At 40.7% G+C, this 288,358-nt stretch overlaps 1 protein-coding gene and 1 non-coding gene across 2 annotated transcripts; both read right to left on the bottom strand.

Annotated features, from left to right (window-relative positions):
• Positions 1-165,612: 165,612 nt before the first annotated feature.
• Positions 165,613-264,238, bottom strand: LOC126260915 (aldehyde dehydrogenase 1A1-like). Its single transcript, XM_049958374.1, has 12 exons — positions 264,138-264,238; positions 259,962-260,066; positions 259,595-259,696; positions 210,436-210,601; positions 208,749-208,939; positions 195,575-195,688; positions 182,767-182,869; positions 181,802-181,986; positions 168,160-168,324; positions 167,638-167,795; positions 165,832-165,906; positions 165,613-165,751 (listed from the first exon to the last, which is right to left on the bottom strand). The coding sequence occupies exons 1-12, from the start codon at positions 264,168-264,170 to the stop codon at positions 165,682-165,684; spliced, it is 1,467 nt and encodes a 488-aa protein (XP_049814331.1). The 5' UTR covers positions 264,171-264,238; the 3' UTR covers positions 165,613-165,681.
• Trnas-uga (transfer RNA serine (anticodon UGA)) lies at positions 176,660-176,734 on the bottom strand. The gene has a single exon. It is a non-coding gene; the product is annotated as a tRNA-Ser (tRNA).
• Positions 264,239-288,358: the final 24,120 nt, after the last annotated feature.

Raw genomic sequence — 288,358 nt, 5'->3', positions numbered from 1 at the left:
TTGTAAGGTATACCCAGAAGTCCTCCCTATTGCTTGATTCTTTTGTTAGGACGTAATGCATCGTTTGGCCTTTCAACCAGTTAATTGCATTTCGTTTTGTTTTAGGGTAAGGTATACCGTCAGGGGTTAAAAATTCAGCAGGCGTAACGGCGTTGGGCGTAGTTCTGCTGACGCTCGCTATCTTTTGTCTTATGTAGAGCCATATTTCTTTTACCCTGTCACACAGCAATCTATGCTCTTCGGTATCTGGTATTTTACATAATGGACACAGCGGTGACTCGGCCAATCGAATAGAGTGAAGTTTAGAGTTCGTCGTAATTTTTCTGTTTACAGCAAAGTACCAGGTCGATTTGACAGACGTTGGCAAGTTCCGGCAGTGAATATTTTCCCATATTGTTTCCCAGTTATAACAAGGATACTTTTGTTCTATGTCGTTTCTGGGTTTGTCTTTCATCAAGTTATGGCTGGCTCTGAGCACTATGGGACTTAACATCTGTGGTCATCAGTCCCCTAGAACTTTGAACTACTTAATCCTAACTAACCTAAGGACATCACAGACAGCCATGCCCCAGGCAGGATTCGAACCTGCGACCGGAGCGGTCACGCGGCTCCAGACTGAAGCGCCTAGACCGCACGGCCACACCGGCCGGCTTTCATCAAGTTATTATAAAGTTCTTTTACTTTCATGATGTCTTTCCCAGGAATCCTTGCCTGTATATAGCTGTATTCTACGAAAAAGTATTTCAAGTGGTATAGTCCGTTGGGTATGTGTTGGACATTTATAGGTGCACTGACGTCAGCAGGAGCTATTTCTTTTAACAAATGTGCAGCAAGGGTACCACTTGGCTCTTTCCAGTGTTTGTATGTGGTAGCAAGGTATAAGGCTTGCGCTTTTTTGCTGACATCGGTAAGATTTAACCCACCACATTTCGTAGGGAGCATCAGAATGTCATATTTGACTTTGAAAATACGTCCGCGGCTCACAAAGTGTCCTAGTGCAGATGCGATGCTTTTCAACAAAGTCGCAGGTGGTGGCAGAACTTGTGCTACATAATTAACTTTGGATGTGATGTATACATTTGCCACTGTTACTTTTTGAAGTTCATCGAGTTTCCTAATACTATGTGCTTGTACAGAGGCGCGTATGCTGTTAAGTAATTTTCGAAAATTCGCAGCAATAGTGTGCTTGATATTTCTTTTAAAATCTATGCCGAGACATTTCATGGTTACAAGCTCGCGTAACAGATCCTGCGTTTGCGTCCCAATTCCACGGCCGATGTTGAAAATCCCCGACTTTGTTCTATTAAGTTTTGCACCAGATGCCTGTTCATATTTTGTTACTATTCGTAGTGCGCTCTGTACTTCAGCGCCATTCACGACTAGGAAGCCAACATCATCAGCGTATGCCTTGCACACGATCTTCTCTCCATGTATTTGTAGTCCTTGTAGATGTTTCATAAGGGAGGCAAGCAGGGGCTCGATGGCGATGGCGAAGAGTGCCATTGACATTGGACACCCTTGCCTAATGGAGCTGGTGACGTCAATCGGACGGCTAATGTGTCCATTGATGACAAATCTAGCTGAATTGTTTGTTAATGTATTTCTTACTACCGCAATGAATCGAGGTGGGAAGCCCATTGCGCCCATGGTGCGAAGGAGAAAACTATGGTTAACTCTGTCGAAGGCTTTGTCAAAGTCGAGTGAGATGAGGGCACATTTTATTTTGCAGACGTCGGCCGTTGAGATTAGGTCCCTGTAATCACAGAGGGTCTGGAGAATTCTTCTGTCTTTGCCCACACTTGTTTGATAAGGGCCAGTGACGCTGGTCATTGTGGTTTTCAGCCTGCGAGCGAGGATGCGGCCAAAGATTTTGTAATCGCTGTTTAAAAGCGTAATTGGCCTCAGAGCGCTTACAGATTTCGTATTCGTAGTTTTTGGCACTAGCACTACGAGTCCCTCACGAAATTCTTTCGGGATGTCATTCGCAGGGTTTAGCAGTTCGTTGCAGATGAGAGTAAACTTGCCTTTTACGAGGCCACTGAATCTGCGATAAAATTCTGCTGGAATTCCATCTGCCCCTGGAGCCTTATTTTTCGTGCTTCCATATATAGCTTCTTCGACATCTTCTTCAGTCACTTCCTAGAGGAGAGTCTGTGCTTCCGCGTGGCATACTTTGCCCTGGAGGTTGATCATTAACTCGTCTTGAAGCTATTCGTCAACCGGCTGACTAGACATTAAGGATTCAAAATGCTGTACGATTGCCTCTTTAATCTCTCTTTGCTTCGTCAGCTTCCTTCCATCATCAGTTGTTATTTCAGATAATATCTTGCGAGACGCCCTTTTGCTTTCACGAATGACACGATAAATGGAAGTAACCTCGTGCTGGGCTATGTTCTGGGCACGCGACCTTATTTGGTAGCCTTCCAGTTGTTTACGCCGTAGTGCTAAAATTTTTGCTTTAATTTTGTTAATTCTTTCGTGGTTGTCCACAACTGTTGCATCGCACTTGTACAAATCCCTTAGACACTGAAAGTAAAATTCTATAGTTGATTTGTACCAAAAGTTTTTGTCTTTGGAGTAGTTTATGAAAAACCTCCGTATTTTAGGTTTGGCATGTTTCAGCCACCAGTCAGTGCCAGAGTTGTACGAGCTAAATTTGCTTTCACACTCTCTCCATACCTTGTGAAATGCCTCCTGACAAGCATGGTCTTCCAGATGTGACACATTGAGCTTCCATGTGCCTCTACCTCTGAATGTCCCTTGTTTTATCAGATTGATTGTGCATATGTATGCAGCATGATCTGAAAAAACGGTAGGCCATACTTCAGACTGCAAAATGAGGTGTTTCAAATTGTGCGTTACATATATCCTGTCGAGACGGCTCGCCGAGTGACTTGTGGCGTGGGTGAAGCCAGGTGCTGCACCGTGCATGTGTTCCCATGAGTCTGTTAGTCTTAAGTCATTAACTATACGTTCCAGTTCAGTACACTTGTTGAAATTGGGAGTTTGGTCTTTGGCATGCAAAACACAATTAAAATCCCCTCCTAGGATAAGGTGTTCATATCGAGTTCCAAATAGTGGGACAATTTCTTCTTTAAAGAACTCCGTTCTGCGGTGCCTGTTACTGGATCCTGAAGGGGCATACACGTATTTTGTTTATTGTGGCCGCTATGCCTTTACTGTTTGGTAGTTTTACTACATCTTGGACTACTATGCCCTCCTTTGTGAGCAGAGCCGTGCCCATTTCCGCTCCATGCCCTGGGTTTGTAATGGCGTTGAAGCCAGGTACGTTACCAAGCTCAATGTCTGTCACTTCTTGTAAAAGTATAATGTCACTGTCAGAAGCGTATATAAAATCTTTTAAGTTCTGTAGTTTAAAGGAACTATGAATCTTATTAAGGTTTACTGTCGCGATTTTGTATGCTTGTAGGTCAGACATTCTTCGTTCTACTTGATCTAACTTTAAAAAACATTCTTCCGTTTTGTCTCGCAAACGTCAGCTTTAAAACGCGTCTTAATAATTGTGGTGTCACCGCTAGACACCACACTTGCTAGGTGGTAACTTAAATCGGCCGCGGTCCTGTAGTACATGTCGGACCCGCGTGTCGCCACTGTGTAATCGCAATCCTAGCGCCACCACATGGCAGGTCACAATACACGGACTAGACCTCGCCCCAGTTGTACGGACGACATAGCTTGCGACCAGACCTACCAAGTCTTCCTCTCATTTGCCGAGAGACTGATAGAATAGCCTTCAGCTTATTCCCTAGCTACTACCTAGCAAGGCGCCATTTGTATCAGTGCTTATAGCTTACTACTATTCAAGAGATGTATTCCAACAAGAGAATAAAGTTAAGTATATTATTCCAGCTACGTACTGTTCTTCTTATTCATTAATAAGTCTCATGTTCCAGTACTTCACGCCCGTCTGCGTTAGTTTAGCGTGCACTTTCAGCCACTTCATTCTACAAGGTGTTGGCCCAGCTGCCGACACATCACATGGCGACGAGAGAAAGTGTTTTTTCTGCTTTGGACTGATTTGTTCTTTTTCCCTTTTTGTGCTCTGATTTGCTTGTGTCATGGCTTCGCCACAATCTCCAGATGTACTGTCCGAATTTTTTCGCTTGCAGAATCAGCAGACGCAGGCGTTATTGGAAGCCCTAGGACAGCTCGTCCAGGGTCAACGTGCGCTGCAAACCGATGCGGCAGCCGCCGCTTCATCGCTACCGCAGCCACACAACGCTGTCGCACCGCCATTTAGGCCCTTTGAGGCCGAGTGCGAAACCTGGACTGAGTGGGCCAGCCAGTTCCAGTTTCATCTCGCCGCGTACAGAATACAAGGTAAAGAGCGGCAGCCGTTTTTGCTTTCTTGTGTCGGTGTGTCTACCTACCGTGTGATAGTGAAATTGTTTCCCCGACGCGACGTAGCAACTCTGTCCTACGAAGAAATTTTGTCTGCTTTAGATGCCTATTTCAAAGAAACAGTAAATGTAGTTGCAAAACGGTATACGTTCTTTCGTACAAAACGTACGGCCGGTCAGACTAATAGGGAGTGGGTTGCAACTTTGCAAGGCCTTACTAGAGACTGCGCGTTTGCCTGTGAATGTGGCCTTCCATATTCCGATACAATGGTGCGTGATGCAATAGCACAGAACGTTTCTGATGTTCGCATACGGGAACAGATTTTGAAACTCGTAAATCCCTCCCTTCAACAAGTGATAGACATATTGGATAGGCAAGACACACTTGACTTTGCTCAGGCCTCTTTTGAAACTTCGCCAGCAGTGTGTCACATTAATCAGCCCGCCGGGCCCGCTGCACGGGACGCTAAGCGGCCCTCGCGCCCGTCGCAGCCGCGCTCGCAAACACGTGCGCCGCGTAAGCAAGCAACTGCAGTGAAATCATGCCCGCGGTGTGCAACTAGACATTCGCGTGAAAATTGCCCGTCACGCCAAGCTATTTGCTTTTACTGTCAAAAGAAAGGACATGTACAAAGTGTTTGCCAGAAAAAGCTTAGATCAGACAATCGCAATAATTCCAGGCCTTTTGCTTCGCGCCGGAATCGAACCCAGGACAATCAGGCTCGTGGACCTTCGCCCATGGACATTAATGTAGTTCATTCCCACCCGTCCAGTGACACTTTAGCTAACAGTGACTGTGTTCGTCCCACCAAAAGTGTGCGTCGACGTCGCAGGAAATCCCGTAAAGTCGCAAGTGCTTCTGTACCTGTATCAGTTCAAATTGCACGTGACAGTCGCTCTTGTCGTCAGCAGGACAATAAACTTTTTGTGGACTTAGACTTTGAAGGCAAAGTGATCCCATTCCAGCTCGATACCGGAGCTGCAGTTTCATTGCTCAATCACGACACGTACAAACAACTGGGCAAACCGCCATTGCGTGCCGCAAATGTTAAGTTAACTAGTTACTCAGGACAGCCGATACCTGTGTTAGGACAGTGCAGCCTTCTTGCCACATACAAGGGACAAACAAAACTTGTATCATTTTACGTTCTTCGTTCTTCTACTGCAGTGAACTTGTTTGGTTTAGATTTATTTCAATTGTTTAATTTGTCTATAGTAAATCAGGTCCTATCAGTGAATCAGACTGTGCCTTCCGCCAGTGTTTCTAGTCTTTGTGAGGAATTTGCAGACATTTTTGCACCGGGCCTTGGTTGCGCTAAGAACTATGCTGCACATTTGGAATTGAAAGACAACGCGCAACCGAAATTTTTCAGAGCGCGCAATGTTCCCCACGCATTGCGTGATGAGGTCGCAAGAACATTGGCCGAGTTAGAATCTCAAGGTGTAATTGAACGAGTGCAGGCTTCTCTCTGGGCCTCGCCCTTAGTAATTTTGCCGAAACCTTCCGGAAAACTGAGACTTTGTGTGGACTTCAAGGCAACTGTGAATCCACAACTTGTGACTGCTACTTTTCCTTTGCCCCGCCCGGAAGATCTTTTTGACAAACTGTGCCCGGGAAACTATTTTTCAAAATTGGACCTAGCAGATGCGTACTTGCAGATACCTGTGGACGAAGACTCCCAGCGCGTCTTGGTGGTAAACACGCATCTTGGCTTGTATCGCTTCAAAAGACTGCCATTCGGGTGTGCATCCGCCCCTGCATTGTTTCAGCAATATTTACAAACTATTTGTGCGTCGGTCCCTACTGCTGCGAACTATCTGGACGATATTGTGATCTCAGGACAGACAGAAGCAGAACATTTGCAAAATCTCCGAACATTATTTCAGGTATTGCGTCAGAATGGTCTTCGCTTGAGAAAGGACAAATGTGTGTTCTTTGCTCGGGACTTACCCTACCTGGGGCATGTCATAAATGCCCAAGGTATACATCCGAGTCCAGAGCACCTCCGTGCCATACAGGACTTACCTGCTCCGCAGAATTTGAAACAGCTACAGAGTGTGTTGGGTAAAATAAATTATTATCATAAATTTTTGCGCAATGCTTCTTCCATTTCAGCTCCGCTTCATCGCTTACGCCGTAAAGGTGTTCCGTTCGTCTGGACGACGGAATGCGAACGCGCCTTTCGCCAGTTGAAATCGGCGTTACTTTCAAATACTTGCCTTACGCCATTCGATCCCCGAAAACCCCTTTTGTTGATGGTAGATGCATCGGATTTCGGGATCGGTGCTGTGCTTGCGCACAAAGATGGCTCGCATGATCGCCCTATTGCCTTTGCGTCCAAATTGCTCTCATCTGCGCAAAGAAATTATTCACAGATAGAGAAAGAAGCTTTAGCTCTCGTGTTTGGTGTTACCAAGTTCCATGACTTCTTGTATGGTCGTCACTTTACCATCATCACAGACCACAAACCGTTGACATCGCTTTTTCATCCGAGCAAGCCTGTACCTCCACGTACAGCGCAGCAATTCATTCGCTGGTCACTTTTTCTCTCGCAGTACCGCTACGATATCTTGTATCGGTCCACTGCTAAGCACGGCAACGCTGATGCGTTGTCCCGTTTGCCTGTTGCTGAGGATAAAGCATTCGATTCTTCCGAACTTGCTTGCATGTTCATTGATTCGGAAACCGATGACGTGGTCGACTCGTTTCCGATTGATTTTCGTCGTGTAGCTACAGCCACAGCTGCTGACCCTGTCCTTGCTACTGTTTTGCGTTTTGTTGCTACGCAATGGCCCCTGTCAAAGTCACGGATCGAGGATCCTTTGGTTCGCCGTTTTTTTGCTCACAAGGAGAGACTTTTTGTCCGACGTGGTGTTTTGTTGTTGCGTTCCGATAATGATCAATCCCGAGTCGTAGTCCCACGTTCGTTACAGTCCTCTGTCTTAAAGCTTCTTCACCAAGGACATTGGGGTATAGTGCGTACGAAACAACTTGCTCGTCAGCACTGTACTTGGTTCGGAATCGATGCTGCGATTACGAATATGTGCTCCTCTTGTGTGGCGTGTGCCGAACAACAATCCGCACCGCCGCGGAAATTCTTTGCATGGCCGAAAGCCACTTCCCCTTGGCAACGCTTGCACATCGATTTTGCTGGTCCATTCTGGAATGCTCGATGGTTGGTTGTGGTCGATGCTTTCAGTAATTTTCCTTTTGTTGTCCGGATGTCTTCCACGACGTCTTCTGCCACAATCCAAGCCTTGTCTGCTATCTTTTGCATTGAGGGTCTTCCGCAGACTATTGTTTCCGACAATGGCCCACAATTCATGTCCGCAGAATTTCAGTCATTCTGCAAGGCCAATGGTATTCAACATCTGACGTCCGCGCCGTTTTCGCCTCAGTCAAACGGTGCCGCTGAACGATTGGTCCGGACTTTCAAGTCCCAGATGTTGAAATTGAAAGAGTCGCATTCTCGGGAGGACGCTTTGTTGCTCTTTTTGTCTTCGTATCGCTCTCAGCCCCGCGATGGTCGATCGCCGGCTGAATTGCTCCATGGTCGATCTCATCGCACCCTGATGTCTTTGCTACATCCGCCGCATCAGGTTCCTGTGCAGCGGCAGACTCCTGTTTTTGCTCCTGGCGACGTTGTCTATTATCGCAACTATCGCGGTTCACAGCGTTGGCTCGCAGGGCGCATTCTTCGCTGCCTCGGCCGCGCGATGTATTTGGTTTTGGGGGCCTCTGGTGAGGTGCGTCGGCATCTCAATCAGCTGCGCCTCTGTCGTCGCCTGGGTTCTGCCGCTCCCCGTCTGCTTTCAGCGACGGAGCCGTCAGGTCAGCGCCTTGGGGACCCATCTACTGGCTCGCCTCATCCCCAGGTGTTGCCGACGCTGCCTTCCATTTTGCCCCATGGCGTCGCGCCGCCGCCGCAGCCGCCGCCGGCGCCGCCCGCAGTGGACGCTTCGCTGCAGCCGCCTGGCGCCTCCCTGGGTCACGCGCCGCCGCTCGCTTCCCGTGACCAGCCGTCATCCGCCATGGACCTCTTGCCCGCTCCGGACCAGATGTCGTCATCGCGCGTCGGATTCCCCGACGCAATGGAGGTCGACCCTTCGGCCCCTCCGGTGTCATTACGTGCGCATACACCGCATGTTGACGTGCACCCTGGACTAGGTTTGCAGGCGTTTCCTAGCTCCCCTCGGACCGAATGGCCGGGTGCGGGTGGCACAGCCTCGCCTGTTGTTAGGCTCCCCACCTCATCGCATACGTCAACATGGGGTCCTCCCCACGGCGGGCGGAAGCCTTATCTCACGACCGTTCGCCGATTTGCGGGGGAGGAATGTGGTGTCACCGCTAGACACCACACTTGCTAGGTGGTAACTTAAATCGGCCGCGGTCCTGTAGTACATGTCGGACCCGCGTGTCGCCACTGTGTAATCGCAATCCTAGCGCCACCACATGGCAGGTCACAATACACGGACTAGACCTCGCCCCAGTTGTACGGACGACATAGCTTGCGACCAGACCTACCAAGTCTTCCTCTCATTTGCCGAGAGACTGATAGAATAGCCTTCAGCTTATTCCCTAGCTACTACCTAGCAAGGCGCCATTTGTATCAGTGCTTATAGCTTACTACTATTCAAGAGATGTATTCCAACAAGAGAATAAAGTTAAGTATATTATTCCAGCTACGTACTGTTCTTCTTATTCATTAATAAGTCTCATGTTCCAGTACTTCACGCCCGTCTGCGTTAGTTTAGCGTGCACTTTCAGCCACTTCATTCTACAAGGTGTTGGCCCAGCTGCCGACACATCAATAATATTCACCGGTAGCAAATGTTTCAGCGGTGTGTCCTTGTTCTTTATAATGTTCGTTCGCGGAGACGTCGTCGTTGAAGAAATCAGCCACCTGTGGGGCTAGCTTACAGTCTGTCTTAGTTTCTGAAATTTCTGTCATTTCAGCGTCGGCATTGTTATGGTCGCTTTCGTCTGCCCAGCTGGTTGAGGTTGTCGTCGTGGGTGGGACGAGTGAAGCTTCATGAGAGTGACTCGTTTCTTGAGGGTGGTTGGATGCTTTCTTTGTTGGTTTTTCTTGGACGTCTCGTTTTTCCAGCGCAGAAGGGGAACGCTCCACAGAAACTGGTGTCGCTTTCGTGTTGCTACAGATCTGTTGGCTTAAGGTACTACCTATTTCCTTCGCTTTTTGTCGGAGTATGGGAGCTGTCTCCTCTGCACCTTTGCGCACCAGCCGGCGTTTCTTATTTTTCTTCGGAGAATTGCCTCTCGACGGACTTTCTTCAGTATCCAAGTTAGTGTCGCTTTCCTGCAAGGTGTGTCGGTCTTCAGCTTCCGGCGGATCTGCTGCCTTTACAGTTGCAGGTGCCTGTTTCGGTGTAACTTCAACTGTTTCCGTAGATTGGCGGGACTCTTGTAAGTCGTCAGCTATGACGGCACTGACGTCCATCGGAATTCCAGTGTTTGGAGAATTTGCATTTGCACACGATTCAGGGGCTGAGGAGACAGTCGGCCGTTCGCGTGCCACGGCGGCGTAGGTTCCTGGCAGTGTTGTCATCGCCGGTGGCCTGGCGGCCTCGCCGGCCGGCAGCTGTGCAACGCGCCGCTGTATACATTCCGCGCGAACGTGCCCAGGCTTGTTACAGGCGGCACAGGTTCGCGGTTGGTCGGCATAGATTACAATCCCTCTATATCCGCAGACATTGATGTACGATGGGATGTGCTTTTGTAACTCTACACGAAGCTGCCGTACGCCATTTAGTACTGGGAATTTATGCGCGCTTGACCATTTCTCGGCAAAGTTGCTGAGCACATTCCCAAAGGGTGAAATTACAGCATTAATTTGGTCTGTTGTAATCTCAAAGGGTAACTCGAAGATTCGAATCGTGCGAATGCCAAAACCAGCATGTGCAACGGTGACTTCACCAACGTTTCCATCTGAGTGCTTAAATTTCATGACACCTCCGGAAGACTCAACTATTTTCTCGCACAACTCGGAACTACGCATTTTAACAAACACGACACAAGCTACAATCGACAGGTGGATCCCAACTACATCATTAAAGAAAAGCTTCACATCTTCTTCTAACCAATTTTCTACTTCAAACGACTTGGGTCTGGCATATCGAGGATCAAAAGTAAGTTTCAACGTATCTTTTCGACTTGGTTGAGCCACCACTGCATGCTACTCATTACTTCTCGAAGCGTTCTATAACAGAGTTTTAAGCCGCAGCAAGCGCATGACTTTAACGCGGAAGCACAGACGGCGCAGCGCACACCACACTACGTCCTACCTCCACGCCGTCCGCCGGCGAACTTGAACCAACTGAGCTACCGAAGCACGACTCACGCCCGGTACTCACAGCTTTACTTCTGCCAGTACCTCGTCTCCTACCTTCCAAACTTTACAGAAGCTCTCCTGCGAACCTTGCAGAACTAGCACTCCTGAAAGAAAGAATATTGCGGAGACATGGCTTAGCCACAGCCTGGGGGATGTTTCCAGAATGAGATTTTCACTCTGCAGCGGAGTGTGCGCTGATATGAAACTTCCTGGCAGATTAAAACTGTGTGCCCGACCGAGACTCGAACTCGGGACCCTTGCCTTTCGCGGGCAAGTGCTCTACCAACTGAGCTACCGAAGCACGACTCACGCCCGGTACTCACAGCTTTACTTCTGCCAGTACCTCGTCTCCTACCTTCCAGACTTTACAGAAGCTCTCCTGCGAACCTTGCAGAACTAGCACTCCTGAAAGAAAGGATATTGCGGAGACATGGCTTAGCCACAGCCTGGGGCATGTTTCCAGAATGAGATTTTCACTCTGCAGCGGAGTGTGCGCTGATATGAAACTTCCTGGCAGATTAAAACTGTGTGCCCAACCGAGACTCGAACCCGGGACCTTTGCCTTTCGCGGGCAAGTGCTCTACCAACTGAGCTACCGAAGTACGACTCACGCCCGGTACTCACAGCTTTACTTCTGCCAGTACCTCGTCTCCTACCTTCCAGACTTTACAGAAGCTCTCCTGCGAACCTTGCAGAACTAGCACTCCTGAAAGAAAGGATATTGCGGAGACATGGCTTTGCCACAGCCTGGGGCATGTTTCCAGAATGAGATTTTCACTCTGCAGCGGAGTGTGCGCTGATATGAAACTTCCTGGCAAATTAAAACTGTGTGCCCAACCGAGACTCCAACTCGGGACCTTTGCCTTTCGCGGGCAAGTGCTCTACCAACTGAGCTACCGAAGCACGACTCACGCCCGGTACTCAAGTTTGGAAGGTAGGAGACGAGGTACTGGCAGAAGTAAAGCTGTGAGTACCGGGCGTGAGTCGTGCTTCGGTAGCTCAGTTGGTAGAGCACTTGCCCGCGAAAGGCAAAGGTCTCGAGTTCGAGTCTCGGTCGGGCACACAGTTTTAATCTGCCAGGAAGTTGAATATTCAAGTATTTATCACAAGGCGTGATAAGTGCTCCAGCTTAAAATGACTAATATTACAGAATTAAGTATTTGCTCTGCTCCAAAAATTATCCTTCTCAACTCTATAGGGTGGTCCATTGATAGTGAGCGGGCCAAATATCCCACGAAATAAGCGTCAAACGAAAAAACTACAAAGAACGAAACTTGTCTAGCTTGAAGGGGGACACCAGATGGCGCTATGGTTGGCCCGCTAGATGGCGCTGCCATAGGTCGAATGGATATAAACTGCTTTTTTTTAAAATAGGAACCCCCATTTTTAATTACATATTCGTGTAGTACGTAAAGAAATATCAATGTTTTAGTTGGACCACTTTTTTCGCTTTGTGATAGATGACGCTATAATAGTCACAAACATATGGTTCACAATTTTAGACGAACAGTTGGTAACAGATACGTTTTTCAAATTAAAATACAGAACGTAGTTACGTTTGAACATTTTATTCCGGTTATTCCAATGTGATACATGTACCTTTGTGAACGTGTCATTTTTGAGAACGCATGCTGTTACAGCGTGATTACCTGTAAATAACACATTGATGCAATAAATGCTCAAAATGATGTCCGTCAACCTCAGTGCATTTGGCAATACCTGTAACGACATTCCTCTCAACAGCGAGTAGTTCGCCTTCCGTAATGTTCGCTCATGCATTGACAATGCGCTGATGCATGTTGTCAGGCGTTGTCGGTAGATCACGATAGCAAATATCCTTCAACTTTCCGCATAGAAGGAATTCCGGGGACGTCAGATCCGGTGAAAGTGCGGGCCATGGTATGGTGCTTCGACGACCAATCCACCTGTCATGAAATATGCTATTCAATACCGCTTCAACCACACGCGAGCTATGTGCCGGACATCCATCATGTTGGAAGTACATGGCCATTCTGTCATGCAGTGAAACATCTTGTAGTAACATCGGTAGAACATTACGTAGGAAATCAGCATACATTGCACCATTTAGATTGCAATCGATAAAATGGGGACCAATTATCCTTCCTCCCATAATGCCGCACCATACATTAACCCGCCAAGGTCGCTGATGTTCCACGTGTCGCAGCCATCGTGGATTTTCCATTGCCCAATAGTGCATATTATGCCGGCTTACGTTACCGCTGTTGGTGAATGACGCTTCGTCGCTGAATAGAACGCATGCAAAAAATCTGTCATCGTCCAGTAATTTCTCTTGTGCCCAGTGGCAGAACTGTACACGACGTTCAAAGTGGTTGCCATGCAATTCCTGGTGCGTAGAAATATGGTACGGGTGCAATCGATGTGGATGTAGCGTTCTCAACACCGCCGTTTTTGAGATTCCCGATTCTCGCGCAATTTGTCTGCTACTGATGTGCGGATTAGCCGCGACAGCAGCTTAAACACCTACTTTGGCATCATCCTTTGTTGCAGGTCGTGGTTGACATTTCACTTGTGGCTGAACACTTCCTGATTCCTTAAATAACGTCACTACCCTGCAAACGGTCCGGACACTTGGATGATGTCGCCCTGGATACCGAGCAGCATACATAGCACACGCCCGTTGGGCATTTTGATCACAATAACCATACATCAACACGATTATCGACCTTTTCCGCAATTGGTAAACGGTCCATTTTAACACGGGTAACGTATCACGAAGCAAACACCGTCCGCACTGACGGAATGTTTCGTGATACCACGTGCTTGTACGTTTGTGACTATTACAGCGCCACCTATCACAAAGCGAAAATAGTGGCCCAACTAAAACATTCATATTTCTTTACGTACTACACGAATACGTAATAAATATGGGGGTTCCTATTTAAAAAAAAACGCAGTTGATATCCTTTTGACCTATGGCAGCACAATCTAACGGGCCAACCATAGCGCCATCTGGTTTCCCCCTTCAAGCTAGACGAGTTTCGTGCTTTGTAGTTTTTTCGTTTGATGCTTATTTCGTGAGATATTTGGCCCGGTCACTATCAATGGACCACCCTGTATACGTTAACTATGTAGCTTAACCGACTTAGGCATCCTGTTTATCATGTTACACAATAATGTAATAGCCTAAATAAACTAACTGATCAAAAATGTCCGAACTTCGTAATGTAATGCGGAATCGAGCACTAGATGTCACGAGAGGGTGACCTACCAATATAAAAGGAGGCAAGGAATATTATGTTGTCAGTAGAGAAGCAGTAAAAATGGCTCTGAGCACTATGGGACTCAACTGCTGAGGTCATTAGTCCCCTAGAACTTAGAACTAGTTAAACCTAACTAACCTAAGGACATCACAAACATCCATGCCCGAGGCAGGATTCGAACCTGCGACCGTAGCGGTCTTGCGGTTCCAGACTGCAGCGCCTTAACCGCACGGCCACTTCGGCCGGCAGAAGCAGTAACAACCACGGGTAAACCAAGAGCAGAACGCCACACACCGTCAGGTGGCTTGCGGAGTATGGATGTAGATGTAGATATAAAACATCGCATTAAATCGACTCGTGAGTTTGAAAGTGCTTCCCGCAGTCCAGCTAGCACAACGGCCGTGCGTAGTGAGTAAAATGTATGAGAGACAATGGTCGATCAGCTCCTCAACAGCTACACTTTTCTGCAGCCCGTGCGAAGAGATGCTTGAAATTTTGTGAAGAGCGGCGCCACTGGCCAATGGATGAGTGGAAACACGGTATAATCTATGGCAATCCGATGGAAAGATTTGGATTTGGCGAATGCATGGAGGACATTACTTGCTATCATGTTAAGTGCCACCAGTGAAGTACAGATGTGGTGGTGGTACCCTATGGCGGTGGTAAGGGTGTGGTCCCCTTATTGCGACGTTCGGCTCTTGAGGAAGAAATGGGCTGCCACTCCTTGCACGACATTCAGACACATCAGTGAAAATGCCCCCAGCGGAGTTCAAGCCGGGGTTCTTTAGATCAGACAGTGTACGAAAGTTTGGGAAGTAGACCTTAGCATAAATTATTTAAAAAAAATGAAGTCACCATAGTCTCATTTTTGATCAAAACATCTGGGGAACTACCGATAAAACCTTAAAACCTACCCTGTCATCCCCGCGAGAGCCATTCAGAATATCGTGCTTCATGAGCATTTATTGCATATTCGGATTCTACACCAAAAAGTAGGAATGGTCTACTGAACCAACGTTTTCCGTTCGTGGTAGATGCCGCTGTAATCAACATATAGTGTGCCTGTTTTTGCAGTTAAGAACCGACGTATTTGATTCTACATTTCATTTACGACGTAAATGTAAAGCTTTGTGCTCTGACGATTGATATGCATGTTCGAAATTTATTTAAGTGTTGCAAATTTTGTTTTACAGTACAATATGATTAGTTGTTTCAATGTCTGGTTAGAAACTTCGTTTAGCGTGATCCAGGAACACCGACGTCGATATAACAGCTTACTAATCTCATCGGGGTGCTTGATTTCGGTAAGTCCCCTTGCCTCTTACTATTACGGTGCTTATTTCGGTGAATATCCATGGCCGGTGCGCCTGTCACTATCACTTCATGCACATTTTACCTTATTACAAAGGTTGTGGTTTGCATTCTGCCGGTAGACGCGTAGCGATCAATGCGAGAATAACGGCGGTCGGGCGGAAACACACACCGAAATCAGTCACCCTGATGGCAGCGTTCGAGAGCGGTCACCGAAATCAAGTATTCTGATAGTTCGGGGACTCACCACAATCATCACCATAGGGAACAATAATACAAGTAGCTTATTCACCAGAAATGTCAACGTCTAGCCATGTTCTTAGTATTGTACAATCACATTTGCAACACCCATGTGACGTTTGAACATCAGTATCACGCATCAGAATCCAAAGGTTATATTTATATCGTACAAAGGTTACATATATGTCCTAAATGAAATGTAGAACCAGTTGCATCTGTTCTTAATGGCACAAACAGAACACTTGATTTTTGTCGATTGTAGTGCCATCTACCACGAGTGGGAAACAGTGGTTTGGTAAACCGTACAAATTTTCGGTTTATAATCCGAATATGTAATAAAATGGGGGGTCATTTGAGAATACGACGTCGACCCCGCTCACAGAGGAGGAGTGGTTAGGAGGTGGTCATTTGTAGCACAGATATATGGCCCCTTCACTATAAGTAATATTAACTTTTCACCTAGAACATTTTTTCGTACGATGCGACGTTTTCGAAATATTTATGTCTCAATTTAAAACAAACACTCTATGTCATGTACTTACGTATTTAGTTAGTTATACCATGTTTTTGTTGACATCCCGTGATGAACCACTGCTTACATTGGTATTTTTAGTTATTCACCGACTCTTAATTACGGTTTTTATGTGTTTGTTGACTTTCTGTGGTGTATCAGTGAGTATACCGAGACCATATCATTACACTGTGATTGGCTGGTTAATAGATTTACTTACATTCTGTGGCGCCACGGCTTATATTGACAATTATTGCAAGACTCTTTGCTTATTAAATTTTTACTGTCACTGCTAATACTAGCACCACTAGCTATGACATAGATACATAGGCACTTAGTTGCTTTTATGATGTTAACGTTATTCTATTCTGTTTTTGCATAGTTTACTTGAACTATCGTAAGTTCTATTTGTTACCTTACTTTTTATCGTTAATCTACACGAAGTTTCCAAGACCGAAGATGTCTGAGAGTTCCAGGGATGTTAAGTAACTGTTCTCATACCTCCATGATTTGTTGATTCGATGACCTGTCTGGCTGGATGACCAGTATTTACACGCGTCAGTATTTCCATATAAGCGTAGCGAACAGTAGTGTCGGTGATTTGCGATAGTAAGCAAAATTGCATCTCAGGCCACAGCAATGTGTGGGATTTGTCCTCCATTTAGCGCCGCGGGCAGTACGAGTTACTCGGCAGAGTTTCTATTACCTTGAGCAGAGTCATTGGCGTGGGGTTGTTGTGAATGATTGTGCGAATCGGCCTCGATAATTTGACTTTGTGATGATTCGCCTGTCGATGATAAGAAAGATGGTCGAGCGAAAGGTTCAAGGTGTAATTAAATTTTTAATCAGATGACTCAGTCAAGAGCATAGGCATGTTAGTATTCGGTGAAGTGCGATTGTAGTGGACGAAAAACAGTAACAATAAATGATTATTATCAGTCTGGAAACTCATATAAGACAATTAAATAAATTTCCCGATTCGTACCGCATCCCACTTTAGTGTATTAGAGAATAAAGAGATCTATGAGACGGCAACTAATCACAAAGTATCTGCTGGACGTTATAACAGATACTACAGTTTGCCAGGCATTACTGTGTCGACTGAGTTTCATGTACTAATCAGTCCCTCTCTCCAATGCCTGACCTCTCTCCGCACACTTACTGCACTCTACGCCTTCAATATGTACTTCACATGTTTCAGTTCCTGTAGTCCCAGCAACTTTTTCCTTGATTTACTGCCTACATTGCGTGAAATCTTCCGGCATATACTCCATGAAATTTTTTCTGCTTATGGTAACCACCTTCAACGCAGTTAATATTCGAACCCTTCTCTATTTCATACTTCCTTTAATCATATTTTTCTTAAACAATTTTTACAATTGTCTGCTCCCTTACTTACAGGTTTCTGTTCCATCTCCTTACATGAGTACGGTGTTTGCTCGATAACTGCAGTCCAGGAACGCCTTCCTCTATCCTTACTGTACATACGACAAGGTGAGCTGCAAAGTTGCTATGCAGTGGCCTAGTCCCCGCTGCGTCGGCGCTGCAACTTAATTGCATAAGTTTCTGTGCAAACATTTGGCAGAACTTGCTCCTTCTCGCTGCCTCGTTAGAGTGCGCCCTCTGTTAAGAGTGACAAATGAAGTGCAGTGACCCAGAAACTGGCTAATAGCTGTCGTGTTTGAGTTTAGAACCCGAACAGAAATATGATATTTTTCAGAATCTCCCGTTCTGCTTGCTGGCAATATCTTACTATTTCTTCAGATCTTCCTAGTCAGCTAAATAATGCAACCTGTTTTTTTCTTCATCGTGTAACAATGCCAGGAACACAGAGGTTACTCTCAAAAATTATGAGTGTTTTCGGAAACACCCGTCATTTCTCTCCAGACACCTGAAGACTTTTTAATCTTAGATACATATTAATACATATGCATACCTATATTCTAATAGTCCACAGGATGGTACACTGGCTCCTTATTTTAGGGACCTTCCATCAGACGATTATCGCCCTTTCATCGTAAAAGAAGTCAAGTTCGAACATCTTTAAGTTACTGCAAAACAATGGCTTATTCGATCTTCTCAGTATGTTTATCTATTTCTGGTAAACGCTAATCGTTTTATCAGTGTCTCGGAGCCCATATTTAGACATAGAAACAACTGTATGATGGTTGTACCACAATACGGAACGAACATTTATTTATACAAGACTGAATCGTTTTATAAAAAATACATACACTACTTTTTCACAAAAGTACAACAACCGAGCGTCTGCAACACAAAAAATCTTCAGCTTTAATACCACCCAAGCACCAAACGTCCTTAATCGCTGGTGTAGAAACATTGTTTGGTACTCGTCTGTGCCCATTTCTACGCAGCCTGTGACAGAGGACGTACATAACGTACAATTACTGCCAACATACAACTGCTCTTTCCATGTGATTGAAAATCTGAACATAACCGTTACAAATTATTCAAACATATTTTAGTAATTTGGTGCACATATGAATCCATCCCAGTAATGAGTGATTTCATTCTGTGAAATATAAGTCAAAGCTAAGCTAGCGTATTATAGATTTACACGGTACATGAGCATACTCGTAGAAGGACCGCGGCAAATCGTTAAAACAGTTTACAGTCAGTATCGTCCTGAATCTTCGTAAGGAAATACAGACTGTCTTCGACATTAGGCCTATCTGATGTACCTTAAACGCTGGCGATATCTTTAAATGCGGATAAACGTACGATTAAGCCCCAAATAACAACAAAAGATGAAAATGTTACTGATTGTAAATACCAAGTCTATAAAAAGAACCCTACGGTTAGAAAGGCATCAGAAACACAATGTGAAGGACGTTTGCTGGATGGTCGATAGCTTTTTGTCCCGCTGCCGTGGTCGAACCTGAAGATCTGTAAAATAAGTAATGCGGACCACAGTTACAAGGTTTTTAAATGATAGGAATGCAACCATTGATTGCATGGTTTTTTTTTATTTTCACTGCCGAGACTTTGGATTTAGAGCCATTATATGCAAACAGGAAACTGAAAACATAAAAATTAATGAATGATTAAACGTCTGGTATGTGATCACAACGGAAAAACGCAGCTGCATGGAGCATTACTTACGAAATCAGTACAAGTCATGCGAGACTGTATAATATATCATCGTCAAAACAGTGCACTTCATGTCTGTATATATAAACCAGACTTCTTTTCATTATAAACGGTGTTAGCGGTATAGGTATAGGCATTATGATAATCAGCACCTTGATATGAACCCATCTCAGGCGTTAGTTATTTCATTTTTTTTTCTGCACCTAACAGTCTTCCCACTAACATACTGCATAATTTATTACCTGGTGTTTTCTGTACGGTCGTAACTGTGAAGTGCACAACGTCTCTCAGTATAGACGAAACGTTTTGCATCCAGCATGCACATTTAAAAAACTTCCTTGCTGTCCAAGGGAAGATAAACACTGATGTCTTACTTGTGCCAAGTGTACTTGGAGGTAATAAGCAACTAAAAACATACTACTCGTAATAGCTACAATTTTTAGTCTGCAAGCGAAGTAAGTACTGATATAATGTTGTTCAGTACACTGTCCTGTGTCATCAATAGAAATACCTTTTATACGAGAACAGATCACATAGATGTGTTACATTTAACATTATACACAAGACGTGAAAGTTTACCTGTCGAGTACAATGTTATATATCACTCCTGTGTATGTCTTGTGCTCATATTTTATGACGACACATTTTGTTTGTATACACAGATACGAACTGTAATATTTCGATGACGACGTATTATATACACATACGATCACATAATGCTGTACGTTTTATCAATCATTAAGTTTCGCAGTTTTCAGTTTTCCGTTTGTTCTTCGATAACGGCTCAAAAACAGAAATCGTGATAGTGGAAGTAATAAAAAACATACAGTCAAATGACGCAGTGTTATCAATTAAAAGTAATTTAATTTCAGTTGTCCAGCAAGTGTCGCCACCTCTTTTTTTCCTGACTTGTCGTTTCCTCCTCGAGATGGTGGTACAGTCGTCAGACAATCGAATCGCATTCTGGAGGATGATGGTTCAAGTCTCTGTCAGATCATCCAGATACAGGTTATGCGTGATTTCCATACATCGCTTCAGACGGATGTCGAACTGGTTCTCTGAAATAACACGGCCCATTTCTTTCCCCATCCATCCCTAATTACGCCTGTACTCTGTTTCTGATGACCTCGGCATCTTGGTACACTGAACTTATTTTCCTTTTCACGTTTTTTTTGTTACCATTACGTAGGGTGCCGTTTGCGATTCGATCCATTGCAAGGCACATTTATATTACTTTGCAGGCATATCCCAATGAACTGCAACTGGGGTAGAGGGGTTCCCAACGGGAACTACAATACACGCCGACAAAATATGTCATATAACTCACGTCCCTGGAAAAAGTTTCGAAGTTTGCAAATTATAGTACAGTGATACGATGAGTGTAGTTATACGTAACTGAATCCGTCAGTTCCACTGATGAAAGATTTGGGGGAGGGGGGGGGGGGGGAAATTCGAAAAATTCTGTATCTGCTCCCCATTCTGACGCAAGTACAGTAGAATGTATGTCTTTTCTTTCCCGTCTGAAGAAAATCGATTCCCACAGAAAAGTTCAAGAACCGATTCTTGACACCTCTTTGTAACACATAAATGTAAATACTCTTCAGTCTGGTGGGCGTCACGCAAACGAGATTTCCAGCGCCAGAACAACTGCAATTTCGATGGCGTCTGACAGCCGAAACAACCTCGTCGGAGCGATGGTTGAGATTGAATCAGCGTACCGGCTGGCCAAACGGCTTCGTGTCACGCAAAACACACACACACGTAGCATGCTAGACTAAAGGTCAGTTCTTGGGCCACCACCTGCAATGATCCTGCCTGTCACACTGACTGTTATTCACGTCAAACACCAGTTCGCTATGCTTGTTAGACAAAAAATGGAAATATATTGTGGATCTTTCTTTAAATATTAAATCTGTAATGTCAAGTATCATTACCTGCTCTCATTTACTTGTAGTTGGTCCTGTATTACAACATCTACAGAAAAGGAAGAACGAAATTTTTAGATCTTCTCTGAGCGTCAAGTTAGGTGCAAACACAAATACTCGTGTGGCGACATACTCAGCAACGGCGACAAAGTCTTACCGTCACATCATAATTAGGTTCATTACAAATTAACAAATATTTGAGAGTAGTAGTGATAGCAAGGGTGGGTGTTCTACCTGGAGGATGCTGTACCTAGGAACATATTATGTTTCCTGATCGGTGTTCCGGTCTAGTGACTGATTTAGAATCACATGAAGGAATGCGCCAGAGGCAGTTTTGGGCATTTTCTGTTTTTGTCGCTGTGAGACGTGAGGTTGTGGTTTGTATAGCATTTGTAAGTAATATGAGTTCTACATATTTAAGTGATGTATAATATATTGAAACTATTTTGAGAATATTGTCAGTTCTTCAATTACAGAGTTTTATTGTGAGTAAAATTTCGTATATTTTGAAAACTAGTTACATATCGTGTAGACAGTTAAGTCATAATTCGGCAGTTGTGCACTGTCTTATACCTTGGAATGCAAGGTATCTCACCAGGGAGCACGCGATATTCCGAAATGAACTGATTTTCTTTAATATCTTAGCAGTTTTCCTTGTCTTTAAATGGAAATTTGTGTTGGATGCTAACAGCTTCCGTTTCAATATGTTTTAACCTGTAAATGGTTTCTGATAACACTTCTGCTTAATTAGATTTCATTTACTGATTATTATTGCGCAGTAGATTAATAATGTAACAAATAGACTACTAAACAGAATGCTGAATAAATTTTCTCGATTGCAACACTTTGAAACTAGAATAATATGTTCAGTATTAAACATGAAACCATTTCTTAATACTCTGTAAAATTATATTTATTTGCTCACGAACTGACTTTCAGCTTCTCAAGCCATCTTTAAGTAACAACTAAATGTCGAAAACACGGACAAACACGATGTGCGACTTACACGGATATTATTTGTACAGAAGACAAAAGAATGACAAATGCTGACGTAGAAAACATGAAAGAAGCTGGAGATTAAGGAAGAAAGATTCGTCCTTTGCTGAGCACCTTTTAACAGAAAATTATTCATACCATGTAGAATGTGAAGTTTTACATTCTGTCACGAAAATCAGAAAGATGATCCAAGTGGAAATCAGCAAAGATATGACACAGATTTTCAGGCTAGTATTAGATGATCAGACTAAGTTTCCGTTTGTCCTATTGTTAAATAAAGTTTTCGTTACAAATACTGGATTCAGAAAGTAAATCCATCTGAATTCTCATCATTTGTTACATGTATCTCCACATAAAGTCTTAGTTTACCACCTTTTTAACTTAGTGTAATTGTTGTAATTTCTTTCTGTGAAACACTTTTTGTATCTTCTGGACAAATAATATCTGTGTGAATAGCACATCATATTTATCTGTGTTTGCGATATTTAGTTGTCATCTGAAGATGGTCCGAGAAGTCGAAAGTCAGTTCGTGACCAAGTACAAATAATTTTACAGAATATTAGAACTGATTTCCTTTTGAATATTATTACCATGTTATGTCAAGCACTGACGCAAAATTCAGTTAATGTTAAAAGAACATTTGTTCCTAGGTGTATGACCTGTTGTACTTCGGAACAGTTTTTCTAATTATTGGTAAGATCTTACTTTTCCAGAGTAATATTTTTAATATCAGAAAAAGACTGCAGTATACTTAAGTTATTATTTGAAAATGGAATTCGAAAATATACTGAACTTCTGTTACGGGTCTGGATAGAAGAGGAAGGCTGAAATGTGTTGCACCATACGATACCCTCTGCTAGTATATCAATTAATTTTGGCTATAATGTTAATCCATTATTTTATGTGTGTTGAGAGGGCAGACGACAGATGCCAAACAGATAGTATCTTCCGCGCTCGCCCTGGGTTACACGTTTCAAATCTTCGTTCTGTACGTGTCCGCTGATTACTTAAATTTGTTGCTTTCCTTGAGTGACCAAGCGCTGTCTCCCACTCCAATAATAACTATTTCGTATCCACGCACTTTTGCCGTTTATTCAGTGCCTTTTTACCTTGTTCAGTCACGTGATCTTCGTTTTCAATGTACACTAGCCCGCCACATTAATGTGCCCATCTGTAGAAGCCTGAATAACCACCTTTTGCAGCAGGATCCGTGCGAAACGTGCACGAAGAGATTGGCAAAGTTTTACAGAAGTTTGAAATATAGCGCGTACTTCAATGCGAGATGCTTTTAATAAATTCCACAACGAAATTCTGTCTCGAATCTGGAAGAGAACCCACAGAGATTCTGGTCATACATAAAGCACACCAGTGGCAAGACGCAATCAATAACCTTCACTGCGCGATAACAACGGTGAAGTCACTGATGACAGTGCCACTAAAGCAGAGTCATTAAACACGGTTTTCCAAAACTCCTTCACCAAAGAAGACGTAGTAAATATTCCTGAATTCCAATCAATAACAACTGCCAAGATGGGAAACATAGAAGTAGATATCCTAGGTGTAACAAAGCAGTTTAAATCACTTAATAATGGCAAGGCCTCCGGTTCAGATTGTATACCACTCAGGTTCCTCTATGAGTGTGCTTATAAAATAGCTCCATATTTAGCAATTATATACAACCACTCGCTCACGACAGATCCGTACCTAACGACTGTAAAATTGCTCAAGTCACACCAATACCCAAAAAGGGAAGTAGGAGTAATCCGCTGAATTATAGGCCTATATCACTAACGTCGATTTGCAGTAGGGTTTTAGAACATATACTATATTCGAACATTATGAAGTACCTCGAAGAAAACGATTTATGAACTCATAGTCAGCACGGATTCAGGAAATATCGTTCTTGTGAAACACAACTAGCTCTTTATACTCATGAAGTAATAAGTGCTATAGACACGGGATATCAAATTCATTTCATATTTTTAGACTTCCAGAAGGCTTTCGACACCGTTCCTCACAAGCGTTTTCTAACCAAACTGCTTGCCTACGAAGTATCGCCTCAGTTGTGTGATTGGATTCGTGATTTTCTGTCAGAAAGGTCACAGTTCGTAGTAATAGACGGGGAGTCATCGAGTAAAACAGAAGTAATATCCGGCGTTCCCCAAGGAAGTCTTATAGGCCCTCTATTGTTCCTGATCTATATTAACGACATAGGAGACAATCTGAGTAGCCGTCTTGGATTGTTTCCAGATGATTCTGTCATTTACCGTCTTGTAAAGTCATCAGATGATCAAAACGACTTGCAAAATGATTTAGATAAGATACCTGTATGGTGCGAAAAGTGGCAATTGACCCTGAATAAAGAAAAGTGTGAAGTTATTTACATGAGTACTAAAGTAAATCAGCTAAATTTCGATTAAGCGATAAGTCACACAAATCTGAAGGCTGTAAATTAAGCTAAATACTTAGCGTTTACAATTACAAATAACCTAAATTGGAACGATCACGTAGATAATATTTTGGGTAGAGCAAACCAAAGACTGCGATTCATTGGCAGAACACAGAAGGTGCAACAAGTCTACTAGAGAGACTTCTTACAGCACGCTTGTCCGCCCTATTCTGGAGTATTGCTGTGCGAAGTGGGATCCGCATGAGGTGAGACTGACGGATGACATCGAAAAAGTACAAAGAAGGGCAGCTCGGTTTGTATTATGGCGAAATAGGGGATATAATGTCACTGACATGATACGTGAATTGGAGTGGCAATCATTAAAACAAAGGCGTTTTTCGTTGCGACGAGATCTCATGGAATTTCAATCACCAGTTTTCTCCAGCGATTGCGAAAACATTCTGTTGCTACCCACGTACATAGGGAGAAATGATCATCACGATAAAATAAGAGAAATCAGGGCTCGCACAGAAAAATTTAAGTGCTCGTTTTTCCCGCGTGCCGTACGAGAGTGGAACGGTAGAGAGACAGCTTGAAGGTGGTTCATTGAACCCTCTGGCAGGCACTTTATTGGGAATAGCAGAGTAATCACGTAGATGTAGATGAAACGTGCCGACAGGGATGTGGAGCCGTGCCGACTCCAGTGCTGTGGCCCGCTGCGGTAGATTTTGCTTTTGATGATCTATGGCACGAAGAGCTCGACCGAGGTGGTGCAGCAGGTTCTCGACTGGGTTTTAAATCCGGGATGTTGGGTGGAGACAGGAGTACGATAATCTTATCCTGGTGCTCTTCGAAGTAAGGTCTCCTATTTTTTTACGAGTACATAGACCTGTTATTTCTACAATGGTTTACATCAGTTTAGAGCTTGAACATTTAGCTATTTTTCGGCATAATCACCATTTCTGTCGATGCATTTTTGTAGACACTGTGGCAGCTTTTGTGTGCCCATGTCATACTAGCTCACCGCCATGCTGTTAAGAAAGTTATGAACCTCTTCTTTCACCTCGTCGTCGGAGATGAATCGCTTTCCGGCCAAATGTTCTTTTAACCTAGGGAACAGGTGATAGTCACTGGGCGCCAAGTCAGGACTATAGGGTGGGTGGGTGATTATGTTCCACTGAAACTTGCAGGATAGCAACGATTTGCCGAGCGACATTTGGGCCTGCGTTGTTATGGAGAATGTGTACGCCCTTGCTTAACATTCCTCTTATCCGGTTCTGAATTGCCCGTTTGAGTTTCTTCAGAGGCTCACAGTACCTGTCAGCGTTAATTGTGGTCCCAGTGGGCATAGTCGACCAACAATATACCCCTTTCCTATCCAAGAAACGGTTGTCATCACTTTCCCGGCAGACTGTATTTGTTTGAATTTCCGCGGCTTTGCCGAAGAAGGATGCCGCTACTGGCGTGATTGTCAGGTTTAAAGTGGTATACCCAGGTTTCGTCACCCGTGACAATTGAGTCCAGAAAGTTGTCATGTTCGGCTTCAAGGCGGTGAAGAAATGCGCGAGAAGCATCAACTGGTTGCCGCATGTGGTCCTCAGTCAGCACGCGTGGCACCCATCTTGCGCACACCTTCCGGTAGTTCAATGTTTCCGTTAAAATTCTGTGAGCGGTGCTTCGGGAAACCTCAGGAACCAACGTGCAGTGATCATCCAGGGTGATACACCGATCTTCACGCACGCTTTACTCAACCTTCAACACTGTCTCCTCAGAAATTGACGGTCTCCCGCTCCTTTGTTCGTCGTGAATTTCGGTCGGACCAGCTGCAAACTCTCTCGCGCGACTCACCATACACTTCCGTCAATTGAAGATAGATTTCAATCGGCGCAGTGTCCTTTGCGTTCAAAAACCTAATAACTGCGCGCAGTTCGCACTTCGCGGTAACATCTAACGGGAGCTCCATTCTCAACGGCTGCCAAGCCAAGAATGAGCGCCTCAGCGCGGCGTGTGCATGTTTACACACAGCGCGTGAAGCACTCTTCATAACAGATCGACCAACTGCCACACAAACAGAGTTCTGTACTTATAAAAAAAAATAGGAGACCTTACTTTTGGGGTTACCCTCGTATGTATGGCACGTAGCAGTGTCCTGATGGTAGATGTCTTCGTGCCGAGGAAAAACAAACTGCTTGTAAGGGTGAAAACTGTCACCAAGGATAAATGCAAACTTGTGTTGATCCATTGTGCCTTCCAGAATGACGACATCACGAGAGAATACCCTCCAGTCTGGACCCTTCCGACTGTTGTTGCAGGGTATTTGTTTTCAGACGCTCCCTGCTATACACGGCAAGGGCCATCTGTGCGATGGAAAATAAAACGTGATTCATCTGAAAAGGCTACCTGTCGCCGCTCAGTGGACGTCCACCAGCGTTACTGGCGTGCAGGTTTAGCCTTCGTCGCCGTTGAACAACAGTCAGCATGTGTGCGTGAAGCAGGCCCCTGATGCGGAGGCCCACAAGCAGCTACGTCCGCTGAACGGCCGTCGAGGAGACACTATTGGTAGCCTCTTGGATGATGTGGTCTGTCAGCTGCTCAACAAGTGCTCGTATATTCGTCCGCACACATCTCCGTAGCCGTCGTTCACCCCTGTCACCTACGGGCCGCTGTGCATCAAAGTTCCCCAGTTCCCTCGGAACCGGTTTTGGGTAGCGCCATTTTGCTATGCACGGTAGATTTTAACAACGGCGGCATGCCATGAATCTCTCTACTTCCGTATTACGACAACGACGGCACTGTTTCCCGCGTGATTCCAAAATGACTGTACACATATCGTGAGTGTAATGTATGCATCAAAATAAGAGTAAAACGTTAAATTGAGTTTTTTAGCCGGCCGGAGTGGCCGAGCGGTTCTAGGCGCTACAGTCTGGAACCGCGCAGGTTCGAATCCTGCCTCGGGCATGGATGTGTGTGATGTCCTTAGGTTAGTTAGGTTTAATTAGTTATAAGTTCTAGAGGACTGATGACCTTAGCAGTTAAGGCCCATAGTGCTCAGAGCCATTTGAACCATTTTTTTGAGTTTTTTATGAAATTGCTTCGTTTCAGAATTATGCAGTGGAATATGTATCATAAGTGCAACACAAACGACACAAAATTAATTCTTCCCAGAAACGAATGATAGGGAGGGACCGGAAATTCAACTCAACTACGAACATAGGACATGTTAAAAATGATGCCCTCGTAGACGAAGAGAGTGACGTGCTCTACTTCTTACCACTTGTAAGTAGGCTGTTTAGGTTTTTTTATTGATAACGCCACCTCAGTATGAAAATCACCGGCTGTGCCGTGTGCAGTCTGTGGCTGCTTTGCATTGTTGTAATACTCAACCATTGTAGTGTTAGGCAGCTGGCTGTGAACAGCGCGTAGCGCTGGGCAGTTGGAGGTGAGCCGCCAGCAGTGGTGGATGTGGGGAGAGAGATGGCGGAGTTTTGTAATTTGTCATGATATCAAGGTAAATACATTGTTTGTTCTCTATTAATATCTTTCATTTGCTAACTATCCCTATCAGTAGTTAGTGCCTTCCATAGTTTGAATCTTTTATTTAGCTGGCAGTAGTGGCGCTTGCTGTATTGCAGTAGTGGGAGTAACCAAGATTTTTGTGAGGTAAGTGATTTCTGAAAAGTACAGGTTAATGTTAGTCAGGGCCATTCTCTTGTAGAGAATTTTGAAAGTCAGATTGCGTTGCGTTAACAAAATATTGTGTGTGGAAAGTCAGATTGCGTTGCGCTAAAAATATTGTGCGTCAGGTTAAGCACAGTCCTGTAAAATTGTTCAAAAAGGGGACGTTTCATATGTCGACCCTTAGCCGAGGATACCTCACTGGAATCTTCTGTTTTTTTCCTTGTAGTTTGTGTAATTAGTGTAGATTTTGTTTATTGCTAGCGCGTAATTATAGAGAGAATTTCCTTTGTAGTTGTAGTTTTTCATTGTTGTACAGTAAAACAGTTGTGGCATGCATGTAGATTTGCAGCAAGTATTTCGCAGCTGCGCTTGCAATTAACTAGATATTATTTTCAGTGCTATGTTAATGTGTTTTCTTATTTTTGCTCTTCAAATTGTGTTTTTCTGTGTTGTCGTGTGAAATACTGTGACAATAATGGCGTGTGAAAAACGTAACACTAGGCTCCAAAGCAAACTGAGAAATAATAGTGACGACGAGCGTAGCTTGCCAGCACCACTGTGTAATGAATTAACAGATGTTCAAAGTAATAATTTGGTAGCTGTGCATAGGGAAATGGAGCGGGCTGCAAACAATGGTGTAGACAGCGAAACAATTAGAGAACAGGGAAGCATTATCGATCGATCGGTCGGCGACAGCTCGCCTCAGGAATCCGAAACGACAGGAAACAATCTCGCAAATGCTGTGAATTCAGGATTTGGGTCCTCACCGTTTTCTCAAATGAGTCAAGACACATTTTCTGCTTGTCAAAATGTGAATGTTTCCGGTGCAAATTCACTGCCGAAAAGCACTGAGGAACATGTTCCAGACACCAGTGTATTGTTATTACAATTAATACAACAAATGGGACAAACACAACAAAAGCTTCAAAAGTTAGACACAACGCTCGAACAAAATCAGAAACAAATGGGACAAAATCTTCAAAAATTAGACACAATCGAACAAAATCAGAAACGAATGGAACAAAATCAGAAACAAATGGAACAAAATCAGAGTCAAACACAGCAACAGCTTCAAAAGTTAGACTCATTGGAGCAAACTCTTGAACAAACACGTGAGGATTTAACTAATGAGTTACATCACATTGAATCGAAATGTCAAAAAGTCTGTAACGACGTAAAAACACAAATTTGTGAGCATTTCCAACCTATTTTTTCGCGGCATGAAAATGCACTACAGAATCACGAAGTAGCCATAAAAGAACTGCAAACTACTGTTCATGAAAATCATGAGACCTTGCAAGCTAAATTTGACTCAGTTGCATCTACCGATTCGGTTACGCAACTTGCAAAAACCCAGGAAAACTTAAAAGACACGGTAGAAAGACACATGGAGGAAATTAGTACATTATCAGAGAAAGTAGTTGAACTTTCGGATCAGCTAAATAATTTATCTACGAAGGTAGATGATAATCTGAATGACACAAAACCGGTAGTCTTTAATGACACAGAAGAGTGCGAACAAATTAGGAAATTCAAACAAAATCAGAATCAAATTAATACGCAACACCAAAGAGAAATCCGCGAAGTACAAGATCAGCTGACACAGGTAGTGCAAGAATTACGTATTTCGGAGGACACTCGCGCCCCAATACGGGAAGAGGGACTTAGCAATATGGAACAGCCACAAAATAATAACACAGGACACTTCGGAAATTATGACAGAAATTGGCAAGGCACACCGAATTTTGAGATGGAACCGCCGACACGACGTAATAATGACCGATATGCGACTCGCCGACATGATGACTTTGACTATAAGCTGTTCATTACTACACGTAAATTCAAAACGTTTAAAAATTCTGCCAACGACATTCATCCACAAGCGTGGCTCCATCAATTCTCTCATTGTTTTCCCCCTAACTGGTCATTAGAACACAGATTAGAATTTATGTGTGGCTATTTAGAGAATGAACCAGCTGTAAGAATGCGTTCGGTCATTCACGATTGTCATAGTGAAGGAGAATTTTACCATGCCTTCCTCTCAGCATATTGGTCTCAAGCCACACAAGACCGAGTAAAACATGGCATCATAATGATGAAACATTTCGAATAATCTGAATTCTCCAGTCTTGTGAAATATTTTGAAGACATGTTGCACAAGAATCAGTACCTGTCAAACCCATACAGCCCCTCAGAACTCATCCGCATTTGCTTAATCAAACTGCCTGAACATTTGCGACATATTATTTTGGCAGGACGTTGCAAAGACGACATTGAAGCATTTCAAGGACTCTTACAAGAACTAGAAATTGACACTGACAATCGCGGAACGCACGAGCACAACAATTACAGATCACATCCGTCGCAATTCCGCGATGAAAGAAATAATAACTGGACGCGACAAGGCTATTCTCACAACACAAATCGTGACCGAAACAGACACCACCCGTATAACAACCGTTGGCAGAGTAGTAATAATTACAGGGAAAGATCACCTCTCCGCGGTAATGACTATCACAGAGACAATCAGAGAAACAGACAATATGGGAACCAAAACAATTATTATTACGAGGGACAGAATAACTTTAGACGCAACGGTCCAGCGCGCAGTTACGATTCAGGGAGAAATTCTCCACCACTTAACCGACAAGAAAGAAACCACAGAAACTACCGACATGACGACAGACGATGTGATCGTAACGACAGACCTGAATTGCATCAGAACTGGCGGGATTTAAACAGGGCAGGGCCCTCTCGTCACGGTGAATTTGTAGAAGTTAGGTCTCCAAATCCCAATAACGACGCGCGACAACAAAGAGATAGCAGACAATGACTCGCACCACAGGCAGCCGCGTGCGCCCGCTGGCTCCGAGAAAAATAACATACGCGCTAACCTTGGGAAAAACTCCAGTATTCTCTACTGATGTATACCACATGATAATTGCGTTGGAGTTGAAAGTCTGCGTACTAGGAAGAGCAGAGGGTTACACCATATTTCACATGTAAAACCATTTATTGAGAGATAATCTGCTTTTTAACTTAGTCTTTGCCATAAAATTTTTCACTTCACGTTTCTAGTATGCTTTGTCAGACTTAGAATCTGTTAACATGCAATAATGTTTGAAGTTAAACATCCAGTCTAGAACCTAGGGAACATTTTTAAACAGAAATTACGAATGTATTGTTATAGTGAACAGACGACACAGTGTTGTATTTGTACATTCTTGCTTGTTAGCTGCACGATTACGTAACGACTATCAGGCTTACATACTTAGGACACATACTGGTACTGCTAATGAGATTCTAATGCAACATTTTGGTTTACTTGAAAATACATTCTGGATTTAAAGTACTTTCTGTGAGATACCAGAGGACACAGTGGTTAGTTTATGTGACAGCTACACGATGTTATCACGACGCTACTAATGAGTGACAATTTACAATGTTGCTTTTGCAGTGTATCTGTTTTATATCTGCACAATTTTTCTGAATTCTTCTGAAAAGTAAAACATGTTTTAGTATTTAACTTTTGTGGTATAGCAACAATGAGACAGCCTTTTTCGTGGCACAACAATACGTTACTGTACAGTACTTTCTTCATCACGCCAATAAGCGTAATAACTACGATATCTATACACAAAGCATTTCACTTTTGTTTATCATGAGGTAAGTACATTGACTTCTGCAGAACTTAGCTTTCGGAGGACGATAACTACGACACTTCCACAGAATTATCTTACAGCAAGACGCACATTTAGCGCTACAGGACACGCATTTGAGTGATTAATTTTGTACTTCAAACATTTATTTTTTAAGATTTTTAAATTGCAAAGAAAGTTTTCCGTCATACATTTCATTCCATTGCTGTAATTTGTAACACCTGAGGGTATAATTACATTTATCCTCAGGGGGGTACACGCTTACTTTGTGTACCATGTGTGTGGCAACCACAAGGAACCCTAGCTAATATGGTATTTGCTTATACAACTTTACACATCATATTTCTCCAACACAGTATTACACAGCTATCTGATTATTTACCTGAGAGAAACAAACATTTTTTTTACTGCACTAGTGACAGATGTTTACGTAATTACACAGTTGAATAACTTCACACGTATGAAATTGTATTTTGTCTGTACTTTGTGAACTGTTCATATTTTTTTTTGGAACCATTGTGATACTATGAGAGCTTTGAATGATGTATTTGGTATGGGATCATGATTTTAAAGTACGTTTGAGGTTGATGACACTATTGAAATGAGCAGAGAATTTTTTTAGGTTTTGAAATTATTGGAGGAAGCTACGACGTTTTTGAGATTTGACTGAGGTTTTATGATGTTATTATTACGACGACGATGTGTATTATGCTGCTGAGGTATGTTTATGGTCAAGAAGCTGATGCTATATGAGGAATTTGATTATGTGTCGACGATATATATATGTGTAATAAGGTAAGGAGTAATGAATAGTGATTTAGGGACTCTGCTTTGTGGAAAAGGATGTTGGAAACCAAGAATCGTATTTTAGAATTATGAAATGTGTGTAAATGCGTGAATGTATCACAATGCCGACGAAAATTTTTTTTGGACGCTGTTATATTTATAGGATTTTGTTTCTACAGATTTGTAATCCAAATTCTTGACCTGTGAAATATTTTTATATGAGTCACTGTAGCGAAAACTGCTGTCGTAAATATTCCGGGATGAGAGGTAAGTGACCGAGACGTAATTCGTTGTGAGCGGCCACCTGTGCCAGCCACCTGGAGAAACAGCCATTAGGTGGAGAAAAAAAAAAGGGGGGGGGGGCCATTATCCTCGCTTGACGTTCCTTTGTAGAAAGCATCGCAACATTTCACGGCTATTGTCGTGCTAGTTGAGAGAAATGCCATATGGCGACAGAAATGCCTAATGAAATGACGAGAAATATTTTTACATCTGCACACCTGATTACGACAAGCGTCTTTCTACGAGAGTTGAGAGAATTTCTAACTTATGAAATGTCACATGACTACTGAATGATTATTTTATGCTTTACTTTGTACATAGTTGCTTATTTCATTTGATATCTAGTTTCCAGCTGTGTTGCAGCATTGGTTTCATAAAAAAAAATTCATTTGATAATGTAAATATTTTCTGTCTACAGATCGAGTAAATAAAAAAAAAACGAAGGAGCATAAAAAAAATATTTCACTTCACAGGAATTGCATACGGAATTTTCTTTTCAACTACTGGGTAATTTTTTTTGGTAGAATAACTTTTTGTGGTGCACCACTTTAATTACTTAGACATTAAGATGTGATTATACGTTTCCCTTATCTGCATTGTTATCTTTAGTGTACTATTTTTTCTGCTTGAGCTATGTCATGTTTAGGTATAAGTTGCTGCTGTTTGCCAGGCATAGTGTTATTGAATTTGACTTTGTATTATTCTGTTAAGCCAGTTTTCCTAATGATTTATTTTTATTGATTGCTGCACATTGCCTTAGATTAGTTGTAATATTACAATTGCTTTGCTAATTTCTTAATGCTGCTTGCTTCGCAAATCTGCGTTTTTTTTTATTGCTGTTTATATTAATTGTTTTATGTGATGCTGCATTGCCTCATCCCTTAGTTTAGCATCTGAGCTCAGTAGATATAAGTTAGCTTAAGAGGGGGTAGCCTATAAGATAATGAGTAGCGATTAATTGGAAAAAACGCATTGAGAAGCTATACGAGTAAAGTACAGAAAGCAGGTATAGATAGGACTTTTGGAAATAATGAGGAATGAAGGGAGATCTCCGAGAAGTAAAGAAAGTTTTTGTTTGCAACATACTGCAGTAAAAGAAACCCTGTCCTTTCCTTGTGTTATCCCACTATGTGTTTGTGTTCCCTTGTGTATTTATGTTTTTCCTGTATTTATATGTATATCTGATAATACTTATGTTGTAGAATTTTTCTAATACTAAGCTACATTCACTATGATGAGGAATACTGTGATCCTCAAATATAATTTGCATTGATAATATGTTATTTACTTTGTAAAGATGTTTAGACATTTATCTGTTCTGTTTTAATGCTCATGTGTGATGTTGATGTTTCAAAAGTTGTTCTGATCTTTATGTATGTACTTATGTCATTATTTTTGTAACACTGATGTATATATTTTTATTCTTTTGTAAAGCCCCTATTACCGCAAATGTTATTTGTATTGTTATGTTCTTTAAAGATGTGTTTTGTACCTTTGTTATTGTGTTCTTATGTTATAAAATTGTATAGACACCAGTTCATCATATTATTAACTTGTAAGTTACATTTCACTGCACACGTTTCTGTTGGTCATAGTATATGGACAATATGTGAGAAGTAGGGACTGTTAGTGTTTGCATGTGTGTTAATAATTCAGCAAGGGACTGGATAACAGCATTGCTTGTTCTAAGGACAATTCCAACAACTTTGTGAGTGCACAAGTGGTGGTTATGGACTTGCTACATTATCCGCAAGACTCTTCGATGGTGATTGTGCACCTGCACAGTCACAACAGATGGTTGCTGGCCATCTCTACAAGGACTACAGTGGGTCTGCACCTCTGGTGGCCCACCAGTACCGTCATTTCTACAAGGACTACAGTGGGTCTGCACCTCTGGTGGCCCACCAATACCATTATTTCTACAAGGACTACAGTGGGTCTACATCTTTGATGATCCATCAATACCATTATTTCTACAAGGACTGCAGTGGGTCTGCGCCTCTGGTGGCCCACCAATACCATAATCTCTACCAGGACTACAGTGGGTCTGCTCTGTGATGACCTACCAAACGATATTCTTCAAAACTTCGATAGACTACGCTGTGGGTTTGCTCTGTTGTGGCCCATTACGTCTCAGCATGTCAAGAGTCAGCACTGTCTTTCCGTTGGAAGAACAACGATACTTCTTCAAGACTGCATGGAAATCCACTACGTCTATGTGCATTTTCTTTTACTGCTCAGACTTTGAGAAAAACACTGCAATGTGATGAATGATCAGGACTGTCTTTATGGACTGTGAGAAAATTTTAGCTTTTGACCAACATTGTATCAATAAGTGTGTGCATTTGATTTCTTAGTTATTGTAATTATGAAAAATTTTTTCAAATCTGTATTGGGCACTGCCCAACCCAATTTGTAAAATATTTTGTGGGGAGCATGGGGGCTATGTAAGTAGGCTGTTTAGGTTTTTTTATTGATAACGCCACCTCAGTATGAAAATCACCGGCTGTGCCGTGTGCAGTCTGTGGCTGCTTTGCATTGTTGTAATACTCAACCATTGTAGTGTTAGGCAGCTGGCTGTGAACAGCGCGTAGCGCTGGGCAGTTGGAGGTGAGCCGCCAGCAGTGGTGGATGTGGGGAGAGAGATGGCGGAGTTTTGTAATTTGTCATGATATCAAGGTAAATACATTGTTTGTTCTCTATTAATATCTTTCATTTGCTAACTATCCCTATCAGTAGTTAGTGCCTTCCATAGTTTGAATCTTTTATTTAGCTGGCAGTAGTGGCGCTTGCTGTATTGCAGTAGTGGGAGTAACCAAGATTTTTGTGAGGTAAGTGATTTCTGAAAAGTACAGGTTAATGTTAGTCAGGGCCATTCTCTTGTAGAGAATTTTGAAAGTCAGATTGCGTTGCGTTAACAAAATATTGTGTGTGGAAAGTCAGATTGCGTTGCGCTAAAAATATTGTGCGTCAGGTTAAGCACAGTCCTGTAAAATTGTTCAAAAGGGGACGTTTCACACTCTCGGAATGTTGAAGGCTTCATTCATCTCATTCTGCTCAGTTGCACAGCTGTTTTCATTTCTCTGCAGTAGTTGTGCTGCGTTCTAAGTTACAGAACCATACAGGAGCTGCTTGAGGAGGCCCCAAAGGTACAAGTCCAGGGGCCGAGCAACAGGTCCCGCACGATTTGTGCGCTTATCGGGATAAGCAGCTTTAGCAATTTTGAGATACTTTCTTGTCTCCCGGCAAATGTACAGGGGTGCCGTCGACATCAGTCGATGTGGGGTCTTGCCCACATGTCGCCAATAGGGTGCCTACGGGATGCAGCGTTCTCGGAATGCTGTACAACAATTCAAACAAATAACATTAGTAGTGTTATTTCTAGAAAGCAATTGACAGTACTTAACTTTGGAGATTTGCAAATAGTGTCGCAAACGAGGGGTGACTTGCAATATAATTTAGAGTCCTTGATATGTGAAATGTTCAAGCAAGTTGACACACGCCACTGAAAACTAACGTCCGCGATCCGGTGCCGATCTGAGGCGCCGAGGCTAGCAGGAATGACGTTTACATTCACTTCTTCCAGATGTCGCTTTTGGCGCGGCGCGGTCCAATTCCGCGCACCATTGGCCGGCGTTTTTCTCACTGCCTTCTCTGCTCTTGCATTCCACATCTTTGTTCCGGCGCTTGTGGTTACGCCAGAACAGTCGATATGCAGGCGCGGCTAACATAGGCGGTGGCCATATCAATGTGACTGTGAAGTGTAGTTGTGGGTCTTTTATCAAAAAGTACGTGTTTGAGTCCGCAGTCGACTCTTGTGCTACCCCCTTCCGTCTTTAATCTCTTATTACTCTTTATCTACTCCATTGTGATTGTGGAGACAACATTGAACCACGCCTCCAGTAGATCAACTCGATGCCTTAAGTACGGTCCAGGCAGTAAGCAGGGTAGCGGCTGCTCCTTTCCAAGCCACACATCAGTGTATGTGGTTTCACCTTTTAACATTCGTTCCCTCAGATTCTATATCAGCACTAAAGAGACACGAGACTCAGATCGCTGATTCTACTAGCATTTGATTCTGTTAGTGACTGGTTTGTAAACAGAGTTTAATGCTCTTATAGGACTCAATGGAACTCGAGTCACGACATTCTATTGTTTTTTAGACACGATAATTTTAAGCCCAAGCGCATTTCTAGTACAAAAGCATTCTGATGCAAATTCTGAATTTAAGTATGAGTGAACATTACATAGTACGTTAACATTCTAAGAGGTCAATAGAAACAAAGTATCACATTCTACAAACACATGGTAATTATATAGAGTGATTCAGTTGCCTCTGCCTATGCGTTTTATTCGGACTGCAAAGAGTTCAGCTACCAGATGCATCATTTACACATTCTATCATTCGATACGCATAAATTGTTAGTCCTACAGAAAAAACGAACAGGACCGTTTTTGTAGGAAATTTAATGTAGCTAAATTTGTACTGGGATACGTTTTCGCTAGAGGCCGTAGTTTTCAAATTATTCAAAAAAAAAAAAAAAAGCTTACAGAAGTGACCTTCAAAGGCGGTTTTCTTGAATAACGCGGAAACCGTGGCCTCCAGCGGAAACGTGTCCCGTACAAAATGTATCTACATTAAATTTACTGCAAAGAGGTCCTGTTCATTTTTTCTGTAGGACTTATAGTTTGCACCTAGCGAACGATATAATATGAAAAACTCCCACATGGTTTTAGAAGGTGTTGTGGGTTACGTAAAACCCATAGGTACGGGCAGATGAATAGCCCCATACAGTCTTTGAAACGTTTAAAAAATCGGTATAAGCAAATCTAGGCAAAACATAACAAATGATACAGTACTTTGAAGACTACTCTCAAAATTTTTTTGAATGACATGATGGCAAGCTAGTTTAGAAAGCAGCCAACAGGACTGCCACCAGCCGTAGTTACCGACAATGGTAGCGAATAAGGCATAGAAAGTCTTTTTGTGCTAGAATTGGCCTTTTGTCCACCCATAGTGAGTGTGCAAAAGATTTCTGCGACAAGTATCACAAGATAGCACCAGTTTACAACTGCACGGCGACTTTGCAAGCAACTTAATCTACAGTGAAGAAGCCCGTTTCCATCTTTAGAGAAAGGCCAACCGACGCAATACAGGCTTTAGAGACAGACAGACAATCTTCTTGCAGCTGCCAACCCCGTCCGGTATTCAGAGAAAGCTAACATGTTCTATGCCATGTCCAACAGTACAGTTTATGGACCTTTCTTCTTGGCTGAGAGAACCTTCAGCAGGATCACCTGCCTCGACATGCTGCAATTCTTTGCTCTCGCCACAATCTGAAATTAATAACTGGGATCTGATCGTTCAGCAAGATAACAGCTGTCCATATTTTCGCAGTTGGGTTCGAGATTACCTGAACGGGACCTTTCCATGTTGCTGAAGAGGACATATTGTGGCCCTTGACCTGACGCTACTGAAATGATCACCACCGCCACCGGGCTTGGAGCCTTGCGATTTTTTCTTGTGGGGTTAGACCAAGGATAGTATTTATTTTGCACTTCTACCACAGAACCCCAAAGACTTGCAACACCACGTCACAGCAGCTGTTCTTACCATCACTCCTGATCTGCTGGGTCGGGTAGAGGCGGAATTTGACTACCGATTATATGTTTGCCATGTCACGAAGCGTAGAATATTTATAAATATTGTAAAAAAAGGTTTAAGAGATTGCCTTCCATGTACAGTATCATTAGTAAACATATTTTCGGCCGTTGAACTGTACCGATTTTTTAAAATATTTCATGGACTTTATAATTACCCTTTGTACAGAGTAGCGCTAATCTCAAATAACTTTTAATTCATTAAATCATATATAATATCTTTTCAGTTTGATGAATAGTGTATGGGGCTAAGGGCTGGGGGAACCATGCAACACAGACCAATAAGTTCCCAGAACTTCATTAATCACAGATAAACAGAAATTAACCTTGCTTTCCAAATCAAAATACGAGGGGCGTTTGAAAAGTTCGTGCAAAGTCCGAGAGATGGCACCACCAGCGCGTATCTAGGTCATGTTTAGTTAGCAGCATCTTTGGAAAGAGCGCACACCAAGTTTCTTTGTGTTTGGCATTCGTTTGAATCAAGAAAGTCGAGTGATTGTCAAAAAATGGACGAAAAAGAATTTCGTGTGGTGATTAAACATTACTTTAAGAAAGGCAATACGCTTCATGAGACTAAAGAGAAGTTTGGTAAACATTACAGTGACTCTACACCTTCTATTAGAACAGTTTATAAGTGGTTTCAGAATTTTCAGAGTGGCCATATGCTGATGCTAAACGTTCTAGACGCCATGTGAAGGTTACGACTCCAGAAATCATTGATAAAATCCATGATATGATGATGATTGACAGAAGAGATAAGGTGCGTGAGATTGCTAGTGCTATGGCCATCTCGAATGAGTGGATACATAATACTTTGCATGAACATTTGGACATGAGAAAGTTATCCGCAAGATGGGTTCCGCGATTCCTCACACTTGACCAAAAACGGAATCGTGTAAAGTGTTGCAAGGGTGGTTTACAGATGTTCCGGAAGAATGCACAGGACTTTAAGCGTCGTTTCGTCACTGTGGATGAAACATGTATACATTACTATGCTCCTGAGACAAAAGAACAATCTAAACAATGGGTTACCAAGGGAGAATCTGCACCAAAAAAGGCGAAGACCATTCCTTCAGCTGGAAAGGTTATGGCAACTGTCTTTTGGGATTCGCAAGGGATAATCCTCATCGACTGTCTGGAAAAGGGTAAAACTATTACAGGTGCATATTATTCATCGTTATTGGGCCTTTTGAAAACCAAGCTGCAAGAAAAATGCCTGCGATTGGACCGCAAAAAGGTCCTTTTCCATCATGACAATGCACCAGCACACACCTCAGCGGTTGTTATCGCATAATTAATGGAAATAGGATTCCAACTCGTTTCACATCCCCCCTATTCTCCACACTTGGCTCCCTCGGACTTCTGTTTGTTCCCCAATTTGAATAAATGGCTGGCGGGACAAAGATTTTATTCAAACGAGGAGGTGATTGCAGCAACGAATAGCTATTTTGCAGACTTGGACAATTCCTATTATTCGGAAGGGATCAACAAATTAGAACAGCGTTGGACGAAGTGTATAAGTCTAAAAGGAGACTACTTAGAAAAATAAAAAAGGTTTACCCCAAGCACGTAAGTAGTTTTTATTTTTGCACGGACTATTCAAACGCCCCTCGTACGGTATTATAGCGCCATGTGAACAGATCCATGTGACGTACATTAAGTGATGTAGCTTTTTTGTAAGTCTGACTTGAATTACGTAGTAGATATAGAGTGAATGTTGAAATTCTCTTGAGGCCGTTTGAATGGAGCGCCGCTCGAAAATTTACGATACTCTCTGTGGAAACTATTACTACGCCTAGCGCACTACAGTACATTGCTCCAATCTCAACGGACGACGCACCATTCAAACTACCGCAACAACACTACAGAAGTTTCTGTACTCAACATATTTCTTATGATGATGATAAGAATTATTTACCCACCCCTTGATGTCGATGCTACTTGTGTCAACAGTCTATTGACACATAACCGGTACGGATTCAGTAAATATCGTTCTTTTGGCTCTTAATTTACTCTAAGTAATGAGTTCTATCGACAAGGGATCTCGAGTTCATTCCACCTTTCTGGATTCTTTCCACATCGTTCCTCACAGGCGACTTCTAATCGAATTATGTGTCTGTGGTGTATCGCCGCTCACAGTTTGAAGTAATTGTCACGAAGTTATCTAGTGCAACCGAAGTTATATCTGAAGTTCGTCAAGGAAATAATATAGGCCGTCGTCTGATATGAAGCTATATAAACGATTTACGAGACAATCTGAGCAGCTCTCATAGAGTGTTTGCAGATGATGCTGTGGTATACCGTCTAACCAGGTCATCATAGGATCAAAATAAATCTCAAAACGATTTGCACGAGATACGTGCATGGTTCAAAAACTGGTAATTGATCCTGAGCAATAAAAAGTATGAGATCATCCACATGAGTACTAAAAACTTTCCGTTAGATTTCGGTTACACGATAAATGACACAAATTTAGAGGTTATGTGATCAACTAAATACCACGACAATACAATTACAAACAACTTACATTAGAACCATCACAGAGAAAATGTTGTGGGGAAGGCGAACCAAAGGCTACGTATAATTTGCAGGAAGCTGAAAGATGCAACAGATCTAATAAAGAAACTACCTGTATTGGGCTCGTCGGCGCTCTTCAGAAGTATTAACGCGTGGTAGGGATGGGGAGACTTCACAAAAGTTCAAAGGACGGCAGCTCGTTTTGTATTATCGCGAGAAACTGGTTTGCCACTGACATTACAAGTGGGTTTGCTAGTGTACAAAATGACCGCATGCATCATACTTCGTCTGTGAAATGAACCAAGTATTTTAAATGTAGTGTATTGAAATTAAGTCGTTTAATGAACGCAGACATGGTCCTTAGTAGGCTGTAATGTGATTTTTATTTAGTCCTGCTGTTAGCTAACAACATGGAAAAGCACTACATTGTCTGCATAAATCGCCGTGTATAAATAACACTTTAAACATCTCACATCAAGATAAAACATATAAAATATATAATATATAAAATGTAAAACATAATGTTTACACATCTCACATCAAGATAATTCATATAAAATGTATAATATATAAAATATAAAACATATAACATATAATGTTTTAACTTAACGTGAGATATGTAAACTATTATTTACACACGGCGATGTATGCAGACAGTGTAGTGATTTTCCATGATGGTTTTACAGGTGCTTGACAACAAGTAGTCGAAATTAGCTAATCGCGCGATTAAATAAAAATCGCCTTACAGCTTACTGCGGACCATGTTTTCGTTTATGAAGCATCTGGAGTCTGTGGGTCCCCACAAATACAAAATTTTAAAAAATTAGATCACCACGATACCGTGCCAAAAATGTATTCAAAGCAAATAGAGAGGGTTTAGTGTACCATAATATGAGGGAAAGCCAACATCTTAATTTCACTGGCTTTAGTTTCACAATTGCAGAGGCGGCTCTGCAGTTTGATAGGATGAAATTCTTGGACAGCGGCTAAAAATATTATATCTCAGTTCCTGGAAATTATGTTGTTACACTTCCCACGTTATCCGCTGGAAAGCTAGAGTAACTACCTGCATACGAAAGAGTGACTGGATATGTCTAATCAATATCATCCAGCAACACACTCTTTCACTGTTGTAATAACACAGGAAAAATATTACGTGAAGTGCAACAATGTCTACTCGGGAAACAGATTTCGTGCTGTGATTGTATCTGGAAATAAAAATATAATCGGTTCCACGTGTGTGCAGTGGGGGTGACTGACCATAGCTGACACATGTCACCAGCAAAACTCTGCTGGATTAAATATTTTAAACTAAAAAAGCTGTAATTGAATATTTACAAGAAAATAAAGTCTACTATCTGATTAAAGAAAGGAAAGAAATGTTTACTTACATTATATTGTAACATTTCAATTAATTGGCATACATATGTTGTTTACATTCTCTTGAAAGTTCTTCAATGCTCAGTGCTCTTTCCCTCTTATAATCTGTCCGCAGCTCGTGGTCGTGCAGTAGCGTTCTCGCTTCCCACGCCCGGGTTCCGGGTTCGATTCCCGGCGAGGTCAGGGATTTTCTCTGCCTCGTGATGACTGGGTGTTGTGTGCTGTCCTTAGGTTAGTTAGGTTTAAGTAGTTTAAGTTCTAGGGGACTGATGACCATAAATGTTAAGTCCCATAGTGCTCAGAGCCATTTGAGCCTCTTATAATCTCACAACAAAACCCTTTTCCATGTCCATAATCCCAATGATAATTTTCATTATCATTCCAGAAGGATACAGTACATTTACTTTCCGCATTCAAGAAGCAAGAACATTCTTAAGAATAATTAATTAATACTATACTAATACAACTACTATACTAATTACAACTATGCCGCTCATGTTATAAAAACTTGCTAGCGATGTTTATGTTTTCTCACTCACCCACAGATGTCATTCTCGTCGACAACTCTCTGTCGATTCCTCCTTCCCAACGGATATCAATACCCCATCTGTCGCAGAGGGTTCTCTCTCTCTCTGTGTCTTTACTTGAATTATATTCCATTTGTGTGTTATGAAAATAATCTGCATTTCATAGGGGTACAAGAAAATATACTGCATGTGAAGGAAATTCCCGTGAATGTATATACGTGAAAAATTGTGACCTTACAAGTTGACGTGGCAATCATTAAAGTAAAGGCGGGAACTCTTCACGAAATTTAATCACCAACTTTCTCCTCCAAATGTCAAAATATTTTGTTAACTTCCACCTACAGTGGGCGAGAAATGACAATTTTTGTGATATTAGAGGAATTAGAACTCACACAGGAAACATTAGGTTTTCATTTTTCCCACGTGCTATTCGAAAGTGGAACCCTCAAGAAACACTAGTGCAGAGTAATCATGCAGATGTTGGTGTAAATCTGTCTACAGTTTTGGTCACTGTGTTGTGATGGCATAATACAGCAGTTCAACGGCGTAGGACATCACAGCAGGAAGAACACTGTCAATGTGAGAGTGGAATCCAGGTTTAATTCCCTGTACACCAGACATTTTAATTTATCAAAAAGTGTAGGAATGAAATACGCATACATTGTACTTCGTTTATTGTTCATACTGGGATTGCACTTAATGCTGACCTTATAAACACGAATAATTCACCGTACGAAGCGAAAATTACAGCCTGTTTTATTTCCGAGATGTGTCAGCGTTTTTGACCTGATGACCTGACTATGCACCTACAAGCAAACTGTTGATTTCCAAAAACAGTTATATTTGCAGTTCGTATAACAAGTAGAGTTCCAGATAGGTTTTGAGGTATATTATTTTACATTATCAAGATCTTTGTGACAACTGACTCCGTTAAAACCATTCCTTCCGGTATACAAGTAAGAGACAGGCGAAAAACCTTCAGATTGCAAGAAGATTGTAATACTATCAAAGAAGGCACGTGCTGACAGATATGAGTATTACACGAAACCATCTACTCAGTGAGGCATAGCGGCAAAATACAAAAACGATATCTTAGTCTCTTCTCCTCACACATCATATATCTATCATCATTCCATAACTGCAATACTTGACTGAACAAGTTCAACATCTTGACTGTACCTTTGCGTAATACTAAATGTATTCCATTTTAACCACGTGACTCTCGAATAAATAATCATGTAGCACATGTCTTATTCAAAACCACTCTGATTTCAAGAGGAGGTTAAGGCTTCATCTGTAAACATCCGCATAGTTTGCCTTTAGGCATTAATCAACTGTTTCCTCCTGTCATACAGGGAACTAGTATCTCTGTCACATTGTACACTATTTGCGCATTTCTCATCGCTTTCTGTTTCTGTTTTCTTCCTTGCATCTCATCTACTAAGCTTATCCTCTTATTTCTTGCAATCCCTTAGAACAGTCAACTTTTTATCGACAATGATTCCTAATGTTGTTATATCTTCCTGTAGTAAGTCACTACTCCCATTTGCCGAAAATGTTATGAGGAAATTGCTTAACGTTAATACAAGTGAATCTGACATTTCTTAAATGTAGGACACTAAAGGCCAGCAGTAGTTGCGAAAAGTGTGAGACAGTGCTGTGGCTTATACTGTGTGTCATTAAAGCTGCACATAGAGCAAGCAGTAAATGAAACTAAGAAGAAATTACGAAAGGGAATTAAAGTTTATTGACGACATTGTGATTCTATCAGAACTTGAAAAGTAAGTTGAATCAAATTGAAAGTGTGTGGTTAATGATCAATATAATTAATCATTTAACAAAAGCAAAACAATTACAATGGAATCCAGCCGAATTAAATCTGGAGAGATGGAAGGAATTATACGAAGTATTACACAAGTTTTTGCTATTTGGGGAGCATAATAATTAACAATGGCCAAAGAAAAGAAGATGTAACAATGAGACTGACAATAACAACCGTTTATGATAAAGACAATAAGTAAACATCGAAGTATTGACTTATAGACTCTATTCTCCTAACAATTCTTAACACATCTCTCTCTCTCTCTCTCTCTCTCTCTCTCTCTCTCTCTCTCTCTTCCCTTTAGGAAGAGGGGGCAATGACTAATAAGTATTCGCACAGTATATGTATGATGTAAGGTAGACTGTAGTCTGTTTAAACTTCCTGGCAGATTAAAACTGTGTGCCGGATCGAGACTCGAACTCGGGACCTTTGCCTTTCGCGGGCAAGTGCTCTACAAAATGAGCTACCCAAGCACGACTCACGCCCCGTCCTCACAGCTTTACTTCTCCCAGTACCGTTGGTAGAGCACTTGCCCGCGAAAGGCAAAGGTCCCGAGTTCGAGTCTCGGTCCGGCACACCGTTTTAATCTGCCAGGAAGTTTCATGTCAGCGCACACTCCGCCGCAGAGTGAAAATCTCATTCTTTAGTCTGTTATTTCATGCTTGGAGTGCTATTTGAGATCGAGTGGCTAACCACACACTGTCAGGTTGTGGCAAATTTATTTTCGGTTTTTGGTGTTAGAATACTTTTTTAATATTCAATAACAGACATCCAGCTTCTTGTCAGCTTCTTGTGTTCGAATATTATCTGAGCTCGAGTACTGATGGCAGCTGTCATGTTATGACACATACACTGTCAGCTTTTGATGTTAGAATATTTTCCAAGATCCAATAGATGACACTCATTGGTGATGTATGGGGCAATTTGTTATAATTTTGCTGTAACATGTCGATATATCTGGCAATTTGTTACAATTTTCCTGTAACAGGGGCAATTTGTTTCAGTTTAGCTGATGGGGCAGGTTGTCACAGGTTTGACCGAACATAACGATATAAGGGATAATTTATTACAACTTTTCAAGTTCAAAACACGTTGGCTAACTTCGCTGACTTATTTCATAAGTGCACAAGTGCACCGCCCGCCAGTCTTCTGTTTCCTTCCAGAGTATACTAGTTCTGACAGGCTTGTGTATGGCTGTATCTCTGTACAGCCGTGCTTGTCTCATGGAGCTCAATGATTTTGACTTGTGAGAGCCAGTCAGAAGGCTTAGCATGAATTACATTACAGTATGCATTGTCTCCGTATGGATACAGGTCTACAGCCTCACCCTGCTGTTGCTTTTATTTGAGTGAGATCATGCTCTTGGCTTAAATCAAGTTTTCTATGTCTGATTCCCTTACATTTCTAGGAGGGCTTAGCATTTTTGAATCCTATTTTCCTATTTCAAGCAGAGTAATTCTTGTATCACATATTCATTTAGATTGTATGGAACACAGTGTTCCTGTGTGTTAAGTTCGGAAACACGGGGCCTTGTGCAAATCAGCCTCCCGCTCTCTTAAGTATTAGTAAACCCGTTAGGTTGGACATGTTATTTCTTCGTTTATTTAGCAACTTTAAGATTGGTGACTGTATGTAGTATTTGAGATCGTGTGTAGTAAATCATTATGGGATGCCCACCATGTAACCAAATTACCTTAATGTTAAATCATCTTTGTAAGAAGTATTATCATCTATTTATTCGCTAAATTAAAATCTCCCTTTGTGTGAACATGAATCCATGAGATTGTTTATTCAGGACTAGTAATGGCTTTCTCTTGAGTCCTTGTTATAGTTATTGATTCTTTTCCTGCAAGTAATACAGACACTTTTTATCACCAAATGCTATGTTGTACCTTACGTAATATTTTCAGCTCCACAGTGGGCACTACTGCTGCAGTTTGTTGGCCAATGCAGTTTCTTTCCACAATTTTGATCAGTCATATATGAAAGTCTGTCGGTAATTTTTAGTGTCTAAATTTGAATTTTCTTAAATAAATCTTTGTAAGAAGTATTATCATCCACTTATTCACTAAATTAAAATCTCCCTTTGTGTGAACAAATGGTTCAAACGGCTCTGAGCACTATGGGGCTTAACTTCTGAGGTCATCAGGCCCCTAGCACTTAGAACTACTTAAACCTAACTAAACTAAGGACATCAAACACATCCATGCCCGAGGCAGGATTCGAACCCGCGACCGTAGCAGTCGCGCGGTTCCGGACTGAAGCCCCTAGAACCGCTCGGCCACCGCGGCCGACTTGTGTGAACATGAATCCGTGTGATTGTTTATTCAGGACTAGTAATGGCTTTCTCATGAGTCCTTGTCATAGTTAATGATTCTTTTCCTTCAAGTAATACACACACTTTGTATCAACATATGCTATGTTGTACCTTACGTGTCATATTCAGCTCCACAGTGAGCACTCATGCTGCAGTTTGTTGCTGAATGTAGTTTCTTTCCACAATTTTGATCAGTGATATATGAAAGTCCGTCGATAATTTTTAGTATCTAAATTTGAATTTTCTTAAATATTTTGATTAAGGTTGTAAAGGTAGCAAAGGCATTTGCACTCTATGGGTTTACATCTGTAAGATAGGGGTCATTAAATGAACCAATCATTTTGTCATGCAGAATGTCATAGTAACAATGAATCAATTACTCCGTTAAACACATTTATAAAACGTATGTTGTGCTTGTGAAATTTTAACTATCTGTTGCTAAAATCCTGCGAGTCAGACTGCTTGATCAAAAGGTTGTGCCTAAAAATTACCATAAATAATTTTAAAGTTGTTTCAAAGTTTCTTTACGGCATCTACGTAAAGCTAGAAGACAAGGGTTAACTTTCAAGACTGCCATTCTCATTGTCGATTACTTTTATCTTTAACGAGTGGCTGTATTTTCTATGGTGAATATCAGTCCTTAACAAGTCCATGGACACATTAACACCATCTAATAAAAAATAGTACTCCATTGCAGAAAGGTCGATCCCTACATCCCTTCTGCGTAGAAAATCTATGCCCAAAACACAGACCCCCCACTAATACACCTACTACTAGGAATCTGCATTCAGTGGTAAGTGGTAGACAGGCTTGTATCTTTACATTTATAGATCTGGTGTCTACAGTTTCTACGATCTTACAATTGCTGATAGGAAAAGTGGGTACTTTCATATTCTCACGTCTCCTCTTATCTGAACCAGTGTATATTACATTTATGGCAGATGGCATCATCTGACTGTTAGCGAGTTTTTAGCTATGTAGGCTTGTATAGCGCATCTCAACTGGCGATGGTTGCTATGTTGCGCACTGTGGCCCACAGCCTGTCTGACTACAGTCGTTCTTCTTTTCTGTCAATTCTCTTTGAGTTTATGAATTTCTACGGCATCTCAGTACATCCGACGATAGTACTTAATGGATCTTGATAAAACCACCGTATCAGAGAAACAAATTTGATCGCTCGGTGGTCCCTGTGCATGACGTCTTACTTCACAAAAAAATTTTAACTTCAAAGAAGAAGGAGTGGAATTAGACAAATTATGGACCCGACGCACAATACAGCAAAAAGCGCAAAATTCTTTTGCACCACAAACTCCATAACATACGTTGGCGCAACTCCGCTATCTTAGGCAGCGATCTGATGATGTCACGTCTTGACCGTTGCGTACATAATATAGAGTTTTCAGCTTAACTGTTGTCTTGTTCTTTACAGCCTCTGATGATGTCTGCACTATTAAGAGATGAACATTAGGCACTATAACACCTGTTGTAGAAGTGCAAATCATGGGCATGTGATGTAGTTTCTGCTAATACATCTGGCCATTTTCCTTCTTTATTACCGTCATCTTGCGAGATTACAGTCTAAAATCTTGTTGGCTTCGATAAAGTTTTTAACTACATAGTGACACAGTTTTCTTGGCTCATAGTATGAGTGCACGTCACTGCATTTCTACAGCTAACGACAATGTTTCTCACTGCATGTTGGCCGCTTTTTTACAATTTGACCGATCTCAGCATGATTGTAGAAAACAAGTGCAACTAATAATCGTGCTTTGTTTATATACTGAAAACTGCAGTCCAGGCACTGAAAGCTTTTTAGATAAAATAATTTTTACTTCATAAATTACTTTGAGATCACCGTCTTCTCACCGACAACGTCAGGCATCACTAACCATGGGCGTGTGATGCCATTTTTACAAATGCGACTGGCCATTTTTCTTCTTTATTGTCATCACCTTGCGAGATTATGGTCTACAACCTGTCTCACTCACGATGGAGTTTTTAACTACATACTTTCACAGTCTTCTTGTCCCTTAGCACGAATGCATGTCATTGGACGGCTACAGCTGATGATGTTTTTCAATGCATGTTTATTGCTTTTTTATGATTCGAACAATCTGAAGACGGTTGTAGGATATAACCGAAACTAGTAAGCATACTTTAACTGTACAATTGAAAATTGCTTTCTAGTTATTAACAGTTTTTACATTAAATACTTTTATTTAATAAAGTACAGAAATGTAGCTTGGGCCACACCTAATGTTCATAATACAAAATTCGCTCAGTCGTAAATACCAGCCATGAAAGCTTAAATTGTATGACAAAGTTCATTGTTTGAGGTGGAGACAAAAGACGGTCACCAGAAGCTTCCTGAAATGCACACCAGAGTCATATGACAGTCGTGATGGTGATTTCCTTTGCATTGGTAGGAAAGACGCGGTTTGTTGTTCCAGCTGGTTTTCAGACTTGGAGAGCATGTGGGTGTAGAGGTCTACGTGCAAACCTTTTTCATATATCTTTGCCACATTTCATACTGCCTCATGCCCGAACTCATCGGTAACTTAATTTCTTTTTTACAATGAACCACGTCTTAAACCAAGCCTTATTGTTGTTTTTCGTTTTGATGTAATTCTGCCACTTGTTCTTCTATTTGAAAGTTACCATAACTACAAAATATCAGTACACCCTCAAGTATGACATCAGAAAGGTCTCAAACTAATTATCTTTAGGATTCTAATTGTTGCCGTTCGATTCATGCAAAGAATGTCATCAGCAGAAAGATATTTATTCATCAGCATGGCTTGACGCCGATAGGTAGTCCTCTTCCATACACTGCAATTTGATCCAGTCTCACCATTTAAAAGTCATGTGGTATCATCATCTCTGTAGCTCTGGCTGATGGCAGTAATTTTCCAAGCACGAATAAAGATGTGAACATCCAACGTGATATCCCCCACACAGTAACCCATCCACTGTCATACTGGTCTCTTTTCCATAAAATATCTGAGACTGTATGAGTACCCCCTACCACCTCCCCTTTAGATGTAAGGCACATTGATAACAATTCTGCAATATGAAGTGAGATTCAGCAATAAAGATTTTTGATGTTCCAAAACTTTCTGTCACCACGAGAGATGCCAGTATAGAACATCATCACTAAAGTGGAACAGTCCCTTGTCACCTCTAGCACATCTTTTCCATGAGGATTTCATGGTTAGTACAATGAAGAGCCAGAGTAAACAAATTAAATACTCCGTATAGTAAAAGTAATTGAAGAAAGATGGGGAAGAAAACTGGCAATGTCCTCTTAAAGGGACATTCACCTTAATCGACTTAGGAAACCGTGGAGAGTCTGAATCTAGATGACTAAGTGGGATTACGAAGCATAAATTCTCAAAAGTTTGACTATGTTTTCAGTTGGCCAACCTGCTCTCAGGTTAATTTATGGCCAGCCTTTGAAATGTATAGAGAAGACAACGTTAGGGTTTGATTGCAGGTGCAGGTGGTATTATATGAGAACACAATGGGAATTAAATTAAACCCCATCCAACGTAATGAGATTCAGATTACACTTGGTCTACGAGCTCAGTATCTCGAATGTAACGATTTACAGGGCGTGACAATGGATTTATTGTTTTCAGAGGTAATTTTACTCTGTGCTCAAATAAACAATTTCGAATGTTCGGACTGCGACTAAGTGCGTAGTGTCGGCAGTTTCGAAACTGAAGCCGTGTATATACTCAATGTGGCTGTAAACTCTGGCGACATACGTGCTCGCATATTGCCAAGTGGATTGTGAATGGCCTTGTGCGAGTGCAGTACATTGGCTACAACCCGGGACCGTCGGCCAAATCCCCGCGGAGGGAAGTCGAGAGCTCCGTTAGTTGAGCCGTATTAATTTTTTACTCCGGCGGGGAAATTAATAATGCGCTTTAACGGCTGCCTCTAAAGCGACCTAATTAAAGTTCGGTTTACGCTCACGGCCACATAAAGCCGTACCACGCCGCTCCGCGCGGGATGTATTCCACAGTGCCCATCAACTGGCGCCAGTCCGCCCGCTAGAGAAAGGAGATTAATGAGCTGAGGTATTTATATTGCGCCAGTCTGCGCGCATAACGACAGTCGTAATACCTGCGGGAGCTGGCCTGTTCCAACCGCCCGCCTCTGCCGAACTGCGTGTCCTGAAGGCCTGCACTGCCGAAGCTCTCAAAAGCACATTATCTCCTCTCGCGCTCCCTCTACAAGCGCTGCAGCGAGGATTTTGCGTATTCAAATTATTTTTAATAATCTAGAGTAGAGTTCTAGCACGTGCGCTCTTGCATTGTGAGATTTGTCATGTTCATATATTCAAAAGCACGTCATCTACAAATGAGATTCTACTTCACGCGCGAGAGTAACAGTTAAAAGCGTTGAAAAAAATTTGCAGCCTACAAAACAAAAAAATGTAGTCCATTCTAGTTGGGCAGGGGCTCGAACTTGTGTGTAGCAATAATGGAAACTGACGGATTCGCATGCCTTACCAATCACGAAATTTTTAGAAATAAAGCCTGACTTTGTTAATTTCAATTCTAATTTTATTTAGTTCCGTGTTCCACAGATCATACTGCCCAAATGTTTCACTAAACGCTTGGAAAAAAACATGTTATTAGATTAACCCATTTAAAAAACAATATCTAAGGGGAAAATGCAAACAAATTGCGTTCTATTTCTTTAACATTTGTCTCTTACAAACCCACTGTAATTTGGCAACATCTGACTACCATCCAGATGAGGCACTATACTCGAGGCGGCGTAAGTAGATCCCTGACAGCTCGCAGCGTTGTTATCAGCTTTCAGCTGTGAAGCGCTAATGGTTGCGGGCTGAAACAGTAGCAGTAACAACACTGGCGTTGCCACAGAGGCGCCTACAAAATCACATTACGTTACTGGTTGAGGTAGCTGCACGAAGCTGCCACGACCTGACACTGAAATTGTCAGCGATCAACTTACGCCGACTGAACTACATTATGAAAAAAAAAAAAAAAAAAAAAAAAAAAAAAAAACACAGAATCACTGCACAGATTCTTTAGTTGTGGCATTAGCAGAAAAATATCTTCTTAGATATCAAATATGTTGCAACCGTTAGCTTGTACTTCCTCCACAGTGAAAGAAGATGAGAGTGGATAAATTAGCACGTAAATAGTGTCCAGTGCACAAGAGATACATTGTAATACAATCCGCACGTGGCCTGCAGTTGCTGATACAATGTACATATTAAAACTCAACTGTTATTGTAGGTTTTCTGTGCACTGGGAAGACCTGCGCTTAGGGTTGCCATCCATTTCGATATATCGAGACGTCCCCATTATGGATCTTCTTGTCCCGACATCCCGCCGAGATCCAATTTTGTCACGATTTTGGAAAATACTGTTACGAGCTTTTGTCAAGTACTGAAGTAGCACCATCTGCGCGAAATGTAAATATACCCTCAGTTTTATTTACGTCAGCAAGTTTATGGTGACAAGGTCGTCTCACAGATGGCGTTGCTTGTTGCGTATCCTTTATCGACGATGCAAGCACCTTCCAGATCTAGAGCCATTATTCGAGAAAATACCAGATTTCACCAGTACTACGGTGCTGGAACTAAAAAAGCAGCACCATGTGGAAGAATCGGGCAATTCCCATTTGAATAGTGATCTGATAAGACGGTTCTTTCTAAACGTGATAAGAACAACAAGTGCAAGTTAGGAGTGTATGAAGTGTTGGCTGCGGGTATATAGGACATGAAGTGTATAGTGACGTGTACTTCGATGACTAAAGTGTTATTGTCGACCGTTTACTGCCTAATGAGCTTTTCTTAATACAGTTTACGAAAATGCCTAAGGATGGAAAGAGAAAGTGTCACTTTTCGGATCATTGCACAAAAAAGTAGTCTTTCGTCAAGAAAGGACGTACGGATCAGGAAGCGTTAGTGAGATTTATAGTTGTTTCATCTCAGTAATTCAAGGAGATAAGGCAGATGTGTGGCATCACATTTCTGCGGAGAATCGTACAAACAGATTCGCAGCACCATAGACATCAAACCCTATTTTTGCATTCATGATTGAAGAAGATGCCCAAGAAGAACTGCTCGTTGCTGCTGCAGAACTAATAACAGCTTGTAAATTTGTCAAGCATCATCAGTCCTTCAGTTTTCTTGACTGTACCATAAACTGAATGCCGCAATGTGTCCTGACTCCTGATCCGCCACAAAGCAGTCTATACTCAGGACCAAAGCTACCACGATTGTTAAAAATATTCTCGCACCACACTTCGTGTTAGAATGCATAAAACAATTTCCAGAAGTTTCATTTTACGGCATAGGCAGTGATGCATCGAACGACAAGGCTGAAAAGATGCTTCCTTTAGTTGTTCAATACTTTACTGAAACTGACGGAATCCAACAAAAACCGTTGAAGTTTGATTCGCTGAATAACGTAACATCGGAGACAACTGCAAAGTCTTGTAGAAACACTTTAAGGCAACCGTAGAACGCATTAGGTAAAATAATCGCTTTTTGTGGAAACAGTACCAATGCCAACTTCGAAGGGCTTCATCGATGCGGCCAGCGGAATGTGTTTCACCAAACTAAAGAAGAGCTAGGAAAACACTATATCAAGCGCTGATGGAGTCTTAACTGTCGACATCGAAATCGTCATGAAAATATTTAATTATTTTTCGATATAAAAGGTAAGGACAGAGATGCTGAAAGAATTCTGCTTATACGTTATCAACCGTCAGACTCTTCTATTTCACTCAAAAGCAAGATGGCTGCCGTTAATTCCCGCAATTGAGAGAATTCTTAAGCTCTGGATTCCATTACAATAGTTATTTGACGCCGAAGGCAGGCCACCTAATATAATTTCAGATTTTTTTCAGTAGTCCTATCAGTGAAATTTACTTCATGTTCGTGCAGTCAAAATTGGTTCTGTTTGGGAAAAATATAAAAAACGTGGAGGAATAAAGGCTCGATAGTTGAAATAAGAAATATATTAATCGACACTCAAAAATTGTGTATGAATGAAAGGAAGAGTGCCAATTTTATTGACATGCAAACCAAGACGAATTCTAATAAACTAAAGAATGAGAACCCTAATCAAGAAATAATCAATTTGATTTCGAGATCTGATGAAGAGACAATCGCTTTCTACTTAGAGAAATGGGCTATTGGTTCTAATGGTTCAAATGGCTCTGAGCACTATGGGACTTAACATCTGTGGTCATCAGTCCCCTAGAACTTAGAACTACTTAAACCTAACTAACCTAAGGACATCACACACATCCATGCCCGAGGCAGGATTCGAACCTGCGACCGTAGCGGTCACGCGGTTCCAGACTGAAGCGCCTAGAACCGCACGGCCACACCGGCCGGCTATTGCTTTTAAGACTGGATAACGCTATCTGAAAGCCCAGTTTGGGTGATGATTGAAAACACTATTATATACCTGACTAAAAACGGTGTGAAGCCTTCAGGCGACAATTGTCTTCAGGAATTTATGTCAGTAATGCATGCATCTGAAGGGCTTTTAGAAAACTAAGCGTGACTCGGAAGAATTGAAGTCTAAACACTCCGTGGAAGAAATGTGGATTTACTTTCTTAAGGAAACCGAAAATTCTGAAGGCAAATGTCAGCTGCTAAAATTATTTGGTTTTTTTTTTTTTCTGTTCCGATACACAACGCTACTGTGGAAAGAGTGCTTTCGCTGATATCGTCCCGTTGGACTGATGAAAGAAATCGACTGCTGCCAAAGACTGTTGAATCAATCTTACAGTACCAGTTGAACTACTTGCTGACTTGCATGGAGGTTTATAAATACGTAAAAGGGAAAAAAGATGTGCTGTAAAAGGTAAAAAGTCCAAGAATTAAGGTGTATCAACTACTTCTGCCGCAACATGTTCCAGTAATTGCGTTCTAAATAAAAAGTAATTAAATTAATTAAATTTTTCCCGAAGAAGTCCCAGCTACATATGGCAACCTTACTAATACACATGCTGCTACATATTTTTCACGATGGTGGTATCCTTCTGACGGTCTAAGTGTACAGCAGGATAAATCTGAGTATACACAATGAATAGCCCGAAAACAGTACAGAAAGAGTACACGTAACATTGAAGCATACAGAATGTGGGAATACAGTATATTTTACATATTCGTGCTCAACGTCATAACCAATGGTTCTGTCCGTTGTTACTACCTTTGGTTCAGTGGTGGACTAAGAGGGGGATGGAGGGAGAGGCCCGCCCCGTGCCTTTAGTCCTGGGAGCCTTCAAATCGCGAGAACATCGAGATCTTGAGGCCCCCAGCGTCAAACAGTTTTTAATCAAATCCTAAACAAGGTCAAAATATGTTCAATAAATAAGAAGCAGTTTGCTGTTCGAGGTCCCGTACGTATGCAAAATAAATTTATAGACATTCAATAGCAGCTGGAAAAAAGATGATCTGGATATTACGTTGTGCAGGGGTCAAGGCTACGTCATTTCCCCGTCAGTGTCAGGTGTACATGGAGGAGTGCAAAGAAAACTTCCGAGTCCAAAAGCTCTGTTCACTCCCCGAGCTAAACATTGCTTGACCCTCGCAGTACCAGTGGAGGAGGGGGAGTGGGAGAGGAGGAACGGAATTACTCTATGCCCACTTTTTGAAATTATTGTTATCTTGTCAGTCACTTTATATTTTAAAATTCTGAGAAAATATTGCTTCTATGAAATCTATCAGATTCCACAAATGATTTAAAGTTTTCAGTAGCACTTAACCCAAAAATTTGAGTCTTCGCAGCAGATGTCAGTTTCCAAAATGAATGCCATATTCAAAGTTTTTAGTTTCAGGACCTTTCTTACACATCAATGCCTCTTTAAAAAGCATGTAGTAAGTGAAGGTCAACAACAATCAACGAAATTTGCGTTTTAAATTATTTTTTGCGGTGCTCATAAAGTATCCCACTTTGCAAGCACACGTTGTTGAAAATGTTTTGTTATTGTTAGGAGTATCCTAAAAGATATTTTCAGGTTTTGGATCCCATTTACACATCAGTACCTATTTAAAAAGCGTGTTTTTAATATCGGTCGACAATAACTAAAGAATTTTGTTTTTCCAAATTTATTTTAGGGCGGGCAGAAAGTACCACCCAGATTCTCCCCCCCTCCCCCCACCCCGTGCCCCCCGGTTCGTAATGCGCGTTATGGAAAATGCGTTGATACTGCTAGAGTTCAATCTTTGTGGAGTCTCTTGTGTTCCCTCTAGCGTCATCTGTTTTGGGACTGTAGACAAGTTACATTTATTCAGTGTCGTCTTATTCATACAGACGCGAATTACTTGCAGAAAAAAAAAAGAAACAGGAAAAAGTTCAGTATGATTGTCTGATACTGAAATGCTCATCACAATTTAGCTAAGTCCTTAAAGAAAACGTGAGAACTATTGTACGCGCTTTGGACGATGTGGAAGATACATTCGAGGCGAACCTTGATACTAGATCTGCAGCCAGCTTGCTCCTTTGAGCCATATGTGATTACCTTTTTGACCGACATCAGCTTTTGGCACATGAAACTAGAAGAAATTAAATAAGCTCTGCGATATCTAAAGTCTCCAAAAATGATTCTGGATACAGGACACAGCAAATTAAAGACCCTGAATGAGATTTTAGTGACGAACTACAATTATAGACACTGCTGTTACTTTTGGCACTCAGAAATTCAGTGATATGGACAGCTTATGAGGCTGGATTATCGATTCAAGAACAAGTTTCTCAATCAATGTGCCAATGCGTAGACCGATTTATACAAGAATTGGCACAACCACACATGGTCATGAAAAAAGTCGCCAAAGTTTCCAATTTTTCAAACAAAATTTATGCTTGGAGCTACCGACCATGCTCTGGCTGTAGCACTGGCGAATCCGGCAGAAATTTACGATGAGTCCGATAAGAAGCAGGTGCTGGAGGAAAAAATAAAAAGGTATCGTAGGCATCTGTGTGCAACTGGTACTAGTGTGGACTCGTCGCTAAATTGACGTCCCAAGAAATATTTCAATTTATAAGTAAATGGGACTTCAGAGAACCATTACCCTGTACTTCACTTCTACTCCAGTACTTCTCGGGCATTCTTATCCCAGCCACACAACGCGAGAGAAATTTTTCTAAACTGAATCTAGTAAAAAATTATCTTCATTCTACAATGAACCAAGAAAGAGTAGCCATTTCATCAACTGAAAGAATGGTTTCTAATGAAATAGTTTTTGACGACGTTAATGAGAATTACAATTCAATAAAGGCACATATTTCCTATAATAATATCAATAATAGCTCGTACTGAAGTTAGGAAATTGATATTATAATTACACATGCTTTGTTTCCAGATATATGGAATAAAAGGTAATTTTCTCATACTATTATTTGTTTTTTCTTTGCCCTCCACCTGATGTTTGCTGTGCTCGATGCTGATTCGTATTCTAAACTTCTCACTCATATGTTTCAGTATTTACGCTACCGGAAAGAACCGCAACAGCCTCAAGGACAAGCTCATTTTACTAACAAATGAGGTGGCAGGTAGCTCTTCATGCTAGAACCATACGATAAATTCATGCCCAATGAAACACACATGTCACAATGAAGGATGCCCAGACAGTCTCATCAGTACCCATTGCCGCCGTCGTCCCCACTCCTCCCTCCCCATGGTGGCAAATCAGGCGTGTATTTTTGTACGCACACGATCATAAAGATGCCGAAATGCATCCTGCGATAGATTGTCCCAACCATCGTGCGTCTTTTGTTGCAGTTCGGCAATGGTTCTCGCAGGCCTTGGAGAACGACTAAGTTGCCGCTTCATCAGTCCAGTTCCCGTGCAACTGGCAAAAGAACTGGTGATCTTGCCTTTCAGGCCAGTTTTGTACAACACGAAGAGCACGTTGCATCGCAGCAGCCGTATGTAGATGTGCGTTGTCCTGTTGGAAAAGAGCGCCACCTTCCTGTCGTTGAGCTAGCAGGAGCGGGAGGGGGGGGGCGGTATCAACCTGTGCAATGCAGTTGGCAATGGTTAACCTACCCTGTAGAGTGTAGGCAAACTTAATACGACCTCGTGTTGTGACTGATGCTCTCCCTCACCACTTGTGTGTCGTTAGCGAGTGCACTCTGGAATACGCAACTCACTAGGTCCACATCGTACACGGGCACACAGACAGAACCTGCTCTCATCACTGAAGACAACACAGCGCCATTCCACTCTTCACTCAAGTATTTTACGACACCAGAGAAGCCACGCTTGGTGATATCCTGGTGTCAGTGGCAGTAACGCCACAGGCACACGAGATCTTAATCCTGTTGGAAGTAGACAGCTCACAGTGGCCCTAGATAACACAGTAGCTGCAACATAAGCCCGGATTTCGTCCCTGGATGATGTTAAATCGGCCATCGCTGCCCGAACAACGCGTCCCTCTGTACTAAGCGGACGTCGAAAACCTGGTCTACAGGTGCGGGAATGTTCCAAAGAGCACTATTGCAAGCAGCGACACGCCACCGATACACTGTGCCCAGCATGTGCTGCAATCCATCGATACATCCATCGAGCATCCCACAGGCCCACGGTGCTACGCCGTTCAGATTGCTTAAACTGCTCACCAGGAGTACGTCCTCGCCGGTGGAGCATGGTTGAATCGTAGAACGAATGTTGTATACACTTTTCACCTCTAAACTCAGCCCAGTTAGTGCCTGCGGCGCAAAAACAGAGGATGCACAAGCAGGTCTCCTAAGCGCTGTCTGATCGCCGATGACCGTGTCAAATGGATCAGTATCAATGCAACCGCTCATTATGCACATTTCCTGGTACTGCTGAACAGAGGCCTCGCAAATACGTCAGTTTCGAAGCAGCCGAGGACCTCATTCAGTTTTGCCGCCCTGGCCTCCGACGGGCTTAGTCTGCCACTGGTTTGGTTTTCTAGATTTGGTTTCTCGTATACTAATGTCTGTTGTGGATGGTAGTCAGGTGTTTCCTGATGGAAACCAGTTTGTAATAAAGGAAGTTTGTAACAAATAAATATTATGTGCAGATCGTGTACCACAGCTAACATTTACTCGAAAAAACTCATATTTCAGAACCGCCAAGAACTGCTGATAAAATAAATATTTATTAACTACCGATTTCGACCAGCTGATCATCATCAGGTACTGCAGAATTATATACAACAACCTCCATGGAAAAGTTCTAACCACGCGTGGTAGGCGCGCGGTCTAAGGGCGCTTTGTCACGGTCCGTGCGGCTCCCCTCGTTGGAGCTTCGAGTCCTACCTCGGTTACAGGTGTGTGGGTTGTCCTTAGCGTAAGGTAGTTTAAATTATATTAAGTAGTGTGTAGGCTTAGGGACCGATGACCTTTGAAGTTTGGTACCATAATACCTTACCACAAATTTCCAAAATAAAAGTTCTAACTGAGTCTCAAATAAAATAGAAGCGATCCTACACCCACATGTAATCAGTTTTCGTATACTTCCATAGGCAGGTCATATCTTATTGTGTGGAATTAGTTATTCACACTGACACTTCTTGCACTCGCCAGCTCTTGTTAGTTCTGAATGTGACTAATGGGCAGGTTTTAGAAGTTGAAATAATACGTGGGTTGGTTAAAAAGTAGTGGCAACATTGTTATAATTCGTACCTAACTTTACTGACAGATGTTCAGCGTATTAAATGCCCTCAATATAATCGCCGCACATCTCGATCACACTCCGCCTCACATATGGAATGCATCCTACATCGTCGTCGTGTCCATCTCTGTCGACGTCTCGCAAGGATCGCCCTATGGCACGGATGATGCCTTCCCTTGTGTTGTAGCGTGTTCCACGAAAAAGTTCCACCATTTTGGCGAACAAAACGTAGTCGTACAGACTCACATCAGGTGAATACAGTGGGTGTTCCAGTACCTCCTAATCCCACGTACACATAAGCTCTTGCACGTGTTTCACCCTGTGTCATTGTGCATTGTCATGAAGGATGAATGATATAGTGCCAGAAGGTGCAGTGGCCCTCTTCTCACTGCGGAACGAAGGTGATGTCGCCAGAAACTGCAGTAGTAGGCTGTAGTGACAGTCTGTAAGGGCGCTAGAACGGGCCTTTCGCACTTTCAAGCATCACGCACTTTCAAGCAGTACGCACTGGGACAGACTCAAACACAGCCGTCGCCATTCACTGCTCTTCTTCAACTGACCTTTCGCTATCAACAGCAGGCAGCGAGCTTGTTATTTGACACATATCTTTCGTGTTACAACAGTGTTGCCACTACTTTTTATCCAATCCTAGTACACTCAGCCAGTTGTAGATAATGAACGAAGCAATGAGCATGAAAAGAGTTTCAATAACAATAACAACTGGATGAAAAGCAAATAAAGAAAACAGAAGCAAAAACAATGCATTTGTTAAAAAAGTGAAGTTTTCAGAACTACGTTTCCAATGTGTCTGAAAAGCGTATTTTACTTGCGGTAGTGTGACACAGACTTTTACGAAAAGTTCCAAAACAGTGTGTTGCTTTGCGAATAATGGACGTGAAAGATCCATGATGAGAATTATTTGGAGAGACAGAAAAATAAACAAACTAATCACTGGAGTGTGAGACGTAAATAAATGAGAAAATGTTGTGTGGGACAATTAGTCAGCAAACTAATGACTGATGGACCGCCGGCCGTGCTGGCGGAGCGGTTCTAGGCGCTTCGGTCTGGAACCACGCGATCGCTACGGTCGCAGGTTCGAATCCTGCCTCGGGCATGGATGTGTGTGATGTCCTTAGGTTAGTTAGGTGTAAGTAGTTCTAAGTTCTAGGGGACTGATGACCTCAAATGTTAAGTCCCATAGTGCTCAGAGCCATTTTTGAACTGATGGACCAAGGAAGTTGTATGCTGGATTCCAAGAGACAACAAAAGACCGAGACCATCACCAATTAAGGCGATTAGAAAAGATGTTAAGAAATAAAACAGGCTCAACGTGGATGCATATGACCACAAACTGTAAAGCAAGAAGAAGTAGGGAGGAGGCGTTTATGCAGCAATTAATGACAAACAGCTGACGATGAGGAATCACTATCTTTACTGCATCGCAGTATGCTATAACACACTGAAGGAAAAAAAAAACGCAACACCTAGAAGGAGTTGTGCGACATAAACGGAAGTTGGTAGACATGTTTCTACATCTGAAAGTATTAGCACCGCTATGAGGATGCAAATCAGGCTTGCCTTAAATAAACGCTTTAACGGTCGTGGCGATAGTTATTTATGAGATTGGAGGTGGTCAGTTGACGTTAGCCAAGAATGCCATCCAGGTAACAAAGACGCCATTATCAACACTTCACAGAGTTTGAACGAGGTCGTGTAATAGGGCTACTAGAAGCTGGGTGTTCCTTCTGCGATATTGCTTGGCAGGGATGTAGCCTCTGTGCGTGATTGCTGGCAGCGATGGTCACAGTCAGTTTATCAGGAACATCAGTGTACTTTAATTTTGATTAGATGGTAAGAATGGTGAACTGACGTCCTTTATTGGTAGCAGTTTAAAAAAATCATATGAGACGGTATCGGTGAATGCCACTTAGCTTCAGGGGAACGATACGAGAGGCTATTGAAATAGATAAGCAGCGCGTCAACTAAACCGCAAGGACGAAGACAGGCTGCCATCGTCTTGAAAGCCCGCGGTAGCCGGAATCACTATCTTTACTGCATCGCAGTATGCTATAACACACTGAAAAGTCGGCTTGAAGATGACGCACTAATCAGGAAACGCAGTGGCCCAAGACACACAACATAACACATTGAGTTGTTTAGCCTGCCACCGTGCATCACGGGAGTAACATACAGGGTGTCCATATTTGAAATTCCAATTTCAAAACACTGGAGAAACAGAATCATTGCTCAGAATGACGTTAAATTTAAACATCATGTTACTGGCGCAGGTGGAATCGTCATGGAACAAACAAAAATTAAACAAAATTTGACGAATACATGGTGCTGTAAGCATCAGAATGTGAATGCAAACACACGCACGGCACACGGCTGTTCCTCTGTCTGCGTGAGAGTTGCCCAACGTGACTGTCTCTTTGAAGAACCACGCGCTGCCGGTAAAGCTCTTTAACAAGAACGATAACTGTGCGTCAGTAGCCCTACAGAAGTTCTGGACACTAAAGGACAAGAAAAAAGGGTACCGTCAGCTGTCTGCTAAGGACCTGGAGAAAATGATAACAAAACTCGAAAACACAGATTCTTTCGAAGTGCAATGTGGCAGAGGGGCGAAAGTAGTTGATCCGACGTTTGCCGAAGATATGACCATAGCATTGCAGGTGGGGTGAGTTGATTCCTGTCGACCTGCCAGCAAGACAAACGGTCTCGCGTGGAAGTGCAGAATGAATGGCCATGGAACATTATGTGGACAGAGGAAGCCAATTTCCATGTCCAAAAATATACGCGCAATTGCATAATTTGGCGAAAACTCGCATGCTCATCAACCGGTACCACCTCGTTCTGCAAAGGAAATTGTGTGGTAGTGGTGGTTGACGACACAGTTTATCGTAGGGCCGTATTTTTTTGAGGAGATGAGTCCTGCGAGTCCTGTTACCTGTACCGCCGCTGGTACCAGCGTCATTCCAACACTTCAACAGCGAGGATGTGCGGGTAGGATCGTTTTTATGTAGGTTGGCACTCCGGATTTTTGCACAGCCAGTGAAATGGCTGCTGCAGAGGCATTTCGAAATTGCTAGAATTATCAGCCGTCATTTCCCTACAGCCTGGCCCTCCAGAGCACCTGATCGTAATCCGTATGACTTGCGGCTGTGGGGTTATCAGAAAGGTGTTGTGTTCAGTGCTCCAATTACGAACGTAGCATCACTGAAGGCACGCATTACGCAGTGCGTTGTGAACATGACGCCCGAGAACCTCCGATTAGTAGTAGAATATGCTGTTTCTCGATTTCAACTTGTGGTAGAAAACGGTTGGACAGCTTATTGAAGATGTCTTGCGCCAGACTCACGACAGTTAGAAACCTATGTCATTTTGTTGTTTATGCTGTTTTTGGCCCCAGGACATTACAAACCAATGTCATTTTGCTTTTAAGCGGTTTTTGGTTAAAAACCGATGTCATTCTCGTTTTTGTGCTGTTTTTCTTTTTTTTCCTTTATTGAATTTCGATTCCCCGCGAAGGGGGCAGGCTTACAGCAGATTAGTAAGCTGTTCTTCAGCCTACAGAATTTTTAAAACATAAGAAGAAGCTAAGAATCAATAAAAGCAGGCGATAAAACGGTGACTTAAATTGTAAAACGGCGGAAAATTGTGGAAAGTTAAAACATAAAACAAATTGTTGGCGTTGCTAATAAAATGCACAGGATGCAGACAGGTAAAATAGTAGACAGACAATTAAAAAACACGGCGACAGTGTGGTTTCTGTTCCCAAGTGATACAAAAATCACACCCCAGTGACAGTATGATTTCCGTTCGCAACACTTCGGATAAGACGCATCATACTGAACACTCACTGGAAACACTGCACTAAAAAGTCGGCTTGAAGATGACGCACTACAGACAAGGGCAGATGGGGGGGGGGGGGGAGAGGGGACCTGGACAGATGAGGGCAAAAAAAGGGGGAGGAGAGGAAAAACGAAAGGGAGGGGGACCGATGGAGGGAGAGGACTCATAAAGGGGGACAGGGCAGACGCGAGAGGGAATGAGGCAAGGCAGAGGATGGAAATGCAAAAGGACTCGGGGGAGAAAAGGGAGGCAGAGAGAGGGTAGGCTGGGAAAAAACAGGATGGAAGGGGGCAGAGAGGGAGCACAGGAAAAGGACAAGGGAAGGGAGTGGGAGGTCAGGATCAGAGTTGATAAGAGGGATAAATGGAGGGAGAGAGGGCATCATCCGGGAGAAGGAGTCGATGGAAGCCACCTTGGGAAAGAAGGAGATGAAGGGTGTAGAGATGGAGGGTAGGGGGGACACAACAGTGAAGATGTGGCAGGGGGTGGGGATGGGAGAGGAGAGGAGCAACCAGGGGGTGAGGGGAATCAAGGTGGGGGGGGGGTGTAGAGTATACAGATATGTTTGAGGAATAGGAGCAGATGGGGGAAAGGAATCAGGTCGTAGAGGTGCTGTTTTTGGCCTCGGGGCAATTAATGACGGATTTTTCCTACCCAGTGTGGTAAGATCTTTCGTGGTGATGGTCTTACCCGACTAACAGTGCAATAACTGTTGACTGCTAACTTGTACAGTCATGCACATTGAACAGTGCGGATTGTGTAACATGCAGCTCAAACCATGGCCGTCCCATTGTGATTCATCTACCGTTTGTAGCCGACCCCATTTACATTAAAGCGCTTACAGCGCCATCTATTGATAAAATTTTCGTTATTTTTTATGACGTTTACCCTGGGGCCAATAAGATTCTGTTCAAATTTAACGGCATTCTCGGTAGTGCTCTCTGTCTACAGCATTTTCAAATTGAAACTTTAATTATCGACACCTTGTACTACATCACTGTAATGGCTTGCCCGTCATATGCCGATACCAGCAAACAGCAATTGAAACAAAGACCGCTGTCAATAAGTGATAAAACCATTTTACATAAACATCGCAGCCTGTCAAATTCTTTATACAAGATGATCTTTGTGCCTCTATGTAATATAAAACATTTTATTCTGACCACTTTCGGATACAGACTTCCATTTTCAAATTCTATAATAACAATACTAACAAAGGAAAAACGGAAACCAGTTTTTAATACCCTTAAACTCGGCGTGTTATAGTTTCTGTTACATTACTCATAGCTGTGCCAGTGGTATGTGAGAGGTATTTGAAAGCTATTTAGTGCTGCATTGGAGTACAGACTGTGTACGCCGATCTACATTTCATCCAATAGGAATTTTAATGGTTCAAATGGCTCTGAGCACTATGGGACTCAACATCTAAGGTCATCAGTCCCCTAGAACTTAGAACTACTTAAACCTAACTAACCTAAGGACATCACACACATCCATGCCCGAGACAGGATTCGAACCTGCGACCGTAGCGGTCGCGCGGTTCCAGACTGTAGCGCCTAGAACAGCTCGGCCACTCAGACAACACAGTATAGCGAAAATAAGAGCACATTTGTGCAAGGAGAAACATGAGGCAGGGAAAATGTAGGGCAATTTGGAAGGAAATGCTGAACAGAGCACTGAAAGGACAATTACTGAACCTACCGGAGGGAATGGTGGACTTTAACATATATAGAAAACCATAAAGAAAACGGGGTTATTGCTTAGTGAACAGGGTGAGTTTAATTTGAATTCCTTCTCCAGTGTACTTGGGAGGTTACTAGTCTGAAGAGCAGCATACACCATGGCGTGCGGCCGTCTACGCTGGCCAGCGGTGGCACGGAGACGGCCTGCTTCCGCAAGCACCACCAGGGGCAAAGAAAAGCTTCGCACAGAGAGAGCGCTAGGCAGTGCAAGCTGGGCTCTAATCTGAATGCGCTATCGACCACTGACATTTGTAATTAAATAACTATTATTTCATTAACCACCTTTCACAATGGTCGTATTTTTTTGCTTTGTCATGCTCAAAGTATTTCTATTAATAGATTGCATATTACTTTTAACACCTGTTATTCTGACATTCACATAATATTGTTATTTATTTTGTCATGCTAGGAGGTTTCTATTAATGGGCTCTTTATACGTATTACACGTTACATTCAGACTTTAATCATGGATTTTTATTTCTACGTATTTGTAATTCATATTAAGTTTCGTTGTTAGACACACATTTTGCCATATGAAATAATTTTGATTGATGACGGTGTATATTCCATTTTAAACAATTTACTTTATTATGCTTATCACTGATGTACCTCGATATTAGTGCCCTCTACTGACTGTAGTTGTATTTTGTATAAGTGTAGGACGCCCCAAGGCCATCACCAGCATTTGTTATGTACCTGTGCCTACAGATTGTCACACTTTGATGACTGTATCAGAATGGTTTTAATAGTGTGTATGGCTCCAACGTATGGCTGTTAGCCAAGTTATCCAGCTCCTAGATTTTCTGTATATTTAGCCTTCAGTCAACTGAACTAATTTTTGTCACATTAGTGTTTTTTTTCCTATTTGTAACTGATCTAATAATGGCAGCATGCCGAAAGAGGTTATCGTGGCTTGTATAGCATATGTCATGAAGACGGACCTTCATAAGCAAACTGCCAAACATGATCGTGGAGTCGCTTACAGACTTAATGTCTTCAGAATGAGATTTTCACTCTGCAGCGGAGTGTGCGCTGATATGAAACTTCCCGGCAGATTAAAACTGTGTGCCCGACCGAGACTCGAACTCGGGACCTTTACCTTTCGCGGGCAAGTGCTCTACCATCTGAGCTACCGAAGCACGACTCACAGCCGGTCCTCAGGAGTGCTAGTTCTGCAAGGTTCGCAGGAGAGCTTCTGTAAAGTTTGGAAGGTAGGAGACGAGATACTGGCAGAAGTAAAGCTGTGAGGACAGGCCGTGAGTCGTGTTTCGGTAGCTCAGACGGTAGAGCACTTGCCCACGAAAGGCAAAGGTCCCGAGTTCGAGTCTCGGTCGGGCACACAGTTTTAATCTGCCAGGAAGTTTCTTAATGTCTTCAATTGATAAACTATATCCGGTTCATATCCTTACTACCGAAGTGTGGAACTATGTGACCAAAATCGTCTGTGCTGTAAACCAGATGAACAACGAACCTGATACACTCTAAGACAAAAAAAAACAAAAAAAACAAAAAAAACAAAAAAACACGAACGAGGAAGCATTCCTCCGAATGGGACGGAAGTCCGTAGATAAGTTGTAGAGTTCAGTTTCAGAAAAATTGGATAATTCATTCAAGAGAGAAAGAGATTCAAAAATTGGCCCTTACGCAAGCAGTTATTCGGCTTGGCATTAATTGGCAAGGTTTTTGGGTGTTCTCCTCGGAGATATCGTGCCGAGTTCTGTCCAGTTGGCTCCTTACATCGCCAAAATCCCGAGCTGTTGGAGAGCCCTGCTCATAATACTCCAAACTTTCACAGTTGGGGAGAAATACGGTGACCTTGTTGGCCAAGATAGGGTTTGGCAAGCACGAACACAAGAAGTAGAAACTCTCACCGTGTGTGGGTGGACATTATCTTGCTAAAATGTAAACCCAGGGTGGCTTGGCATAAAGGCAACAAAACGGTGCGTAGAATATCATCGGCGTACCGCTGTGTTGTAAGGGATGACAACCAGAGGAGTCCTGCTATGAAAAGAAATGGACCCCAGACCATCACCCCTGCGGTCAGGCCGTATAGTGGGCGACAGTCAGATTGGTGTTCCACTGCTGTGTGGGGCGTCTCCACAGACGTCTTCACTAGTCATCGGTGCTCATTTCGAAGCAGCACTAATCACAAGACAATTACACTTCAGTCAATGAGATTCCAGGGCGTAGACGTAGCTAGAGTTCTCCCAGACAGTGATGGGATATCAATATGACTGTCGCCCGCCATACAACTCGACAACCGGGAGTGTTGGTCTGTGGTGCCATTCCTTTTCATAGCAGGACCCCTTTGGTCGTCATTCGCGGAACCTTTAGTGCACAGCGGTACGTCAACGATATTCTGCTCTCCATTTTCTTGCCTTTCATGGCAAACCATCCTGGGCTTGCATTTCAGGAAGGCAATGCCCGCCCACACACAGCGAGAGATTCTATTGCTTGTGTTCGCGCTTGCCAAACCCTACCTTGGCCAGCAAGGTCGCCAGATGTCTCCTCAATTAACAACGTTCGAAGCATTATGGGTACGGCTCTCCAACTGTCTCGGGGTTTTGACGATCTAATGAGCCAATTGGACAGAATCTGGCGTGATATCCCTCAGGAGGGCACCCAACAACTCTTAAGAGCCAATTCTGAGTCGAATAACTGCTTGCGTGTGGTCCAGAGATGGACAAACGCGTTACTGACTGCTCAATTTGTGAAGCTCATTCTCTTGAATAAATCATCCAATTTTTCTGAAATTGTAGTTATTTGTTTGTCTGCACATGCACATCACATCTACCGATTTCCTTCCCATTTGGATAATTCCCTAGAGATACGTTCGTTCTTTTGTCTTGTTAGAGTGTAATTGCGGAACACGACTAGAAGTTAGCCATATGCAGAATTTGAGACTATCTTCCTGGCAAAATACTGATCTAAAAGGAAACAGTAGGCGATTTTAAATTCAATTTGCAAACGTCCATACAACCGGAGATGTGAAGGAACGTACTCCGATTGTTTGGAAAAGGAATTTGAGAGAAGTCAATCGTAGAAATTCCACCTGAGGAAGAAATTCTGTTGGAGCTATGTGTCACTATTGATAGTGGTATGACGAAGTAAATTGTGGCCTTTACCCTTCGCTGGCTCTTCGGAACTTTCGAAGCGGAGTGCGCCCTTTTCCGGCAGGGGAACAGTCCCGCCGTAACGTTTAGCAAGCCCAAGAGTTACTGATCACACGCCAAGATGCAAGGCGGGTGCATTTGGTCGCATTCTGCACAGTAGCGCACATAAAATATTCGAACATTTTGATAAAGTGAGGAATGACGAGTTTGTAAATATTATGTCGACAGTGGGTACTGACTCGGTTTTTTGGCGGAAGGTGCGCGTAACTACCTATGAAATCATTAAATGAAGATAGCACCGTTCTTAGTCAGCTGCTTCCTTTGGCAGAAAATATTATTATTTTAACGGTTAGAAAAAAGGTTACTGTGAACAATGATAACGTGAAAGATTAATTCGGATATAGCAGTCGTAATCTTCGGCGTGAATGTGGGATAAATTTAACTGTTAATCCGAGCATTGTTGGGTCTAGACATTGTTACTAAGTGTGTTACGCGTAAAAAGTCAGCAGACGAAGTAAAATGATCTTTAGCCTGCTGTTATCCTTTCAAAGCAACATTTTCCCATCTAAATGATTAACTCAAATACTACTGTCTACCAACAAAGTCACTTGACTTGAATACAAATGAGGGGCTGATTACCATAAGGGCCAAAAGCACACCATCGTTGATCCCACATTTAGGTCCATACCAGAAAAACCAGTTAGACAGCTTTTCGTGAATGTTCATACATGCAATGTGGGCCTACATTACAGATAAACTGAACCCAGCATGATATTCATAAAATAACGAGACACCTTTTCGTATTAGGCTACACGGTCGAACTTATTTTGCGCCAAAGCGTGTTCTTCATGTTAAGCATCCCCCACCTCCGTCTGTTCGTCGTAAATTAATATAAAAGGAAGTAAGGATGATGTTACAAGGCGCTAATGTTATCAAGAGCAGACAGCGAAAGGAGGAGATGTATTACTTTTTATAAATCATCAAGAAGACGGAAAAAATTGGAAATTTTTGGTAAGGTCTTAAGGGACCGAACTACTGAGGTCATCGATCCCTAAGCCTACACACTACTTAATCTAATTTAAACTAACTTTCGCTATGGACAACACATACACCCATGCTCGAGGGAGGAGTCTAACTTCTGACACAGGGAGCCGCACGGACCATGACAAGATCCCTTAGACCACACAGTTACCCCGCACGGCCATGAAGAAGACGATACACACCTACTTCCTTCTATTTGTAGTTTTTTCGTAGATCACCTGATTCTGGTACAGACACCTTTTACGTATTCTGATTCCCAACTCGAACTTAGTTCGATTTTCATCAGTTGGTTCGCTAACCAGGAAACAATTGAAGTTTTACTTTCTTTGAAGAAATATCTGGTCATTTACAACGCCAGTATTCAGTCCGCGTTTTCGCGAGGCAGCAACGTCCGTTATTCGTTCCCGTTTATCTGTTCCTTCACCGTATTTTCCTGTCTCCTACTAACAGATCTCCAAAGCAACAAGCTACCGTAGAGAGCTGCAGCGTGGCGCGGACTGTACTATCTGGCACTGCGACCCTAATTGCCTCAGGGACGGACGCTGGGGCCACGGGAGATGTCTTGGCAGCTACTCGCAGTACATGAATCATTCTCGCGCGAGGGGTTCTGGCGCGGCATGGAGCTGCAGTAACACCTACTACATGTTTCTCCCCCCCCCCCCCGAATCCCTCTCTCTCTCTCTCTCTCTCTCTCTCTCTCTCTCTCTCTCTCTCTCTCTCCACTCCTATTCTTTTCCCCCTGCCTTATTTTTCTATTCGTGCTGAATTACGACCTTTGTTTCTAGAGAAACTATCTGACTCGTGTGGCGTCTGTGCATTCATCTGCATATATTCTCCGCAAACCATTGTACACCGCATGATGGAGAGTACCTCATATTACCATTAGTCTCTCTCTCTCTCGCCCACTCCATTCGTGTACTGAGCGGGGAAGACATGGGTCGCTGTGCGTCTCATTACGTCCTCTAGTTTCTTCCGTATTTCCTAATGCACATTGCAGAAATGACCCAGAGGGGATAGTAGAGCCGTTTTATAGTTGTTGTTGTTGTAGTGGTCACTTTATTTATCCGTGGATAACTTTTAGAAGGATATTTTGTATGCGTACAGCCGTTTACGTACTCACAGGTCTACTTTCACAAAGTCAGGTAATAAGCCCTAATGTATATCTACATCTACATCTACATAGATACTCCGTAAGCCACCGTACGGCGGAGGATACCCTGCGCCTGAAATAATTAACGGAAAGCACGGAAAATCTAAATCAGTGTAGCCTATAAGGTTCCGAAAAGATGACCACTCTCTTTGCAAGAGAACATCCTCGTTTACTTTATCCTTAGTGGACATTTCTGTTTTGTTTCTACATTCTTGGAAAAGAGTTATTTCATAATGTGAAAAATCTAGTGCTACACTGTTCACTCATTTCTCAACGCTAGCCACTGCAGACACTACATACACAATTTTCACAGACATTAGCACCAAGACGCTTACGTTTAGTCACCAATTTGTGTATGGCAACTTCCTATTTTAGATCATCCTTTACGGAAGCGAAGAATGGCTCAAGAGTATACATTCTGGATGTTCATAAGTTTCTAGATACAGGTAAATATGTTGTTGTTTTTCCCGTCCCTGACTACTCTTTCGTTAATTGTTTTTATAAATTGTTAGTCTCTTTGGTTCATTTATTTATTTTTTAATTATTATTATTAGCGTAACAACGCATATATGGAAAGAGTGACGAGAAATTCTTTTAACAATGCTGTGCCTTTAATTTCTTTATCATCGTTACCTTTTAGTAAAATAAAATGATTCTATGGAAGTCTTATTGTTCTGGATCTGGCCTACAATTTAAAGAACGATTTTTAGTAACTGCAACCCATGCTAAGGATCAATATATCTTTCCTACTTCATAGTTATTCAAAGTTGAAATTACTGTTTTATGATCACTGATGTTACAGTTCGTACAATCGTTCAAAAACACAAGTTTGCAGTGGATTTTATTTCTTACTAGAATGCTGTTTCATACCACGACTAGCCCAAGAACATGAGACTCTCATTAAAGAAAATTACGTTATCACTATAAAATTTAGCCAGATCAGAACGGAGCACAGCAAGATTCCTATCAGATTCGGTAAGTACATTAAATTATTTGCACTGTAATTTATATCTTATCAGCAGCCCGCGTCAACCTGCAACACATCATAAAATCTGCTGATCTTCACTGCCAGTCTGGGAGCTAAAAGAAATAATATTATTCTACTATTATTTTACCGCTTCCTTGCGGTATACTCGACGATATTGTAAGTCGTTTAAATACGCCGCGTCAGCGGCTCTTCTTTCTCCACACAGCTCAGCTCCACAGATAATAATTTTTTTTTATATCTGAAAAATATCTTAACAGGATGGGATAATAGGCAAGCAAGCTTTAACAATTAAATAATACACGTTTTCATTTAAACAACTCTATTGAAACATTTAAATATCTCAACAATTACAGACCTGTGTAAATGCACACGTAATGGCGTACAATTCCCAATCTCGACAAAAGAATGCTACCTTCTCGCTCTCTACGACAACAACAGGAGATCTTTCTCTCACAGCTTCCAGATTAAGAAGACAAAGACTTTACTTTACATCATGCATTATATACTAATTCATTTTGTGATCTCTGTACAACATTTATCTTCTGTGTCGGTCTTATTACTCGCCGACGCAGACGTTCTCAGAAATAAATAATAAAGAAAAAATACATAATTTTACACAATGACACAATATGACACATCTAATATTCTCATTATTACACAATATATTGTCTTTGTTTATTACTAGACGTTACAATGCCCCCTGGCAGCAATTGACTAACGTTGAAAATGTTCGGCAATATGCTGCCACTAACGTCTGTTTAGTTATTGTCTGTTACTTCTGTTGGAACATTCACTTTGCACTACTCAGTTCTTTTACACTGTAGGTTTAATTACATTTTGTATACTGTTCTTACACTTTGCGAGGTGACCGTCAACCTAGTCCCAGGGTCATTACATTTATTTGGCTCCCCCATTCGGGCTACGTGCGATCAGAAAACCTGGGAAAACTGCGCCGGAGCCATGGTCATCTCACCAAAAGTTCAAACTCTATTCAATGTTCACATATAACAAAGGCTATTTGTGATAGTATGCTACACTTTTAGTCTCTTTGTTATCAACATAATACTTGTGTTCTGGATTGTAATGTAAGTCACTTATTACACATTTTTACAATAGTATAATGAATCTTCCTTGCATTTACTCGCGACAGTTGGTTTAAAATGTTTAGCATTCTTGCGAGTATCCTTCATCAACATGACGAAAACATATTAGATCGATACATCACTAAATCCATGAATATTTTGAGTTTGTGTTGGATAAAAAAAAAATGTTTATCACGTCTTTTCGTGTCCATTAAACACTTCTCATGTTAGTACATTAAACACATAGTTCATAGTTCATTTAAGTGACAACAATGGAGCTGGCGGCGCGAAGCAATTGTTGAGTAGCGTCGTCTGGAACGCCGCGTACCGACGGTCGCTGGGTTCGACGACCGGCTCCCAATAACATCGACGTCGTGCTGGCGTGGCGCCTGCGCAGTCGCAAACCGCGCTGAACCATTCGCTGGTATCGGCGAGTGGCAGTGGTTTACCGCGACCGGCTGGATGGCGGCACGGCACTCGTCTCTGCTTCTCCGCATGGCTCCCCGTCGTAGCGCATGAAACAAATATTCCACAACGGTGTACTGTCTTTAAGGACACAGATTACTAGCTGTGGAAGAAGAGGCAATTTGTTAAAAGCGTTTATTGTTCAGTAAGCCGTCGCTTCACTGGTATGCACAGGATGTTTTGTCGTGATAACAGGTTTCTTGTGGCATTGTGACACTGGTATTCAGAGTTCGTCACACGCACATTGTACTACACGTTTTCATTCACTTTCACGGTTGATGCACTGCCAGAGCGTCTTTCAACACGCGAAAATGGTTCGTTACACTCATATTACATGTCTCCGCCGAGCGATGTTTGTTTAAATCGACTCTGAACGGACCAATAACTACTGTTTTTATACATTGTCTATTGTTCGTTGATCACTGCACTAGGACAGTCTATCACTCAACACGAGACTTATCGACGTATATATTGGTGCAGATACAACAGTCATTTTCTGTCCCTACTACACACAATATTCCGTCCTGTACTTAATTGTTTATGCACACAGTTTATTTTTTAACACCTTTTAACTGTTCTTTGCATAGTCACTCTCATTTACATAGCATTTATTTGTTTTTACCTTATCACAACACACTTTTCATATTGTTACTAGGCGTATACAGCCCTTTAGTAAAATTTTTTAAAGGTGTGTGGATTTTTTGTACATAGTTTTTCTTTCCTCCTTAGTGTAGCTTGCCTGGTTATCACCCATCTATCATACAGATTTTACCATGTGCATGACAGCTTGACTTGGGCATATTGCTCAATAAATACTTCATTCATCACTAACATTATTTTTAATGATTTCTCCTATATGACTACAGTGTAGGTTCTGCATTGTTTGACTTAACTCCCGTATCGCGTAATGAACATTCAGGGGCGTGTACCCAGTACACAGGCTTCAATTGAAGCATTGCTACATACAGAACGGAGTTTCCACGGAACGGGTTGTTTTTAATTAGCTTCTGCTCCAGTGTCGTTCTCAAATCACTACTGGCAGCAAACATCATATCACATAATTGTTGCATATTGCAAAGTCAATGTTTGGCTAGTAAAGACTCTCTCTCTCAGGGTTCCTTATCTTAATACAATTACAGCAATTACCTTACTCTATAAGATTGCCTCATTAATTGCACTTACACACTACACATAGAAAATGGTTCAAGACATTAATTCTTTATAAAATGATTCAAGAAATTAGTCCTCACTTTGTCAACAAGAAGATTGTTCATTGTTTAATAAGCACATAATATCTTAATGACTAATTGTCTGTAAACAAAATCTGTCCTGTGTAAGCTATTGCTCACTTTCTGATTCCACTTCCTCCCAGCTTCATTACACACAAATTTCTTTTTAAATACTAACATCCTTATATTCTAAAACACAATTAACATCTTCTCACAACTATTACTCTTTATATGTGATATGTCACTGAATAAATAACTTCACGTCTTTACGTGGATATAATCCTTTGATCTTCCCCGTATGGGGATGTGCTAACAAATAGCTACATTCGTGTGGCACGCTTATTACCTCAAAGGGCCCTGAATATAGCAATTGCCACTTACTATTCTGTTTTAAGTTAGCTGAAGATTTAGGGTGGTTACGAATGAGTACTAGGTCTCCTACATTATATTTCTGTTCGTTTGTTACTCCTCGGTCGTACTTCCTTTTCCTCTTTGCTGCACAGCTGGTTAGTCTATTCCATATCCTTTTCATCTTTTCTCCCCTTGTTTCTGCCTTAACTGGTAATCTCGGTAAAGGCGTGATCCATTCATTCGGTGTCTCATTAAATCCATTCAATATCTCTACCGGTGGATAGCCTGTGCTTGAATGGGGTGTTAAATTGTGTATTTCTACAAATTTCGGTACTAGCTCTGGCCATTTTGTATGTCGGTTTTCTATATAGATTCTAAGGAACTTATTCAATTCTTTGAATATTCTTTCAACTAGACTTGCTTCTGGATGGAATCGGGATACCAGAATATGCTGTATATTTTGTTCCTGTAGGTAATTTTTCCAAGTTCGACCTGTGAAGTAAGAGGCATTATCAGTCGTTATGGCTTCGGGTTTTCCCACTTTAGGCAAGTATTCTTGACTGATCCGCCTGACCATGGTTTTGGCAGTAGCTGATTTTATGCAATAAATAGCCAAGTATTTAGAAAAAATATCGTACATGGCCAGTATATATTTCATACCTCCTCTGGCCATGGGATAGGGACCTGCTACATCCACCGATACTATTTGAAGCGGCCTGAGTGGAACTATTGGATGTAATTCAAACTTAGTGGATCTATTATAATGTTTTGCTTTTTGACATATCACGCAAGTTCTAACTGTTGTCTGAATCTGGTGTTTCATACGGGGAAAGTAACAGTATCTCGCCATGATCTCTGCACACTTTCCAATCCCTGCATGGCCCCATGCCAAATGCGTGTGCCATATCATAACTTTTACTGACTGACTGGGTATACATACTGCCCAGCAGTCCTCTTTCGTGCTAATCTTATGATACAAAATATGATTCACTATTTTAAAACCTTGCTCATCTTTATTGTTAACACCCTCTTCAATATTATTAATGATTTTTCTCCACGTCGGATCTAATCTTTGTAACTCGAACATGTTTTTACATATATATAAAAAATCCTTCATGTAAGTATTGTCACGCACTAACAGCACTTTATATTCCGCGGATTGCTCTAACATTTCTGCTACTTCCGGTAATCCTGCCGGCAGTCGCGACAGAGCATCCGCTATTACGTTATCTTGGCCCTTTATGTACATGATCTTTATCCTATATTCTTGTAAGACAAGCATCCATCTCCTCAGTCTGGTATGGAATAGTTTGCATGACATTAAAAAACTTAACGCTTGGTGGTCACTATATACTCTAATCTCCTTCCCTTGTAGATAATAATTAAACTTTTTTACAGCCCAGACGACTGCAAGTGCTTCGAGTTCGGTTGCCGAGTAGGCTCTCTCGCAGCTAGTTAAAGTCCTACTGGCGAAGCCGATAATTTTTATTGTTGTTGGGTCGTTTCCTTCCTCCCACTGAAACAAGCACGCGCCCAAGCCATAGGAACATGAATCCGTAGCAAGACAAAAATCTTTGGACAGATCTGGGTGCTGCAAAATATTCGCATTCAGTAGGGCGGTTTTAATCGCTTCGAAAGCTTGTTGACATTTGTCATTCCAAACCCACTGCACATTTTTCCGTAATAGATTTAGTAGTGACGCGTCATTTAACAGCTGATTGGGCACGAACCTCCTGAAAAAAGACGTCAGCCCAAGGAACGCTTTCAATTGCCTCTTAGTGCGGGGGCTTGGAAATTGTCGGATCGCCTCTAATTTTTTGTTGTCTGGACTGATACCTAGTGGTGTAATAAGATGGCCTAAAAATTTAATTTTGTTTCTGCCAAATTTTGACTTTTCGAGGTTTGCCGTCACCCCTGCTTGCCTAAATCTCTCTAGTACTCTGTGCAACAGTTCCATATGTTCATCCCAAGTAGCAGTAGCAATTACCAGATCATCTACATATACAGTAATTTTTTCCAATAAGTCTGGACCCAGTACCGTGTCTAGTGCAGTAATAAACACTCCAGCACTCACATTTAATCCGAAGGGAAGTACCTTGAATTGGTAACTTCGCCCTCCGAATATGAAAGCTGTGTACTTCCGGGATTCCGGTGTAAGGGGAATTTGCCAATATGAACTTTTAAGATCGATCGAGGTCAAGTGCTGCACTCCATGAAATTTTTGTATTTGCTCGTCTAAATTCTCTGGACGAGTCCGGACAGGTATAATAATTTTGTTAATATCCCTAGCATCTAACACTAGCCTGATTTTTCCATTGGCTTTCGCCACTGCTACAAGAGGACTACTGTATGGAGAGAAGGAGGGCTCAATGATATCCCACTCTAACATCTTTCGAATCTCTTTGGCTACTAATTCCCTCCTCGACCAAGGGATGGAGTAGGTTGCGCGACAGTATGTTTTATGGGGCATCACCTCTATGTGATAGTGGTACCCTTTGACTATTCCTGGTCGTTCGGTAAATACCGTATTATATTCCGATAGCAGCTGCGTCAACTGTTGCTTTTGTGTATCATTTAAACCTTCAGATTCGTGCACTTTGGTTTTAAATGCCTCAACATTTGTCTCAAAATTTTGGTCCTCGAAATTTGGGTAATAGAGGTCTGTTGCATGTGAAAAATCATCGAGTTGTAGTACCCAAGGGTTCCTACCTTTGATATTGATACGATTACAGCACGGCACAAGTACCTCCTTCGATTTTATCATAGATAACTCAATCCTTCTACCCCTATTAATTATGCTTAATTTCCCTACGGAGAGGTCGATCAATGCGTCCCTCTCTCGGAGAAAATCTACTCCCAGAATGCAGGCCACCTTTAATCCTTTAACCACGAGGAACGAGCTCACTATGGCTTCGCCCTCCTTATGAATCTCCACCTGCACCTGGTACTTAACTGATTGGCTCTGTGCACTAATGGCTCCAGACACCTTACAATTGTTAACCGGGAAGGTCGGAATACTATGTCCCTTTCCCAGTGCTTTAAATAACTCCATACTCATCACACTTACTGAGGCACCTGTGTCGATAATTATGTTCACTGCAACATCATTGATTCTAGCTTCAATAATAGCTTGCACATTTTCGTTATTATCTTTCTTACATTCGTGCGGCTCATTCAGTAGCTCTTTATCCATACTAACACCTTCGTTGTATCGCAGCATGCGTATCCCAGGTATATTACTATTACTCGAGTTGCTCTCACTCCATCCCTCGGCCGTCGATGGAGAGCATATCGAGGCCGATTCTAGTTTGTTGGATTAATTACTTGTGAGGTACTGGGACGGTTATTGTCCGCGACCTCCACTATATGTACATTCTGATTTGTAGGCCGCCACGGCTGCGCAATAGGCGCGTTTTGCGGTGGTGGTCTATTGTTGTCATACCGGTCACTAGCCTGTCGTTCTGGGCTTCTACGCTGATTCTGTTGCCAATTTCGATTACTATCATTATAATTGCTCTGCCACTGACCTCGCGCATTTTTCCAGCGGTTGGTCCCTGACATTCCGGATTCGTACCTGTCGTCAAATCGACGCTTTTTGTTATAAATTGGTTGTCCATACCCATTCTGGCCTCTACCGTTACTACCATTTTGCGATTGTTCTTGTCGCTTGCTACCACCCCCACCATTTCCATGGTTGTGGTTCTGTGCACTACTATTTCTATCGTGTTTACATCCTGACCCATTATTCCGCGAGTGATCGCACGCTGATTTTGCGTCTTCCTGTATCAAGTCTATGGAATCTAGGACCGACAGGAAGTTTTCCATGTCGCTTTCTGGTACATGTATTAATTTCTCCTTGATATGAATAGGTAAATGTGATTTTAGTAGTCTTACTATGTCTCTTGGTGATATAGGTTCGTCCCAGTAGCGCGTTTTGTTTATATATTTTTCAAAATACCGCCTCAAATTCCCAAGACGGGGTGAGTACGGTTCGGGATTATATACCTCTTTTCTTAGTCGCTCTTGTATACAAGGCGACCAATATTTTGACAAAAATGCCCTTTCAAACTGTTCGTATGTCTTGCAGCTGTCTGCTACTTCTGTAGCCCATAGCGCTGCGTCACCTTGAATGTACGACATTACGTATTGTATTTTCTGTGTTTCGTTCCATACACTGGGTAAGATATTTTTAAAGCTTTTTATGAATACTACTGGGTGTACTGATTTCCTTTCAGCAGTAAATGTTTGAAATTGCCTATTTTTAATTAAACTTTCTTCCACTAATATTTTTGAACTACATGGGTTTGCTGCTGGGACATATGCTGTGTGCTCCGAACCGGAGCTACAGCTCTTCGCATTATCGACTACAGATTCCCCATTGTTGTATCGCATATAAGTCTGTGCGTTGCCAAAACCATGGGCTTTTGGCGACAGAGGTTCCTGTTCCACATGTTTCCTGCTTTGTGCTAAACCTTTCTCCAGTTCGGATATCCGTTTGGTAACATTCACTTGCCACTGCGGAATATCCTCACTGAGTATTTGTTTAATTGTTTGCACATCATTCTGTACTTGACTATTTACTGCGGTACTGAATGATTCAGAATCTCTATTTGCTATGGCTGCTTCTACTTTAGACTTAATATTCGTGTCAATCTCACTCTCCTTCACTTCTAGCCATGAGTTAAATTCTGTTTCAATTTTATTTGCCTGTTCATTCCACTTCTGCTCTACAAGCTGTGTGGAATCTATTTCGAGCTTTTCTACTCTGTTGGCTAATACACCTATTTTGTCTACCATGTTAGTGTTTGCTACTTGCAGGTTGTTGACCTGTTCAGTCAGCTCCTGCACGGCCCTAGGTATCGACTCATAATTCTTTTTCATATCTGCTATCTCTTTTTTCATACTTTCTATCGCTTGCACAAGTTGCTGGTCTCGCTCAGCTTGCTGGCGATCTCGCTCTTCTAGCCTGCGATCTCGCTCAGCTTGCTGGCGATCTCGCTCTTCTAGCCTGCGATCTCGCTCAGCTTGCTGGCGATCTCGCTCGGCTTGCTGTTGCGCAAATTCTGCCTGGTAATTTAGCACACGCTCTAATATAGCCTGAATTGAATACCCACCAGGCAGATTACCACTCTCTGGTTCCTGCTTTTCTGGTGGTGGTACAATTTCTTTATCTACATCGACTTGATGACTAGTGGGCGGAGGCACTACTTCCTGTGCCCCTGCCCCCCCATTTTCGCCTGTTATATCCTCAAAGAGAGTACTAGTACTACTTGAGGCACCCGGTTCCACATTTCCTTCACTAGCTAATTGTTGTTCCTCAGTATCCATATTGCTTGGACGTTGACTACGCAACTTAACCATATTCCTAAATTGCTTACTAAAACACAAAATCTAACAGTTTTTCCCCTTGCACACAAAATACATCACTTTATATACACTACACTGCACACTAAAAATTACTATCTACCACCACTTTGTCCTGTCACAAATACTAACATCAAACTACGTACAATATGCACACCACTAGCGATATGAGATTACTCCACTGGAGCTCAACTTCTACCAACAGGACAACTACACTGTAGTCTTACCTTTAATTTATCTTATCTCGGGGTTCGGCTGCCCCCCGGATTACGTAGTCGTTAGAGCTTCTCAGTACTATCAGGATCGTCTTCTCAGACTCGCTTGCAGTAGTGCGTTTTGTCATGCAAGAGTGTTTGCACATTCATTAATACATAGCATAGATCATGATATACATACATACATTTAACACTAAATACATATATATCTATACATACATAACAATAGACACTGAAAGAAAAATACATAAAATTTTATAATTGTGGCCACTGCAAATTCGGGCCCCGCGTTTTTGGGCGCCAGTTTCCCGTCCCTGACTACTCTTTCGTTAATTGTTTTTATAAATTGTTAGTCTCTTTGGTTCATTTATTTATTTTTTAATTATTATTATTAGCGTAACAACGCATATATGGAAAGAGTGACGAGAAATTCTTTTAACAATGCTGTGCCTTTAATTTCTTTATCATCGTTACCTTTTAGTAAAATAAAATGATTCTATGGAAGTCTTATTGTTCTGGATCTGGCCTACAATTTAAAGAACGATTTTTAGTAACTGCAACCCATGCTAAGGATCAATATATCTTTCCTACTTCATAGTTATTCAAAGTTGAAATTACTGTTTTATGATCACTGATGTTACAGTTCGTACAATCGTTCAAAAACACAAGTTTGCAGTGGATTTTATTTCTTACTAGAATGCTGTTTCATACCACGACTAGCCCAAGAACATGAGACTCTCATTAAAGAAAATTACGTTATCACTATAAAATTTAGCCAGATCAGAACGGAGCACAGCAAGATTCCTATCAGATTCGGTAAGTACATTAAATTATTTGCACTGTAATTTATATCTTATCAGCAGCCCGCGTCAACCTGCAACACATCATAAAATCTGCTGATCTTCACTGCCAGTCTGGGAGCTAAAAGAAATAATATTATTCTACTATTATTTTACCGCTTCCTTGCGGTATACTCGACGATATTGTAAGTCGTTTAAATACGCCGCGTCAGCGGCTCTTCTTTCTCCACACAGCTCAGCTCCACAGATAATAATTTTTTTTTTATATCTGAAAAATATCTTAACAGGATGGGATAATAGGCAAGCAAGCTTTAACAATTAAATAATACACGTTTTCATTTAAACAACTCTATTGAAACATTTAAATATCTCAACAATTACAGACCTGTGTAAATGCACACGTAATGGCGTACAATTCCCAATCTCGACAAAAGAATGCTACCTTCTCGCTCTCTACGACAACAACAGGAGATCTTTCTCTCACAGCTTCCAGATTAAGAAGACAAAGACTTTACTTTACATCATGCATTATATACTAATTCATTTTGTGATCTCTGTACAACATTTATCTTCTGTGTCGGTCTTATTACTCGCCGACGCAGACGTTCTCAGAAATAAATAATAAAGAAAAAATACATAATTTTACACAATGACACAATATGACACATCTAATATTCTCATTATTACACAATATATTGTCTTTGTTTATTACTAGACGTTACATGTTGTTGTGGTCTTCAGTCCTGAGACTGGTTTGATGCAGCTCTCCATGCTACTCTATCCTGTGCAAGCTTCTTCATCTCCCAGTACCTACTGCAACCTACATCCTTCTGAATCTGCTTAGTGTATTGATCTCTTGGTCTCCCTCTACGATTTTTACCCTCCACGCTGCCCTCCAATGCTAAATTTGTGATCCCTTGATGCCTCAAAACATGTCCTACCAACCGATCCCTTCTTCTAGTCAAGTTGTGCCACAAACTTCTCTTCTCCCCAATACTATTCAATACCTCCTCATTAGTTACGTGATCTACCCACCTTATCTTCAGCATTCTTCTGTAGCACCACATTTCGAAAGCTTCTATTCTCTTCTTGTCCACACTAGTTATCGTCCATGTTTCACTTCCATACATGGCTACACTCCATACAAACACTTTCAGAAACGACTTCCTGACACTTAAATCTGTACTCGATGTTAACAAATTTCTCTTCTTCAGAAACGATTTCCTTGCCATTGCCAGTCTACATTTTATATCCTCTCTACTTCGACAGTCATCAGTTATTTTACTCCCTAAATAGCAAAACTCCTTTACTACTTTAAGTGTCTCATTTCCTAATCTAATCCCCTCAGCATCACCCGATTTAATTTGACTACATTCCATTATCCTCGTTTTGCTTTTGTTGATGTTCATCTTATATCCTCCTTTCAAGATACTGTCCATTCCGTTTAACTGCTCTTGCAAGTCTTTTGCTGTCTCTGACAGAATTACAATGTCATCGGCGAACCTCAAAGTTTTTACTTCTTCTCCATGAATTTTAATACCTACTCCGAATTTTTCTTTTGTTTCCTTTACTGCTTGCTCAATATACAGATTGAATAACATCGGGGACAGGCTACAACCCTGTCTCACTCCTTTCCCAACCACTGCTTCCCTTTCATGCCCCTCGACTCTTATAACTGCCATCTGGTTTCTGTACAAACTGTAAATAGCCTTTCGCTCCTTGTATTTTACCCCTGCCACTTTCAGAATTTGAAAGAGAGTATTCCAGTTAACGTTGTCAAAAGCTTTCTCTAAGTCTACAAATGCTAGAAACGTAGGTTTGCCTTTTCTTAATCTTTCTTCTAAGATAAGTCGTAAGGTTAGTATTGCCTCACGTGTTCCAACATTTCTACGGAATCCAAACTGATCTTCCCCGAGGTCCGCTTCTACCAGTTTTTCCATTCGTCTGTAAAGAATTCGCGTTAGTATTTTGCAGCTGTGACTTATTAAACTGATAGTTCGGTAATTTTCACATCTGTCAACACCTGATTTCTTTGGGATTGGAATTATTATATTCTTCTTGAAGTCTGTGGGTATTTCGCCTGTCTCATACATCTTGCTCACCAGATGGTATAGTTTTGTCATGACTGGCTCTCCCAAGGCCATCAGTAGTTCTAATGGAATGTTGTCTACTCCCGGGGCCTTGTTTCGACTCAGGTCTTTCGGTGCTCTGTCAAACTCTTCACGCAGTATCTTATCTCCCATTTCATCTTCATCTACATCCTCTTCCATTTCCATAATATTGTCTTCAAGTACATCGGCCTTGTATAAACCCTCTATATACTCCTTCCACCTTTCTGCCTTCCCTTCTTTGCTTAGAACTGGGTTGCCATCTGAGCTCTTGATATTCATACAAGTGGTTCTCTTCTCTCCAAAGGTCTCTTTAATTTTCCTGTAAGCAGTATCTATCTTACCCCTAGTGAGACAAGCCTCTACATCCTTACATTTGTCCTCTAGCCATCCCTGCTTAGCCATTTTGCACTTTCTGTCGATCTCATTTTTGACACGTTTGTGTTCCCTTTTGCCAGCTTCATTTACTGCATTTTTATATTTTCTCCTTTCATCAATTAAATTCAATATTTCTTCTGTTACCCAAGGATTTCTATTAGCCCTCGTCTTTTTACCTACTTGATCCTCTGCTGCCTTCACTACTTCATCCCTCAGAGCTACCCATTCTTCTTCTACTGTATTTCTTTCCCCCATTCCTGTCAATTGTTCCCAGTGTGTGAAATTAATACCATCTGCTGTACAACAGTTACGCTTATCAACATTTTATACAACTGCAACCACTGCCAATAGTAATAATAATAATATGCATAGCTTGTCTGAAAAAGGTAAGAATTGTTTCTGTGGAATTATGTTGCTTTGTACATAATGAAGTATAGCAAGAACGTAATAATATTTAACCAATAGTAATAATAATAATATGCATAGCTTGTCTGAAAAAGGTAAGAATTGTTTCTGTGGAATTATGTTGCTTTGTACATAATGAAGTATAGCAAGAACGTAATAATATTTAAGATTTTGCTACACTCCATTTTGTATTTTTATGTAACTGGGAATTTTCGCACTTTTTTCATAAGAATTTACAATAAGGTACTACTTAAAGAATTAACTTCCTAGAAAATCAGACATTCTTAAGCTGCATGCTTACAACAACTTACGTTTATTACTCCCATCTGTGTTAAATGTTCGCTTGTAGTCATGTTTAATTCATTTCGTCACTGTCTCAGTCAACAGGTCCGGTCTGTTTTCTCTGCGGTTAACTATTCCTGGTCATTTTCTTTTCTGTTAGCACTTACAACAGATTCAACAGAATTATTGTTGACGCTGCGCAGGAAAAAAAATTGTAAATTTGTGGTAAGATCGTAAGGGACCAAACTGCTTAGGTCATCGGTCCGTAAGCTTACACACTACTTAATCTAACTTAAACTAACTTACGCTATGGACAACACACACCCCCATGCCCGAGGGAGGACTCGAACCTCCGACGGGGGGAGCCGCGCGGACCGTGACAAGACGCCTCAGACAGCGTGGCAACTCCGCGCGGCGCTGCGCAGCAAAGCCAATTCCTGCAGAGCAAACAACCAATTCCAAACACAAACTGCCGCTTGTGGAAATGATTAACTCAAATAGTACTGTCTACCAACAAGGTCACTTGACTAGAATACAAATGAGGGGCTGAGTACCATAACGGCCAAAAGCTTACGTGCTCTATGGTTCTCAGCACCTAAATGGTTCTAATGGCTCTGAGCACTATGGGACTTAACATCTATGGTCATCAGTCCCCTAGAACTTAGAACTACTTAAACCTAACTAACCTAAGGACATCACACAACACCCAGCCATCACGAGGCAGAGAAAATCCCTGACCCCGGGAACCCGGGCGTGGGAAGCGAGAACGCTACCGCACGACCACGAGCTGCGGGCTCTCAGCACCTCAGATGGACTACTGTATGATAAAATCCAAAACATAATATACTATATCTCATTCAGAACACCACAAAATAGGTTTTTTATCAGTATAGCTATAAGATACATTGATGTACGATCGAAATTTACTATACAGGATGATTCACGATGATATGCAAGTATTTTAACATGTTATTCTGTAAGTAAAACTAAAGAAAAAAGTTCGTATAAACATTGGTCCGCAAATGTTTAGTTACGGAGTTACGGCTAATAAAAGATTTTGCCTGAAATTTAGCAACTTCGCTAATATGAAGCCATCGCAAAACTGTACGAGGTTAAAGTAAAGCACGATTTCCATTTATTTTGTTATTATGATCTGGTGAACCTAATAAAACATGTCCCAGACGTGTATCTATAGTATTTTTCCAAAACAACCAGAAAAGCAAAGACGTAGCTTCGTAAAATTTTTTATTTATTAACTACTTGGCCCAATTTGCTTCTTTAAATTCCAGACAATCGCACACAGTTTTCAACAGAAGTTGAAGAGAATTTAATTTTGGAAAAATGATGGTAATAACGTTAACTGAAACTGTATGAATGTGTCAGCTAATCTGCTTTTTTTAATACCATAGCACATGTGAATTCATGTTAAACCGGAAAAAACCAAAGCTCAGTGTTAAGGAAGTTGTACAGTGTTCATACAATTTGACACTACATTCACAGAAAAACAAACGACTGAAACAACTCACTAACGGTTGCCAACAATGACATAAATGTTTCTACATTCTTAATGGAAAGTAAACAAATTTACCTGTATAATAATCTTTGCTTCTCTGGATGTTCTGGAAAACTACTGCAGATACACGTCTGGGGCATGTTTTATTAGATTTACCAGACCAATAACAACAAAATAAATGGATATCATGCTTTACTTTAACCTCGAACAGTTTTGCGATTGCTTCATATTAGCGAAGTTGCTAAATTTCAGGCAAAATATTTTATTAGCCGTAACTCCGTGACTAAGCGCCGCGCGGGATTAGCCGAGCGGTCGAGGGCGCGGCAGTCATGGACTGTGCGGCTGGTCCCGGCGGAGGTTCGAGTCCTCCCTCGGGCATGGGTGTGTGTGTTTGTCCTTAGGATAATTGAGGTTAAGTAGTGTGTAAGCTTAGGGACTGAGGACCTTGGCAGTTAAGTCCCATAAGATTTCACACACATTTGAACATTTTTTTGACTAAGCATTTGTGGACTTATGTTTGGTTCAAATGGCTCTAAGCACTATGGGACTTAACATCTGAGGTCATCAGTCCCCTAGACTTAGAACTACTTAAACCTATCTAACCTAAGGACATGACACACATCCATGCCCGAGGCAGGATTCGAACCTGCGACCGTAGCAGCAGCGCGGTTCCGGACTGAAGCGCCTAGACCCGCTCGGCCACAGCAGCCGGCGGACCTATGTTTATATGAACTTTTTTCTTTAGTTTTATTTGTACAATAACATATTAACATATTTCACCCTGTACAGTGAGCGAATTGGCATGTGTGGAGGAGTGTGCTACCATCTAGCGGGATTTATGAGAAGCGAAGGGGGATAAAAGTCTGCTGCTGTGTGTTACCACTTAGTGGCACTGAGAAGTAAAGGTTAACTTTCTACGCCTTGAATCGTGCACGTTGTTTGTCAAAATGGCTCTGAGCACTATGGGACTCAACTGCTGAGGTCATTAGTCCCCTAGAGCTTAGAACTAGTTAAACCTAACTAACCTAAGGACATCACAAACATCCATGCCCGAGGCAGGATGCGAACCTGCGACCGTAGCGGTCTTGCGGTTCCAGACTGCAGCGCCTTTAACCGCACGGCCACTTCGGCCGGCCGTTGTTTGTCAAATCCCTATGTATTTGGCCCGTGAAGCTATTACGTCACATCAGTTATGCATGCGCAAAAGTTCCTTAAAACGTGCACAATTGAAGGTGTGTTGGACACGATCCCGACCAGTGTGAACTTTCGTATATCGAGGAAACAACCACGGAAGTTAACCCGTCTACTACAATTTGACAAATCTGTGCGGCTAAACAATGCGTTGATACAGACCATTCTACGAGCTATCAAAACGTCAGCTATCAAAATGCTTCTGGGGTAAGGTAATCAAAGAACACGTCGAATTCCTTCTGACGAGCGATTTACTTTTAGCGATGTCGTTTTTAATTTGGATAAACTGTGGAAGCCAGCACTTGGTATAGTGAGCTGTCAAAGACAACGTTCCTGTGCCATTTTCGTTAATTCCTGTTGTTGTTGTTGTTGTGGTCTTCAGTCCTGAGACTGGTTTGATGCAGCTCTCCATGCTACTCTATCCTGTGCAATCTTCTTCATCTCCCAGTACCTACTGCAGCCTACATCCTTCTGAATCTGCTTAGTGTATTCATCTCTTGGTCTCCCTCTACGATTTTTACCCTCCACGCTGCCCTCCAATGCTAAATTTGTGATCCCTTGATGCCTCAAAACATGTCCTACCAACCGATCCCTTCTTCTAGTCAAGTTGTGCCACAAACTTCTTTTCTCCCCAATCCTATTCAATACCTCCTCATTAGTTATGTGATCTACCCACCTTATCTTCAGCATTCTTCTGTAGCACCACATTTCGAAAGCTTCTATTCTCTTCTTGTCCAAACTGGTTATCGTCCATGTTAACAAATTTCTCTTCTTCAGAAACGATTTCCTTGCCATTGCCAGTCTACATTTTATATCCTCTCTACTTCGACAGTCATCAGTTATTTTACTCCCTAAATAGCAAAACTCCTTTACTACTTTAAGTGTCTCATTTCCTAATCTAATTCCCTCAGCATCACCCAATTTAATTTGACTACATTCCATTATCCTCGTTTTGCTTTTGTTGATGTTCATCTTATATCCTCCTTTCAAGACACTGTCCATTCCGTTCAACTGCCCTTCCAAGTCCTTTGCTGTCTCTGACAGAATTACAATGTCATCGGCAAACCTCAAAGTTTTTATTTCTTCTCCATGAATTTTAATACCTACTCCGAATTTATCTTTTGTTTCCTTTACTGCTTGCTCAATATACAGATTGAATAACATCGGGGAGAGGCTACAACCCTGTCTCACTCCTTTCCCAACCATTGCTTCCCTTTCATGCCCCTCGACTCTCATAACTGCCATCTGGTTTCTGTACAAATTGCAAATAGCCTTTCGCTCCCTGTATTTTACCCCTGCCACCTTCAGAATTTGAAAGAGAGTATTCCAGTTAACATTGTCACGTTAATTCCTATAGTTTATAAACTAGAATATGTGAAACGATGACCGGTATAGAGGCAGTGCCAGTACAATAGGACTTTTCTGGGACTCTAAGGCTCTGCGACCTCATGCACAACAGTGCGGGCGACGCGCATGTCGGGCAGGCGGGAGGGCCAGAGAAGTCTTACGGCTCAGAAGATGACTGGATGGTTCTCAGCCGAAATATCAGCTGGAGAGACATTAAATACGGCTGCATTCACGTAATTGAACAGAACTAGCAGTGCCTCAGGAAAACATGAAGATTCACGTCAGTGTAGATTAATTGCTCAGCGTATTAAATTTAACAGTTTGTCAAATGTACGCTGATGAGCCAAAAATTTATGGCCACTGCCGACAAGCCGCCTGATAGCATTGCGGGTCGTCACGGGGGAAGGAAAATATGTAGGGTGAAGACAAAGTACCGCACTTGGCGGTCGGCATGCGATTCCTCATACCAATTCAACACAAAAGTTTGTCTAGCAAAACCTAGTCCCACCAGTAGATTTAATAGAAATGAGATTTAAAAAACAAGAATCTGCCAACGCTGTAACTGAATGCAGCGTGGACAAGAACATCTAGCTGTCCCATTAACTCAGACAGACAAGGCAATGCCTTGCCGAACGGATATGCAGAATCATGTTCGCGCCAAACATTTTTTTTTTTTCAGTTAAAGCATCAAATTGTTCCAATTTACATCCTCATAATGCAGTATCTTGTGTATTTCTTTGTGTCACTCTTAACTTTATTTAACTTCTTATAGACGTCCGTGACACAAATAAAGCCAATGGAAAATAATATTGGATACAGTAACGTCGTCTTTGTCCAGTGAGGTACAAAAATATAATAGGTAGGCTACACTCGACTGCACGTCATCCTGCACACGATAATTCCATTCTGTACGTTATCTACACAGAGCCGTGGTGTACACATGCGCGCAACGGTCACCTTACGGAAGATGTTCAAAGTAATCACCTTACATTTATAAACACTTCACTACTCGCTGGACCATATTTGTTGGACCCTGCGCAACACACCTGCATCCCCCATTGCCGAAGAGGCATAAACGCGAGGTATTATATCGTGTACATCCGTGGGTAGAGCACTATAAACTCGTTCCTTTAAGTGTCTCCAGAAATAAAAATCTAGTGGATTAAGGTGCGGGAAACGCGAAGGCCAGAACATTGGATCTCCACGACCAGCACACTTCCCTGGAAACGCTCCATTTAAATAATTACGCACATTCATTCCGAAGTGTGGCAGTGCATCATCATGCTGAAACCATAGCTGTCGCCGAACACCAAGTTGAACGTTTTGTAGTGCGTCAGGCAATTCACGATTCCAGCCCACAGCTTTGTGCCAAAGCGTGCCTGAAAATCCCATTCACGGTTGCCATGTGGGGTGTTTTCCGACCAATAATGGCTGTTGTTGAGGTTCAAAATACCTTCACAAATGAAGCTAGTTTCGTCAGTGCTTATACTTATAAAATGTTCGTTATCTTACACTTGGTACAAAAGGCACGCGCAAAACTGTACTCGTGGAATGCGATCTTCTGGCAGCTTTTGTTGATAGATGGTGTAATGATATGGATGCAGTTCTTCATCATGCAACACTTCAACGACCAGTTTTTGAGATATCTGTAACTGCCTTATTATATCACAGGTATTTCGTCGAGGTGACGTGAATGGTTTCAAGAAACGCGTCCTCCGTTTGTGGAATACGGCTAGTCCTTGTACGACCTCTGTGCATTACTTGTGGAGGAAAGTTACCGGTTTCCCGAAGGCTATGATCCAGGCGACCAAAACATTCTTATGGGGATGGAGCGGTTTGAGGGTACCGTCCACCATATGCACGAGCAGTAGCAGCAGCTTGGATAACGGATGCACTCAGCACCAATAGCATATCGACGTATTCATCGTTTTGTATTCCATCGGGGAGCCAACACACATGAACTTGACAGGACCGGTTATGGTTGTGCACTGCGCATGCAGTTTAATGGATGCCACTGGCATGTGATAAGCTGTCATCATATGACAAAATATTGTTCTGCTTATAAATGATTAGAACTAGGGAATAGACGTCTAAAAACTGAGAAACAAACCTAACGAGGATTGGAAACAAAGCTCCATAGTGGATGAGTGTTTGATGTCCCTGCAGTCTGCTCAGGGAGGTACTACGACTGGTATGTAGTGTGGGGTGATACTCTTCCTCTGCACATTCTGATCCGCTGCACGATGTGGCTCCTCTATTTCATATATGTGTTTTCAATCCGATCTGGTTTTGATGGATAAACTTTTTGTTGGCTCTGGATGAGGAACCGCATCCCGACCTCCAAATGTGGCATTTTTCCTTCACCCTGAATAAGCAGAGCAGATACGAATGGGAATCATCCTATGCACGATGTGTGTCGAAAATGGGGATATTTGACAAAGCTTAGACTGTTTCAACCCGGTGTCTGGGCACGAGAACCTAGGAAACGACGAAACTGGTCACCTGATAGTGTGATAATTTTGTGAGCATCTATGATGATGATGATGATGAAGTCCCATACTCCTTAACAGCGTAGGGGACGATACGGGAGACCCGCATCGCCCTACTAAGTAAGGTCCAAGTGGAGGTGGTTTGCCATTGCCTTCCTTCGACCGCAATGGGGATAAATGATGATGATGGAGACGACACAACACCCAGTCATCTCGAAGCAGGTGAAAATCCCTGACCCCGTCGGGAATCGAACCCCGGACCCCGGGCTCGGGAAGCGAGGACGCTACCGCGAGACCACGAGCTGCGGGCAGCAGTTATGAAACGTGGCTAAAGGACGGTACGAACTTGAGTAGGTGAGAAACTGAAGGCTATGCCTCGTCACACAAAATGGAGGTCGGAGTCATCCCCACTCTGTAAAACAGGACTGTTCCCTCTCATTGTGTCCCCCATCCATCTCCACTTTGACCCACGTTCCTGCTCTTCTATACGCATCAGGTTTGTTTTTCTCCTGACCTCCCCGTTCCTTATTTTTTTTTCTGGCCAACAGATATTCATAACGCGCTGGAGATATCTATTTATGAAGCTCTGTAATTATAATGTCCAATATGACGTCGTCCTCCAGGGCAACGGCTGCTCGGAACATCTACTGCACCTCAGTCGCAAAAAAATGGTTCAAATGGCTCTGAGCACTATGGGACTCAACTGCTGAGGTTATTAGTCCCCTAGAACTTAGAACTAGTTAAACCTAACTAACCTAAAGACATCACAAACATCCATGCCCGAGGCAGGATTCGAACCTGCGACCGTAGCGGTCTTGCGGTTCCAGACTGCAGCGCCTTTAACCGCACGGCCACTTCGGCCGGCCCCTCAGTCGCAGGCCAGAAGGAGACTGCTGTTGGGGGTCATTAACCTGGGCTTCCATGAAACCTGTAGTAGTAATTTAAGACATCGCAGCAACTGTGGACTATGTGAACATTACTCTGTACCACTTGCATCCCTTCATGTTTTATAGTTTATCTCTTCCCTGATGTCAATGGCAATCTCCAACAGGACAACTGTTTGTGCCGTGAGACCAGAATCGTGCTGCATCGGTCTGAGGAGCATGGTAATGAAATCACGTTGATGTCTTGGCCACAAGATTCACCTAATCTGCACACAAACCACCGACCCGTAATTTATAGGAATTGCGTGACACATGTGTAGGCACCTCGTATTGCACACCTCCAGAAACCTACCAAGGTCTCGTCGAATCCATAGTGCACTGTATTCCAAAGATGGACCAGTAGTCTATTAAGCAGGTGCTCGTAATTTGTTTTTTGTTTTATCAGTGTATGTAGTCTTTAACAAATTATTGCACTTGAGAATTTTATTGTTTTATTTTCATTTCCTCGATTCCAGTCGCAGGAAGCTGCTAGAGGCGCTGTCGTCCACAGGCACGACAAACATCCCGACGCGCCCTCTGAGCGGGTGGCAGAGACGCAGGGAGGCAGGGGAAGGCAGAAGCCACAGCAGGCCACGTCCCGTCTCCCCGTGTCACCGCTGATCGATGTCGGCCGACTGTCACTCGGCGCTCAGCCGCGTTCCTGCGCTGGCTGGCTGCCAGACAGAACCCTCTGGCGCAGCGGGACATCCCCTACAAGTTGTCAAAACAGTTCCTCCACATCTTGTCAGGGCTCAATAAATCAAATAAGCTGCTGGCCATTAAGTTGCAACACCAGGAAGGATAGCAAATAACGAAATTTCATTTATTATGAACAGGGTCGTATTTACGATATAGACCCATCTGCTGAACCCATAATGCGGATCCTACCAGGGGAAATATCGTGATAACTCACACGGAAAATAGCAAATGGTTTAAATGGCTCTGAGCACTATGGGACTTAACGTCTGGGGTCATCAATCCCCTAGAACTTAGAACTATTTAAACCTAGCTAACTTAAGGACATCACACATATCCATGCCCGAGTCAGGATTCGAACCAGCGACCGTAGCGGTCGCACGGTTCCAGACTGAAGCGCCTAGAACCGCTTGGCCACATCGGCCGGCACGGAAAATAGCATTTTACACACATTTTCTAATTAAAAGCCTATAACTCAGAATTTGATTTACCGTGATATTTGGCCCCTTTGTGGGCGCAGTACAAACGGGAGAACTCAGCATCCATTTCTGCCATTGACGATTTCCTTAAGTTCCGACCAAGTCTTGTCAACTCTCCTTGCTTCCCTTTCCACAGTTCTCCTCGGCGTACCTCTGGGCCTGCCTCTCTTCCTTGTTCCCTGCGATTCCATTCCAGAGTCTCCTTTCCGACTCTTCCGTCTCACTGTGTCCCCCAACCACCTCCACTTTCACCCACGTTACTGCTCTTCTATACGCATCAGGTTTGTTTTTCTCCTGACCTCCTCGTTACTTATTTTTTTCTGGCCCACAGATATTCATGACGCGCTGGAGACATCTATTTATGAAGCACTGTAACTATGATGTTATATTCTTGTCTACTTTCCAACTTTCATTCGCATAGCGAAGCACGCCTTCACATCTCTATTCAAAACACTACTCTTTTAGATGATTCTCTGTTTCGCCATATTTGATCAGTTGCATGAGGACAGCGTTTGCCTTCTTTATGCGGTGCTTCACAGTGTCTCCAGCTCCTCCATGTTCTGTCACCACAGATCCAGGTACAAAAAAGAGTTAACAATCTCCACCTGCTGCTCCCCTAAGCAGAAAATTGCATGTTCCTACAATTTGTATTGTATTGAATGGAACTGGGGAGCTACAAACAACGGAGAGGCTTCCCCCCCCCCTCCCCCCCCCCGAGCCCTCTGTGGTACACAACCCCACAACAGGTTACAGCAGTCCACTCACCCCACCGCCGCCCCACACTGAACCAAGGGTTATTGTGCGGTTCGGCCCCCAGTGGTCGCCCCCGGGAACGTCTCACACCAAACGAGTTTAACCAAATGTTTGTGTGGTAGAGAAATTAAGGTGTACGCGTACGTGGAGAAAGTGTTTTTGCGCAGCAATCGCCGACATAGCGTAACTGAGGCGGAATAAGTGGAACCCGCCCGCATTCGCCGAGACAGATGGGAAACCGCCTTGAAAACCATCCACAGACTGGCCGGCACACCGAACGTCGACACTAATCCGCCGGGCGGATTCGTGCCGGGGACCGGCACGCCTTGCGCACGGAAAACAGTGCGTGCGTTAGACCGCACGGCTAACCAGGCGGGCTCCTAGAGTTTACTTTTATTTCCTTTGTTTGATCCAAGCAACTTCCGTCTCTTTCTGTCAGCCTTTAAGCTAATAAAACTATGTTGTTCAATGTCGAAATCTTCCAGATGTTCGTGAGTTCTACTTTGGATCGCTTTTCTCCTGCCTAATGTGACTATTCTCATAAATGAGTCAAAATATTGGTGACAAAATATATCCCTGCTGGACTCCTCTCGTTACATGTATCGTCTTTGTGAGATTTCCCTTGTGGACTATAAACGCTTTGTAGCCATCATACAGTTCTTTGATGAACGGTCCGCGTACCTGATCTTAAAGCTGATATCTGTTACTATAGGGAACGCAGGTTAACAGCTGCTGCGGAAGATGGCCACGCAAACAAAAGTATTACAGCTGATAGTTTGCGTAATGCTAAACTATTGGTGACAAAATTCAGCGGCGAGAATGCGTAGAGAAATCTAGCTGCGCGAATTCTAAGAAAATCATGCCTTGCTTGAAACTTATTGTCATCACAGAATCTAAGAACTTTGATTACTTTGAAACTAAAGTTAGTCCCTTTGAAATTTAATTACAGAGAGAAACTGTTTTCTGGGCCATTTGGTTTACCTGGGTCAAACTTGATAGCGCCGTGCAAACTGCTTTGATAGCTACAGCGCATCTCGATAACAGAGCTGCAAAATATAACTACTTAGATACGCAAAGGTACAATGCGCGTTCTCTAAAAACATTGCTAACATTCTTCGTTCATAATTTTTCAGAATGGTTTTAAATAAACTGAAAATTAATTGACTCTTGGGATGTGGACAATGACTCTGGGTTAAATGAACTCAAAATCAAACTCATATCATTTGACTTAATAACATTTAATGGAACTTCAATAATAGTTAAGCTTTCTCTGAAATCACGTATCTATAATACAAGAACTACAAAAATTAAACTTGATGTGTATAATCTTTCCTTAAATAAAATTCGAAAATCTAACTCTCTAATCTATTTCTCGTATGGTTGCCTAAAATTCTTTACCTTACTATAAGATGGTCCTAAGAGCATTAACAAGACCAACACAATTGCATTGTGCTCTAAGCCGGCCTGCTCTTTACGCAGTTGATTTTCAGGTGGACCATTAACCCTGAAAATTCTGGTGAATAACTTACTGGGCATTAACAACAATGTAATATCGCGACAGTTGTTACAGTCCGATAGATTTCTGCTTTTTGGGAGCCTCACCACTAACCCATTTTTCCACTCCTTGAAGGATTTCTCTTAGAGTCAAATTTTCTTCAACGTGGGATGGAGCATTTTAACAGCAATTTCTATATCAGCTTTTAAGAGCTCCGGTGGGAAGTTGTCTACGCCTGAAGCGATGACATTTTCAGGCTACCCAAAGCGAGCTTAATGACATCCATTGTAAGACACTGCAGATTTACATTTGATCCGTTTCGACTTCTTCTGAACAATGTCTCACTTGTTTCTCATGCTTGTCTTCGCGATTTAATAGCTCCTTGAAATACTCCTACCATATTTGTAGTTGTGCCTGTTAGGCTGTAGTCATCACCTCATCGTTGTTCTAAACAGGTCCTTCACGTTTAAAATTCTTCATTGACAGTCGTTTGGCGATAGTCTACAGTTACCTTATATTCCCCTGCCTTGCTGCCTCTTATTCTAACTGTGACTGATCATCTATCGATTTTCTGTTATTTCTCCTTGTCGCCAATTTCAATCTTTTGCTTGTCCCAGTGTGTTCTTTATATAATTCTATTTTCTCATCTTATTAAGATTTAACTTTTGTTTTAGTTCTTTACTGCGGTTAATTATATTCCACATTTCATCGAAAATCCATTATTTCCTTCGCCGAATCTTTAAACGTAAAATGTTCTGTAACTGTCTCTAATTTTTTTGCCAGACTGTTTCAGATCCTTCCCGTATAAAGTGTTCTTCAGAGAGTACCTGAAATTTATTTTGTAATTCTAGGGCAACTCTTCCTTTTATCTGTTGTTATTTTAACTTTCGCACATCTAATATCTTGCTCCTATGATTGAAAGTGATTTCATTTGTGACTAGATTCAATCTAAAATCTGTCAAATATACGTGGCGCTCACTTACGTCAGCTCCTATCTAATTAGTCTCATTTGAGACAGAGTGTCGAAACTTACGGCTGACGGCTACGCGATCTCTTTGATTTAGAGTAACATGATCTGGCAAGATGCTCGTCACCTTATGGTAATTACGGTGCGTAAACAGTGTGCCTCCAATTGCAGGTTATGGTCAGTGGATATATCTGTAAGCTGTTCATCATTTACATTTCTATTTCCGATGCCGTGGACACCCATGATGTATTCAAGTTCTTCATTTTTTGAACACGCTTTGGCGGTCAAGTCCATCATTAAAATATTAATGTCTCTATGATTAGTCTGCCTAAGGGCTCTATGTAGTTCGGTATAAAATGCGTCCTTCAACTATCTTTCAGCCGTTTCGGTAGATATATAGCACTGAATTCCACTGATATTTCCCACATTGGTTTCAAAGCGACCAGTTGTTATCCTGTCTGAGACTGTTTTCCACACCAGTAAGCCCCTTTTGCAGTGTTATATAGTCAGAACCCAACACCATTCCTGTGCACTGAATCTTCACCTGTCTGTCCCACGTACAGCAGCGCTCCAACTTTTTGTGTTTGGACTTCCGTACATGGTTCAAATGGCTCTGAGCACTATGGGACTTAACTTCTGAGGTCATCAGTCCCCTAGAACTGAGAACTACTTAAACCTAACTAACCTAAGGACATCATACACATCCATGCCCGAGGCAGGATTCGAAACTGCGACCGAAGCGGTCGCGCGGTTCCAGACTGTAGCGCCTAGAACCGCTCGGCAGACACCGGCCGGCACTTCCGTAGATCCTGGTTACCTTATCTCACTTAGACCCAATATATCCAGAAGGTTGTTCATCACTTTTTCGACTTTTCTTAATCTTCCAACCTCTGACAATATGCTAACATTCCAAAATCCAATACGAATTTTTCTTTTCAGTCAGAGGTCATATCCTTATGGTCCATCCGATTATTTCTGCTTTTAGTTTCTGTGAATTGAATTGTTTGCTGGTGTGGGTTATCGGCTAACAGAATCTGAGTGTTCTGGTAGGGCTGCCACCTCATGAACTGAACACCCACCGAAATTTAATTTCAGGTCCTTACCCCTTCGGTAGCTTGTCTTCACCTCGACTACAGAACACTATCCATCCCTCCACAATAAGGCTTACGTGAACGACCGTTGTCCTGGTTGCCAAGGGTTTTCTGCTGTCATATTAGGGGACTGCCCCTGATGCCGCGCAGTCACACAGGGAAAAAGCAGAGGATAACAAGTCAGGACCTCGTGAGACACTCTTTATGTGGTTCCTCTGTGGAGACCTCCATTTCATTGGACCACACAAACCACTCTACTAGACGTACAGTGTTTCGTTAAGACAGTGTTTACAGAGAGGCATAACTCAACATTTCAGGTTTCATTACCTAACTGTAAAAAAATTTTACTGTGCGATTTACGATTTAATGAACTGACGAGATTAAAAATTCAAATCAATAGACTTCAACACGAGTTATTAAGATTTATATGAACTGCTATATTAAAAAAAGGTTGAAATTCAGGTTGTGGTATCACGTATCGATACCACCCTACCAGTGTCTCAAAGTTAGCAGCTGGATTGCAAGCTTCCGTTAGACGCAGATAGTAGTCGTGTGGGATCCGGCAGACCCAATGGAGAAAGCCCACTGAGCCACGCCAACTCTGTACCACGAGTGCCCTCTGCTGCCATGATGTAGAACAGCCGGTGGCAGCCACAAGACCCGTTCACACTCGTAGCAACTTCGCTACATGACGCTATGCAGATGCCACCTAGTAGCGGCCCTGACACCATTGTTCGTGCTTTAGTTCAGAGACAGTCTTCCTTGTTGACACTGAGAGCTGGACTCTATTTCTTACTGCACTATTTGTAATGAGTTTCCGTTCGCTTGGAGGAATGCAAGGTAAGTAAAGTTTTTGTTTGTTGTGTTAACTTGTTCCCCAATCATTTCTGCTCCTGTCAACCTTTCCTTGCTGCACCACTGTGTAGCCCATCTATCCTTACTGTTGTTTACGGAGTTGCACACAACACAGTACATGCAAAAACCAGTACTTCAGTTTTGAGACTAACATATTGTAACCACAATCAAACTTATTTCTTAGACAAATCTAAAATAACAAAAGGAATGAGTAAAGTAAATAAATGTCGCCTATACATTATGTGATCAAAAGTATCCGGACACCCCCAAAAACATACGTTTTTCATATTAGGTGCATTTTGCTGCCAGCTACTGCCAGGTACTCCATAGCAGAGACCTCAGTAGTCATTAGACATCTTGACAGAGCAGAATTGGGCGCTCCGCGGAACTCACGGACTTCGAACGTGGTCAGGTGATTGGATGTCTCTTGTGTCACATGTGTGTACGCGAGATTTCCACACCCCTAAACTTCCCTAGGTCTACTGTTTCCGATGTTATAGTGAAGTGGAAACGTCAAGGGACACGCGCTGCACAAAATCGTACAGGCCGACCTAGTCTGTTGACTGACAGATACCGCCAACAGTTGAAGAGAGTCGTAATGTGTAATAGGTAGACACATCTATCCAGACCATCACACAGGATTTCCAAACTGCGTCAGGATTCACTGCAAGTACTATGACAGTTAGGCGTGAGGTGAGAAAACTTAGATTTCATGGTCGAGCTGGTGCTCATAAGCCACACATTACGCCGGTAAATTCCAAACGGCGCCTCTCTTGGTGTAAGAAACGTACACATTGGACGATTGAATTGTCGGAAAACGTTGTGTGGAGTGACGAATCGCGCTACACAATGTGGTGATCCGGTGGTAGGGTGTGCATATGGCGAATGCCTAGTGAACGCATCTGCCAGTGTGTTTAGTGCCAACAGTAAAATTTGGAGGCGGTGGTGTTACGTTGTGGTCGCGTTTTTCATAGAGGGGGCTTGCGCCCCTTGTTGTTTTGCGTGGTGCTGTCACAGCAGAGACCTACACTGATATTTTAAGCACCATCTTGCTTCGCACTGTTGAACAGCAGTTCGGGGATGGCGATTGCACCTTTCAACACCATCGAGCACCTGTTCGTAATGCACGACCTGTGGCGGCGTGGTTGCAGGACAATAACATCCCTGTAATCGACCGGCCTGCACAGAGTCCTGACCTGAATCCTAGAACACCTTTGGGATGTTTTGGAACGCCGACTTCGTGCCACACCTCACCGATCGACATCGATACCTCTTCTCAATGCAGCACTCAGTGAAGAATGGGCTGCCATTCCCCAAGAAAACCTCCAGCACCTATGCCTGCGAGAGTGCAAGCTGTCATCAAGGCTAACGGTGGGCCACCACCATATTGAATTCCAGCATTACCGGCGGAGGGCGCCACTAACTTGTAAGTCATTTTCAGCCAGGTGTCTGGATACTTCTGACCACATAGTGTATTTAATTCGATCACAATGTCCCAGATAATCACTCTTAAACTGAAAGTCTTAAGTAATCCTTCTGACTGATTGATTTTCCCTTGCACTTCATGGTAAGGAAGCTGTTTATAGTACTTGCATATACAAAACGTAGTGTCTTAAAATATGTCTTTCAGTACTGAGTGATTTCATCAATTTCATTCTTGAAAAAGACATTTTGCCACTAATGCTGGCGGTCACAAGAGTGCTATCTCAACACTGACGTTCTGTGAGTCGTGCACTGGGTGAAGTGAGGCACAGGATGGGGGCAGAGGATCGTCTGGGCGGGCGGTTGCTCAATAGTTACACGCCTGTTCGCCCGTACACATCTCCCGTTGTTCACTCCTTTCATCTACGGACCGTCGTGCACCACAGTCGCCTTGGCGGCGGTTTCGGATGGCGCCATTTTGCCATGACGGTGTAGCTTAACTACGGCGGCATGTGAACAATTTACCCACGTAGCCGTTTCGGGAATACTTCCACTTCTTGGCCCGAAAGCCAATGATCATGCCCATTTGGACGTCAGATAAATCGTTCCGTTTCCGCATCACGACAACGACTTCGCTGTTTTCCGCGTCCCATCCTCCCTCCCCTTCCTCCCGCCCCCTCCCCCCAACCCACCACTGATAGTGCTACCATCTGTCGTCTGTGACTGGTTATTGTACTTTGGCGTCAAAGAGAGGCAACACTAACGTGGTTGAATTGTGTATTAGTGTGACTCTGGTACACTTAAAACCGTAAAGGACGTGGACGTTTTTACTTTGCATGAGTTTATTTAGCTGGGTTATTCATTTGACAACTGAAATGAATCAAGTGAATATTTCAGTTTCTACATCAGAGGGTAACATTTGTTAACTGCGTACCAGGTTCACTTTCCAGTTTATAAACGCTGCTCAGTGTGACGACCATCTGCATGTACGACAGCCTTCATATCAGACAGAACTCGACATATTGTTCTCAAGAGGGCGAAGCCGATAGATGTAAAAGTAGTTTCGAGAGAACGCCAGGGGAGTGTTACTCAAGTGTTATTGTTTACAATATGGGTGCGTATTGTACCTAGAGGATAATGTGCCTAGGAACACATGATGCCTTTCGGTCGATACTTCAGTCTGGTGACCGATTTTAGAATTACATGAAGGAATGCACACTAGAGAATGTCACAAGCAGTTTCCGCCATTTAGTACAGGTTTTATTGCTCCTAGACATGAGATTTTGTTCTGTGTAGTATTTGTAAATATTTAGAGTTGTAAACATTTAAGTGTAGTATAATATATTAAAGTTATTTGAAATATATCGTTAATTCTTCAATTTCAGAATTTTCTGGCAAGTAAAATTATATATATTGTACCCCCCCATGAACCATGGACCTTGCCGTTGGTGGGGAGGCTTGCGTGCCTCAGCGATACAGATGGCCGTACCGTAGGTGCAACCACAACGGAGGGGTATCTGTTGAGAGGCCAGACAAACATGTGGTTCCTGAAGAGGGGCAGCAGCCTTTTCAGTAGTTGCAGGGGCAACAGTCTGGATGATTGACTGATCTGGCCTTGTAACATTAACCAAAACGGTCTTGCTGTGCTGGTACTGCGAACGGCTGAAAGCAAGGGGAAACTACAGCTGTAATTTTTCCCGAGGACATGCAGCTTTACTGTATGATTAAATGATGATGGCGTCCTCTTGGGTAAAATATTCCGGAGGTAAAACAGTCCCCCATTCGGATCTCCGGGCGGGGACTACTCAAGAGGACGTCGTTATCAGGAGAAAGAAAACTGGCATTCTACGGATCGGAGCGTGGAATGTCAGATCCCTTAATCGGGCAGGTAGGTTAGAAAATTTAAAAAGGGAAATGGATAGGTTAAAGTTAGATATAGTGGGAATTAGTGAAGTTCGGTGGCAGGAGGAACAAGACTTTTGGTCAGGTGATTACAGGGTTATAAATACAAAATCAAATAGGGGTAATGCAGGAGTAGGTTTAATAATGAATAAAAAAATAGGAGTGCGGGTTAGCTACTACAAACAGCATAGTGAACGCATTATTGTGGCCAAGATAGACACAAAGCCCATGCCTACTACAGTAGTACAAGTTTATATGCCAACTAGCTCTGCAGATGATGAAGAAATTGATGAAATGTATGACGAGATAAAAGAAATTATTCAGGTAGTGAAGGGAGACGAAAATTTAATAGTCATGGGTGACTGGAATTCGTCAGTAGGAAAAGGGAGAGAGGGAAACATAGTAGGTGAATATGGATTGGGGGGAAGAAATGAAAGAGGAAGCCGCCTGGTAGAATTTTGCACAGAGCATAACTTAATCATAGCTAACACTTGGTTCAAGAATCATAAAAGAAGGTTGTATACCTGGAAGAATCCTGGAGATACTAAAAGGTATCAGATAGATTATATAATGGTAAGACAGAGATTTAGGAACCAGGTCTTAAATTGTAAGACATTTCCAGGGGCAGATGTGGATTCTGACCACAATCTATTGGTTATGAACTGCAGATTGAAACTGAAGAAACCGCAAAAAGGTGGGAATTTAAGGAGATGGGCCTGGATAAACTGAAAAAACCAGAGGTTGTACAGAGTTTCAGGGAGAGCATAAGCGAACAATTGACAGGAATAGGGGAAAGAAATACAGTAGAAGAAGAATGGGTAGCTCTGAGGGATGAAGTAGTGAAGGCAGCAGAGGATCAAGTAGGTAAAAAGACGAGGGCTAGTAGAAATCCTTGGGTAACAGAAGAAATATTGAATTTAATTGATGAAAGGAGAAAATATAAAAATGCAGTAAATGAAGCAGGCAAAAAGGAATACAAACGTCTCAAAAATGAGATCGACAGGAAGTGCAAAATGGCTAAGCAGGGATGGCTAGAGGACAAATGTAAGGATGTAGAGGCTTGTCTCACTAGGGGTAAGATAGATACTGCCTACAGGAAAATTAAAGAGACCTTTGGAGAGAAGAGAACCACTTGTATGAATATCAAGAGCTCAGATGGCAACCCAGTTCTAAGCAAAGAAGGGAAAGCAGAAAAGTGGAAGGAGTATATAGAGGGTTTATACAAGGGCGATGTACTTGAGGACAATATTATGGAAATGGAAGAGGATGTAGATGAAGATGAAATGGGAGATAAGATACTGCGTGAAGAGTTTGACAGAGCACTGAAAGACCTGAGTCGAAACAAGGCCCCGGGAGTAGACAACACTCCATTAGAACTACTGATGGCCTTGGGAGAGCCAGTCATGACAAAACTCTACCATCTGGTGCGCAAGATGTATGAGACAGGCGAAATACCCACAGACTTCAAGAAGAATATAAGAATCCCAATCCCAAAGAAAGCAGGTGTTGACAGATGTGAAAATTACCGAACTATCAGTTTAATAAGTCACAGCTGCAAAATACTAACTCGAATTCTTTACAGACGAATGGAAAAACTGGTAGAAGCGGACCTCAGGGAAGATCAGTTTGGATTCCGTAGAAATGTTGGAACACGTGAAGCAATACTAACCTTACGACTTATCTTAGAAGAAAGATTAAGAAAAGGCAAACCTACGTTTCTAGCATTAGTAGACTTAGAGAAAGCTTTTGACAACGTTAACTGGAATACTCTCTTTCAAATTCTGAAGGTGGCAGGGGTAAAATACAGGGAGCGAAAGGCTATTTACAATTTGTACAGAAACCAGATGGCAGTTATAAGAGTCGAGGGGCATGAAAGGGAAGCAGTGGTTGGGAAGGGAGTGAGACAGGGTTGTAGCCTCTCCACGATGTTATTCAATCTGTATATTGAGCAAGCAGTAAAGGAAACAAAAGAAAAATTCGGAGTAGGTATTAAAATTCATGGAGAAGAAGTAAAAACTTTGAGGTTCGCCGATGACATTGTAATTCTGTCAGAGACGGCAAAGGACTTGGAAGAGCAGTTGAACGGAATGGACAGTGTCTTGAAAGGAGGATATAAGATGAACATCAACAAAAGCAAAACGAGGATAATGGAATGTAGTCAAATTAAATCGGGTGATGCTGAGGGGATTAGATTAGGAAATGAGACACTTAAAGTAGTAAAGGAGTTGTGCTATTTAGGGAGCAAAATAACTGATGATGGTCGAAGTAGAGAGGATATAAAATGTAGACTGGCAATGGCAAGGAAATCGTTTCTGAAGAAGAGAAATTTGTTGACATCGAGTATAGATTTAAGAGTCAGGAAGTCGTTTCTGAAAGTATTTGTATGGAGTGTAGCCATGTATGGAAGTGAAACATGGACGATAACCAGTTTGGACAAGAAGAGAATAGAAGCTTTCGAAATGTGGTGCTACAGAAGAATGCTGAAGATAAGGTGGGTAGATCACGTAACTAATGAGGAGGTATTGAATAGGATTGGGGAGAAGAGAAGTTTGTGGCACAACTTGACTAGAAGAAGGGATCGGTTGGTAGGACATGTTTTGAGGCATCAAGGGATCACAAATTTAGCATTGGAGGGCAGCGTGGAGTGTAAAAATCGTAGAGGGAGACCAAGAGATCAATACATTAAGCAGATTCAGAAGGATGTAGGTTGCAGTAGGTACTGGGAGATGAAGAAGCTTGCACAGGATAGAGTAGCATGGAGAGCTGCATCAAACCAGTCTCAGGACTGAAGACCACAACAACAACAACATTGTACTTCAAACTAGTTACGTAACGTGTGGATAGCAAAGCTATACTCTGTCCACTGTGCGCCATCTTGTACCTTGAAACGGGTAAAGGTCTTTTATGCTGAAACTACGGATATTTGTAAATTAACTGAGTTTCGTTAATGTCTTAACAATTTTATCTGTCTTGAAATGAAAATTTCTGTTAGTCTCCAATAGCTTCTATTCCAAAATGTATTTAACTGGTAACTTGATAATACTTCTGCTTAATTTGACTTCACTTACTGATTGTTGATGCATTATAGATTAACAATGTTACATATAAACGACTAAACATAGTTTTGACAATATATTCTCAACTGCAGTGCTTTGAATTTTCATTGTAATATCTGTTCCTATGTACATGTCCATGTTCCCTTGCACATGTTTTTACGTGTTGAAAAACAATAATTTTAAGGATTGGTTTTGTAATTTAAAAGAAAATACTGTATCCTATATACCTAGACCTACGATACTTGAAGAAAAAGTTCTCTTTGCCAGTTTCAGTACCCGATAAAACAGCGGGACTCATATCAGAGGAACCAAATGAAACCCATAAGCAAGTTTGCCTTTGGGCAATATGTAATAAGTTAACCCTGAACATAAAGAAAACAAACAGTACGCACTTCAACATAAAGAGCCGGCCGGAGTGGACGAGCGGTTCTAGACGCTTCAGCCGGCCGCGGTGGTCTCGCGGTTCTAGGCGCGCAGTCCGGAACCGTGCGACTGCTACGGTCGCTGGTTCGAATCCTGCCTCGGGCATGGATGTGTGTGATGTCCTTAGGTTAGTTAGGTTTAAGTAGTTCTAAGTTCTAGGGGACTGATAACCACAGAAGTTGAGTCCCATAGTGCTCAGAACCATTTGAACCATTTTCTAGACGCTTCAGTCTATAACCGCGCGACCGCTACGGTCGCAGGTTCGAATCCTGCCTCGGGCATGGATGTGTGTGATGTCCTTAGGTTAGTTAGGTTTAAGTAGTTGTAAGTTCTAGGGTACTGATGACCTCAGCTGTTAAGTCCCATAGTGCTCAGAGCCATTTGAACATAAAGAGGGAAAGCAACGCTGTCGCATTAAGCATAGATGAAAAATCTATGGATTTTTTAACAAGCACAAAGTTTTTATGGGTGAATGCTGATTGTCAGTTTACATGGAATGGACACACTAAGATAATGGCAAAAAAATGTAATCATCAGGTTATGATCCTGGAGTGCATCATCAATTTATAACAGCCAACGTCTTATGGTGGTATACGATTACTATGTACACTCAATTCTAAGCTATGTGGTTATTTTGTGGGGCTCGAACGCACAAGACATGATTCGTGTGAAGTTATTCTAGAAGCGCTCTCAACATACAACCTTGAGTAACTGGTTAGAAAACCAACTCGAGATGGGAACATATTAGATATCTTGGGGTCAAACAGACCTGATCTTTATGAGGAAGTTAATCTAGAAGAAGGTATTAGTGACCATAAAGTCGTTGTGGGTTCTATGTCAGGGGAAGTTGAAAAAAAAAAAATAACCAGCGTAGAGTTTTCTCGTTTGGGAAAGCAAATAAAAGTGTCATTAATGAATATCTTCATAGTCAGCTCCAAGCATTCACCGTGGGACTCAAAGATATTGAGCATCTTTGGTCGGAATTTAAAGGTATTGTCCACCATGTGCTAGAGAAGTATGTGCCTAGCAAAAGTATAGGGGAGGGAAAGGATCCACCTTTGTACAACAAACATATTAGGAAGTTGCTGAGAAAGCAGAGAATTTTGCACAGTCGTTTTAAACGTAGTTACTGCCCCGCTGACAAACAGAAATTATGCGAAATGAAAGCCGCTGTCAGAAGGACAATGAGAGACTCTTTTAACGAATTTGAAAGCAATATTTTATCTGCAGGTTCTAAAAATAACTCCAAAAATTTTTGGTCGTACGTAAAATCTATGAACGCTACAAATTCAATACCTTGTCTTGCTGACAGTACGGGTAATGTAACTGATGATGGTAAACAGAAGGCCGAAATTCTAAACCTAGCTTTCAAAAACTCGTTTACGATAGAGGACTCCAGCACCATTCCCCCTTTCAATTATCAAACAAACGAAAGGATGGCTGACATAGTGTTTAGTGTATCTGGGATTGTAAAACAGTTAAGATCCTTAGACGCCAAAAAGGCTTCTGGCCCAGTCGGTATCCCTGTAAGATTGTATGTTGACTATTCTACAAATATAGCAGCATTCTTATCCGTCATCTATCAGAGATCATTGGAACGGCGGAAAGCTCCACGGGACTGGAAGAAGGCCCAGGTCATAGCAATCTATAAAAAGGGTAGAAAATCGGATGCACATAATTACCGGCCAATTTCACTGACATCGATCTGTTGTAGAATCATGGAACATATTTTGTGTTCAGACTTAATGACCTTTCTAGACTCTGAGAAATTCATCTGCAGAAACCAGCACGGTTGTAGGAAACAGAAGTCATGTGAGACACAGCTGGTCCCCTTTGTGCATGATATACAACAGGCTCTAGATACCGGCTCCCAGGTTGATGCCATGTTTCTCGACTTTAGAAAGGCGTTCGACTCAGTTCCGCACTGTCGCTTGCTTAAAAAAAGTGCGCACTTACGGTCTATCCAGTGACATATGCGGTTGGATAGAAAGTTTTCTAACAGATAGGGAGCAGTATGTCGTCCTGAACGGGGTAACTTCAACAGAAACAAGAGGAACTTCAGGTGTGCCCCAGGGTAGCGAAATCGGTCCTCTGCTTTTTACGATTTACATAAACCATCTGGTTGATGGTATTGACAGCGGCCTTAGACTGTTTTCCGATGATGCTGTAGTCTACAGGAAAGTAGTATCACACGAAAGTCGTGAAAAAATTAATGAGGATTTTCAGAAAATAAATGCGTGGTGTAATGACTGGCAGATATCTCTCAATATTAGTAAGTGTAACCTACTGCGTATAGCAAGGCGAAAATCCCCATTTATGTATGACTACAAAATAACTGATCAGTCTTTGGAAGCTGTAACATCAGTCAAATATCTGGGTGTGACTATTCGAAATGATCTCAAATGGAATGATCAGAATACACAAGTAACGGGTAAGGCGAACTCTAGATTGCGGTTTATTGGTAGAATCCTGAAGCGATGCAGTCCTTCAAGAAAGGAAATAGCTTCCAATACGTTAGTTCGTCCAGTCTTAGAGTATTGTTCGTCTGTATGGGACCCTTACCAGTTGGGTCTGATTCAATAAATTGAGAAGGTCCAAAGAAGAGCGGCAAGATTCGTGACTGGTACATTTAGCCATCGCGAGAGCGTTACAAATCTCATAGAAAGTTTGAAGTGGGACACACTTGCAGATAGACGACGCGCTAAACAGAAGGGGCTGCTCACTAAATTCCGAAATCCAATCTTCACCGAGGATGTTGAGCATATATTGTTACCACCAACTTTCAAATCGCGTAATGATCATCATTCAAAGATAAGGGAAATTAGAGCTCGTACTGAGGCGTTCAGACAGTCGTTTTTCTCTCGTGTGATCCTCGAGTGGAACAGGGGGGGGGGGGGGGGGGGGGGGGGGAATGACTTTGGCACGAATTGTGTCCTCCGCCACACACCGCTTGGTGGCTAGTAGAGTATATATATGTAGATGTAGAAGACATGGACACAGTTTTAAACAGTAGAGAAAGGCCATAAGAATAATAGCTAGAAGTAATCGGGCTCATTGTAAAGAGTTACTTAAAGAGGTGTCCTTACTGCATCACGTGAGTACATCCACAGATCTGTGGTGCATATTAGGGAAACAGTACTAAATATACCACTAATTACTCTATGCATAATCATAGAATAATAGCCAGTTTAGACTTACATTTACTGAGGAAAAAAAACTAAGAACATCATTTTCTGTCAGGAAATGATACTGTATAATAAAGAACTCAAGGAAATTAAAGGTATCAGTAGAATACGTCTGTTGAAAAGGGCAGATAAAACGTTCTTCATAAGCAATGCATACTACACAATTGAAGATTTTTTGAAGGAGTGGGTAATAATAAAAGTGGTCAAATACAACAACTTTTCGCGTTTCAGTACATGATCACGGTTTACAGGAAAATCACATGTCAGTATCGAAAGTGCACGATAGTAATGTGTTGTTGTTCTCCTGAGTTCAACATCTTCCTCATCAAGGGGGTGGGAGGGGGGAGGGGACGACGACACTGACTCAGTTTTTCAGTTGGATGAGGAAGTGATTTTCCTAAATCACTTCAGGCAAATGTCGGGATGTCTTTGTCCATCAAGGCCACGGCCAGACACCTGTCCTATCCCTACCCTCATATAGCATGCTTACGTATTCTGTGTATGCCTTTCTTTTGAGCTATTGATGTTTATTATATTACTGTGATAATTCCTATAGCATTGTGAGATGGTCTTTGGATGAGTAAACAAAAATAAATAAATTCGTAAACGGAACAGTGGTACTAGTGTGTAGTATTAACTTCGTCAACTCGGATGGGTATTGCAAGCTTGGGCTACGCGCGCACTATTATTTCACAGCAAGAAGTGTTGTCAGTTCGGGAAGTTGCCTGCCGAATCAGTGTACAACGTAGGCACCTCATTCGAACATTCAGCGGCTGTTGTGATGCTCAAAACATTCAGATCTGCAGATTAGTGGTCGTCCGCGGTCAGCAATGCCAGTTGACGAGCTTCTGGTAGGTAACCGAAGAGAATGCACAGCACTGCTTACTGCCTTTTTAACGGTAACTAGGACGCCTCTGTCGACACAGATAGTATGCAACCGTCTCCATACGATCAATTTGGCCTCTAGGCATCCATTACGAACAACACTACAAATCAGAAGTCACCGAGAGCGGTGGTAAGTGGCGAAAGTGGGCAAGGAAACATCCGGAGTGGAAGCTGGATCAGTGATGTAGAGTTTTCTTCACCACCTAGTGTTGAATCCGCCTATTGTCTGATGGTGATGTAGAAGACTGTTGAAGTGGTCAGGTAACAACGGAGGTCTGAGGCATGCAATCCCATAGGATCAGCAGCGATTTGTTTAGTCGTGTTTGGAACATTATCATGGATGGATTTTGAATGCCTCTCAAAGACGAGGATAATTTGAGAACTGTGTAATGTAGGGACTGGATCTTCCTACTATTTCGGTCTTCAGAATGTGTGGATACAAAGTCGCAGAATAACTGTCAAGGCTACAGGTGGAAATAGAGCAGTTACAAATACGACTGATCTGAATAATCAAATTATAACTACACGAGCCAAATTGTAAATTTAAACCTGCTTGCCTCGGACTGCTGCCGAATTAGTGTAATATCCATTACGGCCGATTCACGCTACACGTAAACGCAACGGAACAGAACGTCAGGCGAGGCCGTCGTCAAATGGTGGAGTGTCACACTAGACGGAGCACAAACACGTCAGTTTGCTTAGCCCAGTACGGAACGGTGAAAGTTGGATTATGAGATACCATCTGCGTTACGAATCGGCAGGATGTAGTGTCAGAATCAATGAACTACCGATAATAAAGTTTAATAATAGCCAATGCAAACTTCATAACGGATGTTCTTGTTCAGTTTGCTATGGTAAACTGCTGAGCAGTGAAAAAACATTTCGCAACATTGTCAATTGTTTGCTAGCGATACTCTGTACATACAACTACATCAAACAATATTTACAAGGGGTAAGACAGAGCCTGTTTACTTTCTCTACTGAGATTGTTTGTCCTACGCAGCAAATAACGTATTTTCAATAGACGCGACTTTTTCACTTAAGAAAAGATTATTTCATGGTAGGTACTTCATCAGTTTATGTTATTATTTATACACAATGTAGTGGCGTCAGTTCTGTTCTGTTATTGTAAAACCGAAATCGCGTTTTTGGATTTCTGATATCTGGCCTCTCTTATGCGACGGCACTCGATGTAAAAAATATCGTCGTGGAACATTCGCAGTCTATCTCGAAAACAACTCAGCACAATAGAACCAAGACTAATAAGGTTCAAAAGCACAAATCCACAACTATAACTTGGGTAAACACGGAGAAAATAGACCAACTGCTGGTGTTAGCAGACGACGATGTCCCCTCTACCACCACCTCCCTCTCCATAACGCCAACATCAAAACTTTCTTCCTGAGGAGACTTGATCTCGAAGTTACGTTTTCTATGTGTGCATTTTCCTATAATTCATTAATCTTGAGGTAGTGATTATTTAAGTTTGGTTGCTGCTAACACCTCTGTTTTTCTTTTTCCCTACAATTGTCTACCTGTCTGTAATCGATGCAATGCGATTATTGCTCTATTGCTTGTTTGAGTTACCCAGACATCTTCTTGGTTATCCCTTTTCTTAACTACAAATAATAAAAATTAAAATCAGTGCCACTACAATAATTTATAAGTGGATTGTAGATAATGTTGCAGTTTATAATCTTATTTTCCTCCGCTGATAGCTTTGGCCCTGCAAATCATTCCTCGTTTTCTTCCCATTCTGCACTGTACAAGCCATCAATTATATTAATTCATCCTTTCCATTCCTCGCTATCGCTGTTGTGAGACGGAGGGTTATTCGTTTCACTTCGCTACCGTCTTGGTCATATTTCCTCACAACGAATGTTCTTTTTGCATTATGAAGAAACCTTCTCTGCGATCTCTTCTCCTTCAGCGACCACAAGGAGGAAATTCCTCATCTCGCTTAATTTTGGGTACGCGCGCGTTTTGTAATATTCAACCCTTGTCAGCACATGACGAAGAACTGAGCATTATTTTCCATAAATGATATTTTCACACAATCCTCCTGTCTGAAACGTAGTGGAAACAACATATAAGCACTGTGTCTGTTCGTCTCTCGGGGTGCACATTCCGTAGGTTTGGTGGGAGGTGTTGATGCGTCTATATGAATTGGCTTCAAACCCAAATTCATAAGTACTTTGAATCCTACGGAAGCAAACTTGTGGTATTCAAGTTCATCGATATAAGTATGCATTTTCAAAAGTGATTGATTGGTATCGTCTATAAGTTGCCAAAACATAGCACACTGTCATCATTCCATTTGGAACAACATTCACTTCAGCCTCAATAAGAGCATGTAATAGTAGTAGGACACACAATCAAAAAGTAGTGAGACTGATTTTATTACAAATAATTTACTGCACTATCGGTACAAACCCTTAATAGTCTTCGAAGAAGGACACTTGTTTTCCAACACACCAAGTACAACGTGTCTGCCAATCTGCGAAAGCCTTCTGGAAGTTTCTGGCTGGGTTTGCTATTGAGAGTCTTTGTTTCAGCCGCTTGGACGTCTTCGATGGGGTCTACACTTGTCTCTTCATGTCCTGTTTCAGCCAAGCAAAGAGAAAGAAGTCCGGCGAAGCCACGTCTGGGCTGTACGCCGAGTATGGCAACGTGGCAACGCCGTCCTGAGCCAGCCGCTCCCGCACCAACGGAATGGGGTGGCACTGCGCATTGTCGTGATGGAACTTAAGGGAAACAGCGATGTCCGGTCGCACCTGGCTGACTCGTTTTCGCAACCTCTCGAGCACTTCCACGTAGAACTGTGGATTCACAGTTTGCCCAGGATCAAAAAAGATCAGAAGCATGGTTTTCACCCAGGACTTGACTCACATACGGGCCTTCTTTGGACTGGGAGATGTATTCTTGGACCATTTGCGAACTTTGTCGTTTCGTCTCTGGGTCCTACTGGAAACACCAGGTTTCGTCTCCAGTGACCAAATTACCGAGAAAATGTGGGTTTTCTCGAACTCATTTCAGAATTTCTCTTGAAATTTGCACTTCATTCGCTTTTTGTCCATATTCAATAATCTTGGCACAGACTTTGTGCAAACTTTCCTCATCGCTTTGTCTTCTGTATTAATGGTGTGAGTGGTTCCGTAAGAAAGAATTAACTGCTCACTTATCAGACGAATCGATAACGGACAATCAAGAACCCAGAGGTTGTTTCACAGCATTTTTGGCGCGGGTTGGGGGAGGCATGAACCATTCATGTTAGTGCAGTTTCCAGACAGCTGATGGCACATCGGAAAGTGTGACCCTACCCGGAAGCTTTTCTTTTTTCAATTTTTACATTACTTGCACTGCAAATAAACCGCAATAATGCTCAACATATTCTGTTTATTAATATTTTCATAAAAGTCGTGAAAAATAAAGGCAAAGGAGAGTTTGGGATTGCAAATAACTCTTCAAAAAGGGCTTGTAAGGCATACACGAGAATTTCATATATAAAATTATATACTCTTATTACTTCACAGCGCTGACAATTATAACCTCGGTATTGAGCGCCCATAAACTCCTACACACATTACTTTACAGGTCGGGTTATATTCACCGTAAAAGAAACAGAGGGAGAGGTAATTTTCTCGGCACCTCTTACAAATAGCGCATTTTTAGAATTACATGTTTGTTTCAAAGCTGTTACAGAATAACAGACTTGGTTTACGTTCATAAAACGTTCTCTCTCATCCCACAGTTTGTCACCAAACCACGCATTTTGCCAAATGTGGAGAGGGCAGTGGTCCCTTGCGGGGCCACCCCCGCCAGTCAGTCCGCGCGCTATTCGTTAGTTTCCTGAATCGGATCATTCAAAGAAATAACAGCATCACTGACCCCCCACTTTAGTGTCTTCATTTCAACTAAAACATTTTTTTGGTAAGCGAGTCCGTATAAGATTATTGAACGAATCATTGGGATTTTGAGTTTGACCATACAGACACTTCTTCCGTAAATCGGGATTTGCCAGGTCTGTGTAATTAGGTTTTATGATATCCATGACTGCTGCTGGAATGGAATTTTTATGGCTGTATGATCTGTTCGAGTACTGGGCATTGCGGTAATTGCACCATGAATCAGGTCCAGGAGGGGAAAGGTGGTGTGCTGGTTTTTCATCAGTTGACAGTCTGTGGAAGAAGGTAGCCCATACTGCATGCTTCATTTTCAACATATTCTTAGTATTATTTCTAATTGCCATCCCATAATACTGCTGTAGTTCATCAATCATTTTGTCTTTCAGCCTGCCTCTTACGGTTTTACCATAAGAAGGTTTCTTATCTCTCAAACTTTGTTTCAACTTCCTCAACCTGGTGCCCATCCTCTTCTGGACATGACCAACACATAGCTGAGCGGCTACTACACTGTTATATGCTTTTGAGTCTCCGTCACCTAAGAACTTAGTGTAACACACTGCCCTTTCGTTCACAGATCGACTAAAAATTTCTATAGCTGCATTGGCCTCCATGCCACCACTTGTTCCTTCATAATTTCTGTCACAGATTGCCCTTCTTCATTCCCTGATTTACAATGTCTGGTTAAAATCTGGAAATCTGTTACCTTTCCAGTATCCACACTGGTCACCGTAGCAACAGCGTTCTTAGAACTGTAGCCACGCATCTGCCAAGTGCCATCTAAAGCTACTGGTATGTCAGTCATACCATCATTTATTTCAACAGTTTCGTTTGCAGCACCCTTCATTGACTGACATGCAACAGATTCCACAGCAGCTCCAATAAATCCCGCATACTTGTCGAATTTACAAGGTGGTCGTGGCATATTCATCATGGCACACAGTGTTTCTGCTACAGTGTGTCCTTTGCCAGTAGCTCTCAAACCATAAAACAGCCTAACATTTACTTCAAAATAATTATCTTTACACTTATCATAACCCCAAAATGAATGAGTATATTTACAAGTGGCACAATTAATGACCGAGCGAGGTGGCGCAGTGGTTAGACACTGGACTCGCATTCGGGAGGACGACGGTTCAATCCCGCGTCCGGCCATCCTGATTTAGGTTTTCCGTGATTTCCCTAAATCACTCCAGGCAAATGCCGGGATGGTTCCTCTGAAAGGGCGCGGCCGCCTTCCTTCCCCATACTTCCCTAATCCGATGAGACCGATGACCACGCTGTCTGATCTCCTTCCGCAAAACCAACCAACCACAATTAATGATAAGTTTCCTGGCTAGTCCATTTGATACCTCACTGTCTTCATGTAAACTAACTGGCCCTCCACATATTTTGCAACAAACACAGTCACCTAACACCCTTATTAGGTTGTGTAAATCTATCAGAATATAGCCTATCCTACCATTTATATCGCTTTCGTTTTGAGAAAACTGTGTATCACAACCTTTTATTTTAATCTTCGAAGCACTAATGCGTGTTTCTCTATATACTGACGAGTTTGCCTGTATTTCGTTGTCTGTAACTTCACACGCCACATCTTGAACACAATGTTTCCCTTTATTCGAAAATATATTACCATGAAACCCACGTTTCTTAAAAACACTTCGTTTCGGCGTCATGCTTTACTTTTTGAGAGATTTACCAATCTATTCCTCTCTTTCGAACGCGTGTTTATACTAAGAAACGATACGATACTGTTTCTGACAGTGTTACCAATACAAACACGTAATTTAACCTTTTTCAAACCAAGTGCTAGTCTGGATCAGGTGACAGGGGATTTAGGTTCACTCTGTAAAGGATTTACCAGGGAAGACACCGTGGTTATTGTGGGAGGGCCAGGGAACAGCATTGACAGAGATCCTGGGTACAGTATAGAGTGTGACCTGGTAAAGATTGCGTCGGCATCGAGACACACCAATGTTGAATTTGTATCTGTCCTGAGACGTCATGACCGGCCTCATTTGGACTCTTCTGTTGGGAGAGTTAATTTGGAGTTGGAACGGCTGCGGGGGCTCATATTGGTGTGGTTCCTGTTGATTATCTCAGTAGGTGGGACTATACCAGGCACGGCCTACATCTCAACAGGAAAGGGAAGGGGAAACTGGCTGGGGTAATAGCAGGAAATTTAAGGGGGGGAGGCACTGCCATGAATGGTAAAATACCAGTGGTTACAGGTGTTGGAGCAGCACCTTTTTTAGGATAGGTAAGACAGAAAGATGTCAAGTTCTACGAGAGGTCAGGATTGAAACAAATCTTCAGTTTAGGAAAGAAATTAAACAGCACAATTCTAGCACATTGGATCACCAATCACAGCTATCAATTATAAATTTTCACCAATCACCAGAAATTTTATTTCCACCAAGTTGTAGCTCAGTCCTAGGTAATTGCATTGATGAATTAAAGTCACCCAACCCAGTTGACATAATCTGCCTCTCTGAACACCGTGTGACCACTGGTATAGGAACTAGGCCTAAGCACAATGAGAAACTCAGACAGGAGAGTACTGCAAATGTTAGAATAAGGAAAGGTTCTCATAAAGGTATAATTAAAAATAATGTAAGTATATTTCATCAAAATATTGGGAGTTTAAAGAATAAAGTAGATGAGCTTCTGGTTTGTTTAGAAGATTTAGAAGCTGAGAATGAAATAGATATACTATGCCTGTCTGAGCATCACATTGTTACTGATATGGATAAGGTAAATGTAAGTGGATATAAGCTCTCTGCACATGTAATGAGAGAAAATATGGAGAAAGGAGGAGTTGCCATATATGTCAAAAGTTATCATTGTGCAAAAAGTATAGAAACAAAAAAGTTTTGTGTAGAGAAACATATAGAAGCATGTGCCTGTGAGCTTAAATTAAATAAAGGCACATTTATAATTGTAACTGTATATAGGTCCCCATCAGGAAATTTTCATCTATTTCTGAAAAATTTGGACTCCTTGTTGTGCTATCTGTCAGACAGGGGGAAGCAAATTATTATTTGTGGGGACTTCAATGTAGATTCTCTGAAAGAGGGTAATAGGAAAAATGACCTTGAAGTATTACTCGGTTCTTTCAATTTGACACCCGTTATTGATTTTCCTACTCGGGTGGTAAAGGATAGCAGCTCACTGATAGATAACTTCTTTATAGACCAAGATAAGTTTAACCAGATAAATGCTCAGCCTGTTGAGAATGGTCTTTCTGATCATGGTGCACAGCTAGTTACAATATATGACATAGCTCCATTCAGCAATACTAAACAGTCCTCCAAAGTGGTACGTTCAGTCAACGATTTAACAATTGCAAATTTCAGGGAAAGCCTGCAGCAGTTAGACTGGGATGAGGTGTACCGTGAACCTGATGCCAATTTAAAATATAATTTATTTCATGACATTTTTGTAAATGCATTTGAAAACTGCTTCCCCAAGAAAATAGTTAAATATACTCGTAAGAAACCTTGTAAGAAACCATGGCTTACTAAGGGTATAAAAATATCTTGTAACTGCAAAAGGGAAATGTATCTGACAGCAAGAAAGAGTAGTGACCCAGAAACTATCAAAAATTATAAAAACTACTGTGTTATATTAAGAAAAGTTATTAAAAAATCCAGGAGTATGTGTATCATGTCTGAAATCAGCAACTCTGATAATAAAATTAAAACAATTTGGAATATTATTAAAAGAGAAACAGGTCAACCAAGAGCAGAGGAAGACAGTATTACCATCAAATTGAATGAAAACTTTACGAACAAAAAGTCAGAAGTTGAAAATATTTTTAATAATCATTTTCTAAATGTTGTGGATATAGTAGGATCCAGGTGTTCATTAGAAGATGCTAGGCTGTTAATGGAAGAGGCCATACCTATGCAATTTGATACAATTGAAATCTCACCCACTTCTCCCTTTGAAATTAGGAAAATAATAAACTTGCTTAAAAGCAAAAACTCACATGGAATTGATGGCATTTCCAGCAAAATACTAAAAGCTTGTTCTCAACAGATAAGTAAGATTCTCAGCCACCTGTGTAATAGCTCTCTGGAACAGGGCATTTTCCCTGATAGACTGAAATATGCTATTGTTATACCTTTGCATAAAAAGGGGGATAGATCTGATGTCAACAATTACCGTCCAATCTCCCTTCTAACAGCTTTATCCAAAATTTTTGAGAAAGTAATGTATTCAAGAGTAGCTTCACATATCTGTAAAAATGAAGTACTAACAAAATGTCAGTTTGGTTTTCAGAAAGGTTTTTCAACAGAAAATGCCATATATGCTTTCACCAGTAAAATTTTGAATGATCTGAATAACCGAACACCACCCATTGGGATTTTTTGTGATCTCTCAAAGGCTTTTGATTGTGTAAATCATGAAATTCTGCTAGACAAGCTCAAGTATTGTGGCATGAGTGGGACAGTGCACAAATGGTTTAATTCGTACCTAACTGGAAGAGTGCAGAAAGTTGAAATAAGTAGTTCTCGTAACATGCAAAGATCAGCACATTCCTCAAACTGGGGAACTATCAAGAATGGGGTTCCACAAGGGTCAGTCTTGGGTCCTTTGTTGTTCTTATTATATATTAATGACTTGCCATTCTATATTCATGAAGAGGCAAAGTTAGTTCTCTTTGCTGATGATACAAGTATAGTAATCACACCTGACAAACAAGAATTAACTGATGAAATTGTCAATACTGTCTTTCAGAAAATTACTAAGTGGTTCCTTGTAAACGGACTCTCACTGAATTTTGATAAGACACAGTACATACAGTTCCGTACAGTGAATGGTATGACGCCATTAATAAATATAGACCTTAATCAGAAGCATATAGCTAAGGTAGAATATTCCAAATTTTTAGGTGTGTCCATTGATGAGAGATTAAATTGGAAGAAACACATTGATGATCTGCTGAAACGTTTGAGTTCAGCTACTTATGCAATAAGGGTCATTGCAAATTTTGGTGATAAACATCTTAGTAAATTAGCTTACTACGCCTATTTTCACTCATTGCTTTCATATGGCATCATATTTTGGGGTAATTCATCACTGAGGAATAAAGTATTTATTGCACAAAAGCGTGTAATCAGAATAATAGCTGGAGTCCACCCAAGATCATCCTGCAGACATTTATTTAAGGATCTAGGGATATTCACAGTAGCTTCTCAGTATATATACTCTCTTATGAAATTTGTTATTAACAACCAAACCCAGTTCAAAAGTAATAGCAGTGTGCATAACTACAATACTAGGAGAAAGGATGATCTTCACTATTCAAGATTAAATCTAACTTTGGCACAGAAAGGGGTGAATTATACTGGCACTAAAGTCTTTGGTCACTTACCAAATAGTATCAAAAGTCTGACAGATAACCAACAAGTATTTAAGAAGAAATTAAAAGAATTTCTGAATGACAACTCCTTCTACTCCATAGAGGAATTTTTAGATATAAATTAAGAAAAAAAAAAGAAAAAAATATTAAAAAAATAAAAATAAAAAATAAAGAAAAACAAAAAACACAAAAAAATAAAGTTGTTATATTAACTTAAGTATGTTGTTAAATTAACCTAATTATGTCATGTATTGGAAAATTCGACTCGTTCCACATCATTACGAAATATCGTATTCATGATCCATGGAACTAGTATTAATCTAATCTAATCTAATCTAATCTAATAACACAGCAATCCACAGCCTCCTATATAAAAAATTTGCGATTTTGTTACGTCTTGAAGTAATGCACGTAAAATTGTTTAACATTTTCAATTGGTGCAGATTATATTTAGAAAAATAAAATAAAATGCTTCCCATGTGAGTTTATAAGCGATATATATACATATATATCATTTTATTCGGAAAATTGCAAATTTTATAATAAGACAAAAATCCTAAAATGTGAAAAAAATTTCCGTTCTAACTCCCCTTAAATAAAACTTCCTTGAATTTTGCATGTGACTTGATTATTTGTTATTACCATAAAAGTAAAGGTAGCTCAAGATATCTCTAGCGCCCCCTCCTTGAGGTTTTCCTGTATCCGCCATGGGGCGAGGGTAGCTGGAGATGTACTGTGACCTGTGTTTTGATCTAGTATTCTCGGGATGCGATTTATTTTTCTCTCTAGATGAGATAAAAGCACTCTTGAAGCTTTTTGATCATTTTCTTCACCTTATGATAAAAATAGACTTCGCAGGATTGCACTAGTGGACTACATTAGGGTGGATCACTTTAACACTGTATGATGGCAGTTCTTCATCATACTAAAAAAATCCCGCCGTAAGATTCTGGATTTGTTTGTCCTCCCCACGAGTCAGTTAATAGTAGAAATTGGTTCTCCTGCACGTACCACTTTACTACATCAGTCAAAAAACGTTTGCATAAGGCTGTTGCTAAGTCTCCTAGATTTTGATTACTGTAGTGTATTAATAAGTAATGTAAAGATTTGAAAAAAAAAATTATCCGAACGGGGATTTGACGCCAAGAGCCTCGTATTACCGTTCTTTACTCTTTCTGATGCGTCAAACGCTGCCGGAAAACCACGCTAACATAAAAGGCTCATGCCTCGTTCCACCCTCGCCAAAAATGCTACTTTTTTTTTATAAATGAATACCCATCTGGAGTTCCCTCTTTCGTATCTTTCATATCTCGCAAACCCCTGCATATACAATAAATTTGGACGAAATCGGTGATGGAAGTAGGTGTGATCCCCTTGTGAATTAGGATGAGGTATTAGTATTAGCCACTGCAGACCTTTGGAGGAAGATTTCAAGACAAACAAAAAGAAACTGCTGTGGGAAATTGTGGTGTTGAATAACAGATACGCTTTTATTATTATTATTATTATTATTATTATTACCAATATGTTCAAAACAGCCACGCGCGAAACTGTGATTTCTCAGGGGGTCGTATCTCGGGTTGTATAGATCACAAAGACAAGGGCCAATTGTTTTGAATACCCCTTAGCCTAGCGACCATTTGTATACCTATCAGAAGAACGGGCATACTGTAGCAATCTTACACTACAGGGACAAAATTTAAACATCAAACACTTCCTCCAGCCCAGGAAAAATTGGGCAAATCGGTCGGTTCGTCTGCATTAGGTTTGGTCTAGGGTGGCCTTCAAGCCGCTTATAAATGCGCGATTTCTTTATGGCGGTTCTTGAGAAAATCCAAAAAACCATGATTTTTCGGTACGAAAAGTGCCAGTTGTGGTGATGGCCACTTCTATAATTTCTATTCATGGCAGATCGTCGAAATTTTTAACATATGTTCTTAGGATGATGTTTTAGGAGAACTTTGAAACTTTTTTTTATGTCATTAACCGTTACCGAGATCCAAGGGTTCAGTTTTACCGTATTAGGCGGAAAACGGTTTGTAGCCGGCTTTGCACCGTGGGCTGCAATTATCTAAATAATTAACCGCAGAAAATGGCTCAAACTTTGATTGTACATTCTTTAGACATTCGTCCAGAAACTCCATTTTCCCGTTTACGAAAATCTGTATCTGTTATCAAAATACATACGAAAAAGCTTGATTTTTCGGTACGAAAAATCGTAGTAGTGTGGATGACCAATTCTACATTTGCATTCAAGGCAAATTGTGAATTTTCATCATATGTTCTTAAGATGATGTTCTCAGGGAACCCTGAAAGTTTTTCTATATCGGATGTTCTCAGGAAACATTGAAAGTTTTTTCGATATTATTTTCCGTTGCCGAGATCTAGAGCTTCAAACTTACAGCAATTGTACACGAAAAATGTATACGTAACATATGGCGTGAGGCATAAATAGAGTTTTAATTGACGTAATAAACACATGGCAGAGGCTCTAGGTTCATCGCAAGGTTTGTGAGATTATCAAACTGCGTTTTGTATGAGTGTTTTATATCTAATAAGACTTCATGATGCGCTCTCTCTACGTGACGGGCACTTCGGATCCTAAATATGCCCAAAGTGGTATTACGGTGACAAAAAATATGGGCTAAAAACTGTCTTAATAAACCTGAAAATAACTTAAAATGGCTCCCAAAAATTATATAAAATTAGAAAGACTGTAAATTTAGTAAAATATTTCTAATAACTTTTTACTCTCTTAGGATACAAGAAAAACTGTGAAGCAAACGATTTTGTGTTATCTTGTATTATGGATATTTATTTGTAGTCTATATATGCGTCGAAGTATATAAATAAACAGTCCTTCACTAGACAGAACGTATTGCTTAAGATGTATTTTTAATTGCCTTTAAATAATTTTGTTTTAATCCGTAATTTGTCTGGGCAATTTATTGTTCAGTTTCACTCCTTGGTAGAAGATACTGATTCGAATTTTGTTATTGTTTCTTTGTAAATGTAAATTCAGTCTGGATCTTGTTCCAGACACATGGTCAGAGCTGTTATTGTAGCACTGATCAAGGTGATTTTTTGTGTGCATAATTCATTGGTAAATGCACTCATATTCAGTAAAAATTCCCATTGTTTTAAATATGTCCTTCAAATGACCCGATTTTTTTCTGTTTTTATTCTTGTGGACCTCCCTATAGTCTGAAACCTGTGTTCATATTTTGTACATTGTTCCCCAGAAAAGAAATCCATAGTTAGGAATTGATTGTACGCACAAATAGCATGTAACTAAAAGACACTGGCTGTTGCACGCTGCTGGCGGGACTCTGTAGCATGCTGATGACATTGTGTTTACAAGTAACTTTGTATGTTTACAGCGTTTAAAGTGAGAATCAATATTCACACCTAGATTTTTTTGAACATAGTATAGGGGAACCATCTAAATTTAATTTAAATGTCATGTTCCCTTTTTAAACCGAAATTCAAGTGTTTTGTTTGGTTTATATTCAGTGCAACTTTATCGGATGTTGACCATTTGCAAACGTCCTTCTATCACTTTTGAATCCAAACTACGATTCACTTAAAAGTTCGTATTTGTTCAGGTAATCCATTACCCTGTCTTTCATAACTCATTCTATTAGTTTTTAAAATGATGACAACAGAGAAATTGGCCTGTGGTTTTCTATGCCACTTGCACTTCCTTTCTTTTCTCAGAGGCACAACTCTTTTCAGTTTTCAACAATCTGGGAAATTCCTCGAAGCAAATGACTTATTTTTGTTTCTTAAGGGAGCTTTGTATGCATCGTCAGACAGATTGGTATTAAGCTTGTTGATAGTTTCTTTTCTTTCTTTTTTAGGCTGCGTACAGTTTGAAAGACTTCATGCTCTGTGTCTGATAGTAGTGTCGTCGTAAGTACAGCATAAATATTTCTAGGATCTATATTGTGTCACCATATGTTTCGTACATAAATTTGTAAGTCGCACTTGATATCCCGTTAATCATCTTTACAGCAGTAACAGTAGAGCTTGGAGAAACAAATGGGTTAAGAAATTATGCGTGATTCACGATACCGTCGCTAGGAGACTAATATTTAGAACATGGTCGACAATGAACGACTAACGACGCAGCAGCAACTGGCAGTTGAGTTACTTTTTCACTAGACGAATAGTCCTGTTGCGACTCAGAGGTGGTTTCGACAGCGGTTTAACACACGGCAGGGCCCTTGCAAGAGAAACAGTCACAATCTGTATGATCAATTTGTACGGGAAGGATCAATATTGGAACCGAAGAGACCTCGGCCGAAGCCTGTTTACTAGCCGGAGAATATTGAAGTGGTACGAGCTGCTCTACAGAGAAGCCACAAGCCGGCCGGTGTGGCCGAGCGGTTCTAGGCGCTACAGTCTGGAACCGCGCGACCACTACGGTCGCAGGTTCGAATCCTGCCTCGGGCATGGATATGAGTGATGTCCTCAGGTTAGTTAGGCTTAAGTAGTTCTAAGTCTGGGGACTGATGACCTCAGATGTTATGTCCCATAGTGCTCAGAGCCATTTGAAGAGAAGCCACGGCAAATCGTACAGAAAGACAGCATTGCAACTGGGCAACGGATTCTTAAAAGGGACCTCCGTATGTATCTGTACAAGATGATCTCCGTTCAGAAGTTCACTGCAAAATACAGGGGCCAGGGACTGTTGTCGGCCTGCTAGGCGGAAGATAGGGAACAAACTATCAACAACGATTGGGTTAGAGACAAGCCGCATTTTCATTTGGATGGCGTGGTTAACAAGCAAAATAACGCTTTTGGACAACTGAAAATCGGAAAGTGCTTCATGAACGACATCATCATGCTCCGAGGATTATAGTGTGGGTAGCAATTAACAGTCACGGATTTACTGGACCTTTTGAAGGAACTGTGAGCAGAGCGCGTTATCTGAGCATACTCCGCAATAACTTCGTTCTGCAGCTTATTGCTACTGGATTGCTCTTCAGCATGCAGTGGTTCATACAAGATGGAGCAAGGCTACAAACAAAATTTGCCCCCCCGCCCCCAAATAGTCTAAACCTCAGCCCATGTGACTTCTTTCTTTGGGATACCTAAAGGAAACAGTTTTCCCTTTCACATGATTTAATGGCGCTCAGACGCCTTATTCTTCAATATTCCAGCGAAGTCACTGAAGAAATGTGCCGTAGGAGTGTTCGTGCGAAGGTAGTCAGCAATCAAAGTGGTGGACATATTGAATTGTGTTAAGTTCGAACAATTCTCTCGGACATGGGTGTGTGTGTTGTTCTTAGCATAAATTAGTTTAAGTAGTGTGTAAGTCAAGGGACTGATGACCTCAGCAGTGTGGTCCCTTAGGAATTCACACACATTTGAACATTTGAACGACTCTCCAGTGAGTGTTTTCCATGGCAGTATACGTTGCTTCGAATTTGTCTTGAGAGTAAAGTGTTTATGCAAAAACAAAATGGTGACATTTCGTGCGCCACCATGTATTTGATGATGTTTGTCTTAATTTATCTGCAAGACTTGAAACATACTTATTCATAGAGTTTACTACCTGGTGTAGGTCTTTTATTATTTTATCCTCCTTGCTTATCCATATGTCATAATGCTTTTCTGTGTCTCTCCTTCCTCCCTGTTAATGCTATCCCAGACTACGTTTGCCGCACATTCCACTTTTGTCAGTTTCATTTAGTTCTTCTTCTATAGAGGCGTGCTACAGCATTGTGGCACGGGCATCACAACGTGTACCAGCACTGCAAACACATACTCACAAACAAACAAAAATTGTTTATGTAACCTTAATATTCGAGGTGATAATTCAAACTTCTTAACTTTTCCGGCTCAGTCATATTGTACGACCTGTCCCGGCTTCGCGCGGGTTGCGTTAAGTACGTACGGCCGAACGACTTATTTATGGGCCAGTGCGTAGTGCTATGAATAAAATTCAGACAACAACATTAAGAGGCTGGTTGAGGTGGCACAAATAAAAGAAAAAATAAGAAAAACTTGCATGATGTACATGTCTTACTCGTGTTACTTACAGCACTCCTCTTGGGAGGCTCAGTAACCACTGTAATAGACTGCTGAGACCCCGTAATTCTTTGTCGTGGGCTCCTTACGGCAGACTTCTTCCCTATTTCACGTAAATTATCGTGTCCACATCTAGGTTCCGTTCAAGGAAAGCAGGAAGTTGAAAACTGAGTCAACCGCTGCGCTGCTGAAAGTGCACACTCTACATAAACGAAGCAAAATGGCTCAAGTAGTTTTCCGAAAAACTTTTAGTTGCAGTATAAAAAATTAAAAAAACACTACTTTGCTGATCCACACTTCTTTACGCTATGCAGTTGGTCTAAAACGACTGAAGGAAACTATTGGTTGAAAAATTTGATTATTTCAGACTTTAAGTCTCACATCACAGCCTGATGATGAGGTGGTTATCTTTTCCTTGTCATATTTATTATGATACATCTGAGTTGAGTACCTCACTGCTGGTTCTTCGAAGAATTTGCAGTGAATAAAGACTGAGAATTACGATTGCTAATATGAGGAAAGCAGAAACCACTGTAACAACAACAACGCTGTACTTCTTCTTCTTCTTCGTTTCACCCAACTTTGGGGTACGTTGAATCAATCACTTCTGTGTGTTCTGTGCCTTTCTTTTCGCCCAGTACTGCTTCATTCTTTCTGATCTTGCTTTTCTTTCCTCATCAGAGATGACAATCGTTCTTTCCTTTCTATTTTGGAGCTGGAATCCCTCTTTTCTGTCTTTGCTTATCATTTTTGCGGTCCTGTCTGTGAGCATTTCTTCTGTGATGTGTAGTTCTCTTAAGTCTTTCTCTGTTTGGATAAACCAATTTGGTTTGGATTTTTTATTCCTGTACTATTGTACATATAATAATTTTTTCTTCTGATTTTCCATAAATTAGTGTAATCAATATTCTGATTTCATTTCTTTTCTTTTCATGTCATTGTGTTAAGAAAACTGTAAACAAATTTCGATGTGAATATTAATGTTTATGTCAAATGCCAAACAATATTGTAACAGAATTGAAATGTAAGAAACGTTGAATCTGTTGTAAGATGTTAAAGTTGTAATTGTGCGTCTGGTCCATACGTAGGCAATGTATTGGGATATGTAGAATGCAAAACCTCGGGTGAATACCCTGTCTGTAGGGGAGCGGTAAAACGTGGATGGCAGGCGAGCGCGGGAAAATGCACACGGGCACTGCACGGCATAACGGGCTCAGCAGTAGTAGTCGGAGTCGGGCATTGGTCTGAGCAACACGTTCTGGATCGAGGAGGCTCTCCTGGAAGACGTGGTTTCATTGAGCCTCGGATGTGCCGCTCCGACGACTATGCAGCATGGCAAAATTCCGTAGGCACTAAATGGAAAAGTATTGCGACGCTATGAAGAAGTAAAGTGCCGGTACATCAAGAGCCATTGCTGTGATCGTATGTGGGCTCTGTGCCTCGTCATCTCGCTGCCCGCCAACCGCCACATCGAAACAAACGGGTTGAAACTTTTAGTACTGTATTCGTATGGACCAGTGTTACTTTTGTTCCATACTGTTCAATAACAACTTAAATTTTACCAGAACTGTCCTATCATTTAATTATCCTCACAACTAACCTAGACAGGGTCCTTTCCACATGTTGTGCAATCCGAGTGTCCCGAGATGAAGATTTAAAGTTTATGTTAATAATAATTACTTGCAGACCTAGCTATGTTAGAATGATGTTTAAGGAACTGTTTTGTTAATGAATCTATAGGTAAATAACAAAGGTCTGACAAAGTGGGAAGATAATTTTGAAATTGGTTTAGTAATGAAGTTTAATTATTTTGAGGCAGATATAATGGTATTTTAAATGAGCAGGAAATAAGATAAAAAGAGTAGTAATTCATATATTGGAAATCTTGAGTGCTTAATGCTTTCAATAGTTAATAGTTTCAAGACAGTGATCATAACAGTTTTTAGGGCTCCCCCCCCCCCCTTTTCTTATTCATTTGAATTCTGAAGTGTTCTAAACTGATAAGATCAGTAAAATTAAAGCCAATATAAAACCCAAAATTTAGCAGTGTTTTACATTTATCAAAATTGACATTGTGTGTGTGTTTCGAAAGTGCTATTTCTAGGGTAACCTATGCCCGATTTTAATCAGATCAATGGACAGTACGAAGTTTTGTAGTAAACATTATAGTGTAATGTTATGTATTTATGGTTTACCCATATTGGTACAGAAAGTGAAATTATCAGTTCAGTAGATTTTCTGGTTCTAAAATTTACCATATTATGCAGTGTTACTACGTGTAGTTATGCTCGAACATACATCAACTTGTACAGGGAAGAAACTCAGTTAATGCCTAATTAGGCTGGCGACCGTATTATTAACAAATTGGTAACATCTTCTGTGTTGTTTCTTGTCCGTCCTGACGTGTAGTTGCATTTCTGACATGCTTGACGTATCATTGTTATTACTGAGTGGGTGTAAGTCTGATTCGCCTCCATTCAGGTACACGCGGTCAATGTCTATACAAAAATCCTTTCTCTTAAGGTGAAGCCCGTGAACTTACTATAGTATAGGCTTTAAGGAGTATCGTGTGCACTAGCGCAGCGTTACAAGTGGCTTTTCCGTGACATGACTATTTGTTCTGTAGGGGCATACTACGTAATAAACCAAATTTGGTATTTCATAGTACAAGCTACGTAAATGCTGCTGTAGTATTACAAGTGGCTCCCGGTGACAGGACATCCAGTTGTTGTCGGTTACAAATTAATGTGAAAACCGAACAGTGTATGTTCAGTGGCACGAATTGTAATAATATTCAGTAAAGTAAATAGCAGTGAACATCAAGTACAGTAGTGTGGTGTAATTTGCGTTCAGTATGGACAAGAACGTAGCCACAGTAGATGTGCCGAGCGTAATGGAAAATGCAGCTGGGAATGACAGGAGTGTACGCGGCCAGATAACAGATGGCGTTAGCGGAAGACAATTGGCGTACATACAATATCATGAACATGTTAACGAACAGATTGAAATGTCGAGATCGCCTCGAACACAGCAAGGAATGAAACAGGAAGTAGAGGATGACTTTGTAGATGATAGTGGGTACGTGAACGAATCCACTGACATGTTTGATTCACCACCGGTAAAGAAAGAACCGAAAGAAAATTTTGGTGTAGGATCGGAACACACCGATTTCGTAGAACAAAACAGCGTGAAAATTTTAAGCATGAACGATTTATTTGAACAATTAACCAAACAAATTGCAGGACAGAGTGAGCAGCTCAAAACACAGAATGATCAGCTTAAAACACATGTTGACGAGCAGCTTAAAACACAAAGTAATCAGCTTAAACACACGTTGACGAGCAGCTCAAAACACAAGTTGGTCAGCTTAAAGCACAGGTCGAAGAACAAGGAATTAAAATTAGTAAACAAATAGAACAGGTAGAACAAAAAGTGGGTAGTTTAAGTTCTGTGGTAAATACTATGAAATTTGAAATTGACACAATTAACAAAAATATGGATACTCAAAAAAAAAAATGGTTCAAATGGCTCTGAGCACTATGGGACTCAACTGCCGAGGTCATTAGTCCCCTAGAACTTAGAACTAGTTAAACCTAACTAACCTAAGGACATCACAAACATCCATGCCCGAGGCAGGATTCGAACCTGCGACCGTAGCGGTCTTGCGGTTCCAGACTGCAGCGCCTTTAACCGCACGGCCACTTCGGCCGGCAAAATATGGATACTATGCAGGGGGAAATTGACAACATTAACAGTAGGTTTGATGTTGAAATTCTCAGCATCCAAGAGAAAGTAGAGCCTCTGGTTGAAACACACAAAAGTAGACGAAAAAGTTTTCGGTCTTAAAACTGAGATCGTAAACGAATGTCAACACGGAATATCACAGTTGAAAAAGGCAGTTTCAGACACTGAAAGAGATTTAGGCGAAAAAGTTACCGGATGTGTACAAAAGTGTGAACAAAATACTTCGAAAATTCAAGGCAAAATTTTCGATCTCGAAAATAAAATCAAAGATAGGCCTGGTGTTGCCTGTAATGGCACACCACTTACGAAGCTGTTGGAAGGTGAGGAACGCTTCGATCCCGCCAAGAAACATAACGGATGGCATCCGTTAGATTTCATCAAAAATTGCGAGAGGATGTTTCCTGAACACTTGTCTGGTCAGGAAAAGATAAACGTAGTAATTAGCGCCTTAGCAAGTGACGCTAAGCGCTGGGGAATTAATTTGAATACCGAACAAATGACGTTCGAAGAATTTAGACAAAAATTTACGGAAGAATATTGGTCCGAACAAAAACAGGATCATTTGTGGCGCGAGTTTATCATGGCCAAACTTCATGATAACAGGGGCAGGAATTCTTTGAAAGATTTCTGCGAATATTGGTACCGGAAGTTGACGCATTTAAGAGGAAGAAGATCCGATTCAGAAATCATATGGGAGCTATATAAAAAGCTTCCAGAAGATTCAAAGAGATATGTGGGAAGCAATCATCGTAGCTTCCAAGCGTTTCTCGAAAGGGTCGAAGACGAAGACCACTGGCGCGAAAGTCGTGCCAATTATCAGAATTTTAGTAACAGGAATAACCGTAATAATGACGAGAGAAATGACGGCGATGGGTTTCGCGTCATCGTGATACAGAGAGGAAGAGGCAGAGGAAAAGGGAGTTATCTAGGTCGCGGTAGAGGGTACACCGCGCAAAATAATAACGATGCGGGAAGCTGATTTCCGCGAACGTTGCGGGCCAAACGGAAGCAGACAGTCCATACCGGCCCCGATTTAAGAAAAGTTACCGGACTGACAGTAAAATTATGAGACAGGTTAGAGACAGGCGTGGAACAACGCAACGTGTCGTTGCGGAACAAGCGTCAGGTGCGCACACAGATGACTCATCTTCGCTGCGCAGAGTGCTACATGTTAACAGGCGAGTGGAGCGTCAGAGGTCAACGGCCCAGCCTAGCAGAACAGCTGTTCAGAGAGAAGCCGCTAGCAGTGCGGCAGCATTAGGTACGAACATTGCCGTAAGAGATTGTGAATACATTACGAGTGGTAAATCCGTGGCGACGAAAATAGTAAATAAAACAGTGGATACACAGAGAGGTGCGGTTAGCAGTGTTAGCAATGAAGTAAATGGCGAGAATGAATTAGCGGAAGTAAGTAATTGGCGTGTGCAGATCGACGATCTGTACAAGGGCCTCAAGCAATGTGAGTAGGAGGATTTTAAGAAGGAGTATGAGGCAAGGAGGTTAATTAGTAAAAAAGGAAATAGTAGGGACGTCGATAAGGTGACGTGGCCCAAATTTGAAGAGGAGAGAGTAAATACCGCCGCGCAAAGTACGCGTGCTGCCGATAGGACGAAGGTTAAAGATAGGAAGGATTTGGAGGATGAAATCCTAAGCATTGACGAGGAAGTAACTTCTGTTAACAATCCGCCAACAGTACAAGCTGCTACCGAAAGGCACCGTGGGGAAGGGGCAGGTAATTACCTGAAAGTAATTGAAGTCCACGAGGATTACACTAAATACGAAGTAACAGTAGATGTGAGTAAAGCCGATAATGAGGCCGTTTTGCCAAAAGAAGATACTGAGTTAAAATCAAAGCCTGACGAAAATGCAGAGGAAGAACTTAGTGCCTGTATCAGAAAAGCTTTTATGTTAGAACCTGAAAGCGATCAAGAATGGTCGGATTCTGACGATAGTTCAGATGACGAATATTTCGGTACTAGTGAAAATAATGGAGATACAGCTAATTGCGATATTGTACCTAATGATGACGAAGTTTCAAAACAAAATCCAGATGTTGAGACTGAACAAAGAAAGAAAGAGCCACCTGACGACTCAGGGTCTATTTTACAAAGAGTTCAAGTAATTAATGACTTTGAACTCCCAGAACCTAAGAAACCGCCAGATATAGGTGATGTGAATGTTAAAAGCATATCTTGGGACGATGTTATCGTCGACCCGGATTTGCTTAGGGAAGACCACAACAATGAAAAGCATTCGACGGTTAAACAAACTGTAATACCAGTTGAAATTCATAATGTATTATTTGCAGGTACTTCTTGACACTCGATCTCAGATAAGTGCAATCTCCCAGTCGTTTTTCGAACACATTTGTGATAAACCTGGACTAGTAATTATGTCAGTGACGGGTGTAAAAATTGTTGGTGCTACTGGCAAGACTAGCAAGCCAGTAAAGAACCAGATTTTGGTTGAATTTAGTATAAAAGGACAAAAATTTGAACACGATTTTTTGGTTGTGCCAGACTTGAGTACTGAAATGATTCTGGGAATAGATTGGTTAGATAAAGAAAAGGTTATTATTGATTGTAGCCAGGAAGTGATCAAAGTTAATAATGCATCTATGAATTTGGAATTAAAATTTGAGGAAAATGGGAAGGTGTTCGATTCAGAAATTGATTCTTTATTGTTGGAGATTGACCAAGGGAATGATGGTTTGACAAACATGTATGAGGTGTACCATGTCCAGAGGTTAATAGATGAGAGTGACAAGCAGGGGCCTGATTTTAAAGAAATTGTGGAAAATTTGAAGGAGATATCTCCTGATCAGAAAACAGAATTGCTTGATATTTTAGAAAGTTATAGCACCGTATTTTCGGACAAACCTGGCCTAGTTAAGAACTGTGAATACCAGATTGAGACAATAGAGCATAAACCTTTCTTTGTAAGACCGTTTTCGGTACCCATATCAAAGAGGCAGGCTGTGCAAGTGGAAATAGAAAAAATGATAGAATGGGGTGTAATCGAACGGAGTAGCAGCGAATATAATAGTCCCCTTATCATCGTGAACAAAAGGGATGGGGGAGTAAGAGTAGTTATTGACGCCAGGACTTTGAACAAAAGTGTAAAGAAGGAAATAGACAGACCTGAAAATCTGGACGAAATGCTCCAAAAATTTTATAACGTGAAGTATTTAACCAGTCTGGACATGACCGCTGGATACTGGCAAATCCCATTGAGCAAAGAATCCCGTAAATATACCGCTTTTCTATTCGCTGGGAAATGCTATCAGTATAAAGTAGTGCCATTTGGGCTTAGCACTTCTGTGGCAGTATTTATTAGGGCACTGGACTTTGTATTAGGGAGAGAATTGAGTTCCCGGCTGACTATTTATGTAGATGATTTACTGATTGCTACAGAAGAATGGCAAGAGCATTGTGAATTATTGCAGAAAGTTTTTGTTGCTCTACAAGCAGGGGGCATGACACTTAAGTGGAAGAAATGTGAATTTGTGAAGTCAGAATTAAAGTTTCTGGGGCACATTATTACTACGACCGGTATTGGCAACGACCCGGAAAAGTTAAGTGCAATAGCAGGGTGTCCAGCTCCTAGAAATAGAAAACAGTTGAAAGCCTTTTTAGGTTTATGTGGGTTCTATAGAAAATTCGTCAAGGGGCAAGTTTTTAATAGTCCTCATTTGAATAATCTACTTAAGAAAAATAGTGCTTTTGTGTGGACTGAAGGGTGCATGAGAGATTTTGAAAATTTAAAAAGTGAACTTTTGAATGACAATATTTTGCATCACCCCATACTGTCAAAACCTTTCCACATGAGTACTGACAGCAGTGCTTATGGAATTGGTATAGAAGTTTTCCAAGAAATCTGTGATGGCAAAGAAATCGAACACAGGACTATCGCGTTTGCAGGTAGAACTCTAACAAAATACGAGAGAAACTACACTATATCGGAAAAGGAAGCTTTAGCCATTATATGGGGATTAAAGAAATTCAGAAATTATCTGTGGGGCCATACGCTCATCATACATACTGACCACAAAGCTTTAACTTTTCTTAAAGATTGTCGTTTACTTAATGGCAGGCTAACTCGTTGGGCCTTGTACCTGCAACAATTTGATTACGAGATTTGCTATGTTAAGGGTACTGAGAATTATGTGGCAGATGCTTTATCTCGATTGCCTAATGGTATGAGTGAAGTGCCCAATGAAAATGGTGAAGCGGGTACTTTTCAGATAAGGTATATGAAAGAGGTTTCAGGAAAAAGGAAAATTGAGCAAATATGTAAAAACCTGAGATACCATCAAAATGAGGATCCGACATGGAAATCTGTGAAGGTAAATTTTGACAGTGTGCAGTATCCTCAAATTAAGAAATATTATAAAATCTTTAAAGGCATTTTATATGGAAAGATTTAGTCACTGAGGAATGGAGAGTATGTTGGCCACACCAGTTTGATACTGATGTCATAGACTATTTTCATTTAGCATTGGGGCATAGTGGGCCAAAGAAATGTTTGGATAAATTGAATAATGTAGTAGCGATTGCTGGTAGTGTCAGTAAGAAGGTAAAGGAACGAATTAAGTCGTGTGATGTCTGTCAAAAGGCCAAAGTACCGAACAGAACTAGTAGAGGTCCAATGCAAAGTACATTACCTGAAGACACCCTAGAATTATTATCAGTAGATTTGTATGGTCCCCTCCCAAAGACTTTGGGAAATTGTGCATATATTTTAGTAATTTTGGAAGTATTCTCAAAGTTTGTGAAATTATACCCCTTGAAAAAAGCAACAGCAAAAGCTGTATTTAGTAGGATGGTCGAATACTTCAGAACCATCGGGAAACCCAAGGCAGTACTATCTGACAATGGACCCCAGTTTATATCCAAAATTTGGAAAGAAGGAATGGAGCAAAATGGTGTGGAGGTTAAATATATCTCAGCCTACCACCCAGCTAGCAACCCGGTTGAAAGATACATGCGAGAAATCTGGAGATTGTGTAGAATGTATTGCAGTCATAACCATAGAGCCTGGGGTAGATTCATATCGGATTTTGAGAATGTCATGAACACCTTACATCATGAATCGACTGGGTTCCCACCGGAAGAAATTTTGTTAGGCAGCAGAAGTAAAAGTTTAATTGAGGAAAAACTAGAGTTTCCACCTTGTACAAGTTTGGGGTTGAGTCAAATGAAATATTTAGTCAGAAAAAGGGCAAAGCAAAAAGCTGAATCTAGATCTAAAAGACACGATAAAAACCTGAAAGTGTCAAAATTTAAAATTTGGTATTATGTTCTTTTAAAAACACACTAAAAATCTAGTGAACTGAACCATGAAATTTCCAAATTTAAATATATTTATAATGGACCGTATATAATACAGAACATTCCACACGATAATGCTTACTACCTGATCCACCCAAAATCCAAAAGACCTTTAGGTGTAAGAAATGTTGTGGACCTGAAACTGTATGTTCCTAGGAGTGAGTGACCTAAGTACACTCAGAGAGCAATTTGCAGTAAATGTGCTGTATCCTATGCTGAAACTATTTTATTCCAAATGTAACAAATTTTTGTAAATATATGTATACCAATATCAGTGTGCTAATGTACTTATGTGAGTTTCAGATTACCAAATGTACTGTAAATGTAAAGATGTATGGAGAAAAGGGCTGAAAAGAAATAGCAAATGCTGTAAGCCAGATAAAAGATGGGACTGCCGAAAATCAAAGTGGGCAGTACATCAGTCATAATATAAAGGACTGCCAAAAATCAAAGGGGGCAGATAAATAGTTAAAGGAGAATTGTAAGTGTGATGCAGGAGATGTGATAAAAGGGTGCGAAATGGACTGCCCAAATCTGAATAATAGGCAGCAAATATGTGTAGTAAATTTTCTGAATATTATTGTGTGTTTATTAGTAAGTAAGGAAATGGACTGCCATTCAATGCAAGCAGCAATAAATTGTCTTATAATGTATATAGGTATTTGTATTTGCTTTTGTAGTTAAGTGTTAGTGTTCCAGAATTTGAAATTATTTCTTTGAGAAATTTAGTAAAAATGAGTAATTTGCTATTCAAATCATGTTGTGATAGGATGTTGGACTGTGCCAAAGGCACTTAAGCAAATTATAAGTAAATGTTCTCGATATATTACAAAATTATAGACCTATATAATGTGGGTGAAAGGAAGTTTGTGGTATACATTTTTTTTATGGGACATTCACACAAAGATTCAGAACCATTGTATAAATATAAAATTTAGTGTTCCCATCAAATTTGCACTTAGTGAAATTTACTGGAAACAGGGGCATGTGTAACAACAACAACGCTGTACTATTGTACATATAATAATTTTTTCTTCTGATTTTCGATAAATCAGTGTAATTAATATTCTGATTTCATTTCTTTTCTTTTCATGTCATTGTGTTAAGAAAACTGTAAACAAATTTCGATGTGAATATTAATGTTTATGTCAAATGCCAAACAATATTGTAACAGAATTGAAATGTAAGAAACGTTGAATCTGTTGTAAGATGTTAAAGTTGTAATTGTGCGTCTGGTCCATACGTAGGCAATGTATTGGGATATGTAGAATGCAAAACCTCGGGTGAATACCCTGTCTGTAGGGGAGCGGTAAAACGTGGATGGCAGGCGAGCGCGGGAAAATGCACACGGGCACTGCACGGCATAACGGGCTCAGCAGTAGTAGTCGGAGTCGGGCATTGGTCTGAGCAACACGTTCTGGATCGAGGAGGCTCTCCTGGAAGACGTGGTTTCATTGAGCCTCGGATGTGCCGCTCCGACGACTATGCAGCATGGCAAAATTCCGTAGGCACTAAATGGAAAAGTATTGCGACGCTATGAAGAAGTAAAGTGCCGGTACATCAAGAGCCATTGCTGTGATCGTATGTGGGCTCTGTGCCTCGTCATCTCGCTGCCCGCCAACCGCCACATCGAAACAAACGGGTTGAAACTTTTAGTACTGTATTCGTATGGACCAGTGTTACTTTTGTTCCATACTGTTCAATAACAACTTAAATTTTACCAGAACTGTCCTATCATTTAATTATCCTCACAACTAACCTAGACAGGGTCCTTTCCACATGTTGTGCAATCCGAGTGTCCCGAGATGAAGATTTAAAGTTTATGTTAATAATAATTACTTGCAGACCTAGCTATGTTAGAATGATGTTTAAGGAACTGTTTTGTTAATGAATCTATAGGTAAATAACAAAGGTCTGACAAAGTGGGAAGATAATTTTGAAATTGGTTTAGTAATGAAGTTTAATTATTTTGAGGCAGATATAATGGTATTTTAAATGAGCAGGAAATAAGATAAAAAGAGTAGTAATTCATATATTGGAAATCTTGAGTGCTTAATGCTTTCAATAGTTAATAGTTTCAAGACAGTGATCATAACAGTTTTTAGGGCTCCCCCCCCCCTTTTCTTATTCATTTGAATTCTGAAGTGTTCTAAACTGATAAGATCAGTAAAATTAAAGCCAATATAAAACCCAAAATTTAGCAGTGTTTTACATTTATCAAAATTGACATTGTGTGTGTGTTTCGAAAGTGCTATTTCTAGGGTAACCTATGCCCGATTTTAATCAGATCAATGGACAGTACGAAGTTTTGTAGTAAACATTATAGTGTAATGTTATGTATTTATGGTTTACCCATATTGGTACAGAAAGTGAAATTATCAGTTCAGTAGATTTTCTGGTTCTAAAATTTACCATATTATGCAGTGTTACTACGTGTAGTTATGCTCGAACATACATCAACTTGTACAGGGAAGAAACTCAGTTAATGCCTAATTAGGCTGGCGACCGTATTATTAACAAATTGGTAACATCTTCTGTGTTGTTTCTTGTCCGTCCTGACGTGTAGTTGCATTTCTGACATGCTTGACGTATCATTGTTATTACTGAGTGGGTGTAAGTCTGATTCGCCTCCATTCAGGTACACGCGGTCAATGTCTATACAGTAATCCTTTCTCTTAAGGTGAAGCCCGTCAACTTACTGTAGTACAGGCTTTAAGGAGTATCGTGTGCACTAGCGCAGCGTTACACCACCAGTCTGAAATTGTCATCATATTTCGAATTGCGTCCCTCAACTATCTGTAGAAGTACTTCGAAATCTTTTGAATTCATCCACAAAAAATTTTTGGACCCCATTCAAGAAGATTAAGACCATGTCCTTATGAAGGCCAAATGAATTTCTTTTATTTCCGCCAATGAACACAGAACTTTTGGTCCTTAGACTACCGTTTCGGTCAGCAACGACCACCTTCAGGAAAACATGGGAAATAAAATACAACTAGTGAACGGATTACGTCTTAGAACAATAAAATACGCGTTAACGAAAAATTATTACTTTCACGGATGTGAAAACATGCACCTAAAATTCTACGAGGCATACATGTCTTATACCGTCCTAATATAATAAAGCCAAAGTGGCACCATCACTAAATATACAAAAAATTAGCCTATCATCGTCACAAATATTTAAAATTAGGTGTAAATTAAGCCGCAGTTCTGGCAGAGTTGTACTGACTCTATCACTGCTGTTCATAACAAACTGCAGCAGAGTAGCCACAACATATGTTCGTTCGTAAGTTGATTAGATGTCGTTACTCTAAAAAAAAGTCTAGACGTGTTCGTCAATTTTAAAATTGTACGGTATGTAATATATGAAGAGTAAAATAGCTAAAGTCTATAGTGGGCTTGTCAAATGTATATGTTATTATAATGATGAAATGTAATAATTAAAAACACAAATAAGTGGAATTTAAAACTGTTAAAAGGAAATGTTTAAGTGATAGTATGTGTTTCTGAGACGCTCTTGTGGTCAATTTAGATAAAATAATAACATACACAAGAACAATCTTATGGAGCTAATAAAATAACATAAAGTTGATAAAATAACTAGGGTAAGACGCGAAAAGGATGAAAACAAAATACTAAAGTATGTAATCAGCGACATCTGTACTTAGCAACCAGAACGCAGGTTAGTCGAGAAGTCGGAGGAACTTAACCGCTAGAGGGCCTCGCGTCCCCTGCGTCACGTCGCTCCAATAAAATATTTTAACAGTCACGTAATAAGACTATCTTTCTCACCAGTGGAGATACATTTTCCAGTCTTCTGTATAATTTGAAAGTGTCCAAACAAATAATATATTTTGCTCCACTACACAAAGAATTGTATTTGCATACATGTTTGACTCAAGAAAGCAGAAAGCTGAAAGTTGAATCATGTGCCTTCCATACTTCAACTAGTGTCAATCGGCTACTGTAAATACCTCAACCAGTTCGCTTTCAGCTACTCTGCTTATACCATGGACTGGTGGAAGCAACTCCTCTACATTTTGTGTTTGCTTGTCCATGTAGTTCATTGTGTCTTCGAGACTTCTTCCATGTGTATGTCTGTGTGTGTGTGTGTGTGTGTGTGTGTGTGCGTGCGTGTGCTTGCGTGTGTGTTTATCGTCAGCTTATTCTGCCTTCGACACTTCTTCTGTGTGTGTTCCTGTTCATCGTCTCTGTCGTCATTTCCATCTCGCGGCTGTCTCGGCGCTGTTCAACCACCACCACTGCAGTAACATCATCGGAACTGCCTCCACCATACGTTAACCCACCTACGCCACAACCATCGACTCAGCCAGATGTTTCCACAACAGGTTCCTGGACAGTGGGACTCTCTTCATCCAAACCCCCTTCCAAACACTACCATCCAGTTGGGCCCACCACACCCTCCTTACCTACACCTATCAGTAAGATTGCCAAACACGTCAGCACTGCTGTCCCCACCCCTGAACCCCCCCCCCTAAAAAACGCCTAAATAAATGGAAAGCCCAGACTTCATGGACTGCCAGGCCATCCTATCTGTCCCTACATCTACAGAACTGCATACCTCCCCCCCCCTCCCACCCTGACTCCAACTTCCTCAAATCCAAAACCCTCCTCCTCTAAATCAGAAAATATATCCCCTCAATATCCGTCATTCAGATCATCCCTAGAAGAGACTCCATCCTCAACAAATCCTCTGATGCAGAATTCCACAACAAGCTGCTCCAGAAGATGCCCCATGTCACTTTTGGTCACTAACAACACTTCACACCCTTTCCCATAACAACCCAGACCAAGCAACCACAATCTCCTCGCTATCCCCCCACCCTTAACACTGTTCAAAGGTATCGATCCTGAGACTGTGATGGACGAAGTGGAGTCCAAGCTCAACTTCCACCCTGACTTCGAAGTTTGGTAGGTTCTCTGTATCTCTGATGAGCTTTAAAGTCTGCATCTCCACCGAATCCTCATCCTAAATTGACCACCTTCTCCACCGTGGGGCCCTTATCAACAAACGACCACACACTGCTGACCCACCCAAATCCCATCCCCAGTCCTAAGCTGCCAAAGATGCCTAATATACAATGACCACCTAACCACTGACTGCAAAAACTCTCTCACCTGCCCCCTTTGTAAATCCCACCATTTCCTGAAGCAATGTCATAATCTTGCTTCCTGTCCCTCATGTCATAGCTGTAACCTGCCACACCCATCCAATTATTTCAATTCAAGGCTCAATTCCACCTTCCAAACCTGAGCTGGCAGATCCAATCTAACCTACTGACAGTCCCCTCCACTCAACAACTCCCTAACCCCCCCCCCAATCTGAAGACATCATCTACTTTATGAGCTCAGTTCTAAAAAATATTCACCTCTTCCAGAGGCCACACACCCTACACCAAATTTCCCTTGCAGCCCACTCTGTCTTCCACCTCAGGACATAAGACACCCATTTTCACAACCAGATCCAGTTTCTTTCCACCTGTCTCTACAGCCTGAGTTAAACCCACCTGAACAACCCATCCCCACCAACAAACACCCCTTTATGCATATCCTCTCCTGACACGGTACTGATGCCTTCATCCTGAATGACACCTTCCTCCAACCTCATCATACTACCCGCACTTTGCCATACATTTTCCACTGAACAGATCATCTGCTCCCCATAGCCCAAAGTGGAGTTGCTATTGGTCACCACAAGAATTTCCCCATTCAGCCACAATGCCTCTACAATACTCTTGTTGAACACCTTATTCTCACTCTCTTCCTAAAAACCATAACTGTTACCTGTGCCACTACCTATATCCGTCAACATCATTCCGTTCCATATGGCCTCCTCACTCACATACACAACAACTTTTCAACCTATATTATTGCCACAGACCTTAACATCCATAGCCAGTGCCATGCGGAACTCCAGTGGTGCCATTGGTTCACTGACTTATTCCACTATGATACAGTCCTTCTCCCACTACAAACCCATCCTGAAAACAATTCCACCCCTGATTTTATCCTCACCTCTCCTAACCTCCTTGGGTACATTACTGCAGCAGTCCTTGACCCCATCAGAAATGACCATCTGCCTGCCTTTCTCACCATCCCCTACACCATTTACCCTACCCAGGCACCCTCTCCTCCTACCCCTCCCAAACAAATCCAGGACTACTCCTGTACCAGAAGGAATGCCCAGAGGGAATTCATTGCTATCAAACTTGAAAGCCATCCCTTATCCTTTCACCACCCACATGACATCCACATGCCACCTTCCTACAACAAACTTCTCAAAAGCCATAACACATTCTGACAAAACCCATCTACCCAAATCGCACCGCTCTCCTCCTCCTCTTCCATGAATTCTGTCACATTTACCGATCCTTCCTGCGGATTCATGACTGAAACACACTTACACACAACTGACAACTCAATGATACATCTGAAATTTGCTGACTGCAAAGAAATGTCGCGTTTGGCTTCAAACATGCACAAACCTCAATGCCACACTGCCCATAAATTCTTCCAGGTATTGGAAGGCAATTCATCACCTTACTAGCAATAACCCTGCTCCCACCTACCCCCTCCTGCATGATAATCACCCTCTCCTCGACAACCTAAGCAAAGCCAAACACTTTGTGTACTACCTCTTTGACACCTTCGCCATCCGAGATGATCCCCTCTTCGGATACTCCTTACTCCCAGCAGTCCACGAGCATACCAATACTTCTCTTCCACCCCTCGCTCCTAGCTTCCAGTACCTCAACAACATCCCACACATACAACTTAGTACTCCAATAAAAACACAAGATATTCAACTAATACTCCGTCACAAATGCACCACGACCTCCAGTCACTACTGCATCACCTACAGACACCTGCAACAAGACCCCGTCTCCTTATTGGAAATATTGGCCGCCCTTTGTGAATAATCCTTCACACAGGTTTCTATCCTGAGCCATGGAGAACCTCTCGAAACCTTTTCCTCAAGCATAATATACTTGTCACTGGCACCCCCTCCTCCCGTCCCATCAGCCTCATCTCCATGTATACCAAGGTCATTGAATCCATTCTACCTTGTCGTATACATAGACACTTACACCAACACCTATCCATTCATATCCATCAATGTGACTTCTGTCCCAACTTTTCCTCTAATGACCAATTCCTGTACCTTACTCACCTCCTCTTCCACCAAATCAACAACCGTGAATCCGCCATCTTTGTCTCTCTAAATCTTGAGAAAGCTTATGGCTGTGTGTGGTATTCCAGGCTCCTCTTTAAGATCTATGCCCTTCCTATAAGTTATGTCCAACTCATCCGCTCCTTTCCTCCAAATGCCAACTTACGTCACCATCAACAACACCAACTCCAGTTGTAATGTTCTTTATAAAAATTTGGGTGTTTGTTTGGCAATTAATATGAAATGAGTAATGTTTGTGATATGCAGATTTACTGGGTGACGTGTTGTTGAGCAGATGGTGTGCTTAATCAGTTTTACTGTAATCAAAAAATATATATATACAAACAACTTAATCTGGGAAATCAATGTGTAATGCCCATAATGAAATTAATCCCTCTGAAGTTTATGCAGTCTCGTGAGAACCGAGTTCTATGGCCCTGTACAATAACCTGACAAAATTCCCTGTGCAAATAAACAATGAAATAAATTTTCCTTGTCTCTAGAGTCGCAATGGATGTAATCTTGATATTCTGTTCTCTCCACAGTAGGCATAGAAAATATTTAGTCTTGGCACAGAAAAGTGCAATGCCAGTCGTTAAATAGCTTCATACAAATAATGTCAGTAGGTTGGCTGATAAATGAATAATCTTGACAAAGTTCAGTGAAAATACTGGATATTGGCTCAGCGCTGTACAATGCTGCCCTCATTGAAACTGTTACAAACATTAGTACTTTTCTGATTCTGGCACATTAATATTTTTCTGATTCTGATTGAAAAATGATTTATTTTAGAAAAATATTCATTGGATTTAAATAAACATGACATGGAACGAGGAACTGATAAAGGAATATGCTAAGGTCAAATGCTTCAGTCTGAAAACTGTATTCAAAATAAAGTTTCACCTTCACAAAATCTGATTTGAAACATTTTACATTACAATTCTCACTTACTGTCGTAACTAAAAATACTTGGATTGTTACTCAGAAAAAATTTGACTTCGTTTGACAAGACCGAGTCCAAAATTTAACTTCTCTATACCCAGATTATAAAACACAAAAAATATTACGAATCGGATATGCCCGATCAACCTATACATTAAATGTGATGGAAAATACTTGGTTCCTACATTCGAAGGTCAGTACTGTAAAATTCCGGCAAATCCACATATCGCATTGCTGCATACTTAAAACTAAATATACAAAATTTCATTACTTTACAAATTTGTTGCAGTTGTTTTTCCTTTGAGTTGCAGTATAAATTCATTACTCTTCCATAATTGGCATAGATAATGGTCAATATTTGTTAACGATAAGTATCACTTCAATTCTTGATAATCTTATAACCTCACAAATTAATAATATACGCCTTACACTTTTATAGAAATAATTGTGATTTGCCTTTACTGGCTCTGTGTGAGCACAAACAATATCATTCATCACTTCATTTTATAAAATCTGTATTAAGCTGCGTCCACAGACCAACAACTAAATTCTCATAGCTATCTACTAGCTTGAAGTATTACATCCTACCTATAACAGAGTGCAATAGCAACTGGTACTGCACTCCACGCACTTCTACTTACAATCAGTTCTGCCACATAGACAATATCTTTGGTTCAGTGGTGCCAAAGATACAACCTCTCCTACATATGGCAACCGTTTCAGGTCATTTTCATTAATTATATTACAAAATCGGACTCCACGTACAAGTGGACCCCTCACACCCTGTCTTCCATCCCACGGCAGATATGTCCATAGGTTCTGTTCTCTTACCTCTCCTGTATGGTCTCCACAGTGCCGTTATGTCCAAGCCCCCTCCTCCTGCTCTTCTCCTCCAATATGCCGATGTCTCTGTCTTCCTTACCCTGTCTACCCTGCCCTCCAGCAACTCCAACGTTCCCTTCCCTCCAGCAACCCCAATGTTCCCTACAGCTCCATCTCAATCAGTTCACCTCCAGGTGCAAACAGTGGCTCCTCAAAACCAACCTTACGAAAACACAGGAAATAATTATAGGCCGAACCATCCACACCTTCCGTTCCCATGACTTTTACGTTACCATTTACGACTGTACTATCCAGTTAACTAACACACTAAAGTACCTCAGACTAACAATTGATTGCCGACTAGTGTGGAAGCCCCATCTATTAACCGTTCAACAGAAAGCCAACAATGGATCGAAATTCCTAACTACCAACCGACTGAACATGAGGATTGCACCCTTCCACAATACCTCACACCTATAAATCCCTGATCTGACTCATCATCTGCTAAGCAAATGTGGCATGGACTTCCGCTCCTCCCTCATTTTTTCACACCTTGTAGATCCTTGAACGCCATGCCCTCCACCTAGCCTTCGAATCCACTCACCCTACACATACGCATCCTCTACCATCTTATAAAACTTCCTTCTCTCCTATTCCCTCTTGAACATCTCCAAATACCCTACGTTATCCACAAACTCGACACTACCCGCCCCTTAGCTTGCACCCTGCTCACTGCTACTGGTACTCTGCCACGCCTCTACCACCACATTCCCCACCGCTACACCTCCACATCCTCTCCTAACGTAACTTAAATCGCCCTCCCTTAACTGACCATGAAATCCGCCCTGATATATACCCTTCCTGCCAGGTCTAAAGGAACCCCTCCCATCTCGTCCCCTCCCCCAGTCACGGCTCCATTCCTCTCAACTTCTCTCCACCCAAATCCTAAGCCTTGATCCAGAATGGTATCCCACTTCATTCTCCCGAATTCTCCCTCTCTTCATGCATCAGCACAGACATTCTCTTAAGTATTACCCCAACTACTACATCCCCATGACCAATCCTGTCAGTCTAGGCTCACTCATTACTGCAAACCGGCTTTTTATTTCTTTTTAACTTACGCTACCATGCCTCTGTCTCCTATTTTTCGTTAACATTCTGTTGCCATTTCATCTGTGTCAATCTTTTAATCAATCAACTAATCCGCCTTTTATATTTTAAATTATGTAACTGAATCTATGTCTTTTTATAATGTAAAAGATTCATTTCGTCAACTAGCATGTCCAGTTTTAAGCCATGTTTTAAACTTTTTGTTCTCAGGTGGCTGAAAAGCGGCGACTTCTACCCTCTGACAGCCCTTGCGCCCGTATGAGTCGCTGAGAATGAATGACAATAAAGAAACAACAAAACTCATGTGCTATGCTTCTGCAGAACTTTCCTTACATAAAGGAAGCAAAGCTCCATCCCATGCTGAAGTAAATTTTCGGCAAACATTCTACTTTATGCATAAAGATTTGAAAACCACACTTTTTGGATTTGTGTGTTTTCTTCTCAATGTAGTTGTTTTGAAAAGATGGCAATCAACTGGATGTCGCTTAGGCGGCTTGCATTTTCTTAACCAGTTATCCAATGAGGGGAAAGGGAACTGCAATGTAACGTGAAATCAGAGCCACGTTTCGTCTCCGGTGAATCTCCCTATCACTGAGAGGTGATCGTTAGGGGCTAAAATGCAGAATGAAAAAGGTAACCGAGCCAGAATTCGATCTTACAACCTTTGGGTGTCCATCCTCATGCTCTACCGTTATATCACCAAACCAGATGTGACTTTGGCCACGTTTTCTGCACTGTCGAGCCACTGCTGCTCTCTCAAGTTACAGGGGATGTTTACTGGGTGGCAATAGTGTCGTTTTCACGACTTTAATTCATTATAATTCAAGCAATTTAAACGAAATTATATACGAGAAACTTTAATCGTGAGTCAGTGAATTTATTAGTGAAGATCGGATCAAAATTCTTACAGATGTGCCTGAGATTGGCCTGCACGTGCAGATAGACGCTGCAAGACGACTTCACATAGGGAGAAGAGATGACATAATCATTAACACGAGCTGCGACATAGTTGCGACAAAACACAGAGTCATCCAGGATACTGTTTACTTCTTTATTGCACTTACAGACGATAATATTATTCAATAGGCAATTAATTTCAGTCTATGTTGACCATTTTGAAGATATAAGTACAAACGCTTTTATAACAAACTCAGATGTAGAAGATAGTCATCGTAGGCCGATATTAATTATCTCTTGTTTAAGACTATGGTTTCTATCTGAAGTAAATACATGAACAATCATTACCGGTCTCGGACTACATTGACAAAGCATGTGACGACGTTTTGTTCACCAAATTCTTCCCCTGGCCAACAATATCTAACGACGGCAATGTAGTCCTAAACTCGGTATGATTGTGCCATACGATGAGATTGTGTCTGAAATAACAATTTCACAATACGTCAGTAACTGTTCCTCGATGGAAGGTCAATTTTTGACATTGTAATTCTTATTCACTTAATCTATACACATGGAACATTACTCATGTACTAAATAAAATAAAATCGAAAGCAACTCGTGTACCGTATTTACATGAGAACGTTTGGAATACTTCAGATGGTCACGCAGACAGGGGCTTAGCATGCAGTGGAGCCCTCGCAGCGAGAATCGACGCTTCAGAGTCGCGGCATGCGCGAGCCATCAGATCCAATCTGGGGCGTGGGCAAGTGGTTGGGAGCCGCTCGTAAACGCTAACAGCGCGAGCAGGACGTGACGCCGTTTCAATACAGGCGCCGCACCGCGGTCTCGCCTCCCACGCAAGTAGCCTCGTCGTGCAGTTATTGGAATGTAGAGGCGATTCGGATATAACTCACACAGGTTAGATTTATGCTGTAGTCGTCGTGGAGAGCATCATAGTGCTTTCCAAGGGTAACGCAATAACGTTCTCGGCCTGACACTAAAGGAAGGCCGAAACATAGATTAAGGTTTAATGTCCCGTCAACAGCAGACAGTGCGCAAGCTCGTATTGGGGAAAGATGGGGAAGGCTGGGGAACGAAGTCGGCAGCGATTTCTCAAAAGAACCATCCCCGCATTTGCCTTAAGCGATTTTCGGGAAGCCACGTAAAATCTCAATCTGGATGTCCCGATGGGGATTTGTACCGTCTTCCTCCGGAATATCAGTTCAGTGTCTCTCTAATGAATCACTTTACTTCGTGACAATAAATGACTGTGTTTTGTCCGAAGCCTTTTTCTGGAAAGTCTGCAAAACATACATCCAGTACGATCCGAACCTCTCATTTCTTTAAATGTTGGAACAGTATAACATCAGAGGATGCCAAACCTCATAATTAAATTGTGAGGATCATTCAACAAGTAATGCAATTTTTTTCCTCGGCCAATCTCTGTTGAAAATGTGCCGTATTTGTGTGTGACATAGTGAAATGGCTCTGAGCACTATGGGACTTAACTTCTGAGGTCATCAGTCCCCCAGAACTTAGAACTACTCAAACCTAAGGACATCACACACATCCATGCCCGAGGTAGGAGTCGAACCTGCGACCGTAGCGGTCGCGTGGTTCCAGACTGTAGCGCCTAGAACCGCTCGGTCACTCCAGCCGGCTGGGACATAGTAGAACATTCCCGTTTCAGTCCCTATAGTTTCATGAAGTTCTGACAGGTGTCGGCGCTATACGTAGCCTTAAAATGGATTCTGTAACTGAGGTGCTTTAGAAGCAGAGAGCTGGCTGTGAACAACAGCACGGTGAGTCGTTGGCCGAAGCCTCCGTCATCATTGCAAAACTGTCATCATTGCAAAACTGTCCGATCTTCCGCGTGCTAGCCGACCCCGCACAGCTGTGATTCCTGCAATATTATAACCGGCGGACACTCATTCGAGGTGATAGACGGATCACAATCAAACAACTCGCTGCACAGCTGGACTTCTCTGTTGGTATTGCTCACACAATCGCTCACCAGTCGGGGCACTCAATGATACGTGGGTGCTAGGTTCCTCGGCGTCAAGCAAAAGACCATAAAGAGCAATGGAGGACCATCTGTGCGCAGTTTCTCGCGCGTTAGGAGACTGGTGGTGACAATTTTTGTCAAATATCGTCACAGGCGATCAAACATGAATTCATCATTTCGAACCGGAAACAAAACGGCAATCAATGGAGGGGCACCACACCATCTCTACTCCGAAGAAAATGTTCAAAGCCGCGCCTTCCGCCGGCAAAGTCATGGCAACGGTCTTCTGGAATCCTGAAGGGGTTATTCTTTCTGATGTTCTCCCTCATGGTGCAACGATAAACTCTCAAGTGTGTTGTGCTGTTCTCAGGAAATTGAAGAAACGACTTCAGCGTGTTCGTCGTGTGATAAAAACCTGCAATGGGAAATCATTTTTTACAAAATGCTCTCCTAAAATTCAGATTTTCAAAACAATTTCTTGTAATCAAAACAATAAAACCACAAAATTTAATATAAACAACAGGTGCTACCGTCTGTCCCCGTAGCAGTATCACTTTTCTTCCTAGTTCTACTCGATAGATATCGGTACAGGTCGGTATCTTCGTGACTATGGAATCACGTTTTCAAGTGCTGCCAGCCTCAACATTCAGACAGTTGCATTGTAGCTACTCGGTGAACGTGTGTCCAGTACTCACTGATAAAGCATTTAGCTATGAATGACGATGAAGATATTCCTAACCAATCAGGGTCACGTACAATTCCGACTGCCCAAAGAGTTAGGAAAAACAAAACACGATGGGACATGAGACAGATGTTTAGCAAATTCTTTACGTGTTGTTTGTCTTCTACTCGTAGAGTCGTACTACAATTAGACTGATTTAAGTTTACGTTCATTACTAGAAAGAAGCAACACATTTGAACACGATTTAATACACGTTTCCTATTTTAAATCTCTGTTACCGATCTATACCAGTGAGTTCAAAAACATTTACCTAGTAGGTACTGGAACTGGTACACCTGCCCAATAACTTGTAGGACCCCCGCGAGGACGCAGCAGCGCCGCAACGCGGCATGGCATGGGCTCGACTAATAACTGAAGTAGTGCTGGAGAGAACTGACACCATGAATCCTGCACGGCTGTCCATAAATCCATAAGGGTACGAGAGGGTGAAGATCCTTCTGAAGAGCACATTGCTTAATAATATCCATGTCTGGGGAGTTCGGTGACCAGCGGAAGTATTTAAACTCAGAAGAGTGTTCCTGGAGCCACTCTGTAGCAATTCTGGACGTGTGGCGTGTCTCATTGTCCTGCCGAAATTGCCCAACTCCGTCGGAATGCACAATGGACATGACTGGATGCAGATGATCAGACAGGATGCTTACGTACGTGTCACGTGTCAGAGTCGTATCTAGACACGACAGGGGTGCTGTATCACACCAACTGCACACGTCCCACAACATTACCGAGGCTCCACCAGTTGAACAGTCCCCTGTTGACATGGAGGGTCCACGGATTCATGGGATTGTCTCCATACCCTTACACGTCCATCCACTCGATACAATTTGAAATGAGACTCGTCCGACTAGGCAACATGTTACCAGTCACCAACAGTCCAAGGTCGGTGTTGACGCGCCCAGGCGAGGCGTAAAGCTTTGTGTCGTGCAGTTATCAAGAGTGCGCGAGTGGACCTACGGCTCCGAAAGCCAATATAGATCATGTTTCGTTGAATGGATCGCAAGCTGACACTTGAAGGCCCGGCATTTAAATCTGCACCAATTTGTGGAAGGGCTGCATTCCTGTCCCGTTGAACGATTCTCTTCAGTTGTTGTTGGTCCCTTTCTTGCAGGATCTTTTTCCGGCCGCAGTGATCTCGGAGATTTGATGTTTTATCGGATTCCTGATATTCACGGTACACTCGTGAAAAGGTCGAACGGGAAAACCCCCACTTCATCGATACCTGGGAGATGGTGTGTCCCATCGCTCGTGCGCCGACTGTAACACCACGTTCAAACTCACTTAAATCCTGATAACCTGCCATTGTAGTAGTAGTAACCGATCTAAGAACTGCGCCAGACATTTGCTGTCGTATACAGGCGTTGCCGTCCACAGCACCGTATTTTTGCCTGTTTACATATCTGGATTTGAATACGCATGCCTATACCAGTTTCTTTGGGCTTCAGTGTATAACGACTGTACTGACATCAAGTCCGATAGTGTACAGTCATACCACTGCAACGTAGCTCCCAATGCGACAGGACGTCGCCATTACTGCAACGTGGTGACCATTTAGAGGATGTGAACTGTGATCACAAGTATCGAAATGATAAAAAATTACCAGAAAAAGAAGAAACAGCAGGCAAGTGTTGATTGTTAAAAATTTTGTCTTGTGTACAGCTTTGTTTAATAACTTCACTGACATTTAAATATCTCTGTCTTACCAGATACGGTTTGTTCTCCGTTCTTTGCCGCAATAGGAATTTACATCTACATCTATCTACATCCATACTCCGCAAGCCACCTGACGGTGTGTGGCGGAGGGTACCCTGAGTACCTCTATCGGTTCTCCCTTCTATTCCAGTCTCGTATTGTTCGTGGAAAGAAGGATTGTCGGTATACCTCTGTGTGGGCTCTAATCTCTCTGATTTTAACCTCATGGTCTCTTCGCGAGATATACGTAGGAGGGAGCAATATACTGCTTGACTCTTCGGTGAATGTATGTTCTCGAAACTTTAACAAAAGCCCGTACCGAGCTACTGAGCGTCTCTCCTGCAGAGTCTTCTACTGGAGTTTATCTGTCATCTCCGTAACGCTTTCGCGATTACTAAATGATCCTGTAACGAAGCGCGCTGCTCTCCGTTGGATCTTCTCTATCTCTTCTATCAACCCTATCTGGTACGGATCCTACAATGCTGAGCAGTATTCAAGCAGTGGGCGAACAAGCGTACTGTAACCTACTTCCTTTGTTTTCGGATTGCATTTCCTTAGGATTCTTCCAATGAATCTCAGTCTGGCATCTGCTTTACCGACGATCAAATTTATATGATCATTCCATTTTAAATCACTCCTAATGCGTACTCCCAGATAATTAATGGAATTAACTGCTTCCAGTTTCTGACCTGCTATTTTGTAGCTAAATGATGAGGGATCTATCTTTCTATTTATTCGCAGCACATTACAGTTGTCTACATTGAGATTGAATTGCCATTCCCTGCACCACGCGTCAATTCGCTGCAGATCCTCCTGCATTTCAGTACAATTTTCCATTGTTACAACCTCTCGATACACCACAGCATCATCTGCAAAAAGCCTCAGTGAACTTCCGATGTCATCCACAAGGTTATCCTTGTTAAGCGTTATTCTGTAGACTTCTAAGAAACGAGTGTTTTTTCCTACGAAAAACTTATGTCATACCTAAATAACCAAGCAGGTTATGGGCCTAGGTGTGCTACTGCGTAAATACATAAAGGAACTGAAAAAGCACATCTTGTAAGTTTCGTACGTAAGTGAAGTGTAAATTTTGCAATTCTCGTATTGCGACATTCGTACGCCGCTGTAACCCTTGGAGTGAAGTTCGACTATGGATTCGACAAAAGTAATAAGCATTAATTTACTGAAAGGGCAACCAATTTGAATACACGGAACTCCAAAGTAAATGTCCGTCTACGCGGTATTCCTAGAGCGCTTGACGTTATTGAAAGTAGGTTAGTTACACCCGTAAAACCTACGGAAGATGCTTGTGCTCATGTAAAAAGAGACATATAGAATGTACTAAACAATTATCTTAAGGTTGACAGTAATGCTTTAACTGTATTGAGTACGAATAAGATAGAGGAAACATTGTAGAAAATAAAGTGTCTTAATACATCTCGAGAAGTATGAACTGAATTGCGTAAATTATTTGGTACTGTTTCTGAAGATAAAGTTTATGACCTTTGTTTACGATTTTTTGGATCTAGTGATGACGTAGGTACTCATTTATCATAGCTGAAAAATGTGTGGAATTATTTGAAGCAAGAAATGGCCAAAGATGTAGAAAATAATTCATAATTACCTGTTTTTTTTTTATAACCTGTAAAATTTTAGGCACGCTACTAGATGAGTATTTTTCATTTAAAACAAGTTGGATGCTTATGTCAAAGAGTGATTGGCCTGTTGATAACTTGACAACGCAACTTTGTGCATATGAGAAAGATTTGTCTAGTAAAGGAGGAGATTCTACAAGTCAAGAGGCTCTTGTAAGCAACTCACTGAAACAGTCTTCAAAACAACCAAAGTAGAAAAAGAAAGTTGTCTGTCTTTACTGTAAGAAGCGAAATCATGTGATCAAGAAATGCCGAAAGTGGATTGAAGGTGGTCGACCACAAAAGCCTCAGAAAAGTGATGTGTCTGAAGCTGCTGAAACTTCAATTGCGAACATGGTTCTCTTCACTCGAACGTCTGTTATTATGTCATGTCAGTGTGATACGGTAGCTGGTTTGTAGATAATGGTGCAACAAGTCATTATCACCAATACCGACATTTTTTTCGAGATATTTGAGCCATTTTCTACGACGTATACAGTTACACCAGCAAATGGTGGTACTGTTGAAATGGCTCTGAGCACTATGGGACTTAACTGCTGAGGTCATGAGTCCCCTAGAACTTAGAACTACTAAAACCTAATTAACCTAAGGACATCACACACATCCATGCCCGAGGCAGGATTCGAACCTGCGACCGTAGCGGTCGCGCGGTTCCAGACTGTAGCGCCTAGAACCGCTCGGCCACTACGGCCGGCGGTATTGTTGACGTTGTTGGCAAGTGCGTAATAGAAATGGAAGCAGCAGTGAATGGAAAGTGACACAAATCCTCTTTGAATGATGTATGGTATGTACCAAAAATTACAAAGAATCTGTTTTCAGTCTTAGCAGCACAAGGCAAATATCCAAAACAGACACATGTTATTTTGAAATTGGTGAAGTCACAAAACTAGTTGACTATCGTGATCGTTATGGAGGACTGTTTAAATTAATGATGAGAAGCACTTCCGCTGAAGTAAATTAAATCAGTCAAGAAAATTTATTACAATTGTACCACGAAAGATTTAGACATCAGAATAAGCAACGTGTCAAGATGTTAATCTCCAATATCTTTGGCGTAAACGTGGAACTGGACTCTGATCTCTGTGAAGGCTGTATGTATGGTAAAGCACATCGGCTTCCATTTGGCACCCGTGAGAGAGCTTCTGAACCGGAAGAGCTGATTCACATGCATGTCTGTGGTCTTTTTGAAAAGTCCATTTCTGGATATCGCTACTTTAGGTTATTCAAAGACAATTACAGTAAATTGAAAGATGTTTCTACGTCAAAGAAAAGCCAGACGTTCCTAATAAACTAAGACAGTTTATAACTGAAACAAAGACTGCTGGACATACGATTAAAAACCTCTTAAGAAGCGATAATGGAGGAGAGTTCAACAATAAACAGACAAGGGAGATTTTACAGAAAGAGGCCATAATCCAACGTTTTACTATGCCCTACATTCCACAGTAAAACGAATACAGTGAAAGACGAAATCGTAGTCTTGTTGAAACAGCCAGGGCTATGATACAAGCTCATGGAAACATTCTTCAGTCATTTTGGGCTGAAATGACAAATTGTGCAGCATGCATTCTGAATCTAACGGGACCTTCCAGCATTTTAGGGACGTCTTCATATGAAATATGGTATCGAAAGAAGCCTGGCGTGAAGCCCCTCCGTATAATATGGTCTAAATTTATGTTCACGTTCCATAAAATTAAAGGTTAAAATGGATCAAAAACCAGTAAAAAGGATTCTGATTGGCTATGACCATGACGATGGTTATCAGATCAGATGTGAAAAAAATTGTCAGTTCACGAGATCACGGGGTGTTATTTTTGAAGAGAAAATTATGCAGAAAGAAAGTCCAGTGTTTCCTGTGGATCTGGATCTCCCTCATCGGAAGTCTGGAGAGTCATCAGACGAAATTAAGAGCAAAGTGAAATTTGGTTTTCCAAGAGAAAATGAGTTCGCTAATTATGATGATTTACAGGATGAAGCTGAAGAGAGGTTAAAACAATCTTATGGAAGAATTAAGACACAACTGCGTGAACGTTTAACGCTAAAGCGGTTCAAAAAGATATCAGTGACCTTTAAGCAACCAGGATCTTATTTCGACGCCATAAATTCGACTCAACGAGACTACCGGAAAGCAGCAATAGATCAAAAAAATGGTTGTACATAAAGAAAATGGAACTTGGACTTGGAGATTTGTCTCCTGGAAAGAGGGCAATTCAATGTAAGCGGATCTATAAACTGAAGACGAATGCTGGTGGGTCGGTTGACAGATTTAAAGCAAGATTGTTTACCAAAAGATTTTTTCAAACTAAAGGCAATAATTATGAACAAACTTTCATCCCTGTGTCAAATATGTCGACTATTCGAACATTACTCACCGATGCAGTCAAAGAGAAGATGAACATTGCACAAATAAAGATGACTACTGTCTTTCTTTACTGTGAACTGAAGGAAAAGATACAACGTGAAGGTTATAATGATGGTTTTAGAAAAGTATGTCGATTAATGAGAAGTTTATATGACCTGAAACAAGGATATCGCTGCTGGAATGAGAGATTCCCTAATTATGTGATGGAATCAGGATTTAAGATAAGTTGATCCTTGCCTCTTTACAGGACAGAAACGTTCTTACAAGATTTTCTTCGTACTCTACGTTGATGACGGATTGACTGCTGCAAACAGTAACAGTGAATTTAAAGAATTTATTGGAGATCTTGAAAGACAATCAAAATAAAATCAAAGCCAGCATCAGATTTCTTAGGCATGGAAATTGACAGAAAAGAAGATGGGTCCATTCAAGTCAGTCAGACTCACTACACCAAGAAAGTTTTGGAGCACTTTGGCATGAGTGGATTCTAGAGCTGTATCAACTCCAGTTTTATCAAGGACGACGGTACAGAAGACAACCCTATCAATACTGAATATCCTTACAGACAAGTGCTGGATCCTTGATGTGCCTGATGCGTGGTACAAGAACAGACAAAGCCGCGCGGGATTAGCCGAGCGGTCTTAGGCGCTGCAGTCATGGACTGTGCGGCTGATCCCGGCGGAGGTTCGAGTCCTCCCTCGGGGTAAGCTTAGGGACTGATGACCTTAGCAGTTAAGTCTCATAAGATTTCACACATATTTTTTTGAAGGACAGACATAGCAAATACTGTTGGAGTAGTATCTAGATGTCTTCAAAAGCCAACAAAGCGTGATGTAATAAGGGCAAAAAAGATTTTTCGCTGTTTTAGAGGCTCATATGACTATGGGCTTATTTATAAAAGCGGTGAAGACCAAAGTTTGAATGATATAGTGATGTCGACCATGGGGGTGATTTAGGGACTGGACGATCTACCTCAGGTTTTCTCTGCCTGTACTTTGGTGCACCTGTCGGTTAGATGAGTCAGCCAAAAACTTCATTTGCTATCTCTACTACAGACGCTGAAGTTATAGTGGCTAGCACGAGAAATAGTCTGGATGAAAAAAAAGACTTTTAGCTGAACTTTGCCAGCTAAAGCATTCGAAACTTTGCTTACCAGTGGACAATGAAGCTGCTGTTCGACTCGCACAGAATCCTGAATTTCACCGATGTACAAAACAAATTCGTCTCACACGCCTCTTTGTTCGAGAATTAGTTATAGCTGATGAAATTACGAATTCAAGAGCAGATACAGAAAAGAAGATTGCGGCTTTATTAACAAAACCATTATTTGCCCGACTAAGACAGTTGTGCAAAAATATGAGAGTGTGTAAGTTATTAAATAAGGGACAGTTTAAAATTTTGCGTTGTGAACAGTTTTATTTAGTAACTTCACTGACATTTAAATACGAGTATCTCTGTCTTGCCAGACACAGACTGTTTTGCGTTCTTTGCCGCATTGGAAATTTATGATGATCGTTGTTTTAGCGTTATTCTGTAGACGTCTAATAAACCAGCGTGGTTTTTTCTTCTACGAAAAACTTGTTTCATTCCCGAATAACCGAACAATGATATGGTTGGAAGACAGAAGTTCCGCGTACAAGAACCAACACGCAAGTAAGAAGTAGATCAAGTTAAATACGAAGAAGCAAGAAAAGAAGAAAAGTCGGATTGAGGGAACGGTAATTTCTTTGTGCAACAGGCGATACTAATAATATTTGGCGAGCTTGCGAGATTTCCAGCTCCATCAATGATTCGAGTCTGTGCTGTTGCCGCACAATGCTAAACTAAAGTTCGGCCTGCACTTCACAAAGTGAAAGCTGTCACATTTCGCTGACGCGTTCCTGCTACCAACAACCTCACTCGCAGTTCGTATGAAATCATTAGATTATAAGTGAAATGGTGAGTCAGATTGGAGGACCCTTGGCTAAAATTTTTGCGACAGTAAAGTATATATTGTTACTTATTGAAGTAGCTATTTTTGACTTTCATAATCTGGAAAGCTAAAGATTTCCTATTAGGATTAGTGTTTAGCAAATTGATAGGAATTTAAATTGATGTGGGACCGTCAATATTTTTAGAAAATTATAATTATGTAAAATTATCACCTGATATTTACTGTATTATCAAAGAATTGTCAGAAGAAGGTGATAGCAAAGAAAAAGCAATGAAAGAAGTTATGATAGTTTAATAGGTACCAGCACCGAAATAAGAACAGATATTTTAGGTAAAACGGAAAATGGGCAGGGCAGAAGAAATGGAAGAAATAGCAAGAAGGCACAATGATAATATGAAGCTAGATTTAGCCAGTAACAATGAAATAAAAACAGAGATGAGATACAGTTTAGCTAATAGTAGACTCAAAGATAACGACTGAAATGAAGGAGGAAATAACTAAGGTACGGTAACTGAATAGACATTCATATTAAGGAATCCTGGTTAAAAAACGAACCATCAGAGCACAAATAGAAAAATGTACTTGATAGCTCTCGGAAAAAATAGACAATAACACAACAGGTTTGAATGCACACATTTAGGAGTCTAAATCAGAAAAACAGCTTATGAATCAAAAGACAGATAAATTAGCTGAAGAGCTTAGTAATTTTAAAGTTATGTCTAGTGAAATTCTTGAACAGAGCGTTGAAAGAGTAAGTGGAGATTTAACTGATTCTTTAGAAAAATTAAGGTCTGATAGTTTCAAAATATATGAAGAGGAATTTAAAAACGAAACAGTAGAGCAACCAAAGTTCAAGTAGAAAACGTTAAAGTACAGAGAGATAGTGAGCAGATGCATCTCGATAATACAAGAAGTGCAGCGTAAAACTCTGTATGTGTCCCAAAGCAAATAGGTGGCTATGGTAATCCTATGACCTCTAGAGAAGTAAATCAAGCTAATCTTTGCATGATATGATATTGCAGTGTCTCTCATAGTCCGAATTACAATGCAAAGTTCCTTTTGACGAGCAATGCTTTGAATCCAGTAATGCTATGACAAAAAAATTTACAAACTTTCAAACGTGGGACTGGGCTACACCCAATTGTACTTTATGAAAATTTGAGTCTGCTTTTCCATCCTGTTGGGATAAGACTAGAAATATTCAATTTGTTATACGATTTTTAGGGGGAGAAGTCTTGGAACAGCTAGTGTTGCACCAGGACAAGTTTATTAGCTGGCAGGAATTTTGTAGAGTACCAGTATTTAAAGTAAAACATTGCCCACAGTGGAGCAGCAGAAACTGTTCATGGAGTTAACATATCCGAGTCCATATGGAAAAAGATGAGGAGGATATATGAAGTACTTCAAATGGCATATGAATAAAGTTAAACTACTAGATAGACCCACTGATGAGATGTTCAAGTGAGGGAAAATATGTTAGAGAAAGAATTCAGAAAAGTAGTGGAGATATTAACCTGTCTCAAACAGTTGAGTAGATTAGATAAAGAAAAATAAAGTGATGGTTCAAATGGCTCTGAGCACTATGGGACTTAACATCTATGGTCATCAGTCCCCTAGAACTTAGAACTACTTAAACCTAACTAACCTAAGGACATTACACAACACCCAGTCATCACGAGGCAGATAAAATCCCTGACCCCAATGGGAATCGAACCCGGAAACCCGCGCGCGGGAAGCGAGAACGCTACCGCACGACCACGATCTGCGGACAAATAAAGTGAGTGAGCCACCAGAAATAGATAAGATGCCAAAATGGAAATGGGAATCTAGAAGGGAAGCAGAGATGAAACAACTATGACAATATTCGACAGTCATGGGAATTGCAACCAAAATAACTATAGTCATCAAATACACTATCACTGAAGCTCTCTCTTCAATCAACATCCCACAGGAACAGTAATTATCAAAAATGTGGGAAAGACAATGGTCCCACTGGAGGGGACAGACAGGGAGACCAATAAGGAGTAGCAGTAGACCCAAAAGAAAAGTAATAAAAACATTAGTCAAAGAAAGAAGGTTTAAGGAAGAACCATTATACTAAAAAGAATTTCAACAAGAAGCTGAATATACTAAGCTGGTAGTGGTAGGAAAGATGGGGAATCAAATTGTGAACTTCGTTGTAGATTTGGGTAGTGAATCAGTGCGTTGAGCATAGAGTTTTGTTGGGCAAGTAGGAAAATACCCTACATTTTCTGTGATGATGTACATGTTGTTGGTAAAACTGGTTGTAGGGGAAAGTCTATAAAAGAGGGGGTTTTGATAACATTTTAGATTGGAAATGTATAATTTAAATATTTCTATACTGCTGGGATTAGACTGGTTGGAAATACATCAAGTGTTAGTAGATTTTGACAATAAAATGTTAGTTCTGCCTTACCTAAACCCAGTAATAGTTCTGCCTTACCAAAACCAAGTAATTGAGACCTCGTTTACCAAAAATAGTCAGAACAAAGACTCACAACAAACCAGTTAATTATTTGTGGCAGTGCTAATAAAATAGGTTTTTCAGGTAAGAACAGCATTAATGAGGACAAAATAGTAGAAGACAGGGAGGTCAAAAATCAAATTTTGGAAGAAGTCCAAGCTAGTAAGAGAGTAAGAGGCAATGAGGAGGAGGAATTACTGAGTATTCTAGTACATCACAAGAAGGTATTTTGAAATTAACCAGGAACTATACAAAGTTCTGAATGTAAGTTAAAATTAAGAAGCATAAACATTTCTTCATTAAACTTTATCTTGTGACTGTTATTTAAAGGAGTTGGCCAAGCCAGAGATTAGGAAAATGCTTAACCTATATGTTAGTGAGAGATCATCAAGTCTATATAACAACCCTTTCCTCATAGTCAAGCAACCTTGTGGACATGTGCATCTGGCACTTGACATCCATATATCAGTAATATATCAATAATCATGTTCATGAGGGCACTGAACCAATCATTAGGTTCCAGATGGTTGCAGAATGTCCTAATTATCTCATAAATGTCGTCGTTGCATAAGGAGTTACTAAAGGCAGTATTACACATTTTTTAGAGAAAGGTATCACAGTAAAGTTGAGTAGATCTTCTTTCAATGTTCAGGTGGTTAAGTAATTGGGGCCTATTGAAAATGCTGAAGGTGTAAGACCTGACCCAAGTAAAATAGTGGCCACTGCAAAATGTCCATCTCCACAGGATAAGAATCAATTAAAGTCATTTTTTAGTATGGTGGGAATTGATAGGTGATACCTTCTTGGATTCAGCACAGTTAACACTGATACATTACACATATTAAAGCAAAAGGCTAAGTGGCAGTGGGATAAAGGGGAGAGTGAATTTTTGACAACATAAAAAGTGAACTGATGAATGCCGACTTATTAATCATCTTAAAATGGAAGAATTCTATAAAATTTCTTGAGATGCTTCACTCTGTGATAGTTCTTGCAAAATCTTTCAAGTAATTTTGAGAATGATGACGGTACCACCAAAGTACTGAAATTGCCAGCCCAGTTTTGGGGAAATACAGACTAAATTATGCTGTTACTGAGAAGTTTTGGGGTTGAAAAGATTCCGATGTCTGTTGGCAGTATGTAAAACAGATGTATATTCAGACCAAAACTTCCTCTCCTTTCTTCCTTTCTAATGAACAGCAAAATGTGGCATGAATGAGTGAATGGATGAGTATTATTCCTTCAGGAATCTGGGCAAGATCCGTTTGGTTACTTGTGTCACAGAGGTGTGCCTCCATAGCTGAATGGTCAGCATGGTAGAACACCATGCTAGGGTCCTGGATTCACTTCTACGCCAGGTCGAAGATTTTCTGTACTCAGAGACTAAGGGTTGTGTTATCTTCATCGTCATTTCACCCTCATTGACACACAAGTTATCAAAAAGACTGTTTGTGATGACTCCAGACACGTCTTTACTTGTCATTGGAACTCAGTTCAGGGTGGGACTCATCATTGAAGATAATTCTACTCTAGTCAATGAGGTTTCAGGATGAAGATGTGTCTAGGGATGCCCAGATAGCAGTGAGATGCCAAACTGATTGTTGTCCACCATATGGCCCAACAACCATGAGTAATGGACTGGGGCATCATTTCATTTCATAGCAGGACCCCTTTGGTTGTCATCCACAGCACCCTTACTGCACAGTGGTACATCAATGATACCCCTTGCATTGTTTTGTTGCCCATCATGGCCAGCCATCCTGGCCTTACATTTAACCACGATAATGGGTTTCCACATACAGTGAGAGTTTCTACCACTTGTCTTCATGCTTGCCAAAGTCCGCCTTGGCCAGCAATGTTGCCATATCTCTCCTCAGTTGAGAATGTTTGGAGCATTGTGGGCAGGCCCTCCAACAGCTTATGATTTTGATGATCTAACACACCAGTTGGACAAAACTTGGCATGATACCCCTCAGGAGCACATGCAACAACTCTATCAATCAATGCCAATCCTAATAAAACTGCTTGCATAATGGCCAGACATGGAACAGTGCATTATTGACTTGCTCAGTTTGTGAAGATCTTTCATCTACATCTACATTTACATAGATACTCCACAAACCACCATACGGTGTGTGGTGAAGGGTACCCTGTACCACTACTTATCATTTCCTTTCCTGTTCCATTCACAAATAGAGCAAGGGAAGAACTATTGTCTATATGTCACTGTAAGAGCCTTAATTTCTCGTATCTTATTTTCATGGCTCTTACATGTGATGTATGTTGGCGGCAGCAGAATCATCTGACAGTCACCTTCAAATGCTGGTCCTCTAAATTTTCTCAACAGTGTTTCTCAAAAAGAACATCACCTTACTTCCAGGGATTCCCATTCGAGTTCCTGAAGCATCTCTGTAACACTTCAAACCTACCAGTAACAAATCTAAAGGCCTGCCTCTGAATTGCTTCAATGTCTTCCTTCAATCCAACCTGGTACTGATCCCAAACACCCAAGCGGTACTCAAGAATAGGTTGCACCAGTGGCCTTTTACAGGTGAATCACTCATTCCTAAAATTCTAGCAATAAATCAAAGTCAACCATTCACATTCCCTACCACAGTCCTCACATGCTCATTCCATTTCATATGATTTTGCAATGTTATGCCCAGATATTTAAACAACTTGACTGCATCAAGCAGGACATTAGTAATACTGTAACCAAACATCACAGGTTTCTTATTCCTAATCATCTGAATTAACTTACATTTTTCCCCCTTTAGGGCTAACTGCCATTCATCACACCAACTAGAAATTTTGTGTAAATTGTCTTGTATCTTCCTACAGTCACTCAACTTTGACACCTTACCATAAACCACAGCATCACCACGAAGCAGCCACAGATTGCTGACTACCCTGTCTGATAAATCATTTATGTATATAGAGAACATCAACAGTCCTGTCACACTGGCCTGGAGCACTCATGACAGTACCCTTGTCTCTGATGAACATTCACTGTAAAGGACAACATACTGGGTTCTATTACTGAAGAAATCTTTGAGCCACACACTTTTCTGTGAACTTATTTCATATGCTTGTACCTTTGTTAACATCCTGCAATAGTGCACCATGTTAAACGCTTCCCAGACATCTAGAAATATGGAACCAGCCTGTTTCCCTTCATCCATAGTTCACAATATATCCTGTGAGAAAAGGGCAAGCTGAGTTTTCATGAGCAATGCTTTCTAAAACCATTCTCATTCTTGGATATAAGCTTCTCAGTCTCAAGAAAGTTTAATGTATTTGAATTGAGAATATGTTCAAGGATTAGGCAACAAACCAAAAGTAGGGATATTAGACTGTAATTTTGTAATTTCTACTTTCTTATATAGTGGTGACACCTGCACTTTTTCCAGTCACTTGGAACTTTGTTCTGAGTGAGAGATTCATGATAAATGCAGGATAGGTAAAGGGCCAATGCTACTGAGTACTCTTTGCAAAACCAAATTGGGACTCCATCCGGACCTGGTGATTTCCTTGGTTTAAAATCTTTCAGTTGTTGTCTATGCCAGGGTTGCTTATTACTATGTCATCCATGTGGGAGTCTGTCCAATGGTCAAATGATGAGATGTTTGAATGATTCTCCTGTGTGAATGATTTCTTGAATGCAAAATTTAAAACTTCAGCTTTCGTTTTGCTGTCTTCATCTGCCCCCCAAACAGGTCAACGAGTGACTGAATGGAAGCCTTAGACCAGCTTAGCAATTTTCCTTAGGACGAGATGTTTTGCTAAGGTCTGATTGGTAGTTGTTGTATACTTTGCACATGGATCTTTTCTCAGAAGCACAAATCTCTATTAACCTTTGCTTGTCGTCATTTGTGCAACCCCTTTGAAGTGAGAGTGCAAACGGCCTCTGCTTCCTCAGCATTCTCCAATTTTTGTTATTAAACTGTGATGGATCTTTTCCATCCTTTATCCACTTACTAGGCACATAACTCTCCAGACACCAATCTTCAGTTTGCATAAACTTTGCCCATAATTCCTCTACATCCATCTTACTGGAACTAAGTGATTTCAGTTCACTTTCTAAGTGAGATGCTGACAACTGCTTATCTGCTCTATCTAGCAGAAACACTCTCCTAGCCTTCTTGACTGATTTATTAACTTTTGTAATCATAGTTGCTATAATGACATCATGATCGCTAATCCCTATTTTATACTGAAATTGTCGATAAGTCCAGCATACTTGTAACTATAAGGTCTAAGATATTTCCATTGTGACTGGGCTGCTGGGCTAGCTGCTTAAGACAGTTTTCAGAAAACATGTTCAAAAGTATTTTACTGTCTGTCTGTCTGTACCTTCTGCAGTATAGCCAGGCAGTGTAGCTGCGTGGTCAGAGGCGTCTTGTCACAGTCTGCGCGGCAGCCCCCCCCCCCCCCCCCTCCCCCCGTTGCAGGTTCGTGTACTCCCTTGGGCATAGGTGTGTGTGTCATCCTTAGCGTAAGTTAGTTTAAGTTAGATTAAATAGCTTGCAAGCTTAGGGACCGATGACCTCAGCAGTTTGATCACATAAGACCTTACCACAAATTTCCAATGAACCCATAAACATCCCAGTCTATACTCAATAGATTAAAGTCACCTTCAGCTAGTTTTGTATTATATGGGTATTTGCATGCTACCGACAATCGACTTTCTTTGAATGACTCTAGAGCTGTCACAGAGGAATCTGGTGATGAGTAAAAGCACCCAACAATTAACTTGGTTTCACCTACACCTGCCATATGCAACCAGATAACTTCAGTGTTACACTCAACTTTGACCTCAATAGACACAATATTTTTGTCAGCTACAGTGAACACTCCCCCTCCTATGGCCTCTAATCCACCTTTCCTCCATATGTTCCATGACTCACTAAATATCTCAGAGCTTTCCACCTCAGATTTCAGCCAGATCTCAGACCCACGAATAATTTGAGTGAAAGGCAGCCAGGTCTCAGACCCAAGAATAATTTAAGTGCAAGAACTTTCCTGGAGGGCAGTATATTCAGGAATTTTATTATGAATACTTTGACAGTTTCCTGATAAAATTTTGACCGTCAAAGTCTCTTTATTCTGAATGCCCTCTGACTTCCCTTGCTGCATGTCGACCGGCAAATGTTCATCAGAGCATCTCAAACCATTGTCTAGCCTAATGGGTAATAAGGTACAAGGGCTTCTTCTCTGTTTGGAAAATGTATGGAGTGCTGAAAAATAGACAACTAGTGTCTATCAGAGCACCACATGACCAGATACATATAAAACATTAAACTCTTATCATCTTATTCATCCTCCAGAACTATTGTTGGGAAAAGCAGGAGTTGTTACGTAAAACATTGAGACAAGTCGATTTTGTAACAATCAGCACACAGAAGTGAGTGCTTGTGAATTAATACTGAAAAATAGTTCACTTTTAACTGTAACCATATATAGATCCCCACTGACAAATTGTGAACCGTTTATGAGGAATCTGGGTTTCTATCTATGCTATCTGGCAGACAACATCAAGCAGTCTGTGATGACTTCAGTGTAGATTTTCTTAAGAATTTTGATAGGAAAAATGATCTGGAAATCTTATTTGGATCCTACAATGTGATCTCAGTAATTAACTTTCCAACATGGGTGGATAAAGACAGTAGTACTCTAATTTATAACGTTTTCTTTGGTGAAGTTCAAAGCAAGAAAATAACTGTTTACCCAGGAACAAATACTCTCTCTCATCATACCGCACCATTAGTCAGGAAAAATAAGGCAGTGGCTTGCAGTACTGATAATCTTCTATGGAAATCACTTAGATTAATTAGCTGCAAGACAAATGTTTTTAAGAGTAATTTACACAAGATGAATGGAATGAAATTTATTGTGAACCAAATGCTAACATAAAATTTAATCTGTTCCATGATAAATTCCTATCATTATTTGAAAATAATTTTCTGTGTAAGTTAACCAGAATGGACATTAAACAGTCATGCAAAAAACCATGAATCACTCAAGGGGAATTAAAGAATCTTGTGTGAGGAAAAGGGAAATGTGTTTGTTGGCAAGAACAAGCAGAAATCCAGCAGTAGTTGCACACTAGAAAGCTACTCAAAATTACTAAGGAAAGTTACTAAAAACTCAAAGAACATGCACATAATGTCAGAAATCAATAATTCCAACAACAGACTTAAAAGACTGTATGAAATGTAGTGAAATGAGAGACAGGAAAATAGCCACAGAACAGGATAACATCACTACTGAACTGTATGGAAGGGCTATAAATGATGAGTCACAGGTAACATACAGATTTAATATTCATTTTATTAAACATAGTCGAAAGTATTAGGACAAATAGTTCAAGAAAAAAATCCCAGCAGTACAATGAAAAATCAAATCTCATAAAATTCATTCACATGAATGTATCACCAAATTCGCCTTCTGAAATTAAGAAAATGATAGATTCTATGAAAAAAAGCTCATCTAGTTATGATGGTGTTTCCAACACAGTACTAAAGACTTGTTCCCATATAATAAGCTGTGTCTTATCTGAAATATGTAATCATTCACTAACTCAAGGCTTCTTTGCCGAGAAGCTGAAATATGCCATTGTTAAAACTGCCTTTAAGAAAGATGATAGGAGAGTATTGTCAATAAATACTGACCTGTTTCAGTGCTGATATCATTTTCCAAAATTTTTGAGAATGTGATGCGTTCTAGAATACCATCTCACTTGAGCAACAAATCACAGTTCAGATTACATAAGAGTTTCACTACTGATAATGGAATTTAAATGTTCATTCACCAAATTTTACAAGTATTAAATAACATGATAGTGCCAGTTGGTATTTTCCATGACTTATCTAAGGCATTTGACTGGGTGAATCACAATATCCTCCTAGATGAATTGAACTTTTACGGGATTGATGGTATAGCCTGGATAATGTCTTATTTACCTAAAATAATGCAGAAAGTTGTACTTAGTAATTCAACCACTGTAGACAGAGGATATTGTTCTGTCTGGGGAGAAATCCCCTACACTCACTCTTAGGTCCACTATTGTCCCTCATATATGTAAACTGGGAAAAAAACACATATGGGGATCAGCAAGGCTCAGTCTTAGGTCCTCTGTTGTTCCTCATATATGTAAATGATCTTCTGTCTAATAGACAATGAACAGAATTAGTTCTTTTTTCATATGATATTAGTATTATAAACAATCCAATCATACATACAACAGTAGAAGAAATGGTAAACTATGTTCTTAAAAGTATCATTTACTTGTTTTCTGTGAATAGTCTCATCCTCCATTTTAAAAATGCATGACATATTCAGTTCTATGCACCTAGGAGTACTATATCAATGATAAGTGTAAAACATAGTGAGAAAGTAATAAATAGGGTAGAAACTTCAGAATTCTTAGATTTCCATAATGATAAAAGCTTAAACTAGAAAAAGCATCTTTGGAACTCCTAAAACAACTTAGGTCAGCCACATTTGTGTTTAGAATCATTGCAAATCTTGGGGAGAGACAGGTCAGTAATTTGGTATATTTTCATTCAATAATTGTTTATGGAATAATGTTCTGGGGTAACTCATATTTAAGAAATAAAATGGTTATTGCTCGAAAACATACTGTAAGGATAATATATGGTGCTCACCCACCATCATCTTGCAGACATCTGTTTAAGGTGTTGGGTTTTCTAATTACTGCTTCACAGAACAGTTATTCCTTCATTAGTTTGTTGTAAATAATCCACTCCAGTTCATAAGAAACAATTATGCACATAACAACAATGCCAGAAGAAAAAATAACATTCATTACTCCACATTTAGATTGTCTTTAATGTAAAAAGGGGTACACAATACCACAACTAAAATTTTCAGTAGCTTACTCAGTGCTATATGACAACTGACAGACAGCAAACTAAAATTTGAAAAAAAACTGAAAAAGTTGCTACTTTACAATCCATCCCACTACATGAAAGGATTTCTATTATTGTAAAGTGTAAAAGGTGGTGGATATTACTCAGTTGCATCTGTATATTTAATAATAATAATAATAATAATAATAAATATAATAAATTACTTTATAAATGATCAGTATTTAGCCGTTTTTGTAAATTAATTTGTGACATGAAAGTAAAATAACTCATTCCAAATAATTATAATTTACTGTGCAAATGATCCATGGAACATGAAATTAACTAAGTGATAACATATCCTGTATTATTTGCTACAGTTTCAATGGGCGAACATATACCACAGTCTTTTTCATTGTTAATTTTTACTAGGTCATCTTTGTTCTTCACCAGGCTTATCAGTGTTTCCTGTACGTATATACAGTTGCCATCATTTGTTTAAACTGAACTACAAAAGTTGGATGCTAGTTATAGTTTTACTGTCAAAAGGTGCATAAAGGGGTTAAATAAGAAGAAGGTGATGTACTTTGAAACAATAGTTTTTACTTCCATATTGCTCATTATAAAATTCTTCTTTGATTGCTGTAACATCTTATGATTTTTTTGGAAGTTTCACAAACACTGTCTTTACCTCTAGATATTCATGCAGTGTTTCTTCTCCCCTGAAAAACATTAGTGACATAAATAAAAAGTAGTTTTACTAAGTACTTCATTTTAGTTGTTAACCTGTATATTTACTTACAGTTCCTTGCCAATTCCTGACTGCTTGTAGCCACCAAATGGTGCTTGTGGTGAAAAGGCATTGTAGCAATTGATCCTTAAAAAATAAACCATCACTTATTGAAGTGAAATTAACTACATTGTCAAGTGATGAAAATATGTAGTATAGTATAACACATATTACTTTGCTGATAAATTTCTTATTGTTTTTATACACTACTCTGAGTGAGCAGTAATGATATCTCAAGGAAGTAATGTCTCTAACATTAATCAATGATTTTAAGAATAGTTTGTGGAGTTCAGTTTTAAGCAAAGATGGAAACATGTTAGTAAATCATCTCTTTAAGACTACCACAGCCAGCTCTTTTAAACTTTTTTTTTTTTTTAGTCATCAGTCTTCTGACTGGCCTGATGCAGCCAGCCAGAATTCCCCTTTTGTGCCAAGCTCTTCATCTCAGCGTAGTGCCTACACTTTACATTCTCACTTATTAGATGCATTCCAGTATCTGTCTTCTCCTAACAGAAGCTCTCCTTCAGGTTCCCAGGAGAGCTTCTGTAAGGTATGGAAGGTAGGAGACGAGGTACTGGCAGAAGTGAAGCTGTGAGGACAGGGTGTGAGTCGTGCTTGGATGGTGCAGATGGTAGAGCACTTGCCCGTGAAAGGCAAAGGTCCCGAGTTCGAGTCTCGGTCCAGCACACAGTTTTAATCTGCCAGGAAGTTTCATATCAGTGCACACTCCATTGCAGAGTGAAAATCTCAATATGATCCTTCTGCAGACATCTTAAATGTGAAATTCGAAACTTCAGCTTTCCTTTTTCTGTCTCTATTGCCACACCAAACTGGTCAATGAGTGACTGCATAGAAGCCTTTGACCTGCTTGGAGATTTTATGTAGGACCAGAATTTTCTCAGGTTCTCATCTATATTTTTTGCTAACATATGACAGTGATATATATTATAACATTGCATTCCATTTTTATTTAGAAAGTTTTAGTGAATGTTTTACATGGTTTTAGCCATTCTATCCTCATGTCAATCTCATTCAATGAACATCTTATAAACATGACTTTCATGCAAACAAACTAGCACTACAATGGACTCCCATTTTTATTGTGATGTACTGATTCTATATAAATTGGCCTTCAGCTCAGTTTTGAATTGTATAAAATACCAATTGAATTAAAGACATGTTGCCACTATGTAGCTCAATTGCAACCATAATAATTATGTCACAAGCCTTCATTTCAAAGGCAAATGCCTCAGCTGAATGTGAGCAGTGAGTGGCAGACAACATGGAGGAGAGACTGGCAAACATTGTGCTGCCCAAGCTGCAATATCATTTCCATTTAAAATAATTTTACACTGATGTGAGCCACACTGGAATTTGGACCAATCTGTGTGTTTGGATTATATGTTTTTATTTGAGCTACCAGTGAAAATAATAAAGAAAATACAGCAGAAGTGCATAATTTTGTCATAGGGTTAGTCAGTTATCTGTTTCATTATTTAACGAACAAAACAGCCTAGATCACGTTTTATTAACTGTTTATAGTAGTTTTGGCTAAATTCAGCTGTCCCCGGATTTAATACTAAAATAGAGGACTGTTACTATCACCACTGTCAGCTGGGGTGTTTCATAACAATCCAAAATTTTAAAAAATACAGATCATTAGGAAGATCTCATTACAGTATCATAATGACTTTTTTAGCACAATGGGACAACTAAGAGTCGCACAAAACTAACTCACCAAATCAACATCATTATTGTTGACAACAATAGCATTGATTTATATCTTTAGCAGCTGTTGGTGGCAAGAGTAAGACTTACCAGACATTGCCAGCTTCCAGAGCATTAGCATACATCAGAGCATTATTAATATTTTTAGTCACAATTCCAGATGCTAGCCCATAAGTAGTATTGTTAGCTCTTTCAATGGCTTCTTCCAGAGTTTTGAATTTTATAATACTTTGTACTGGTCCGAATATCTGAAATATTTTTTGTGTAGTATTTAAATCATATTTTAAAATTTTAAAAGAGTATTGCAATTTTTTTACATTTGAGTAAGTTTTTCACAAACAGATATGAACATATGTATAACATTATCTAGAAAATAAGAGAAAGATATGAAAATCAGACATAAGACATTTATTATTTGTTGTTAAACTTTCTGTAGTGTCGTAAACATTCATGTGTTACCACCATTTATCAAAACCTATAGATTATTTACACAGAAACAGCAAAATTTGGTAATCATAGACAGACTTCTACATGAAAAACTTAACCTTTCTGAGTAGTCCACAGATAGGCAACTTTCAGCTACTAAAAAGGGTAATGTTATGATGTTCTTACCTCCTCTTTCGCAATTTTCATGTCATCAGTAACATTTGAGAAAACTGTTGGCTTGATAAAGTAGCCAGTTCTACCTATACGTTCTCCACCACATTCAAGACGGGCTCCTTGTTCCTTCCCTGCTTTAATGTAACCCAGAACCTTATTCATCATCTTTTCATTAATCTGAAAATAATTTTCTTTTTTAGATACATAATATAGCACCTACTCTGCTAAAAAGTTCATTACACCTGCATTTTGTTTTTAGGTTCCATGTTACTATTTACGATAATTCTTCTGGAATTTTTCAAAATACACCACATTTTATTGAAACATACCTACAAGTATTACACTTGATAATGATACAAGTTATGTATAAAGAAGCTACAAAGATATTCAGTCAGATCTTGACACAATTTCAATGTTGTGCAAATACCAGCAACTCGCCTCAAATATTCAGAACTGTGAAATTGCGCCCTTCACAATTTTTTTTAAAAAAAGTAGTGTCCTATGACTATAGTATTAATTAGTTTAAGTGTGTCAGCTCATACAAATACTGGAGTGTAACAATCTGTGTGGATATGGAATGTAACGATCACAACGGCTCAGATGTAGGTAAAGCAGGTGGCAGCCTTCAGTTCCATGCTAGAATACTTGGGTAAATGCAGTCAAAGTCGACAACAGAGATTGCATACAAAACCCTTGTGTGACCTATTCTAGAACACTGTTCGAGTGTGTGCGACTTGTACCATTTAGGAGTAACAGGACAGGGTAGTACTGAACTAAGGGGAGGGGCAGAGTGGACAGCCCCCCCCTCCCCCTCCTTCTCATTGGGCCTGGTCCTGCGGGGGCAGGGACCTTCAATTCTTGAGTGCCTCGAGATTAAGAGCCACCTCCCTCCCCCCCCCCCCTCTGCCATTCCCCCCCTTCTCTCCACCCCCCTCCCCCCCCCCCCCCCACACACACACACAACCACACTGTATTTAATCAAATCCCAAACAAGGCCAGATGCAGTTTTGAGTTCATGCCCCCATACAAATGCAAAATTTGAACATAGGTACCTACTACCAGAGCATGGCAATTGCCAGTGGACATGTTCAGAGTTTTTGTAAAATGCTGCATGAAACTTAAAACTGTAGAATGATAACCACTTGTCTGCTAACTGCAATTATTCTACATGAGACGTTTCTTGCCACCTTTGCCTGATCTTCAGAGGTGTACTACAAGTGCAGTTTAAAAATATGTGTGTAAGTGCAATGAAGAGCTTACCAGTGATTTATTAATTTCTTAACCTTCTCAAAGGTTATCTATAATTATTATAGAGTTTATTTTATCAATATGGTAAGTAAACTAGAAGAACTAGAGTGGAGTCATCTAGATTTAAGCAATGGTTTTATCAGCTGTGGACATCAAGAACAAAACTAGAGTCATCTAGACCTCATATGCCAGAACTAACCACAGAAAAGTGTTTTGAAACATTTTTGTCTGCTGAACACACCTGATATCGCATAAATGGTTATCTAGTTATAGTTGTATTGTGAATACTGGAAGGATGTGTTAAGTGAAGTGAGGATGTACAAGTATGAAAGCAAAAATATTTCTTGACACAGTGGTCCATTACTTTAAGATTGCCTTTCCCCTTAAAAGACTAGTAACTCATAATTCAAATAAATCAGTTTATAGGGCATAGATTACAAAGGGAATAATCAACTCCTGTTCTACAAAAAGGAAACAGTATGTGGAAAGCAAAGGAACAGATGATCCCAGTTTTCATTCATTTATAAAAAATACAAAAAGATACTTAGGAGAGTTATAAGTAGGCTAAGAAAACAGCAAATAATCATTATATAAAAAAATTATAAGAAAATAAGAAAGGCAACATCAAATGTCTTTAGAAGCACCCTTGGAACAAGAAGTATTAAAGAAGGTCCAGATAATTTAATACACAATGCAACTAAAATATCAGATGCAAAGGAGATAAGTAAAACTTTTAACAAACATTTCTCAAGTATTGTGTCTAATCTTGTATCACAGAGTACTTCACCTGCACTGTCTTTTCCCACTGAGTTTATAAAATCAGGCACATTAGTGTTTCTAACACGAGTAACTCAAGATCAAATGCTGAATATTATCAACATAAGTAGCATCTCATTTTCATGTAGACTGGTGCCAAATCTGATAATTTGTTACAAAATTTTACTCTGTAAATTATAATTCCACTTTGTGATTTAATTAACAGTTCCATAATGACAGGCTGTTTAGCAGATGTCTTCAAAACTGCTAAAGTTATTCCTCTGTTTAGCAAGGGATACATAAATGATGTCAACAATAATCAACCAAACTCTATTCTTTCTGCCATATCAAAGATCCTAGAAAAAGTAATGTATTCCCATATAATTTCATTCTTTGAAAAATATTGCCAACTCATAGAATATCAGTTTGGTTTTCATAGGTCAATTAATGAAACTTTATTTTCTTTTGCAGATGAAGTTCTAAATGCTTTCAATGACAAACATTCTGTCTCTTGTCCTTTTATAGATGTGACTAACGCCTTTAACCTAGTCAATCACTCTCCACTTATTGGAAAACTAGAATGTCTTGTCAACACAGGCACTTGCAATATGTGGTTTCAGTCATGCCTCAGTAACAGAAGGCAGGTGGTTGAATTTTCAAACAAAGACAGCATTAGAGTTCTATCCAACAAAACTATGATCAGGTGTGGTTTCCCTCAAGGTTCAGTCCTAGGGCCTTTACTTTTCTTGCCTTGGAATCTGCCTAATGCCTTACCTGTATTGTTTGCAGATGACACAAATCTCCTTTTTCATAATCTGTCTCTCCAGGTTGTTAAGGAACTAATAACAGATTCTATGAACAGACTAATTTTTTGGGTACAAAAAACAAGCTACCATTAAATAAAAGCAAAACTGCTCATATGCTTTACAGTGCCTCCTAAAATCACCCTACCTACATGCAACTCAGACTACTTGACAATGAAACAATAGAGCAAATCAATGAGATCAAAATTCTTGGTGTGTGGCTGGACAATAACTTACAGTGAAATATTCACAGAGGAAAGCTACTAAACAGACTGAGTAGTATGTGCTATGGTTTTCATATTCTTAGTCAGTCCTGTGATATCTCCACCCTAAAACCAGTTTATTTTACATTAGTACACTCCATTCTCTCATATGATATCCAGTTGTGGGGGTCAGTGTTTGGAAAATTTTTCTGATGAAAAAAAAAAAGAAAAAAAAACCTTGAAGATAACGAAACAGGTGTCTCCAGACACCTCCTCTAAACTGATTTTCAGGGAACTGAAAATACTGCCTGTTCCCTGCATTTATGTACTACAAACTGTATGTATTACAAACTTTGCATTTGTTTTGGACTAATAAGTCTATACATGATCATAATACTTGTACTAGTGCAGGCATTCACCTAAATAGTCAAAGATGGCCAAAAGCTTGCTTGGTGTCAGAAATATGGGCAGTGTGCTTTACAATAAGATACTGCCATCAATTAAGGAAAATATAAATGCATTTAGGAATAAGGTAAAAAATCTTACTTAAGCATTCTTTTTATTCTGTTGATGAATATCTACAATTGTATTTGACGTAAAAAATTCTGGTACTCTTAGTCTACAGAGTGGCTGTACTGTAGTATGTATAAGTTTATTGTATATAACTGTTGTGAATTCTGCTGTTATGTTTCTGTGTATTATTTTTTATTTTTGCTATTGTTTATGTGCAGCTGACTAAGTTTCTTAACTGTGATATGGTCTGATGAGCTGTGCTGTGCTCAGTAATTAGTGTATTATCACACATAAACTAATCTGTTCAGCAATGTTGTATAATTTATGGCTTAAAAATTGTATCACATATCATAAAGTGAAGTTTTGTTCTAAAAATTTCAAGTTTGTCCAGTACCCTTGTATATCTTGTACGTGCAGGATTCGATGGACTAAATAAATAATAATCAGCACATTCTCGATAGTGGCTTTGATGTGAAACATAAACAATAGATCCAAACAAGAGGGAAATCATATGATGATTTCATTTGTAGTAGGGACAATATACCTATTAAAGAACAGAAATGAGGGCAATCAGTTTGAACTTTTTTGTAAGCCACAATATTGATCACAAATAATCATTTATTCATTTACTGGTTTTGATCATATCAATTATCTTGAGATTAATCTAAATACAGAAATGTGCATATGTTATAAAAATGTTCATAATGGTAAACTACAAATTTAATAAGCAGTGTCATAATATACACAGACTGGAAGCTTAGCAAACATATCTCTCTTCCTGAAGTTAACAGAGAAAATAATTAAAGTATGTAGCCTTAAGTGGCATTGTCACATAGAGTAAAATCACAATAAAATACACACATCAAAAAAAGTTTTGCAATCACCTCAGCTCTGAGAACTCCGGAAACTGTGCAGAAAATTGAAATAGAGATCAACACAAACATCATTTCTGCCCTTTTTATTGCTCATGAAAACCACAAGTTGCATGTTGTACCACCATACAGCGAGACCTTCAGAGGTGGTGGTCCTGATTGCTGCACACACCGGTACCTCTTATACCCAGTAGCATGTCGTCTTGCATTGATGCATGCCCATATTCATTGTGGCATACTACGCACAAGTTCATCAAGGCACTGTTGGTCCAGATTGTCCCACTCCTCAATAGTGATTTGGTGTAGATTCCTCAGAGTGGTTGGTGGGTCACATCATCCATAAACAGCCCTTTTCAGTCTATCCCAGGCATGTTCAATAGGGTTCATATCTGAAGAACATGCTGGCCACTCTAGCTGAGCGATGTCGTTAAGCTGAAGGAAGTCATTCACAAGATGTGCACGATATACATAAATGACTTAGTTGACAACATCGGTAGCTCCGTGAGGCTATTTGCAGATGACACGGTTGTCTACAAGAAAGTAGCAACATCAGAAGACTCGTACGTACTCCAGGAAGACCTGCAGAGGATTAATGAATGGTGCGACAGCTGGCAGTTTTCCCTAAACGTAGATAAATGTAATATAATGCGCATACATAGGGGCAGAAATCCATTCCAGTACGATTATGCCATAGGTGGTAAATCATTGGAAGCGGTAACGACCGTAAAATACTTAGGAGTTACTATCCGGAGCGATCTGAAGTGGAATGATCACATAAAACAAATAGTGGGAAAAGCAGGCGCCAGGTTGAGATTCATAGGAAGAATTCTAAGAAAATGTGACTCATCGACGAAAGAAGTAGCTTACAAAACGCTTGTTCGTCTGATTCTTGAGTATTGCTCATCAGTATGGGACCCTTACCAGGTTGGATTAATAGAAGAGATAGACATGATCCAGCGAAAAGCAGCGCGATTCGTCATGGGGACATTTAGTCAGCGCGAGAGCGTTACGGAGATGCTGAACAAGCTCCAGTGGCGGACACTTCAAGAAAGGCGTTACGCAATACGGAGAGGTTTATTATCGAAATTACGAGAGAGCACATTCCGGGAAGAGATGGGCAACATATTACTACCGCCCACATATATCTCGCGTAATGATCACAACGAAAAGATCCGAGAAATTAGAGCAAATACGGAGACTTACAAGCAGTCGTTCTTCCCACGCACAATTCGTGAATGGAACAGGGAAGGGGGGATCAGATAGTGGTACAATAAGTACCCTCCGCCACACACCGTAAGGTGGCTCGCGGAGTATAGATGTAGATGTAGATGTAGATATGGGTGCGAACTGTCATCCATGAAGACGAATGCTTTGCCAATATGCTGCTGATATGGTTGCACTATCGGTTGGAGGATGACATTCAGGTTATGGTGCCTTCCATGTCCACCAGCAGTGTATGTCAGCCCCACATAATGCCACCCCAAAACAGCAGGGAACCTCCACCTTGCTGCAGTGACTAGACAGTGTGTCTAAGGCGTTCAGTCTGACTGGGTTGCCTCAAAACATGACTCCAACAACTGTCATGTTGAAGGCATATGTGACACTCATCGGGGAAGATAATCTGATGCCAATTCTGAGCGATCCATTCGGCTTATTGTTGGGCCCATCTGTACCGTGCTGCATGGTGTGATGGTTGCAAAGATGGATCTCGCCATGGACATCGGGTGTGAAGTTGTGCATCATGCAGCTTATTGCGCACAGTCTGAGTCATAATACGACATGCTGTGGCTGCTCAAAAAGAATTATTCAACACAGTGGCATTGCTGTCAGTGTTCCTCCAAGCCATAATCCATAGGTAGTGGTTATCCACTGCAGTAGTAGCCTTTGGGTGGCCTGAGCAAGACATGTCATCGGCAGTTCCTGTCTGTCTGTATCTCCTCCATGTCCAGACAACATCGCTTTGGTTCACTCCAAGATGCCTGGACACTTCCCTTGTTGAGAGCCCTTCCTGACATAAAGTCAGGTTGAACTACAGACAACACAAGCCATGTCCCTCCTTCCTGGTGGAATGACTGGAACTGATTGGCTGTTGGATGCCCTCCATCTAATAGGTGCTGCTCGTGTATGGTTGTTTACATCTATGGGAGGGTTTAGTGACATCTCTGAACAGTCAAAGGGACTGTGTCTGTGATACAATATCCACAGTCAACGTCTGTCTTCAGGAGTTCTGGGAGCCAGAGTGATGCAAAACTTTTTTTTTAATGCGTGTAATAACCACACATGTCCTGTAATGTCAGGTTGTTGCTTGCAAACTGTGCTTACAACACTGTTCCAAACAGCTGAGGGTGGTGTGGCTACTAGATGTTGTTGGCCAAGTACAGTTTGCAATGGTGTAATACAAAGTTAATAGACTTCATCTGCATACAACTGAATTCAATATATAAAATGCAGTTAAAAGGGAGCTAGAATTATAATATGAGTCACAGTAGAAATATTACTTCAAATTCTGAAGGGTAGCTGCAAGTATGTGTATATGCCATATGCAGAACAATAAAGTTAACTGACAGCAGCTTGTCAAATGATGAGATAAGTCACAGACACAGTGGGATTATCAAAAACAGATCTGAGAAACCACTCGCAACAGGGGGCCAAGAGATAATGAAAATGAAGAGAATGTGGAATAAAATTAATTAAAGCGCCAAGGCTAAACAAAAATATGGTAATGTCCTATCATTAATATTACAAAAGCTAGTGCCTAGAGGTAGTCTGTGACATGTACAACACACAAATAAGCAAATTGAAAAAAAAATCAGCATATCAAACCATGATAAAAAGGCTGTGGGCACAATAGATTCACTGAAGCCACAGCAAGAAAAATGTGAGCAACAGGGGGAGGAACAGAGTTCTGTCAGGAAATAATCCATATGAAAGCTTTTCATATAGTGGAAAACAGGCTTTGGGTCCAATACAGGCAGTCTATGTATATTACAACACTGCTTATTACAGTTGTTAACTTACCATTATGTACACTTTTTTAACATATGCACATTTCTGTATTTACATTAATCACAAAATAACTGAAACCAGTAACTGAACAAATGAATATTTGTGATCAGTGTTGTGGCTTACAAAATTCCGTAACATTGGATTGATGTTACCTTCACAGTGCTATGTCAGCCTTCATCAATTATGTTATAACTTGTAACTTGTTAGGGGACAAAATGTTGGATGACAGAAGCTGTTGCAGGTCTTCTCTTTGACTTGCAGTGGAAACTGTCAGTCAGAGAGTACCTGTCAAGAGTAAATGCTCATGCATGAATATGTAGATTTTAGTGTTAACTTCAATCCATTTCATTCTTCATATAGCTCAATTACAAATACTATGTAATTAATTTAATTGTTTATTTGGTTAAGTGAGTTTAAAAAGTGAATGTATAGTCATGTGTCTAAGGAAAGTCAAAAAAATAGGTACCTACATTTCTAATTAACTTATTATTAACTCAAAATATTCTAGTACATGCAATCGGGATCAGAAATGCATGGACACCTAAAGTTCTATAATCCTTTGCAAACATAGGCTCTTTCTTTACAATGTTTTGCAGCAAATAACTATTTGTTGTAATATCAAAATGTGTTACAAACTGCAGAATCATGATGCTTAACAAACAAATAATGCTTTATGAAACAGTAAAATAAAAATACTCTGACAAAATCTATTTTATTGTCAGTCACAATATAAACACCACACACAACATTCATTTGTACTATCTACCACAAGCATGTAGGCTACATGAAGAGAAAAAAATTACTTTTTTTGAATGTGTAGGTCATGATCTGTCGCTGAAATAGTCTTGTGAATTTTTTTTTTAGTGAAATGGATTCACCCATCTGGCTCTCAGAAAACAAAACTCAGGAAAGTAAAAACTGAAGAAGCTAAATCACTAGCTGGATCTTTATCCAAATCATAGAAGGCTTTCACGGCCGGATGACATAACTGCTGGTAAACCTTTCAAGATGTGAGGTTGTGACCCAAGAAACTCTTCTGTTCTCAGAATGAGATTTTCACTCTGCAGCGGAGTGTGCGCTGATATGAAACTTCCTGGCAGATTAAAACTGTGTGCCCGACCGAGACTCGAACTCGGGACCTTTGCCTTTCACGGGCAAGTGCTCTACCAACTGAGCTACCGAAGCACGACTCACGCCCGGTACTCACAACTTTACTTCTGCCAGTACCTTGCCCGCGAAAGGCAAAGGTCCCGAGTTCGAGTCTCGGTCGGGCACACAGTTTTAATCTGCCAGGAAGTTTCTTCTGTTCTCAACGTTTCGTCCAGGACTGCGCTGGACATCCTAAGAGGCGCTCCTCTGCTGAGTCTTGCCGACTGACTGGTTGGACATCTGGTAGTGACATATACAGGGTGTTACAAAAAGGTATGGCCAAACTATCAGGAAACATTCCTCACACACAAATAAAGAAAAGATGTTATGTGGAGATGTGTTCGCAAAAATTTAATTTCCATGTTAGAGCTCATTTTAGTTTCATCAGTATGTACTGTACTTCTCGATTCTGATGATCAAATTGTAAATTTTCACAATCAACTAGTGTGGGCTGACAAGAATCCGCATGCAATTGTGCAATCACGTCATCAACACAGATTTTCTGTGGACGTTTGGGCAGGCATTCTTGGTGATGTCTTGATTGGACCCCATGTACTTCCACCTACACTCAATGGAGCACGTTATCATGATTTCATACGGGATACTCTAACTGTGCTGCTAGAACATGTGCCTTTACAAGTACGACATAACATGTGGTTCATGCATGATGGAGCTCCTGCACATTTCAGTCGAAGTGTGCGTACGCTTCTCAACAACAGATTCAGTGACCGATGGATTGGTAGAGGCGGACCAATTCCATGGCCTCCACGCTCTCCTGACCTCAACCCTCTTGACTTTCATTTAAGGGGGCATTTGAAAGCTCTTGTCTATGCAACCCCGGTACCAAATGTAGAGACTCTTCATGCTCATATTGTGGATGGCTGTGATACAATACGCCATTCTCCAGGGCTGCATCAGCGCATCAGGGATTCCATGCGATGGAGGGTGGATGCATGTATCCTCGCTAACGGAGGAAATTTTGAACATTTCCTGTAACAAAGTGTTTGAAGTCATGCTGGTATGTTCTGTTGCTGTGTGTTTCCATTCCATGATTAATGTGATTTGAAGAGAAGTAATAAAATGAGCTCTGACATGGAAAATAAGCGTTTCCGGACACATGTCCACATAACATATTTTCTTTCTTTGTGTGTGAGGAATGTTTCCTGAAAGTTTGGCCGTACCTTTCTGTAACACCCTGTATACTGTAGGGAAGTGGGTGTGGTCAAAGTAACATATGATGAGCAGAGATGATCCTTGTCAAAGATAAAACTTAACTATTGATCGTTGTCTTGTCAAAAATAAAATTTTCTAGTGATTCTGCAGAGTGACTATCCATATGTCACTAAGTTTCATTGCCTCCTCTTTCCTATTAAAATGATCCTGATGCTTATGAATTTCAGTGGCTTCTCTACATAGTCGTGGATAAAAATTTGATGTTGTAGAGAAAATTTCTGTTTCATAAAAATTCACTTTGTGGTTTCCTGTCTAAAGAGCATGCTCTGCTACAGCTGATTTCTCTAGTTTTCCTAGTCATCAAAAACTTTTGTGCTCTTTTAGCAGTGTATTTGAGCTCCTCTTGGTGGTTCCAATACAAACTTTGCACACGTACACGGAATTTTGTATACACCACATGTTGACAGAGGAGGGCCTTTATCCTTCACAGATTGGAGTACTTGATTTATTTTCTGTATTCGTCTAAAGACTGGTCTGATGTCATGTGTCTGTAAAATCTTACCAATCTGATCTGCTACTTTTTTAATAAAAAGGAGAGGAACTGTATTTTTCCATCATTGTGGTTCGTCCTTGTCCTTTGGCCGTCTGTTCCTTGGTAAAAATTCTATTTACCTGAGTAGCCATTTTTCTTGAAGGCCTGCTTCAGATGTTTTATTTCAGCATCCAGGTGTGCTGATGTGCATATCTGTTCAGCTCTATCGACAAACTTTTAATGACACCTCTCTTTTGTTGTGGATGGTGATTGGAATTTTTATACAAATATCTGTCTGTATGTGTTACTTTCCGAAAAACTTTATGTTCCAAACTTCCATCAGACCATCTCCCAACTAAAACATCCAAGAAAGATATTCTGTTAGCATTTGCCATTTCCATGGTGAACTGGATTTTTGGATTACTTTTATTTAGATGATCAAAGAATTCCTTGGACCATGACCTCACATCCTGAAAGGTTTACCAGCAGCTATCTTTATCCAAATACTTATTTGCTCATTGAGAAAATAAAAATGGTGAACAAAATGGTAATCAATCTGTTGAAACTGGCTGCAGTAAATTGATGTTGAGACTCCATAAGCAGGTGGAAAGATTACTGCATGATTACTGCATGATTGACATAAACGACACTGAAAAAAAGATGAAAAATATAGGACTGATAAAGAAATCACTCCATAAACATATTTATGATGCATTTAACTTCAACTCCTTTTCATCCAATGAACTGCATACTAGCAAATACCTTTTCCAGAGCATATTGCAACTGCGATTACTGAAAAGGATAGTGAAATATATCAAACAAATGAGGAACCTTTTGAATCTGCAGAAACACCTGATAAACACACTAAAGGAACACATCAATGCTTAACTTCATTGTGGTTTGACTCACATATGAACAAGGCTAAATATTTAAGGAAATGGATGCTATACTCACCATGGACAAAGAAACTGTACTGTTTTTACTGTTGATTATTTGTCTTTGAGGATGATACCAACAAAAATAAATATATATCTGGCTTCTGTCACTGGTGGAAATTGAATCCAATGATATCAAAGAAACAAAGCATGAATCACTGCCTGCACACCTATCAAATTTAGAAAAATGGAAAACCCTCTCTATGGGCTTGAAACTTAATAAAACTATTGACAAGAACAATCAGAAATATTGTCGATGATGAGGCCAAGAAATGAGGAAAATTTTTACATCACCATTAGATATTACACTATTGTTAGCCCAGCAAAACCTCACTTTCCATAGTCATTTGGAAGACACTCCATAAGAAAACAGAAAAAATTTCTTAGAATTGGCACAGTTGATGGTGAAATAAGATCCAGTATTGAAAGAGCATTATTTAAAACTTGAAGAGTTTACTGGTAGCTCCAAGAGGGTACCTTCATATTTGTCCAAAGGGATATAAAATGAATATATTTTTATTTTGGGTGAACATATTACAGAAAAAGTTACTGCAAATTCAAAAAAGGCTAACTATTATGTAATAATTTTGATAGTATTCCTGGTGACAACAAAACTGACCAAATGAGTCAAATAATTAGATCTGTCCCAATAGAAGACAACGTGGTGAAAGTTTGAGAATCTTTCATGGGGTTTTTCTATGTTAGGAAAAACTGCAAAGGATATGTTAAAGACTTTCAACAGCAACTGCAAAAAGGTTAACTGGATACTGCGATGTGCAGGACTCAAGGTTATGACATACCCATATCAATCTCAGGTGAACATGGAGAAGTACAACAAAATATTCTACATCAACTTTTGGCACACAATACTGCAGGTACTAAATTTAGTCCAACAATATCTACAGTCTCTAAAAAAAAGACTCTGGATAAAAGATTTGCCAAATTAAAATCCCTGAATGAGTTTTTAGTGAAGGAATGAACTGTAATTACAGAGAAGGCTGATACTTTTGACATTAAAAAATACATTTATTCAGACATTAACAGTGATTGACTAGGAAGGAGGAGGGTAAATAAAACAATATTGGGTGATCTATTTCATGATGCTAGATTGTCAACTCAAGAAGCAGTTCATGGATCAGTCTTTAAATGTATAGACCAATTTATACAGAAATTGTTAAAACGATACATGGCCATGAAGGATGTCATCAAAATTTTCCAAATTGTAAAACAAATTTTCTGCTTGAAGCAACTAGTGATTCTACAGTGAATCCAGAATGTCTACCCACTCTGTCAATTTTAGCAGTTCAAAGAAAAGTTTCAAAGGAAATAGATTTCTATGACATTTTTGAGAATTTTTGTGAAATAAAGGCACAAAAACATGTACTATAATAACATGAATAAAAACTACTATCTTTTACTAAAGCTACAAAGCTAACTGACATTGTAAATGTACAAGCTTTGTTTCCCATCATATAAAATAAAAGGTAATGTTCCTTTATGTTCTTTTTTATTTCTTTGTACTCTACCTGATGGTTGCTGCACTAAATGCTGATCCGTATTCTAAATTCCTCACCCAAAATTTAAATTACATGTGTTGCAATTACTTGAGCACTTATTTTTTTTGTCTATCAACAATTACATCTATATTATTTATTTGTTGCTAAATGTACCCATTACAAATACATCAGTTTCTTAGTAGATTGGGGGCCTGATTTAGCTCTGCCACCTCAGACCTCTGACAGGCTAAATCCACCACTGTAACAGGGATACTGAATGTATAAAAAGGAGGGCTGCATTAATGGTCACAAGTCTGTTTGACTATGGGAGAGTGTCACAGAGATGAAGAAGAAAGTGAACTGGCAAATGCTAAGATATGCAATCCATCCCACGAGAACCTGCTTAGAAAGTTTCATGAACCAATTTCATGTGATGAATATAAAAATATGCATCAATCCCCTATGAATCATTCTCATAGAGTTTGCAAAGACAAGCTTCAATCAATTACAGCATACACAAATGCATGAAGTAATCATTTTTGCCACACTCCATATGTGAACGGAATGAGAAGAAGCCCTAATAATTGGAACAATGGGCAATACCTTCTACCATGCACTTGATAGTGCTTTGCAAAGTGTGAGTGTGGATGCATGTGATTACCCTTAACATTTTCCTTCTAAAGACTGATTAATTTCAAACTGTATTATTTTATTATTTGTGTCAAGTGGAGAATTTACTGATGAAATTGTAAAGTTGCATGGAAGGTAAGTATTAGTCTGCCATTCATTGCCCTTGCAATTTCGTCTCATTATGTATTAGAAATTACTGTTCCTCGGTTGCAGAAATATGCATTAATTGTGGAAAAAAATTCATTAAATCCGCAGGGATTTCTGGAATTTAATGCTATACTTGATGTATACAGTTTTCTGTGCAAGAGAATGATTTATTCAATAGATTGATTTATTACCTGAGGACCTTGAATAATGCCATCTGCCAGAGGATCACCAACTTTCCTTGCTTCAGCTTTTGCTTTTGCTTTCTTAACAAATTCATCATATATATCCTCATGCACAAAAGTTCTTGTTCCTCCACAGCAGACTTGTCCCTGGTTGATGAACAGTGCATCATGTGCTATCTGTACTGCTTCATCAACTGAAACACATGATGATTGTGTTATTATTACTGCTGCTATGACAGTTTTTGTTTTTTACATCACATATCAAAGTTTTGTCAATACAGAACAACATGAAAGATGCATTGGTATGTCAGCAGTCACATTAGAGAAGAGATAATTGGAATAACAACTGAGTTAGGCAACTAATTAGCTTTACCAAAATTAGAAGGCAATTTCTTCCATAATCAAACTTACTGGTTATCAAAATATTAAATTGTGTTGGAATAGGCACACTAAAAGTTGCAAATGATGTAGTAACAGTCTGTATCACTTCATATCATCTCACTGTTCATTGATCTTAAGCATATACTCTACACTTCATATGCAAATGCTGCATACATCCCAGAGTTACTTTTACCTGTTATGGTTTCATATTTTACAGTAATGGACAGCTGCACAACATTTTACAGGCAAAATGATTTCTGTGCTGTTGGGTGAGGTAGTAGGAATATATACTTTTCAAACACAAAAAACTTAGTTTGCTTGAAAGATATAGTGTGTATGTATGTAAACTAGTGTTCCAATTTATCTATATTTTTTGCTTCTCTACACTTTCTGGCTGTGATAAGAGAGAAATCTAACAAGTTATTTGAAAAATCATATTTCCTCTGTCACACTCTGTACATGATAGCACAATCTTCTTCCTCCTTTTTTCTTAAGCCACATTAAATTTCAGTCAAGCAATGCTCAAAACATATGTCTCAAAACACCTTGTATCATATTTACCTTAATATTTCTTTTTTAAATAGTTTACTTACTGTCAGCATCTGGAAGTATTATCAGAGGACTCTTTCCACCCAGTTCCAATGATACTTTCTTCAAGTTTGACTGTGCAGCTGCTGCCATGACTGCTTTTCCAACCTAGGCGCAATTTTGACACCTTTCAGTCCTCAATTATTACTACACTATGTTTAAGTGTAAAAGCAAAATCAGTTTTATGTTCCAGTATGAAGAACAGTCAAACACTCGTCACATGTACACACACACACACACACACACACACACACACACACACACACACACACACACACACACACACACACACAGACACACCTATCTCTTTCACTGATCTCACAATTGCCATGGATGATAAATCTGTCAGAAATAAGTAGTAGCAATGGTAGTTGTTGTTGTAATGTAATCTGTAGTTGGCATTTACATACAAACACATAATAGTTCTAACACTTTTGTTCAAAATATTAATTCATATCATGGTAAGCACTTGATTAAAACTATTATTGATACATAGCACATGAATGTAATTATTTATTACAAATTTATTGCAAGTACTTTTTTTACACTATAATAGCAGTTTGTCAGTAGAAATTTGATACTGGTTCCTTAAATGAACACTGTTTTTTTATTTCTTTTATCTGTACTGAAACTTTATTGCTCAATCTAGTACCATGAATGTTTCTGTGTTTTTGTGCTAAAGCCTTGTATACCGTTTCTATATGGGTGTCATTGCACATTCTTGTATTACAAGAGTGAAGACCTGAGTCAGTTTTGAAATTGTCAGATTACCTTTTTATATTGATTACAGTTATTTATATATAGTGACATAGTAGGAGTAGAATATTTAGATACTGAAATAAATGTCTGGAAGATATTAGCTTTGAACTTTTGATAATTATTCCAATAGTTCCTTTTTGTAGACAGAAGATAATTTTCAGATTGGTCTTGTTATGACCCAAGAAGGTGAGGCCTAGCTTGTTCCCGCTGGGAAGAGAATCAAAGAATGCTTGGGACAATGCACTTGCTTCACTGCCACTATCAAGAAGACAGTACACTATTACACCTGAAATATTTAACTCTACAACAGGGTGGCTTATTTTACTTTTACAGGGGCTTATTTAGATTCATCTAGCAAATCTTTCTCAGTCTGCCTAGAGGTAAAATAGTCCCCTTCAGTTGCAATTACATTTGCACATATGTATATTTGCAGATTTACCAGTATTCACATTTTTTACTGCCTTTCCTACACTGTCCACCAATTTCAAATCAAAGCATTTGACAACTTCTTTCAGTTTTATTTGCTGCACATCATCTAAACTTTTGAGCAGTGGCATGCTTCACATCATTGCCATATAAATAATCAGCATTTGCCTCTACTTCTTTAGACAAGCTAGCACAGCTCATAGGTTCCTCAGCCTTATTGTACTTCGTACTCACCATATAGCAGAGATGCTGAGTTGCAGACAGGCACAACAGAAAGGCTGCCAAACAGATATGCTTTTCACCAAAAAGGCCTTCATCGAAATTAGATAACATACATACATATGACTGTGGTCATGTGTGTGTGTGTGAGCTGCATTTGCATGTGTGTGTGTGTGTGTGTGTGTGTGTGTGTGTGTGTGTGTGTGTGTGGGTGGGTGTGTGTTTTTTGTCTAATTCCAATGAAGGCCTTTTTGGCCAAAAGCTTACTTTTTGACAGTCCTTACATTGTGCCTATATGTGACTCAGCATCTCCACTAATCTCCACTATATGGTGATTATCAATATATTCTTTTCATAAAATTGTTGTTATTCCAGCCTGGATTTTCTATTGTTATAGAGTCTATTATTATTATGCACTAGCTCCTCATTGGTAGTCACTCTCTCTACCCTTTCTAGGAATTCAATGAATCTATTCACATTATCCCTAGGTGGAGAAATGATTTATTTTTTTGCTAATACGAAGGCAGTTTACCTTCTAACTCTATATCATAATTTCTAGTTTCATCTTTTGTCAAATGTAACAGGAATGAAGCTCATTTCCTAGAAAATTCTTTGATAGACTTGTGACCTGTACTGTATTGTTTACCACTCCAAAATCCCCTTAATACATTGTTTTGTATAGCATGAGACCAGTATTCACTCATGAAAGTAGATTTAAACTGAGAGAGTGTTTGAAAATGTAGCATAACATCAACTGACCAATGCAAAGCATCTCTTGTCAAATGAGTTTGAGTAAAAGAAGTTTCCTCATGCTCAGACCACCCTTTCAGCAACACACCCTCAAAATCATTCCAGAGGTTTATGGGTGAGATAGCTCATCTGGATCAAAACACCAGAATTTCTGACATCCAATAAAAGTAGTGTCAACAGAAGCAACATACTGTATGATAGTAGTACACAAATGCATGAAGGTTCCTCTACTTTCTGTCTTAGCAATGCTACAATTTAAATCCTTTATCTGGCATTCTGTTGTTTCTACTTTTTCTGAAATCTATTTCGTGATTTGTTCACATAGTTTTACAAAAATTGTTTTCACTTTTTTTCTGGTTGACAAATACATACTTTAGAATTTACATTTTCAGGCCAATTAGAGCGAAGTTCAGATTCCTTGCTTATTCTCTCTATTAACTTGTCTTCTAACAGCTTATTGTCTGTTTTGAATTCATTGATAACTTGACTGATTTCAGTTCTAAACATCTTTTATAATTTGGACAACTGTTATCATAGTTTGATCTTCAAATCATGATGACTGAAGTCAATATTATAATTTAAATTGTCTACATTCAATTTCATTTCATTCCTCAGTGTATTATTACTGGACTCCAACTTACACTTTAAAATGGAAGCCATTTTATTTTGCAGTTCTTTGTTGCTAGAATCAGTTTTAAGGTTTAAACTACTCTTTCATTTTCTATTACTTGATTCCATTTTAAGATTTATTCCTTAAATTTTGAAAAAGAATAACTGTATCCAAACTGGTGTCCTTATCTTTGCAAATTGCATTTTGAGTGGTTTCAAAGGAGTCTATAGCATTACTTGACTCATTTGAACACCAGAATCATCAAATTCAGTTTCACTATCTGTGTTTCCACTAGTTCTCTTCTTTACTTCAGAAAAACACTCATTTTTAATTTTTATTTTTACACAATCATCACCAGACAATGCTCCTAGTTTAAATTTCACTTTGACCTTTTCAGTAAACTCCACCTTTCACAACTGGTTAGAAGTAATTAATCTCAGCTTTAAGTATTCTTGACTTAAGCTAATTGCTCGAACTTGGTGAGTGATGCTGGTATAGTGTACCAGCAACCATGTTGCAACACATTACAATGTATTGCAGGCAGCAACAGCAGCTATGGTGGCACTGATGGCAGTGGATATTGCCTACTGCAATAACACCAGGCATGGGGGAAGGGGGAGGGGAGGTGAGATGTGACACAGGTGAGCATGTACTGTAGCTTGTACACTCAAGAAGCTCCACAATGATGCAGTCTCCCTCTGCACTCACCGATGATGGTAGCCACAACATAGCACTATCTTCTTTCCTCTCTCCACATTCAGATTAAGCCTGGGTAGCATTCATTGTGTAAGCTTCCCACTCATGAAAAAAACATAACAATGTTCCCACTGCTTCATCCACTGGATCGTGCCTCTATATGTTTCCTCCCATTATTCTGTTTGTGCCTATAGAATTCACTTTCTATACTTCCATACCGATCAGTTTCATTGTTCACTTTCCCTGACATATGCAGCATATGTGGTGTGGTGAGTTAAATTAAGGTGGTTTGTTAATTATTTTTGTTGAAGGTGTATACAATTTTTAAATACCAGTGCCTCTCACAAGAGTCTTAATTTAGTCATATGGGCAGCCACAAAATAATGGAGAATGTGCAGTCTTCGGGTCCACAATTCAGCTTCTCAAAACTGAAATGAAATGTTCTGACTCTCTAAGCATAATCCACTAGTCAGAAACTTTGATGATAAATGAAAGTCTACTGTTGTTTAATGAATCAGTATATTCAATAAAAGTTCACACGCATGAGTAATAATTTTGCAACTCATTAAAGTTTTCCTATTGTAATCAGCACTTGACACAGTCCAGATATGATTTCTACTTGAAGTTCCAAGTATTAGTACTTCCCTCTCCCTCTGTTAATTGAGTACAGTTAATTGCTCATCTTAAGGGTAGTGGATGAACTGTGTCACTTGCCATGCGGTTTTCTGTAACATTATGGGCGGCACACAAAACAAAACTTAGAAAATGAAGCATAGGTTTTCCAGTTATTACTCCATAAAACTTCAATTTTACACATATGTACAAAGCAAGTGCAGTATCTAATTTGATTGAGAAACAATCAGATCAGTCATCTTGAAAGCCATTTGAGTCTCAGTGGACATGGTTGCAGACATAATCGTAGCACATTCTGAAGTGTAGCAAAATACATCACAGATGACTGATGTCCATTATAATTATCCGGGCTGTTATGCCGTGGTCAGTTGATGAATTCTGTGTCGATTCCCAAAATTCATCAACCGACCACGGCATAACAGCCCGGATAATTATAATGGACATGATATTTCCGGCCGTGAAAGTCTACATTTTAGTAAATGACTGATGACAATCAAATGATCTCTCCAGTTTCACTACATAGTTCCTTATACAGACTCTGTTCAGACAGCAAATGGAACACCTACAGTTAGAATGCCTCCATCGTCTGTAGCAGTGCTCATATAGCACCCTTTTCGCTTGAAAAAACCATACTTACCATTGATAGTTGAAGGCTAACAACTTTCCAGACTTTTTTCTCTCATCAAAACTATACTCCATTAATGTTCTATAAAAGAACCAGTTGAGTAATTCTTAAACTCTGACTTCTAATGGAACTGAGGGTAGACCGTGGCCTCTGAACTGTCTGTTTTCCATGATCTTTACCTCATTGAAATCACACTATCATCTTGAAAACTGGTAGAGCTCCATTATTAAAGATAATTCTGTCATTAAATCATTGTATCTTAATTATAAAGGTTGGTTAATCTAACTTAATGTTACACTTTTTGTTCAAAAAATCTTATCTGATAAAAAGGTAAAAGAGGTAGCTTTGTGAAAACAGTTTTTACATAAAACAGAAACTAAAGCCAGGATAACAATTTTCTATTTTTAATATTATGTATATTTGAAATTTCGTAAATAGTGGATTTCTGTGGAAAATAATCAGTTTATCATGCTGAAACTCGACTACATAACATTGGTATGCTTTTACATCAGCACGCAAAGTATTGTGATATTGTTCAAATATTTAATTTTGTTTTATATTATTGTGTAACTCTTTGTCTGAGCTGCCTGGATATGTGTTAGCCACTGTTGAGCTATGGGGACCACACCATAGACATACAGGTGCAGTGCTTGCTTCCCCACAGGTTGATAATGGTACCAAAGTCAATGTCCAATCACTCATGGATGAGACAAGATCTGAAAGTGAGGGTAGCATAATAAAAGCATAAATGCATAACTCCACTTCCAAATGTTCATTTACAAAGGGAAACCCAGGAAAATTGCCCCAATTTAACTCCCATACCACTGAAGAGATCAGTGAAACACAGGGTGGTTATAATTAAAGTTCCAGTTTCAAAACGCTGTAAAAAAAAAAACACCTACTGTTCAAAATGTCGTCAAATTTGATAGTAATATTATTGAAGAAGGGAAACCTTACAGAAACAAAAAAATTTAAAGAAAATTTTATCATTAAATGGTGCTGTAAGCAGCATAAGATGCAAAATAAAAGATGCGAAGTACATGGCTATTTCTCAGTTTGTGTCTGAGACACCTGGCTTGCTGTCTCAATGAAAGATCACGTACTGCTAGTAGAGCTCTTTTACAAGAATGGTGACTGTGTCCCAGTAGTTATACAGAAGTTCTGGACACTCACGGGTATGAAAAAAGCCTGTAGAAAATGATTATGAAAATTCAAAACAACAAGTTAGTATGAAGTGCAATGTGGCAGTGGGAGAAAAACAATTGATCAGATATCAAGAGAAGATGAGATCATTGCATTGCAGTAGAGGTCAAGCAGTTGTGTGCAAACATGCAGTGCAAGGGGATTTGCATGAACTTCAGACATGCATCTGAGTATGGTGCATAAAATTATATGAAACATCCTAAATTGTTTTCCATACAAAATTACCCATGTTCATGAGTTGCTTCATGCTGATCTGCCAATAAGACAAATATTTGCTCCAGAATGTCTTGCTCACATGGAAGTGGATAATGAATGGCCATGGAACATCCTGTGGACAGACAAAGCCCATTGCCATATCCAAAGACATGTCGATACTCAGAACTGCTGAATGTGGACAATGGAAAATTCTCTCACACCTGAACTGGTACCATTTCAAAAGCAAATGTAACTGTGTGGTGCCAGTTGATGGCGTCATTTACAGCCATGTTTATTCAAGGAGATGAATCCTGCAAGTTCTATTAGCCATACCATCACTGCTAAAGGCTGTGAGAGTTTTGTGTATCACCATCATTCCAACCCTTCAACAGCATCGATGTGAATGGATGAAGCCCATTTCCATCTCTATAGACATGTCAATGTACACAGAATTGCAGAATATGGACACTGGAAAATTAATCATACAACTGGTACAGTTTCAGATGCAAAGATAACTGTGTGATGCCAGTTGATGGCATTGTTTACCATACATCCATATTTCTTCAACAAGATGAGTCCTAAAGCTGTGAGAGTTTTTGTATATCACCACCATTCTAACATTTCAACAGTGTGGATGTGTGCTAGGATCATTTTTGTGCAAGATGCATAAGAAAGAAGACAAAAAAATACCAACAAACTTCTGTCCAATTTCACTTTTACCCACATTCTCAAACGTTTTAGAAAAGATAATATACAGCCATCTTCTTAACAAACTGACCACAAATAAAATATTATTCAAGCCACAATTTGGATTTCTATAGGATTATAATACAGAGAAGGCTACCGAAACAGACAGTGAGAATATACTTAATTCATCAGACAATACATTACAGTCTACTGCTACATTTTGTGATCTGTCAAAGGCATTTGACTGTGTGCATCACGATATGCTTTTAAGTAAATTAGAATATTATGGTGTAACAGAAATGTTGCAAAATGGTTCAAGTCCTTTGTCTGTAACAGAAAGAAAACAAAAGGTGTCAATAGGAAAGAGACATGTATTAAGCTATCAGGCATCATCCAACTGGGAACCAATAACATGTGGTGTCCCCAACATTCCATCTTAGGTCCCTTTCTTTTTCTTGTGTGTATCACTGACTTTTCATCAGTACATTACCAGGTGCCAAGTTTGTTTTGTTTACAAATGATAAACACATTGCAATAAATCGTAAATCAAGTATAGCATTGGAAAGATTGGCTAATGAAATTTTCATTGACATTAATAAATGGTTCCTAGCCAATTCTCTGTCACTAAACCTTCAAAAAACCAGAGACTGGTTTGATGCAGCTCTCCATGCTACTTTATCCTGTGCAAGCTTCTTCATCTCCCAATACCTACTGCAACCTGCATCCTTCTGAAGCTGTTTAGTGTACTCATCCCTTGGTCTCCCTCTATGATTTTTACCCTCCACACTGCCCTCCAATACTAAACTGGTGATTCCTTGATGCCGCAGAATATGCCCTACCAACCGATCCCTTCTTTTATTCAAGTTGTACCACCAGTTTGTCTTCTCTCCAATTCTATTCAATACCTCCTCATTAGTTATGTGATCTACCCATTTAATCTTCAGCATTCTTCTGTAGCGCCAGATTTCTAAAGCTTCTATTCTCTTCTTGTCTAAAGTATTTATTGTCCACGTTTCACTTCCATAAATGGCTACACTCCATACAAATACTTTCAGAAACGACTTCCTGACATTTAAATCTAAACTCGATGTTAACATATTTCTCTTCTTCAGAAACACTTTCCTTGCCATTGCCAGTCTACATTTTATATCGTCTCCACTTTGACCATCATCAGTTATTTTGCTCCCCAAATAGCAAAACTCCTTTACTACTTAAAGTGTCTCATTTCCTAATCTAATTCCGGCAGCATCACTCGATTTAATTTGACTACATTCCACTATCCTCATTTTGCTTCTGTTCATGTTCATCTTATATCCTCCTTTCAAGACATTGTTCATTCTGTTCAACTGCTCTTCCAGGTCCTTTGCTGTGTCAGACAGAATTACAATGTCATCGGTGAACCTCAAAGTTTTTATTTCTTCTCCATGGATTTTAATACCTACTCCGTATTTTTCTTTTGTTTCCTTTACTGCTTGCTCAATATACAGATTGAATAACGTCGGGGATAGGCTACAACCCTGTCTCACTCCCTTCCCAACCACTGCTTCCTTTTCATGCCCCTTGACTCTTATAACTATCATCTGGTTTCTGTACAAATTGTAAATAGCCTTTCGCTCCCTGTATTTTACCCCTGCAACCTTCAGAATTTGAAAGAGAGTATTCCAGTCAACATTGTCAAAAGCTTTCTCTAAGTCTATAGATGTTAGAAACGTAGGTTTGCCTTTCCTTAATCTATTTTCTAAGATAAGTCGTAGTGTCAGTATTGCCTCACATGTTCCAACATTTCTGCTGAATCCAAACTGATCTTCCCCGAGGTCGGCTTCTACCAGTTTTTCCATTCGTCTGTAAAGAATTCGTGTTAGTATTTTGCAGCCATTGCTTATTAAACTGATAGTTTAGTAATTTTCACATCTGTCAACACCTGCTTTCTTTGGGATTGGAATTATTATATTCTTCTTGAAGTCTGAGGGTATTTCGCCTGTTTCATACATCTTGCTCACTAAATGGTAGAGTTTTGTTAGGCCTGGCTCTCCCAAGGCTGTCATTAGTTCTAATGGGGTGTTGTCTACTCCCGGGGCCATGTTTTGACTTAGAAAAAACTTACTATACGCAATTCAGAACTTGTAAAATGTTTCCTGCCAGTACATACCTAAAATATGATGACAAGCAGATAGAAGAAGTTGACAGTGTTAAATTCTTGGGATTACAGCTTGATATATTTAACTGAGAGGAGCATACAGCAGTTATGCTGAAGTGCCTACATAAATCTCTATTTGCTATGTGCATGTTGTTAGATATAGGTGGTATAAAAATAAAAAGCTGGTGTACTATGCTTACTTTAATTCCATATGTCATACGAATTATTTCCAGGGAAAACTCATCAAGCCAAGCTAAAGTTTCCTGAGCCCAAAAATATGCAATATGAATTATTTGTGATGTGAACTCAAGAACATCCTGCGGGGGGCTGTTTAAGGAACTGTGGATTCTACCTACTGCTTCCCAGTATATTTATTTCTTAAAGCAAAGCTTTTCAAGACAACAGCTCAGTTCATGGAATCAACACTAGAAATAAGAATAACTTCCACAAAGATTTAAAGTCACTTATTTTGCTTCCAAAAGGTGTCCACTATTCAGCAATATACATCTTCAATAAAATACCAGCAGTCATCAAAAGTTTAACTAATAAAAAAGTTCAGTTTGAGAAGAATCTAAAGGATTTATTGGTGGTCAACTCCTGCTACTCCGCTGATGAATTTCTTAGCAGAACTGACTGATGAATGTATGTTATTAATAATATCACATAATGTGATTTTGTGTACAATCTGACTTCTGCACAAATTTTGTGCAGCATTGTGATTATTGTAAATGATTTTTTGTCTTTTCTTTTTACCTACTCCACATCCACCTGGGCAATTTCATTTGGCATCTATGGAAGTTACATTAGCATATCTGTTTTTATTTTGTAAATATTTATGTGTGTTCTTGTTTTCTGGTATGTTCCTCTTCTCAGAGGATCTCGTCATTATGGATGAACTGGAACAAAAACTACATCTCATCTATTCTAATCATGGCACTCCTCCACACATTGCACAGCCAGTGAAGCAGCTGCTGCAGAGGCATTTTGGCAATTCCGTAACTATCAGCCATCATTAAGCCATATAGTGGAGCAACATGCCTTAGGGGAGAAAATCATGAGTGTAGTTCTCCCTTGCTTTCAGCCATTCACAGTGCTAACACAGCAAGGCCATGTTGTCTAATGACACAAGGCCAAATCAGTTAATCATCCAGACCAGGCCTGCTCAAACTAGACATTTCATCTAGTGGCTACCTGCTCAGTACACAGACAGTGAGCAGGTGGAGTAGGCCATCTTGGCTGCATAAAATAACCTATTGGTTCACTGCAGTGACAGCTGGTACTGTGAATATGGACTCAGCTGAAAAGAGACCACGTTGTGGTGCATACAGCTTGCAACAAGGGTCCCAGTGGAAAGGGCAGTGGCTTTTTGTTCAAATTAGAGAACTTGATGAATGTTTAGTATGTGGACATTCTGTTATAGCAAAAAAATATAACATTGACTGACATACAAAGTAAATTGTAGTGGCATATATAACAGTGTTCAGGAGAAAAGCATTTTCAACTAACTGCATTGTTAAAAGACTCTGTCAGCGATGACTTAACCTCTCTTACTTCAATTAAATTGACACTGACTACTAATATTATTAGAAATATATTACAATTTTATTTACTTGGCAATTTTATTTCTAGGAATCTGAAGCTGCAGGCGAGGTGCAGTCTGGGTGAAGTTTAAAATTGCTTACTTAATTGCTTAGGAGTTTCACCCATTCTCCACAGGGCCATTTGTAATAGAATACCTTGACAATACCAGTGAATCCACATGACCTCTTAGTAAACTACATTTTAATGCAATTCATCTGCCTCATTGTAAAATTGCATGATTTATGGGAGACCTTAGTGCAGATGTTGAATGTCACTAATGTCGAGGGGGCAAGAATTCATTGCATATTCTATCTGCCTTGATGAGAGTACAACATTATTGATATAGCACAATTGGGTATTATTATGTGAGGAATGGATATAAATCTGAATATCACAAAACATCTAGATTTAATGGCCATAAGAGATACATGTACCAGTGCAAATATATTTCATGCTGTTGAACATGGTCTTGAGAATATCAATCTGCCCTCGAATAGCTGGTTTCTGTCACCACTGATGTTGCCCAAAATATGGCTGGCTATAATGTGGGATTTGTGGAACTTCTAAAAACTAAGTTGAAGCAAGAACAGAAGTTTCACTCAGTACATTATGTAATTGTTGAAGAAGCACTTTGACTTGGTTACGAATGTCATTGTTAGGATTGTAAATTTCATGTGATCTGCAAAATTGAATTGCAGACAGTTTCAAGAGTTAATGGATTTACTGGAATCTGATTTCAATAAGAAACCCTGTTACTGACTGATAGGATGGCTAAGTAGAGGTAAAACCCTCGAATATTTCCTCCTTTTGCTTCAGCAGGTAAATCGTTTTATAAATATGAAAGGAAGGTTTGTTCCTGAGCTTTCTGACCCCCATACTGACATAATAAGTTATTTGAATACTACTGACATAATGAGTCATTTGAATACTCTCAGTGCTTCTTTACAAGTACAAGGTGAATTAATTGTATCTCTGTTTTCTAAAATTAGTACAGTGCAAATGAAACTGAAGATACAGAGAAATCAATGCCAGGGCTGTAATTTCATGCATTTTCTGAATGTGAAGAAATTCAGAGCTAATATTAACAATGACCTTATAAGTCATTTCCTTCAGTCTCTCAATAATTTAGATGTACCATTGACAAAAAGATTCAAGGATTTGAGAGCACTTGAGCCAGGTATTGATATTTTCATGTCACAATGTATGGCTGACATCAGACTAGTGTCTGCAAAGGGACTATTAAAATTAATAGATCTGCAATGTGAATGCTTTATTAAGGAGAAGTTTATAATGGTGAATGGCATCATTTAGTTTTATTCCTGCCTTCCACAGGATAGATTTTCTCAAATACATTCAAAACTATAGTGTGTAATGTTTGGTTCTACATATACGTATATGTGGACAATTTTTTTAAGCCTAAAGCTTTGCAAACAGAAACATCAGTATCAAATTACAGATTGCCATCTGAGGGGTGTTCTTCAACTGAAATCCATTAATAGTATTTGACCAGACATTCTCTCACTTACAGAAAAACATGGCAAATGTACATCATATTATACGTAAATGAAAAATAACAATATCTCCCTTTTTCTGTGTAATGTAAATACATTGTAAATAATAACACAGTATTAGATTTAATCTGCCATCTGTGAATTCCAATCATGTCCACTTATTACACACTACTCATAATGCCTGCCCAGTTAAGCTCTCTCACTTTGCCTTTCTACATAATGACATATGCTTGCTGGTACACTGACTGCATTTACATCAGGCCTGCCTGGCTGCATGGGCTTGGGTAAATGGGTGCCCAGCTGACCACCTCTGATCCACACTGTTGCCCCTGCAATTACTACAACGACTGCTGCCCCTCTTTAGGAACCACAGATTGGTCTGACCTTTCCACAGATACCCCTCAGTTGTAGTTGCATCTACAGTATGTCTATCTGTATTGTTGGAGCACACAAGCTACCCTACCTTGGTGAGGTCCAACATTCATGGAGGAAAAACCTCCATATTATAATTTGTTTTCTGATGTAGTGTATTTGTTTTTGTTTGATTTAGTAACAATTAAAATTACTAGCACTGTATAACATGACAAAAATATTCATGTAAAGGTACAGATATGCATTGTGCATTACTAGACCTACTTCAAATTAACTACTTATTACAAATAAGGCATTTCTAAATGACCAAATGCACAAAAATCTGCATGTTTCCAGTAACAGACTGTCAATGTTCCTATGATTTTTTAAACTTCAAGAACAAACTTATTATAGCATTAAAAATTCTTACCGGAACAGAGCCCGTGAATGACACTTTTGAAATATCAGGGTGTGATGCAACAGCAGCTCCTGCAGTTGGCCCATACCCTGGGACAACATTGACAACTCCAGCAGGAAAACCAGCCTACAAAAGAAATTCTGGTTGACAAATGCTGATTTGATTTGGTTTTTTATTTGGTCCTGCTGAGTACATGTTTTAAAAGTAGTATACAGGTGCTATAGAATGAATCAAGTGAACCAATATAGTATTACATCGGGATTGTACATATTGTATGTGCATTATTTTACCTATTTTTAAAGAACAACAGAGTGCATCCAATATTACAACCTGCAATTTACTGCCAAAGTTTAAGTGACTGCTAAAAAGGAGAAGAAATGCAAGTATAATTTTTATCCCAACGAGATAAATAAATAAATAACATGTTTAAAATCATAAGTTAAATTAAAATCTGTTATATTCTTGATGTAAGTAAATGTATAACTTTTTCCTTTTAAGAGTGTGTTCTTACCTAAGTGGTTTCCTCTGTTTTTACTCCAAGGGGTGCCTTGTAACTTTTTAATACCTGCACATTATTAATTTCGTTTTTTATATTGATGGGAAGCTTATTGTACACATTTATGCCTTATTCTCAACTCCCTGATATACATTCCTGAGAGTTGCAGAGCTTTAGTGGAAATTTTTTCCCTGTCCTTTTCATGGCTGTGGATGTCCCTGTTGTTGACAACAAACATTAGTTATTAAATCTATTACCCTGTAATTGTGAATATCATGAGGAACATGAAGAGACCTCTGCAGGATATTCTGCTAGGGACCCAATATCTCACTGCTCATTTTTGTAATTTGAAAACTTTTTCAACTCCTGCAGCGTTTCTACAGAAAATTAGACCACAGGTGATTACAGAATGGAAAAATGCAAAATATGGCAACAGCGCTATTTCTCTGTCAGCAAAGTGAGAAATGGCTCTCAGAGCAAGGCATGCTAAGATAAATTTCTTGAGGAGCTGATAAATTTGTTCATTTCATCTTAACTGACTGTCCGCCTGGATGCCCAGAAATTTTGTATGGGTAGTTTCATTAATTTCCTGCTTGTTAATATTCATTTTAGAAACTTGAACTTTTGTTATGTGCTGTCTCAAACTGTATAATGAAAACTGAAAAAAATTGTGTCAGGCTATTTGCTGTGGTCCATTTGTATACTTGGTTAGTGACTTTCTGGGCTGTATCCTTCATTGTGAAGTTGGGCCTTTGAGCAGAATATTTTTGTCAGCATAAATCACAATTTTTGCTCTGTTATTAACTGAAATTAATAGGACATTAACATAGATCAAGAAAATCAATGGCCCAAGAATTGAGCATGGCAGAACTCCGTGTTTTACATCTCTCTAGTCTGAGTTTATTGTTACACCTGCCTCCATTAATCAAACTCTGTTTCCTGTTGTGTAAGTAATATTCTAGCCAAGTCAGAGGTTCCCCTTTGATGCCTGCCATTGTGTGGAAACTTTTTAAGTAGTGTTATTATCTACACAGTCTACTGCCTTAGCAAGGTAACAGAAGATCCCCATTGGATACCATCTGAAATTTAATTCACCTGCAGTTACTTCTGTTACACTAAATATAGCTCTCCCTGTGGAGAATTCCTTATGGAAGCCAAAGTGTGTGGGTGTAACAATGCTATTTTTTGCAGAGTGGCTATAAATCCTATCACACATTGTTCTCTCAAGTAGCTTTAACAAGACACAGCAGAGAGATGGGCTGATATTTGGATATTACATACCTCTCTCTATTTTTGTGGATTAGTATCGCTACCACATGTTAAATTCTATCCAGAAATATCCCAATTTTCATTGACTGGTTGCAAAAGTAGCACAATGTTATCTATTTTCTCAAATGATAAAAGAGAATTTCCAGATTTTACAATCAGTTATCTTGAAACTGTGTAATAGTCTCTGGAGCCACTTGGCTTTATGAAAGTCTCTACCATTGCAGCCATACTAGTCTTCATAAATGAACTATTACTTGTAAAATGATTGTATTGTATTTATTGGCCATGTTATCTATGGGACTGATGATCCTGTAGTTTAGTCCCTTTCTCTCCAAACAAACCCACCAACCTGTTGTCTGCTAAAGCACCTTTTGCATAAGATTTTGTACAAGCCAGGTTATAAATACACCTCTGAAAGTGATCTCTAGGCATACTTAATCAAGGTTGCAAAAATACACTCTATACATTAAGTATTTGTATTATACACTTCATAAATTTAAATGTTGTTCAGTAGAGTAAAAGCAGTCATGCTGTAAATACGACATTAGATATTTTCCGCAGGCATATATATAACAGAGAGAAACATTCCACGTGGGAAAAATATATCTAAAAACAAAGGTGATGTGACTTACCAAACAAAAGCGCTGGCATGTCGATAGACACACAAACAAACACAAACATACACACAAAATTCAAGCTTTCGCAACCAACGGTTGCTTTGTCAGGAATGAGGGAAGGAGAGGGAAAGACGAAAGGATGTGGGTTTTAAGGGAGAGGGTAAGGAGTCATTCCAATCCCGGTAGCGGAAAGACTTATCTTAGGGGCAAAAAGGACAGGTATACACTCGCTCGCACACACACACATACACATATCCATCAGCACATACACAGACACAAGCAGACATTTGTCTAATTTGGGTTGGTAAACAACGATGTGCACAAAGGTTAGGTGGTTGTGTTGCCGCCTAAACATGTTAAAGGGTGGAGAAATTTGGGAAAATTTCGAAAAAACTACGTGTAAATGTATTAAAGGACTGGTTTTGTGGTGGCAGATTATGAAAATGAGGCTAACAATTGTCTGACAAAGAAATAATGACGTTAAAACCTGTGGGAAGCGGCTAAAAATGATCAGTGATGTGGGAAAAACGGAAACGGAAATAAAGCAAAAGTTATTAGAACTTGCCGAAATGGTTGTTTAGTAGGTGAAAGGAACAGTTTGTGACTGGAAACGGTGGATTTTATAGCAGCGGTAGTTTTGAAAGTGGAAAAAAAATTTTTTTGGTTATGGTTTGGAAGTGGGTTACTTATTATTGAGTATATATAGACGGGATAAAATTGTATTGTAGATTACGGTAAAAAGGAGAAGGTGAATACAAAGTGAAACTAATTGTAAAAACAGAAAGAGAAAGTAAGATGACAGAAAAGATTTCGAAATGCAACAGTGACAATAACAAACGTAATTGTTGGGTTCAAATTAATGATATGAATATAACAGAGGGAAACATTCCACGTGGGAAAAATATATCTAAAAACAAAGATGATGTTACTTACCAAACAAAAGCGCTGGCATGTTGATAGACACACAAACAAACACAAACATACACACAAAATTCAAGCTTTCGCAACCAATGGTTGCTACGTCAGGAAAGAGGAAATGAGAGGGAAAGACGAAAGGATGTGGGTTTTAAGGGAGAGGGTAAGTAGTCATTCCAATCCCGGGAGCGGAAAGGCTTACCTTAGGGGGAAAAAAGGACATATATATATATATATATATATATATATATATATATATATATATATATATATATACACACACACACACATATATATATATATATATATATATATATATATATATATATATATATATATATATATATCCATCCGCACATACACAGACACAAGCAGACATTTGTCTGTAACTTATTTACTTATTTAACTTATTTATATAAGTTATTTATATATAACTTATTTATATATATAACTTATTTATATATTTTAACTTATTTATATATATAAGCTGATTATTCAGTGCCCAGCAGCTAAGCTGTTTTGTGACAGTGTTTACTGACTCCTGTAATTGTGGTAGCTGGGAACAGGGGCTACAGAAAGAGGACAGTGTCTGACAGTTTCCCAATTGGCACAACCAATAGATTTGCCTTGCTGCCATAGTTAAGTATGGAAGAGGCTCCAGTAGAAGAAGATGTAGTTAAGATGCAACAGAATCTCACTAGGAAACCAACTGTTTCAAAAAAAGTAGAAAGTAAGAGGAAAGTTCTGTTGCTAGGTAGCAGCCATGGAAGAGGTGTGGGCCTGATTTTGCAGGAAAAATTAGGTGACAGGTACCAGGTCACAAACTTTTACAAGCCAAGTGCAAGTCTTAGCCAGGTGGTAGAGGATATAGGTTCCTTATGCAAGGGATTCACAAAGCAGGATCATGTGATGATAGTGGGTGGAGTGGGAAACAGTATTGATAGGGATTAGGGCTACAGCATTGAGTGTGACCTGGTGAAAATAGCCTCAGCAACGACCCATACCAATGTTGGGCTGGTGCCTGCTTTCGTGCAGCGTGATCAGCCCCAGTTGAACCGCTCTGTCAGGAGGGTAAATAAGGAGTTGGATCAGTTGCATAGGGCAGCCACTCTGTCAGACATTGGATTGGTTCCTGTTGAGGCTATTGATAGGGGGGATTTCACAAGGCATGGCCTACATCTCAATAGGAAAGGGAAGGGTAAACTGGCAGGGTTGTTAGCGAAATCCATAAGGGAAGACACTAGTACTCATGGATGTACCTCTTTTTTAGACTAATATCAGGGTCCAATGAGAAGTTCAGGCAGGCAGTTGCTAAAGAGGTCTAAAACTCGCAACGTTCTCACAATAGGAAAGTAAATAATAATGTTATCACATTTAACCAAAATATTGGTGGATTAAAGAAAAAAGTAGATTCTCACAAAAGTAAAGTAAAAAATAATTTTACCATTTTTCACCAAAATATTCCGGGATTGAAGAATAAAGTAGATGAGTTCCTGGTTTGTTTAGATGACATTGTATCTGATAATGTAATAGATATACTATGCCTGTCTGAGTATCACATTGTGTCTGATATGGAAAAGGTAAATATCAGTGGTTATAAACTAGCTGCACATATGAGTAGAGAGAATAAGGTGGGAGTAGGAGTTGCCATATATGTCAAAAGTTATCACTGTGTAGAAAGCTTAGATACAAAAAACTTTTGTCTTGGAGCAACATATAGAAGCATGTGCCTGTCAACTTAAACTGAAGGAGGGCTTTTTTATAATTGTAACAGTATATAGGTCCCCTTCAGGAAACTCTCATTTATTCCTGGAAAACTTGGATGCCTTGTTGTGCTATCTGTCAGATAGGGGAAAGCAAATTATTATTTGTGGGGACTTCAATGTTGATTCACTGAAAGAGTGTAATAGGAGGAATGACCTGGAAGTCTTGCTTGGTTCTTTCAATTTGACATTTGTCATTAACTTTCCTACTCGGGTGGTAAAGGACAGCAGCACATTGATAGATAACACTTTAATAGACCAAGATAGGTTTAATAACATAAATTCTTGTCCTGTTGAGAATGGGCTTTCTGATCATGATGCTCAGCTAGTTACAGTATATGACATAGCTCCATTCAGTAATTCAAAACTACCCTCCAAAGCTGTGTGTTCAATTAATGACTCAACAATTAGAAATTTCAGAGAAAATCTTCAGCAGTTAGACTGGGATGAGGTGTACAAGGAATCCGATGCTAATTTAAAATATAACTTATTTCATGATACACTTGTAAGAGAATTTGAAAACTGTTTGCCCAAGAAAGTAGTTAAATCTAATTATAAGAAACCATGCAAAAAGCCTTGGCTTACTAAAAGAATAAAAATATCTTGTAACCACAAAAGGGAACTGTATCTTACAACAAGAAAGAGTAATGACCCAGAAACAGCCAAATATTATAAAAACTACTGTGCTACATTAAGAAAGGTTATTAAAAAGTCTAGAAGCATGTGCATCATGTCTGAGATTAATACCTCTGATAACAAAATCAAAACAATTTGGAATATTATTACAAGGAAGACAGGGCAACCAAGAGTACAGGATCACGGCATCACCATCAAAGAGGATGGAAACTAGATAAACAACAAGCCGGAATTCGAAAACATTTTGAATAATCATTTTTTAAATGTTGTAGAGAAAATAGGATCTAAATGTTCGTTAGAAGAAGCATGGCAGTTAATGGAAGAGACCTTACCCACACCATTTGATACAACTGAAATTCCACCCGCCTCTCCTTCTGAAATTAGGAAGATAATAAACTCTATCAAGAATAAAACCTCACATGGAATTGATGGCATTTCCAGCAGGATAATAAAAGCCTGTTCCCAAGAAATAAGTGGGACTCTTAACCACATATGTACTAGCTCTCTGAAGCAGGGTATTTTCCCAGATAGACTGAAGTACGCCATTGTTAAACCACTGCATAAAAAAGGGGATATGTCTGATGTCAATAACTACCACCCAATCTCTCTTCTGACTGCCTTATCCAAAATTCTTGAAAAAGTAATGTATTATAGAGTAGCTTCACACCTTTGTAAAAATAAAGTCTAACAAAATGTCAGTTTGGTTTCCAGAAGGGTTTTTCAACGGAAAATGCTATATATACTTTCACTAATGAAATATTAAATGCTCTGAGTAACCGGAAGTCACCCGTTGGGATTTTTTGTGATCTATCAAAGGCTTTTGATTGTGTAAATCATGGAAGACTTCTAGATAAGCTCAAGTACTGTGGTATGAATGGAACAGTGCTCAAATGGTTTAAATCATACCTAACTGGAAGAGTGCAGAAAGTTGAAATAAACAGTTCACATAATACACAAAAAAACTGGTGATTTCTCAAACGGGGGAATAATCAGGAATGGGGTGCCGCAAGGTTCTGTCTTGGGTCCTCTGCTGTTCTTAATATATATTAATGACTTGCCATTCTATATTCACGAAGATGCAAAGCTGGTGCTTTTTGCTGATGATACAAGTATAGCTATCACACCCAACAGACAAGAATTAACTGGTGAAATTGTAAATGATGTTTTTCAGAAAATCATTAAGTGGTTCTCTGCAAATAGGCTCTCATTAAACTTTGACAAAACACAGTATATTCAGTTCCACACAGTAAATGGAATGACACCATTAATAAATATAGACTTCGATCAGAAATCGGTAGCTAAGGTAGAATATTCAAAATTTCTAGGTGTATGCATTGATGAGGGGCTGAACTGGAAAAAACACACTGAGGATCTACTGAAACTTTTGAGTTCGGCTATTTATGCTATTAGGGTCATTGCAAATTTTGGTGATACACATCTGAGTAACTTAGCTTACCACGCCTATTTTCATTCTCTGCTTTCGTATGGCATCATATTCTGGGGTAACTCATCATTGAGTAAAAGAGTGTTCATTGCACAAAAGCGTGTAATCAGAATAATTGCTGGAGCTCATCCAAGATCATCTTGCAGACACTTATTTAAAGAGCTAGAAATCTTCACTGTAGCCTCACAATATATATATTCACTTATGAAATTTGTTATTAACAATCCGAATGAATTCAAAAGTAATAGCAGTGTACATGGCTACGACACTAGGAGAAAGGATGACCTTCACTATGCAAGGTTAAGTCTAACTTTGGCTCAGAAGAGGGTAAATTATGCTGCTACAAAAGTCTTTGGTCACTTACCTAATAGCATCAAAAGCCTGACAGATAGCCATATAGCATTTAAAAGGAAATTAAAAGAATTTCTTAATGGCAACTCCTTCTACTCATTAGATGAATTTTTGGATATAGTAAGTGGGTAATTTCCCAACCCCCACAAAAAAATTAATAATATTGAGTGTCACGTAATATTTTGTCTAATGTAATGTCTTGTATAGACACCTTTTATTAACCTGACACCTTCCACATCTTTACGAAGTGTCATATTCATGATCTATGGAACAAGTACTAATCTAATCTAATCTTCATTGTTGTCTCCTCTTAGTAGGAATGTTGTGACTTTTGCAAATATGATTGTTTTATGTACATCCACATTTAAGTTGAGTTCATTTATCCACAGTAGGTACAGAAGGGGCCCATTACTGATCCTTGGGACGCACCGTATTTAATTTGTTTATAGTCTGGCAAGTGTTCATAGACAATTTATTGGGTGATATTTCTGTGCTTGATGCACACTGCCTGCTTACGATTGCTCAGGAAGGAACTGATCCAGTTGTTGGAAAGACATCAAATACAAGTCTTTCAAACTTTAACAGAAGAATCTTATAGTCCACCTTGCTTTTGACAAGTCAATAAATACTCCTATTGATTTCTGTTTGTTCATCAGGCTTAATATGGAATTGATGCACTCATTTGTCATTAACCTCTTATTTCTGTATCCATGTTTTTCATCGCAAGGGATATTGTTTTTATTTACAAATTTCATAAGTTTGTCATACATAACTTTCCCTAATACTTTTGAAATGCAGGAGGAAACTGTGTTGGGCCTGTAGTTATTTACATTATCTTTCTCACCTTTTTTATATACCGGAATGGCTTTAGGTGTTTTCAATATGTCAGAGAAAGTGCATGACTGAAGTGGGCAGTCGCATAGGTGTGTAAAAATTTCAGTTATGTTTGATGCGTTTTCCTTTAAGATTGTTGTGGGGACACTATCAATGCCTCCAGAGTTGGAATTTTTTGCCCTTTTATTGCATTAGCTACTTCATCTTGCCCTCTATAAGCACTAGCTCTCTATAAGCACTTATTTTATTTTCATGTTATCAGTAGCACCTGTTAAAAAATTGTTGAATATGTTGACTACTTTTAAGGGGTTTTTATTTTTTGTTATAGTGTTATATTTTTGAAGGATGGTCTGTGTTCACCAGATTCTCTTTTCCTAACACTCCATATAATATTCGCTTTATTACCTGAATTATAAATGTATTCAGCATTATGCATTATTATTGTTGCTCTTAGTACCTTCCTTAGTATTCTGGACTATTTGTATAGTATACATGTATTTCAAGTGAGGAATTTTTTGATTTACATATTTCATGAAGTAGAATCTTCTGGCATAAAACCCTTATTCCCCTTGTGAGCGATTTGTTTGTTCTAGAATTCCTCCTTTATGGTTACAATTTTTGGTGAGAATGTAGTCTGAAAGAAATTGGTCAATGTATCAATGAAAGTGTTGAATTTTTCATTTATAACATTAGTTTTTTAAACTAGTGACCATTTTTGTTTCTGTAGTAAACTGTTCAAGTAGCTTACATTATCCTGATTATACCTTCTGCATATGATTCTTAAAAGACATGTTAATAATACTGCCTTTCATTTCTAAGTTTATTATTTGAGCAAGATAGTCAATAAAACCTGCATTGGAAACCTTTAGTGAAGTGTTATGTAAACTTTTCTTCACTAGAAATTGATCTAAATCTGTTTCACAAATTTCTGTTACTCAGATATCAGCTTTTACTTCAGCCATTCAATTACAGGGTGTTGCAAGGTTCAAAGGCCTCTCTGTTTCTACTATTCATGAGGAAATCAATATTGAAGTCGCCACATATTATCATCTCACAATCCATTTTATTTACTTTTATTCAGCAGGGACTCCATTTTGTTAAAAAAAAAAAAAAAAGTTCAAAACTTCCAGACGTTAATTGGTAAACTGCAGCAAAAACCTGGTTGAATTGAGTAATTTTTATAGCTGCATTTTCATAATCCTTTTCAACATTTGTTCTAGTGAAGTCAGGTGAGGTAGTAAAATTTATATTTTCCTTTATGTAAATTGCAAGCTCACCCTGCTCATTGTTTTTCCTGCAGAAGTAGGAAGAGAAAATGAATTTATTTACTTTGACATTCTGAATTAATTTTGGGTTAAGCCATGTTCAGAAATGCATAACAATGAGATATCTTTTAGTTCATAAGGTAACAGTACATTAATTTTGTTGATCTTATTAAGCAGGGATTGCACATTATGGTGATAAATTTTTAGATCAGGTGCATTCACGATTTAGTAGTTAGGAGTCATATTTGCTGCATCACACACTTTTAGTTTAAATTAGGATGGTGAGTTGTGTTGCTTTTCATTCTTCTTTCTTGTTCATTTTACTTTCCTCAGTGTTGTCAGTAGGACATGCAGAAAGCTGATGGATTGTTTTGTTCCTTAAGTCTTTCATTAATTATTTCACTGACAAGATCATAAACAAACCTTATCCCTTCATAGTTTAAATGCATTCCATGCTTTGTGTGCAGATTTTGATGCAGCTTGCTTACATCCAGTGCATCACACTTGGTATATTGTGAAAACAGTTTCCTTATTTTAAAGTCTGTTTTCTGAATTTATTTGTTTACACATGAACTACTGCATTTTTGCACTTGTTAGCTTCTAGGGAATACTGCTGAGTTTTCATACAAACCTCTGCCTCATTTTTGTCACATCATTCAGTCCCATTATACACATGATAAAGTCATTTTCCTGCATTAATTTTGTCTGTAAGTTAGTGCCTACAACATTTTTACACCCCATACATTTTTATTTGCACTTTTCTAAGATCAGTGCACTAAGATAGGCCATCTAGTACTCAGTAGACATTACAGAAGTTCTCATATGACACTTGCAGGACTAGCACTCTTGGAAGAAAGGATATTGTGAAGACACAGCTTAGCCACAGCATGGTAAATTTTTCCATAGTGAAATTTTTGCTCTGCGGTGAAGTTGTGCTAATTCAAAGTTTGGAAAGTAGGAAATGAGGTAATGGTGGAAGTAAAGCTGAGAGGAAAGGTTATAAGCCATGCTTGGATAGCTCAGTTGGTGGAGGACTTGCCCAGAAAAGGCAAAGGTCCAGAGTTTGAGTCTCACTTTTGCAGAAAGTTTTACTCTACCAGGAAGTTTCAAATCAGTGTACACGCCTCTACAAAGTGAAAGTTTCATTCTGAAAACATTCACCATGCTGTGACTACATAATATCCATTACTCCAGTATTCCATTATACTGGTAGTGCTAGTCACGCAGTTTTGCAGGAGAACCCCTATGAAGTTTGGAAGACTGAAGATAAGGTACTGGCTGAAGTCAAGCCATGAGGATGGGCCATGCACTGTGCTTGGGTAGCTCAGCTGGTAGAGCACTTGCCCATGAAAAGCGAAGGTCCAGAGTTCCAAGTTTTGGTCTGACACACAGTTTTAATCTACCAGTGCACAGAATGAAAATTTCTGTTCTGGAAACATTCACCAGGCTGTGGCTAAGCCACATCTCCACAATATTCTTTCTTCCATGATTGTTAGTCCTGCAAGTTCTGCAGAAGAAATGCTGTGAAGTTTGGAAGATAGGAGATAAGATACTGTTGAAAGTAAAGCTGTGAGGATGGGTCGTGAGTTGTACTTGGGTAGCCTGGTCGGTGGAGCAATTGTCCATGGAAGTTGAAGGTTCCAAGTTTGAGTCTTGGTCTGCCATATAGTTTTCATCTGCCAGGAAGTTTCAGCTGTATCACATTAAACATTGAACAACTCTATCACATTAAACATAAATCTACAGATTATATAGCAAACACAGTTTCTTATGGATGAGTAATGACTGTCAGCTGTCTTGGAATGAACACAATGAAGGTACTGGAAATAAAACACCATCAGCATGTTATGTCCTTAGGCTCTTATTGTCACTGTGTGATAGTCAGTGTCTTGTGATGAAATACCGTTCCTAAGTAGACCCAATTCTTAGCTATGAGATTTTTTACTGGGAATCAAGTGTGCTAAATATGTGCACATTTTTCAAACTGCTGAAATGGGCTAAATGAATAATGAGAAAGTAGTAGTCGAGCTCATTGTAAAGAAATATTTTTAAAAAAAATTATATCCTAACTATGCAATGTGAGTTCATCTACCAGTCTGTTGTTTATATATGGAAGAAAGCATTAGCAAGTATGTCACAAATGGTTCTACCATTGGTCACAGAACAAGAACCAATTGTCAAGTAACTTGAAACAGCATTTTCTGTCTGGTGTTGCTCCAGGAGATGAAAGTGATAACTATAACACAACTATTTAAAACGACAGTCGAGTGTAGATTGTAATCCATTCTACACAAATTAAGATTAGTTAGAGAACAGAGAATGAGTTCATGAAAAATAATGACAGCTAAATAATTTCTCTGACACAATATTATACAAACACAACATATTGCTTGTTACAGGAAATTCATACACCCAAGATGGCACAAAATTCCGAGACAGGTCCAATATCCCTGTAAAAGAGACCTACAGATAAATAAAACTACTACTACTATCAATACTAATGTCTTACCATTCTTCTAAGCTCAATTTCTCACTCATCATGAAGGAATACTGCTTATTTTTTCAGACAGCAGATGGGAAGACATGAAGATGTAACAGAGAAATAGCAGCACGGGCATAGTCCTCAAGTCAGCTGCAGGTTTGTGTAGTGTGTGCTGCTGATAATGGTTGAGTGACTAAATTAACAGCCTACAACTTCTTTTCAGTTAGGAAGCTAATGTGTTCCAGGCCTGTACAAACACTACTATTGTATGCTAGATACAACTGAATGAAGCAATGCATTTGTTAAGGTGGTGGCCTCAGATTCAAAAGGATTGAGGATCATGCTCTGTCCAGCAATTCTAAGATAGGTTTCCCATGGAATTCCTATATCACTTCAGAGAAATACCAAGATGGTTACTTCAACAAGATCATGGCTGACCTCCTGACCTCTTCTCATTAAACACATATGTATAGATTCATATGTGTGTGTTTATGACTAATGTTTTTCGTTTGCATTAAGCAGGCAAATTCTGTTTCATTGTAAAAATATTCTTGTATGAAGAAATTACTAATACTACCACTAGCCACTGTTTTGCAAAAGGAATTGTTCCTGCAGCCACTAAGTGATTTAAGGAAATTACAGAAAATAAAAATAAGGATAGCTACCTCCATATTTGAACTTCAGATTTCCTGAATACAAGTCCCGTGCGTAATCATTGTACATATCAGTCAGTTTTAGTTCTTCATTCTCACTCTATATTAAAATATGGGGATGAGCTGGTTGTTTGGAGTTGGAGTTATTCTATCACAATTTCACTCTGCTATGACATCAGAAATATTTCAAGTGGTTGTGTTTAGTGAAGCTTAAATACCTGAACTGACATATTTCCTCTGTGGCAAACAGTCTCCTAATCTAACTGCATGTCCTCATGTTGCAAGTCTACTGCTTCAATGAGGCTGTAGATAATACTGGGAGTTTTACTCGGTGAGTGACACCATAATCTTTATAAATTTCTCCAATCTATGATAGTGTGTAGATACTTGCAGTCATTGTAGATATTTTCTGTCATTCTGTACAAGTCTCAAAAAAGGCTTACAGAAGAAACCACACTCACTTCTTTGCACAGAGCTGCAATATATAAGGCATTGAGAGGTGTATCTTCAGCAGGCTTCAGTACTGCAGTACATCCAGTAGCAAAAGCTGGAGCTAATTTCTGTACAGCTGACACGACAGGAGCATTCCATGGTATTATCTGCCCAACCACTCCAACAGGCTCTTTCTTTGTGTAGGTGAAGTAAGGGCCATCTGAAATTTAAAAGACTTTAGCTGTCTTATTTTATTTTATCTATGTCCTTTATGTTAATTCATATGCAGTACTAGCTGATATGAGTAACATCATTACAACTATTATCAGTGCCTGGTCAGATGATAAACATTAACTGGTGAGGCTTTTATGGCCACATCTTGGTGTGTTGCCTGTCAGCATTCATCTTGGGATCTCAGTTGATGGTTATTTAGTGGTTTCTGTTGTTTCACCAACACAAGTGGCTAGCATTGTCGAAGGTTCACACTCTGTTCCACCACCAGCAGTTGTGGGAGATTCTTTGACAGTGCTAGTCATATTTTAGAAAGAAGCATAGATAAGAAAGAGGGAAGAGGAAAAACAAAAAGGCAAATAGCAGCCAAGATTCTCTAATTCCTGGATCAAAAGGACTGCACAACACATAAAGCTTTGATAGAAACAGCAACAGTAAAGCTCAGGAACGTTTTAAAGTCAGCAACAATAGCCATTCTTACTTCCAACCCTTTTCTTTCATGTCTCTCTCCTTTTTCCAGGTACAGAGCTAGTTTTTCTTCTTCCATCACATGATGAGTAGTCAGAGATCTAATTATCACAGCGTAAAATAAGATTACATGTCTGCAGTCACGGTACACATCCAAATCCACATGCTGCAGTACCATAGCATGGTACTAAAGTACCGTATCATGTGGTAATTTCTTTTGCAACTGAAACAGAACAATGCTGCAATCATCAGTGCTGAGTTGGTGGAAGGGTACAGCTACACTCCACCATAATGATTAGACGGCACAGACACTTCAGTGGGACCAAAGAAGTTTGAAAGGTAAAGAAGAGCTGGTACTCACAGAAGAAGCAGAAGCCAAGATGCTCAAAAACAAGCATATAACAATCGAGGCAATAGGGGAAAAAGTGAAAACAACTCGTGGATTAGATGTCAGCATTTCACATGAGATTACGAACATGACAATGGTCACTGTCCACTTTGTTCTGTGATAGCTCATTCCCATTCAAAGAGCCCAGTAAACCATGGCAGAAGCAGAAATGTTCCAGTTGTGTCAGATCAAGCCAGATAACTTCTTTTGCCACCTAACCACCATGTATAATTTCTAAATGTTTCACTGTGACCCCAAGGAAAAGAAGCAAAGCAAGCAGTGGGAACTTGTTGGTTCACTCCCATCAAAGAAGGCAAAGACCATACCATCTTCAGGTGAGGCGATGCTGAGACATTTCTGGATTTCTGGGATGACCATAGTGTGGTTCGATTGGAGTATCTCTCTGTCTCTCTCTCTCTCTCTCTCTCTCTCTCTCTCTCTCTCTCTCTCTCTCTCTCTATCACACACACACACACACACACAGACAGCTATAGTTGCAACAAATAAATCATCCATAAAATTTCATTATCTATTACAGTCAAAACATAGCCATTTACTTATGCTTATGGGCTATTAAGCTGGTATGCTACTATCATTTGCTACTGTGGTTAGGATATGAAACTCAGTACCTGCAGGAATGGTGTAACCATGGATTTTGTCAGCCCAGCCAGCAAGGTAACGCAAACAGTTGGCAGAAAATTTGATTTCACCATATGAAGCTGGGAATATCTTCCCTCCTTCAATGCTCTGCAGTACAGCCAAATAGTGAATATCTCTTTCTAATAAGTCTGCTAGCTAGAAACAGAATAAAAAACATAAAAATCTAGATTAAATGCTTACCATAAATTTGTGTGTTTCCATGTCCAAATTAAGGAAACATAGAAATCTGAAGTAAAATAAAAAATGTATTGATTCTTGTTTTTCACAACAATGATAAACACACTGTCTTCAGTTCCTTGGTGATATCAGAGATTGTATTCCACTGCAGATGCATGACAGCTTGACAGCTTAATAAGAAGAAGTGTTTCATACAAAATCTGATAATGCAACAGGACAAGTAAGACTGCCACATATCACAAATTAATTTCTGCTCGCTCTCTCTCGCTCTCTCTCTCCCTCCCTCTCCCTCTCCCTCTCCCTCTCCCTCTCCCTCTCCCTCTCCCTCTCCCTCTCCCTCTCCCTCTCCCTCTCCCTCTCCCTCTCCCTCTCCCTCTCTCTGTCTCTCTCTCTCTCACTCTCTCTCTCTCTCTCTCTCTCTCCCTCTCCCTCCCCCCCCCTTTTCTTCTTTTCTACTGGAAAATATATGTTCACCTGTGTGTGTGTGTGTGTGTGTGTGTGTGTGTGTGTGTGTGTGTGTGTGTGTGTGTGTGTGTGTGTGTGCACTATCAAAGACATCACAAATTTCACTTACTTTTTAAGTAGCATATTCCCCTTTATTATAAACAGGAAAGAAAATTTCATTTACCACTAAATTATTAATAATTATTTTTCCCAGTCATTATATCAGAAGTAACAAAATTCCATTAAATTTACACTATTTCATCAAATTTAAGTAGGCCCCTGGTAGCTGAGTGGTCAGCACGACAGAATGTCAATCCTAGGGGCCCGTGTTTGATTCCCGGCTGGGTCGGAGATTTTCTCCACTCAGGGACTGAGTGTTGTGTTGTCCTAATCATCATCATTTCATCCCCATTGACGCACAAGTCACCGAAGTGGCGTCAAATCGAAAGACTTGCACCCGGTGAACAGTCTAGCCAACGGGAGGCCCTAGTCACACGACATTTTTTTTTTTTTTATCAAATTTAACATATCAATTTGCCAGCTAAATAAAGGTGAACATCTATACAACTGTTTATAAGTTGTGAATCTATATAAAGTGATAAACCCACCAAACTGTAACACAGAGCACTGGATAAACAAGGCTTTACACTTATAACAAGGATAGTATCTTTCATTATTAGAGACAAATAGATATTTATTGAGAATAATTCATTCACACATGCAAAGAAAAAGGAGATACCAGTACATACAGTGAACCAAAATCTTTCTAAGCTTGAAGTCCCAGTTTTAAAAGAAACTGGAAAGAATAAAGTCTTGGTTGTTAAAACTGATAAGTACCAGCATATTCTTAATGAAGAAGGTCTCTGGACTAGTAAATGTGTTTTTAACAACGTGCTCCAGTCTGATCAACCTACATTTAACTTCTTGCACCATAAAATAAGGAAATTCAGCGTGTATAATGATTGAGAGGTTTGTAAAGTTACAGAAGGCTACCAATGTATCATAAAATATTGACCCACGACAATCCCATAAACACAAAACTCAAATAGCTATATATATTGACTACATCCTCACTACATCTTTAAGAATAATTGCACTGTTTTGTTAAATTGTGGCAGATCTACATAGTTAAGATTTATCAGTTTATTCATTCAAACTCTCTTTCCATATTGTGGAATACAATATGAATCTTATGTATGAATATGTGCTTTGCTCATAACAGAGTTTGCACTATTTGCAGTAGTAGATTTTGCAACATCTTCTTTCGAGTCTCTTATTTCACATGCACTATAAATTTGGTTACTGAATAAAAGCAGTGATCTTATAAAAATGACCTTAGAAGTTTAAAAAAATTGAGAATGATAAAATAATTTTTGTGCTGTGTGGACAATATTGTAAATTTCTATCACATTTTTTGTAGTTCAAATTTTAGAATCTGGTGTCCTTACTGCTTAGTCATGAAACTTTTCTTTTAGCTTTTTATCACGCTCATGGATATTAAAATTTTATTTCTATCTTTTAAATTATTTGTAACAGATTTACAAGTTCCTGGTATATGCAATACGTGAGTGAGAGAGCTGCCAACTTTCAAAATAGAGACTTGCAAGAATCTCTTTGTCAAGCATATACATACCTAAAATAAGCATCATTATAATCTTGAAATGAAATTAAAAACAAGAATCACAAAAATTATAGACACATTCTATTAGACAAACCCCCACACAGAGCAAAAATCATAGAAACTAACAATTTTCCAAAAAAGATCATTCTCAAATAAAGTGCATTTGCAGACAAATGTATGCTGACAAACAATGGGTTTTATATAAGAGTGTTTCTGTTGCTCATTTTTTAGTTTCAGTTACCTTCTAGTGCATAAGTAAGCTATGAAAAGGAAAGCTGGACTGAGTGAAAGGAGTAATATGTAAATGAAGTTGTGTAAGTGAAATGATGCAGTTTTATTCATTCAGTAATTAATTCACACATCATGCTCTGCAAATCCCATCATTGTGGGCCTTCTGGAATGTGGAATGATTCAAGTTATAATGTCACAGTCAGAAGCACCCGTTGAAGACTAATTTTGTATAGTATATTAAGACAATGCAGACAATATTAATAGTAACCTCAGACTTTTTGTATATGATCCATTTATCGATAAGGAAAGAAGCGGCATAAAGTTCAGTCAGATATTGATAAAATTTTAAAGTGGTGCAAAGATTGCTTTAAATGTTCAAAAATGTAAAATTGCACACTTAACAAAATAAAAAGTATAGCATCCTATGCCTATACCATCAATGAGTCACTGTTGGAATCGCTCAACTCATACATGTACCTGGGTGTAACACTTTGTAGGGATACGAAATGGAATGATCACAGAGGCTCAGTAGAAAGCAGGTGGTAGACTTCAGTCTACTGGTAGAATACAGGGGAAGTGCAATCAGTTTATAAATGAGATCGCTTACAAATCACTCATGCAACTGGTTCTAGAATATTACTCAGGTGTGTGGGACCCATACCAAACAGGACTAACAGAGAATATTGAACATAGACAGAGAAGGGCAGCATGAATGGTCACAGGTTTGTTTGACCAACAAGAGAGTATCACAGAGGAACTGAACAAACTGAACTGGCAGGCTCTTGAAGATAGACATAAATTATCATGACAAAGTCTACTAACAAAGTTTCAAGAACCAGCTTCAAATGATAACTTTAGGAATATACTACAGCTACCTATGTATTCATCACATAGGGATCATAAGGATAAGATTAGAATAATTAAAACATGCACAGAGGCATTCAATCATTCTTCCCATGCTCCATACATTAATGGAATAGGAAGGAACCTGACAATTGGTACAAAATTCTCTGCTATGCTCTTCATGGTGGCTTGCAGAGTATGGGTGTAGTTGTAGAAGAAGAGAGTTGTAAAACTATCATAGGCAGCCTTAAATAAGTGTAGACAACAGTAGTTTCCCTATTGGCTTTGGTCAGTTATGATTGTACTCACATTACCTATACTTAGGGTATATTGCATAGCTATCAGACATTACCTCAGAACAATCACTTTCTTTGCATGTGCTATTAGTGTCTTACTAGATTACCCTAAAAGCCAGAAGCAGTGAACCATGTGGAAACTGAGTGAGGATATACAGGGTGGTAAATAGGACATGTGCTAAAAATCTGTCGTCGAAGCACCATACCATGTCCCGCACATTCACCGGATCTGACGTCCCCAGATTCTTTCCCTCCACTCTCTTGCCTGACATCTACCAGCAGTTTAATAAACTTTTACAGCAAAAATGAAACTCACATCTGAATTGCAGTCAGGGTCGCAAAATCTCTATGTGAACAATAATGCAGCACACAGTCTTACCTGTTTAGGAAAGTTTATTTAATGACTAGTTTCAGATGTCAAACATTGTAGATTTTAAAACTACAATTAGCAGTAAAGTGACCACTTTCTCCCATTTCTGAGTGCTTGTGGTGCCCCTAGACTGTAACAAAGTGGTGACATCACTGCTAATGGTTGCTTGGGAATGGATGTGTGACATCTGAAATTGGTGGTTAAATACATTTTAATGTGTAAGTGATACTATACTACATTTCCATAATTTGATAACTTACTGTTACAAGAAAATTATTGCTTTTCTAATATTTTGTTTTGAATTTCACAGTTCATCCTGAATTCCCTATTTGTGTTAAACATAAACAAAGTTAAGAAGTATTGGTATGACAATGGTCCCTGAAGTTAGTTCTGCATGAGGTTTGATTATCAGCTTCACACAATATTCTTACTGCACAGTTCTATAAAATAAATATTGAACTTAATTGGCTTTATCCCAGAAGATTATTCTATAGCACAGTTTCAAGCAAAAATATGCTAGGCAATCTCTTATGGAGTTTGACACAGTAAGACAGATTTATAAGTGTAAAGTAAGCACAGCTGAGGTCTTTTTTGTTAACTTGTCCATATGCTAGTGCCAACTCAGTTTATTCTCCAACTCGATGCCTGAGAACTTGACACATAGAGATTCATCTAATATAGGTCCTTCGTAAAGGGACACCCTCCTCTAGCATTACTTTTCCTCAACAGAAGTAGTCAATACCAGAACTAATTTTCGAATTTTGGACAGTTCGATATTATCTCAACAGTCTATTTGAAAAATTTCAAATAATTTTATGCACAATATTTTATATTTCTAGCTAAAAACAGTGAAATTGAATTACTTTATTTTCATTGTTACAATCAATATGCACTAGCTCCGTATGTACAGTTAAAATTATTTAAAAAAAAAAAAACATTTGAAATTACGAGATATTTGGCACACTTAATATTTCTATTATTAATTACATAATCTGGTACTGTTTATTATGGTTATTTCTGGGTTCATTTATAAATTAATAGAAATTCATTTGTCGAGAAAATTTCTCAGCCCTTTGCAATATTGTTATTACCACAGAGTGAGGAAGTAGTACTGGGCACGCTTCTGATGTGATGTGGTTGGATGTGTTTTTGTATTTTAGAAGAACAATGTAGTATTGGCTTTGTTAGCATGAAAATTCAAAAGACAGTGGGATATAGGAAAATGTGAAGCAAATAAATATAAAAAAATCGCACAGGCATTCATCTAATTTATTTAGATCAACTGGAACAAGAGAACTTAAAATTTGAAAATTTCAGCTTCAAGAATCAAACTCATAGACATGAAAAACTAAAGCCAACTACAAGAAAAGATGATACATAAAAAGCTTATTGTAAATTTTACTCCTCTCGTATTTTCTGAAAAGACTTTATCATCGACAGTAGTAGTGACAATAACAAATGAGGAAGGGGTAGATTACAAGTGGGGGCTCGTCCGGGATCAGTTGACTAATAATGAAGTTCTGTCTGCTACAGAAAAGAATGTAGTACTTTAGTGCATTTACAATTTATGTATGAATGAATTTCCAATGACCAAGGAAAGAAGACTGAGGGCTGTCCAAAAAACCAAATCATATCAACCATAATAATACACTACCAACAATGATGGCCTGGATCGAATGAAAGAGGAATTTACAACTACAATCAGGGATATCAAAAAGGAAAGATAAGTACAAACTGTTCATGAGGTTAATTTGTTTGTGGACTCATGGGCGTGCTAACAAAATGAATAGAGACAACGGTAGGAGTGAGGTAGAAGTGAAATCTGCAGAATCCAGTCAGGACATGTCTGTGCTGAGTGAAATCATAGTCAGCAAGGAAACAGTAAAAACTCATATTTTGCAGTTAATTTTGGCAAAAACAGAGAAAATGAAGACAGATAACTATTGTAAATTAGGCAAGTACAAGATCAAATGTACCAACTTAGTAATCAAGTTTCAGAGCTAAAAAATGGGTTGTCAGAGGGGTTAAAAAGTGGGTTACAAAGTAGAAATGAAAAATGAATTGACAGTTGAGTCAGCAAGACAATTGAAGAATGTTGATGATGACAGAGTTGAACAGAAGGCCGTAGCAGAAAAGAATGGAACAAAACATTGCCAGTTTAAAACCAAAAAACATTAAATGTTGAAAACAGTATGCAAACTAATGTAACTGTTTTAGATCAAAAAATTTCAGAAGTTCAGGAAAACTGCATTTACAAAAATCTGTGTGCAAACAATGGTATTGTGTGGTTCAATACTCCTATCAAAAGTTTTCCATCAGACAATTTACATCCAGTGGATTTTCTGCACCACTGTAGAGGTAGTTTTGTGTCAGGCATGAATGACAAACAAAAAATAATTTTTTTTAAAAGGTGTCTTGAAGGCAAAGCTCTATCATGGGTAAATTTAAATTTAAGTCAGTGGGAAACATATCAAAGTTTTGAGAAAAGTTTTTTTAAGTAAATTTTGGGTAGAAGCTGAACAGGGGAGAATCAAAAGAGAATTTTTAAATGGTCCTCATTATAGGAATAGGGACAGTACTTTGAAAGAGTTTTTAAGAACCAATTTAAAAAATTAACAGACCTTGACAAACCTTGTGGAAATGCCCATAGTACATGTAAAGATAAGAGGAGCTACTGGTAAGTAAACCAAATTGGTGAAATCTCAGGTACTATTAACTTTTAGTATAGCAGACAAGACCTTTGAACATGGATGCATAATGATCCCTAGGCTGGAAGAGAATATACACTATGTCCGCAGATTCATATGACTATATAATTCTGTTATGTTTCTCAGAATATTCGTCTAAAGACACTGGGATATACTAAAATGTGAAGCAAATAAACATCAAATAAAACAAAAAATCTGCACAGGCATTCATCAAATTTATTTACATCAACTGAAACAAGAGAACTTAAAATTTGAAAATTTCTGTTTCAAGAACCAGACCTCTAGACATGAAGAACTGGAGCCAACTACAAGAAAAGAAGAGAAGTAAAAAGTTTATTATAAATCTTAGTCCTCTCATTTTTTTTAACTTTACCATTGACAGTGGTAGTGACAACAAAAAGGGGGGGAGGGGGAGATTACATCATTGATGTTTTGTACATTTTATTTCTTTGTAATTGCATAATACTGGTTTTTGCAAGATTAAGTTGCTGTTAAACTATCCAATTTTATCCTGAATGTGTTTGAGCCCTTTATCAGTATACTTACATCAGCAGCAAACATCACAGTTTTAGAAGGGTTTTGCAGGTTTTTGGTAAATAGTTTATGTAGCTCAAGAACAGGAGTGGCCAAATAATTAACCTTGCAGGGCTCAATATTTAGCATTTCCCCACTCTGAACCCAGTTTCATTGCTGTGGTATTATTTGTCAATACAGTCTTCTTAGCATATTATTTTCCCTACTGTAGTGAAATGTTATAATCTATAGAATCAGAGGTCTTCAAAAATGTCAGTTGGATTTACAAATATATTATGAGTCACTGGTGCACAATGTCCTACTTTTTTTATTGGGAATTTATTGTGAGGGGTGAACCAAAACTGGTCCTCTATAAGACTACAACCCTAAGAGCTCTTGATCAGAACTACTCAAGACAAAACCATTGTTTAAGTCATCAATTGCAATTATTTTCTGGTTGAGTCTTATTGGTTACCTCTCTGACTGCCAGATGAAGTTTAAAACACTTTCTGTCAGAGGCCAGTACACTGTCAGACCTGATGTCCTATCCCTGATATTAATAATGATGCAAGCCACTTAAATATAATGAATTCTGATGACACCATAGGAAAGAGAGTGTAAACATACTGGCTATTTGTGAATTTATTCATGGTTTTTTTATTTTAAATGAGAAGCTTGTGTGTATGTAATATGTATTTCTATTGTTTGATAATGAACCAATAGATGTAGAACAGCTTGTGAAGTCTGAAAATATCCTGCAAAGAGAGGCACTTCTCTCCACTTGTTAACTGTAGGTTTAAGTTATCTTAAATTTAAATAGTTGTCGATTTTCTTAAATTTTTGTAGTTACATTGGAGCTTGGCATGGAGAGAATTTACTTAAGGGCAAATTATGGCATGTTTGAGGGCTGTTGCTGCTTGTTACTCTCTGAGTTAGGAGATATAAAAGTTAGAGCAAAGTTCAAGTGATTGTTTTTGGGCAGCAAATTTGCCACACCAGAATCATACTTATTATGAATGATATAGTCTCTGGACATCACTTCACAACAAAGAACAGTTTTTTGTTGTATTACTGACAGAATGTGGCTGTTAACCAATACTTATAGATAGCTTAATACATAGTGTCATACATTAACAGAGGGTCTGCACTGCAAGTTTTCATACCTCATACATGGGGCAGAAGCTCTTGAACCTTCTGGAAACTACATCAATAAGTAGTAAAACAGCTGAACCTATTTCCCAGTTGTCAGAACAATTAGCCACAGAATCTAATAAGCACGGATCAAGACAAGTATTGGCCACTGGTGCAGATACTGCACTAAGAGATGATATGGAAAAAGGAGCAAAAGTGACTCCTATTTTGGAGAATCTGACACCATTTCCAACAGCAAACATGAAAAAAGCAGTGGTAGTATCAATTAAAACAACAGCACCAATGTCAGCAGTAGTGGGAAGACTTTCAGAAGCAGCAGAAAAGGCAAGAATAACAGCAGCAGCAGCAACAAATGTGGCAACAACAGTATGATCAATGGCTACAGCATCACCATCAGCAACAACAGAAAGTGCAGGAACAATTAAGCTAGCAGCACTTGCACCAGCTATAGCAACAACACCAACAACATCTGCAGCACAAACAACAGTAGCACAACCATTACCAACAACAGCAGCTGTAGAAGTTGGGGTTGGGTTGTTTTGGGGAAGGAGACCAGACAGCGAGGTCATCGGTCTCATCGGGTTAGGGAAGGACGGGGAAGGAATTCGGCCGTGCCCTTTGAAAGGAACCATCCCGGCATTTGCCTGGAGCGATTTAGGGAAATCACGGAAAACCTAAATCAGGATGGCCGGACGCGGGATTGAACCGTCGTCCTCCCGAATGCGAGTCCAGTGTCTAACCACTGCGCCACCTCGCTCGGTACTGTAGAAGTACCTCCACAATCTGTAACAGAAGTTTCATCAACAACAGTAGCAGCAGCACCAACAGAACCATCAAAAGGAGGGAAGATAGCTGCAGAAGAATGAGCGCCAGGCATTGTGGGCTGACAGAAAACAGTACCTACTCTCTGCCTAAATGATAGTTTAGTCTAAGGCAGAAAGATAAAGAAGCCCTTAAGGTATTACTTAGCCACTAGCTGCACAGAAGGCATGGTAGAGGAGGGAACAATGGTAGCGGAAGGGGCTCCATTGCAGATGGGACAGCACAGTAGGGGAGGTGTACTTTTACTTTGTAATCCTTTGCACAAATGCATATCTCACAAAACTTGTACAGGTCAGCTAGTAAGTCTGTATACAACCACATTAAGAGGTTATGCCAGTACAAGTCAACAGTTTATTATTAAAAACACAAAGGTCACAGGATTCCACTGCAATTGGATCAGAGAGAGTGATTTATTTCTGCCTATTTTTACACCTTTCTTTCTGTCTCTTCTTGCCATGTTAAAATCAGTTTTTTCCCCCAAAACACAGCAGTGTTACATAGTTTCACCTCACTAACACGCTAATCCAGCTGCAATTACAACAGAATCCAGAAACAATCTACTATTAATTAAATAACTAAGGACAAGTGAAAGTCAGAAACTTACGAAAGCAATAGTGTGCTTCCTTCATTTATGGTGTTACAAAATTCATACTAATTCTCATTTCACCAGCTATTCATAGCCCAATGAAGAATCTGTAGTCACTTGCATATCACAACAGATAAAGTTTTGCATGTTAGCTATGTGGCATAATACTCTCTGATTTGCATGTTATCATTTGCTAAAAATCCATTTCAGTACCTCAAACTGTTTATGAGATCTGAAGGATGAAATTAATATTTCACTTCTGCTCTCATTTGTGCAGATGATTGGGTTCACTACATATAATCCATTTTCTTGAGACTGGTGATAGATGTAGACCTCATCTCACGTTTAAAGAAAAATTCAATGTGTTAGCTCCATTTTGTATGCAGCAATAAATGGACTAACACGCACCAAATACAAACTCATAGTGACCCCTATTTTTCATCGCAAAGTATTCAATTTTAGCACAGTATCTTACTAGGCATAGAAATATCACACAACTATGACCATTAATAAATGAAAAGCAGTTCATCATGAAGATGGTGCATGAGGCTATGAGATGCATGAGAACCCCCCCCCTTTTTTTTTTTTATTTTTACTAAATAGTTTCTTTAAATCTTTAAAATCATTTGAAAGAAGTTGCAGTACAACTGGCATCCACACACCTCCATTCTCACACTGTAGCCAAGGCAGACAGAGAATGTTTTCTTCGTAATAGACAAAGCTCACAGGTGTGTAAGTGAAAGGCTACTTAGGCGGCCACCCCTTCAGAAGACTGGGGTTAACTCTCCCAGCACTGAGAATGAGAGTGGGTTTCTGCACACTGGCCAAGTTATCCTGTGCAAGCTCTATGTAGCGTAAAAGGCTTAATGTTTTATGTAAGAGTGGTGTGGCAGTCTACATTAATCAGTCACCAAATTGCTCGGTTATTAGACTGCATCTAGATTTTTTTGTGTGAAGAACAGTTTTTGACAGTTTAAAGATAGTAGTAATATCCTTATATCATCAATGTACTTATAGAGAAAATGGATATGCTGTTAAGTGTATTAAAATAGATAAGGATACATTATAATATTTTAATATTTGTACATTTTAATGCAGATTGTGAAGTAACAAGACACAAATGTGGTGTCACTGAACTGGAAAACAAAAGACAGTGCAATTTGCTCTTGAGATTAAGCATTTCCAGAACCCAGCAGGTTAGCTGAGAACGCTAATTCGCTGCTTCCTGGACTCAGGTAGACACACCGGCCCCAGATCGAATCCACCCAGCAGATTAACGACATAAGCCAGTGTGCTGGCCAGCCTCGATGTGGTTTTTAGGTGCTTTTCCAAACCCCACTAGGTGAATACTGGGCTGGTCGCCACGTCCCACCTCAGTTCCATGACTCGCAGACATTTGTAACACGTTTGCACTATTTCATGGTTTACACTAGACACAGATAGCTGGGGTACACTGATTCCATCCTGAGGGGTATGGGGTGGTGGTAGGGAGGGCATCTGGCCAACCCTTTAAATTAACCATTCCAAATCTGTTGTAACCATGCCAACCCTGCAAAAACTGCAAGAAAAAGGCGCAAGTGAAAGAAGAAGAAAGAAGAAGAAGATTAAGCATTTCCAGACTAGATGTTTGTAAATTTTAAAACTGGCTCTGTCTTGATAAGTGTTATATAACTAGGTCTGTCCCAAAAGTTGTGATCACCTGACTTGTCACTGGTGATGTCGTAGTCAGGTTTTGTAATTCCCTTTGAAACAGATCTGTGTCATCGTGTCAACAGATCAACAGTAGTTTATGATATTTTTCTGTTTAATGAATATTTTAATACCATTCATACCTTTATGTTTCTTAGAAAATTGTACATCTTATTTTTGTTGTGGGAGTTTTCAGTATCATTATGTTGTTTGGTGACCATCACTTGAAATTTCATTTATCTTCTTGTATTTTTTTCTTTATATTTTGAAAATTCATATCTTTCTTTTTCATGTCACTTTTGAAGATGTTAATTATCCTGTGAAATTGGATTAGTTTCTTTCATCAGTAACATGACCATAACAATATATTAAAATTATTCCAGTTCAGAGTTCCATTACCAAAAGTTATGCTTAGAAATATATGCTTTCCTCTGTAAAATATGTTTGTGTACTGCTTAGTACTTTCCTTACAATTGTCAAATCAGAGTAGCTATCTATAATTTTACCATACAAACTCTTTGGACCAATGAGATGTGATACCTTTGTTTTTCTGTATTATAATTTTTTTGAGAGGAGTCACTGTTTTGGGTTGGAGGAGGACAGATATTGGAAGCCAAATCTGTGGTCGGCTTCCAGGTTAAATACTGTGAAGTTCTTTATTGTGACATGTCTACAGTAAAATTGGACTGTGTCAGGAATAGCAATGTTAATATTACAACAGTAATAGCAGAAAGTATAAAACTAGTGAAACTTAAGGGAGTGTTTAATTAGAAAGTAATCATTTTTAACTAGATTCTGTGTGTGGTGGGAGGGAGTTTTGAAGGGTGGGGTAAGTGTAGTAGGTCTGCGAGACAGGGTTTGTCAGCTATGAGGGGATGTGGGGGAGGTTTGGAGGTTGCTGTAGAGGTGGTGTACAGTGGTACTCCAAGGCAGGAGTAGGAAGTGAGCAGGATGGAGAGCTTTTTGAGGTGGCATTGTGCATATTGCTCAAGTTCCTGCAGGGCTAGTGTCATTTATTTTAACTAGTGTCATTTATGACATAAATGGAGATAACCATATTATTGTCCAGGATGAAGTCAAGACTATACTTTAATCATCCAATGTTAAAAGGTTCATTTTCTTTTCGTAAAAGTGTCAAGACCAGGGCCTCCAAAGAAATCATACTCTGAATATTATAGGAAACTGAGGTGATCCAATTTTTCTAAGAGAAATCAAGATGAGTATATTTTATTGGCCATTAATTACTGTTATAATCAACTTAGGATCAGCCTATCTACAATTCTGTTTTCCTACATAAAGTAATATACATTTTTATGTTAGATGATGCTGACAGTAATGTTGAAACATAATTATCTTTGTGTAAGTATTGCCATGATTATTGAACTGAGGAAACAAGGTTGTTAGCTCCTGCTGACAAAGACTTGTCTGGTCACTGTTACAGTGACACACATAATACTTTCAACAATGATAATATTTGACACATTTTTAAAGAATTTTTTGACACAATTTAATGATAGTGTTCCCATAGAGAAAAGCAAAGTAACTGACGAATGCTTCAAAAATAAGGTTCCAAACAGACAAAATACATTTTATACTAAACAATTGACTAACACAAGAACCAAGTTAAGTAGTACAATACATACATGTAGATCAGTATGGTAGGGTATGATGCAAAATACATACAACATGATAAGGATTGAATAAAAGTTTAGTTTGCACAAATGTTACACAATGAGCAAGCACGTCTGCTCAATCCAAAATCATAGAGTGCACTAGCTACACACTGTAAACTCCAAAGATAGCCCATTCTGAAGCAAGATCAATTGTCAGCAGGGTTACATGACATGGTGTCCCACAGAACACTGCCCCCTCCCCATCTGCCTTCTGTAGTGCATGATTGCATTGGGCTTATAAAGGTGCAAAAAGATGGCATTCGTGTAATGGTGTCATGGTAGACAATATGTTGCAGGCTCAAGCAGGACAATGTCCCCGCTAGATTTGTTGGAGCAGAATTGGTCTGGCTCCCATTGCACAGCATGAGGGTGACAATCTTGCAGGTATGCGTGTGTACACCAAATATGTCCTTAGCAGTACTGTTGTAGAATGTCAGTTGTCAGGGACATTCTGAAGACATCAGCTTGCATGGAGTTGTTTTCATGGTCCTCGATTTGGTGGTGGAGGGAAGTGATAGTCTGGCAGGCAGTGACTGTAAGAAAACAATCCAGGGTCAGCTGTTATGTGACAGCTGCTCTGTCCACATCATTGGTTAGTTCATAGGAATGTGTGAAATGCTGGCTGATGTTCCCAACATCACATTCAGGATGTTGATCTTCAATAACCGGGAACTTTTCAAGCAGTTTGACACTAAGGTTGTTCAGTCAGAAGTCTTTGCTGTCGAGTCGTACAATGAAACCATTGATGAACATGGTGTATTCTGTCAGGTTGCCATGTCGGGTGGTGGGGATTGATGTGTTGTGGGTGGATGGGTTTTTGTGAAGTGTCCATGTTGGTTTTAGACAGTTGATAGATACTGTGCTGAGTGTTCCATTCAGTAGTATTTCAAACGCATGTGTGCCATGTTTTAGAGCCTTGCACAGGTCTATATAAGGAGGCTGTGAAACAAGCCAAATCATGCCATCCTAAAGCATGACATGGTTGTGTTGTGTGAGTGTCTTATGGATGAAAACTTTAGGGGTCCTGTGAGATTGCAGAGGCATTATCTTGAGCCCTGCAATGTGTTATTTTACCATGACAAAGAGAGTGGGAAGTTAGGTGGTTTCCACCGGCAGTACCTGTAGCACAAAGTTGATGGGAATGGCAAGTGGCTCATCATACAGAACTTCAGCGAAGGAGTCACCAAGGTCATCTTTGTGGGCGGTGCTTATGCCTAATAATGCCCACAGGAAAGCTTCTGTCCAGAGACTGCCACGGCACATAAGGGTAGTTTTTAGTGGTCGTCAAGCCTGTTGCTTTGAGGGTGACAGGCGGTACTTCAATAATAATGAGTGCCACAGAGGTTACATGATTCACTGGACAGATCAGATTCAAACTGTTAGCCTGGCTGGTGACTATGGACACCAGGCATGCGTACTGGGATGGCTCTAGCTGTTGACTCTTCTGACAAGTCTTGGAGATGGATGGCTTCTACCTGCTGTGTTACGGGTTGATGACTGAAAGGATGTATCAGAGACCCTCAGATGTAGGGAGGGGTCCCATCAGGTCAAGGTCCACATTTTGGAACCACCCTTTCATATTGTAAACTCTCTGAAAGATGGTTATGCCAGCTGCCATGGAACAATTGGTAGTGGTAATGTAGATGATTGTTCATTTTCGCATGATGTGGTTGGTAGCATGAGCAGATTGTGCATCTGAATTTGTGGCTGTATCAGCACTAGATCAGAAATTATTTCACACACCATGGATGAGACATCATTCACAGCGGGAGATCATAGATACAATTAGTCAGTACTAGTGGTTCACTATGCTCCACATGCAAACCAGAGGTGGTGATGAAGTCTCACAATAAGTCGGTCATAGAGGGCTGTTGTGAGGAATTATTGGCAATTGTCAAGTGTCACTGTCACTTTTGAAGAACACGTGTTGCTGGAGAGTCACTTGTGAGGCACTGTATACTCCAGCACTGCACTCATTTGTGGAATTTGTGAACTGGGATGCACAATGTTTACACAGTGGCTGCATTGTTGATGCATAGTATCCGGTTCAATATGTATTTGGCATAATATGCAGTTGTCATGAGCCACCACTGTAGGCCAGCACAGTAGGGTAAGGCTCAAAGTACATACAATACAAAATGGTACAGAGTAAAACCCTTATTCTGCACAAATGGCTCACAATGAGGAAGCATGTCTGCTCAATTCAAAACTATAGGGTGCACTAACTGCAAACAGGCAACTCCAAAAATAGTTCATTGGGAAGAAAGATCGACTGTCACTGGCGTTACATGATTTCGTGTCCCATATATACACTACTAGCCATTAAAATTGCTACACCACAAAGATGGCGTGCTACAGATGTGAAATTTAACCAACAGGAAGAAGATGCTGTGATATGCAAATGATTAGCTTTTCAGAGCATTCACACAAGGTTGACGCCAGTGGCGACACCAACATGTTGACATGAGGAAAGTTCCCAACTGATTTCTCATACACAAACAGCAGTTGACCAGTGTTGGCTGGTGAAACATTGTTGTGATGCCTCGTGTAAGGAGGAGAAATGCGTACCATCATGTTTCCGATTTTGATAAAGGTCGGATTGTAGCCTATCGCAATTGCGGTTTACCGTATCGCGACATTGCTGCTCGCGTTGGTTGAGATCCAATGACTGTTAGCAGAATATGGAATCAGTGGGTTCAGGATGGTAATATGGAACACTGTGCTGGATCCCAATGGCCTCGTATCACTATCAGTCGAGATGACAGTTGTCTTATCTGCATGGTTGTAACGGATCATGCAGCCATGTCTCGATCCCTGAGTCAACAGATGGGGATGTTCGCAAGACAACAACCATCTGCATGAACAGTTCAACAACATTTGCAGCAGCATGGACTATCAGCTCGGAGACCGTGGCTGCAGTTACCCTTGACACTGCATCACAGACACGAGTGCCTGCGATGGTGTACTCAACGACGAACCTGGGTGCACGAATGGCAAAACGTCACTTCTCTGGATGAATCCAAGTTCTGTTTACAGCGTCATGATGGTCGCATCCATGTTTGGTGACATCATGGTGAACGCACATTGGAAGCGTGTATTCATCATCGCCATATGGGCGTATCACCCGGTGTGATGGTACGGGGTGCCATTCGTTACACATCTCGGTCACCTCTTGTTTGCATTGACAGCACTTTGAACAGTGGATGTTACATTTCAAAGGTGTTACGACCCATGGCTCTACCCTTTATTCAATTCCTGCTAAACCCTACACTTCAGCAGGATAATGCACGACCGCATGCTGCAGATCCTGTACGGGCCTTTCTGGATAGAGAAAATGTTCGACTGCTGCCCTGGCCAGCACATTCCCCAGATCTCTCACCAATTGAAAACATCTGGTCAATAGTGACCGAGCAACTGGCTCGTCACAATACGCCAGTCTCTACCCTTGATGAACTGTGATATCGTGTTGAAGCTTCATGGGCAGCTGTACCTGTACACACCATCCAAGCTCTGTTTGACTCAATGCCCAGGCGTTTCAAGGCCGTTATTACGGCCAGAGGTGGTGGTTCTGGGTACTGATTTCTCAGGATCTGTGCACCCAAACTGCATGAAAATGTAATCACATGTCAGTTCTAGTATAATTTATTTGTCCAATGAATACCCGTTTATCATCTGCATTTCTTCTTGGTGTAGCAATTTTAATGGCCAGTAGTGTATAATAGTCTGGAGACACCACACCATATTTTCTTGAGTTAAATTTAGGAACAATTACCAAAAAGCCATTGTGGAAGGCAGAAAGGCACACAGAATTGAGATATCCACCAATAAGTACAAAGATGTACAGAAACTAATAAGCAATGTTCCCAGACATGATAGAAACAAGAAAATTAATATCTCTCCCCAGATATTCTGCTTGCTCAGAATATCTGGTAAAAATCATAGAGGGAGACCAAGAGATGAATACACTAAACAGATTCAGAAGGACATAGGTTACTGTAGGTACTGGGAGATGAAGAAGCTTGCACAGGATAGAGTAGCATGGAGGAGAGCTGCATCAAACCAGTCTCTGGACTGAGGACCACAACAACAACCCCAGATATTCCATCTTTTTTTTAATACTAAATATGATATAGTAGTAGGAAGTAGTACTAGCAAATCTGATATCATTTTACCAGAGTTACTTTCAAAAATGTTTATAGATCAACAAATACAAAGTATGTTCACTCTCTCCAAGATTTCACCTGGTATCATCCTGAGAATAGTTCGAATCATTGTATAGAATAGTTATAAATGGTGCTAAAAAGAAGTGTTGAATACTTCAAAAGGTGGCAGTATTCATCAAAACAAGAAAAATAAGACCAATAAACATGGGTCTGGATATGCATACTTTCTGAGATAAGTCAAATATATATGGGTACAGAAATGCTTTCATTCTGCAACAAACACTTGTTCACAGGAGGTGTTAAACATGGTGTCCATTCATGACAATAGACCCCTCTGCCCTCCGGCATAAGGAATGACACACTCTATGAAGTATATCCGGTTATCACTGTACCTGCCAGCATGCATTGAAGATGCGATCCTGTAGTATCCACACAATGTTGATTGGCATGGTGTAGACCAATACCTTCAAGTGTCCCCATAACCATAAGTCTAAGGGATTGAGGCCTGGGGAATGAGCAGGCCAAGGTCTGTCCCCCCCTCTCAACCAACCTAGCGGTCCTGAAGTGTCTGTGTCAGATGTTTGCGCACATTGTGATGAAAGTGTGCTGGTGCGCTATTGTGGATGAACAACATTTGTATTCATAGTAGCAATGGCACAGCCTCCAGGAAGGTAGGCAATACATTAATGAGAAAGTCCAGATAATGCATCCCAGTTAACTTTTGTGGTAGCACTTATGTCCCAATTAATATGTCACCAAATATGCCTCCCTGTGCATTGATTGAGAATCGGTGTTGATGACCTTTTTCTTGAGTTACCCATAGATTTACATCTGCCCATACATGCTGGTTATGGAAACTCATAACGCCATATTTTGTGAACCCTGCCCCATTAGTAAATAAAATCTTGGATGTGATCAGTGGACCTGCGGCATACTTCTGCAACGGCCATGTCTTGTGCCATGATGATCCTGTGGCCTCAGGGCCTGAACACGCTGCAGATGATATGGGCACAGAAATTGTTCATGAGGTTCCTCCCAGATAAGAGAGTGAGACATATCTTCTGCTGCTGCCAACCATCACACACTGGTCCAAGTGCTTTCTTCCACTGAACATAGCATACTCTCCTCAATGTTAGGTGTGTGGGCTGTGCAGGGCCCTCCACTGTCAGTTTTCCAAGTTGCAGGGGTACCCATGTCCCTCAGACACTGGAAAAGACTGCTTGAACATCTTATCAGATGGCACTCTGTGCTGTGGATATTTTTCAGCAGAGAAGGCATGGGCTCACAAGCTACATCCATTTGCTAAACCACAGCAGGATATCATATCCACCATTCCACTTGTTGAGTAGTAGGCTTCCATTGCTAACAAGTAATGCAAGAGAGAAAATGTAAATGTCATATACCATTTATATGTACAAACAGTGCAATAACAGTAAACACATAAGTGAATCCGCATTTGGAAGAAGGTAAAACACTGTGATACGTACCCACGGTTGACACTAATGGACAATAAGGCACACAGACATGACAAAAACTAACATAGCCTACAACATGTATTGAACAACACAGCTGACTGCAGACCACCTAATAGCAGGTAGAATATTGTGAGTAAGACATCGTAATACCCTGCTGACATATTTGACGGAGTGTCACTGCAGCAACTGTGCTGGTATCCATAACCAAGCATCACACAGCCCTTCCTATATACTCATGTTTATCTCGGAAATTATGTTTTTCTGAACCCATGTTTATTGAAGTTATTTTTCTTGTTTCAATGAGTACTATCACCTTTCAAAGTATTCAACACGGGTTTTTGAATACCCTGTATACTAATATCTTGCAACCTACTAATAAAAGAAATATATTGTATTGTGTACCTTGTAATGTATTGTAAAAACAAGTATGTATCCAAGGAATTTTTTCCTGATGACCTTCAAACTATCTAGGGTAGCTCCAAAATATAAAAAGAGAGATAAAACCTCTACAACCTTTAGGCTGATTATCATAGTCTGAGCCTTAAACAGGAGTGAAGCAGAGAGATATTTTGGCTGAAAAGCTTTAAACTGTCTAGGCTAGCTCCACATTAAAAAATGGAGATAAAACTTCTACAAGTTTCACGCCATTTTCCAAAGCCCCAGTTTTCTTCTAAATTAGTGGAGTATATAATTTACCAAATGTTCCCTGTTTATTTTGGAAACTTATGAATAATTAATGTATCATATATTAAGAAAAACTTGTCAACTGTCAACGCCATAGACTCTGCAGTCCAATATCTCCTTTGAGTGTTTGAGGACAAAGGCTTTGATGAAGTAATTTTTTGTGACCTAAGCGAAGCCTTTTACCATGTAAAGAGTGCACTGCTTCTAGAAAGAATGGCCTTCTCTGGCATTTGAGATAACAGCCTTAAATCTTTTGAAATTCTATCTAGAGAACTGTAACCAGGTTGTCATTGTTGGAAAGGACTATCCAGTATAGAATAAATTAAAACATGTGTTCCACAGGGATCTGTGCTGGATGCTTTATTTACCAGTGACCTATCATCATATATTACATCCAGTGCAGCTCTACAAGCAGATGATACAGCTTTTCTTCACACTAGTAACAATCTCAATAGTCTGAAAACTTGTTTTGAAAAGACATTAACTCAAGTATCATACTGGTTTAAAGCTGATGGATTCTTGCTGAATGAAAACTAAACCCAGTACATGGTTTTTACTCTAAAAGGTGGGCTTCCATGAGATTCTCCACGTTATGTTAAGTTTTTGAGGGTACGTTTAGAAAACAAAATATCTTGGGATCAATATGTAAAATATGTAGGTGGCAAGTTGTCTAGAGTAATGTATTTTTTAAGGTGGCTTATGGATTGTGTACCTGAAATGTACCTATGTGATAACGCCCTTTTTTCTTCAGTTTTCCAGATCGTATGGCATTATTTTGTGAGGAAACAATTTGGGAGCATGGAATATTAATGCTGCAGAAGGAAATTATTAGAGGAGTACTTCATATACAGCACACTGCTAACCTTTTTTAAAAAAGAAGTCATGGCTGTAATAAATTCTTTACACATACACAGAGGGCCCCAGAAAAATGTAGACACTCTTTGATAGTCAAAATTAATGGAACAAAATGACACACCATTACAATTCTTGCATGAGAGGAAGGTTACTTTATGTGTTCAAAGAGACCCCGATCAGCAGCAAACATCAATGCTGTTGAACTGTTGATTGAACTGCAGCAATCAGCATTGCCAATGTCATAGCTGCATAGGAAGCCTTAATTTTTTTCTCATAGCTTGCTCAGTGTAGCTGGCTTCTTCCAATAAACTTCATTTTTCAATGTCCCCATAAGTAGGAGTCAAGAGGTGTAAGGTCTGGAGACTGTGGTGGGTACTCTTTGACTTATCCATTGTCCAGGTAGATTTTCATCCAAGAAGGCTCTGAGATCTCTGAGGTAGTGATGCTTGTTGTAGATAAAATCTTTCATTTCCAAACACCTCTTGGAGAGCAGATAAAATCAATGTCTGCAGCATATGAGGATACACCTCACCACTAACAGTAACTTCAAAGAAGACAGGGCCAATTAAACCATGCAGTGACACACCACACCACACATGAACACCCAGTGGATTAACATATTTGTCCACATGAATATGAGGATTTTCAGGAGCCCAAAACATGGAGTTGTGACAGTTTACAGTACCATTCAGTTTGGATTGTGGCTCATCAGATGAGAACAGTCCCAGCAAACCATTCATTCTCACCAAGCATGCTTTCAAACAACTCGCAGTACTCCATTCTTTGATATGGGTCATCCTTGCTATCTTCAAATGTAAACTTTCCACTTTGCAGCCTTCAGAATTTGTCATATTCTTGATCGGCTTACCCCACTTTTATGTGCTCACTGCTTCATAGATTTTTGAGGTGACCTAGTATCATGTTGCAACACAGCAGCACTGAAAACTGGATTTGTTGATGTTTTTGGTCCATGAGACATTTCCTTATGCACTCCCTGAACAGTACCCTTAGCTTCAAATTTATCCAAAATACTGTATGATAAATTATTGTATGTGTTGGTGACTGGATTCTGTACACATCATGCCATTGCACCTCCATCATGTTTTTTGCACTTCAGTATGGCCTTGCACTGCTCAAATGGCAATATTACTTTGTTCATTGGTGCACTTTCATCTGCTGGAAAACTCACACCTAGATCTGTTGAGAAAACAACGGACTATGCTAGTGTGCAAAATTGCAATGATATGTCATTTTGTTCCACAGATATTAACTATCATTGAGTGTCTAAATTTTCCTGGACCCCTCTGTATATTTCAATTTCTGCAAAAAAGGAGTAACCAGAAGCAAAATGCAGGGAAAATGTACATTGTTACAACAGAAGAAGCAATAGATGTGTACATACTCCAAACCACAGCATGTCAAAATCAATTAACAGTTATGAATTCATGGGTTATAAATTATTTAATAAGCTTTCACAAACTTTACATCATTTATCTGAGAAAGTGTTGAGAGTTAATTATTTTTCTTTGTCTTGTTGTTATTTGTTGTGTAAGGTGTTTGTTTGTTTCATGTATTTTTCTTAATAACACTTGTAGTAATTACTCTTTGCTCAGTCAATCAGTTGTTTCTTGTCCAAGTATGTTGTCTATGAATAAGTTACATTAAAGTGTATTTCCTTGAACATCACCAAATATGTAACTATTTGTGGCGTCAACAAATACAAATGACATATCTCCACCATCACAAGTTCTTTGACTCTGTAACTTAATGGCCCATGCCATCTTGCTTGTTCATTTCACTCTACGACTTGTTGTAATGTGGATGTCTGTGATGAAATATATACCGAGTCTTACAGAAATCAGTCTGTTTCCTTGGAGTACAACTCAACAGAAATCCCAGTGGTGACCCCGAGTAAGAATTCGCGCACCATTTCCGCATAGTGCAAGTATTTTCGCGTCTACTGCACCGGATTTGTTTACGCCTTCATTTGTTCCACTTGGCCATGCATCCTGCCACACAGCACATGGATATGGAAGGTCCTGCACCTGCAACGGGACATTTTGTCGCTGTACCACCACCTGGATTCTACAACACGTTTCCTGCAGTTTAGTCGCCTCAACACTTTTGCCACTCGCCAGTGCAATATATGGCTGCAGACTCAAGCTTTGCCTCTCCAGCGAGAGTGCATCAACATGTGCATTTCGAAAATGATAACGAGGAGACCAAAGTTCCTGCATTTCATCATGCTGATATGGATTCTGCATTTCGCGCACAGACTGTGTATTACACACCAGCTGCCCAGGCAACCATTACGACAGTGCCGTGTGCAACCTTGCCCTTTCTAGGACAGACCACGTGTACTGATCATGCTCCCGCAGCAGCTGAGTGCTTTACTGTTTCATTGGTTTACAAAGTGGACAATGCCCAGTGTGTATCATGAACATTTCCAGGACATTTTCTGCCCCAGTGACCGATCGGCCCCCCAGTGCACTTTACAGGCCCCCACCTGATGTGAACAATGTTCCGCATAATGATACTAACTGTGGTTTCTGCCCCTCCAAACAAGCCCTGGCTCGTCATGTTGACAGCCTGATTGGAACATTTTGCTGTGCTGTTCTGCGAACGTCCGCTCTTCCAACCCACCGGCCGGTGTGGCTGAGCAGTTCTAGGCACTTCAGCCTGGAACCATGTGACCGCTACAGTCGCAGGTTCGAATCCTGCCTCAGGCATGGATGTGTGTGATGTCCTTAGGTTAGGTTTAAGTAGTTCTAAGTTCTAGGGGACTGATGACCTCAGATGTTAAGTCCCATAGTGCTCAGAGCCAGCCATCTTCCAACCCCCGCCATCACAAGTAAACTTGCAGGGGGTTTCAGCTTCAGCTCTTCACCCACTCGCTTTTCAAATGGCGCCGGCCATGTCTTCCATGTCAGACTTCTGCACCACAAACGTTGCATTGGACAGTTATACAGCATCGTTTCCTAGTGCTTTTGTGCAATTCTCATCTGCTCCAACAGACTGCTTGCTCACACCCTACGCAGTGCCATCTATGACGACTGTGCCGATCCAGCATCCACATCATATGAGCAATACGAGAGACTCAGATGCAGGACTAGCCGCACCTTTGTCGCCACTACCAGGCTGCTTACCGACTGAGCCCCTGCTATCTGAGGACAACCCAGCAACGTGGTTTGCACTGTTGGAGAACTTGTTCGAACTGTACCGCATCACCAATGACAGCTCAAAATTCCTGTTCATCATGACTCAACTGCACAGGCACTCATACCTGATCCACGTTCCCCACAAGAGGTTATTCTGCAAATACTATATGAGGAACATCTCGGCAACCACACCCCGTCCCAGCTTTGGTGCTGGCTATGCCTCCTGGTCAGCGAGCAGATGGACAAAACCCTGTGGTCGGTGTGGTTATCAAAACTGCATACAGATCTCCAGGTTCATCTCCTCCCCCATGTCTGCAGATGGCTGACCAGGTCTATTTGCTCACACATCAGCGCCACCAGCAGGAGCTCATGCAATAGGTTGGCACTCCTGCACCTGTAGCTCACCCAGCCGCAGGTAAGGGCAGGCCGTGCTCCATCATTGATGGTTATGCAGCCTCCCCGCACTGAGGACTCGTGCTCAAGATATGACCCATCAGAGCTGCTGCCACAGCCCTCACCTGAACATGCGTTTGCATCACCATCAATGCCATTCCTCGGGTTCTCGCCCTCTCTCTCTACCTCCTTCCCCTACTCCCTCTAGTGGTTCTGCAAAACGATGTCCTGCCCGAACTTGTGGAGGATGTCACCATCCTCATCGACAACCACCACATCTTCATCCTGCTGCAAGATGCAACCAGAGACCCAGTTCATCAGTTGAACACCAGCTTCTGCTCGCTCCCTTGCAGGGTCGACCACATGCTGCTCTGAGCTACAGTAAACCCCCTAAGGACGGTTACAGTTCAAATGCTGCCAGCCGATCATAAGGGGGACACAGTCCCTCCCCCCACCGCTCCATCGTCACGCGCGGGCTGACGCCTCGACACTCACACCACTTATAGGAGTTCCACGTCGACCCCCCAGAGTGGCCCCTGCCGCAACAACCTCCAGAGATGGACATCCCCATCACCTCACTGCCATCTCCCTCAGCAGCTTCACTGCTGGACGCGCCCTCCTTCCACTGCGGGGAGGGAGGGGGAGTGGTGCTGTGTGGTGTCAACAAGTTACGAACGACATATTTCCGCCATCATAAGTTCTTTGATTCTATAGCCTAATGGCCCACGCCATCTTGCTTGTTCAGTTGGCTGTATGACTTTTTGTAATGTGCGTGTCTGTGGTGAAATACACCAAGTCTTACAGAAATGAGTGTGTTTCCTTGGGTTACAAACCAACAGAAATCCCACATATTCATCAGTTTTTATTAAGGATTATCAGTGTCGTTACTGTCTGTGTGATCATTAGATCAGGTAACAGTGTTGTCACTGGGATTACATAGGTACTTATGCAGAACTTCACGTCAATTGCAGGCAGTTGGACCACTAGAAGTGATTCAAAATACAGTAGTAAGATTTGACCTAAACAAACGGGCTGTACTGTAAACTAGGCTACTTGAGCCCTCAGGGTTATCTTCAAACCAAAAAGGAAAAAAGCTTTGGTCTGTTGTCAGAGGCAACAGTCACTAACACGGGAAACTTCCCATCGCACCCCCCCTCAGATTTAGTGATGAGATGACCCAATGGATAGACTGTCAAAACATGAACACAGATCAGACATGAAAACAGGAGAAACTGTAGTGAACTGTGAAGAAAAAGCGAAATAAAAAGAGTGACGGTCTAAGCTTAACAAATGCAATATCGTGGCGTTGTGATTAAGTAGTTATGGCGTAAGACCGTAAACTGGACGAACCTTAGTTCAAAACTCCCTCACGCCCTTTATTTTCTTTTCTTTTTTTCACATTATGAACTGTCCGTCTGGTCATTGAAATGTTTGTTTTCTTTCTGCAGTCTTGGCAGTTGTCACACTATACTTTGGTTACAGAATATGAGTCATGTGGTACCATCGCAAGTACATGTGATGAATAGCATCGGCAGGCGAGATACCACATAGACGTCTCACAGAAATAAAAACAACAAATAAACAGGTGTGAACTACCCATATGTTACAACCAAGGAATTCAAGAGTCAGAATTTCAAAACTGGAATGCAGCTTCAAAAACGTTAAAAACATATGTTTTGACAGAGCACAGAGAAACTGTGTGACTGTGAAACTGTTGCGTCCATTTGTTGCAGGTTATGTGACAAACTGTCATGTTTTCATCATTTCCTTGGGTGTGATCAAATTCACATTCATATGAACATCTAAATCAGCCAAGGAGGCATTTCTCATTCACTTACCAGACATACAAATTAGGTGTGTGCATATGAGATTCCTACCATATGTCACAAGTACTGCCACTAATGTCGTGTGTGGCACACCAAACGTGTTTCCAGGTGGAGAATTTTGTTGACTTGTCACCTTTTCATGAAATGTTTGCGGTTCCCATTCAAAAACAACTTCCTTTCGGCTGCTAATAGAGTAGTTGTGCTGCAGAATCGATTGTCATTATACAGTATGTCCCTACCTTACACCCCGCTGTTGCAAACAGACGTTACACCAGGACACAGACATAAACTTGAATACAGAGAACATTCGAGAAAAAATTGTTTTGATTTTGCTTTTTTTTAACATTTCAGTACAACTTTTTGTTTTCGTGCTTCATCTGTGTTCAGTTTTTGACGGGCTGTTCACTGGGCCCTCTTGCCACTAAATCTGAGGGGGTTACGATGGAGAGCATCCCTTGTAAGAAGTGTGTTACAACTACGATTTTCCAATTGGCAGCAGTGTCCTTAGTATGGATCGGAGCCCACGACAAATACGAAGCCCGCAACGAACTTGTGACATCACACTAGTGTCTTGACCACCACACTTCACTAACGCTCGGCTCCATGTTGGGCCAACAGAAAACCAATACGTTATAGCAATGGAAAGAAACCCACTAAAGACCTTAACTTTGTCATGTGCTACCGAGGGCTTGCATGCATTTAAACGCGCAGTTAAGAACTGTCAATCTCATCAGAAATAGTTACTCGCTCCCCGCCAGAGACGGCTGCTGCGACTCGCAACACCTGCATTGTCAAGTGCTGTTGCATACGCGCTGCAGTGCGTCTCTTGCGTGGGCCTCGGTATGAATAAATTTGTTAGTTCATATACTGGCCGCCAGATGCTTTGCTATGGCCAGTTTGTCATAGTGAAAAATTGTTGATTTGTTCACTCCTCAACTTCCGTATATACCCTAGCCATCAAAGTTTGCGGATCGTTAGTACGTATCGTCTTCTTCTATTTTTTTTTCTTTCAAGTTTCATACCTTTTACTTGTCAACGCATCACACAAAAGTAGGCTACTTAAGACCATTGTTTCTGTCATTTGATTTGGGCTCAAGGGACTCTAATCAGATATCTAACTTCTAAACGCGGTATTACTGCGGGCTCAAGTTGCCTATAAAATACATTCATCTGTAAAATTAGACTGCTGTTTGTAAAATGTAGTTTGTTCACGGGTTTTCGAATGATTACCGAATAGAAGTTGAGTGTGTTCTGATCGAATGCATAAAGCCCACCCTCGGAAATGCCCAATATTGAAGGACATTTAGTTCTACAAATGGGAAGCTTTGTTGGAAAAGTGAAATCTCCAAAACTTGTGAAGAAAGATCTATTTAGTCATTTTGAACTACAGTATATCAAGCCTGGCAGTTCATGTTTTGTGCGGGTGAGAAGTTATCTAAAAAGGAATCACCCTCTTGTAAATATAATTCGGAATGATTTTTACTATTTATTTTATTAATGCAGTATTGTTATGCAGTACAGAAAGTCAAATGCATAATGTAAAAACTATGATGTGCTTTGTGTGCCGCTACACAAATATTAACAAATCATCTGAATCTCGTTTGTTGGTAAAATCGGAGTAAATGTGCAAAATAGCGAAGCATCTTGCAACATCATTGTCAATGAACGTAAGCAAAGAAAAACTTCATTCATTAGAACAGGATGGTCCAGAAATTGTGATAAGCAAGCGAACAAAGTGCACAAACTCTGGATTTAATCTTCTTGTGCATTTATATTTGTTAAGAACTCCATGACTTTCCTCAATTTCTTTTCCTTTTCATTTCGTCTTTTCAGAAGTTACAAGAAAACATGTCTCTACTGCTTATCAATCTCTCTCCATCAACATAATTTTTGTGAAAGTTTACAATTTTATAGACGCCTATTAGATCGAAAAGCAATTTACAAAAGAAAAACCTCGAACTGGTTACTAACGTCTTACTATTAACCTGTCGAAGCGGAAGGTTGGGTTCGTCAAGATCAAGATCAACAACAGTTTTCTCCCTCCTAAGCCAAAGTTCCTCAAATTTAAAATCACGAATATTACTTAAAGCAGCAGTAATTGCTTCTGTTTGTTATGAAATGAGTCAGGCTGTATCCAGTCCAGTAATTTAGAAGATTTTCCAGAATCAGTGTCGAATCTACTCTTGAGTGACGCAATCAACTGGTTGAAAAAGTCGGAACATGATTTTCTGAAAAATTCTTGAAGTACTTAGAATTTGATGTACCCTATTCTTGACCTAGATCGAAACTTTTTGTGCTGTGTGTCGAAGCGGAAGGTTGGGTTCGTCAAGATCAAGATCAACAACAGTTTTCTCCCTCCTAAGCCAAAGTTCCTCAAATTTAAAATCACGAATATTACTTAAAGCAGCAGTAATTGCTTCTGTTTGTTATGAAATGAGTCAGGCTGTATCCAGTCCGACGTTCAGTTTTAATTGCATTTAATAATTTTTCAAACAAGGGATCGGCAAAGTTTTTTTCTTACTTTAGTAACGATTAGTTTTCATATGCAAATGGGACACTGATGATGGTTTAAGAGGTCATAACATCCCTCTAATTAAATAATTTTTGTTAATTTGTACATTAGGTATGCACATGGCGTGAGGCTAGTATATATGCAGTTTCGGACTCTCACTAAATTTTGATGGACTCTCACTAAATTTTGATGGACTCTCACTAAATTTTGAGGAAACACAGTTTATACAATTCTGCACAGTAAATGGCATAACATCATTGATAAATATATACTATGAACGGAAGTCTGTTGCTAAGGTAGAATACTCAAAATTTCTGGGTGTGTCCATTGATGAGAAATTGAATTGGAAGAAACACATCGATGATCTGCTGAAGCGATTAGGTTCAGCTACTTATGCTGTTAGGGTTATTGCAAATTTTGGTGATAAACATATCAGTAAATTAGCCTACTATGCCTATTTTCTTTGGCTGCTTTCATTTGGCATCATATTTTGGGGCAATTCGTCATTAAGAGAGAAAGTATTCATTGCACAAAAGTGTGTAATCAGAATAATAGCTGGAGTCCACCCAAGATCACCTTGCAGACATTTATTTAAGGAACTCGGTATATTCACAGTACCTTCGAAATACATATATTCACTTATGAAATTTGTCAGTAATAGCCCGTCCCAGTTCAAAAATAACAGCGAAGTGCATAGCTACGACACTAGAAGAAAGGATGATATCCACTATTCTGGATTAAATCTCACTTTGGCACAGAAAGTGGTGAATTATGCTGCCACAAATTTTTTTTGTCATTTGCCAAATAGTATTAAAAGTCTGACAGATAGAAAACCAACATTTAAAAGTAAATTAAAAGAATTTCTGAATGACAACTCCTTCTACTCATAGATGAATTCTTAGATATGAAGTAGTAACTATAAAAAAATTAATTATTTTGTGTAACGAAAACTTATGTTAAAATCACACGTTCCGCATCATTACGAAATGTCGTATTCATGAACCTTGGAACAAGGATTAATGTATGTATCTATGTATGTCAGTGAAACATTTACTGATAACCAGAGGGGCAAAGATTTCCGAGGGTACGGTTACGCCTTACCTGGACTTGAGAGAGTTGAACCACAAGCTTGCAGGCTGGGCGCTCAGCCCCGGTAGTCCGCTCTCCCTGACTGCTCAGGACGCTTCTGTGAGCCGGGTGCCTGGATCTGGGGGCAAGACGTCTTTTTTGCAGAATAGGGACAGGCGTCTAGCGAACGTTGCGGATCCGTGTGGATAACTTGTGTAGCGTAAAAGAAACGGCAGGAACTGCAGGTTGCCTCAGCATTTCTAAAGTCGCGTTCATGTTATTCCAAATTACATACGGTGAGTGCGCTGGCCAGAAACCGTACACTGGCCACACAATAACCGTGTCCCGGAGGTCTGATTTACAGACAAGATCTTCGGAGTTCCGTGGGAGCACAAACATACGAAAAGATGGGACCGCACTGGAATTTAACCGCCGATTTTAGGGCAACGAGACTCAGAAATTGTTGACATGAGTTCTGAGGTTCGAGGAAAGGCAAGGGCACTTGTTCATTGGGCAGTAACGTAAAAATTAGACGGAGTGGTGGAACAAGGGCCACTTCGTAAGTGAGAGGTTCAGTACTTCGGGGCATCCTTCAAGTAAATTATTTTGGGGTCTATGAGAAATATAGGCGGCACTTTTACGGGCACCTTCAAAATGTTTCCTCAGTATTTCATTACCTGACTGCATCGTAAAGCAATAAATCATCGAAAACACAATCTGAATTTCTTTTTCATCTTAAAGAGAAGTCACTTGACGCACAAAACCTTACGCAAGAAATAACTGATTTCAACTTAGTTTGTACTAATTTCGCAAGACTGTCATTGACAAATTCTTACACACTCTTAGTTTTGTTTGTCGTAACATTAACTGAATCACTTCACTCTTCAACCACATCTTTATGCCATTCGGAATTCATATGCATTTTTGCTGATTCGTGAAACATGGACGGCTTATGAATGTGCATGATAACTTACAAAGAACACTTTTAACTGTTTTTAAATAAACCACACTTGGATATCATGACAGCCAGTCTAATAGAAATGTTCTCTAAATGCTACTTACGTCATTCTTGAAATTATGATTTTTGTACGGTTGCCACGGAGACAGTAAAAACTTATGCTTTAGTTAATCGTCACTCTCCTTTTTTCTAACTTTGGAATATCAGTCAGGAAACTACTGTCCCTTTCGTCAAACCAGTTGAAGCCAGCAGAGGTACACGCTAGTTCTATTTCCTCCACCAGTACATTTTCTGAGATATTTAATGGAGACATCTAAAAGTGATTCACCTTCCTGTTATGTTTTATCGCAGGTAGTATATTTTTCGATTATCTCACCTTCATTTTCGGTTTTCATTCGCTTATGAGGTAGTTGACGAATATCGAACGTTTTTCGCTCCATCCACTATGTTTGTACACCTTATAATGCGTCATTGCTCGCTTACAGCTCATTGTTGATTATGGAAAAATTGAGGGGTAACTTCATTCACTGCCGACAATACTTCCACTCCGTATCAATCAAATGGATTTCGCAACCCGACCGAGGTGGCGCTTAGGTTAGCACACTGGGATCGTATTCGGGAGGACGACGGTTCAAATCCCCTTTCCGACCATCCAGATCTAGGTTTACCGTGATTTCTCTCCAACGATCCAGGAAAATGCCACAATGGTCCTAGGCAAGGGCTCCACAGATTTTGTTCCGCATCCATGAAACAATCTGATCTTGTGCTCCGTCTGTAATGTCCACGTTGTCGACGGGACGTTAAACCCTAATCTTCCTTCCTTTTTTTTTTTTTTTTCGTTAGAGCACATTACAGAGAAGTTCATGCTCAAATATGGCGTTTATTTGCGGTAGTGATTATGAAATCAGTTAAATGAATGCTGTCGTATCTCAGCGATTCACTGAGCGCTACTCGCCGTTAGACCACATAGGTCATAGGTTGTCAGTGGTGCCAGTGACGATGACTTTCTACTTCTAACGACTAGTACCAATCAGCAGCGACACAGTAAAAATGAACACCCCATCAGTCTAAATGAAAAGAAATATAGCACAATGTGCAACTTTGTATTAGAGACTGACAATTGTTAATCCTTATTTGAATTTTGAAAGAGTAAGTTTGTGTCTAGTGTGTTTTGTTGCGCAACTGTTTTATTACGCCCGTAGCCATTAGAGGTTTCCCTAGGAAGGCTGCATTTCCGAGACAGAAGTCTCGCTATGGATATCCATCTTAATGGGACCACAAATGTAGTAGCTTCATCACTCATTGTCAGTCAATCGGCAGCTTCGTTTCATTTTGTTATAGATTATCAGTAACACCCAGAGTTTATTCACATGTACTCTTTCTGTTCTTATGAGTGACAACTTGTTCACAATTACCAAGATCCAGAACATTCTGGCTATAGAAATTGGAATTTTATTTTGCGTTTTATCGGTCATACATGTAGTGCACGGTATTTAATTTTTCAAAGACGACATAATTTTTAAGATTTTGCTTCATTTTTTTCATATTTGCCTTTCAAGCCCAAGTATATTTATGGCTCGACAATTCATTTCTTATGTGGTGTCACCGCCAGACACCACACTTGCTAGGTGGTAGCCTTTAAATCGGCCGCGGTCCATTAGTATACGTCGGACTCGCGTGTCGCCACTGTCAGTGATTGCAGACCGAGTGCCACCACACGGCAGGTCTAGAGAGACTTACTAGCACTCGCCCCAGTTGTACAGCCGACTTTGCTAGCGAAGCTTCACTGACAATTACGCTCTCATTTGCCGAGACGATAGTTAGCATAGCCTTCAGCTACGTCATTTGCTACGACCTAGCAAAGCGCCATTACCAGTTTATATTCAGTGTAATAATGTCTAAACAAGAGCGATGTTCTCCAATTGTGGATTAAAGTTAAGTATTCCAAGAACTACGTTCTTTTCTTTATAGGATAATTACTTTACCTTGTTCCAGACCTCACGCCAATCTGCGTGAGCTTAACGCGTGCCTTTCGGCTACCTCCGAGTGGCTTGGCTGTCTTGCTACGCCACTACATCTTAAATGCTAGCAAGAAAGAAAAACGCACGTACCTATTCTGTGCGGAAGCAGCGTAAAATCTGACCATTAGTGCGCTGGGAAGCACTGACTCCAGCGTATTTAACCCTGGAGTGGGCGCTTTGGGTACCAGCTGTCATCCAGCGATTTTACTGTGATTATTTCCACTGTGTACAAAATTTGCAGCATTCCCACGCTCAGTACCTTTCAAATGGGTGCATTGTTGAAGATCCGTTTACAGCTAACGTCAGTTGGGCAGCTAAACAGAGAGCAGCAGGACGTTGAAGTGAGTTGGGGTACAACTGTCCACCACGCGCCTATGTGCATAACAGTTTTTTAAGGTAGGCGTTTTCTTTTTTTAACATTTTTCGTACTTAATTCGTTATAAGTACAATATTTAAAATTTTTATTAATCTGAATAAAATAACTATGTTAACTAAAATGATTCCTCAAGTAGTCTTCAACATGTACTACAATTTACATAATCTGAGACTCAGGAACATGTTTTTATTTTAGTGATGTCAGTTCCGAAAGAAAGCAGGGTGGATGTGTCTTCCGACCCTGAAGTGTGGATGAAGTGGTTCAACGAAGATGCAGTGAATGATGAAAATGATGTATTTGATTCTGAAGAATCTGATTCAAATGACGATGATCAGCTAATGGAAAGCGATCATGACACTGAAACTGAACAATCTGCAGATGAATACGATAGTAAGTACAGCGAGTCTAGTATTTCCTATTATCTTGGGAAGGACAGTAAAACAAAATGGTCTAAGTCTTCCTAAAAGAAACGTGAGAAGAAGGTCAGAGAATATAATAATTCATCTACATGGCCCCAAGACGCAAGGATCAGGAATACTTTCTGAAGATAAGCTATTAGATCTTTTCTTAGACAGCAGTGTTTACAAAATTATAGTTAATTGCACAAATATTTATGTAAGAAATTTGAAAAGCAAATTTCAGAGACATAGAGCTGCTAGACACACTGATGAGACTGAAATAAGAGCACTTTTCGGCATACTCATCCTAATAAAAACCCTAAGAAGTTCTGAGCTTGCTCTGCGATAACTCTAGAAACAACGGTTTAGCATCCTGTTACGTAACTATGAGTGAAAAAAGATTTAAATTTCTTCTGAGATGTTTACGTTCTGATGACGTAAGGGACAGTAGCCTTCGAAAAGAAATTGATAAATTAGCCCCAATTAGAGACATTTTTGAGACTGTTGTTCATAATTTTTCAAAAACTTTGTTCCAAGTGAGTATTTCACTGTCGACGAGCAGTTACTTTCTTTTCGGGGACAATGCCGATTCAGACAGTATCTTCCTAAAAATCCCGCCAAATACGGCATTAAGATATTTGCTTTGGTAGATGCTAAAAGTGCTATACCTTGAACTTAGAAACTTATGCTGTCACTCAGCCAGAGGGTCCTTTCATGCACAGTAATTCTCCTACAGATGTAGTAATGAGATTAGTGGAACCTGTCTGCGGGACTCACCGTAACATTACGTGTAACAACTGGTTCAGTAGTATAGCACTGCCTAAGAAGCAACTAGAAGACAAGAGACTTACATACGTTTTAACGCTCCGGGAAAACAAGAATGAAATCCCCAAAGAGTTTTTACCTCATAAGCAAAGACCTCAATATTCTTCTTTGTTTGGCTTCCAAGAGAATTGTACGCTAGTTTCACACTGACCTAAAGTTAATCAAGCTGTTCTCTTGGTATCTACATTACATCATGATGATACCATTGATAAAGATACAAGAGATTCACTGAAACCAGAAATTGTCACAATATGACAGAGATTGGAGTTGATTTACTTGATCAGCTAATTTTAAAAAAAATTTATCTGTCGCGAAACACTCGTAGGTGGCCTATGGTTATTTTCTATAATTTACTTAATGTTTCTGCCATGAACGCACTGTGCATGTACCGAGCAAATTCTACAACACCTAAATCATTGAAAAGAACGAAGTTTCTGCAGAGGTTGGCCTAGGAAATGATGAAACTTCAAATTCAGTACAGATCTGCTGTCCCTCAAATTCCCATTGAATTACGGCGGCGTGCACGTGTTCTGCCGGCCATAAATTCAACAGTTACGCCACAAGATAATCCCTGAGAAGGTTTCAAAGGACGTTTCTACTAGCGTGGCAGGCAGGAAGACAAGTCAACTAGAAAACTGTGTCATAAATGTAAAAGGGGGATGTGTTTGCCTCATTTGCATACCGTATGTGTTAACTGTCTGGCCGTGCGGTTCTAGGCGCTACAGTCTGGAACCGAGCGACCGCTACGGTCGCAGGTTCGAATCCTGCCTCGGGCATGGATGTGTGTGATGTCCTTAGGTTAGTTAGGTTTAATTAGTTATAAGTTCTAGGCGACTGATGACCTCAGAAGTTAAGTCGCATAGTGCTCAGAGCCATTTGTTAACTGTCTCTGAAATAAATTATTGAAATCTTTGTTTGGAAATTTGTGTTTTACTTCCCTCCCTAAACATATACAAACATAGAAAAAGCAACTAAAGAACATTTGATAATAATTTCAAAGAGTAATTAAGAAACACATATGGAGGACAGGAGTCCCCCACGCACCTAGCCCCGTAACGATATAGCACACGCCTACTGCAGGGATAAATAAGCTGCGAAATATATGTTCATAACATTTCTTTCTGTTTGTAGGTATCTGTTCCTCGTTATTGCCAAACGATTTAGAGCAACGCAACAGCGATAAAAATTAATGCTTGTACTGAGGCTGAACTTTGTATCCATGCTGCATTTTCCTTCTGCTTTCTTCATCAGTCAATTGTTATGCCCTGATAATGGCAGGTGGTATACAAGTCCAAACGTCGTTCTTATTGAGATATCAGTGCTGGCACGTTTGTGCTGACTTTTAAAAATTTGTTTTTTCAGACAAATTGCAATCCAAGATACATCTATGACGGAAATTTTCTCTTAGTTCTTGAGGTTTGTGATTACGTTTTTCATATTCGTCTCAGTTTAATTTTTGGTATCTATTTCAAGATTCGAAAGGGTCAATGTTGTCTTATGTGAGCATTTATCTAAAAATTAGAAGCCATGATTAAAAACTGAATTAGATATAAATTCGTCGCCGGTGTTGGGTCTGGTGCCAAAGACAGCAGGAGAGTTTAGTGTTTACTGTTTGAGAAGTTGGAGCAAGATTTGGAACAGCATCTCTAGCTACTTGGTTCGCTCTCAACAACAAGTGTTTGGAGGCAGAAGAGTAACAAAGGAGCATCTCGACAAATAGAACTCGCAGCTCAAAATTGTTCAATTTAACAACAGTATTTGAAACTAAACGAAATTATCAAAGCACACGCTCCAGTTTTTTCAGCAAACACTGAAAGATTTTCTAACTACAATAAAGTGTTACCCATCAACGGAAGTTCTCTCACTTTCGAGAACTTCTGCGTAGCCACTACCGTACTGCAATAGCTGTAAGATGTTTCGTAAGTCTTCAAATTAATCTTTAAATTAATTTTCCTTTCTGTAATATCAGTATTAACCTCCTATAAAGCTTTTCATTGCTCTAGTTCATTTTATAGCTCACTTTGCGTATGTTTTTATCATTTTTTCGTCATTTTATCGTTATTTTCAGGTTATTTTAGTGATGGCTGTCTAGGTGTTTTAGTTCACAAAAATCTGGGACCTGAAATTACGGATCCTTTTCCAACTGGTAAACAAAATGAATTCTCACTATGGGCAGTTGCCCCCACTGTCCTTCCCCCTCCCCGCCTCCCCCCTCCCCCGCCGGTCACCCGTGATTCTAGGGCTAACAAAGTGAGGTTATATCCTCGTATCACACGTTCTTTTCTATAATGGAGACCACAAATACAGTTACAGATTTGCCCTGAAATAAAAAGATGTGATTCCTAAGTTGCATCTAGTTAAATTTATGTTCAAGCTAGCCTTATATTTTTAGTTGCTCTGTGAAAAGACTTCCTACTTCTGAATATATCAATCAAATCGAAGTCAGATCATGTAATATCCACTCATGTATCAAAATTTATCGTAAAAAGGGAAATATTTTCAGGGCGTTTTCACTGAGGTCATATCAGTCCTGAACTCCGTTTGATTCAAAATGGAGTAGGAAGCTTTCAGACTTTAAAGTATATCTGCGAAATGCAGATTGGAAAGATGTACACAACACACATGGTGTGAAACGAAGATGTAATGTATTCTGCAATATAGCCTACAGTTCCTCGTAGAAGTAAATAACTTTAATAATTTTCATTCCGTTTATTATTATTTTTTGCAATTATTAAGTCAACTTACGGAGACCTGCGCCATCCCTGAACACAGCAGTTCACTTTCCGAGGCAGTACTTAAGACACAGTGACGTTCGGAATAATAATTGAAATTACTTACTAAATCGCTCGTGTGTGATAGGGTCAAGGAAAGCGACCGATTGCAGGAAATGTCGCTAGCGTGTGCGGAAGGGGGGGGGGGGGGGAGGGCGGCTAATAGATTGTTTCTGTAAAGCAGAAGGATGTTACAAATAATGAAACACCATTAGGTCTTATAAAACAATAGTACAACACAACTGTATTTGATTTCATTGTTCTTTGTTTGAAATGATATCTAGGACGTCATAGGGCACATGAATGCGAAACGCAATGAAGTTGTGACGTTCCTTTTCATGCCTTTGCGACATCCGTGAGAACGTCCGATGTCTTCGTCCCTGTTCTCCAGCTGTCGTGGGACGCAATCTGTTTCATTATGCAAAGTAATCTTAACTATATCAGGATCAGTAAAGGAAATCTTAAGTACATTTTATCGACGGTTCTAGAAATACTTAAAGATTCGCTTTAAATAAGTGGACAAAATATTCCGTCACAACTACTATGCCAGTGATTTTAGTCCTAGCTAGAGGAAAGTCCACTTTCTGTCAAAAGCCTTCTGCAACTAACTTTATCTGAGCCGTCTAACACAGGGCTGCCACCGAAAGATAATGCCATGCCTAAGATAATACGTAATTACTCGCCCTCGAAAATCAGAGGCAAAAAAAAAAAAATCCCGTACCCCGCAGGATATCTATCTGTGCTCTAGACTCCGCAAGGGTTTCTTATGAGACTCTCCAAATCTCCAGTTTGGAGAACATTTCGATAGGGTTCAGTCCTTTCTAACGGTCCGTTTCTTCATCCGTCACCGTTCCAAGCTCCATGGTATTACTATTAGATATACGAGTAAGTCACGGCTGTGTTTCAGCCACGAAGTGGTGTGGTTACAGATTGGCTGGCTTCCGTCCCAGTATAAGCACTCCCATTGGCTCGATTTCATCTTCTGCTGCTACAGTCTGATTAAAATTGCTTGATAGTTGACACTTCACGCGTTGGAGCTAATTACCTCCACCCAGAGCTCTCAACGACACGTCTGAACCGTTCGCCGTTGCCAAACAGCGACAACAGTTTGTCAGTTCACTTCGAATTCCTTGTCCGGCATTCTTTCTTGACGTATTTGGATCCCGAATTACGGGTCTGGCACTTTTATTTCGTATCACATGACAAAACACACACACACACACACACACACACACACACACACACACACACACACATACACACAACGATGCGAATGAAATACATACTTTTCATACACAGAACTAACTAAACACTAGTCGATAGTTCCACACAATACGCGCTTCAGCGTCACTTACACTATTAGCATTATTACCAGCATCGGCTTACATTAGCTAAGCTTCGCAGGAAACTGCGAGAAGCCGAATTTCTGAAGGTTGCAGTTTATCGTTGAGGCTAGGCGACTTACAGTCAGACATGTAAGGTCTCACTTCACTGTGCAGAGTGCAATGGGTAGTGTAGCAGCCTACAGTGTTGAAGGTGGTCGGTTCGAATTTTGTTAAAGGCAGTGATTTTTTTTTTCTTTCTAAATATTACCAAAAGACTTTGATTATCATTTTTATTCCATTAATTCATTTAAATGCAATTTTTTATTTCCCTTTCTTTGCCACTTCATTTTAGTCATCGTAGTGACTTTTTATTTACTCTTATTTTTCTTCCTATCACTCTTTTTTCTTGTGCAATCTGCCTGTGTCGCCTGTAATCTGCAACGAAATGCCTACGAGCACTGCTCAGCTGTTGCTAAAGCGGCAGCTCGTGTAGCTAGTGTAGTAATAATTAGAGGTAAGCAATGAGCGAGAAATTACAGTTTACTTTTAGCGCTGAAGCGCGAATTTTTTTCTGTTTTGAGTTTGCTCGCAGAGGTTAGCTTTAATCGCCGTGAACGAAGTGACATTGTTTTCAGTCCTGCCGCGGATTCTTGACCGCCGTATTCCCGGATACATAGCATAATATATTGAGGCTGTTGTTAGCTTAGGACATTATTTTACATTCAGGGCTACAAAACGCGTCGTCTGCCGCAGTTCGGTCGTCGATCATTTAAAATCAGCTGCCAACAGAGCATCTCGCATTTCCGACATACGTCGTAGCAGCCACTTCCGACATTACTCTGCGTTACACATTAACAGCTTGCGTGTGTCGCCTATAATCAAGCGGGAGCCGGCAGCCGATGGGACAACATTGTAACGGCAAGTGACAGACGTCACCTGTCAAGTAATTTTAAACAGACTATAGTACTTCCCTTCCTGCTACTAGAACTTCCCCTTTGTTGTTTTCTGGTATGACTTCTCGTGACTATTATTTTCATTCTTATGTCCTAAAGCCCCGGTGAGAGGTAGAATCTTCTGAAAATAGCAAAGCCAGGTTTAACCGAATCCAACCCATCAGCTAACGGTAAGCCGACGAAGTAGAGCGTACCCGTCCACAGCAGACTTGATGCACCTCGAGTAATGAGCAGTATAAATGCCTACTTACTTCCTATTGAAAAAGAATTATTATAGACTCAATGTATGTCGAGGGACATGAAAGGGAAGCAGTGGTTGGGAAGGGAGTGAGACAGGGTTGTAGCCTCTCCCCGATGTTATTCAATCTGTATATTGAGCAAGCAGTAAAGTAAACAAAAGAAAAGTTCGGAGTAAGTATTAAAATCCACGGAGAAGAAATAAAAACTTTGAGGTTCGCCGATGACATTGTAATTCTGTCAGAGACAACAAAGGACTTGGAAGAGCAGTTGAACGGAATGGACAGTGTCTTGAAAGGATGGTATAAGATGAACATCAACAAAAGCAAAACAAGGATAATGGAATGTAGTCGAATTAAGTAGGGTGATGCTGAGGGAATTAGATTAGGAAATGAGACACTTAGAGTAGTAAAGGAGTTTTGCTATTTGGGGAGCAAAATAACTGAAGATGGTCGAAGTAGAGAGGATATAAAACGTAGACTGGCAATGGCAAGGAAAGTGTTTCTCAAGAAAAAAATTTGTTAACATCGAGTATAGATTTAAATGTCAGGAAGTCGTTTCTGAAAGTACACTACTGGCCGTTAAAATTGCTACACCAAGAAGAAACGCAGATGATAAACGGGTATTCATTGGACAAATATATTATACTAGAACTGACATGTGGTTACATTTTCACGCAATTTGGGTGCATAGATCCTCAGAAATCAGTACCGAGAACAACCACCTCTGGCCGTAATAAAGGCCTTTGTACGCCTGGGCATTGAGTCAAACAGAGCTTGGATGACGCGTACAGGTACAGCTACCCATGCAGCTTCAACACGATACCACAGTTCATCAAGAGTGGTGAATGGCGTATTGTGACGAGCCAGTTGCTCGACCACCATTGACCAGACGTTTCCAATCGGTGAGAGATCTGGAGAACGTGCTGGCCAGGGCAGCAGTCGAACATTTTCTCTATCCAGAAAGGTCCGTACAGGACCTGCAACATGTGGTCGTACATTATCCTGCTGAAGTGTAGGGTTCTGCAGGGATCGAATGAAGGGTAGAGCCACGGGTCGTAACACATCTGAAATGTAACGTCCACTGTTCAAAGTGCCGTCAATGCGAACAAGAGGTGGCCGAGACGTGTAACCAATGGCACCCCATACCATCACGCCGGGTGATATGCCAGTACGCCGATGACGAATTCACGCTTCCAATGTGCGTTCACCTCGGTGTCGCCAAACACGGATGCGACCATCATGATGCTGTAAACAGAACCTGGATTCATCCGAAAAAATGACGTTTTGCCATTCGTGCACCCAGGTTCGTCGTTGAGTACACCATCGCAGGCGCTCCTGTCTGTGACGCAACGTCAAGGGTAACCGCAGCCATGGTCTCCGAGCTGATAGTCCATGCTGCTGCAAACGTCGTCGAACTTTTCGTGCAGATGGTTGTTGTCTTGCAGACGTCCCCATCTGGTGACTCAGGGATCGAGACGTGGCTGCACGATCCGTTACAGCCATGCGAATAAGATGCCTGTCATCTCGACTGCTAGTGATACGAGGCCGTTGGGATTCAGCACGGCGCTCTGTATTACCCTCCTGATCACACCGCTTCCATATTCTGCTAACAGTCATAGGATCTCGACCAACGAAGAGTAGCAATGTCGCGATACGACAAACCGCAATCGCAATAGGCTGCAATCCGACCTTTGTCAAAGTTGGAAACGTGATGGTACGGATTTCTCCTCCTTACACGAGGCATCACAACAACGTTTCACCAGGCAACGCCGGTCAACTGCTGTTTGTGTATGAGAAATCGGTTGGAAACTTTCCTCATGTCAGCACGTTGTAGGTGTCGCCACCGGCGCCAACCTTGTGTGAATGCTCTGTAAAGCTAATCATTTGCATATCACAGCATCTTCTTCCAGTCGGTTAAATTTCGTGTCTGTAGCACGCCATCTTCGTGGTGTAGCAATTTTAATGGCCAGTAGTGTATTTGTATGGAGTGTATCCATTTATGGAAGTGAAACATGGACGATAAATAGTTTGGACAAGAAGAGAATAGAAGCTTTCGAAATGTGGTGCTACAGAAGAATGCTGAAGATTAGATGGGTAGATCACATAACTAATAAGGAGGTATTGAAGAGAATTGGGGAGAGGAGGAGTTTGTGGCACAACTTGACTAGAAGAAGGGATCGCTTGGTAGGGCATATTCTGAGGCATCAAGGGGACACGAATTTAGTATTGGAGGGCAGCGTGGAGGGTAAAAATCGTAGAGGGACACCAAGAAATGAATACGCTAAGCAGATTCAGAAGGATGTAGGTTGCACTAGGTACTGGGAGGTGAAGAAGCTTGCACAGGATAGAGTAGCATGGAGAGCTGCATCAAATCAGTATCAGGACTGAAGACCGCAACAACAACAATATACGTAAGAGTACCAGCCTCCATAGCCAAGGTCACTAACGCACGCTTCTGTGGTGGCGCTCGACTTGGTGGATGAAATTTTCAGTGCGACTGTTTCGTCGATAGCGGGTGGAGAAATGGTAGTGTAAAGTTCCTGATCACCAGTCTTTGCACCAATGTCCTGGATTAAATTCCAAACTCCTAAGCAGCGTGTCATGAAGTGAGGGCATGCGACGCAACTGGTGGCGATCCGTTCGTCGACTGGGGACGTTAAGCTCTGCGGCCCCATTGGTGCTATTCGCGGGGACTAGGCTATGTACCCGCACCGAGTTTCACCCTCCCCATTCCTTTCATTTATAACAACACAAACTCAACATTACATTGTAAAAAAATTATCACAGTAGTCCACACGACACAGCTACACACATAACACTTAATAAAAAGTCGGAGGAAGGCAACGGCAGACCACCCACCACTAGGATCTTTCCATTAGCGGCACTGCAGGATTCCTGCATCTGCTCCCCTAAGCTCGTATCCTTGAGTATGGGTCTATTTATTATTTGTTATTATACGTAAAAATACTGCCCAAACTTAACTACGATAATGCAGTGCTTGCGTTGTTGAGAAGGACGATGCACTGTTCCTTGGGACATGCATGCATGTGCGAAAGAACAGGCACTGCGTCTACTACAGCCATTATGAAATACATGAAATTTGTTCGCCGTTGTGAATACGGACAACCGTATCAGCCGTATAAGAGAATGACGACAATGAAAATGAATGCCGCACCGAGACGCGAACTCGGATTTCCCGTTTTATGCGAGCCGTCGCTTTAAGGGAACACGGAACCTAAAAATGAAATTTTGGGTTTTCAGTTTATTGTGAAATAAAATACTACAGATCTTCCTCTTTAAAATGACATATTAATCTTACCTGTAGCTCAACTCCAAGTATTGAAAACAGTATTTTCCATAATGTGCTGTAGAGGACATGGATACATGTTCATTGAAAACATCGTTTTTCAAAACTTCCGGTCTTTCCAAAGATTTTATATTATGTTGGCAACACGATTTCGTAGGTAATTGTTTTGTCTGCGTATTGCAGTCTTTGGATACTGTTGTTTACATTGAGCATTTGGTGGTTATTGCACGATTTGTGTTGTATTTCTATTGCGTAACTGGAACTCATCAAATATGCCTCGATTTAGTAACAGAGTTTACAAGAGGAAGAAGCCTCCTGCGAGGTACACTAGTGGAACTGTGATAATTTCTCCGACCTTGGGAAATGATTCTGAAAATAATGAGGTTATTCATGAAGTGAAATCTACTCCTGTCTCTAGGACAAGCAAGAAGTTGCATGGATCAACTGAAAAATACTGCAGTTTATTGGAGAAGTGTAGTGAGGATAATGTGAACGAAATAATTAACATTTCATTGCTCTCAAAGGTGATTGAAAGTTCAGTACTGTGTACGGAATGTTGCAAATTAAGTATGTCAGTAAATGTCAAGCGACACATAGGACTTGCAGCAGAAACCTGTCTCCATTGTACTAGTTGTCATTACAGTGTTTCATTTTGGAACTCAGAATATTTCGAAATAGGCCAAGGTGAAACTGATAGTGAGAAAAGCAAGTACTATGGTGTAAATATTAGATGTGGTTATGCTCTAAGGTCAATCGGTAAGGGATACCCTGCTGCTCAACTGTTTTGTGGTGTAATGAATCTACCACCACCACCAACGAAATTCCCAAAATATAACTCGGTTGTTGGATCCTGTGTTGAAGATATTGCCCAAGAATCCATGAAAGAAGCAGTGGAGAAGGCTGTGGCGGTGAATGAAGAAATTCCAGATGTTCAGAATCCTCTGGACCTGACTGTCGCACTATATGGTACGTAGCAGAAGTGCGGGCACACTTCACATAATTGGGTAAAAACGGCAACAAGTGCTGATACTACAAAAGTTATAGATGTTGTACTTAAATCCAAGCACTGTAGGTGTCCTAAAAGAGTCAAGGATGAGCATGCAGAAAACTGTCGAAAGAATTACAGTGGGTCTAGTGGGGCCACGGAAGTTTCCGGTGTGAAAGACATTTTCAGTCGCTCTCTTCCGTGGTACAAGGTCAGATACCTACAGTTCCGGGGTGATGGTGATTCGAAGTCTTTTGCTGCTGTATCTGAGCTGAAACCTTATGGAAATGATGTTACCATTTCTAAACAGGAGTGCATAGGTCACGTTCAGAAACGTATGGGAACAAGGTTGCGTCGATTGAAGACCAAAATGAAAGGCCACGTGCTCAGTGATGGAAAGCCTTTGGGTGGAGCTAAAAGATTGACAGACGAGGAAATCAACAGATTGCAGAGAGACTATGGACTGGCAATAAGACAAAATACTCACAGTGTTGATACAGTGGAAAAGGCTGTAATGGCACTTTACTACCACACCTTATTGACTGACGAGGAACCACTCATGGACTATGCCCACAGCGACCCAATTCCTGGTGCAAGTATAACAAATATCAGGGATCTGAACGTGTATACAAGCATCATCACAGTCTACCAGAAACTGTCCTGAAGGCTATAAAACCAATTTTCAGAGATCTTTGTGCAACTGGACTTTTGAAGAAATGTCTCCACGGACGTACACAAAATCAAAATGAGAATGTGAATAATGTAATTTGGACCAGAATCCCAAAAAATGTGTTTGTGGAAATTCATACTCTTCTTTTTGGAGTATATGATACCATTGCTACGTACAACAAAGGTAACATTATAAAGTGCAATGTGCTGCAGAAGTTGGATGTGATGCCCGGAAAGTACATGGTGAGTGCAATGATGTCGATAGACAATGAGAGGAAACGGGATGCTGAAAGGAAAGAAAAGGAGTGTGAGAGGCAAGCCAGACAAAGAATGAAAGGTGTGAAAAGAAGGCTAGATGGGGAGATGTCCAGTGACAGTGAAAACCCCTCTTATGGTGCTGGACTCCACTAAAATGTTAGTGAAACTTTGAAACTCGTTTTCCACTAATTCACTTTTTTGCCATATAAGGAACATTTTCTGCTAAACTAGTAGAGATAAAGGCTTAAAATTTTCAAGAAATGTAAACAGTGCCAATACACACCTTGTATCATAGCCTTTTTGTGATACATAATTGATAAAAGATTTTATTTCAAAGATACTATGCCAAAAAATGTGTCAATTATTTTCAGTAACAAAATAATTAATATCTTTCCAAAAAAACACCAATAAATTAAAATCCATGTGGTACATGGTATTAAATATATGCAATATTATACTGTAAAAGTTTCATCATTCTGGTGTTAATAGTTCATAAGAAAATGTTCCTTACATTTAACATTGGAGGTATAGGACGTTCCGGGTCCCCTTAACCGCTGTGGCTATCCCCACACGACTCACGGCCAGGTCGAAACTTCCGTATTTCGTCCCTATGTCACAACCTGTATTCGTAAACACATTACGTAATTGCCGTACAGGAGAGTACGTTTTAATTGAAAGTCGCTGCATGGTATCTTCTTTCAATAACCGTTCAAAAATGGCTCTGAGCACTATGGGACTCAACTACTGTGGTCATTAGTCCCCTAGAACTTAGAACTACTTAAACCTAACTAACCTAAGGACATCACACACATCCATGCCCGAGGCAGGATTCGAACCTGCGACCGTAGCAGTCGCACGGTTCCGGACTGCGCGCCTAGAACCGCGAGACCACCGCGGCCGGCTTTCAATAACCGTTAACTAAATATTACTACCTATTGTCCAAGGTCTGTATTACCTGTTGCTTGATTGCGAAAATACACTCCTGGAAATGGAAAAAAGAACACATTGACACCGGTGTGTCAGACCCACCATACTTGCTCCGGACACTGCGAGAGGGCTGTACAAGCAATGATCACACGCACGGCACAGCGGATACACCAGGAACCGCGGTGTTGGCCGTCGAATGGCGCTAGCTGCGCAGCATTTGTGCACCGCCGCCGTCAGTGTCAGCCAGTTTGCCGTGGCATACGGAGCTCCATCGCAGTCTTTAACACTGGTAGCATGCCGCGACAGCGTGGACGTGAACCGTATGTGCAGTTGACGGACTTTTAGCGAGGGCGTATTGTGGGCATGCGGGAGGCCGGGTGGACGTACCGCCGAATTGCTCAACACGTGGGGCGTGAGGTCTCCACAGTACATCGATGTTGTCGCCAGTGGTCGGCGGAAGGTGCACGTGCCCGTCGACCTGGGACCGGACCGCAGCGACGCACGGATGCACGCCAAGACCGTAGGATCCTACGCAGTGCCGTAGGGGACCGCACCGCCACTTCCCAGCAAATTAGGGACACTGTTGCTCCTGGGGTATCGGCGAGGACCATTCGCAACCGTCTCCATGAAGCTGGGCTACGGTCCCGCACACCATTAGGCCGTCTTCCGCTCACGCCCCAACATCGTGCAGCCCGCCTCCAGTGGTGTCGCGACAGGCGTGAATGGAGGGACGAATGGAGACGTGTCGTCTTCAGCGATGAGAGTCGCTTCTGCGTTGGTGCCAATGATGGTCGTATGCGTGTTTGGCGCCGTGCAGGTGAGCGCCACAATCAGGACTGCATACGACCGAGGCACACAGGGCCAACACCCGGCATCATGGTGTGGGGAGCGATCTCCTACACTGGCCGTACACCACTGGTGATCGTCGAGGGGACACTGAATAGTGCACGGTACACCCAAACCGTCATCGAACCCATCGTTCTACCATTCCTAGACCGGCAAGGGAACTTGCTGTTCCAACAGGACAATGCACGTCCGCATGTATCCCGTGCCACCCAACGTGCTCTAGAAGGTGTAAGTCAACTACCCTGGCCAGCAAGATCTCCGGATCTGTTCCCCATTGAGCATGTTTGGGACTGGATGAAGCGTCGTCTCACGCGGTCTGCACATCCAGCACGAACGCTGGTCCAACTGAGGCGCCAGGTGGAAATGGCATGGCAAGCCGTTCCACAGGACTACATCCAGCATCTCTACGATCGTCTCCATGGGAGAATAGCAGCCTGCATTGCTGCGAAAGGTGGATATACACTGTACTAGTGCCGACATTGTGCATGCTCTGTTGCCTGTGTCTATGTGCCTGTGGTTCTGTCAGTGTGATCATGTGATGTATCTGACCCCAGGAATGTGTCAATAAAGTTTCCCCTTCCTGGGACAATGAATTCACAGTGTTCTTATTTCAATTTCCAGGAGTGTATTTGTTGGAGGGGGGCAGGGACCGCAAATTTATGGTTCGCACCGGGCGGCAGAAATACACGCTACACGACTAAGTAGCACTAAAACAGGTCAGTGACGCATTGCATATCAGTAGATAATCCGAAACAGCGTCAACCGGCAAATTACTGTCGGTACAGGCAGAGAAGTCAGTTTCATTCTTCAACTTCGCAGACAGTATATTTTTATCTATTATCGATGGAGTCTATTAAACAACAATAAATTTGGACTTTTGTCAGAGGATCATGTTCAGTAGCACCCGGACAGGAAATTAAACTGAACGAGCTGAATCAGAAGTTTCAAATAACATTTCACCCAGTATTTCGAAATAAAACGTCATATCTCAGAATGGAAATTAAAATAAGTTCACATGAAATTTTTGTTAATCAGTTTTTGAATACAAATAAAATCTTAAGACAGTTTAATTTCGATCATTTGTATCCAGTAGCAATATCATGGAGCTTGGAACGCTGGCAGATGAAGAAAAAGTTGTCAATGATGAACCATTGGAAAGGACTGAACCCTATCGATAGACTATAGGGAGTCTACTGTACTTTGCAATAATATCTCGTCCAGACATTAGTTTTGCCATTAATTACTCAAGCTCATTTAGTAATAAACATTACTCGAGCTGATTTAGTAATAAACCAATGGTTAGTCACTGACAAGTCATGAAACACATTTTGCTGTACCGGTACATAAAACGACTGTGAAGTGTGGTATATTCTTTGATAGAGGCTCAACACTGTTTGTCTATGCTGATTCTGATTATGGAGATGAGATATCAATTAGATGTGGCACCAGTGGAGTTCTTATAATGCAAGGAGGACCCATTGTTTGATACAATCGAAAGAAGGTCTTGTGGCAACTTCAACAGCTGAAGAGGAATACCGAGACGTTGTCCCTTCGGCCAATGGCATGTGTTGGGTAAGACGCCTTGGACAAGAACTTGGAATTTCAGGTTTCAATCAACAGACAGAACTGTGTGTTGAGAATGAGGATGACATACATACTTGTATATGTTGAAGAATGCCTATGACGAAAAAACAACAATGGGAAAGAAATATACTGAAATGCCACGAAAGTTCAGTTAACAACAAATTGAAACCACTATCAAATTGAAACGACTATCGAATTGAAACGACTATCGAACCACTATCAAATTGAAACGACTATCGAACTGAAACATGCGGAATGTTCAAGTCAACTTGCTGGAATATTGACTAAACCACAGACTTGTGAAGTGTTTGTAGAATTAAGAAGAAAAATAACTAAGGAGAAGTGTTGAGATACAATTATTTTTCTATGTCTTGTTGTTATACGTAATGCAAGGTATATATATATATATATATATATATATATATATATATATATGTGTGTGTGTGTGTGTGTTCCATGTAATTTTTTTAGTAATTACTCTTTACTAAGTCAGCCAGTTGTTTCTTGTCCAAGCTTGTTGTATGTGAATAAGTTATATGAAAGTGTTCATCTTTAAACATCACCAAAAAGTTACTTGTCATTAAGACTAGAATTTATCAAGAACAACCATTCAACCAAAGACTGCATGACTAATCAGTTGCCCACCCTTGTCACTATGAGGAGGAATTTATCCATTGTAATATAGTACTCTTATATTAACAACTAGTGAACTGTTTTGAGTTATCTGTTGTATTGTACTGCGTACTGTATGTGACATTGTCTATACCTGTAACTGTTATTATTATTAGTAGTAATATTAGTATCAGTAATACAGTGGCTACCTCTTAGTCATTACCAGTCAACAAAATTATCTTGCTCTATAGTGAGGAACCAACTAAAATGAAATTGCCCTATCACATAAACTGAGTGTTGCACTGGGGAGAAGAAGGGGGACAAATTGATGGATCAGAATTTGTGTTATTTTATTCCATCCATTCACTGCTTCTCTTTCGCTGTTTTTAGATACTTATGTTACTTCTCACATTAGGTAGTACGTATTTTTTCTATACCTGCACTTCATAACTGATTATGCTCACATATGCTAGTAGATACTATAAATTTATGTTTCTAGTATTCTTCATGTCACTAATGTCCCCTGAGTGACTTTTTTTCAGCATCTGGTTGATGCAAGGGTGCCCATGCTAGATTTCTTTTATTTTTCAATACAATAATGACACGTCAGTGCAAAACTGAAGAAATAAAAGTACTCACCTGCATTGTTTATAGAACAGTTGTTTTTATTGTGTTGTGAGTCAGTCTAACGTAGTTATGGACTATGCAGTATAATATAGCTTCTTAATTCCTCCAGAAGTCAGCTATACAGTCAAACCCGAATATTTGGAGACAAGTGGTAGAAAAAGTCGACATTTCTGAATTGTAATATTTACCTTGTGCATCAGTGTTGCTCTCTTTGAAGCATCCATTGTCCTCCATTCTGAGTCCCTCTTGAATGCTGCTTTAGCTGCAGCAACTGCTTTATCTACATCAGCCTGTAACATTCAGTTTCATCCACAATCAAAGAAAATTGCATATGTGAGTTGAGTAAACACATTTCACTGATTGACTGTTCCGCTGGTTCTTGGTAGCATATTTTATGCGTTATATTTGTGATGAAAATACAAATGATTTGTGATGAAAATCACACACTACTGCTGTAATATTCTACAATATTATACAACATTACTGCAGTATTGTGCATGTTTTCATTCACAATAAACACATTTCCATAGAAATGAGAAAATTGGAATCTGTTACCTTGTCAGCCTCTGACACATCAGCAATTTTTTCTCCATTTGTAGGGTTGTAAACAGGAAATTTCTTCCCAGAAACTGAATCAACAAATTCGTTGTTGATGAAAATCTGAAACACAATCATTATGCCAACTGTATTACATTTCATTAAGATAAAAATATAGAAAAAAATCACAAAATAATAAAATTAAAAGTAATAACAATTTGTGAAGTTGTTTATATATTTACTTTTGCATTGTAAAAAGCATGTTAGTGTTTTGTTATTTGCGTATTCAGCAGTGTAGGTTTGGTAACTCTACTAAAAATATTATAACTAAATCCAAGAAAACAGTTTTCCACCGAACAAGTACACATACCAAATCCATTTTTCTGGTGAACTGATATTTTCTACATGTGTTTAGAATAGTCTGAACTGAATAATATACAACTCAGAAATACATGAAAGTGCATTGTCATTTAGGTAGTAGTAATACTTCATATCTATTAAAAATGTGGCAGACTAAAACTGGCATGACAAGTATCACACTTCACACCTACCACACATTGCAACATCTTCAAGATGCATGAATATGGGAAACATCCAGATTGGGGAAAAGTTGTAGTTACGTTTACTTCATCCGTCCAATTGCAGGAATATACACCATGACTTATTAGTTGGACTACTGGAATTGTTCAAAATCTGTCTTTCCCTATGCGTAGTGGTATACTACTCTGTCTGTTTTACTCGATATTTTTGCAGATGATGTGAATTTCATCACAAGCAGCACTCTCTCTACCCCATAGCCTTTGGTTTTCCATATCTTTTTGAAATGCCTCCTTCCAAAGGGCCTACTACTCTCTTGAAGCTACAAAACAGACATCTGAGGAATTCAGAGACACGCATTTCCAGAACTCTTGATATTCGTCATAAATGACACAATGCGCTACAGTTGTAAACATTATTTATTTCTAAAAAGGAAAGCAGCAGTTGTGTCCCATCTTCAGGTGTATCTGCTAAGCTATAAATCAATAATAATATTTATCCATGTTGTTAACACAAGAAAAGAAAACAGAAAGTCTTATAAAAAAACCACGTGTGTAAATTAAAATGTGAGTCCATATAGGATGCATAACTGAGTTTAAAATACACACATCAAAAAAAGTTTTGCATCACCTCGGCTCCGAGAGTTCCGGAACCTGTACAGAAAACTGGAATAGAGATCAACATAAACATCGTTTCCGCCCTTTTTAATGCTCATGAAAACCGCACATTGCATGTTGTACCACGATACAGCGAGACCTTCAGAGGTGGTGGTCCTGACGGCTGTACACACCGGTGCCTCTAATACCCAGTAGCACATCCTCTTGCATTGATGCATGCATGTATTCGTCATGGCATACTATCCACAAGTTCATCAAGGCGCTGTTGGTCCAGATTATTCCACTCCTCAACGGCGATTCAGCGTAGATCCCTCAGAGTGGTTGGTGGGTCACGTCGTCCATAAACCTTTTCAATCTATCCCCACCGAGCGAGGTGGCGCAGTGGTTAGACACTGGACTCGCATTCGGGAGGACGACGGTTCAATCCCGCGTCCGGCCATCCTGATTTAGGTTTTCCGTGATTTCCCTAAATCGCTCCAGGCAAATGCCGAGATGGTTCCTTTGAAAGGGCACGGCCGACTTCCTTCCCCATCCTTCCCTAATCCGATGAGACCGATGACCTCGCTGTCTGGTCTCCTTCCCCAAACCAACCAACCAATCTATCCCAGGCATGATCGATAGGGTTCATGTCTGCGGAACATGTTGGTCACTCTAGTCGAGAGATGTCGTTATCCTAAAGGAAGTCATTTACAAGATGTACACGATGGAGGCGCGAATTGTCGTCCATGAAGACAAATGTCTCGCTAATATGCTGCCGATATCGTTGCACTATGGGTCGGAGGATGGCAGTCACTTATCGTACAGCCGTTACGGCGCCTTCCTTGACCGCCAGCGGCGTGCGTCGGCCTCCCATAATGCCACCCCTAAACAGCAGGGAACCTCTATCTTGCTGCACTCGCTGTACAGCGTGTCTAAGGCGTTCAGCCTGACCGGGTTGCCTCCAAAGACGTCCCCGACGATTGTCCGGTTGAAGGCATATGCGACACTCATCGGTAAACAGAACGTGATGCCAATCTTGAGCGGTCCAGTCGGCATGTTGTTGGGCCCATCTATACCGCGCTGCATGGTGTCGTGGTTGCAAAGATGGGCCTCGCCATGGACGTCGGTAGTGAAGTCGCGCATCAGGCAGCCTATTGCGCACAGTTTGAGTCGTAAAACGACGTCCTGTGGCTGCACGAAAATCATGATTTAACATGGTGGCGTTGCTGTAAGGGTTCCTCCGAGCCATAATCCGTAGGTAGCGGTCATCCACTGCAGTAGTAGCCCTTGGGCGGCCTGAGCGAGGCATGTCATCGACAGTTCTTGTCTCTCTGTATCTCCTCCATTTCCGAACAGCATCGCTTTGGTTCACTCCGAGAGGCCTGGACACATCCCTTGTTGAGAGCTCTTCCTGGCACAATGTAACAATGCGGACACGATCGAACCGCGGTATTGACTGTCTAGACATGGTTGAACTACAGACAACACGAGCCTTGTACCTCCTTCCTGGTGGAATGACTGGAACTGATCGGCTGTCGGACCCCCTCCGACTAATAGGCGCTGCTCTTGTATCTTTGTTTACATCTTTGGGCGGGTTTAGTGACATATATGAACAGTCAGAGGGACTGTGTCTGTGATACAATATCCGCAGTCAACATCTATCTTCAGGAGTTCTGGGAAACGGGGTGTTGCAAAACTTTTTTTGATGTATGTATATTGAAATAGTGCCAACACAAAAAGACAAAGATCCCCAATTAAAAAAGCTGATGGGTGTACATGGAGCACTGGAGTGTCGCAAATTTTACTCAGGAGGGTTAAATTGTGTTTCCGTACATTCCTGCAGGTGCACAGTTTAGATAACCCCCAGTTTTGGACGTTTCAGTGTTCGAAAGATCGCCTATCTATCTTCATGCGGATCCACGTGCGGCACGCCTTTGACCGTTGTAAGTTATGTAATGAGGATTTGGGATGTTGGACCTTAATACTTTGTATTTGATTCAACGGTGCTTTCGGCTCATTTAATTGGCGACCTTTGTCGTTTTATGTAATTCGTCCACTGCGAGAGACTTTCTGGCCGGCCTAGGATTGAAGAGAATACCTTGTTGCATGCCATGTATCAGGTATGCGCAATTTTAACATATTTTAACGTATTTTAAATTTAGTTATGCATCTTACGTGGACTCACATTTTAATATATGTACAGGGATTTTTATAGGAATTTTTGTTGATTCTGTTTAGCGCCTCTCCTGGGCTCGTAAGCATGTCAGCTGGACCCTAGACGACTGGAAGACTGTAGCCTGGTAAGATAAGTCTCAATTTCAGTCGGTAAGAGCTGATGATAGGGTTCGAGTGTGCCGCAGACCTTACGAAGCAATAGGACCAAAAGTTATCGACGAGCCACTGTGCAAGCTGGTGGTGCCTCCATAATGGTGTGGGCTGTGTTTACAAGGTGTGGACTGGGTTCTCTGGTCCAACTTAACCGATCATTGACTGGAAATAGTTATGTTCGGCTACTTGGAATCTACAGCAATTCATGGACTTCATGTGCCCAAACAACGATGGAATTTTTATTTATGACAATGCGCTATGTCACCGGACTACAGTTGTTCGCGATTGGGCTGAAGAACATTCTGGACAATTCGAGCAAATGATTTTGCCATCCAGGTCGCCCGACGTGAACCCCATCGAATATTTATGGCAAGTAATCGAGAGGTGGGTTCGTGCACAAAATCCTGGACCGGCAATACTTTCGCATTTATGGACGGCTATAGAGGCAGCATGGCTCCATATTTCTGCAGGGGACTTCCAACGCCTTGTTGAGTCCACACCACGTCGAATTACTAAACTACGCCGGCAAACGGAGGTCCGCCACGGTATTAGGACGTATCCGATGACTTTTGTCACCTCAGTGTACATGCATACACAATTAGAGATTACTGATACAATTCCGTACAGATATCTATCAGTTCCTACGTAGTTCATTGTTATGGTATTTTCTTCTTTAAAAGAAAGGGCTATTGCGGGCAGCCTATGACCTTGACACTGTTTAGCCAGCACTAACCTGCGTGTACTTGACGTCTACTTTTTTCGACATGATGTTCACAAATTGCTCCTCTTGTCTCCACTGCTGGCTGCCTACATAAGATGACAGACTAAACAATCTGAGCGGCTTAACATCGTATTTATAACGGACGCGCCTTCTTCCCCTCCTCAACTCGCTCGCCACCACTCTCCCTCTCTCAGTATCAGGCACACGCACCTTCCCCTCCAGCGGTAAGCTATTAGCTCTAGCTTCTTGCGTAACGCTGTATCCAACCGCAGGTCACTCTATATGTTTCATTACCAGGCCTTAATTTCGACCGGAACGCCGTTCCGGCATCTACCAGGGGATTTTATTTGAACTCACTTGAACAAGTCGGCACCGGATATTTAAACTAGTACAAGTGTATTAAAGTGCAACGTAACAATAATTTGCCGCCCGAAGTTGTAATCGTTACCTATCGATAACCTCAGGGCCGTTGCTAGGTGTTTAGCCGCCCCAGGCGTAGGTTTACCATCCGTCCCGATATATTAGGGCCGTCACAGTTATAGACTTCTTGTCCCGACATCCCAACAAGACCCAATTTTGTCCCGATTTTGCAAAATACTTTTACCAGCTTGGCTAAAATACTGAAGTAATGCCATAAGTTAGCTCAACAAATAAATGCAGCCTCAGTTGTTTTTATTGATGCCAACCAGTTTGTTTTGACAAGGTCGTCTCGCAGATTGCGTTGCATGGAGTTTTATTAATACGTAAAAGGGAAAAAAGACCTGCTGAAAAAGACGAAATCTTCCGAAAAATATGGTGTACCAACTACTTCTTCCGCAAAAAGTTCCATGTAATTGTGTTCCAAACAAAAAGTAATTATATTACACAATTTTTTTTTTACTTCATTTCTACATCCCCATCTCAAGAGTGTCCCGAATAGGTCCCATCTAGGTATGGCAACCTATCTAGGGAGAACTGAAAAATAAGGCCCCCCTCCTTTTTACTATCATCGGCGTCAACGAAATCCCCCTCCCCCTCACGACCGCCAACATCCAACGGCACAACAATGCAGACCTCCTATTATAATTTTAATCATTTAAGTAAGGTGACCAGGCGTCCTCATTTTCTGGGGACAGTCCTCAGTTTACACAAATTGAGGAATTCTTTTAAAACTGAGGACAACGAATATTGTCAGTTTCTTGCTTTTTGCACTTAGTTTTTGAAATTTCCCAAAATAATTGAAATAAGAAGAATGTGCTGGACATTTTAAAGTAGAACTTAATTGAATATACCAATGCAACCAAATTTGGCATCAATTACTTATTTTATTCAATTTCAAGAAAATGGCCTAATGAAGGTGTGAAACTATTTTCTGGTGAGAATGAATTTTTCCTTGAATTTAGAAATTGTGCTGTACTGATGAGAGACATGCCTAAGCATCAGACAAGGACGTCTGGATAATGGTGGTGCTATTTCATATCTGTTTTAATTGAAATATTTTTAGGATGAGGAATAACTCTCACATATTTCAGTATCCACGTTCTTGCAACTGAATAAATAAATTATGCCTTGTTTTCATTTTGAATTAAAAGTAGCGACTCCTTTAGTTTTGAGGTAGGTAGAGATAATGGGTTTGCTTACTTTCGTCAAAGTAAGTAAAGACGTATTCAGTAACTGTTCCGTATGCTTTCGAAAACAATTCGGAATTTTAATTTTTTCTTTTTCCAAATTTTCTCCACATTTGCTCAGTTTTTTCGCTGTTTGATTTGTAATTAACTTTTTCCATCCTTTGCAGCCCGTAAAATTTTGCAACCCTAGCAGGCCGCCTAATTTTGTCTAATTGTAGTAACGCCCTGGGTAACCTTCCTGTCGACTGTCTTTTGTTTACGTCTGGCGGCAACCTCAGAGATCTACAGTACAACCAAGAGAAGTTGACCTTCGTTCCGAAGTTATGATCGATGTTTACTGCATTTTGTTTACAACTGACAGCACCCTCTTCGATCTAATAGCATGGCGATGTCTCTTGTCATACGTGTCATTTAGAAATAAATGATGTAAGGAGTGTTTGAACATGAGCTTATGGATAACGTGCTTTCAGCTACAAGAGTATAAATTTGCGGCACTTCCCCTTCCCCGTCCCCCCTCCCCTTGGAAAGTGGAGTACAGAGTTTTTACAGAATTCTCATACACTTCTAGAAGTGATTTACAGTGATTCTATAAAACTTCTAGTTTAGCCATTTGTAGCATTATGTGACCGATCGTCGTGACACAATATTATGGCAATTACCATCTTCTCTGTAGAAAGTATAAAACCAGACACTCGAATGCAGAGTACGGGATTCATTCGTTTGTGAGTCGTTCTGCCTTCCTTAATAACGAGCTCGCTGGTGTAATGCGGCTCAAACGAAGGCTTTTAAGCCGTTCTTGTGTGCTGTGCCTACTTCCTTACGGGCTTCTTCGAAGTATTGTTGTTAAGTTGCCTACGAGGCCGACCCAAATTGTAGCGGAACGAAATTCACCGTCGAAGTCTCCAACAATTGCTAAACACAGCATTCGGAACCTGTCCATACAGCCATTTTAGCACTGAAGATGTTATATTACAGTTTGTTTTAACAATTCAAGAGTATACTTAGCTGTAAGTCGTACCCTGATACGAAGTCACAAAGGTGTAACAAAGGACACATTCCTAGGTAAATCAAATTTTATATCCACAGCATAGTGAGAAGAGTAAACAAGACGAAGATCAAACACAGAACACACAGAAGTGGTATGCTACAAAACTCCTACTGGTAACCCAATAGGAAATAATAAATTGACGCTGGTACACATTTGTGATATCAAATAATAATGAAAGAAAGATTAGCCTGCTTAAGGAAGCGTGGTGAGTTAGTTTAGTGAATTATGTTTATTTAACAACAAGGGAACGCTACTGCCAGTTCCGGACATTCAAATCCGAAATGAGGCTAATCCAATGGACTATAGTAGGCTAAAGCCTGAAACAACGATAAGTCACATTTTTCATGGCTGGCGTGGCCTGGCGGGAGTCAGCGATTGATGTTTTCAATAGAAATCAACTCCTCACAAGTCGTCAGTTGAACCCATTTCTAAATAAGTCGGACTTTGGGGAAGAAAGATGTATACTTCTGGGACGGGAAGACGGCAGAGCCATCAGTTTTAAGCTATGTGGAGAGTTCTTCAGCAGTCTTTTCTGTAGAAACACTCACTTCCGACACACATCTTCCGATATTCTCGATTTGGGTTGGAGACGAAGGCTACGCAGGTATCTACCAATATTGCAAGATGCCTTTCATGTTATTTCTCATATCACAATATTGGTTGACCTCACGCTGCAATTTGCTACACGTTTATGACATCTGGATGAGCACTGAATGGGTACCAGAATTTGTCTTATCAAAACTAGTACAAGTAACTTAGCATGCTGTGACTAATGCGTTTGATAATTTACAGCTCGCAAAGTATAGTGTTTCATGAGCCAAAGCGACTAAAAAATACTATAATATTGATAACTTCTTATCTGAAGCAACGCTGTGGTATGATATTTTTGAGTAGCGTTCTCGCTTCCCACGCCCGGGTTCCCGGGTACGATTCCCGGCGGGGTCCGGGATTTTCTCTGCCTCGTGATGGCTGGGTGTTGTGTGCTGTCCATAGGTTAGTTAGGTTTAAGTAGTTCTACGTTCTAGGGGACTGATGACCATAGATGTTAAGTCCCATAGTGCTCAGAGCCATTTGAACCATTTGATATTTTTGATGAACATACAAAGTTTCTGTATACTATAGAAAAGGTTGTATTAATTGCTGGTACTGTGCCTGCTGCTACACGCACAATCCAAAGATCCTTCAGAACTCCAGGAAGAGTAAAACTGTGATTGTAAACTATGATAAGTTCAAACAGGTAATGTGAACTGTACCATCCTAAGGGCACACGGAAGGCAAGTGATTGAAACTCTGATTTTCCTAACTTAGCTATTGATAAATTTGGGCAACAGCCTCATCGATTGTTATTCGCCTTCGAAAAAGATCTGGTATAATATTGCGTATCGTGCCGTTTTATATCACATTTAGTTCTTCACAGTTACAATTCATTAGAAGACAAATGACACCTACAACGAGGAGATAAAAGCCACGGGATAGAGAACAGTACACATACAGATGGCGGTAGTATCGCGTACACAATGTATAAAAGAGCAGTGCTTTGGCTGTCATTTGCACTCAAGTGATTCGTGTGAAAAGGTTTCCGACGTGATTATGTTGGGGTTGGCTTTTTTGGGGGAGGAGACCAGACATCGAGGTCATCGGTCTCATATGATTAGGGAAGGATGGGGAAGGAAGTCGGCCGTGCCCTTTCAAAGGAACCATCCCGGCATTTGCCTGGAGCGATTTAGAGAAATCACGGAAAACCTGAATCAGGATGGCCGGATGCGGGATTGAACCGTCGTCCTCCCGAATGCGAGTCCAGGCGTGATTATGTCCGCACGATGGGAATTAACAGACCTTGAACGCGCAATGGTAGCTGGAGCTCGACACATGGGACATTTCATTTCGGAAATCGTTAGGGAATTCAGTATTCCGAGATCACAGTGTCAAGAGTGGTAAGAACACCAAATTTCAGGCGTTACCTGTCGCTACGGACAATGCAACGGCCTACGGCCTTCACTTACTGACCGAGAGCAGCGGCGTTTACGTGGAGTTGTCAGTGCTAACATGCAATCAACACTGCGTGAAATAACCGCGGAAGTCGATGTGGGACGTATGACGAACTTATCCTTCAGGACAGTGCAGTGAAACTGGGCGACAATGGGCTACGGCAGCAGACGACTGATGCGAGTGCTACTGCTGACAGCATAACATTGCCTGCAGCGCCCCTTCTCATCTCGCGGCCATATCAGTTGGAAGCTAGACGACTGGAAAACAGAGGCCTGCTTATATGAGTTCCGATTTCAGTTGGTAAGAGCCGATGATAGGTTTGGAGTGTGGCGCAGACCCCTTAAAGCCATGGAGAAAATGTCAACAAGCCACTGCGCATGCTGGTGGTGACTCAATAATGATGTGGGCTTGGCCGGCCGAAGTGGCCGAGCGGTTATGGGCGCTTCAGTCTGGAACCGCGCGACCGCTACGGTCGCAGGTTCGAATCCTGCCTCGGGCATGGATGTGTGTGTCGTCCCTAGGTTAGTTAGGTTTAAGTAGTTCTAAGTTCTAGGGGACTGATGACCTCAGATGTTGAGTCCCATAGTGCTCAGAGCCATTTGAACCATTTTTGATGTGGGCTTGTTTACACGGAATGGACTGGATTATGTGGTCCAACTTAAACAATCAATGACTGGAAATACACTCCTGGAAATGGAAAAAAGAACACATTGACACCGGTGTGTCAGACCCACCATACTTGCTCCGGACACTACGAGAGGGCTGTACAAGCAATGATCACACGCACGGCACAGCGGACACACCAGGAACCGCAGTGTTGGCCGTCGAATGGCGCTAGCTGCGCAGCATTTGTGCACCGCCGCCGTCAGTGTCAGCCAGTTTGCCGTGGGCCCGCATCTCGTGGTCGTGCGGTAGCGTTCTCGCTTCCCACGCCCGGGTTCCCGGGTTCGATTCCCGGCGGGGTCAGGGATTTTCTCTGCCTCGTGATGGCTGGGTGTTGTGTGCTGTCCTTAGGTTAGTTAGGTTTAAGTAGTTCTAAGTTCTAGGGGACTTATGACCACAGCAGTTGAGTCCCATAGTGCTCAGAGCCATTTGAACCATTTTGCCGTGGCATACGGAGCTCCATCGCAGTCTTTAACACTGGTAGCATGCCGCGACAGCGTGGACGTGAACCGTATGTGCAGTTGACGGACTTTGAGCGAGGGCGTATAGTGGGCATGCGGGAGGCCGGGTGGACGTACCGCCGAATTGCTCAACACGTGGGGCGTGAGGTCTCCACAGTACATCGATGTTGTCGCCAGTGGTCGGCGGAAGGTGCACGTGCCCGTCGACCTGGGACCGGACCGCAGCGACGCACGGATGCACGCCAAGACCGTAGGATCCTACGCAGTGCCGTAGGGGACCGCACCGCCACTTCCCAGCAAATTAGGGACACTGTTGCTCCTGGGGTATCGGCGAGGACCATTCGCAACCGTCTCCATGAAGCTGGGCTACGGTCCCGCACACCGTTAGGCCGTCTTCCGCTCACGCCCCAACATCGTGCAGCCCGCCTCCAGTGGTGTCGCGACAGGCGTGAATGGAGGGACGAATGGAGACGTGTCGTCTTCACCGATGAGAGTCGCTTCTGCCTTGGTGCCAATGATGGTCGTATGCGTGTTTGGCGCCGTGCAGGTGAGCGCCACAGTCAGGACTGCATACGACCGAGGCACACAGGGCCAACACCCGGCATCATGGTGTGGGGAGCGATCTCCTACACTGGCCGTACGCCACTGGTGATCGTCGAGGGGACACTGAATAGTGCACGGTACATCCAAACCGTCATCGAACCCATCGTTCTACCATTCCTAGACCGGCAAGGGAACTTGCTGTTCCAACAGGACAATGCACGTCCGCATGTATCCCGTGCCACCCAACGTGCTCTAGAAGGTGTAAGTCAACTACCCTGGCCAGCAAGATCTCCGGATCTGTCCCCCATTGAGCATGTTTGGGACTGGATGAAGCGTCGTCTCACGCGGTCTGCACGTCCAGCACGAACGCTGGTCCAACTGAGGCGCCAGGTGGAAATGGCATGGCAAGCCGTTCCACAGGACTACATCCAGCATCTCTACGATCGTCTCCATGGGAGAATAGCAGCCTGCATTGCTGCGAAAGGTGGATATACACTGTACTAGTGCCGACATTGTGCATGCTCTGTTGCCTGTGTCTATGTGCCTGTGGTTCTGTCAGTGTGATCATGTGATGTATCTGACCCCAGGAATGTGTCAATAAAGTTTCCCCTTCCTGGGACAATGAATTCACGGTGTTCTTATTTCAATTTCCAGGAGTGTAGTTATATTCAGCTATGTCGAGACTGTATGCAGCAATTCATGGACTTCATGTTCCCAAATAACGATGGAATTTTTATGGATGACAATGTCCATGTTACATGGCCATAGTTTTTTGCCATTGGTTTGAAGAAAATTCTATACAATTCGAGCGAATTATTTGACCACCCAGGTCACCCGACATGAATCCCATCGAACATTTATGGCGAATACGCGAGAGGTCGGCTAGTGCGCATAATCCTGCACCGACAACACTTACGCGTTTATGGACAGGTATTGAGGAAACATGGGTGAATATTTCTGCAGGGGACTTGTTGAGTCCGTGTCACGTCACGCTACTGTACTACACCGGGGAAAAGAAGGTCCGTCACAAGATTGTAAGCTATCGCACGACTTTCGCCACCTCAGTGTAGAGGATTTACTAAACATCTAACACTGTGTCTCATGTCACACCATGTTTTGTTTTTCCTAACTCTTCAAGAAAGCAGAATTGTAGCTGATCCTGACGAGCCAGCAATATCTTCATCGTCATTCATCGCTAAACGATTTATTACAAGCAGTTAATACTGGACTCAATATCACCGAGCAGCTGCAGTGCAACTGTTGCGGCTGACAGTAGTTGAAAACATGACGTCATAATCACGAAGACTCAACTTGGCCGGCCAGGGTGGCCGAGCGGTTCTAGGCGCTACAGTCTGGAACCGCGCGACCGCTACGGTCGCAGGTTCGAATCCTGCCTCGGGCTTGGATGTGTGTGATGTCCTTAGGTTAGTTAGGTTTAAGTAGTTCTAATTTATAGGGGACTGATGACCTCAGAAGTTAAGTCCCATAGTGCTGAGAGCCATTTGAACCATTTTTGAACTCTCAACTTGTGTCGACATATATCGAGCAGAGGAAGCAAAGTGACACTGCTGTGGCGACGGACACGGTAGCACCTGATGTTTGTATTAAATCTTGTGGTTTTATTGGTTTAGTTATAAGAAATTTAATTTTAAAAATTTGGATTTCAGATTTTTTAAAAAATTATTACTCATTGTAAGTTTTATCACGCACTTTCATTAATCGAAACTTGTAACTTAAATGGCTGGGCTTGTATGGTTGAAGAGGTGTGTTCTGGCAGCTAAAATTCTAGAAATTAAACACTGTTCATGCTGTAATCTACTGTAAATTACTTTGTGTTCGAGCTGTCCGCAGATGTCTGCCAGTCCATAGTGTCCAACTAGCACAATTTTTCGGCGATCAGACATGTCGCCATCGTTAAACGCGTTGACGAACTGAGCTCCACGGTCACTAGTCGCTACAGTTGTCGAGCATTCCTTGCAGGTTAAACATTAAAATGTTATTACTGCTGAACCTCTCGCTGCAGTGGTGTGTTTTACCTTACTTACTGGATTGGCCTCAGGCAATGTGGAGATGATTGTTCTCATGTACCTCCAGAGAAAATTATTCTCGGTTCAAGGCTGGCCTCTGGTGATATGGAAGTGAGCTTGCCTCAGGCTGCTGCGGAGAAAATTATTCTCGCAGCAGGTCAGGTCAACGTGTTATTGGCCTGTGGTGTGGCTGGTGCTCCAGTTCCATGATGAGCCGATTACGGGATCGACCCGGCTTTTCGTAGAAGGTACTTGTACTCTGCCAGATTTTGTCACACAAAAGCGAATGAGTTGAATACAACTTTGGGAGGCGCAGAGAGAGTTTCAAAGCTTGGTTCTGCATCCTTTGCAGCGCCGCGAGATGTGAGGCAGCCGACTTCTTCAAACCACGGCTGCGTACTCCAACACTGATCTGGCCGGTGTTAGATACATTGTAATGCCGTGGTGCGCGACAGACAACTGTGCATTAAGCCGCGGATACAGGGTTGATACAGGGCGTGGAAGTGCCCCACTGCTCTGCTTCTCACGTCACGAATGTATGGGGGCCAGGTGAGCCTTTGGTCGAGTATCACCCCGAAGCACTTCATAGTCCTTGTCCATGGGGTGGGCCCTCCCATGATATTTACAGGCGGCAGATCTGGCTGCAGGTTCCTTCGGGTGAAGGTAGCATTTAATTTAAGTCACCACTCCGTCGCCCATGCTCCCGTTGCCTCGCACCCTAATTGTATCCTTTGCACAGAGAGTTTGTACGCGAGATCGTTGTGCCACATGGAGTCGAATGCCCTGGAGATGTCGAGGAACACTACTGCAAGGTACTCTCTTGTTTCCAGCACCCCCATTGCCAGTCCCACGGTCTTATCAACTGGTGAGAAGTAGAATTGTCGCTCGAAACCCAAATTGTTTTCTGGTATGACGCTTGAGTGACGTGTAGCATCTTCTTCCTGGCGTACAGCCTCTCGAAAATATTCGAGATGGACGGGAGTAGCCCAGAGGGCACACAACTGCCTTATAACCCCTCCTACCGCAAGTTGTTCCATCTGCAGTTCGCGCCCGAGGGCGCACGTCGACAGTCGCGGAGACGTTTGCGTTAGCGTCTGTGGTAGCGTCAATGTAGTTGCTCTGTCCGCCCTGGTCGCCAGGTCGTTGTTTGCTGAGCATCTTCTTAATTAGAACCAGTGCTTGTTCCCAAGCCTTGCTGAGATAATAGCCACAGTCCTGAGTGATAAGATTATCTTCGATGCACAAAAGACAATTTTTACGCGGTGTTTTTCAGCATGCCCCTACTTTACCCGACAGGATGTAGCTACCTCTTCCTCCGCGATTTATTCTGTCTCCAAGAGTTGTACTGTAGTGGTGGGACGAAGAGTATCCATTTCTTAGGGACATAGTTCAGAGGTGTTCCACTTCCTGGGGCAGACTCTCTGCGTCTGAGATGGGGTGCGCCCTGATTGCTAATGTTTTTAGTACTCCATTCCTCGGCGCAGAGTGGTGGCAGCTGCCTGCGTGCAAATAGAGGTCAGTGTGCGTTTTCTCCGGATACACAACGTGACGCAGAGTGCCATCAGCTCTTCTGTCGACCTTGACGTCCAGGAATTGTAATATTCCCTCTTCTTTGGTTTCCATAGCGAATTTCATGTTAGAATGTATTGAATTCAGACGTACAAGGAAGTCAAGGAGTTTGTCCTTTCCAGGGGGCCAGATGACGAACGTATCATCACATAACGTAAAAAGCTGGTTGGATGACGTCAGGGCCTCTTCCTCGAAGTGCTCCACATACGAATTCGCAACCACTGGCAAGAATGGTCAGCCCATTGCGACTCCCTCCGTTAATTCATAGTATTCTCCATTGAATAGAAAATAAGTGAAGGATAGAACGTGCCTGACAAAGTTGGTGGCCTTCTCCACAAATTTCTGACTAATGAGCTCTAGTGACTCACTTCGAGGCAAGTAGTAGGGAGATGGGGCTGCTGCTGCTGCATTCGATTTCAAATTTATATCGAACTGATATACAAATTAATTAAATTGATCTATTAATTACCCGCACCCGCTCAACTACACCCAACGCCAACCCCCACCCCAGCCCTGGATAACGTCATTTGCTTTCCGCAGCTCGCAAGTGGGTCCCCACACCCTCCCCCCTCCCCACCCCTCCTCACCCTCTCGTTACCTGTCCTATTGGCGGAAATTTCGAATTCTGGCGAACTTTTCGAATGTTGGCGAGAATTTCGAATTTTGTCGGGAATTTCGAACTTTGGTGGTAAATACTTTGCCCCAGGGTTGGGCCAACATTTCAAATCAACCCCTCCCACAGAAATTGGTGGGAAATTCAAATGTAGTGGGAATTTTTTGTTTCTCCACTCATGTGACCAGAATTGGTGGGAGAGGTTCAGTCTATACTGAGCAGTCATTGTGAAAGCATCGCGATGCGTTCAACCAGTGCGATGTATGTGAAGGATAGAGCAGCTTTCAATAGTTGTATTACATGTAAGCATTCAAATGAGGACTGTAGCCACAGTACAGTACATGGGAAATAGAAGACTATGATAATGGAAGAGTATAGGAGAAAGAAGAAGAAGAAATCAGTTCAGTAGACTGCGACAATGCAGAAGGATTGATCCAAGAAGCATGTCGCAACCGTTACAAGCCCATGTGCATGGCAAACTCCTGAGATTTTTCACATGAAGCATTCATTCTTCCGAAACAGAAGAGGCGGGCGGTTGATGCTAATTCGCTTCATTGGGAGCATAGATATGATATATGCCATTGAAGCGCTTCAACTGCTCATCACCATCTAGTTCCCCTCCCATCCTCGATGCTGTCTGGGATCTGTTCTGTCGAAGAGCTGTTGGTGTCTGACTGGGAGGAGTTTAACGGCCATATTGCCTGTAATTATACAGCCGAGGACTGTGGCCATAGCCTCGTGAATGCAGAATGGAAAAAAAGTTATATTGGATGAGTACTTGAAGAAGAAGAGGAATACTGTCCAGCAGATAATGGTTATGCAGTAGAATGGTATCAAGATGCATTCTGTAAGTCAGACAGACCGATGCTGTTGTTATAATTGCCTGCCATTTTTGAAATTCACTGTTTTCCACCTCACAAGAAACATATGCCACCGATCCAGAGACCAAAGGAACTGGTCTAGTTCACAATTAGGCCACCAGAGGCACCTGAAATTGGCAGTGGCCAATAGGAACGCAGCATCCAATGACAACGGTGATATAAGGCGGGCCCAGCAGCTCTGCAGCCTCAATAGCAGTCAGCATGAAGCGGCCAGCCGAGGTCGTCCAGCGCTGCCCAGCCGCAGCAGAACAGGAAGAAGCCGCGGAAGAGTAAGTACCCCTTGCTTAATGTCTGTGTTTACTGTTGTTCTTTGTGCTGCTATTATCGCTTGTATCGGTTTTTCTTCTTTGTTCATCATATAGGTAAGAAAAGTGTGTTACTATACTTTCAACAACCTAGTTTCCACTACGTTGATCATTGTATATAGAAAATATCTTAGGATTTTTGGTAGGTTAACGAATATGACAAGCAAATACTCTAGTAAAAAATCTTTATTAACTTTTGCGTATACAGTAACATAGAGAAAGAACTTATACATTATTTTTGTTAGGTGTAGTTTTAATAATGCCCAATTTAATTTTTATAACTTAAATCCACATCTGAATCATTTATTTCTTTCTCCAGCCAGTAATTTGACAAATATAGAGAAGATATGTTTTCGAATTCCAGTATGTATCTAACGTTTTCGTGTATACTACCTCTTTTATGACTTTAACAATTACTTCTGTTCCTTCCAGCTATTTTTCTTAACGAGAGCAATTGGGAATTTCAATGTTTCCTCTTATTTCCCGCATAACACTGTTGTTATAACACTCCACACCTCCTGGGTGTAGGCTGCCAGTTCATGGACAAGACCAAAGTGTTTGAGCAGGTACAACCTAAACCATTTAAGACTGCAAACTGGTACTCAGCTATACCAGAGCAGTCACAGAGGACGACGCCGCACTGCTGCCTCCTATTATTGACAACCAATGAATAGATCATTACAAGGTCCTCCAATAGACTGCTGGAAATATCGCTATCTCCAAATTCGTCCGAATGGCTATGACTGACGACCACCAAAAGGTGATGGAGCTCATGGAGAAGGACAGGCTGCATTGTCAGAGTCTGCGCAAGATACGGTGGCCTATGAGCAATGACCAATACTCGTTCAAAGCGCTGGGTGCTTTCATTCATTTGTTCAGAAGGGAAGGCTGAGAGACTGTTTTCGGCCTGTCTGCTATGTGATGCAATGACAGAATCGAGGCGCACACCCTGCAGTCATTCTCAAATGATTTTACAGAAAGTATTCACTAAAAAAATTTAATTTTATTTATATGTCAACTTCATGATGAGATGCCCTCATTCGTTAATTGTCATAGATATTGTGATATTTGGATTTAAGTAAGACACGGCGCGAAATTCGAAAAACTTTGCAATGAAAATCAGGGGACTCTATGATTTAGCGTTTGGTGGATATTATGTAATATGTTGCTGTGTATGAAATTTGCCCAACATATTGAATTTTTCAACAATATTAGAGAAGGAAAGTTGCTACTCACCATATAGCGGAGATACTGAGTCGCAGATAGACACAACAAAAAGATTCACACAATTATAGCTTTCGGCCATTAAGGCCTTTATCAACAATAGGCGGTTTAAAGTACATCAAGGAGAAGAGAAAATCAGATGGGATGTACTCAGTAACGGATTACCTCAGGGCTCTGTTCTTGTTTCAGTGTTATTCAACCTCTACACAGCTGACCTGCCGAATTTGACCTGCCGAAAATTTCAATACGCAGATGACCTGGCAATTTCATATCAGAGTGAAGACCTTCCTGAATGTGAAGAACACCTAGCGAACAGCCTTACTAAACTTTATGAGTATTTTGAAACCTGGCGACTGAGACCAAATGTTTCTAAAACCGAGGTATGCCTGTTCCACCTCTCTAATCGCCTTTCATCAGCAAAGATCAGTCCACAGTTTGGCCCTCTTGGCACAGTCAGATACAACGAAAGCCCAAAATACCCGGGAGTCACTCTGGACAGAACTTTAACGTTCAAAAAACACCTTTCCAACTTGGCCAAGAAGATACAAACACGAGTGAACCTTGTGAGAAATCTGGCAGGCAGTACATGGGGAGCAACCACATCAGTTCTCCGAGGAGCATCCCTTGCACTGGTATACTCTGCAGCAGAATACTGTGCACCAGTTTGGCTCCGAAGCACCCACGCAACGAAAGTAGACGTCCAACTGAACTCAGTTATGAGAGTAATTAGTGGTACAGTCCGGTCTACACCTACTTACTGGCTACCAGTGCTTTCAAACATCTGTCCACCAGACCTCCGTCGAAAGGCTGCTCTTTACAACCTCTGTCAGCAAGTTTCTGAAAACAACTCGATCCCTCTCCATGACGATTTGCTATCACTGCCCAGGAAACGCCTCAAATCTAGAAGACCAGCATATGAAATGGGAGTCCAAATTCTATCCACAGGATTCGACCAGGACGCAGAGTGTAAACGTGAGTGGCAAGCTACAAGAACCCGAAACCACGAACTTGTAGACAATCCAACAATTCCAGTTCCAGGCTTCCACCAACCAAGGGAGGTGTGGGTGCAGTTAAACGGATATCGGACCGAAGAGGGTAGGTGCAAATACAACATGCGCAAGTGGGGCTTTTCAAGTGACAGTGTGTGTGACTGTGGTGACACCCAAACAATGAGCCATATTGTGAATGACTGTCCAATCAGACGCTTCCCTGGTGGCAATGAGAAGCTCCATCAAGCAACCCACGAGGCACTCCGCTGGATCGAGTCCATCAACATCCGAGTGGAGTCTGGTTCAAATGGTTCTGAGCACTATGGGACTCAACTGCTGAGGTCATTAGTCCCCTAGAACTTAGAACTAGTTAAACCTAACTAACCTAAGGACATCACAAACATCCATACCCGAGGCAGGATTCGAACCTGCAACCGTAGCGGTCTTGCGGTTCCAGACTGCAGCGCCTTTAACCGCACGGCCACTTCGGCCGGCGAGTGGAGTCTGAGCCGTTTTAAAACTTGTGTACTATATATAACTTCACATGTTCGTTTTTATATATATTTCTTTGTTTTGCTAAATGCGTATTACTGTAATTGATGCATACGATAATAATAAAAACAATAGACACACACGCACACACACACTCACGCAAACGCAACTCGCACACACGACTGCAGTCTTAGGCAACTGAAACCACATTTCAGTTGCCTGAGACTGCAGTCGTGCGTGAGTGCGTCTCTCCACTAAATCTGAGGGGGCCGCGATGGGGAGTATCCCTTGTAAGAACGCCAAATTATCAGTAACATGCCGACTCCCTTGAGTCACCTGATAAGGCTAGGAAGAAGAAGAAACAAGAGATGATCGGACATCTGGTAAACAGTACAATTACAACGTGCTGTTTACGGAGAAGGGCTGGTTTTACCTTCGACATTCTGCAGCCACGTATCGTCCGAGAGTAACTTCCAATCGCTCGGAATTTATAATTACTCTTCAAACAATATTTTTGTGGTTCGCTGCTAAAGGATTAAGTCAGCACCTATAGAACATTTTTCCGTATCTTTGAGATGTAAAAGCTTGCAAAATAAGTAGGCTGCAAACAGTGTAGTTGTTGCGACTGTTACAGCACCATTGCAAACAAGTTAGCTTTCTGTATTCAGCGTGCCAACACCCTTCTGAAGAAAGAAAATATTCTTAACTCTGCCTGTCCAATATATTATTTTTTTTTTAATTTTATACTCTTTGGTAGTAGACTGCAATGGACAGTTGCGAGAATTTAAAATTATTTGCCGACCAGGAACTTGAAACCGGATCCTTTGCCCATCGCAGAAAGTGCACTACCGATTGTACACTGCCTGACAAAATCGTATATCACTCAGAAGACATGGTCGGATGCCAATATAACTCCGTACACGTACACAGCAGCAGTGGTTATGTACGAGAAGTGATCGATAAAAAGTGCAACGCATTCTTTTTCTGAAAGCAGGCTGTTTTATTCAGGATTCCGATACGCCACATTGTTCCCCACTCTTTTGGCTACAAAACCCTATTTTTGAACATAAACTCCATTCAGTGCGACGGCTTTACGCCACGTCACTTCTGGTGCCTGTATGCCCGCATGATACCACTCTACTGGTCGACGTTGGAACCAACGTCTTGCTGCATCAGTAACCTCTCCATCATCATCGTACTGCTACTTGCGGAGTGCATCCTTCATTGAGCCAAACAGATGGAAGTTGGAAGGTGCGAGTTCCTGCATGCGAGTGGTCGGACAGGTTTGCTCCACCTTGTTACAATGACGACAGGCGTCTCGCCCAATAATTCACCATCCTTTTGCTCACTGCCAGGTCTCGGTAGACATTCTACAAGAGCCTATGAATATCTGTGATGCTCTGGTTTTCCGGCAAAAGAAAATCGGTGATAGATCTCTGCTTGGAACACGCCTGCGTTACAGGCTACGTGTAGCCTCACCTCCTATCATAACTTCAATAAACTATAGGGGCTGATTCGGGAATATTCCACGATGTTCCACAACAAATTCTGAATTTTTCAACCGATATTAGCTATATTACTTACTGAACACCCCTCATAAAAGATTAGAGCTGCAGTCCTCTGTAACGTGTAGAAGGGTCAAAAGAGTGCATTACTGTTGTTCGTGTTCAGTAATGTTACCATGCCTGGTAGAGCAGTTAAGGGGCGTGAACAGCGTCAGATGTTTAGTGATTACTGTGAAGGAAGCGAAGAAACCTCATACTCGTGTGAGATAGCGTCATCAGCACCTCACAGGATTTGAAAGAGGCTACGTTGTGGATCTTCGTTTATTCAGATGGTCGAATGGTCCAGTATTCAGATTTGTGGGGCATTCAGCTGTGACAATGGCCAGATGTTGGGCTGCATGGGTAAGTGAAGGTTAGTGTACACGTTGACAACGTTCCAGTCAACCATGTCCGACCACCACAAAGGAGGATTGCTGTATTGTGCACGAAGCACGTTGTAGCCCACTCACTGCCATCCAATAACAAGTAATGGACTCTGCTCAATTCTGTGTCACCCTACATCATTTGTCGGAGTCCAGCAGCAGCCAGACCAGAAAATTATCGTCCCACACGTAGGCTGTCGTCACTACAACACAAATGGCTCTGCTTGGAGTGTTGCAGTGACCCGGCAGCATGGACTGCTGATGCGTACCGTCGCATTGCATTCAGCAATCAGTCGCGGCTCTGCGCTACACCGGATGACCATCGTCAGCGAGTATGGTGCAACCTGGAGAGGGGTCCGATTCTTCTAATGTTCTGGAGGAGCACACAGGTGGTACTCCTGGCGTCATGGGGCGGGGAGTTGTCGAGTGTAACTTAAGGTCTCGGCTGGTACTGACTGATGGAACTCTGATGGCACAACAATACGCCTGAGGCATACTGCGCCATAATATATTATGATATGTCTCATTTGATAGTATTGTGGGGGCATTTTTCAACAGCACAATGCTCTTTCGTATATGGTACATGTCACTATGACCTGAATGCGATGTTGAGATACTCGTGTTGCCGGCAAGATCTTAAGATCTGTCCTCGATAGAACTCGTGTGGGACCTGCTCGGCTGTCAACTACCTCCCAGGCCCAGTAACATGGACATCAACGACCTGGTACGACAGTCGTGGGCCACTTGGCCCCACGAGAGGATACAATCGTCCTACGACACCCTTCACAACCGAATTAATGCATGTATCCAGGCCAGGGAGACTGCGACGTCGCACTGATAAGTGGGCTCATACCGCAAAAATTTTAGTAAATTTGATACTATTTTGTAATCACTGAAACAACGTCACATATCAACCCAATCCTGATAGTTTCATTTCTGTTTCTCCTTCCCTTCTTCCTGCTTCACCTTTCTTGTCAGGCTGTGTATTTCCCCATTAGTAAGGACGGAAGGAAACAGGTGACAAGTAAAAATTTCGAAGCCGTCCATTAGGTGTGAAAAGGTAACACAATATTTGCAGCAGTGCAGTGCAGAAGGCAGGGTTCACGTTTCGATCCTTAGTCCATCACATCTTTAACTCATCAGGCGAGTTTCATTTCAAAAGTTCTACATACGTTGCATGCGCGACCGTTACAGCGCGCGATCAAGTTGAAGTTCATGTCAGTTATGAGCGAGACTGTCGTACGAGTGTATTTGGTTGCTGGTTCGCTGCGGTATGTGGGAAGAACCCAACTGCTTCACCTGCAACAGACTAAACCTCTCAGGTTATTGTTTATGACATCTTGAGACAGGATCGACGAAAGACATGTGAGAAAATTGCATATTATACCAGAACGCCTGTCACTACAGTATACAGAATATAAATGAAAAGTTAAAGATAACAAAACTTTCTGCCAGACGGATTCCGCATGATCTGAGTGCAGAGCAGAAAGCGCCTCCCAACAGAATCGCAAAAGAGTTGCTTCAGTGTTATCGAACAGAAAGACAACTCTTTCAGAGAAGGATTGTTGTACTTTCTGAAGCTTGGATACGAGAGTTTGAGCCAGAACTAAAGTCTCAGTGGCCACAATGGAAGCGTTGCGACTCTCCACGTCCGAAAAAAATCCGCTGCCAACAATCAAAGGTGAAACTGATGATAAATTTTGCGTACGACATGTATGGGATGATAGCGACAAATAGAGTGTCCCAGGGGATGTCTGTAACAAGCGCGTACTACAGAGAGATTCTGCAAAACGTTTTGCGCCTGAAAATTCGTCAAAAAAAGCGTGACATGCTTGCAGCTGGTGTCCTCACCTTGCACGATAATGGAAGACCGCATATTACGCTACCTGTGAGCGAAACGCTCGACAAAAATTGGTGGGAAATACTTCCCCACCAACCTGTAGGAGCCACTTAATTTGTTTTCCAAATTGAACAAACAACTACGCGGAATACGTTTTGATACAATTGGTGAGGCTTCCAATGACGTGATCCGAGTAATGAGACAGTTCAACAAAAAAAAGGCGCCCTACCAGTATACAGAAATCGTCAAAATTCTGAGAAGCTGTCATAAGCAAGAATAGAGATTATATTCAAGGCTTGTAAAAGGTATTTTGTAAAGTAAATTATTTTCTTCAGTTCTACGAGGGGCGCTCAATAAGTAACGCAACACATGTTTTCCTCGACCAATTTCGGATGAATTAATGCGTAATTGGTTGTGGGATACCGTGAAATATTCCCGCTCTATCGTTTCAAGAAATTTCGATAGGTGTTGGCGCTATAAGTAACCTTCAAAATGGCGTCTTTAACGGAGGTGCATTCCAAGGAGAGAGCTGTCATTAAGTTTCTTTTGGCGGAAAACCAGAGCATCACAGATATTCATAGGCTCTTGTAGAATGTCTACCGAGACCTGGCAGTGAGCAAAAGGATGGTGAATTATTGGGCGAGACGCCTGTCGTCATTATAACAAGGTGGAGCAAACCTGTCCGACCACTCGCATGCAGGAACTCGCACCTTCCAACTTCCATCTGTTTGGCTCAATGAAGGATGCACTCCGCAAGTAGCAGTACGATGATGCAGCAAGACGTTGGTTCAAACGTCGACCAGTAGAATGGTATCATGCTGGCATACTGGCACAACAAGTAACGTGGAGTAAAGCCGTCGCACTAAACGGACTTTATATTCAAAAATAGGGTTTTGTAGCCAAAAGAGTGGGGAACAATATGGCGTATCGGAATCCTGAATAAAACAGCCTGCTTTCAGAAAAAGAATGCGTTGCACTTTTTATCGATCGCTTCTCGTACATAACCACTGCTGCTGTGTACGTATACGGATTTATATTGGCATCCGACCATGTCTTCTGAGTGATATACGATTTCGTCAGGCAGTGTACAATCGGTGGTGCACTTTCTGCGATGGGCAAAGGATCCGGTTTCAAGTTCCTGGTCGGCAAATAATTTTAAAATCTCGCAACTGTCCATTGCAGTCTACTACCAAAGAGTATAAAATTTAAAAAAAAATAATATATTGGACAGGCAGAGTTAAGAGTATTTTCTTTCTTCAGAAGGGTGTTGGCACGCTGAATACAGAAAGCTAACTTGTTTGCAATGGTGCTGTAACAGTCGCAACAACGACACTGTTTGCAGCCTACTTATTTTGCAAGCTTTTACATCTCAAAGATAGGAAAAAATGTTCTATAGGTGCCGACTTAATCCTTTAGCAGCGAACCATAAAAACATTGTTTGAAGAGCAATTATAAATTCACTGCGATTCGAAGTTACTCTCGGACGATACGTGGCTGCAGAATGTCGAATGTAAAACCAGTCCTTCTCCGTAAACAGCACGTTGTAATTGTACTGTTTACCAGATGTCCGATCATCTCTTGTTTCTTCTTCTTCCTGACCTTATCACGTGACTCCAGGTAGTTGGCACGTTATTGATAATTTGGCGTTCTTACAAGGGAAACTCCCCATCGCGGCCCCCTCAGATTTAGTGGAAAGACGGTTCAATGGGTAGCTCGTCAAAAAGTGAAAAAAGATTAAGCATGAAAACACGTAGAAGATGTACCGAACTGTGAAAAAAGAAGCAAAATCTAAACAGTGAACGGTCCATACTTAAGATAGGCAATACCTACGTGTTGTAGTTCTGTGGTCATGGGTTTAGACTACCATACAGGAGATCCGAGTTCGGATCTCCCTCGAGCTCTATTTTCTTCACACAAATTTATGAGCTGTCCGTCTGGTCATTGACATGTCTGTTCTCCTTTTGAAATCTTGGCAATCCTCATACCATAGATTGGTAGCAGAACCTGCGTCATGCGGTAAGAATATATTACCGTCGTTAGGTAATGTGATGAAGTGAGAGCAGGCGAGATGCCGCATAGGTATCTTACAGAAACGAAAACAAAAAATAAACGGGCGTGAACTGTGTTACAACAAAGGAATCCTAAAGGTCTAAACTTCCAAAACGGAACACAAGAGTCATAACGTGTGGTAGATGCGTAGAATAAATAGGTGGTACGTACTTCTGGAGAACCCTTCGTTACACTTCACTGTTGTAAACCAACGTTACCCCAGGACACAAACACAAATTTGAATACAGCGAACAGACGCGTCAATGGCAGGACGGACAGTTCATAATTTTGTGAAGAAAAAGAAAAAGATGACGGGGGGGGGGGGGGGGATGGCACAAGAGAGGTTTGAACGGGAATCTCTCCCTTCGTAGTCCAATACCGTAGCCACATTACCACGACGCCGTGGCAATTAACATTTGGTCGATGTTGCCCATCTTCAGCTTCGACCGTGCACTGTTTCTATTTTGCTTCTTTTTTCCTAGTTCAGTACGTGTTCTTCCTGTTTTCATCCTTGATCTGTGTTCGGTTTTTGACGGGCTATCCAGTGGACCATCTTACCACTCAGTATGAGGGAGTGCGGGAAGGGGGGGGGGGTTCCCCTGTTAGTGGTAGTGGGAGGCTGGATGCTCTTCCTTCCGCCACCAGTTCCTCCTGGGACAGAATTTATGTAGCCCGTCTGTCCAAGCCTGGTGTTCTCATGTGCGAAAGTGAGAAAGTTTTCTTAATTTGCGTGAATCGTTTAACTGGGGCGGGACGTGGGCATCAGCCCTCTACTCGTCCAGTCAGATGTTGGAAACCGTCTAAAACCAACATCCACGCTCGCTGGCACTCCGATCACCGTTGTTAACTGGCCGGAAGGATTCGACCCGTGTGTCGCAGAAGCGAGCGCTGTAACATGCACGGCTGTCCGGACGGATTGCCTTCCCATCACCTGACGAACGTTTTTAATTGTCACAGCTTCAGTTGTTACTTGTTGCTTGAAAGTGCTGTGGGTGTTTTTTCGTTGTTCTCTGAATCATTCATGTAACATACGCCGTGTTCTGTGAATAAAGTGGTGTTTACATCCATATAAATTAATCCAAGAATACTCATGAAACTTTGCATGAACATTTTGCGAACTGCAGTATTCCTTCAGTACGCAGGACTTCTGAAATGAGCCGGCCGTTGTGGCCGAGCGGTTCTAGGCGCTTCAGTCTGGAACCGCGCTGCTGCTGCGGTCGCAGGTTCGAATCCTGCCTCGGGCTTGGATGTGTGTGATGTCCTTAGGTTAGTTAGGTTTAAGTAGTTTATAAGTCTAGATGTTAAGTGGTTCAAATGGTTCAAATGGCTCTGAGCACTATGGGACTTAACATCTACGGTCATGAGTCCCCTAGAACTTAGAACTACTTAAACCTAACTAACCTAAGGACAGCACACAACACCCAGCCATCACGAGGCAGAGAAAATCCCTGACCCCGCCGGGAATCGAACCCGGGAACCCGGGCGTGGGAAGCGAGAACGCTACCGCACGACCACGAGATGTTAAGTCCCATAGTGCTTAGAGCCATTTGAACCATTTTTTTTTTTTCTGAGATGACCCTCGTATGATAGGTTAAAGATGTGGTGTACTGAGAACCGAACCTATATCCCTGCCTTCTGCACTGCACTGTATTGCAAGTAGCGTTCAGAAATTGACAACGAAGTGGTAATCCAGAGGCGATATCTCTCATTCTAAGCGTAACTGTACGCCCACAGTTCGAACTCCGGAAGAGGTTGCAAACATTTTACAAAAAATTTCTACTAATCCGACAAAACCTGTCAGGCTACTTTTGCAACAGACTAGTGTCAAACGTACATCTTGTCATGTTGCTCTGAAGTGCTTACATCTAAAACCGCATTTCTTGTGCTCAGGCGGTACTTCCAACTGATAAAGAAAAGAGGATTAAGTATCGGGAGTAGTTGCTTAAAAAGATTGTGGACTGCGACTTTGACCCCTATGAGTGATGAAGCTTGGTTCCACCATTCTGACCATGTGAATAGCCAATGTAATCGCTACTGGTCCACTGGCAACCCTCACATTCTGCATCAAAGTCCTCTTCACGATACAAAGTTGTAACTTGGGTCATAGTTTCTTAAAGTAGAATTATCGGCCGGATGTTCAATGAAACCATTCTCAATACATAAGTTCGTTTTGAAATTTTCGGGACCTCAGTTAAAAGCAAATGAAAAGTAGTGCTGTCTAATAGTCAAGAGGATTGTAGTCGCCTCGTTCGCCGAACTCGTCTGCTTGTGAATTTTAACTATGAAGATTTTTTAAAGGAAAATTGTGAAAGATAACCACAAAACTGTGGACCAACTGAAAGTAAATCAACGGCGCAGTACTGCAACATTCGACTGTACAGTTCTGTTAAAGTGAGCCTGAATGTAATGTCATGAGCACAGAAGTGCGTAACGATGTAGGACGACCATTTTCAACATAACGTAATTGTTAAATTATTGTAACTGTAATTTTTCAAAACAGTTCTTCTTTTAAATGAAATGCCTTTTTTTTATTATTGGCGCTGCGCTGATTTTTTTCGTGGACATACTGTAATATTACTAATCACACGCAGAATGATGTAGAATTTCAACCTTTTGATCAAATAAAACAAGAAAAGATTAGCAGTGTGCAGAACATGAAGTATTGTGATACAAGTAAACGATAAAGGTAACAGACTAATGTAGCAAAATTTATGAAGGGAAGAAAGGAAAGAAAAGCTCAGTAGGTTTGCGATGACGCCACAAGGTGCAATAGTAGAAGCTTCCTTAGGTCAAGACATCCAGTTGGAGAATTTTGTTGCGTGTTTTGCGATGTGCTATCTGTCATGCTATTTTGATCCGAGTCAGTAATTCATCGGTGCTTTAGAGGGCGGGTGAGGATTCTGATAAGTTGATCGCAGAGTGACCTTGTCGTGCGCTCTCTTAATCGCCGACCGGTCAAACTGTGAGACAGGTCAAAGATAACAGACGGCTGTTTATAACTGTCCAGACCGTATACACAGCCTAGTGACATCTGCCTCTCGTCTAGTATGTAAATTGTTAGTTTACTTTTACGCATGGTTCATTCCTTTGAACACCAAGTCAAGCTATTCATGACTTCGTCGAGAAACGGACATTAGACTGGAATCTTCCTTCCTTTTCGTTACTAAAATGAGGTGATATGCAATAAATTAGACTACTTTTTCATTCACTATTTGATGCATTTTACAATTATTGATCTTTGGGTAGTGCAGGATAATGAGATGCACAACAAAGAGCATTTCAGAAGACTCTTTTTGTGCCCACATTACTTCTACTCTGCCGGAACTGGTTCTTTTCCTACCCTCAGCTTTGTCTTGGATTGTATTTGCCTGGCCAGTTATACAGTCATTAATTTTATTCCTAAAAAATTTCAGTCTTACATTTGCTGTTACGTTGTCGAAGCTTCTTCCAGGCTTCCTTTTACTGATGCGATTCATTTCATTGTTCCAATTGTAACTTTGCTGAGAGTCTGACAGCACTGTACAACATGTCAATTTAAGCTAGATGGTTTATTAATTATTTTTACTAGTCAGGTAAGACGTTTTCCACCAGATGCAGTTGTGTCACATAATGATACTAACAAAGCACATGTATAACTCCATAACAAAATATAAAACGCAAAGTTTCATATAAAACGAAATTATAGAAAGATAAACGAACAATTATTATGTGATATAGTACTAAAAAGTACATTAGTGTGAGTAAACTTCAGAAGGCGTTCCTGAAAATTTACATTTTCTGTTGCATTTTTCCCTGAATCTCAGAAACCACTTTGAGTAGAGTATTCAAATTTTCAGGGAGTAATAACATACATATCCTGAGTCTACTGAACTAAAAGTAGAAAGTAATGTTATGTATAATTAAAATTATTTAGGATAACGTACAAAAAAGTACACAGAATTTTAACCATGTAATTAAAAATTGTATTTTCGAAAGCAGTGACTGGAATGTAATTATTGTAGTTCAG

The sequence above is a fragment of the Schistocerca nitens genome, chromosome 5 (genome assembly GCF_023898315.1).
Source record: "Schistocerca nitens isolate TAMUIC-IGC-003100 chromosome 5, iqSchNite1.1, whole genome shotgun sequence".
NCBI lineage: Eukaryota > Metazoa > Arthropoda > Insecta > Orthoptera > Acrididae > Schistocerca > Schistocerca nitens.
Note: the sequence above shows the minus strand (reverse complement) of the source record. Positions and strands in the feature narration are given on the sequence as shown.

What these genes read in the sequence shown, in the direction of transcription:
- LOC126260915 (XM_049958374.1), bottom strand. Translation starts at nt 264,170, where the DNA reads ATGTCGAAAAAAGTAGACGTCAAGTACACGCAG. An exon ending in TGGTTACACCATTCCTGCAG is followed by an intron (nt 208,940 to 210,435) that starts GTACTGAGTTTC and finishes TTTAAATTTCAG; the next exon opens with ATGGCCCTTACTTCACCTAC. An exon ending in AATACTTCCAGATGCTGACA is followed by an intron (nt 181,987 to 182,766) that starts GTAAGTAAACTA and finishes CATGTGTTTCAG; the next exon opens with TTGATGAAGCAGTACAGATA.